This window comes from Hemitrygon akajei, chromosome 5 (genome assembly GCF_048418815.1).
Source record: "Hemitrygon akajei chromosome 5, sHemAka1.3, whole genome shotgun sequence".
Lineage (NCBI taxonomy): Eukaryota > Metazoa > Chordata > Chondrichthyes > Myliobatiformes > Dasyatidae > Hemitrygon > Hemitrygon akajei.
Window position 1 is genome coordinate 20,897,307 of NC_133128.1, and position 239,299 is coordinate 21,136,605.

At 41.9% G+C, this 239,299-nt stretch overlaps 1 protein-coding gene across 1 annotated transcript; it reads left to right on the forward strand.

The window, feature by feature from the left end:
• The first annotated feature begins 43,296 nt into the window (after window positions 1-43,296).
• On the forward strand, window positions 43,297-205,598 carry kcnj6 (potassium inwardly rectifying channel subfamily J member 6). The gene is made up of 3 exons (XM_073044985.1): window positions 43,297-43,563; window positions 153,213-154,109; window positions 200,424-205,598. The coding sequence occupies exons 2-3, from the start codon at window positions 153,221-153,223 to the stop codon at window positions 200,762-200,764; spliced, it is 1,230 nt and encodes a 409-aa protein (XP_072901086.1). The 5' UTR covers window positions 43,297-43,563; window positions 153,213-153,220; the 3' UTR covers window positions 200,765-205,598.
• The last annotated feature ends 33,701 nt before the right edge of the window (window positions 205,599-239,299 follow it).

The window sequence follows — 239,299 nt, forward strand, 5'->3', positions numbered from 1 at the left end:
CAAATGTAAACACTTACCCGCATATAAATGAATCGTAGGGTAGTATATGGTGACATAAAACAAGTACTGTGCAAAAGTCTTAGACACATATAAATAGCTAGGATGCCAAAGACTTTTGCACAGTACTGTATATGGTTAAAATAGGAAGGCAGCTGGGAAACAAAAAGAAGAGTACTTAGCTTTGTACTAGCTCAGTAGTATTAAGAGTTGTTTGGTAACTGGAAATAGATAGATAGATAGATAGATACTTTATTCATCCCCATGGGGAAATTCAACTTTTTTTTCCAGTGTCCCATACACTTGCTGTAGCAAAACTAATTACATACAATACTTAACTCAGTAAAAAAATATGATATGCATCTAAATCACCGTCTCAAAAGCATTAATAGCTTTTAAAAAGTTCTTAAGTCCTGGAGGTAGAATTGTAAAGCCTAATGGCATTGGGGAGTATTGACCTCTTCATCCTGTCTGAGGAGCATTGCATCGATAGTAACCTGTCACTGAAACTGCTTCTCTGTCTCTGGATGGTGCTATGTAGAGGATGTTCAGAGTTATCCATAATTGACCGTAGCCTACTCAGCGCCCTTCGCTCAGCTACCGATGTTAAACTCTCCAGTACTTTGCCCACGACAGAGCCCGCCTTCCTTACCAGCTTATTAAGACGTGAGGCGTCCCTCTTCTTAATGCTTCCTCCCCAACACGCCACCACAAAGAAGAGGGCGCTCTCCACAACTGACCTATAGAACATCTTCAGCATCTCACTGCAGACATTGAATGACGCCAACCTTCTTAGGAAGTACATTCGACTCTGTGCCTTCCTGCACAAGGCATCTGTGTTGGCAGTCCAGTCAAGCTTCTCGTCTAACTGTACTCCCAGATACTTGTAGGTCTTAACCTGCTCCACACGTTCTCCATTAATGATCACTGGCTCCATATGGGGCCTAGATCTCCTAAAGTCCACCACCATCTCCTTGGTCTTGGTGATATTGAGACGCAGGTAGTTTGAGTTGCACCATATCACAAAGTCTTGTATCAGTTTCCTATACTCCTCCTCCTGTCCATTCCTGACACACCCCACTATGGCCGTGTCATCAGCGAACTTCTGCACATGGCAGGACTCTGAGTTATATTGGAAGTCTGATGTGTACAGGGTGAACAGGGGTAGTATTGTGTAAAGGTCTTAGCCATCCTAGCTATCATCTAAAATCCATGCAGTCCTTTCAGTCACAGATAAAAGATCTGGTCACAGTCTCATTTGATTAGATACAATAAATAAAATGCTGGGAGAACCAGCAGCAGCAGTTCCCTCAGTGCCATGTCATAGTCAAATGATTGAACCATTATCAGATAGCAACCTGCAATTTATAGTTTTCTTCAACACTAGACCCGAGGTGACACCTACAAGCCGGGAAAGAAACTGTGCCAAGTCCTCACGGATGATGAATATCCTGAAGAACATCGGCAGCTCTGACTGACAATTAAGACTTTGGGTACAGAATTCAACCATTTGGTTTGCACTTAAAAGTGGAGTGATCTTCCCAGTGGCCACCCATTTTATTTCTACTTCCGTTTCCCATTCTGACACCTGTTTTAATTCTGCCTCCCTTTTCCTGACCATTTCTACTGCCAAAGTGAGGCCACAGTACCCTATGGGTAGCCCCCGATCTGATGGCATGGATATCGATTTCTCTAACTTCTGGTATTTTCTTCCTCCACCCCCCCCCCCACTTCTCTTTTTCTCATTCCCCATTCTGGCTCCCCTCTTACCCCTTTCCTTCTCCTCACCTACCCAACACCTCCATTTGATGACCGTCCTCCTTTCCTTTCTCCAGTGGTCCTCTCCACCCTCTGGTCAGGTTCCTTCTTCATCCCTTTACCTCTTTCATCTCCCTACTTCTCGATTCATACCCCCGCCTAATTTCACCCATCACCCATCAACTTCTACTCTATCCCCTCCCCCCATTTTCTTATTCCAGCTTGTTTCTTCCTTTCCCGTCCTGATGCAGGGCCTAGGGCTGAAACATCAACAGTTTATTCCTCTCCACAGATGCTGCCTGACATGCTGAGATCCTCCAGCATTTACTGTATATGTGAGGTTATGTGAGATATGTGGAAAAACAAAAAAAAACTGTATCTGGTGCTCAAGTGACAGATGACCAGACCAGCAGTGCTTGACAGGCATTCCAATGAAATGGAAACTACTATAAGTCGGAGTATCAGAACCAGCCCTCTCTCTTACATTGGTACATAGCCGTATAGATACTTGTACAGGAATCTCATGCCCGGAGTTATGGGGCAGGGAAAGATCTAAATCAGATTTTCACATGAGCATTTCCACTCCTAACAATCAATTCAATATTACCAAATGCTGCCCTTTCTCTGTTCAAGGTAAGCTTAGAGACGAGCAACACATGCAAAATGCTGGAGGAACTCAGCAGGTCAGACAGCATCTATGAAGGAGAACAAACTGGGAAGGTTTCAGGCTGAGACCTGTCCTGATGAAGGGTCTTGGCCCAAAGTTTTGACTCTTTATTTCCCTCCATAGATGCTGCCTGTCCTGCTGCATTTATCCAGCATATTGCTCAAGATTCCCAACGTCTGCAGAATCTTTTGTTCAGAGCCTTGCTTGTCAAGAAAGCACATCATATGATCAGCTGAGATTCACACATTCAGGTTTCAAAGTTGTACAACATAGAAACAAGTCCTTTTGGACTACTGAGTCCACGTTGACCATCGAGTGCTCATTTCCAGGACCATGCCAATGTGTCCTATTTGCAGAGGACTCTGAATCTCTATCCCTGTTGCTTTGATGAATGTTCCATTAATTAGAGCTGTCAAGGCTGAGAACTGATAGATTTTTGGACCCAATGAAATCAAAGAGACAGAAAAGCATTGAGGTAGAACGGCAAATACTGAGGCAGCTTAAGGGGACAATTGTTAATTGCCATTCCTGTTCTTATGTCAAATGCGGGAAGGTGTGATTCAGTGGAATTAATTAATAAAACACACATTATTTGTTTTATTCCACTCAGAGACAAAGCTAATCACAAAGTGGAAATTTGAAAGTTATTTAAGTTGACTTTGCCTGTTATTTGCCACATTGGATCTTGAGAGACCACATCTATAAATTAGCTGTTGTGCTTCCCTATTTCTAACAAAGACTGCACTTCAAAAGCAGTGGACTGGCTGTGAAACACTAGGGGCATCCTAGTGTCATGAGAGACACAGTAAACATGTTCTTCCATTTCAGTTATTCAACACATACAATTTGTAATGCCAGGTCATGAAAATATCATGACAGATGGTTAATTCCCGGAATGGCTGGACTGTCATATGTTGAAAGATTGGAGCGACTGGGCTTGTATACACTGGAATTTAGAAGGATGAGAGGGGATCTGATTGAAACATATAAGATTATTAAGGGATTGGACATGCTGGAGGCAGGAAGCATGTTCCTGCTGACAGGTGAGTCCAGAACTAGAGGCCACAGTTTAAGAATAAGGGGTAGGCCATTTAGAACAGAGATGCAGAAAAACTTTTTCACCCAGAGAGTGGTGGATATGTGGAATGCTCTGCCCCAGAAGGCAGTGGAGGCCAAGTCTCTGGATGCATTCAAGAGAGAGTTAGATAGAGCTCTTTTAGATAGCGGGGTCAAGGGATATGGGGAGAGGGCAGGAACGGGGTACTGATTGTGTATGATCAGCCATGATCACAGTGAATGGCGGTGCTGGCTAGAAGGGCCGAATGGCCTGCTCCTGCACCTACTGTCTATTGTCTATTGTCTATTGCCTATTTGTCAAATTAGGATACCCTTGACTAACACCAGGACAGCTTCAAAGCAAAGATGTTAAAAGGAACTCTACAACTTCGAATTGATCTCACTGTTTTACTGAAATATCATCCGTCAAGGCGCTACCTCCGGCTGTGAAAGAGCTTGTCATTCCATTAGCCTTTTTAAATTATTTTCTTTACATGCTTATCGATCAAGACCCTTATGTATCACACTAATTGAAAAGAATGGATACTGTAGGGCAGGGGTCCATGGACCTACCAGTACCTGACGGGTCTGTGGACCCCAGTTTGGGAAACCCTGCTGTAAGATCTTTCCGGTTTTATCAAGCTGTTGATGATGCATAAGAATAAACTTATTAACATGAAACAGAACAGTGCAGCAAAGGAAAACACCCTTTGGCCACAAGGTTGTGCTGAACCAACTGAATTAGTAATCAGATGTCCAATTGAACAAAACCCCTCCCCCTACACAAGTCTGTAATATATCTGCCTCTACCACCACCCCAGGCAATGCATTCCAGACATCCATCATTCTAGGTAAAAAAAAACGTACCCCTCACATCTCCCTTGAAATTAACCCCTCTGACCTTAAATAGATGCCCTCTGATATTAGACATAATAGAAAGGTTCCTGGCACATATCAGCTTCTAACTTAATGGGTTTCTTTAATGCTAATATTAGCCAGAGGGATTAATATATAAAAAAAACATCTGAGCTTTCGTCTAAAGCAAATGCTGTCAAATGTAATAATTACACAGTGTAAACTAGTAAAGGTATGCTGCCTGAGCTAAGGCAATTTTTTTTCGTGGTTATAGATGTTCAAACATGTTTTTGACATTTACATTTGATTACAAATTAAATCTCCGAGCCACCTTTACAGAGGAGTAAAGGAGTATAGGATAAGGAGACCATTCTTAAAGTTCAAAATTTCAAAGCAAATTTATTATCAAGACACATATACTTCACCAAATAGTTACCAGAGATTCGTCTGTCAATTGCTTATACTGCCATCGCAGTTAAATTTTAAGTACCCATCTTTGTCTCATGTCCTTTATTTTGTATTTTCAGTTAGTAATAATTAAACAATCATAATTAAGCCCATCATCATTTGTGTTGTGAAAGGAGTTTTCATGTTTCTGTCCTCTGTATAGAGCATCAAATTCAGGTACTGGGGGGAATATTAAGAGTTTTAAGGATATTAAATGTCAATCATTTTCTAACTTGTAGTGAAGTATTGTGTTATAATTTGGAATTTCTTTCTCATTGGTAGCCGTAAGTAAGCTGTAGGCCAATGATAACTGCAGAGTTAATTAGAGAATTCAAACAGTTTACTGGGTAGGCAAGGCAGACTCAGGACTTCGTCCATTAGCCATGGATGGCAGAGCTATGGAGGGTTATGATCTGGGTGCAGGTCATTAGATCTAGGCAGATTGATGGTTTGGCATGGACTAGATAGGCCAAATTGTCTGTTTCTGTGCTATAGTGTTCTATGACTCTGTGACTATCTCTCTATTAATACTGTGGCTATAAGTGTAATTTTGAGACAGGATATGCCATGGTGCGTGACTCACCATTGACACCCGAGTCATTTTCCACCAACTACAACATACAAATAAGGTCCATTATGAGGTACTCTCCATTTGCCTGGATGAGTGAAGCTGCAACAATTCTCTAGGAGCTTACATCAAAGAAGACAATGCAAGACACTGCCTGGTTCGGAAATTGCACCATCTCGGATCGCAAGACCCTGCAACGGATAGTGAGGTCAGCTGAGAAGATCATCTCTTCCCGCCATTACAGACATTTACACTACACGCTGCATCTGCAAAGCAAACAGCACACTATGAAAGACCCCATGCACCACTCATACAAATTCTTCTCCCTCCTGCCGTCTGGGAAAAGGCACCAAAGCATTTGGGCTCTCCCGACCAGACTATGTAACAGTTTCTTCCCCCGAGCTCAGACTCCTCAATACCCAGAGCCTGGACTGACACCTTACTGCCCTATTGTCCTGTTTATTATTTATTGTAATGCCTGCACTGTTTTGTGCACTTTATGCAGTCCTGGGTAGGTCTGTAGTCTAGTGCAGTTTTTTTTCTGTGTTGTTTTTTACGTAGTTCAGTCTAGTTTTTGCACTGTGTCATGTAACACCATGGTCCTGAAAAAATGTTGTCTCAGTTTTACTATGCACTGTACTGGCAGTTATGGTTGAAATGACAATAAAAGTGACTTGACTTGACTTGAAAACGTTGATTGTGTATCCCACCAGCACACGACAGATGCATTGCAGCTCTTTATCCCGGTTCCTCTGACAGCATCTCATAAACCCGCCAGTTATACGTCATCCTGATTTCGAAACCCATTGCCGCTCCTTCACCGTTGCTGAGTCTACTGTATACCCTGGAACTCCCTACCCAAGAGCATTGTGGAAGCACCTTCACCAGAAGGACACAGCAGTGCAAGAGAGCAGATTAGCATTGCCTTTAATGCTGCCCTTGCCAGTAACATTGCCCAGATCACAGAAGTGAGCATATAAGAAAGAATATATCTCCTAGCGTGTAAGGGTAATTTTCTAAAAACCTATTTATTCATGGCTAAAGACACAATTTATAATTATCCTAAATGAAATATGAAGCTTGAAAAGGTAACAGAAATATCTTTAGTAACTTGACATATTCACGCTCATTAGCTTGAAGGATCAGAGATACATTCAAGCATGACATAAAATGCACTCAGTAGCCAGTTTTTTAGGTACAGGAGATACGCAACAAAGTGGCCACTGAGTATATTTAGAAAACATAGGAAACATAGAAAATCTACAGCATAATATAGGTCCTTCGGCCCACAAAGTTGTGCTGAACACATCGCTACCTTAGAAATTACTAGGGTTACCCATAGCCCTCTATTTTTCGAAGCTCCGTGTACCTATCAAAAAAGTCTCTTAAAAGACCCTATCGTATCCACCTCCACCACCATTGCTGGCAGCCCATTCCATGCACTTTCTGTGTAAAAAACTTACCCCTGACATCTGCTCTGTACCTACTCCCAAGCTCCTTAAACCTGTGCCCTCTTGTGGCAGTCATTTCAGCCCTGGGAAAAAACCTCTGACTATACACAGGATCAATGCCTCTCATCATCTTAGACACCTCTATCAGGTCACCTCTCATCCTCTGTCGCTCCAAGGAGAAAAGGTCAAGTTCACTCAACCTATTCTCATATGGCATGCTCCCCAATCCAGGGAACATCCTTGTAAATCTCCTCTGCTTAACCTTTCTCTGCATAAACCTTTCTATGGTTTCCACATCCTTCCTGTAGTGAGGCGACCAGAACTGAGCACAGTACTCCAAGTGGGGTCTGACCAGGGTCCTATATAGCTGCAACATTACCTCTCAGCTCCTAAATTCATTCCCACGATTGACAAAGGCCAATACACTGTATGCCTTCTTAACCACAGAGTCAACTTGCACAGCTGCTTTGAGTGACCTATGAACTCGGACCCCAAGATCCCGCTGATCCTCCACACTGCCAAGAGTCTTACCATTAATACTATATTCTACCATCATATTTGACCTACCATAATGAACCACTTCACATTTATCTGGGTTGAACTCCATCTGCCACTTCTCAGCCCAGTTTTGCATCTTATCAATGTCCCGCTACAACCTCTGACAGTCCTCTACACTATCCACAACACCCCCAACCTTTGTGTATCAGCAAATTTACTAACCCATCACTCCACTTCCTCTTCCTCTTCTTCTTCTGAACATTCATGGTCTTCTGCTGCTGTAGCCCATCCACATCAAGATTCAATGTGCTGTGCATTTGGAGATGCTCTTCTGCCCATCACTGTTGAACGGTATTGGTTATTTGAGTTAGTCATCTACCTGTCAGCTTGAACCAGTCTGGCCACTCTCCTCTGAACTTTCTCATGATCAAGGCATTTTCACTAACAGAACTGCCACTCACTAGATGTCTTTTTTGTTTATTTCACCATTCTCTGTAAATTCTAGAGACTGTTGCGTGTGAAAATCCCAGGAGATCAGCAGTTTCTGAGATTCTCAGACCACCCCATATGGCACTATCAATCAATCCATGGTCAAAGTCACTTAGATCAAATTTCATCCCCATTCTGATGTTTAGTCTGAACAAGTTAATCTCTTGACTAAGTCTGCATGTTTTCATGCATTGAGTTGTTGTTACATGATTGGCTGATTAGATATTTGCGTCAATGAGCTGGTGTACAGGCATATCTAATAAAGTGGTCACTGAGTGTAGATCTCTAAGATCCTGGAAAATACTATATTGAAGCAGAATACAAATCCTCAGAAATAGGAAATCATTGTAAGAATACCAAAGCACCCAGCTAGAGTAACCTGGAATTAGTCCAAGCAAGAGTCCTCAATTACTTTTTGAAAGAAACCCAAGGAATCATATGTATCTGGCATTTGGCAGTGAGAAAAAAACCCTTTAAATTCTTCTAAACTCTGTCATCTACCGTTCAATCAACAATGATGTTAAATAATCTTTGTTTTGTTATCTTCTTCACCTGGTAGTCACTTGTCATCTGATCTATCTGCTGAGGGATTTGTCTGCCATCATCCTGATAGCAGTATACATTCCACTCCTGGCAGATGTCAAGCTGGAACTGGGGGAGCTGAGCACTGTGATCACCATTCATAAGACAGTGCACTCTGATGGCTTCTTAATCATTGCAAGGGACTTCAACAAGGCTAGCCTGACAAGCTTCCACTAATGTCACCTGTGGAAGCAGAGGAGCTAACTGTCATGCCACCATCAAGAACAAATGCTCGCTATGCAATCCTGCATTCACACTTTAGCATGTCCAATCACCTGATTGTACCTCGACTCCCAGCATATAGGCATAGACTGAAGATGCTGCAGTGGTGAGGGTGGCTAAGCTATGGTTCAGAGAGGTGGAGGAACTGCTCTGAATTGATGGACTGGACCACATTCAGGGATTCATCTTGGGATCTGGATGAATCAAATATCAACTACCAAGACTTGTGTAAATGAGCATGTGCCTTCGAGAGCATATCAGGTCTTCCCAACCCAAAGGTTCTGAATGAACCAAGAGATTCAAGGGCTACAGATCTGTGGCATTCAAAACTGGTGATCTAGAACCCTTCAAGAAATGCAGATAGAAACCACGGAAGACAATTGTGAGAACAAGAAAGCCTTGATGGTGTACCTGGCTGGGTGCACCATGTCAACCTACCAGCTGAAGTATTCAAGGACATCATCAACCTCTCACTGCTACAGTTGGAGGTTCCCATTTGCTTCAAAAGGGTAGCAATTATACCTCTACCCAAGAGGAGCAGGAAGAGCTGCCTCAATGTTATGAAGTGTATAGAGAGCTTGGTCATGACTAGAATAACCTCTGACCTAAGCAAGAACCTGAACCCACTGTAGTTTGCCTACCACCATGACAGGTCTGCAGTAGATGCAATGTCACTAGCTCTACATTCTGCTTTGGGGCACCTAGACACCAGCAAAACATGCTGGACTGCTGCTTATTGATAACAGCTTAACATTCAACACCTTCATCCCTTCATACTAATCAACAAACTTCAAAACCTGTGCCTCTGAGGCTTCCTCTGCAACTGAACTGTTGACTTCCTCATCAGGAGATTAGAGTCAGTGCAGATTAGTAATAATACCTCTTCTTCACTGACAATCAACACAGGCCCATCTCAAGAATACATGCTTAGTCCACTGTTCTAGTCTCTCTGCCCTCATTACTGAGTAGCTAAGTATAGTGCAATTGCCATCTATAAATTCACCAATGACACCATGCTTGTAGGCAGAATCTCAGACTGTGATGAAGAAGCATACAAGGGTGAGATAGATTGTCTGGTTAAATGGCATTGCAACAACAACCTCACACACAACATCAGGAAGAACTAATTGTAGATCAAAGTATGAAGGGTGATTAGAAATCAAGTGTAGTGTGGAGACTGGAGGCCCAGGGTCCTGGTGTTGGAAGGGTGGGGGGGGGGGGGGAAGAGAGAGAGAGAGAGAGAGAGAGAGAGAGATGGAGATGTTTGGTCGCTTGTTGTCTTCTGCCAAGCACTGTGGACTTGTTATGTTGGTTCTGGAAATGTGTGGCGATAATTGTGGATTTGCCCCCAGCTGTCCTCAGCCTGTGTTGGCTGTGATGTACATGTGATAAATAAATCTGAATCTCAATCAGGAAATTGGGAGAATACACACCAGTCCTCACTGAAGGGTCCGCAGTGGAAAGAGTGAGTAGTTTCAAGTTTTCAGACATTAACATCTCAGAGGGTCTATCTTGGGCCTAACACATTAATGCAGCCTGGAAGAAGTGAATCTCTGCTTCACTACGAGATCGAGGACATTTGATATGTCACCGGAGACTCTGCAGATGTGTGATGGAGAGTATTCTGGCTGGTTCCAGCACAGCCTGGTATGCAGATCTTATGTACAATATCACAACAGGGAGTTGTAGATGCAGCCAGTAACATCCTGGGTATGTCTCTCCACACCATCAAGAATGCAGTCAAGAATCAGTGTCTCAAGAACGCAGAATCCGTCATTGAAAACCCTCTCTCCATCAGGGATGTGCCCTCTTCCCATTAGTACCATTGGGGAGGAAGACTCACACTCAGTGTGGGATTAGCTTCTTCCCCTCCATCATCAGATTTGTAAATGGTCCATGAACCCAGCCTTTCACACCATTTATTTACCTTTGAAACTTTATAGAGTAAAGTTTATGTGTTGCATTGTACGTTTGTTGCAGAACAACAAATTTCATGACAGTAATAATAAACCTGATTCTGATTCTGTACAATCAGAAAGGAAGAACTCTGAGCAAAGTTCAACTAATGTATTCAATCTCTTTCTATCACACCAGTGATCTTGGATATATTCTTCCAATATTGTCAGTGAGAGCCAAAAGAAAGTTCAATAAAAGAGACACAGAGACTGCAGATGCTGGAATTTGGACAATGTACAAACCGCTGGAGGAATTCAGTGGCATCTGTGGAGGCCAGTCTAGATGAAGGGTCTTGACCTGAAATATCGACTGTCAATTTACCCCCAAGAGTCTGAATTCCTCTAGTTTGTTTTCAGCTGCAGAAAATTCAATTCCCTTTTGAGGTCACTTCTTGCTGTTTGATGTGGTGTAGCTCTAAATGCATGTTGCGAAGTTCACTTGTGTCACACTTCTATCAGGTGTGGGCAAGCGTGCCCGACGAGGGTCCCCAGTTGGAAAAAACACAGATGATAAGCACGTTAGTGCAAGGGGTTTTATTTAGTGCCAGGCGAAAGAAAGAGCAAAAGCTACCCAAAAGTTGTGAGGAAAAATAAGTATTTACAAATAGACAAATGAAATCAAACATGAACAAATATTTATAAATATACAAAGGCTTTCTCCATGACACACCTTATCATTAATTTTCCAATATAACTATTCACCAAACCTCAAATCCAACCTTCACACCTCTCAGCAAAGCCAAACTGAGAAATTAAATCTGCCTCCATAGGATGTAGTGCATCTGCTCCTACTAACCCAGGCATTATTTTAGGACGCCCCAAACTGTCCCTCGGGTCTTTTGGGGCTGTTCTGCTGATTACAAACCGGTGTAACAGTCTGAGTGAAAATAAATGAAACTGTTTTGAATGCCTGTGTCTAGAATCCTTCTTTTTATGAGTTATAAACCAGTAGAGCACATTAACTGAAAGGATTGATTTGATTAGCCAAGATAGCAATTGATATACTGTTGGGCCATGCAAATGGTGAACTCCCAAGAAATACAGAATGGGAGGGCAAAGCGTTTGAACGACTAGGTAAACTAGACCAGGGACAGAATGAGGAGAAGTAACTAACTGGGCAAAGGGGCAAGGTTAGCGGTAGAGTTAGCATCGCCAACCGGTTCTGTCACAACTTGTTTTTGCGCTGAACTGAGGCTGTGGCCTGCAACTAACCGAATGAACTGAATCGGCTGCTGGTTGTGTGTCTGTGCACCCACTTTTCATGAACTTCAGCTTGAAATGCTACATGCTTAGTTTTATTGTTTGCCCGGTTTTGTTTCTGCACACAGGGTGTTTGACATTCTTCTTTCTTTTAATGGGTTCTATTGGTTTTCCTTGTTTTGTGGCTGCCTGTAAGGAGACAAATCTCAAGGCTATATATGGTATAGATGGAGAGATGCTTTATGATCCCAAAGGAAATTTCAGAGTCACAGTGGCATTATAAATGGACAGATATAAATATTAGAAGAGAAGTAGAAAGAATAAAAATAAGTTTCCTCAAACAGTCTAACAGGAGTGGGGGGTCATCACTTCCCCGGCTATAGGTTGACTCATTATAGAGCCTAACGGCCGAAGGTAAGAATGACCTTATGTAGCTCTCTTTGGAGCAGTGCAGTTGTCTTAGTCTAGTGCTAAAAGTGCTCCTCTGTTCAGCCAAGGTGGCATATGCAGAGGGTGAGAAACATTGTCCAGAATTGCCGGGATTTTCCGTAGGGTCCTTTGGTCTACCACGGCTTCCAGTGCGTCCAGTTTGACTCCTATAACAGAGCCGGCCTTTCTAATCAGTTTATTGAGCCTGTTGGCATCACCCATGTAGATGCCATTACCCTGGCACACCACGGCACAGAAGATTGTACTGGCGACAGCAGACAGGTAGAACATGCGAAGGAGAGGCCTGCATACTCCAGGTGATCTCAGTCTCCTCAGGAAGTAGAGGTGATTCTGATACATACTGAGATAATAAATGTACTTTGAACCTTCGAATTAGGCTCTGTTCCTATTAGGCCATGTACAATAAACATATAACAGGCAATAAGGTTGCTTTAATGATTTCAGTGAGTGGATTTGAAAATTAAACAGGAAATTCTGCTATGATGTTTTAGGGGGTCCGTTGCTTACAAAATATTAAAGGAGGAAATAATTTCAAATGTTGGAACTAATTCTGTTGAAGCGCTATCAATCTATTCTATTTTCAGATGTGATGTATTCCAGTATTTATAGCTTATTTTAATAATTAAAGGAAGTAATTTTACCTTGGCTCTTTCCTCTGGTCTCCTGTTTTCTTTGGAGTTAATAGTGAGGTCTTCGGATGTTTCCAAAACATTCATCATGATGACTATCCACTGACAGGATAAGCTGTAACCCAGTTTCAGCAGACAATGGCCTTCAGTGTCAGAAAAGGGCAGTCACTCTTTCCACTAGATCATCCAACTTCACCTCAAGCAGGTCACGTGTATCTGTAGAAGGCTGAGACGGTTTGGAAGATTTTCAAAGCCATAGGTCCTACATCTACATCTTTCAAGCAAAACAAGGCTTCAAAATAGCTGTCTGAGCCGTGAAATTCCTCTCAGCTTCACGTAGTGTTTCTTTGGCAGTCTGTCAGGTCTGAATTGCAGGGGTCATCAATAAGTCACACATCCTGTATTTATTTTCTATTTGCAAGTGTTGTAAAGTGTTCAGATTCAGGCACAAAATCAAAGTAAATCTGGAATCACAACTAGATAAAGTCAAGTTTTGTTTTATAGGCCAGTCTGTAGCCATAATGAAGAAATGGAAGATCTAAGAAATATTACAATGGTGAGAGAGATTAGCATTCTGTGATGAAAGACAGGCCAACAAAGGAAGTGCAACTGCAATGTTAGCATTAATTTCAAGAGGACTAGAATATAAAAGCAAAGATGAAATGCTGAGGCTATAGATGGCATTGGTCAGACCACCCTTGCCGTTTTGAGGCCCTTACATAAGAAAGGATGTGTTGTCATTGGACAGAACTCAGAGGAGGTTCACGAGAATGATACTGGGAATAGAAGGGTTAGCATGTGAGGAGTGTTTGACAGTGCTGAGCCTGTAACTTGTTGGAGTTTGGAAGAATGAGGAGGGATTTCATTGAAAGCTGCTGAAAATTGAAAGGCCTATATGGCATGGATGTGAAAACGATATTTCCTCTGGTAGGGGTCTCGAACCAGAGGGGACAGCCTCAGAACAGAAGGACGTCCCTTTAGAACAGATCTGAGGAGGAATTTCTTTAGCAAGATTGTGCTGAATCTGTGGAACTCATTGCCACAGATGACTGTAGGTGCCAAGTCATTGGGTATATTTAAAGCAGAGGTTGATGTCCACAGGGAAATGAATCTGGTGATATGTACTTTGATAATAAAATTTACTTTGAACTTTTGAAATTCATGATTAGGAAGAGCATTAATGGTTACCATGAGAAGGCAGGAGATGGGGTCCAGAGGGAAAATAAATCAGCCATGATGGAATGGTAGAAAAGACTTGATGGGCAAAATGGTCTAACTATGCTCCTATGTCTTATGGTCTTATGGTCTAAGCCTTTTTTCTTTTATTTTGGCCATAAATGTAATGGGTATTTTTGCCAAGTGTCACCAATAAATTTACAACCACAAGAGTGATTTCAATGTTTGATATAACATACGATCTCACAATATTTAATCGGAGACTTGTGTACATAACATTTAGTATTTGCATCCACTGTTGTGATACAACTGTTCAGCAAATGCAATTGGTTTAACAATCATGAGGTATTTAATGTCTCATTTGATGCTTTCTGAACGCTCCCTCAGTCTTTGGAGAATGCTCTACTGAGCAGCTGAACTTGACATTTGTACTAACACTTAGCATTTCCCTGTGTTCAACTCAATGAGAATTTTTAGCAGAAGCCATGCTTCATACACAAATTGGCTTTGCGGTAATCTTATACAGTCTTGAACTGCATTTCTCTCTCTCTACATTTTCAATCGATTCATAGAACAGTGTTAAAAATATTATTCATTTCTGAAGAAGGGTCTCAGCCAGAAACATTGACTCTTTATTCCTTTTCATGGATGCTGCCTGACCTGCTGAGTTTGTTCATTCATTTCAGTGTTTTTTCTAGCAACATCGGAAAACCGATCCTGTTTTCTTTACCGATGTAACAGGTAAAGAAGATGGGCTGACACTTGCATATTTTTCTCTTCTCCAAGTTATCCATATTTTGTTAAAAACACGGAGAAGATATTCAAAAACTAAAGCTGGGAATACAGTTGCAAATCACATGCCAGGACAAATAGATAATCTGGCTAAAACTTGATCAGCCATATCATAGTCATTTTGGTGGGATAATCTGTAACATTGGTTTGCAATGCCCTTTGCATCACAGATCCAAATCTTTATGTGTATAATGTAAGGTTCACTTGAAATGACCGAGGTCCATCAACCAGATGCTTCAGACACCTTGTATCCAGTGAAATAAGTACCTTTAACATTTTGGAAATGCCCAGCAAGCAGAAATTAACATAGACAATAGAACACTACCGCACAGTATAGGTCTTAGAGCCCACAATGTTGTGGCAACATTCTAACCCATTCTAAGATCAATCTAACCCATATATGTCAAACTCAAGGACCGCGGGCCAAATCCGGCCCGCAGTGGAATTATCTTTGGCCCGCGAGATAATATCTAATTACTATTAAAGCTGGCCCCAGTAATCGAAGCGCCTATGGCGTATGATATGGCTAATGCTGAGTTTATTCAGGTACCAGGTTTTCAGGGTTTTTAGTGTTTATTCGGCAGTCTTCTTCATAAGAAACGGAATTTGTAAAGTGAAACACTTTGTAGTTATAGCAGAGACTGAGACACATGAGAGCAGGCTGAAAAAACGGAGGCTATGAAAGCTGCGTTCACACGCGTCCGACCGATCCGGCCCGCATGAAGCTGCATTTTGCTCAATCCGGCCCGTGACCTAAAATGAGTTTGACACCCCTGATCTAACCCTATCTTACAACATCTTCTTCTTCTTCTTAAGCCAATCACCCCTACTGCAGCATAGACTGCCGACAGCTGCTCACCAGAGTCGTCCATCCTGGGCCAATAGAATGTTGATTGTGCATGTTCCTTCAGCTTTCACCACGTGACTTCATACATCTTGCAGGTGAAGATCCTTCCTCTCCCAGGGATGAGGTCTTTGGAGAGTCTGTTACATTTCCGTAACTCTGTTTATTTTTTTACGACAGGGGGTTGCTAACCCCGACCCCAACTCTCCTCCTTTCTCAGCTGGTCTTGCGAATATCCATGACGGAGATCCATCCCACGTAGCCCTCCATTTTTCTATCATCCATATGCCTCTCCAAGAGATTCTTGCCCCTAGTATGACCCCCTCCACCACTACCCATGGCAGTGTGATCCACATAACCACCATCCTCTGCATTAAAAATTTGTTACCTCTGACACCCTGCTATACTTTCCTTCACTCATTTTAAAATTATGCCCTCTTGTATTTGTTATTTCAACTTAGTAGCCCTGAGAAAAAGTCAATGGCTAAGCACACAATACATGCCTCTTATCATCTCTATCAAGTTACCACTCAGCCTCCTTTGCTCCAAAGAGAAAGGCCAGAGCTCAGTTCACCTATCCTCAGAAGAGGACAGTGCCTAGTCTTTTAGGGAATGTTGGCTTCAGATTGTTGAGAAACTCTTCTTTTTGAATTTTCCATAGTTTCTGCTCTGTAGTTTTATAACAATAAGTGCTGATACCAGCCCACAATGTATACTATTAAATACGAACAGAGAAGTTGTAACATTCTACATTGTTCATCATAGCAATATACTCAATGTCAGAGAAAAAATTAACTATTGAATATATCCAAATGAAAGGCAATTTGCAGATGCTAGAAATCCAAGCAACACACACACAAAGCCTGGCCTGTTGAGTTCCTATGTGCGTTGCTATTGAATATACACTTAGTGGCCAATTTATTTGGTACCTCCTATACCTGTATGTTTGTGGTCTTCTGTTCATAGGCTTCTGCTGTTGTAGCTGATCCACATCATGGTTTGATGTGTTATGCATTCAGAGATGCTCTTCTGTACACCAGTGTTATAATATCTGGTTATTTGAGTTATTGCTTCCTTCCTGTCAGCTTGAACCAGTCTGGCCATTCTCCCCTGACCTCTTTCATTAACAAGGTGCTTTAGCCCACATAACTTCCGCTTATTGGATTTTTTTTGTTTCGCACACCATTCTCTATAAATTCTAGAGACTGTTGTGTGTGAAAATCCCAGGAGATCAGCAGTTCCTGAGATACTCAAGGCACCCCATCTGGCACCAACAATCAGTCCACTGTCAAAGTCACCTAGATGGCATCCTTCCCTATCCTGATATTTGAACTGAACAACAACTGAACTCTGCACCACGTCTGCATGCTTTTATGCACTGAGATGCTGCTGCATGATTGGCTGATTAGATATTTGCGTTAACAAGCAGGTGTACCTATTAAAGTGGCCACCAAATGTAAAATGAATTGTTTGGACTGCTTTTGAATATGAGAAGACCTCTATTCATGAGGCACAGCTGACTGCAGGGTTCTAAATATGTAGTATCAGGAACACTTGGAGATGGAATCTTGGAATTAGGCCAAATTGAACTGCTTTAGTGTAAAGTTCTGGTATGTGGCTGCATTTACATTCTGTTTTTAAAATATTTTGGATGATATACATTCCACTGCAGCAGTATTCACTGCATTATGAGGTATCTGAGATATCTTATTGACAAGCATTGTAGTCTATATGTGTACCTATAGGTAAAGGTGTTTGATCTATGCATAAATTATGGTATTCAACATGAATTAGGAAACTCATTATAATATGACTTAGTCTGACATTAAGGTAATTGAAGAGCTGGACCATAAAACAAAAATGTAAGGTCACTTTAAATTAAAAAAATGTGCAGAGATGCTTTAACTGAAACAATGTTAGTTATTTGGAATAATTGAACCGAAAGAACAGATGTGTACATTGATGGGTTCCTTCTGTCCCAGTGACTTAGATGGGGAAGAATTAGTTAAGTTCACCCAAAGGCATTTCTTGAAACAATATGTAGATAACTCAGCCAGGGAAAGGGCTTTATACTGGCAATTGAGCCTGGTCATGAGATTGAAGGTTCAGTTGGGGGAGTGCTTTGGGAACAATAATCATAATTCTGTAAGTTTTGAGATAGTCATGGATAAAGAAAAAGCTGATACATCTGAATTTAGCTTTTTCCTTTTAAACTGCAGGGTGGATCCTATCATATTATGAATATTGGCTTTTAAGTGTTCTTTTACCTCAAGCTCTCTAATCAAATTTGGTTCATTACACAACACCCAATCCAGAATTGCCTTTTCCCTATTGGGTTCAACCACATGCTGCTCTAAAAACCCATCTCGTAGACATTCTACAAATTCTCTCTCGGGATCCAGCACCAACCTAATGATTGATGGCCGTCAAAAAGTCCCAGAAGGCCACAAATCCTTTAAGCTTCTCCCACAAGTGAGTCCTCGCGATGATTAACATAATGATCAGCACAGATATTTCTCACCTTCTAAAAGTTCATTCATAAATAAAGTTGTTTTCTTAAGTGAGAAAGCTGATAAGAGAGATATATTTCAGTGGGCACTATTTCCCCTGACTACCCTCCTAACTATAACAACATCAGTGAGACCAGTTTCATTCTTTATTCCAGTCAACACCAACTCTTATTAACTGTTGCATTATGGAAACCACCACTGCTACAGTTCGCCATGCAACTTTTTAAAAGTTTTATTTTAATCGCTTCTAAATGGATACCATCATTTTCCTATGGCAAGTAAATAGAAGAAGTGATGAACTCCTTAATGTACATTGACATTGCATTAGATGCAATAGCACAAAAACATCAAGTGTAAAAGGAGAAATGTGAGAGAAATTCAATTTTAAAAATGTTTTGCAAGCAAGGCAAATCAGCCCACTTTTGACAGATTAATGTGATCAACCCATATCCATCATTATTTCTGGATTGTCTTCCTCTGCAATAAGAAAACCAATTATTCTTTTGATCTATTTGCATAAATGTTTGTTCCTCTTTGGAAAATAAAAGAACCCCTGATTTCTATTCGTATCTGTAACTTTACAGAGCTATTTGAACCCTTTATCTACTGTGATATAAAGTAATCAGATCAATGTTATAATCTTGAGTGAATTTATCTTTATGGTTCTAGTTATGGTTATTATTCTATAGATTTATTGAGTATACCCACAAGAAAATAAATGTCAGGATTGCATATGGTGAAGTCACATAAATTATTTTGTATTTTATATCTGTAATTAATTTGGATGACTTCATGGAGGTCTGTTTTCACTTTGGCACAAAAGAGCCTTTCTCTGTTGATCAGTGTCAAAAAAGCCACTGTGATTCAATGTTGTAAAACAATAAAACATGAAAACTTCTTGGGGGGAGTGTGGAGTGAGTACTTTTTATAGGCACTGTATGTACATGAATGATAAATTTACTTTGAACTTTGACCTTTAGATTAGATGGGTGGTTCTGCAACAATTAATGTCTGAATAAGGTATTAGAGGTGTCCTGGAAAAATCATTCAGAATCTCCTCTAACCAGAAGCTCTGGATAAACCAGGAGATCCACAGTCTCTCAGGGTCAGGCCAGTGATGTTCAGGCCTGGTGATCAAGTAAGTTCAAGAGGTCCAGATACAATTTCTGGAAAGCCATCTCACATGCAAAGTGGCAATTCCAGACCAAACTGGAATCACAAATGGATTTGATAGCTGTGGCAGGGCTTGAATGCTACCACTTCCTACAAAGTAAAACCAAGCAACATATGTGTCATAGTCCTGATGAAGTGTTGCAACCCAAAACATCGACAGCTTGCTCTTTTCCATGGATGAAGCCTGGCTTGCTGACTCCCTCCAGCATTTTGTGTAGATTACTTTGATTACCAGCAACTGCACAATCTCTTGTTTGTGAATATGTTTGTCAACGAGGTTTGCTTCCAGATGAGCACAATGGCTTTTATGCTCACTTTGACTGACAAAACATGGATGCATCTTCACAAATTCCCACAGCCCTTGGCAACCCTGAGATCTCAGTCTCTGAGGCCAACATGACAGCATCCTTCTGGAGGATGATACCATGAAAAGCATCTGGCCCAGACAGGCTACCTAGTCAAGTACTGAAGACCTCTGCTATTAAACTTGCTGGAGCATTCACTGATATCTTTAACTCTTCGCTTCGGTAGTCTGACGTACTCACCCGCTTCAAGCAGACTTCAGCTGTAGTGGTGACCAAGAAGAATGTGCTAACCTGCCTCGATGACTATCCACTGTGGTGAAATGCTTTGAGAGGTTGGTGCTGAAGCATATCAACTCCTGCCAGAGGAGTGACTTGGATCCATTTCAATTTGACCGCCATCTCAACAGGTCAACAACAAATGTCATTCCATTGTCTCTTCACTCAACCTTGGCCAGTGAAGGTGTATACATCTAGATGTTCTTCATTGACCACAACTCTGCAGTCAATGCTATTAAATTTGCTGATGGATTCAACCATTGTTAACAGAATCACTGATGGAGATGAGAGGGTGTACACGAGTATGATAGTTGAGTGGAGTTGCAGCAACAACCTGGCTCTCAACATCAGTAAGACCAAAGAGCTGAATGTGGACTTCAGAAAGGGTGATTCGAGGGAACAGCTTCGTGATCGGCCATGATCACAGTGAATGGCGGTGCTGGCTACTCCTGCACCTACTGTCCATTGTCCATTGTCCATTGTCTATTGTCTATTGTCTATTGTCTTAACACAAACCAATCCTCATAGACGGATCAGAAATGGAGAGAGTGAGTAATTTCAAGTTCCTGGGTGTCAATATCTCTGAGGATCTAACCTGGTCCTAGCATATCGATGCAGCGATAAAGAAGGCAAGGCACCAGGACACCAGTTATGTTTCATTAGGAGTTTGAGCAGATGTGGTCTGTCACTTAAAACACTCAAAAACTTCTACAGATGTACCGTAGAGAGCATTCTGACAGGCCACTTCACTGTCTAATACGGTGGGGGCAACTGCACTGGATCAATAGAAACTACAGAAAGTTGTAAAATTAGCCAGCCCCATCATGGGTGCTTGCCTCCATAGTATTCAAGACATCTTCAAGGAGCAGTGCCTCGGAATGGTCCATTATGAAGGACCCTATCACCCAGGACAAGAGGAAAGGACATGCCCTCTTCTCATTGTTACTCTGGAAGGCGGTACAGAAGCCTGAAGGCACACACTCAGCGATTCAGGAAGAGCTTCTTCCCCTCTGCCATCTGATCTCTAAATGGCCATTACGCCCATGAATACTACCTCACTTTTTAAAATATTTCTGATTTTGCACTACTAGTTTTAATTTAAATATTTAATGTACATACACATGCAGGAAATCATTCATTTATTTTTTCTATATTTATCATGTATTGCATTGTACTGCTGCTGCAGGGTTAACAGATTTCAGGACATATGCCACTGCTGTTAAAGCTGGTGGAGATTCTGATTCTTTTATTCCCTCAAAACTAATCAACAAGCTCCAAGACCTTGGCCTCAAAACCTCCTTGGTACCTGAACCCTCGAGTTCCTCACTTGCAGACCCCAGTCAGTTCAAATTGGCAACATCTCCACCATCACCATCAGCACAGGTGCACCACAAGGCTGTGTGCTCTACACTCATGCCTGTGCGCATAAGCACAGCTCCAAAATCTGGCTGAGTGGTGACACAACAGCCTCTCACCCCATCTAAGCAAAACCATAGAGCTGACTATTGACTCCAGGAGCAGGAAACCGGAATTCCATGAGCCAGTCCTCATTAAGGGATCAGAGGTGGAGAGGTCGTCAACTTTAAACTCCTCAGTGTTGCTACGTCAGAGGATCTGCCTGGGCTCAGCATGTAAGTGCCATTACAAAGACGGCACGCTGTGCCTCTACTTTCTTAGAAGTTTGGCAGATTTGGCATGTCATCCAAAACTCAGATCTGTAGTGGAGAGTGTGTACTCTCTGACTGATTGCATCGTAACCTGGTATGGCAACATCAATGCCCTCGAATGGACAGGGCTACGAAAAGTAATGGATACAGTCCAGTCTCACTGGAAAAGCCCTCCCCACCATTGAGTACATATATATGGAGTCCTTTTTTAGGAAGGCAGCATCCATCATCAAGGGCTTCCACTATCCAGGCTTCACTGTGAATGCCCACAAGACAATGAATCTCAGGGTAGTATATGGTGACAGATATGTACCTTGATAATAGATTTACTTTGAGCTTTGAACATATGTTAATCACTGTAGTCATGTATCTGTCTGTGGGGAGTTTGTACTTATATACATCCTGTGTCAGGGATTATAGAAATACCACCGAAATCTACAGATGTACAGTATGTGGGAGAATGAGATAATAGATTTCATATCATGAAGTACATTCAGCATTTTAAAAATGAAATTTCCATCTTTTTACTGTGCAGGGTGCTCATCATAATGAAAAGCAAAGAGGACCAATTATATATTGTTAGCTGTTGCTTCACGTACAGCACAGCAAGACACCACATTAAGCTATGTGAAGTAATGCAGGTTCCGTCTTTGTCCTGAAGTTCTTTTTTAAGGTATTCCTAGAAATTAAGGTTAATCATTCCCTTGAGTGCTGTACCTAGAGTACTGATCTGTTGGGGATATCATCTGTTGCCAGGGCAAGAGGGCCTGAGTTATAGAAGTGGTCGGCCAGGTTAGGTTGTTATCTCTTGGAATGTAGAAGGCTGAGGGCGTGACATTACAGAAATAGCCCAGTCCATCACACCACTGAGCTCATCTACAGCGAGCACTACCACAAGAAAGCAGCGTCCATCACCAGTGACCCCCGTAATCCAGGCCACGCTCTCTTCTCGCTACTGTCATTGGGAAGGAGTGTCAGGATTGTTGGGTCACACACCACCAGGTTCAGGAGCAATTATTACCCTTCAACTATCAGGATCCTGAACCAGTGTGGACATCTTCACTCACCTCAACAATGAGCTGATCATTGAACACAACCTATGGACTCACTTTCAACAACTCAATGCTCTCAGTATTATTTATGTATTTGTTTGTTTGTTGATATGCTATTATTGTTTGTTTATTTCTGTTCTTGAACAGTTTGTCAGTCTTTGTTTGTGTGTAGAGTTTCATTGATTCTATTCGCTCTACTGTGAATGTGAGAGTTCAGTGATGGCCCAAGTGCAGAGGCAGAGAACTGTACAGAACAAAGGAAAATGATGAACACTAGGCCAGCAGAGCAGCTAACCGAAAATGCCATCACTGTGGTTCAAGTCTGGAAGCAGCTGAAGAAATGGGGGCATTAGTGGATGAGGCTGATGTGACTGCAATAGAAGGGGATGAGGGAGGCACCCGTGCTGGAAGTGGGGCTGTCTTGGCGGAAAGCTGCTGAATAGCGGTATTGAGAGCAGTAATGGTTGCAACCCGATTCTAGCTGTCGTGAGTTGCTGAATCGCCATTGTGAGTGCTGTTACCTGCTCTTCCAATTTGGACTGGGCTTGCCACTCTGAGAGTAGCTGTCACACTGCAGAAGCCATTTCTGCCAACCAAGCCTCCACTGACTTTAACCTGACCAGCAAAATTCAAGGCCGATTTCAGCTATTTTCTCTCCGCTGGGTCCAATCCTGCTGAGAGGAGTTCAACGATGGCCCCCAAGTGCAGAGGGAGAGGTGGAGACATGGAATGAACAGTTCACTGTTTTAATAAAAACTGTACAGAAAGAAGGAAAATAATAAATGCTAGGGCTGCTGTTGTAGCTTAAAAGCAGTGACCTAGAACTAATCTAATACTGCTTATTTAACAGTATCTATCTAAATCACTAATCTTCATTCCCCGAACGCAGACTAAGGTAAGCAGGGAGTTTCATCATTGTGCTTCGATCGAGACTTGACAAAACTGAAGCGAAAGGAAGATAATTAAATACAATTACAAAGAAACCCGAATGGACTGGAGTGTGTGCATTCTCACATGTGTAATTATCTGATGCCCACCTGCAGCAGTGTCCACGTCTGTGACAGGAACCCCCACCCCTAGCCCCTGGCACACTTTCTAAGCCGTTAGAGGCCGGCGCCTATTGCAAGTCCTAGGTGAGAGACTTGTCCAGGATGTGGTGTGCAGAAACCCGAGAGCCACACAACTCCCAATCAATGAGGTACAGGACATTGCCCCACATCCAGTGAGATACCAGAATGTGTCTCACAGAACAGATCAGGGCCCCATCCAACAAGCAAGGAGGTGGGCTGGCTGGAGCAAGAGGAGAGGAAATTACTGGCCTGAGCTGGGAAACATGGAACACTGGATGAATCTTCATGTACGATTGTAGGCGCAGACTAAAGGAAGCTCAGTTGATAGTTTCCTCCACTACAAATAAGAAAATTTAGAAGCATCCTGGGGCCAACCTGTGTCTCCCTACTCTCGATAGAAGATTTTCTAGTCACCAACCAGATCTTCTTTCTCTTGGCTTGAGTGGCCACAACTGCCAGCAGAGCTGACCAGCATGATTGGCATATTATCTCTGCGTGCTCTGCAGGGAAGTCCTGGTCCTTCTGAACGTGTGCTTGGAGCGTTGGACCAACTCTTCAGCAACAGGAACTCCCACACCAATGTCTTGGTCAGCGAAGTGTGGTGGCTCAAGCCCCTTTTGGCATTCAGATCAGGACATGGCAGTAGAGGACTGCTAGAGGTTATTGTGGGCAATCTCTGCCCAGCTGTTTGGAAGGTCCAGGTTGTGGGGTTGGAAGAGTCAAGGTTGTCTCCAGCTCCTGATTTACTCCCTCAGTCTGGCCGTTAAAACGTAGGTGGAAACTCGACAACGTAGTTACACTCTACAGGAGTCAAGTGAGAGGAAGAAAAGAACAGAGTGTTGCCAGTTGCCTGCAGAACAGTGCTGGGAGAGTGAAGCTCCAATGCTGGCATCAGTTGCATCAACCTCGAAGGTGAATGGACAGGGTGCATCTGGATGCTGCAGCACTGGAACAGTGGTGAAGCATCATTTTAACTCTGAGAATGTTTGGTCTGCTTCACTTGTGCATTGGAATCCTGCAACGGTCTTCTTGGTGAGTTCACTTATGGGAGCCACGGCGGAACTGAATTTTCTGATAAGTTTGCAAACCCATGAAGCGCCTCACCTGTTTGAATGTAAATGGTTTGGGCCACTGATATTTAAATGAATCTATTCGAGCACTGGAAGTGGTGAGGACATAGCCCAAGAACAGCACCGGCTCTTTGTGGAACTCACACTTCACTAGCTCGGCATGGAGGCTGTCCTCAAGGATCCATCTGAGATGCTGGACAGAGAATTAGTACAAGACTTTGAAAAAAAACCTGATGCTGGAATGCGCACAAAATGCTAAACGAACTCAGGAGGTCAGGGAACATCTATGGAGAGTAACAGTCAACATGTCGGGCTGGGACCCTTCATCAGGAACTCATTGTGAGGTCTGATGAAGGGTTTCGGCACAAAACGTCAACTGTTTATTCACAGAAGATGTTTGACCTGCTGAGCTCCTCCAGTATCTTGTGTGTGGTGCTCTTGATTTCCAGAATCTGCAGAATCCCTTGTATTTATATATACAAACCATCAATCTGGTTCAAGCCTTGTGTTCGGTAGGTCACTGAGTGCTTTAAATTTGTTTTAATATTATATTCATAATTTAATATTTCTGCTCCTTGAGAATAAACTTCACAAATATACAGAGAATGAAGTGTATCCCTCAAAAACAATCAAATCTACTGTGAGAGCAAGGAAGACAGGCGTTTATTAGGTACATTCTACAACACAGAACTTTTGTACCTCCTTTTGGAATGTTACTGAAAATAAAGCAAGAGAGAGTATTGGAAAGGATTCAAAATTAGCGAGAGTAATAGTTGCAGATGCGGCAAGAATTGAAACACCACTAGGAAAATCAATCAAATGATGTAAGCAAAGGAATTACAGGAGGGATTTGGCTTGAGTTTAGTAGGTCAGGAGAACTGGGAGATATGATTCCAAACCAAAACTAATGCCAGTGCCAAATTATTCTTTTATTGCAAGATTTATCATTCTCAGAAATTCATCTCATTTGGAGGTTTGGCAATTGTTCAGTTTAAGTCATTCACTTGCTCTGGTAGTATTTTCAATGTTGTTTGTCCTGAATGGGGAGCATTCTAATGTCAGAGGAAAGTATAGTGCAAACTGAGGAGGCCAAGAATTCAGAGCAAAACACAAAATGCTGGAGGAACTCAGTAGGTCAGGCCACGTCTATAGAGAGGAACAAACTGCCAAGTTTTCAGGCTGAGGCCATTCATGAAAACTGGAAAGGAAAGGGAAAAAAGTCAGGATAAGATGGTGGCTGGGGTGGGGGGGGGCAGGTTCCTGGGGGAATACAAACTGGCTGCTAATAGATGAAGCTAGGTGAGGGGGAGGTTGGTGGGTGGGGGAAGGGGAAAGAAGAAAGAAGCTGGGAAGTGATCGGTGGACGAGGTAAAGGATAGAACAAGAAGGAATCTTGAAACAAGAGGAGAGTGGACCATGGAAGAAAGGGGAGGAGGAGAGGCACCAGAGGGAAGTGATGGGTAGGTGAAGAGAGGGAAGGGGTAAGAGAGGAAGCAGAACGGGGAATGGAAAAGAGAGGATGGAGGGGGGATAATGACCAGAAGTTAGAGAAGTCAATGTTCCTGCCATCAGCTTGAAGGTTAACCAAATGAAATAGAAGGTGTAAAAATTTTTTTAAATGGAGATCCATTTAGTTTTCCTACAACCCATTTGTTATCCTTTTAAGAGTTCATGGAAACAGCTTAGGAGAACACATTTTCTGCCTTGAGTGGTATTTACAGCCCCATCATAAAATACACTTTGGTCTTTGTATGCTGTACTTGGGTTAAATTGCCATTCTGTGCAGAGTTATGGTATAGTCTGCCATCTAGGGGAACCCATTTATGCACCCAAACATAAATAAAATGGACAATTACAGGGTTGAATTGGATATAAGATCACAAGCTACCAAAGGGACTTTTTATGGTTAGTTTGTTTCTGCATTCTTTATTCTTTTGCAAGAGGTCCAGTAGGGGCAACCCTCACTGTAAATTGCCCCCTTGCAAAGAGCATCATCACAGAGAATTTTACAGGGAAAGATGAGGGTATGGGAGAGGCTACTCCATGGCCTTTGATGTTACCATTCAGTGCCAGTGCAGAATATTATGATTCAAGTCCCATTCCTGAAATTTGAGCAGAAAAGGCCAGGATTATATTACAGTGTAAAGCTAAAGGAGAGCAGCTTTATTATGCTGGTGCATACGACGATAAACTGAAGGGGATATCTGTTAGGAAAGGGCCCTCTAGTTTCTCACAGGAATGTAAAAGGTTTTGCCACACTAAGTTATGCAGGAAATTTTCCTGTACTGCAATATGAAGTTACCAAACTCTCACACATTGTCAGCAAAACCAAAAAGCTGATTATTGACTACAAGAGGAACAAATTTGGGGCACCATGAGCAAGTGCTGATTAGGAGATTAGAGATGGAGAGGGTCAGTAACTTTAAATTCCTGGCATTACTGTGTCAGACTCTGTCCTGGGTTCAGCATGCAAGTGCCATTTCAAAGAAAGCATGATGGCGCCACTATTTTTGTTTAGATTTTTTTTGCAGATTCAGCATATCTCTAAAGCTTCGAGAAACTTCCATAAGCAAAGTCAAAGTAAAATTTATTATCAGAGTACATACATGTCACCACATACAATCCTGAGGTTCTTTCTCTACAGGTATACTTGTCAAATCTATAGAACAGAACCAGGATCAATGGACAACAAACTGTGCAAAGGCAGATATAAATAAATAGCAATTAAAATCGAGATAACAAGATAAGAGAGTTATCCCCTTTTGTTCAGGAGCCTGATGGTTGAGGGGTAGAACCTGATCTTGAACCTGCTGGTACAAGTCCTGAGGCACCTGTACCTTCTACCTGATGTCAGTAGCAAGGAAAGAGCATGGTCTGGGTGGTGAGGATCTTTAGTAATGCGTGCTGCTTTCTTACATCAATGGTCCATGTAGATAAGCTCAATGGTTATTTAGATTCATAGTGGAAAGTATCCTTATTGGTTGCATTACATGCTGGTTTGGAAACACCAATGCCCAAAAACTGAAACACCTACAAAAGTGGCGGATGCAACCCAGTCCATCACAAATAAAGCCACTGAGCACATCTACAAAGGGTCTACTACAAGAAAGTAGCATCCATCATCAAAAACCCCAACCATTCAAGCCATGCGCTCTTTTCACTGCTACCATAAGGAAGGAGGTAAAGAAGCCTTAGGTCCCACACCTCCAGGTTCAGGAACAGTTCAACCATCAGGCTCCTGAACCAATGTGGATACCTTCATTCACCACAACTGATCACTGAACACAACCTTGGAACTCACTGTCAAGGACTCTACAACTCAATGTTTTCAGCTTTATTCATTGACCTATTTATTATTATTATTATTATTATTATTATTATTACTTGTTTCATTTTGTGTTTGCACAATTTGTCAGTCTTTTTATAGTTTTTCATTGATTCTATTGTACTTCTTTGTTCGACTGTGAACGTCTGCAAGAAAATGAATCTCAGGGTAGTATATGGTGACATATTTTTACTCCGATAATAAGATTAACTTTGAACCTTGAACCAATCAAATTTGATTTGAAGTTGCCGTCAGAGGGAACTCACTGTGCACAAATTAACTTGTACATATTCTTCTTCTGCAGTAGATGGGACTAGGCAGAATAACATTTTAGCATGGACTAGATGGGCTGAAGGCCCTGTTTCTCTGCTGTAGCACTCAGTGACTTCATGGCTCTATTTGTAACGTCCATATTTGGTAAAAAGTTCTGTAAGTATACAAGTTTAGTATCTTTCGGGTGGGCTGAACAATTATTGTAAATTACATTATGTGTATTAATTCCATTCCTCTCCCTTATTTGATTTTTAGCAAGGGAGGGGAATATGTACTGTGGGCAAAATTTTCAGACAAGGAAGGATGAGCTACTGATGAACAACTATTAAATTCAGAATCACGTTTATTATCACATATGTTGTGAAATTTGTTGTCTTGCAGCAGTGAACTACATAAAAATAACTATAAGTTACAATAAGAAATTTGTTTAAATAGATAAATAGTGTAAAAAGAGAGCAAAACAGTGAGATAATGGGCCATTCAAAAATCGGATGGCAGAGGGAAAGAAGCTGTACCTAAAACACTGAGTGCACGTCTTCAGTCTTCTGTATCTCCTCTCTGATGGTAGCAATGAGAAGAGTACATATCCTGAATGGTGAGGGTCCTTAATGAAGGTATGCCACCTCCTTGCCAAAGGCAATGCCTTTCGAAGGTATCTTCAATGCTGGGGAAGTTAGTGCTCACCATGATGGAGATGGCTGAGTCTGCAGCTTTTTTCCATCCCGTACGTTGGAGCTTCCATGCCAGTTAGTGATGCAACCCGACAGAATGTTCTCCCCCTGTGAATCTGTAGAAATGTGCTAGAATTCTACAAAACTCCAATAAAATCTGCTGCAGATGACTGCTGATACATGTTGTGCAAAAGTCGTATAAAGACCAAGATCGAATACCTCAAAGACCAGGGATAATAACGCTTAACTGGAGAGACTGTCTGCCTCTTTCATTGATTCTGCTGTACTTCCTTGTTCTACTATGAATGCTTGCAAAAGAAATTAACCTCAGGGTTGTATATGGTGACATATACATACTTCGATAATGAATTTACTTTGAACTTTGAGCTTTGTGCAAGTAAGGGTTTGAACCACGGTGATTTGGACTGATTACGGTTGCGAAGATAGAGGAAGAGAAATCGATAAGATGAAAATGTGGGAAATAAATGCCAGTAATCTGGCAGATAAAGACCAGCAGGGTACTGCGTAAACAGGCCAAAGGAAAACAACAGGATAAGGATACAGTCTATCCACAAGCACTTGGCCAACTGGATAATTACGGTGAGTTTCTTCTCTGCAGGCCATAATTAACTAAGTAGGTTTTTTACAAACATCTGGCAGTTGTTTTTTTAAGGTGCTTTGTGCGGTCTATTGCTATATTTATAATTTATTTCAACCTATTAAAACTGAGGGATTTCCCTGAATGGAAATTATCAGTGTTAACAGATGCCTGGATCTGATGGTAATACTGGACTCTACAATCTTGCTGCACACAGTGCTTGCTCTGAGTTTGATGCCACCAGGGAAAATAAATCATTACTAACACAATCCCATGCTCTGAGGAACCAATGATTCGGTGGAGGTGGGAGCTTTATGACCCTACTTTGAAGAAAAGCTTTTACTTTCAATTACGTGTTTCAAATTCATCAGCTCTGAGGCCCCTGGAAGAGAAGATGCAGGAAGAAACACATTTTACAATGTAAGCGGTTTTAATATAAATGACCATTCGACCTGATTCACCACAATTCTTATCTTTATGGTCTTACTTTGACTTTCATGATAAACATAACACAAAAGTAAAGACCTAAACATCAAGAAATCGAAGCAGAAATATGTACCAATATAAATTTGCAACAAAAGCCTGGGAGAAAAAGATCTAATGAATCCATTTGGGTGCATTACATTTGTTGGATAAAATACCTAAGTAGATTTAATTAAAAGCTCAGTTTCAGAAAAATGGAGAGCAATGTAAGAGGGAAGGGTCAGACTGATCTTAGAGTAGGTTATAAGTTGGCACAACATCTTGGGCCAAAAGACTTGTGGTGTGCTATGTTTTTCTCACTCTGCTGAGACAGGTTATTTCAATATTGATATCCTTAAGCCCACAATCTTTTCACAGCCAATTGAGCATTCTGCATCTTCCATGTAATGTGGTTAATCCAGTGTTCTGTGGTGCAGTAGACTTAACAAAGAGAAAACTAATTGAAAATGACCTGCTTCTTTCTTCAATTTAAAGGCAGATGGTGAAGCAGATGTGAGGATAGTGATAACTGGAAGAGGAAAAGAAATGAGTGGGATTCATTCGACAAATTCACAAGAGAGTGCTGGATAATTGGCTCCCTCAGAGTTGGTGATAGGAATTATCATTATCATTAATGAAACTGTTTTTAACTGATGGTTGTTTAATGAATTTATTATGAACCTACAACACAAGGACCCGTAATGAAGAATTTGCAGCTACAGTTATCAACTAAATCACACAAGCAGATAATTGGAAACAACCGAACTTCACAATCCTAATGAAACAGCTGAGCTCTCATCGGGGTATCCATAGCAAAACACACCTAGAGTTACATCAACATTACAAAGCAGATGTCACCTTATGGACTCAATTACAATTAAAAGGAGTGAAATGGGTTCAAGACCAATGGACTCATAGCAAATCAGTAATCATTCCTCTATTTGGTTTGAACATACGTTATTTTGCTAACATGGATCAATTTTATGATTTATTTCTTTTGATGGGATGGGTGGAGTAGAAATTCAAAGCAATAATGGTAGAATTTACAATAAAATAAAATCCAAGGTACCTGGTGGGTGAAGCCTTCTGAAACTTCCATGACTCTAGTTTGACTAATTTTAGAGAGGCACTCAACACCCCACTGTTACTGGATGGTGTGGTACATTATTTGCTTTCCACTTAATGTGTTTTAGTTTTAGTGAGCTAAAACATTGACTCTTTTTCTCCAAAAGTGAGAAGATTAGATAATGGACAACAGAAGAAGGAAGAGCCACCACCATTAGGAAGAATGTCAAACGATATAAAGCCCAATTTCGCCCAAAAGAGGGAAATGTTAAAATATATTTAGACATTACAAAGTACGTGTATCTCATTTATGAAGAAAAGGAACTTAACACACATGGGGAAAAGCAAGGTGGAAGAGCAAACTGAATCCAGTTTTGAAAGAGAAACAAATATTTAAAGAAGGGGACTTTCTATCTACTGCCTAGAACAATAAGAAAGCCTCAAATTTGGATATGTAGCATCCTTTGCATAGCAAAATAAGATCTGTGTCTTTGATTATTAAAGATTATGAAGGATTAGTGACATAAAGAAATAGAGCAGTTTAGGGACAGAATTCTCAAGTTCAGAGGCTTGCTAACTGACAGCATAGTTTTCAACAGTAGAGTCACTGAATTCAGAAATGATCAAGTTTGAAGAAAGTTAGTATTCATGACAGGGATAGATAAGGTAAATAGAGAAAAGATGCTCCTGTCAGTGAAGGCTAAAGGACTGGGATACACGGTTTTAATATTATGAGAAAATGATACATGGGAGGAGAAACAGTTTTACGCAAGAAATATTTAGGGTTTGGTATCCATTGCCTAGGAGCATGTGAGCATGTAATCAGTCGGTGCCTTCAGAAGGAAACTGAATACCTACACAGAAGTAATGAGCAGTACTGTGGGAGAAAGCAGAAAACTGTGTTTAACTAAGACAAAATGGGCTGAAAGACATGAGACTAGGTTTCAAGCTTCTCTCCTGTAACCTTCTGTGGAATTAAGTATCAAGTCTGCACAAGTGAAGGTGCATCAGAAGGTTGTACGGTCAGATGGCACAAACAGAGAAAGAAGAGATCATGGAAGGAATTGAAAACAAGGATGACAAGTTGAAAATGGAGACTTTGCCAAACCAGTGGAAAATATAGAGCAACATACAAAACGCTGAAATATGTCAATGAGCCAGGCAGCATTTGTAGAAGGAAATGGACAGTCAAGGTTTCAGGTTGAGACCCTTCATCTGGACAGATTCAGGTCTATGCAACTTGATGCTTCAGATTCCAGCATCCATAGCCTGTTGTGTCAGTGAAGGCTAAAGGACTGGGAGATACGTTTTTAATACTGTGAGGGAATAATATATGGCAAATACGAGAAGAAGCAGAACAATCTAGGCCAGAGGTATTGGTGAATGCACATTAGTGTGACTTGTGGAGATAAACAATTAAAATGCAAGCTCAGGAGTGTCAGATGCAATCCAAGCAGAAGCAAATATAAAATAAAATCTGCTTTGATGAAAGATTTTTGACCTGAACATTTAATTGTTTTTTTATCCTGTCAAATACAGTTCTACCATGTACTTAGAGCATTTAGTTCACACTTTACAGGGACTTCATTACAAAGCCTTTTCCTCAGGTGTCAATATTTATGCTGACTGTGTACAAACATTTATGTTAGTTAGAGTGAATAATATTCACGGGGCCACTTTAAAAATGGAAATTTAATTAGCACTCCATTTGCCCTGTCACTTTCAATTTGTCGGTTCCAGGCTTTCATGAAATAACAGAGAAAATTGCACACCTCACACACTGTGACTTTTCTCAGTTCTCAATTGTGTTCTTTGCAGTAGTTGGACCTGGCAATGTCCAGGGATTAATCATCAGCCTGCCTGCTTCACTGAGTAAAGCACAGTGTTCTACAACTGTACTGAACAACAAGTATCAGAACACCTATTCCAGTTCGGCATTTTCCTGAAGAAGATACAAACTTAATATTGCGTGCTGGCATTCAACACCTTCATACCCTCAGCTGTAATCAACAAGCTCCAAAATCTGGGGTTGTGTCCCTCCCTCTGCAACTGGTTCTTTGACTTCCTCATCTGGAGACCATATTTAGTGCAGAATGGAAATAACATCTCCTCCTCATTGGCAGTCAACACTGGCATACCTCAAGGACATGAGCTTAGCCCACTAATCTCTTCACCCACAACTGTGCATCTCTAGGCACAGCTCAAACGCATCTATAAATTTGCCGATTGATGCACTATCAATAACTCTCGGAGACGTGAGGCGAGAGATAGGCTTTTATTAGCTGGAAGAGAAAGCACTATCAGCAGCAAGAGAGCATCACACAACATCCTGGAGACTCGGGGGGAGCAGTGCCTCCAATCGCCTTTATACAGGGGTCCGTGGGAGGAGCCACAGGAGCAGTCAGCAGGGGGCGTGTCCAGACAGGTATATGTAGTTCACCACACCGATAACACAACTATTGTTGGCAGAATTTCACATGGTGACGAAGTGGTGTACTGGAGTGAAATAGATCAGCTGGTTGTGCAGTGTCACAACAACAAAATTGCACTCTATGTCAGTAATACAAAGAACTGATTGTGGATTTCAGGAAGGGACAGTTCAGGGAACACACTTCAGTCCTCGTTAAGGGTGAGCAGTTTCAAGTTCCTGGGTGGCATCGTCTCTGAGGATTTATCCTAGTCCCAACGTATTGATGCAGTTACAAAGAAGGCACAACAGTGGCCGACTTTCATTAAGTGTTTGAGAAGACTTGATATGTCACCGAAGACTCACAAATTTCTATGGATGTACCATGGAGAGCTTTCTGACTGGTTGCACTGTTGTCTGCTATGGATGGGCCATTGCACTCCATGCACTAATATATAAATATCTGCAGATTTTCTCTTGTTTGTGATATATATATAATAAGAGAAAATCTGCAGAATCTAGAAATTCCTCTCTCTCTCTCTCTCTCTCTCTCTCTCTCTCTCTCTCTCTCTCTCTCTCCTTTTAGTAATTGTTCTTTTTTAAAGTATTGTGTGCTTATGGCATCACTCCTTACTATACTGTGGAAATATAAGGTATAGTTGCTATATTGATTGATGGTTTTGTATTTTTGACTTATGAACAAAACTGACCTATCTAAAAACACGTTTGTTATCTAGGGACAGCCTGTAAAAGTAACATGCATCACTTTGAGGCCTTATTTCAGAGCATATTAGTCTTGGTAACTCAAAAACATAAATAATCCTATCAGTTCCTAACACTGGTCAGCCTTGGGCAGTATTAGAATCTTTGAATAAATTAGTAACCTAGAGGAACTAAGTTAAATGAGTAAATTAAAGGATTAGTGTTAAGATTAGAAAAGGAAATTACCAAGGAATGCAGATGATTGAAATTCATCCCATTAGAACATGCTTGTGGCGAAGCCCTCAAAACATTTATAAAGTACAACAGTGAGGACTTCAGCCAGGTTATAGACAAAGAATTGAAAAATTGGAGTAAGTAGCCTCAATAATTTTCTATAACCTACTGTAGCAGGGACATGATAGGCCAAACGGTTTGTGTCTATTTCATGAATTCCTTCGATTCATCACGAAGTTTGTGCCTTGTGAAGAATCTGATGAGATTCTGTATATGAAGCAATTAGCCTCAAAGGAAACAAACAATGAATCATCATCTCAATGTTTTGATAATTTATTCTTCTACTTTCTGAGCATCATGCATTGCTTCTTATTATCAGTAATAATGTTGTCTGTGTCCTTTGTTGGATTGTTGGCTCACTACATTTGCTCTCTTTCTGCACTATTAATTTAATTTAATTTGTATGCATACAGTACTGTGCAAAAGTCTTATGCACTTCTATATCACTAGGGTGCCTAAGACTTTTGCACAGTTCTGTATTGGTCAATATGGAGCGGAGAGTGAGCTTGTAAATCTGGTGGGAGCAAAGGACGTTGGGTGTGGCAAGGGTAGAGCATCGTGGGAAGGGTATGGGACAGGTAGCAGAGAACAAGTGACAGGGGTGGAGGAGGCACAGGTCCAGAAACACCCAGATACCTGGCAAGATCATTTGATTCCAAAAAATTGGTTTATTTATCATAGCAGAATGTCTCTCTTGTGCTTCCCACTCCCTCCCCTCTCTCCTGCACTTTCCAAACCATAATTCCCCTCTCCCTGTCCCCTTCCCATAATCAGTCCACAACAGAGACCCATATCAGAATCAACTTTATCTTCACTCACATATGTCATGACTTTTTTTGCGGCAGCGGTACAGTGCAATATATAAAATTACTACAGCACTGCGCAAAATTCTTAGCTACAGTGTCTATAAAAAGTATTCACCATCCTTGAAAGTTCTCATGTTTTATTATTTTAAAACATTGAATCACAGTGGATTTAATTTGGCTTTTTTTGACACTGACCGACAGAAAAAAACTCTTTGTGTCAAAGTGAAAACAGGTCTCTACAAAGTGATCTAAATTAATTACAAATATAAAACACAAAACAACTGATTGCATAACTATTCACCCCCCCCCTTTAATATGACACACCAAATCAGCAATGGTGCAGCCAACTGGTTTTAAAGAGAGATCTCTTTTGATCTGTGTGTAGTCAATGTGTTTCAATTGATTGTAGTAAAAATACACCTGGATCTGAAAGGCCCACCTGCTGGTGAGTCGGTATCCTGGCAAAAACTACACAATGAAGAGAAAAGAACACTCCAAGCAACTCTGCAAAAGGTTATTGAAAAGCACAAGTCAGGAGATGGATACAAGAAAATCTCCAAGTCACTGAATATCCCTTGGAGTACAGTTAAGTCACTCATCAAGAAATGGAAAGAATATGGCACAGCTGTAAATCTGCCTAGAGCAGGCCGTCCTCAAAAACTGAGTGACTGTGCAAGAAGGGGACTAGTGAGGGAGGCCACCAAGAGACCTGGGACAACTCTGGGGGAGTTACAAGCTTCAGTGGCTGAGATGGGAGAGACTGTGCATACAACAACTGTTGCCCGGGTGCCTCACCAGTCACAGCTTTATGGGAGAGTGGCAAAGAGAAAGTCACTGTTGGAAAAAATCTCACATGAAATCTTGGCTAGAATTTGCTGGAGGCATATGGGAGACTCTGAAGTCAGCTGGAAGAAGGTTCAATGGTCTGATGAAAACAAAATTAAGCTTTTTAACCATCAAACTAAATGCTGTGTATATTATCAAAAACACACCATCCCTACTGTGAAGCATGGTGGTGGCTGCATCATACTGTGGGGATGCTTCACTACAGCAGGCCCTGAAGGGCTTGTGAAGGTAGAGGGTAAAATGAACGCAGCAAAATACAGGGAAATCCTGGAGGAAAATTTGATACAGTCTGCAAGAGAACTGACTGTGACTTGGCAGATGATTTGTTTTCCAGCAAGACAATGATCCCAAGCATAAAGCCAAAGCTACACAGGAATGGCTTAAAAACAACAAATTTAATATCCTGGAGTGGCCAAGACAGAGCCCAGATCTCAATCCAATTTAGAATTTGTGGCTGGACTTGAAAAACACTGTTCACTCACAATTCCCATGCAATCTGACAGAGCTTGAGCAGTTTTGTAAGAAGAATGGGGGAAAATTGTAGTGTCCAGATGTACAAAGCTGATAGAGACCTATCCACACAGACTCAAGCCTGTAATTTCTGCCAAAGGTGCATCTACTAAATACTGACTTGAAGGGGGTGAGTAATTATGTAGTCAATTATTTTGTGCCTAATAGGGGTATTTAAGAACCTCTTGGACAGGCACATGGATGAAAGAAAAATGGAGAGTTATGGGGTAGTGTGGGTTTAGTACTTTTAAAAAAAAAAGAATTATATGGGTCAGCACAACATGGAGGGCTGAAGGGCCTGTACTGTGCTGTAGTGTTCTATAGTTCTATGGTTCTAATTGTAATAAATTTAGAACCATTTGTAGAAATTTGTTTACACTTTAACATGAAAGACTCTCTTCTGTTGATCAGTTTCAAAAAAGCCAAATTAAATCCATTCTGATTCAATGCCGTAAAAAAATAAAACATGAAAACTTCCAAGAGTGGGTGAATACTTTTTATAGACATTGTACAACCCTGAGATATGTTCTCTTGTGGGCACTCTCAGAAATTCTAAGAAACATAATAGAATCAAGGAAAGAAATATTTGCAATTAATTTAAATTACTTTGTAGAGATCTGTTTTCACTTTGACATGAAATACACATTTTCTGTTGATCAGTGTCAAAAAAAAAGCCAAATTAAATCCATTGTGATTCAATGTTGTAAAACAATAAAACAAGAAAACTTCCAAGGGTGAGTGAAATGTGTGTGTGTGTGTGTGTGTGTGTGTGTGTGTGTGTGTGTGTGAGAGAGAGAGAGAGCTGTGCAAAACTATATTTCATATTGTAATGTAAAGTTTTTTGTGTGTATTGCACTATACTGCTGCCACAAAACAACAAATTTCACAGCACATGGTTCTGATTGAGCAAAGAGTAGTTCTAACCAGACTTCCATTGCAATTACTCAAAAGAATGCATTGTGCACCAAGTTACATTATTAAATTATTTTCTGTTCCATCAGTTCCATTCATTGATCATTTGCCTGAGGTGTTTAAAATCACAGTAATACTCCTCAAAGAAATCAAATTTACCAATGTTCTCATTACTACCATCTGGGAGGAGGCACAGGATCCTGAAGATCCTGGCTCACCAATTCAGAAATAGCTTCTTCCTCTCTGCCATCAGTCCTTGAACGCAACCTTCTAATTCCTTTTTTATTCCCTACTCATTTTGCAATGTATAGTTACTTTATGCCTTTTCACCGTACTGTTGCCTCAAAGTAACTTATATGGCATATAAGACAGTGATAATAAACCTGATTTTAAACACAGCAGCATCACAGAAATTGGCTAAAAGCAAATTTCCAAAATATCTGAGCTGCTGCAACTGAACTTCTGAATTCAGTTCAGTTCAGAAGAAGCTGATTCAAAATGCCATCCGTGAACGTTCACATTGCTCGTTCTTTACCTGGAGAAGAATCAGTGTGATTGATTTGCTGCCTCAAGCTTCAATTTCTGTGCACAATAGAGCTTCATTGCCAAATGTGTTGCACAGAATCTGCAACGTCAACCCTGCCATTGTACAGTTCTCACCCTTTATCTGATCCTGCTCCACCATCAAATCAAATGCAGAAGATAACAGCCCTTGGCAAACAGATGGAACACAAAGAAAGGGAACAAAAGATAGAATTAAAGATAAAAGTAATTACTTTTATAAAAAAGTGAAAAACAATTAAATTCAGAAAAATCAAAACTGCTCTTGTACCCTCTAAAAAAAAACAGAAGCAAATAATCACCATGTAGTCTCCACATTTAACCCAAACACATACGTTTAGAAAAAACAAATGGATGATCATGCTATATGAACAATTAATTATTCAGTTCAGTGACTAAAGGACAGGAGATACAATTACTGAATTCCGTCCAGTTATCCGCTATATGGCATGCAAGTTGGTGCTAGGGACGTGTTCCAGACAGCTCACAAAACTACTAGATATTCTTCATCTTTAAATATGCTTCTTCTGAACTGGGCTCAATGCAGTCTGCAGCCTCTAATTTTCCTTTCCAGGATGTACTTTTGTGTCGACTAAATGATCTAGCATTCTTATGATCTCCTGGAGGATTCGGTGTAGTTGACTCTCGAGAGTGCAGGTACGGCCAGCACAGCCATCGGTGGGGGTGGACGTTGTGTCGGGGCTTGATGGCAGAGCAAGAAAACTGTAGTCAGCTGCATTACTCAACACCGATTAAAGTGTTGAGCAAAACTAAAATCGGCAAGGAAGAGAGCAGAAAACGAATAGGTGTTCAGCAATGTCTGGCTGCATTTCACTGGTCTCCCTTTCTTCTCGCTACTACCGTTGGGTGGGATGTGCAAGAGTCCTGGGTTCTACAGAGCGAGGTTCAGGTGCAGCTGTCTCCCAGCAGCCACTGGGCTCCTGGACGGGCTTCACTCGCCTCAACGCTGAACGGGCTTGGCAGATGTGGACTTGGTTTCGGGGACTCTGCTGTTCATGTTCCATGTGCTTTTGTTCGCATTTTTTACTATTTGCACGATTTGATCAAGGCGCTTCGATGCTGAAGTGACTCTACATCTGTGTCCTGCAACCATCGGCACTCACCACACACTGAATTAGCTCCGTGGCTTTGGCCTGCAGCCATCGGGCTCCTGGTCCTGCTTCACTTGCCTCTGTGCTGAACTGGCTCCAATGGCCGTGGACTCACTTTCGGGGATGCTGGGTTAATGTTCTGTGTGTTATTTGTTTACATTTTTATTATTTGCATGATTTGTTCTTTTTTTCACACATTGGGTGTTTGTCGGTCTTTATTGTGTTGTTTTTTTCCTTAAGGGTTCTATTGTGTTTCTTTGTTTTGTGGCTGCCTGCAAGAAGAGATATCTCAAGGTTGTATACAGCTATATATATTTTGATAATAAATAAACTTTGAACTTTGAACTGATGGTCATGGACAAGCAATCTGAATGATTACAGATTCAGCCAGTTATGTTTGAAATCAGATTAAAAACCATAATCTGTGAATTGCAACCAGACACGAACCATAAAAACACCAAGATTGCTTTAAAATTGTAAATGCTTCACTAATAAGCTTCAAAGATAGGGATCTGCTAACCATCAGTGGTCTAAACTACATGTAATCTTTACTATGTGTGCAACCTCCACATGGCTTTAGGGCAGCTGAAAAGATGCAAAGGTACCTGCTATTGATTAGTTTTTTATTCTCCTGACCAGGGAGGTGTATGCATCAATTAACACATCAAATAAAAGGAGTTTAACAAAGCAGCGGTCGTCCAGTACATATCAGAAATACTGCAAACACTAGATGTCTAAAGCTCAAAAAGGAAAAACGAAAATCTTGAAATAAGAACAATTGGAAGACTCGAATCAGTTTATTGCCACATTACAAAACAACAGTATATAACAGGGTTCTTTGAGGTGATGTTATTTTTAATTAAATAGAGTTGATAATTTCAATTAAGTTGTTACTATCTGGAATCCATTACCTAATCCATTACCCACATACTTAACAGTAGCTTTCAAATTGGAATCTGATATTTACACTCATTGGCCCTTTTGTACACCTGCTCTTTAATGCAAAATGGCAACAACTCAATGCATAGAAGTATGTAGAAATAGTCAAGAGGTTCAGTTGTTGTTCAGACCAAACATCAGAATGGGGAAATATCGTGACTGAAGTGACTTTGACCGTGTAGTGATTGTTGGTGCCAGACAGGATGGTTTGAGTATCTCAGAAACTGTTGATCTCCTGGGAATTTCATGTACAAGAGCTTACAGAGAATGGTATGAGATACAAAAAAAATCCTGTAATTGTCAGTTCCATGGGCAAAAACACCTTGTTAACGAGAGAGGTCAGAGGAAAATGGGCAGACAGGTTCCATCTGACAGGGAGGCGACAGTAACTCTAACAACCATAGTGATGTGCAGAAGAACATCTCTGAACGGATGGACCACAGCAACAGAAGACCATGAACTCAGTGGCCACTTTATTTGTGAAAAGTGGAAGATTTCAGTTCAGGGTAGAGGGACTAATTGGAAAAGAACCAAATAAGCTCATGCGTAGAATAATTCTGTGGTTCAATAGTGATCAAATGGCTATTGTTCTGTATCATCAAAAAGTGAAGACCACAAATGAGGAAATGGGTCTTTTTAAAACTTTGGGAGAACATAGAACTGTGGAAGGGAGTGTACCCTGGAAGGTACTTTAGCCCTTATTCACACCAAATAGTGTTGAAATTTTGGAACTAATTAGTCTAATAGAACAGGCTGTGGGGCAGGTGGTCCCAACCTTCTCCAATTAAGCAAGGGGTCCATGGCCCAGGCTGGGAACCCCTGCGGTAGGATTTTTCTTTTACTTATTCAACTACAGAGAATTGGTACCTCTGTTATGGCAGCATTTATTACCTATGTGGAATTGCCTTTGAGCTAATTGTCTTGCTGAGCACTTCAGAGAGCTACTAATTAATAGTTAGCTAATGCAGTGCCAGTGACCCAAGTTCGATTCCCACCACTGTCTGTAAAGAGTTTGGATATTCTCTCCATGATCACACGGGTTTTGTCCTCCAGGCACTCCGATATCCTCCCATGTCCCAAAGACCTGTGGTTAGGGTTAGGGTCAGTGAGCTGTGCGCTGGGAGAGGGGTGACATTTGCTGGCTGCCCCCACCACGTCCTCATCATTGACATAAATGGCGCATTTCACTGTATGTTTCAATGTACGTGTGACAAATAAAACTAATAGAAACATAGAAAACCTACAGCACAATACAGGCCCTTCGGTCCACAAAGTTGTGCCGGACATGTCCCTACCCTAGAAATTACTAGACTCCATGTACCTATCTAAATGTCTCTTAAAAGATCTTATTGTATCCGCAGACCCTGTCGTATCTAGACCCTGCGTATCTAATCTTCATAGTCCACCAGGAGAGCCAAGTGATCAGTAGTGCTGGGCTGAGATTGCAGACTACACTGGAGGTGTGGGTTCAGATCCCACATCTGACATCGCCATTGGAGCACAGCTGTAGGGCTGAGTGGTCGAATTCGACAGCGGTAGCCTGCAGACATCAGCACTCACTGAACTGGCTCCTTGACTCTGCACTTTATGGTTAACCATAGGCTATAAATGCTGGGGTAACACACTGTCCAAATCAGGTAAGGATTGCAAATTTCCTTCCCTAAAAAGTACCAGTGGACCAGCGATTTTTCTAAAAATTTAGTGATCAGGCCATCTTACCATCACTATCTTTGCATTCCAGATTTATTTCATCAATTTAAATTCACTTCCTTCATTTCCACTTGCCAGGATAGGATTTAATTGTACTAATTCACTCTTCTGGATCACAAACAAAGAGACCAGCTTGATTGAATTCATCAACATCCCTAAGAGCTGATGCCCTTCACCGCCAGTGCAGCAAGGTTGTACTGCTTACATCCACTTAATGCAATGCAGTTATTCCAATACCATCTCCCAATTCCATACCCTCCACCACAGGGGTTCCCAAACATTTTTATGCCATAGACCCCTACTATTAACCGAGGGGTCCATGGACCCCAGGCTGGGAACTCCTGCTCTCCACAAGAGACTTCAGGAAATGGGAAACCTGTCAAATGCCAGATTCCCCATCTTTCAAGTGCCTCCCTATCCTGAATTTGAAGTATATCACTACTCCTTCATCTTTACTGGTCTGAGTTCTGGAATCATGCAGCCTTTGCGTCCTTTATCCTTTTCCAATCGTTCTGTAGGACAAGATTCACCAAAAGGACTGCAGCGGTTCAAGAGGACATGTTACCATTATCTTGTCAAGGGAAGTTAGGAATGAGCAATAAGCGCTAGCTTTGCTGACCATCCGCAGAAAGGAATGTAAGCACATCACTGCCATGTAACTTCGAGCATTACAGCGCCATACCGGCCCTTCATTATACCAACATTACAAGCTATTCTAATACCAATCTAACCCTTCCCTCCTACATAACCCTTCATTTTTTTTCTATCATCTATGTGCTATATAGAGTTTTGTAAATTCCCCTTAATGTATCTCCCTCCACCACCATTCCTGGCAAGGTGCTTCACGCTCTGTATAAAAAAAAACTTCCCTTTGACATCCCCCCTTTACGTTCATCCAATCGAATGAAAATTACGGCCCTGTGTATTAACCATTTCCACCTTGGGTGAAGAGTCTCTGCCTACTTGCTCCATCTATGCCGCCTGTCATCTTGTACACCTCAATCAAGTAGCCTCTCATCCTTCTTCTATCCAAAGAGAAAAGCCCTTGCTCACTCAGCCTTCAATGCAGAGGGGTTGAATGGTTATGTCCAGTTCCTTAATATTTCAGAGGGATAATTACTTAAAAATAGCTATAAAACCCAGTCCTTGTTGCAGATGGAATCCAACAAATTAAAATTTATATCGAATTCAGAGAATTGTTTCCAACCGAGCGATCTCTTCTGCCTTGTCTCGCTTCCTTCGTTTCACCAGTAGAGGGTGCTGTGTTCAGTTGATCAGATGTCGGGCACTTCGCTGAAATTCTAGGTCAACATTAAACTCTGAAGAATTCATGAAATCTTTGGTTTTAATGACGTTTCCTGTACGCGGGCGTTTACATCTCCGCCCGGTTGCGTGGCTGTTTTTTTTTATTGCTTCTGCACACTTTCCCTTTGATGTCGGATCTCCAGCAGCCTGCTCCCCTCCCTCCTCTTCTGCAACCACACACGCGGCTTCGTTTCCTCCCCTTCGCTGAACTCCTGTGGCCGGCGATGGTGGATCGTTTGCTCGCGCCGTCGCTGGAAAGCCCCCGGCTGTGATGCGAATTCACCCCGAACCTGCCTGTCACTTTTGGTGAGTCGTGAACCTTTTCTCAAAGTCAGTCTCAATCTTTCTCCTTTTTTTTCCAAGAGAGAGGGGGCGGAGGGAAATTCGTGACTAAGTAAAAACAGTGTGATCTGTAGGTAAGATGGTCTATGAAATTTTTGGGGTGATCGCATTGCAATACCTCAGGTGTAAGTGGAAGGAGAAAATCAACAGAGAATACATTAAATAACGGAGAAAGATCGGGGAAGAATGATTTTCCACCATTTATATTTAGATGACCCAAACTCATTTACAAATTAAAGTGTTGATGGAGATTGGAAGTCGGAATAAACAACTACAGGTTCCAACGTAATAGTGAAGGCTTTTTTTTAATGGTCTTTTTCCTCTATAAATTGGGTGAATGGGTTGTGTTCGCTGGCCATCCGGAGTGCGTTCTTGAGTTGTGTTGGGTTGAGGCAGGATTTTGGGAAGGGAGCAGTTTATAATTATTATGTGCGTCCATTAATGGGTGAAAAGATGGAACAGTTTAACGTAGGGAGACAGAGCATGATAGAAGTCTTGTCAGATCTGTTCTCACGGAGAGCTTCCCGTTTCTGGTCACACTGCCTGCTGTCGCCATGGCTACCGTCGCAGCATCAGCACCGAGGACAGCGCTCTATCTGAGCCCCAGGGCAAGCGGACGGGGCGGGGGAGCTGAACGGGTCACTCTCCGTGGTTCGATGGTGGGAGGGGAGCGGAGAGTGATGAATGGTGCTGGAGGGCAGTTTGTTGTTTGACTGAACTGGGCGGATGTGTTGCAAACAATGGGCTAATATCAATAAATCGATTGTTAGTTCTCGCGACGAAAGTTTCTGCGACCCCTTTCATTGATTCTCCCAAGATCCTGAAATCTGAACTTCACTGCAAATTGCAAATCGGCTGAAGTGCCAGTCCCCGAACTCGGAAATAGATTGCTTTCTGAAAGAATTGCCGTTTTAAGGGAGGTAATTAGATTCATTTTACATAATGGGGGTTTCTCTGTCTCCGTTCAAAACTGACGATGTTTCCGTATTATATTTAACAGTAGCCGTTGTCCCAGCAACAATAATTTTCACTATTACTGTAGGCGCTTAGTGTTGGTCAGGTTTATTAATAAGCGTTCTTGTAATGACTGAGGGAGGTGGGTGCAGATGAGTATTGTATATTTTTAAATTAATTATGTAATTTGCCGATGCATCCTTCGTAAGGAGGGCAGGGAGCGGAGTAACTCGCGCCCTAAAAGCTGATTCATGTTTTTTTTTCAGTCCATGATATACACAATACGCGGTTTCTGGGGAAAATTCGAAGTGTTGTGTGATAGTCACCGAACCGGGCAAGATCTATTAATGTTTGTTCCAGTCTAGAGACAGAACGATGTATTGGGGGGGAGGAGAGAAAAAATAGAATAGAGTGTCGGATGGAAGCAGCTCACTGGATTGAAATCCCACTCTGTGAGACATTACATAACACATGACGAGAAACATGGAGGTGCATTTGGTCAACAACCACCTACTTCTAGTTAAACATGCATGGACTCAAACGGCGCCCCTCCTCCATCATTATGTAGTCTTGTTCTGCTCTATTGGCCTTCTTGCCTACATTTTGTTGTCAATAAACTCTGGTGGGCAAGGATTTGGTCGAAATGGGAATGAAGAAAAAAAATCAGTCCATTTCCTCTTTACCTGTTAAAATCTATTACTTATATATTTTAATGCAATGTCTTGCTTTAATTGAGTGTTCTCTCTGGATGGGCTTCAGGAGGATGTCAGTTAAGTTCAAGTAGGAGACAGAGAAAGAAGGTTTTGCAGGTGGAGTTGATTTAGGTTGGGAGGAGATCATTGTGTATCATCCACATGCTTATCCCAATCCATCAACGATCTTGTACCTTCAAAGTAATTTCCAATGAAATCATCAGTGTTCCTTAATAAAACCATATGAAGAAATGTGAATCAGAAAAATAAACCATAGATCTGACAACTCACTCACTCCCAGAGAGATCCACAAGGTTTCTATACAATGATGGCACTAACTGTAAGAAAGAAGAAATACAGCTTAAATAAACTTTACAATGTATCATTCACCAGGTATGGTCACGTAACAGTTAACTTGAAGTAAGAGTTCTGGATTATTGATTCAGTGGCATAAATATGAACTGAAATGAACAATTTAACGTCAGAGAATGTAAACAGTACACCAACCTGAAATCCTTACACTTCACGGACATTCACGTAACAGAGAGAGAAAAACCCAAATTTAAATTTAATTTTAAGAAACTACAGCCAATAACACCGAACTGTGAAATTCCTCGGATATGAGAGAAAAGCACATTTGGTTCAGTAATACCTCTTAGCATTGAATGTGGATTAGACCTTCAGTGAGTCTGAAGTTTCTTCTCCATTCATGGACAGATCAGGGTCACCAAATAATTTTCTATTCTTGTCCTAACCACTTACCATAAATCAGAACCATAATAGGACCAGCCATATGATGGGTACCACTGTAATGGGTAATGGCTGTAGTGTTACCAAATAAAGTCCACTCAAGTACAGGAGTGGTTCCCAGTGTGGTCTTCTGCTACTGTAGCCCATCCACTCACTTCAAAGTTCAACATGTTGTTCATTCAAAGATGCTCTTCTCCACATCACTGTTGTAACACATGATTATTGGAATTATTTGTGACATCAGCTTGAGCCAATGTTGTCATTCTCCTCTGACTTCGCCCATTGAACAGCCATTCACTGGATGTTTCTTTGTTTTACACACAATTCTCTGTGAACTCCAAAGGCTGCTGTGTGTGAAAATCCCAGGAGATCAGTGGTTTCTGAAGTACTCAAGCTATCCCATCTGGCACCAACAATCATTCCACAGTCAAAGTCATAGATCACATTTCTTCCCCATTCTGATGTTTGGTCTGAACAACAACTGAACCTCTTGACCTCTTTCACATTGAATTGCTGTCACATGATTGGCTGATTAGATATTTGCATTAACAATCAGGTGTACAGGTATACCTAATAAAGTGGCAACTGACTGTATATATTAAACAAGTTAACAAAGCTTCCTTCACAATCTCTACCACCCTGAATGGGAAGAAGAGCAAGACACTCCACCAGCTGCAAGTTCCCATCCAACTTTCATACTGACTTAACTTGTAAATGTATCACCATTCCAGCAACACTGCAGGATCAAAATCCTGGTATTGCTTAATCAATCGTACTATGAAAATATATTTAGCACATCACAGATCACCACTACCTTCTCACGGTCAATTAGAGCAACTAAAATAGGCAATAATTGCTGATATTACCAGTGTGCCCACGTTCTGTGACGGGTCCATAGTACAATGTTTAAAAAGGCCTATCATCTTAATAGTTTTCCCTTAGGTTATTTGTCATTAGCCACATTACTGTTTGTGAATTCCGTCAATGCAAATCGGCAAATTGATCCTGCATCGCAAACCTGTATAGAAGCTTTTCATTTTCTGTACAATGCTGAAGCTTCCAAATGGTACTATATAAATGCAAATCTTTCTTTCCGAGTTGTTAATGTCTTGGGCCAGTTGTGCAGCATTAAATAGTTTACTCGAAGGAGAACAGGATGTTCTCCCGATCAATACTGATGAAAGGCCATCCATTGGAAACGTCACCATTTCTCACTTCGTAATGCTGCTTGACCTGCTGAGCATTTCTGGCCTTTTACTGTTTTTATTTAAATATTCCTGACCCCACTGTTGCTATATTCCTGTAAAAGTGAACTATACTGACAGCATTTTTGCCTTTATTCTCTCTATGGAAAATTGTTGACAAAGAATAACTGCCAAGTTTTTCAACAATTTCTGCACTTCAAATGTAATAAAACATTTATTGGCAGAATTAGATGTCACTTGATTATAAAAATGTCTTCCTAATGGAGACCATAAGTCATAGGAGCTGAAATAGGCTATTCAGCCCATCAAGTCTGCTCAGCCATTGCTGATTTATTATTCCTCTTAACCCCGTTTTCCTGCCTTCTTCCCATAACCTTAAACACCCTTACTAATCAACAACCTACCAACCTTTGCTTTAAATATACCCAATGACTTGACCTCTACAATCATCTGTGGCAATAAGTTCAACAAATTCACCATACTCTGGTTAAAGAAATTCATTTCTATTCTAAAGAGATGCCCTTCCATTCTGAGACTGTGCCCTCTGGTCCTAGACTCCCCCATGACAGGAAATGTTCTTTCCATGTTGACTCTCTCTAGGCCTTTCAGTATTTGATAGGTTTCAATGAGATCCTACACCACCCCCCCCCCCCAACCCTCACGTTCTTCTAGATTTAGAAGATCCAAGCCCAGAGCCATCAAATGCTCTCATATGTTAAACAGTCGCCTGAGCTTCTGCAGATACTGGAATAGAATAGCACTCAATATGCTGGAGGAATTCAGCAGGTTAGACAGCTTCTATGGAGGGAAATGAACAGTCAACAGTTTGGGCCAAGACCCTTCATCAGGACTGTTTGATGTAAGTCAGAATTAAAGGGGAGGGTAGGGACAAGAGTATGAGCTGACTAGTGGAGGATTTCTTGCTAGTGTTATTGTAGCTTTGAAATCAGTTTCAATGGATTGTCATGAATTGTGATTATCTTTTCCCTCTTCCATTCCATGGATACAATAAACCAATTTCTTAATTGAGAAGTCAGCTATGATGGTTTTCATTTCAGCTGTCTTTTTATTTCAAATAACGTCCTTGTTTAAACATATTGTGGAAAAAGTTTCCCAAATGTGTTTGTAGTAATAGCTGCCCCCTCCAAATCATATAAATCACTCATGATGGAATGGGGCAGAACAGACTTGAGTCAAACTGTCTAATTCTGCTCCTGTATCTTATGACCTTGGTCTTGGTCAGAATAATTTCAGGCATCGAAGTCCTGTCGGTGACATCTCTGAAGAACTGTAGGGCAGTAAGTTACAGATTTTAGGTTAGATTGTGGGTAAGTCGCTCCTTGTATTTCTAATCTCAATTATTCCCTACCTCTTCTCCCAACCATACAGCATACACTGTTTGTCACAGAATGAATGCACTTTACAAATGGTGCTTTGTTAAGATCCCATCTCCACTTTTGTAGAGAACATCATGCATAGAAAATCAAGCTGGTATCTATGTTATGTATGTATGCATTTATTTATTTATGTATCTATTTTTTTAATTGATTTATTTACTAATTGATTGATTGACTGATAGATACAACGTGGAATAGGCCCTTCCAGCACAACATGCTGCACTGCTCAGCAACCCCCAATTTAACCCTAACCTAATCATGGGGCAATTTACAATAACTAATTAACACGATATGTCTTTGGACTGTGGGAGAAAACTGGAGCACCCGGAGGAAACCCACACATTCCACTGGGAGGACATTCAAACTCCCTGCAGAGGACATCAGGATTGAACTCTGAACTCTGACGCCCCAAGTTGCAATAGTATTGCACTAATAGCTATGCTACCATGGCAACCAATTTTATTTTATTTTTCAGTTTTGAATAGGTAAAAGGTAAAATCAGTACATGATAGTAACTGATGCGATGGACTATAGTGATCTTTATAATGTACACTCGGTGGCCATCTATTAGGGACACCTATACACTTATTTGTTAATGTAAATATCTAATCAGCCAATCATGTGGCAGCAATTTAATACATAAAAGCATACAGATATAGTTAAGAGGTTCACTTGTTCAGTCCAAACATCAAAATGGGGAAGAAATTTGATCTAAGTGACTTTGACCATGGAATGCCACGCATGGGGCTGCTTACCAAGTTAAGAGCCCATGGCATTACAAAAAAGCTACTGGCATGATTAGAGCACTGGCTGATTGGTAGGAGGCAGTGAGTGGGAATAAAAGGATCCTTTTCTGGCTGGCTGCTCATGACTAGTGGTGTTCCGCAGGGGTTGGTGTTGGGACCACTTCTTTTAATGCTGTACATCAGTTATTTAGATGATAGAATATCATGTGGAGGGTACCACATGTAGCACCAAATGGAATTTTTCCCAAATGTAGTTTGAGCACAAACAAGAAAAAATCTGCAGATGCTGGAAATCCAAGCAACACACACAAAATGCTGGAGGAACTCAGCAGGTCAGGCAGCAGCTATGGGAAAGAGTAAACAGTCACCGTTTTGGGCCGACCCCCTTCACCAGTCTTTTCCATTGATGCTGCCTGGCCGGCTGAGCCCCTCCAGCTTTTTGCGAGGTACTTTGAGTATATCAGAAAGCACCGATCTCCTGGGATTTTCACGCACACTCAGGAGTTTACAGAGAATGGTGGGAAAAACAAAAAAAACCTCCAGTGAGTGCCAGTTCTGTGGGCAAAAAGGCATAGTTAATGAGAGAGGGCAGAGGAGGATAGCCAGATTGGATCAAGCTGACAGGAAGGTGACAGTAATTCAAATAACTATGTGTTACAACAGTGATGTGCAGAAGAACATCTCTGAGTGCAGAACATGTCGAATCTCTAAGTGCATGGGCTAAGAGCATGAACATACACTCAGTGGCCACTTTATTAGGTACAGGAGGTGGCTAACAGAATGGCCAATGAGTGTAGTTGTGTCTTCAAGATCATACAAATATCTATTTAGTGTATACGTTATAAGTTACTTATTTTAAATTTATTGAAGTGTATGATTAACAAAATGTTAGAAACGCTTTCCAACATTGGGACGATCTTAACTCCTAACCTTCATGTTAATAAATTGTGGCTCGTTCTCACATTTATTGTATACAAAAGGGAAAAAATAGTTTGTGTACTAAAAAAATGTATGGAGATAACTGCCTCTCTGTTTAAGTGGAATATTCCGAGTTAGACATTTAGCAGAAATAATCCAGGAACATGATATGGAAAATACTTCTAATACTGCAACATGTGATTTGCTTTCAAGGGTTAATAAAATGGGTATAGGTAATTATAACTTACTTATTCAGCATTTCTAACATGATATATCATCCCATGACACTTCATAGGAAATTTACAAAACAGAATGAGACTATGCTGACATATGGAGACATTTCAGCAGCTGGTCAAAGCATGTACAATACTGTGCAGAAGTCCTAGGCACACATGTATAACTAGGCTGCCTAAGACTTTTGCACAGTATTGTAGTAAATGTATGTATTGCACTGTACTGCTGTCACAAAAAAATATTTTGTGACATACGTAAGTGATGCTAAACTTGATTGTGATATGAGTTTCTATTGTGTACTGAGAGTGGGAAGGGGGCAGGGAGAAGAGAATCATAGTTGGGAAAAGGGGAAAGGAGAGGGGAGGGAAAGGGAAATAATCAAATAACCTTGCTTTGTGTCTCAGGATTGGGTGAGTCTGCATCCACACTGTCCTCTCCCCACCCCTGGCATTCCTTCTCTACTAACTGTCCCACACCCCTCCCATGGCACTCCTCCCTCCCCATTCCCAGCATCCTTTGCTCCCACCAGATTTACAAACTCACTCTCCACACTACGTTGACAAATACAGAACTGTGCAAAAGTCTCAGGCACCCTAGTGATATAGATGTGCCTAAGACCTTTGCACAGTACTGCATATCTGCAACTTAAAAGGAGGAGAGAACCTAGAGGGAGGAGCGAATTTGAAAGCTTAGATTTACAGCACAGAGGACTACAGTGGAGCGATTATAATCAAAGATGTGCGAGAAGCCAGAATTGTAGGATTGGAGGTATCTCTGAAGAATTGCAGAGCAGAAGGTCACAGATTTAAGAAAAAAACAGGTCTTGGAAGAATATGAACACGAAAATGAGAATTTTAAAATCAAAGTGTTTAAGGGCTATTCTGTTTGCACTATTCTGGTTAATTTAACCATGCTAGAAACATTCTTTATATTTTTGTTTCCTTATTCTAATGATGATAATGAATTCCAAATTAATTCAGCATGTCAAATATTAATATTAAATAAGAACATTCTTAATATATCATTTTTGGTAATTATTCACAATTGGTAAAGAAAATCATGAAAACAGAACTCAGAATAACAAAACGGAATGAAATTAACTATCCACTCACTCTTCTCCTATACATTTCCTGTATTGATATACGTACAATGGCAAGAAAATGCTGAAACTACACACAGCTTAGGGCAGTGTCAGGCGAAAGCAAGTGTCAGTCATTCATTCAGAAACTTAGTTCCAAAGATCCTTCATCAGGATTCAATATTTTACATTCTGTGTATTGAAATTTATCGTACAATTTATAAATCAGAATCACTAATTAGCTTCATATTAAAATAAGTTTGTGGATTTTGGTAGGGTTGTAAGCACTTGTCACATTAGTGTGTGTGAATAATTCCTGCAATGATCTATTGAAATTAAGCAGGTTAAATTATCCAGAGAAAAGTAGTGAATGTCTTGCAAGCACAAAAGGCTGTGACCTGCGTCTGCTGATAAGGAAAAACCTTTTGAATTTCACCATACTAGGAAATCCATTCACCAAATCTACACCAGGTTAGACCTTGTGCATTCATTTGAAAGCACTAAAAACAGTTGCAAGAGAATCGCTAAGGTTAGGTTTAAAAGATCTTTAATTAGCTGTGATGCCTTTAGTGTTTTTAATTATCTAAATGCACCTTTAATTTGTAAAGGTTCAGTGTTTTCTATGTTTTAATTGATTTTAATAACATTTGAATGGCAGAAATATTGAGAGGCAATAATAGAGCACAGTTAATAGTGGGAAAATCAGGGGGCATGATATTGTCACCTGCCAGCATATTTATCAGTGAAACTCTGCTCTATTCACTCATATAATGGTCCAAACCTCTGAATCTGAGGCTGACTGGTACCACATACAGTACATAGATACCTTCTTCAAAGAAGTAGGAGGAATAGCTTCTGTACAGTAGTTCTGATTAAGTTGATATGGGATAGATTTTTATAAGACTATAAGCCTAGTAGCAGAATTAGGCCCTTCAGCCCATTGAGTGAGCTCTGCTATTCCATCATACCTCTCAAACCTATTCTCCTGCCTTCTTCCCATAACTATTGATGTCCTTACTATTCAACTCTGCTTCAAATATACCCATTAACTTGGCCTCAATAGCCGTCGGTGGCATGAATTCCATAGATTCACCACGGTCCGGCTAATGAAATTCCTCCTCGCCTTAGGCTCATGTTCTTTTATAATTTGGGTATGACCTGCCTCAATTTTCCGTCATCCCTTTCTGAATCGTGCTGCTGCTGCTCAAGGCGCACACACACTCACTACAACACTAGCCCCCTCTTCCCATCAGCTCCCCTCCTCTGTGCAGTTCGACTGCGAACGACAAACATTGAATTACGAATCCTTCAAATGCAGCTTGAACGCTAATCAACAGTCTCATATCAAGTCGTTGTGTGGTGTCATTTTACCACACTCATCAACTCATTTAAAACTGTAAATAGTATTTACAGTCATTCAAATTTTGAATATTCTCAAAAGGCATGTCCATCACGGGGAAGCATTCGTATTAGGATGGCGGCTTTTGTGTTAACTTGTGTGGAGCGAAATGTGAGAGCTTACTAATTGCCCAATTACTGCAGCTTCCACACAGTATTATCTGTCTGCTCTTTTTTTTTACATTTTAACATTACAATGAAGTGATAGGGAAAAATGATTTGCATCCACATAATAACAAAACAAAATGAGACTTTTGTGACACTCCTGATAACCCATCTGAATCTTCAAGCAATTGATTTTAATTGACAACTGTTCAGAGAGCGGAATCAGTTGTATTCTGGAAGCTTAATATCACTTTCCAAACAAATCTCTCCTTTTTATTGGAAGGTAGTCAGAAGTAAATTACAACTGGATTCAATGACAACCCAGTTCTGTGGCATTCATGACGGTTTTGTTCCTTACGCCCTCTTCTCACTGCTCCCATCGGAAAGGAATACAGGAGCGATAGGTCCTTCACCATCAGATTCAGGGACAGTTATTACCTTGGGGATACATCTTCACTGCGTGACAGGAAGATTGGGGGAAAGCAGCAGCAACCCCTTTGTAGTGAATTTCTTGATATTAAAAGAGCCTTTGAATTTGTCAGCTGACAGAGATTGAGGAGAATCCTCCTCAAGTCTGACTGTTGTACAGTTTTGTTGCCCTTCTTCATCTGGTATGTGATGGCATGCAAGCTGTGGTACTACTGACCCACAACTATCAGGATCACTGCCACCAGAAACACCATCCGTTATCAACCACCCTCATCTCACCAGGCCATGCCCTCTTCTCACTTTCATCATCCGGCGGGAGGTACAGGAGCCTTAGCTACCACACCCTTCGGTTAAGGAACAGTTATTACCCTTCGGTCATCAGACTCCTGAACCAGCATGGACGACTTCACTCACCTCAATTCTGAATTTGATTCCACAGTCAATGGACACACTTTCAACGACTCTACGTCCTCCTTTCCAGTCCCGATGAAGTGTCTCAGCCCGAAATGCTGAGAAACACTCTTTTCCATCAATGCTGCCTACCCTGCTGAGTCCCTGCAGCATTTTGTGTGTGTTGCAATCCAAGGAGGGTGGTACAGTAGCATAGCAGTTGGCACAAGCCCCCAGGGATCACCAATCGGAGTTTAATGCCCACTTCTGTCTAAAGGGAATCACCTCGTGCATTCCCTCCGGGTGCTCTGGTTTTCTCCCACATGTACAGTTGGGGTTTGGGTTAGTGAGTTGTGAGTACGCTATGCTGGTGTTAGAATATTGCAACACTTGCAGGCTGACCCCAGCACAATCCTCACACTGTGTTGGTTGTTTCTCTGTATGTTTTGATATATATGTGACAAATAAAACTAATATAGCCAGTCTTACAAATTATCCTCTCACAGTGCTCTTTCCATTCCCTTTTAAAGAAATTGATTTTGGTTCCACCATCCATGGAAACAGTGAGTTCCAGATAGTAGCTACTCTCTGAATTATTTTGCTCTCCTCTCACCCCTCTTGCATTTGGTTCTCATTTTTTGCCACACATTCTACCTCCTCCGGACCCAATTCTAGTTAATAAAACCTGAAAATATTAGAAGTAACTTAGTCGATCAAGCAGCATTTGTTGAAAGAGATACAGTTAATGTTTCAAGCTGAAGTTCCCTCATCAGGATTGAGAAAGAGAGAGAACAAATCAGTCTAAGTTTCAGGAAGAGGGAAATGGCTGAAACAAACACAACTTCTGTGACAAATTTGAGAAAATCTGCAGACGCTGGAAATCCAAAGCAACACATACAAAATGCTGGAGGAACTCAGCCGGCTAGGCAACGTCTATAGAAAAGAGTAAACAGTTGGTGTTTTGGGCTGAGACCCTTTGTCAGGTTGGCTGGGTGAAATAGTGCAACAATTAAATGCCCAGATGCTAGTAGACCTGCTAAGCTCCTGTTCCTGCATTTTCTGTTTCTTATTTGAGATGTAATGTATCAACATTATTTTATTTTCAATTCTATTTAACAGAACTCCTCTAACAAGGTTCAAAGTTCAAAGCAAATTTATTATCAATGTATGTATAATGTACATCACCATATACTACCTGAAGATTCATTGTCATTTCGACCATAACTGCTGGTACAGTACATAGTAAAAATGAGACAACGTTTTTCAGGACCATGGTGTTACATGACACAGTACAAAAAACTAGACTGAACTACGTAATTAAAAAAAACACAGAGAAAGCTACATTAGACTACAGACCTACACAGGACTGCATAAAGTGCACAAAAACAGTGCAGGCATTGCAATAAATAATAAACAGGACAGTAGGGCAAGGTGTCAGTCCAGGCTTCGGGTATTGAGGAGTCTGATGGCTTGGGGGAAGAAACTGTTACATAGTCTGGACGTGAGAGCCCGAATGCTTTGGGGCCTTTCTCCAGACGGCAGGAGGGAGAAGAGATTGTATGAGGGGTGCATGGGGTCCTTCATAATGCTGTTTCCTTTGCGGATGCAGCGTGTAGTGTATGAGATGTGGAATTTGAAAGTCAATGCGACCTTGTCCTCCACAATGGGCATGGCTGAGGTCCTCCTATAGACAGAACAAGAATCAGAATCAGGTTTATTATCACAGAAAAATATCATGAAATTTGTTGTTCTGCAGCAGTGGTACAGCACAATACATAATAAGGTTGCTATGAGTTACTCTGAGATATATATAAAAATAATTAAGTAGTGCAAAAAGAGAGCAAAATAGTGAGGTGGTGTTCATGGACCTTCAGAAACCTGATTGCAGAGGGAAAGAAGTTGTTCCTAAAACAGTGAGTGTATGTCTTGAGGCTCCCATACCTCCTCTCTGATGGTAACAATGAGGAAAGGGCATGTCCTGGATGCCTTTGAGAGGCATCACTTTTAGAAGATTCTCTCGATGACGGGTAGGCTAGTGGCATGGTGAAGCTGGCTAAATTTACAACCCTCTGGAGCTCCGTCCAATACATTGTATTGGCACCTTCATACCAGACAGTGATACAACCAGGGGTACACAAGTAGAAATCTGCTAGAATCTTTGGTGACATACCAAATCTCCTCAAACTCCAAATGTAATATGGCCACTGGCATACCTTCTTTGTAATTGCATCAATATGTTGGGCCCAGGATAGACCTTCAGAGATGTCAACACCCAGGAACTTGAAACCGTCCACTGCTGATCCCTTCGATGAGGATTGAAAGTACATTTATCATCAAAGTATGCATGCAGTATATAACCCTGAGATTCATCTTCCCACAGACAGCCACAAAACAAAGAAAACCATGGAAGCCATTCAAAGAAAAACATCAACTCCCCCCCTTCACAAAAAGAACAAATCACACAAACAGCAAAAGTTAGTGAAAAACACAGAATATAAGACACAAAATCAAAAGAGTCCAGACATATTCAGTTCAGCTCAGTTTAGTTCAATCTGGTGCTGTGTTGTTCATTATTTGCAGGTTATCCCAATCAAAAACATCCAAAACAGCAACAAAACAGGAGTGACCAGAAACCAGAAACACATTTAAACATGAACGACAGAGTCCAACCCACAAACCGCGTCGATTAAACCTTACCTAAGATCCAGGACTCCAGCACAATCCTCTGGCGGCATCGAGCAAGAGGGAAAGAGAGAGAGAGACCAGTCACATGCTGCTACCTTCCTCCAATAGCAGTGAATGAGAGGCTGGTAGATGGCGCTGAACACCCGCTGCCCTTCCACTCTTCCTTTCAATCATCCTCAACACTTTGGTAAAAAGATGGCTCTTAGAAGACAACAGCTGCTCACTGCTTCCCGGGCTCCTGGTGTGCCTTCCAGATGTAGGCAGGGGCAAGAAGAGTTGTATATGTACCGTGACTCTATTACACAACAGTTTTGACTGCATCGAACTCACACACCATTGACAACCTTCAGCCTACAATCTGAACAGGATTGTAAACAGGAGAGATACCCAGGAATTGGGGGGGGGGGGGAGGGTCTTAAACAGTAAGCAAAAAATGAGGCTTAGGAAGCATAATATTTAACAGTGACAGATAACAAGAAGATAAAAATTGAGGGAGAAGAGGGCAGAGGGAAAGAGAAAAGAGTAGAAAATGGGGAAAAGGTAGAGTGAAAAGGAGAGAGATGCAGGCTGTGAAAGGCGAGGGCATGTAAATTGACAAAAAGATATAGGGAGAACAATTCAGTTTTGGCTGCAAGTGACAAGCTGAAACATTCATGCCAAGCTGTGTTTGCTTCTGCTCCATAGGTTCTGCTGAGATTAATTTGCCTGGATGAGTACAACTGATGACCAACACTCTTGTACGTGTTTAGCTTCTGCACCCAAGGATGAAATTAGCCCCTGAGGTTTCTGTCAGTTGGCAACATGGCAGAAAACTCACCAATGGCCATTTGGGCCATTATATCCATGCCAGCTAACATAGTGCGTTACAAATGAAACAGATAAATTGAAGATATATTACAGAGATCAGGCCGTTTGTACATTTTATTATCAAAGATTCATTTTCTTGTGGGCATACTCAATAAATCTGTTGAATAATAACCAAAACAAAATCAATGAAAGATCACCCAACTAGAGCATGCATCCGGAGTGCTGAAGGCAACAAACTTTGCAAATACAAAAAGAAGAAATAATAATAATCAATAAATATTGAGAACATGAGATGAAGCATCCTTGAAAGTGAGTCCTTTGGTTATGGGAACATTTCAATGATGAGGCAACTAAACTTGAGTGAAGTTATCACCTTTGGTTCAAGAGCCAGATGTTTGAGGGGTATTTATTGTTCCTAAACTTGGTGGGGTGAGTCTTAAGGCTCCCGTACCTTCTTCATGATGACAGCAGTGAGAAGAGAGCATGTCTTGGGTGGTAGGAGTCCCTGATGATGGATGCTGCTTTCCTGCAACAGCTTTTCATGTAGATGTGGTCAATGGTTGGGAGTGCTTTACTCGTGGTGGACTGAGCCGCATCCACTACTTTCTGTAGGATTTTCCATTCCAGGGCATAAGTGTTTCTATACCAGGCTGTGTTGCAGCCAGTTAATAGAAGTGTGTCAAAGTAACCTAATGATTACATTGACTAGTGCAACAAAGAACAATTTCATTCTGACTTCTCTTTCTCATAGTTGTTTGCTTTTTGAGCTTAAGGTGAATTTTAAACAACCTCGTCAATAGTTAGTGGGTAAGTAATGGCCTCATCTTACCAGATCCTATATGTTTGTGATTGCGCATATGCTATTCCCCAGCTTCTAGCCAGTGAAAATATCCCAAGGGCATATCTATAAAATACTGGAGGAACTCAGCAGGTGAGGCAGCATCTATGGAAAATAATAAAGACTCAATGTTGAAGCCCAACTTTACAGCTAGCTCTGTAGTAGAACTACACTAACCACTATGCCGCAGTGCCACCCCCCCAGAATGGCTAGTATTTATTTAAGTCATAGACAAATTCATGTATATGACTTTTGACTGTACAATAGAGTCATAGCAGTTATAGAATGCTCCAGCAATGAAACAGGCCCATCAGCCCATCTAGTCCATGCCAATTAATTGACCTTGTCCCATCAACCATAGCCCTCCCATCCATGTACTTGGCCAAAGTTGACTTTAATCTTGAAACTGAACCCACATCTACACTCTCACCACCCTCTGAGTGAAGAAGTTGCAGCTCACGTTCCCTTTAAATATTTCAACTTCCGTCCTTAACCCATGACCTCTGGTTCCAGTTTCCCCTCTAACAAATCTCTCCTATGCTCTATAGGGAAGAAAGTCCTAACCTATTCAACCTCTTCCTGTAACTCAGGTTCTCAAGTCCTGACAACATCCCTGTAAATTTTCTCTGCAGCCTTTCAATCTTGTTGATATCTTTCCTGTAGGTAGGTGACCATACTCTTATAATCCTCAAGTAACTCCTTTGCTTCTTCTTGCCTATACCTAATATGCACCTCCTATTTTTTTCTTAACCTGGGCTTCAGTATCACTTAAAAAACAATGTTTCATAAACCTGTTACTCTTAGTTTTTATTCTGACAGGAGCATACAAACTCTGTACTCTCAAATGCTTTCGTTGGAAGGCTTCCCATTTACCAAGAACACCTTTGCCTGAAAACAACTTGCTCCAGTCTACACTTGCCAGATCCTTTCTGATACCATCAAAATTGGCCTTTCTCCAACTTAGAATCTCAATACAAGGACCAGACTATCCTTCCCCATAATTATCTTGAAACCAATTGAATTATGATCACTAGATGCAAAGTGTTCTCCTACAGAAATTCCTGTCATCTGCCCTTTCTCATTATCAGATCTAGACCTTAGAGCATAAGACGTAGGACCAGAATTGGGCCACTCAGCCCATCAAGTCTGCTCTGCCATTCCGTCATGGCTGATCTATTATTGCTCTCAACCACATTCTCCTGCCTTCTCCTCGTTAACCTTTGCTGCCCTGACTAATCAAGAATCTATCAACCTCCACATTAAATATATTCAATTACTTGCAGGGGGGGGAGGGGTTGTCCTCTCTTATTAGTTTCTCTCTTATTAGAATCTAATCTAATCTTATTAGATTAGATTCCCCTCTTTACTTCACCCCTCCCCCCATTTTCACCCATCATCTTGTGTTCCTGCCTCCCCTCACCCCACCTCCTAACTCTGACTCCTCATCTTTCTTTCTCCAGTCCTGCTGAAAGGTCTCGTCCTGAAGCGTTGACTGTACTCTTTTCCATAGATGCTGTCTGGCCTGCTGAGTTCCTCCAGCATTTTGTGTCCTTTGTAGACTCCCTGTTTCCTCAACACTACCTGCCCCTCCACCTATCTTCATATCATCTGGAAACTTGGCCACAAAGATATCAATTCCATTATCCAAATCATTAACACATAATGAGAAATGAAGCCTGTGGAACAGCACAAGTCACTGGCAGCCAACCAGAAAAAGCAAGCATCTCACTGTCTCTAAATGGGACCTCTATGTACTGATTAAGGAAGAATTCCTGGACATATTTGACCAACTTATTTTCTTGTTTAACTTATTTTCTAAATGGGGAGAAAATTCAAAAATCAGAGGTGCAAAGGGACTTGAGAGTCCTTGTACAAGATTCTGAAAAAGTTAACTGCAGGTTGAGTCAGTGGTATGAAAGGCAAATGCAATGTTAGCACTAATTTCATGAGAAGTAAAATATAAGAGTAAGGATATGATACTGAGGCTTTATAAGGCATTGGTCAGACCACACTTGGAGTATTGTGAGCAGTTTTGGGCACCTTATCTAAGAAAAGATGTGCTGGCATTGGAGTGAGTCCAAAGGATAATGATTACAGGAATGTAAGTATTAACCTGTGAGGAGCATTTGATGACTCTGGGCCTATGCTCTCTGAAATATAGAAGAATGAGGGGGAACTCATTGAAACCCATTGAGTATTGAAAGATCTAGATAGACTGGAGTGGAGAGGATGTTTCAATAGTGGTGGAGTCTAGGACCGGAGGGCACAACCTCAGAATACAGGGACATCCATTTAGAACAGAGATGAGAAAGAACTTCTTTAGCCAGAGGGTGGAGAATCTGCAAAATTCATTGCCATGGACAGCTGTAGAGACTGAGTCACTGAATATATTCAAAGCAGAGGTTGATATGTTCTTGATTAGTCAGGGCATCAAAGATTACAGTGAGAAGGCATAAGGATGGAGTTGAGAGCAATAATAATTCAGCCATGATGGCCTTATTCTACTCCTATGTCTTCTGGTCTTCTGGTCTAACTCTATCCAATCCAGGCCTTTTACAGTACGGGATTCCCAGTCAATGAGGCATTGATTGTGTGGATAGTCAGAGGCTTTTTCCCAGGGCTAAATTGGCTGCCACAAGAGGACACAGGTTTAAGATGCTGGGGAGTAGGTACAGAGGAGATGTCAGGGGTAAGTTTTTTTACACAGAGAGTGGTGAGTGCGTGGAATGGGCTGCCAGCAATTGTGGTGGAGGCGGATATGATAGGGTCTTTTAGATAGATACATGGAGCTTAGTAAAATAGGGGGCTATAAGTAAGCATAGTAATATCTGAGGTAGGGACATGTTCAGCACAACTTTGTGGGCCAAAGGGCCTGTATTGTGCTGTAGGTTGTCTATGTTTCTATGTTTCAATATGGAAAGCTAAAGTCACCTCCTATCACAACCTTATGCTTCTTGCAACAGTCTGCGAACTCTCTACAAAATTTGCTCCTCTAAATCCCCTGGACTGTTGGGTGGTGAATAATATAATCCCATTAATGTGGTCATGCCTTTCTTATTCAACAGTTCCACCCATATAGCCTCAGTAGACAAGCTCCCCAGTCTGTCTTGTTTGAGTACTGCTGTGACATTTTCCCTGACTAGTATTGCTGAGTATTGTGTATCTCCCTCCCCTCCCACTAATAGGAACACAGTTCCCCCACCTCTTATTCTAGATTCATCCCCCTTCCTTTCCATTCCTGATGCAGGGCTTGAAATGTCAACTGTTTATTCCCTTCTATAGATACTGCCTGACCTGCTGAGTTCTTCCAGCATTTTGCGTGTGTTGCTCTGGCTATCCAGTATCTGCAGAATCTCTTGCATTTATCAAGGGCATAATCAGATATATTTTTTAAATGTGATGAAGGTTCTGCCTCTACTACCCTTAAAGAAGGGGCCCCCAACCTTTTTTTATGCCATTGATCCCTACTATTAACCAAGGGGTCCATGGACCCCATATTGGGAGCCCCTGCCTTAAAGTGTTCATGCTCCCCGTTTGCTAGCACGAGGTTTTTTTTTCTTCTACTACCTTCTCATCCCTCTATCAGTTACCTTAAACCTATGTCCTCTAATTAATTACCTCTCTGCTAAGAGAACTGTTATAAATTTCCACAATATGTTTAGTGTCAGCCTGCATCTGCTGTCATTGTGGGCACATTAATTGTTGCAAAGTAAAAGCTCTTAGAAAATTGTTTTCATTATTTAATAATTCAGAAGATGGCTCTAGAGTTTCCCAAGCAGCATTTTGCTTACCCACAGACTAGAGATGTTATTGCACACAACAAAATTGTTTTCTGGCCCCAAGCTCTTTCCATTGGTTTTGCAACAGAGACCTCATTTAATCACTAAGTTTGATCCCAGCAGCGTAAGCTGTATGTTTAGAGCAAAAGGACAGCAGGTGTGTGTAGAAAACACGAGGTTAAAACCAAGATTACAAAGATTCAATGATTCAAAATATATTTATTATCAAAGAATGTACATATAAATTATACAACCTTGAGGTTCATTTGCCCACAAGTAGCAACAAAGAACCTGAAAGAGCTCAATTAAAGAGAAAAAGAATAAAAATAAAACTAAAGACCACACCTGATGCGCAAGAGAAAGGGAAAAAAAACACAAATCACACAAACAATTGAAGAAAACAGCAAAACTCCAAACCAAAATTGAGTCCTCAGATCTGAAACCTAGAGCAGACCGGAGTAGGCCCAAAGCCTCACTTATCAGTTCATCATATTAGCAGGAACAGAGCACAGCAGCCGGGGCAGTCTTCACAGCCTTAGTGCCTTGGAGAGAGGAGTGACTATCGCAGACAACAAGTGAAATCGGTTCTCACCCCAGATCCCAACACCCTGTCTATTCAGTCTATCTGGGCCAGTGCTTAAATTGACCAAACAGCGGAACAGTGAAAGGCTCCAGCACCCTGAAAAGAGGAGGAAACATTATGAAGAGTGAGCAAAAAAAGTCTCTCAACTCTGATCTGGTTTAAATGGTCTAAACAGTGGATTGTACCTCACACTAGGACCCGGCTTCAGTGAAAGGCTCCGGGCCTAGACCAACCTTGCACCTGGTACAGTTGTACAGACATCAGAACTCCATCTGCAACGATTCTGCAACATACCATCTCAGCTCACCCCCTGAACTTGCCTCACCGTCACTTGCCCCTTCACTGTTTGCAGCGATAATTTAACACGATTTACCTCAGAAAAGGTATTTTTAGTGATGTTTTAAATCAAATTTTTTTAGCTTTTTTTAAATACTAGTGAGCTGTTGCACCATCTTAACTGGAAGTCAAATTCAATATTCAAGTTCATTTATTACATGTACATAAAAACATATAGTGAAATGCATGCTTGCATTAACAACCCACAAACTCAAGGGTGTGCTGGAGGCAGCCCGCAAGTGTCACCACACATTCCAGTGCCAACATTGCATGCCCACAATATGGAATAACACAGTACACGACAAGCAACAAAACCACAGGACACCAGGCCTTGAACCCCTCATTGGTCCACTTTCTGCCGGCCCGACATCCAACATCCAACATCAGTGTCCGTGCTACAACCACGTCACTGACCTCTGAACGAGGAGCAGAGACTTTGACTCCAGCCTGACTCCTAACTAAACACATAAGAGAAATTCTGCAGATGCAGCACACACAAAATGGTGGAGGAACTCAGCAGGTCAGACAGTATCTGTGGAGAAGAATAAAGTGTCAGCGTTTCTGGTGAGACCCTTCAACTGTTTATTCATTTCTACAGATGCTGCTTGACCTGCTGAGTTCCTCTAGCACTTTGTGTGTGTTACCCTGACTCCTACCTCCCCTCTCTGTCCTCAAAACCAACCTTATGAACTTAAAAATAAATATACAAGATCAAATAAAAAGTGCATACTCACTAACAACCAATGAGGCTGTTTAGGATTTTCCTTAAGCTCAAATAGCAAATAACTATGAAAAAGAGCATATCTATGAATATTTCATATAACTACTGTATAAAAAAGTATTTTATCTTGATTTTATCTGTTTCATTTGTAACACCCTATCGGGCTCACCATCAAATGATATGCAATATAAATGAAAAATCAACCTGTTCAAATCAAGTGTTGATTTTGCCATGAATAAAGATTCTATAAATTCTTGATTAATGGAACAATAGCAATTTCTATGGCAACTAATATTTGTAGGTAGGTGCTGCCAATACTAAGCATGCCCCCCCACCCCACAACCCCCCCTCCCACAATCTTACGGCCCAGTCCATCATGGGTGAAGCCCTCCCGACTATTGAGGACATCTACACGAAACATTGTCGCAGGAAAGCAGCATCCATCATCAGGGACCCCCTCCATCCAGGTCATGCTCTCTTCTTGCTGCTGCCATCAGGAAGAAGATAAAGGAGCCTCAGGATTCACACCACTAGTTTAAGGAACAGTTATTACCTCTCAACCACCAGGCTCTTGAACCAAAGGGGATAACTTCGTTCAACTTTACTTGCTCTATCATTGAAATATTTTCACAACTAATGAACTCACTTTCAATGACTCCTCATCTCATGTTCTTAATATTTATTACTTATTTATTTATGATTATTACTTCTTCCTTTTTGTATTTGCACAATTTGTTGTCTTTTTCACACTGGTTGAATGCTCCAGTTGATGTGGTTTTTCATTGGTTCTATTAAAGATTTATTGAGTATGCCCACAAAAAAATTAATCTCGGAGTTGTTATTGATGATGTATATGCAGTTTGATAATAAATTTACTTTGAACCTTGATATATAGCCATATTAAGGGGATGGTTTTATTAATTCAGGAATAATTTCGGTGTCATATTCTATCAGATTTAATCTTCCACTGAAGTCATAGCAGTAAACATTGGATGTGATATAAAGTAGTGTAATTGTAGGGTTGCACCTGATCTTATAAGATTGCTGCCTAAAAGGTTAGAATTCATTTCTTTTGAAGTCTTCAAATGGGATATGTTGAGGGGCAGTGATTGGTTTAGAATGTCCCAATGCAAGGAGCATTGGAATGAGAAGTGGGAATGAATCCTGATGAAAAGCCTTGGCCCAAAAAGTCAACTGTCCTATTTCCCTAACCTGTTGAGTTTCTCCAGCATTTTGTACGTGTTGAATTACAAAAGGGAGTCCATTAATATCATTTCAGTGAGTCCTGCAGGGAAGTTCACAGAGATAATAAACATAAATTTAGCTACTTTTGAGATAGGATATGTTGGATGATTGCAACGTAGAACTAAATGTTCGCATTCTGATAATTTTATCAACAGGTTTAATAGCCAGTGTTATTCAGCACCTTATATTCCACCTGGTTAGTTTACAACTGGACACCACAGTAGCATAGCGGTTAGCACAATGTTATTACAGCTCGGGACGTCAGAGTTCTGAGTTCAATTCCGGTATCCTCTGTAAGCAAGTTTGTATGCTCCTTCCCGGGTCTACGTTGGTTTGTTCCGGGTGCTCCAGTTTCCTCCCATATTCCGAAGACGTACCGGTCAGTAGGTCCACTGGTCATTGTAATTTGTCCTGTGATTAGGCTAGGGTTACAATCAGTGGACTGCTGGGTGGGGTGGCACAGCTCAGAGGGCCAGAAGGACCTTCTCAGCGCTACTCTCTAAATAAACACTCAACGGTATGAACATTGAATTTCCCAACTTCAGGTAACCCACATTCCCTGGGCTCCTTTCTGTCACCTTTTGATTTCCATACCCCTTCCTCAACATCTAGTTTCATTCCCCTCTTCCACCTGCTCTCACCTGCCTCACACTTAACCAATTGAGCCTTCTACCTCAATAGAGTGTTGCAATGACATGATACAAAGTAAAGTTTATCCTTGGTACTTGTGATGATAATAGCCGGATTTACTCCCATAAGTGGTTGCATCTCCCTCCTATACCTCCCTTATCCTGTTCCTTTTATCACCTTCCTGGCTTGTCATATTCCATCATCTACAACTTCCTAGTTCCACATGTCACCTTCCAGATCTGCCTCTACTCCATCCTTCCATCCCTCACTCAGCCGCACTTGTTTACAAATCCCTTATTGTCTCTCACACAACAGGGACTATCTCCTAACTCCACTGCTCCCCCACTTAAATATATCTGCTATCATTTCCCTCCTCATCTAGTTCCACCTAGCACTTCTGTCAGCCCCTGCCACACACCTCCCTCTCATCTCTTTATATCTCCCCTCTATATACTCAGCCCCGGTGGACGGTCTCATCCCAAAATTCCTTTCCCTGCGTAGATGCTGCCCGACCAGATCCACTGAGTTCCTCGTGCAGATTTTTTTGTTCCTGATTCCAGTATCTGAAGTCTTTTTTCAATTAATTAGATCTTTTTTCATGCTCTGCCACTAAAAGAGAGGATGATAGAGGCTACAATGGATAGATAATATTACTCAGACAATGCGAATGACCTTGAGGGATCTTAGAGAGGCAGTTTCCAACAAGAAGGCTTGGTGTGCAGGAAGGAGTTCATGAGTACGCGATGAGTAGGACTCAACTTTCCAATTGAACAACAAGCCACTAAAAGTAAAATTCAATGGCAGGGCATGTAATAAGATCTAATTAATTGAAAAAGAGTCCCCAAAATTAAGCAATGCCAAAAATCTACAACTCATGTCCTCAATATTTACTATAAATAAGTAAATAAAGTTATTAATGTATTTTTCTTTTTTCTACTTGCACAAATTGGTGTCTTTTTGCATATTGAATGTCTGTTGTGTGCAGTTTTTTCATTGATTCTATTGTATTTCTTTGTATTTACTTTGACTGCCAGCAAGAAATTGAATCTCAAGGTCGTATATGGTGAGCTATTTGTACTTTGATAATAAATTGACTTTCAACTTTGAAATCTTGCCCGCTAAGATCTTCAGCAACTTATAGAATCAGAGTGAGCCTTTTTGTCATGTGTTTGATGGTAGGTGCCGATGTAAAGCCCACATTTGATCCTGACCGAACCTTTCTCCTCTCTACCCCTGACCAAGTGTTTGAAGCTACCATCCAGCTGAATGCACACTTCACTCATCATTACCTGTTGGGCATCCTTCTGCAATGCGTCCACCCTGTGACTATTTGACCCTGTACAACATTCTTTCACCCCTTTCAACTCACTAGAGAGATTCCCATCAATTTTCTTTTATTCCTTGGCAACATGAGTGAATCTGCAGATGTTGGAAATAAATTTTAAAAAACACAAAATGCTGGCAGAACTCAGCAGGCCAGACAGCATCTATGGGAGGAGGTAGTGACGACGTTTCGGGCCGAAACCCTTCATCAGGAGTGAAGTAACAAGGGATGGTCGAGGGGGGATAAGAAGTGGAGGGAGGGAGGAAGTAGAGAGCTGGGAAGTGATAGGCTGGAGGGAAATGGGCTAGGGGGAAGGTGGAGAATTATGGGAAATAAAAGAAAGAAAGGTAGGGCTGGGGGGAGAGATTATAGTGAGGGGGGAAAAAGAGAGAGAAAGAGAACCAGACTAAAATAATAGATAGGGATGGGGGTAAGGGTGGGGGGCAGGGGTATCAACGGAGGTCAGTGCATCCAACTCACTGACCTCCGTTGATACCCCTGCCCCCCACCCTTACCCCCATCCCTATCTATTATTTTAGTCTGGTTCTCTTTCTCTCTCTTTTTCCCCCCTCACTATAATCTCTCCCCCCAGCCCTACCTTTCTTTCTCTTTTATTTCCCATAATTCTCCACCTTCCCCCTAGCCCATTTCCCTCCAGCCTATCACTTCCCAGCTCTCTACTTCCTCCCTCCCCCCACTTCTTATCCCCCCTCGACCATCCCTTGTTACTTCACTCCTGATGAAGGGTTTCGGCCCGAAACGTCGTCACTACCTCCTCCCATAGATGCTGTCTGGCCTGCTGAGTTCTGCCAGCATTTTGTGTTTTTTATTTCTTTTATTCCTGCTTTTTTTTCCCCACCTTCACCGGCTCTAAATTCAGACTTATTCTTCTCATTTAGAGATTCCTTCATTTTGTTCTATCAGTAACTTACAACTCTTTATACTAGGTCTACTGTATTTTTTGATCACCCAACTCTGCTGTCCTCAATGTTTGACTCATTCTTTCATTCCACCTTCTCTGTAGTCAATGGCAGAGTCGCTGTTGGGCTGATGGTAGAATGTAAACAGTACAACACAGAAACAACCCTTTGTTCCCCTGGTGTCAGTGCTGACCATGATGCCAAGTTAAACCATTACCATCTGTTTGCACATGGTATGCATCCCACAATTCCCTGCCTGTACGTATGTCTGGCTAAATGCCTCTGAAGTGTTATGTAACACCCTAGGAAAGGTTTCACTGCTAACGTAATGGTCTTTCTGTAGAAGCTGTGTTTGTGTTATGGTTGGAGGCAACGGGTGCATTGGAATGTGAGCTGGGTCCTTTGTTTGGTGGGAGATGAAGGGAGAAGATGCTGGAGAGAACCAGTTGTAGGATTCGACTCGATGGGGGACCAAGATTCGATGGAGCCAGGTGCTGAGATCGACTGAGGATCAGTGAATATGAATTTTGGGAAGAAATGAGCACATTTGACTGTTTAATTATAATGGACCCTTTTTGTATTTTTTCTTTCTTTTCTTTACTAACCCCTTAGTTAAGATTCATGAATATAATTCTTTCAATCATATGCAACGTGCTGTCTGTTATTTCTTGGCACTGAGTTGGAACGGGGTAGCAAGTTACACAGCATCCACACAAACCAGGGTTTGGAGTGGGAGAGCCAACTCAATCCGACGGGTTTGGCGGGACCGGAGTGTGTATTTCCTAGACCCATGCAACCAAGGAAACCAGCAAGGTTTCAGTTGCTATTACATCTCCTTCCACCACCTGCCCTTGCCACACATTCCAAGTGCTTAAGGCATTTGATGACTCCATCTGGGGGTGGGGAGGAGTTGACGCTCTACTATGCCTCCCCTAATTTTCTATACTGTTTTCAGTCTACCCCTTGGCCTACAGTGTTCCAAAGAAAAGAATCTATGTTTGCCCAACCTCCCCTTACAGCTGTTCTCCAATCCAGGCAACATCCTGGTGAACCTCTCCACACCATCTCCAAAGGCTCCACATGTAATGTGGTGACCAGAACTGCAGAATGTGTCTCACTCCTTAGATCCCTCTCTCTCCAGCCATCCTTTTCCAAAGAATTCCTTACCTCTCAGTATTTTTTCCTCAACGGTGCAACTGGAAATGGTAAAATAGGTAATATTTATTACTAAATATTGAAATACTGAAAAAAAGACATTTGAAATGTATCTTCATAACCTGTTGACAATATACACTCATTGGCCTCGTTATGAGGTATACCTGCAATTTAAATAGTTCAGCATGGACTAAATAGACTGAAAGGCCTACTTCTGTGCTGATCTTCTATGACTCTATGATCTGCTCATTAATGCAAATATCTAATCAGCCAACCATGTGGCAGCAGCCCGTTGCATAAAAGCATGCCGACATGGTCAAGAGGTTCAGTTGTTGTTCAGGTCGAACATTAGAATGGGGAAGAAATGTGATCTAAGTCACTTTGATTGTGGAGTGATCAGGATTGTTTGACTATCTCAGAAACTGATGATGCCCTGAGATTTCCATGCACAACTACTGTTTTTAGAGTTTAAAGAGAACAGTGCAAAAATTGGAAACACATCCAGCGAACAGCTGTTCTGTGGGTAAATACATTGTTACCAATCAGTCTGTGGTCAGACTGGCTCAAGCTGACAGGAAGGCGACAGTAACTCAAATAACCATACATTACAACAGTGGTGTGCAAAAGACAATCTCTGAAAGCTCAACACATCAAACCTCGAAGTGAATGGGCTACGGCAGCAGAAGACTACAAGCATACACTCAGTGACCACTTTATTAGGTATGGGAGGAATGTAATACAGTGGCCACTGAGTGTACTGTAGAGACAGATGCTGTGTCAATATATTATCATATTTTTGTCATTTCCATATTGTCATGCTTTGGAGAAAAGCTAAATTTCTATGTCTTTGAGATTAGAAACTAAAGCAAATATGGTTAACACTCTGAAATTATACTTAGAAGTCATAGTTCCATTGCACCAAATGTACTATTCGTATTCATTGCTATTGGCTTAAACTGACTACGCTTTATCTAGAAATAAACCTTTAGCATCTGAATAATGAAAAAGAAAAGCATTAATAAAATACTTTCATGCCCAGAATCATAACCTTCCTGTTATTTTTATTTCACTTGATCTGGTGTTCTTTTGCTAAAATTGGAGGTCTGACCAACAGTCAATAGGTTGTACTTATGCTAAGCATTGTTTTAAATATAGTACCGTATGTCAGTTTAAAAAGTGTAATTTTATCCTGATTCATGAAAGCGTGTGAATTTTTTTTTTTTAATTTTAAAAGTTAATGCCATTTATGAGAGAAACCATGTAGGAAGCGATCACTTGATCTCACGGAATGTTGTGGTTTGTGAAGTCAAGATGCGGTAAGTGATACAGTCAGGCACTTGCCGTAGGAGGACTGAGAAGGCATTTCATTTCATTGTATTTTGGAGGATTTAACTGGAATTGGTCTGAGATCCAAACATTATTGAAAACAAGAAGTTTTCCTTTTTTACCCTTACATCATGTAAACCCGAGTGGCTGCTTTCAGCCTGTACATCTTATATGCCATTCACCATAAAACTCACCAAATCTATTTCCTAAACTGTCCAGGTTGCTGATAGCTTCCAAGGGAAACTATCGTGAAAAAGCAGGCATCAGCATGCCATCTCTTGTGGTTGCTGTGCTTAGTGTGAAATTTTTAGTTGTTACTTAATGTTCAGTTATAATCACGATTACAAATAAATTATGAATAACTGATTTAAATAATTTATGCTGGAAATGTGGAAGTGTTTAGTCAAGTCAACTTTTATTGTCATTTCGACCATAACTGCTGGTACAGTGCATAGTAAAAATGAGACAATGTTTTTCAGGACCATGGTTTACATGACACAGTACAAAAACTAGACTGAACTACGTAATAAAAAAAACACAGAGAAAGCTATACTAGGCTACAGACCTACACTGGACTGCATAAAGTGCACAAAAACAGTGCAGGTATTACAATAAATAATAAACAGGACAATAGGGCAAGGTGTCAGTCCAGGCTTCGGGTATTGAGGAGTCTGATAGCTTGGGGGAAGAAACTGTTGCATAGTCTGGTCGTGAGAGCCCAAATGCTTTGCAGACTTTTCCCAGACGGCAGGAGGGAGAAGATATTGTATGACGGGTCCATGGGGTCCTTCATAATGCTGTTTCCTTTGCGGATGCAGTGTGTAGTGTAAATGTCCGTGATGGCAGGAAGAGAGACCCCGATGATCTTCTCAGCTGACCTCACTATCCGCTGCAGGGTCTTGCGATCTGAGATGGTGCAATTTCCGAACCAGGCAGTGATGCAGCTGCTCAGGGTGCTCTCAATGCAACCCCTGTAGAATGTGATGAGGATGTGGGGTGGGAGACGGACTTTCCTCAGCCCTCGCAAAAAGTAGAGATGCTGCTGGGCTTTCTTTGCTATGGAGCTGGTGTTGAGGGACCAGGTGAGATTCTCCGTCAGGTGGACACCAAGAAATTTGGTGTTCCTTACGATCTCTACCAATGTTCAGCGGGGAGTGGTCACTCCGTGCCCTCCTGAAGTCAACAACCAACTCTTTTGTTTTGTTCACATTAAGAGACAGGTTGTTGGCTCTGCACCAGTCCATTAGCCGCTGCACCTCCTCTCTGTAAGCCGACTCGTCGTTCTTGCTGATGAGACCCACCACGGTCGTGTCATCGGCGAACTTGATGATATGGTTCGTGCTGTGTGTTGCAGCACAGTCATGGGTCAGCAGATTGAACAGCAGTGGACTGAGCACGCAGCCCTGGGGAGCCCCCGTGCTCAGTGTGATGGTGTTGGAGATGCTGCTCCCGATCCGGACTGACTGAGGTCTCCCAGTCAGGAAGTCTAGGATCCAGCTGCAGAGGGAGGTGTTCAGGCCCAATAGGCTCAGCTTTCCAATCAGTTTCTGAGGGATGATTGTGTTGAATACTGAACTAAAGTCTATGAAAAGCATCCGAATGTATGTGTCTTTTTTGTCCAGGTGGGTTAAGGCCAGGTGGAGGGTGGTGGCAATGGTGTCATCTGTTGAGTGGTTGGGACGGTACGCAAACTGCAGGGGGTCCAGTGAGGGGGGCAGCAGGGTCTTGATATGCCTCATGACGAGCCCCTCGAAACACTTCATTTAGTTTAGTTGAAGTACAGATTTTTTTTCAGCATAGAAAAGAAGGTGTTGAATACAAATCTACCAAGAGACAACTGATCTCAGCTAGAACAGCAAGATGATGGTAGAATTAGCCTTATTGTAGTGTGAACTGGGTGAGGGTGGCAGGCAAAGAGAGTGAAAGGCCCACCCTTTAATCATCTAAAGATAACATGCAGAATAATCTATCATTTATTTCCTTACAGCATGGAAGGATCTCTGACCCACCAAAGTCTGTGCTGTCTCTCAGAGCTTTTCCACTGCTTCTGTGCCACACATTTCCTTATACCCTATTCTTGTTTGGATGCCACTAACTCTTCCTCATTCTTGAGACAATAGGGGCAATTTTGCAGTCGCCAGTTAATGTAGCAGAATAGTTGGGATGTAGGAGGAGGCTGGAGGACCATGGGGAGGTACATGCAGTCATGGGGAGAATGGGCAGACTCTGGGCAAACTGCCAGGAGTAAATCAAAGTCATAGGACCTTCAGTGTAAGCAGGTAACACTGGACAACAAAGACTTTGCTTCCTGAGTACTTTCGGGTGAATCTTCTGGACTTCGGGCTGCTGATTATGAAAATTACCACGGAATTTCACTATCGCGCACCATTTTTAAAAAAATTGCCTATAATTGTTATTTCAATTCATAATACAAGTCAGAATAACTGATGCCAAGATTAAGGGGTGCATTTTTGTTGGCCCACAAATCAAACAGGTCATCAATGACAGACAATTCAAAGACCTTCTATTGGGAATGGAGAAAATCGCGGGAAGACATTCAAGGGTGTTGTTGAAAGTTTTCTTGGCAACTGCGGAGCACCAAACTACGTGACAACATACTTCAAGCATACAAAACCATGAAGTGCAACATCTCACTAAAGATTCATTTTTCGCATTCCCATTTAGACTTCTTCCCTGCAAATCTTGGTGCTGTCAGTGACGAGCATGGTGAGAGGTTTCACCAGCACATGGCAGTCATAGAGAAACAGTATCAGGGCAACTGGAACCCGTCAATGCTGGCTGATTATTGTTGGACAACTAAACAAGAAGCCTCAGACACTGAATACAAATGAAAATCATCAACAAAACATTTTTAGCTTAGTCGAACTATTGAAAGCGTCAGCACCATTATGCAATTAAACACATTTTATTCAATACAAGTTAATTTCTTGTACTCCAAATTCCTACGTAATACAAGTAGTCTGAAATTATATTTGTATTCAGCTTCAAGCAGTCTCTCATAAACAATATTCTTTGAAGTGTAGAGGGTTGAGGGGGAACTTGATAGAGGTATTTAAAATTATGAGGGGGATAGATAGAGTTGACGTGGATAGGCTTTTTCCATTGAGAGTAGGAGAGATTCAAACAAGAGGACATGAGTTGAGAGTTAAAGGGCAAAAGTTTAGGGGTAACACGAGGGGGAACTTCTTTACTCAGAGAGTGGTAGCTGTGTGGAACGAGCTTCCAGTAGAAGTGGTAGAGGCAGGTTCGATTTTGTCATTAAAAAAAAAAATTGGATAGGTATATGGACAGGAAAGGAATGGAGGGTTATGGGCTGAGTGCAGGTCGGTGGGACTAGGTGAGAGTAAGCGTTCGGCATGGACTAGAAGGGCCGAGATGGCCTGTTTCCGTGCTGTAATTGTTATATGATTATAAAAAGAAATGCCAAGGAAGCAACATTTTCAAAAACTTTTGTTGTCCAGTATAGTTGCTACAACCCTGTGACACCTGAGCTACAAAAGCATGCATACCATTTGCACAACTGTATAAATACATGCACACGTGCACATACACAAACATAGATATAATCTCTCACTCTCTCTCACTCACTCTCTTGCTCTTGCTCTAAGACATTGGGAATTATACATGCACTGCTGGAAAAAATATCAAATTTAGGCACCTACCCACATCCAGGGCCTTTAGAACTTGGAGGCTGTTATTAGATCAAGGCAGAAGATCTGCTAAGATTGGTGTGGACATTCCAAATGCATAAAGAGGCTACTGAGAATGCAAAGTGACATCATATGGCATGTGCTATCACCTGCTCAAAGTCTTATTTTAGATGTTGCATACAACACAGTCCTTATTGATTTAAACAGACTGAGGAGACATGTCACACCTTTAATAATTTGGAGGATTTAGTCTAAAAGGGAAACTTTCTTGAATAACAAAGTATTTCCCTCTTGCATCCAGACACTATGTAGATTAGAAGGTAGCTTGAGTATTTACGTGTGGCAATCACTAAAGAGTCAATCCTGCTTTACCACGAAACTTACCAAATTAAATGGACACCATGTACAGTAGAAAAAGGAAATTTGGTAGCTGATAAACTTGCCAAAGCAAGGCCATAGTCGGGGGGTCCATGAGGCAGGTCCGCTTTGCTGGTGCTGCCCTCTATCATCATTTCCATTGCTTGAGCTCATCATGCATACTCGCTTGGAAAGTGTGCCCCAGCGGGTAAGCGATGAGGGCTGTGAGGTGCTCTTGAAATTATTTTAGCACTTAAGCAAATGAAAGAAGAGGTAATATTACAGAAGTGTAAATTAAGAAATATGACACATGATGTGCTCATAATCTGCACAATCTGGAGTTCCAATGCAAGTGGTTTAGAGCTCAATTTGGAGATGTCCGCTGACAACAAAATGTGCTTAACGTGGCCATCAGTCACAGTGTTACATGACATTTGCAACCTATAATTGGAAAGGATATGCTTATTGAAATGTAATCTGACAAAATCAAACTCAATTCACTGAGAGTCCAACATGTTGAGAAGCAGCACACTTGGGCTAAGTTAAGTTTGAATCCAGGAATATCTTTGTAACGTAAAAAATATGATGTGGGAGGGACATTTAATAATTTAAAAGAACATTGGTCAATTTTAGAAGCTCTCATTGCTGATGTTCATTACAACATACTTTACTTCCCTTCAGATTATTCAAGGAACAGCAGAGATAGGTTTTTTACACAGAGAATGGTGGGTGTTGTGAGCATCCTGCCAGGGGTGGAGTTAGGGGCAGGAACATTAGGGCATTTAAGAAACTCTTAGGTAAGCATATGGATGATAGTAAAATGGAGGGCTATGAAAGGAGAGAAGCATTAGATTGAACTTGGAGTAGGTTAAAAGGTTAGCACAATACCATAGGAGGAAAACCTGTATCATGCTGTCTCATTCATCGAGGTTCATATTTAATTATGTTTATATGAAGAAGAAGAAAATCATTCTGAATCTTAGTGAAGTATAGCATTATCCACCATGAGTTATATAGTAAAATTGGTATAAAGGCCTCAAAGAAGGTTCAAAAGAGATTTTTCTAAAATGAGTCCAGAGATGAGGAACTTCAGTTACATGAGTGGACTGAAGAACTCAGGTTTGTTCACCTTGCAGAGGGAGAAATAGCAAGGAGATCTGGTATGATTTAAAACAGTGAAGTGGTTACATTTAGTATGTAGACAGAAATTGCTCCCATCAGTAGGAATTCAAAAATCAGAGAACATTAGATGAAGGTGATGGAAAAAACAAAATGGTGAAAAGGGAAAATATCTCCACATGAGTAGTTGGGATTTGGAAGGTACCACCACAGCAATAGTGTCCTGAAAATCAATTTTTAATCATTTCCAGTAGCCTGTCCCTCTGTTTCCCCATTCCCTCCCTTATTTTCCCTCACTCTGGTGACCCTCTCACTCCTTCTCCTCCATTTCCCCAACCTCATGCCCTGCCCATTTCCTTCCTCTGGTTTCCCACCTTCTTCCCTTTATTCCATGGTCTATTGTCCTCTATCAGTTTCCTTCTTCTTCAATCTCTTCCACCTATCACCTCTGTGCCTCTCACATCATTCCCTTTCGTCTTCCCCTCCACCACTCAGCTACCTTCTCTTCCACCTGGACTCACCTATCAATTGACAACTTGTACTCCCTTATCCCCCTTCTCCCCAGTTTCTTATTCTGGTTTCTGCCCTCTCCCTTTCCAGTCCTAATGAAGGCCTGAAACATCAACTGTTTATTGACCTGCTGAGTTCCTCCAGAATTTTGTGTGTGTTACAATAGTAACAACACATTCAAGGCTGGCCATGAAATGGAACCGGATAAGTACTTGAAAGGGATGAAAAGTTTGCAGGAGTGAGGAGTGCAGAGTGAGAGCAGAAATATTCATTTAAACTGATCTAGCAGTGCCTTCATGAGCTTCAGGTCCTCCTTCCCTGGAGTAAACTTTCTGTAATTGCGTAACTCTTCTGAAATATCACAGGCAATGCTGTTGGAATATTGTTCAAAATGATGTAAGGCAAAACTGACCCTGGGAAGGTAGTGTGGGTGGAAATCTGAACAGAAAATCTATCCATTATCCATCCATTTATTCGGCTCACCATGACTAATGAGCTGCTACAGCAGAAAAATAAAAGACTGGTTCAGAACTCTCCTGCGGCAATTTGAAACCAAACTCTCATTATCAAACTGCGCTCTGCCCGTTCCTCAGTTTTATTATGGAATAGACAGCGTAGAGTGGAATATGGCATTGATGCCCGCCACATATTGGAAAATAGATTATCTGTTGACATTCTATGCAAAACATCAAGCATAATTTCTCAATGCAAAAATGCCAAATGTAAGAACAATAGGATTTCAACCTTGTTTCTGCTGCCATTCAATAAGGTCACACCTGATTGGATGTGGACCTTGTTCCTGCTCCTAGTCGTGACTGATAATATTCAAAGATTCAAAGGGCATTTATTATCAAAGAATGTATAAATTATACAACCTTGAGATTTGTTTGCTTACAGGCAGTCGCAAAGCAAGGAACCTGAAAGAGCCCAACTTAAAAAAAATAAGACCAACCCCCAGTGGGCGCAGAGAAAGGAAAAAAAAAACAAAACAAGTCATGCAAACCATAGAAGCAAGCGACAACAACAACATTCAGAACCAAACTGAGTCCTTAGATCCAAATCTTCAGAGCAGCTTGGAGTAGGCCCAAAGCCTCAGAATTCAGTTCATAATATTAGTGGGGCAAATCACCGCAAAGTTCAAAGATTTGGACCCCGTTCCTGCATTCCTGTTCCCATTCCATAATGGTAGGGATTAATAAAATTTGGACCTCGTTCCAGCTCCCATTCAATAAGGTTATGATTGATTAGGTTTTGACCTTGTTCCTTCTCCCATTCAATAAGATCATGACTTGGACATTATTCCTGCTTCCATTCAATAAAGTCATGACAGATTTTTTACCCAATGGCATTTTCATACACCAATGGCATATTCTTGGAAGAAAGTATGTGAGGAGGGTGTCCGAGTTTGGTTTCTTTCACAGGGAGTGGAGGGTCTGTGGAACCTGCTACCTGGATATTCATAGAGGCAGACACATTAGGGGCACTTAAGAGACCCTTAAACATGCACATAGATGAAAGAAAATGGATGGATATGCAAGAGAGAAAGCCTCGAATGATCTTGGAGTAAGTTAAGAGTTTGGCACAGCATTGTGAGCTGAAGGGCTGTTCTATGTTTTATGTTCTTTAGTATTCTTACCATCTAAAAATCTATCAAAATACAGCCTTGGACACACTCAGTAAATGAGCTTTCACTTTCCCGTTGGGAAGAAGTTTCTGGAACCTCACCATCCTTCAGATGAAGAAATTAAGTGAGAGTGGTTGACCCTTGATTTGAAAACAGGTAACCTTCTTATTGGATTCTCCAGCCAGGGGAAAACATGGTCTGCATCTACCCTGTCAAATCCTATAAGAAATATTTATACTTCAATAAGATCACCTCTCTTTTTTATGTAAATTGAAGAACAGAGGCAAGCCTGATTACTTTTTTTCCTTGGAGGACAACCTTCTCTACCCAGGCAACAACCTTGTGAAACTTGTTTGCATTTTTTATATCTCAGTATATCCTTCCTTAAATTGGGAGAACTGACCTGTTCATGGACTTTACACCAGCAGTCAAATCATTAATTATTAACCAACATTCCATTGGCTTTACTGATTGATTTCTATAACTGGACATCGATGGTCCATGATTCGTGCAGGTCCCTCCAGACACAAACACTTCTCAATCTCTCACCAACTGCCATTTCAATTTCCCAAAGAAGTCTTGTATAAAGCCTGGGTAAAAACACAAGCCTTTATCCTCATGGATAAAGAGATAGGAGCAAAAGTATGCTATAAGAGCATTGGATGGGAAGGTTTTGGAGAGGGGAACTAGCATGCCTGCAGAAAGCACACATACAAATACATGCATCTTAACCATGGAGTACTTATGTGAAAACCAATAAAAGAGAAATTGTGAACATATTAGAATGAATCTGCATCTCTTACTCTTCCATTATAATGTCATACAGTATAACTAGAGCACAGGTCCCCAACCTAGTGTCGAAGAGCCCCTCAAACCCCTTGGTTAATGGTTAGGGTCTATGGCATAAAATTGGTTGAGAACCCTTGAACTAGATGGAAAACTAAATTAGAGATTAGGTAATTTTATGAAAATTCTGAGCATTGAATATAACGATATTGACTTATTAGAGGTGTATAAAATCATGAGAGCCATAGATTGGGTGGATGTACATAGTCATTTTTCCAGGAAAACAGAATCAAAGACTTGGGGGAGTTGGTTGAAAATGAGAGAGGAAAGATTTAAAAGGGACCTAAAGGACAATTACTTCGCATAGCCGGATGTGCGGATATGGAACGAACTGCCAGAGGAAGCTGTGAGGTCAGTACATCATTTAAAAGACACTTGAACTGGTACATAGATTTTGAAGGTTTGAAGGGACATGGGTCAAATTTGGGCAGATGAGACTAGACTAGAAGGGCATCTTGGACAAATTGGGCCGTAGGTCTTGTTTCAATGCCATATTAATCTATGTCTCTACAAGTTTGACACTGAAAAGTTATCTTGCAATACTAATTGGACTAGTCACAGTTTTCTAGGTAAGTTCTCACATATACAACTGGGTAGTATTAGATATCTCTCAGATACCTCTCAGAAAGAATACTTGCAAGCAGGTTATCAGCCCAATATTATGCAATTCTGCCTAAACAGAGCAGTTGCTTTGCCACACTTCAACGCCATCTCCAGACACTCACTGAAGAAACATTTCATAAATTACAACATCATTTATGTTGACAAGATTGAAAGAGTTCTTTGTGTGAATCTGACAAGGGACCCAAGTGAGGATGGTTAGGACCCAAGTGGTGGAGTATGCAGGACTAGACTCGAGGCACGATACAAGACTGAAATGAAGACAGGGTTCTAAGCTAGACACTAGATGAAAATCCAAAACTGAGCTGACGATTGACACTGAACCTCAGTTCGAATGCTCTTTAAATATTAAAATTTGGCACCAAAATATGGCTGCTAACTAGCAGGCCGGCCTGCATCTTTAAAGGGGGTGTTCCAGCAATCCATATTCCAGAGAGTTAGAGCATCTAAACCCTGGAAGTTGGAGCGTTGGGTGTGAGTAGTAACAGTGAAACTGAAATAATCAATGAGAAATATGTACATTCAAGATTTCACAATCTCATTATTAATCTCAAAGAACACATGAGAAAGTACAGGAACAGGAGATATAGTAGTTTCAGCTCCCTCTGCCATTCTACACCTCAACTTAGTAAGAAGCCGTTATTCCATCCACAGTTGATATCATTGGAAAACATCAATCTCATGTTTAATACACTCTGAGCTTTTGAATCAGAATCGGACTCAGGTTTATTATCACCGGCATGTGACATGAAATTTGTTAACTTAGCAGCAGCAGATCATAATCTAATAGAGAAAAAATAATAATAATAATGAATAACATAAAAAAATAATAAATAAAATTAAAAAATAATAAATAAACAAGCAAATCAATTACGTATATTGAATAGATAAAGAAGTGCAAAAACAGAAATACTGTATATTTTTTAAAAAGTGAGGTAGTGTCCAAAGATTCAATGTCCATTTAGGAATCAGATGGCAGAGGGGAAGAAGCTGTTCCTAAATCACTGAATGTGTGCCTTCAGGCTTCTGTATCTCATTCCTGATGGTAACAGTGAGAAAAGGGCATGCCCTGGGTGCTGGAGGTCTTTGTAGTTCGTACTGGGTACTTTGTAGGCTAGAGCCTAAGACGGAGCTGACTAGATTTACAACTTTCTGCAGCTTCTTTCAGTCCTGTGCAGTAGCCCCTCCGTACCAGACGGTGATGCAGCCTGTCAGAATGCTCTCCACGGTGAAACTATAGAAGTTTTTGAGTGTATTTGTTGACATACCAAATCTCTTCAAACTCCTAATAATTCTAGCCACTGCCTTGTCCTCTTTATAACTACATCAATAAGTTGGGATCAGGTTAGAAACTCTCTGGGATAAGAAATTCTATGGATTCACAGCCTGGAATAAAAAACATCTCGGCCCTAAATGACTAACTGTTTGTGCTGAAACTGTATCCTCGAATTCTTGATTCTCCAACTAAAGACATCTCACAGTATCTGCACTGTTAATTCCTGCTCATATATGAAAATGACATTATCTCTTATTTTTCAAACTCTGGTAAGTATAACCCCATCCTGCTAGTAGCACTTGAAAAGTGCTTATTTTCCAGTGACACAGTTACTTTATTTAATTACGTGGTATTTTAGCACTTAAAATAATTATTACTAAATTCATTAAATCTTTGGATATTGACATAATTTTCAAGCCTATCAACTAAAAGTGCTAAAAACTGACATTATTTTTCTCTTTTTTTAATAATTGTTTAATTCATGGTGACTTTGCGCTCTTTATCTTTATTTTTCTCATTTCTTTTTTGAACTTCTTTTGAGTCTGAGTTCTCCATAAAATACAAACTTGACATTACAAAAACAGAACATCTGGTTTGCAAAGGATCCTGCTTTCCCTTCCTCATCATGGATTTTCTCATTATGTACATCAATGTGGACTTCTGTTTGCATAATTATAGGCCAGCTAGCCTGACTTCAGTGGTTGGGAAAGCATCGATTATTAAGGATCAGTGTTTGGGGTACTTGGAGACACATGATAAAATAGACCAAAGTCAGCATGGTTTCCTTAGTGGGAAATCTTGACTGACAAAAATGCTGTAATTCATAGAGGAAATAACACACAGGATAGACAAAGGAGAGTCAGTGGATGTTGTTTACTTGGGTTTTCAGAAGGCGTTTGAGATGGTGCCACACATGAGGCTGCTAAACAAGAGTCCATGGTATTACCGAAATAATACTAGCATGGATAGAAGATTGACTGACTGGCAGGAAGCAAAGAATAGAAATAAAGGGGGGGGGGCTTTTTCTGGTTGGCTGCCAGTGACAAATGCTGTTCCGCAGGGCTTGGTGTTGGGACCATTTGTTTTCACATTCTAAGTCAATGATTTGGATGACCAAAATGATGGCCTGTGGCCATCTTTGCAGATGATACAAAGATAGGTGGAGGGCAGGTAGTGTTGAGGAGGCAGGAAGACTGCAGAAGTACTTAGACAGATTAGGTGAATGGGCAAAGAAATAGCAGGTAAAATATAGCGTAGGGAGGAATATGGTCATGCACTTTGGTAGAAGGAAAAAAGATGTGGGCTATTTTCTAAATGGGGAGAAAATTCCAAAATCAGAGGTGCAAAGGGACTTGGGAGTTCTTGTGCAGAATTCCCTAAAGGTTAACTTGCAGCTTGAGTTGGATCTGAGGAAGCAAATCCAATGTTAGCATTCATTTCAGGAGGACTAGTATATAAAAGCAAGGATATAATGCTGAAGTTTGAAAGACATTAGTCAGACCACACTTGGAGTATTGTGAGCAGCTTTGGGCCCCTGATCTAAGAAAAGATGTGCTGGCAAAGGAGAGAATCCAGAAGAGATCCATGAAAATGATTCCAGGAATGAAAGGGTTAATATATGAAGAGCATTTGATGGCACCAGGCCTGTACTCACTGGAGCTTAGAAGAATGAGGGGACATCTCACAGATATTGTGAGATGGAGTGGATGAGGAGAGGATGTCTCCTACACTGCAGATGTCTAGGACCAGAGGGCACAGCCTCACAACTGAGGGATTCCCATTTAGAACAGAGTTGAGAAAAAAATTTCTTTAGCTAGAGAGTGGTGAATCTGTGGAATTCATTGCCACAGACAGCCGTGGAGGCCAAGTCATTGGGTATATTTTAAGATCAAAGTTGATAGGTTCTTGATTAGTTAGAGTGTCAAATGTTACAGGGAGAAGCAGGAGAATGGGGTTGAGAAAGATAATAAATCAGCCATGATGGAATGGAGCAATTCCATGGGCCAAATGGCCTAATTCTGCTCCTCTGTCCTATGGTCCCATGGTCTTGCTGCATTATAATATCACTTCACAGGTATAAATATATTTTCCAAGGGTTTGAAATTGACAGTGTTGTTTTTATCCTTGCTGCTGAGCCCGGAATAAATGTGCAACCTACCTAATCTAATCTTCAGTGAAAGACCACAGTCAGTACATAAAATGACATAAGTGGTAGCACTTGGAAAGATTCGATCAAGTCAAAGCAACTTTGGAAATTCTGACTGAAAATTAAAAATACGCTGGAAATCTAAAATTAAAAGAGAAAATTCTGCAAACACCCAGCAAATCAGGCAGCTTCTGTGGAATGCGAAACAAAGGAAAGTTCCAGGCTTGAAATGTTAAGTCTGTTTCTCAGATCCACAGATGCTGCCTGATCTGCTGAGTATTTCCAGTGTTTTCTGATTTTTACCTGCTGAAACTTTGACAGCCAGTCAGTCAGATTCACCAGTTTAGTTGGCTGACAAATTCTTGGAAAATCTCCGAATATCCCTGACATTCGAAATATTCAAAGCCATTATAAATTACTAAAACAACTGAAAAAGTAATGCTACTTTTGAAATTGAAAATAATGATCCAAAACATTTATAACTATGTTGAAACACTTCAACTCAGTTATCTTTTTAAAAATTTCGAAGTATGTGAAAACATCTTACGAAAGGTTCTAGTTATACACTGCCAGGTTGTTGGAATACTTTTCTTTGCTTCGCAATATAAGAAATCTATTATTGAAGGATAATTAACAAAGATTGCAAATGGCCATCTCTGATTCAGGATTAGTATGTTTACGCAGGTTCAGTGGTTTCATTTACTATCAGAGCGTGTGTGCAATATACAGCCTGACGTTCTTGCTCTTTGCAGACATCTCCAAAAACAGAAGAGTACCCCAAAGAAAATGTGACAGTAAAAACTTTAGAACCCCAAAAACCCCTTCTATCCACCTCCCCACGTACAAGCAGCAGCAAAGCATCAATCCTCCCCCCCCCACTTATTTCAGCGAAAGGCATCAGCATTCACCACCCAGCCAACAATCAATATCAAAGCCCCCAAGAGAGATCATGATCTGCAGTACAACAAAAGCTAATCAGTCACCCGACAATTCGACGTGCCACAGGTGCTCCCTGTCTCCTAATAACGGGGCAGAGAGGTGTCAGACAGCGAGACTAACGAAACAACTTGCTAATTGCGATGTTAAAGTTTGCCGCGTCACTTTCATTCCGAGTTCTCCGACTCAAGAATCAGCAACAAAGTCATTGATAGAAAGAGAGTGAGCGAGCCGAGTACAGTGGCCTCTGACAGCCGATCCGCCATTCGCAATGTTCCATTTTCTCCCGTGACGCTTCAGTCGGAGACACCGGCATGGAATTGGCTGGTTCGCAGGGCCACAGAACTTCAGAAACCCGAAGGCCAGTGAGTCTTCTGAGTGCAGCTCTAGATTAAGGACTCTTTTGGAACCCCATCCACCTTGAAAAGGGGAGAAAAGACATCAAATGGAAGGAATTAAGCTGTTTTGGCAGATGAGCTCTGAAGCTGCCATCTTAGCTCTGTCCAGAGGATGCATGGAAAAGCTGAGCTTGCTGGCACTTCTCCATGGAACTCCAAAAGTTAATTACAGAATAGCTGGAATTTCCCCATAGATCCCAGGCAATATTTGACAGAAGCAATAATGGACAGAATTTTCAAAGCTGTTTTTTCAGAGTATTGAACATAAGCACACTGGAAACTACAGACAGCCCCTCAACCCTGCCCCGTCATGCAATGTAATTGTGGCAGGTTTTCCCTGGCCTCATATTCTCCTCATCGTCAGTCCCTGAATCTTTCAAAAATTATCTACCTACTCTTTAAATAATTCTAATGAGCTGTCAACATAAAAGAGAAAATAACATGCTGAATCACTCCCATATTTATGAATGTTTCAATCCTAATAATAATTCAACATTTCAATTTGCCTCAGTAACTTCTTTATATCAAGACTCCAGCTTATGTCATACACACATGAGGGTCTGCAGATGCTGGAAATCCACCCAAAGTGTTGACACTTTACTCCTTTCCATAGATGATGTTCATCCAGCATTTTGTGTTTGTTGCCCCTGAATATGTCACCAGCACCAAGTATTTCAAACAGGGTTTCCCAAGCTGTTTTATGCCATGGAGCCTTAACATTAACTGAAGGGTCTGTGGACCCCAAGATGGGAATCCCTGATTTAAAAGAAAGCTTTCATAAAGTTTGTGGGAATAGACAGAACTAATGCACCTAGTTTCATGTACGTGAAAGCTGTTTTATACATATTTGGTCTGATGTCAATCATTCGCTGTTGAAATCCCCTGCCAACATGTAGTTACCCAGTGCAATTTATATTGGGATGCCTCTCATTCTTCCAACGTCATTTGTGAGCATAATGATGCCCTTACATTGACAACAGAAATGTTATGAAGTTAAACCTAGGGTCTTTGTGTTTAATTTCCCAATGGAATGGCAATTTATTAAGGAGATGTACCCACACTGGGACATCCAGTATGGATCTGGCTGCCCGAGTAATGTTGCAAATGTTCCACACAGTGTTGCTGAGTCCCACTGCACCATCACACCAATAGTGTGCGTTCTGCAGGGGAATGAGTTCACTTGTGGCACGGGATTCGATCTGTGGTTTATGGACACTCATGTTGAAGGCCTGTCATTCCCTCCCCTCCTCTGCACTTCTCCTCATTGCCCAGGCAGCCTTTCCATGGGTTTTGCTGCCGTGGGGGACGGCTCCTTTAAGGACCTGACTCACTTTCCAGGATCCCTGATGACAGCAATGAGGCAGCCGCAGTCTCTGTGGGCAGCTGCCAACTGGAGCTGTGCAGATCACGTTTAAATTCAGAAACCAGAGTGTAAGCTGTCAGGGTGAAAGCACGTCCCCGTCAACTCTTACCAATTTTTATCGACGCACCGTAAGAACCATTCTGTTTGGATGCATGCATGGCAACTGCTCGGCAAGAGAACTGTGGACACAGCTCCATATATCACAGGAACCAGCCTCCCTACTATTGACTCTATATCTCTTACTGCCTGATTAAACAGCCAGCCTAATTACAGACTGCACTCACCCAACATATTCATTCTTCTCCCCTCTCCCATCGGGCAGAAGGTACAAAAAGCCTGAAACCAGATGCCACCAGGCTTCTGTCTCACTGTCATCAGACTCTCGAACGGACCTCTTGTGCGATAAGATGGACTCTCGGCCTCACAAACTATATCGCACTTTATCATGTACCTGCACTGAACGCTTCCTTTTGCCTTGTTACTGTTTTACCTTATTCTGGCTCAAGGCACTGTGTAAAGATTTAATCTGCATGCAAGACAAGCTTTTCACTGTAGCTTGGTACATGTGACAATACTAAACCAACACCATCAATTCTTTAAAAATAAATTTTCCCAATTTTGCAAGTTTCAGGAGGTCCCAAATTGGGTGTTAATGCTGAACATTAACTCTGATAAACTCTGATTTCAAGGATGAGATATTTATTATGTTAATATTCTTCATTATTAATTGCATAATTAAACAAATAATGCAGTAATTGCATTGTTTTAAAGTAGGGGTAATGAGCAACAGTCATCGATATTACACAGAAGTCTTTTAAAATGTTACAATCACTTCAGAGTCGATTGTTATTTAAAAATCATTGCACTATGCACTCCCTCTTCTACAGGAGAGCTATTGCACAGGAAACGTGCAAACAATTATAAAGCCGGAAAGTGGTGTCGGGGCACCCTCACCAGACTTCAAGGCCAGTGGCCCAGGGTTCGAATCCGGCCGAGTCCTTGCACTCCTTCCATCCATGCTGGGCGTCGAGCTAGCAACTCGGCCTTGTGAAAACCAGATAAAATGCTAAAGAAATGGCAAGGCTGCTGCCCGAAGCACAAGGCATGGAAAGGAACAGCAACATGCAAACAATTACAGGACTGGGTTTCAACTCAGAAATGAGAGGCGGAGGTTGACGTGTTGTGAAAATAGCAGCCAAGCACTTAGCTGATGGGTTTATAATTGTTGCAATTTTAGCAGCAGAGTTTTTTTTGATATAACAGGTAGAATCCGAAATCAATAAAATCAGTATCTTAAGTTGCAATTACACCTCAAATGCTATTTTAACTAGCAATCCCGTGCTTAACCTGCCAATCAAATTGGAAAGACAGATGTCTCAGAACCGTTGTCATTGTATTTTAAAACATGTCTAATTCAGAAGATCATAGGAAATCATTTATTTCATTTGCCAATAGAATGTCAACTTCTAGATCACTTCTTTCATTATTGCTTTCAGTAGGCTTTCTGCATTTTGATGTTAATGCTATTAGATGAAGGAGTAGTTGAATCTGTAGTAGTCTCAGCATCCAGCCGCTCGATCTGCCTTTACCATACATTGGTGGAAAAGTTAATGCATCCTAGAATATTCAATTGAGTGGCCTGCCATGCCATTTGAAATTCAATAAAACTCTGAGCATGCTAAAAATAGAATCATGAGTCATAAAATACTACAGAACAGAAACGACGAGATCCCACCATCAAGCACATCTTTCCCTCACCACCACTTTCCGCTCTTCACTGGGATTGCTCCCTATGCGACTCCCTTATCCATTCGTCCCTCCCCACTGATCTCCCTCCAGGGACTTACCCTTGCGAGCAGAACAAGTGCTACATCTGCCCCTACACCTCTTCCCTCACTACCAAATAGTCCTTGCAGGTGAGGCGACATTACCCCTGCAAATCTTTGGAGTCTTCTACAGTAACCAGTGCTCCCGGTGTGGCCTCCTGCGTATCGGCGAGAATCGACGTACATTGGGAGACCGCTTCATTAAGCACCTTCCCCATTTCCCATTTTCTTCTCTCTCCTTATCTCCTTACCTGCCCTTCACCTCTTTCTGGTGCTCCTCCCCCATCTCTTTCTTTCACTGTCTTCTATCCTCTCCTATCAGATTCTCCCTTCTCCAGCCCTTTGTCTCTTTCACCCATCAGCTTCCCAGATCTTTATTTCACCCTTCCCCCCTCTCCCGGTTTCACCCATCACCTACCACCTTGTACTTCTTCCTCCCCTACCCCCACCTTCGTACTTTGACTTCTCCCCTTCCTTCCCAGTCCTGATGGGTCTGGAAAAACAACAACTATTTATTCCCATCCATAGATGCTGCTTGACCAGCAGAGTTCCTCCAGCACATTGTGTGTAAAGTACAGAAGCAGGCCCTCCTGCCCATTTAGTCTGTGCCGAACTGTTACTCTGCCTCGTCCCATCGACCCACACCTGGACAATAACCATCCTTACCTCTGCTATCAATGTACTTCTCTTAACTGTTGCAATCGTACCCACAATCCACCTCTACTGCTGTCAGCTTCTTCCACTGCATACAAAAGCCAGATTCCAGAGGTGACAATAGAGACAATATCCTTGTCAACAAACAGTTGGCCAAAGGAGCCATCAAACAGTCTTAAAAACATAGAATATGAACATAGATTATACAACACTTGTATACACTGGAATTTAAGAAGGATGAGAGGGGATCTGATTGAAACATATAAAATTATTAAGGGATTGGACACACTGGAGGCAGGAAGCATGTTCCCGCTGATGGGTGAGTCCAGAACTAGAGGCCACAGTTTAAGAATAAGGGGTAGGCCATTTAGAACAGAGATGCGGAAAAACTTTTTCACCCAGAGAGTGGTGGATATGTGGAATGCTCTGCCCCAGAAGGCAGTGGAGGCCAAGTCTCTGGATGCATTCAAGAGAGAGTTAGATAGAGCTCTTATAGATAGCGGGGTCAAGGGATATGGGGAGACGGCAGGAACGGGGTACTGATTGTGTATGATCAGCCATGATCACAGTGAATGGCGGTGCTGGCTAGAAGGGCCGAATGGCCTACTCCTGCACCTACTGTCTATTGTCTATTGTCTATTGTCTATAACACAGGACACTGCAGCACAGTACAGGCCCTTCAGCTCATGATGTTCTACTGACTGCATAACGTACTTTAAAATCAATATACGGTAATCCTTTCCTCCTACATAGACTTCCATTTTTCTATCATGCATGTGCCTATCTGTTTCTTAAATGCCTCAATGCATCTTTCTCTACCACACCCCGAGCAGTATGCTCCAGGCATGGAACACTCTGTTTAAAAAAACCTACCTCTGACATCCCTCCTATGCTTCCCTCCAATCCCCTGAAAATTAAGCCCCCTCAATTATACCCATTTCAACCCTGGGAAAAAAGTCATAGGTTATCTATGTCTCTTAACATCTGATACACCTCTATCAAGTCATTTCTCATCCTCCTTCACTCCAAAGAGAAAAGCCCTAGCTCACTCAACCTACCCTCACAAAGCATGCTCTCCAAATCCTGCCGCTGCCTGAAAGGGGTTTGTAAGTTCTCCCCACGACCGAATGGATTTCCTCTGAGTGCTCCACTTTCGTCCCATAGTCCAAAGGCGTACCGGTTGCCAGGTTAATTGGTCATTGTAACTTGTCCCGTGACTACGCTAGGATTGAGTCTGGGGACTGCTGGGCAGCATGGCTCGAAGGACAACAATAATTCAGGCAGCATCCTGATAAATCTTCTCTGCAGCTTCCACATCTCTGCTATATTGAGGTGACCAGAACTGAACACAATATTCGAATTGTTTTGATAAGGAAGCTTGGATATCTCCAGGACCATGTTGACTCTTTAGAATGGATTTATTGACCATAGTTGGCTATTCTTACTTGCCCTATATACCTCTGCATTATTTTGTGGTGTTCTGAAGCTACATCTGAGGACGTTCTATTACACTGAGGGTTTATTTCCCTTGGTGCCGGTCTACTGATGGTGTACACTCACTATTAAACCACACTGAAGACTAAAATATTAGAAGGAAGAAAGATGGTTAATTTAATCACCACTCATTTCTCACTCAGGGGATCATATTATAAGTGTTGATTTCCATAAGTGGAGGTTGACTGACTCCTCGAAGATGCCTCTTAATCAGCCTCAGTGGAGTTATTGTCTCTCCTGTGCTGTACTTAATGATGTCTGGATGTCCAGTCCTGTGACTACCCAGCAGCAGGTCGCTGCTCTTGTGATAAAACCGTGGGCAGGACTGGCCAAGCACAGCCTGGATGAAATGGTGAACCAGTCCACTCACAGCATGTCACGAAGATCAAGAAGCAGGCAGAAAGAGAGGACAAAATCACCTAATAAAAAAATTAATTAAAAAGAGGAACTGGTTTGAACCCATTGTTGCTATGATACCATTGATATGTTGCTAAGCAACACAGACATTATTATTGGGACTGTACATATCATTTATTGAGACATTGGTCATGAGTACTGTATTGATTTATATAAAAAATCAGAAGAAGGCATTAATAAAAAAGATTGTAAAAGAAAGAACTGCAAATTTCAAAAATATAAATCTGAATAGACAAGTTAACATAACAATCAGAATGTAGTTTAATGAAACAATGCTTCAGGTACACTTTAGATTTAAGAATAGCAGATGGGTGGAACCTTTGTTCTTTCTCACCTCTAGACTCATTCTGGCTGCCTTCCCATTTTCTGCCATCCGTAAATTTAGGTTGGCCTAAACCTTGCTGTCAGAAACCTACCTCACAATAAATCCTGTCAAACACCTGTCTTTTCTGACCTGCGCTGGTTCCTATGGCACCCAAACACACATATTAAATCATTTGGCGACCCTCTGTCATAACACAATTCCTTTCTCTATAAAATATTCTGCTTTGACTCTGGGCCTTTTGTGCCCTTCCTTCAGTCACGCCCAATTCTTCAGATGCCACTGATACCTGCATCTGTTCAAGATGAAGAGTCTCCACCCGAAACATCAACTGTACATTTCCTTCACAAATGTTTCCAGATCCACTGAAGTCCAGAATCTGAATCTGAATCAAGTTTATCGTGATTGGCATGGGCTGGGAAATTTGTTAACTTTGTAGCAGCAGTACAATGCAATACATGATTATACAGAGAAAAATTAATTAATAAGTAAATCAATTACAGTAAGTATATAAATATAAGCCGGCTGATGGCGCAGTGACATCAGCGCCGGACTCCGGAGCGAAGGCTCCCGAGTTCGAATCCAGTCGACCTGTTCCCGGACATGCTTTCCATCCGTGCCGGGTTGAGTGTAGAGCTCGCAACTCGGCCTCGTTAAAAAAAAACACTGCACTGTGAGAAGGATGTGGGAGACCACTCACAGAATCTTTCCCCCAAGACAACCACTTGAAAAAAAAGTGGTCGCTGAGGCTCTGGCAGAGTATGGCACACAAATATATATATATATGTTAAATAGATTAAAGATAGCACAAAAACAGAAATAACAAACATTAAAAAAAGGAAGTGAGGTAGTTTTCATGGGCTCAATGTCCATTTAGGACATTGAGCCCATGTCCTAAATGGGCTTATTAAATTCCATGTCATTAGGAATTTAATGGCTGTGGGGAAGAAGCTGTTCCTGAACCATTGAGTGTGTGCCTCCTTCCTGACAGTAACAGTGAGAAAAGGGCATGCCCTGGGTGATGGTGGTCCTTAATAATGGATGTTGCCTTTCTGAGGCACCACTCCTTGAAGATCTCTGGATGGAGACTAGTACCCATGATGGAGCTGACTTATTTTATAACTTCCTGTAGCGTCTTTCGATCCTGTACTGTAATCACGCCATACCAGACAGTGGTGCAGCATGTCAGAATGCTCTCCACGGTACATCTGTATTTTAGATAACAAAGTATTTTAAATATTTTAGATAACAAACCAAATCTCCTCAAACTCTGATATGAAATATAGCCGCTGTCTTCCCTTCTTTATAGCTTCATCAATATGTTGGGACCAGGTTAGACCCTCAGAGATCTTGACACCCAGGAACTTGAAACTGTTCACTCTCTTCACTTCTGATCCCACTATGAGAATTGGTTCATGTTCCCTCGTATTACCCTTCCTGAAACCCACAATCAGCTCTTTCATCTTACTGTCATTGACTGCAAGATTGTTGCTGCGACACCACTCAAATAGTTGGTATATCTCACTCCTGTACGCTCTCTCATCACCATCTGAGAATCTACTAACAACGGTTATGTCATCAGCAAATTTATAGATGGTATTTGAGCTATACCTAGCCACACATTCATGCATATAGAGGAGAAAAGCAGTGGGCAAAGCACACACCCCTGAGTTCCTCCAGCGGTTTGTTTTTTTCTCCAGATTTGAGTATCTGCGGTCTTTTATGGAGCCCCATTGGCAGCTGCCCCAGTAGACCAGTCTCTGCAATGTGTTTCCTGAACTCCTCTGCATCTATAGAATGTGTTCTTCCTTTATTAATTGTTTATCAGCTTCCAAATCTTTAACCAAGCATTTGGTAATCCAGTTCTAACATTTCTTCCTTGGCTCAACATCATTCTTTCTGTCTATGGTGATGTTTCTCTAAATAAAATCACTATAAAAGTTCAAATTGTTATTAACATAAAGGTAAATTTATATTGGAAGAACTGTCATGAAGTGACAGAGCATTGTACACTTTAATTTTCCGAAGTATTGGAGTAAACTGTGCCGTAGTTATAAAGTCCAACACATCAATGCCAACCACAATACCTACTTGTAGTAATCTCACTAGCATCCATGTCCTTAAGACTAAGTCTGTAAGTTGTGAAATCAGTTCAGAGTCAAGGTCAGTGAAGTTTTCCATACTGATTCAAGAGCCTGATGGTTGTAGAAAGTGGTTCACTGTTCAAAGTTAAAAAATTTAAGTAAATTTATAATCAAAATATACATATGTCACCATTAACAACCCTGAGATTCATTTTCCTGTAGACATGTCAAGCAAATCCATTACAGAATTATAACCTTAATAGAATCAGTGAAAGACTGCATCAATTTCAGTGTTCAACCAGTGTGTAAAAGATAACAAACTGTTCAAATACAAAATGAAAGAAATAATAATAATAAATAAATAAGCAATGAATATTGATAATGTGTGATAATGAACCCTTGAAAGTGAGTCCATAGGTTGTTGGAACATTTCAATGATGGGGCAGGGGAAGTTGAGTGAATTTATCCCCCCTGGTTCAAAGGTCTGATGGTTGGGGGGTAATACCTGTTCCTGAACCTGGTGATGTGAGTCCCGAGTCTCCTGTACCTTGTTCCTGATGGTAGCAGCAAGAAGAGAGCATGTCCTCAGTGATGGGTGTCCCTGATGATTGATGGCGCTTTCCTGTGACAACGTTTCATGTAGATGTGTTCAACAGTGGGGAGGGCTTTACCGATGATGGGCTGGGCTGTATCCACTACGTTATGTAGAATTTTCTGTACAAGAGCATTGGTGTTTTCATACCAGGCCGTGATGCAACCAGTCAATATACTCTCCACTACATATCTATAGGAGTCTATTGAAGTTTTAGATGTCATGCCTAATCTTCGTAAACTCCTAAGGAAGTAGAGGCATTTCTGTGCTTTCTTCGTAATTGCACTTATGAGCTGGACCCAAGACAGGTCCACCGAAATAATAACACAGAGGAATTTAAAGTTGCTGACCCTCTCCACCTCTGATCCTCCAATGAGGACTGGCTCATGGATCTCTGGTTTCCACCTCCTAAAGTCAATAATCAGGTTCTTGGTCTTGTTGACATTGAGTGAGAGGTTGTTGCTATTCATCACTAAGCCAGATTTTTAATCTCCCTTTAATATGCTGGTTCATCACCATCTTTGATTCAGCTTACAACAGTGGTGCCGTCAACAAACTTCAATGTGGCATTGGAATTGTGCTTAGCACGCAGTCATATGTGTAAAGCGAGTAGAGCAGGGGACTAAGCACACAGCCTTGCAGTGTACCTGTGCTGATGGAGATTTTGAAGATGTTGTTGCCAATCTGAAATAACTGGGGTCAGCAAGTGAGGAAATCATGGATCCAATTGCACGAAGAGGTATTGAGGCCCAGGTCTTGAAGCTCATTGATTAGTTTTGAGGAGATTATGGAATTGAATGCTGAGCTGTAGTCGATAAAGAGCATCATGATGATATACACAAAATGCTGGTGGAACGCAGCAGGCCAGGCAGCATCTATAGGAAGAAGCACTGTCGGCGTTTCGGGCCTAGACCCTTTGTCAGGACCTAGTCGACAGTGCTTCTCCCTATAGATGCTGCCTGGCCTGCTGCGTTCTACCGGCATTTTGTGTGTGTTGCTTGAATTTCCAGCATTTGCAGATTTCCTCATGTTCATGATGATATATGCATCTTTGCTGCCCAAATGTTCCAGGATTGAGTGAAAAGCCAGTGAGATGCCATCTGCTGTGAACCTGTTGCTCCAGTAGGCAAATTGGGATGGATCCAAGTTGTTTCTCAGGCAGGAGTTGATATGTTTCATCACCAACCTCTCAAGACACTTCACCACTGTGGATGCAAGTGCTGCAGGATGGTAGCCATTGAGACAGGTTACCACATTCCTCTTGTGCATCAGTATAATTGAATCCTCCTTGAACCTGGTGGGTACCTTAGACTGCTGAAGCAAGAGGTTAAGATCTCAGTGAACACTCCAGCCAGTTGATGAGCACAGGTTTTTACCGCTTGGCCAGGAACCTCATCTGGGCCAGCTGCTTCACCCTCCTGAAGGCTGATCACATGTTGGCCTCAGAGACTGAAATCACAGGATCATCGGGGGCTATGGGAGTTTGTGATGGTTCCTCCGTGTTTTGACCCTCAAAGTGAACATAGAAGTGATTGAGCTCGTCTGGAAGCGAAGCCCTGTTGTCAACTATGTCACTCGATCTAACTTCGTAAGAGATGACAGCGTTTAAACTCTGCCACAACTGTCGAGTATCTTTCGTTGATTCAAGTTTAGTCTGAAATAGAGTAGGTGGTCAAAAGAAAAAAAATCAGATTATTTGCAAGGATGATTAGTAAGTTAAATGGCAAAATTGGATTTGTTCTCCTTTAGAGTGGATTTTACAAAGATAGATAGTCCAGGATGGGTTAATAGCGAGAAACTTCACCTCTGCCATTTGGTTCAAGAACCAGGAGACACAGGTTCAAAAGCCTATACTGACTGGAATTTAGAAGGATGGCGGGAAGGGATATGACTGAAACTAATCAAATATTGAAAGGCCTAGTCAGAGTGGATATGGAGAGGATGTTCCCTATTGTGGGGAGTCTATAACCAGAGGGAACTGTCTCAGAATAGAAGGATCTTCCTTTATAACCAATTTAAGGAGAATTTTCTTTAGCCAGAGAGATGTGAATCTGTAGAATTCATTGCCACAGATGGCCGTGGAGGCCAAGTCATTGGGTATATTTAAAGTGGAGGTTGATAGGTTCTTGGTTACTCAAGTTGTCAAAGGTTACAGGGAGAAGGCTGGAGAATGGGATTGAGAGGGATAATAAATCAGCCATGATGGAATGACTGAGCAGACTTAATAAGCAAAGTAGTCTAATGCTTCTCCTATGACTAATGGCCTTGTGGCTAAAGTGATGCTAGCACGGTATTGAGGGAAAGACGAGGAAAAACCATATAAGGCAAAATGGTCAAGGTCTGGAAATCATTGCTTTAAAACAGGGTAAATCAGAATTTCCAAATAAGAATTAGGTAGATAGTTCAGGTTAACTAATGTGCTTGTCTATGGGATAAGTATGGAGAAATGAGATTGAAAAGACTACAAGGAGTTGTGATACACTTGATGGGCTGAATTGTCTGTCCTAATAATGTAATCATTCTAGCATTCCGTAATTCATAGAAAATAATTCTAAACTTGGATTCAAGATATCAGGTGTTCAAACCCCTTTTAAAAGACTTGTGCACAACTGTTGAGGGAGTCACCTTTTAGATAAGATACCAATCTAAGGGCCTGTCTGCCATTTCAGTTCTACAAAGAAGATATTACTATCAGACCATAAGATATAGGAGCAGAATTACATAGTCCATTCAGCCCATTGAGAGTCTGCTCCTCTGTCCCATCATGCCTGATTTCTTATCCCTCTCAACCTCATTTGCCTCTCCTCACACGGCAACTTTTGACATCCTTACTAATCAAGAACCTATCAACCTCCACTTTAAGTATACCCAGTGACTTGGCCTCCACAACCGTCTGCGGCAATGAATTCCACAGCCTCTGAGTAAAGAAATTCTTCCTCATTTGTCCTTCTTTTCTGAGGCTTTGTCCCCGGTCTGATACTCCCCCACTATCGGAAGCATCCTCTCCATGTCCACTCTATCTTGTCCTTTCAATATTTGTTAGGTTACAGTGAGATCCCCGCTTCATTCGTCTAAACACCAGCAAGTACAAGCCCAGAGCCATCAAACACCAAATAGAAATTTTCACAAATCAGTGAGCACGTTCTCCCTGACCAACAATGCTAAAAACAGATTAGCTAGTTGTCATTACACAGCTGTTTGTGGGGCCATACTGTGTGCTTTTCAGCCGCTGTGTTTCATAAATTATGTATATAACTGCACTTCATGAAGGGATTCCTTGGCTGTTAAATGTTCCTTGGTCATGCTGGGGTTGTGAAAGGCACAATATAAGTTTTTAATGCCATCATGAGAGGTGTAGTCTGAACAGTACTGGGTAAATCTATAGCAGCATTGTACTCCTGCCTCCCAGAAGCATACTCTGCTGCATCAGGTGATATATTCTATTTCCTACACCAGCTTTTAGGATGCCTTTGGGACCCAGACTGACAATCCAGTGGCAACAAAAGAAAAATAGTATGAATGGTAGCCACACACTATGGACTGGCCACTCTAATGATCTGCAGTATGGTCAACAGCATGAGAGAAATTCAAGTAAGCTGCAGAGAGCTGTAAACTTAGTCAGCTCCATCATGGGCGCTGGCCTCCGTAGTATCCAGGACATCTTCAAGGAGCGATGCCTTGAAAAGACAGCACCCATCATTAAGGACCCACATCACCCAGGTCATGCCTTGTTCTCATTGCTACCATCAGGAAGGATTGAGTGTGAAGCTTGAAAGCACACACTCAATGACTCAGAAACAGCTCCTTCTCCTCTGCCATCTGATTTCTGAATGGACATTGAACCCATGAATACTATCTCACTACTTCTTTTTAAATTTCTATTTTTGCACTACTTATTTCATGTAACTATTTAATGTAGGTGTGTAGGCCTCCGTTAGTCTCGATAGACCATGGATTTGCACCTTGGAAAGTTTCCAGGGCGCAAGCCTGGGCAAGGTTTTTCTTATGGAAGACTGGCAGTTGCCTAAGCTGCAAGTCTCCCCTCTCCACGCCACCGATGTTGTCCAAGGGAAGGGCATTAGAACTATTTTATATATATATATATAATACAGTAAATATATATATATTTACTGTAATTCAAAGTTTTTTTCTCTCTATTGTTATATATTGTCATAGAGTCAACAAATTTTATGACCTATGCTGGTGATATTAAACCTGACTTTGATTCTGATTCTGATGCAATCATGCCAGCCACTCCACTCATGGAGTACGAGTGGATAACCTATCCAATTTTGAAAGGTCTACAGTACATAGAGTGGGCATGGAGAGGATGCCTCCTATAATTGAGGAGTCTAGGACCAGAAGGCACAACCTCAGAATAGAAGGAAGTTGATTTAGAACAGAAATGAGGAGGAATTTCTTTTGCCAGAGGTTGATGAACCTATGGAATACTTTGCCATAGATAGCTGTGGATGTTAAGTCATTGGGCACACTGTATTTAAAGTTGAATAACGTTGAGCATTTAATATTTCCTTAATACTTGAGTGATCTTGTATATAAATAGGTTAATTAAAGCATTGGTTGATTAAAGCATTAAAGCATTGGTGTTTGCTTCAATAATTCATTATTGATTATATGTATAAAAACCTGAATTGTATACGTCATCACACTACCATGTGATACATGCTCACCTCGCTAAAAAGAAAAAATGAAGTTAGACCCACCCACATTTTTGGACTGCTATGTCTTCCTTTGAATTAGTTTAATGTTTTGAATTGACAAAACATAACAAATAGTTTCTTGATTATTAAGGGCATTAAAGGTTAGAGAGAAGGCAGGAGAATGGGGCTGAGAGGGATAATAAACCAGCCATGATGGAATGGTGGAGCAGACTAGATGGGCTGAATGGCCTAATTCTGCACCTAGGCCTTATGGTCTGATGTGCTTATGTCATAGAATCATGGAAAGATTATTACATGCAAGCAGCTGGTTCCAATCTCCTGCCTTCTCCTGATAACCCTGCAATAGTTGCTTCTTTCAATTTCCCTTTTCAGTAGCTTGATTTAATCTGTTGCCACTGCTCCCATGACAATGCACTCCAGATGCTAACTATTCACTGTTTTAAAAAGCTCTTCCTAATTATATTTTTGCTTCTTTCATCATTTATCTTCAAGTTCCTGCCAGTGGGAATAGTTTCTCTATCTTATATCCTTTATAATATTAAATACCACCTTAGGGTTGTTATAGTGGGGTGGTAATGGGGCTCCCACTACCAATTAAATGCTCCCAATTCAATTCAACTCAACTCTAATTGTCATTTAACCAAATATGAATACTCATGAATACAGCTAAATGAGACATCAGGGTCAAGGTGCAAAGACACACTGCCAACAGTCACACAAAGTAAGCACACACAAGATCACAGTCACATAATGAGTCCCGATGCCCAGCACTGCCCTCCCCTCTCCTGCGATGCTACAGCATAATATATATAAGTCAGCAAACCCATAAAGAATAACAGTAAAACTACATCGAGGCAGAATATGCATTTATATATAGTCCTGACCCCACAGAGCACCGATATCAATTGTCAACTGGTCCCTAACTCCCGCTAGGCAACACCATGGCTTTGAGGCCCAGACTTCACCCCAATGCCTGACTCTCGCTAGGCAACACCATGGCTTTGAGGCCCAGACTTCACCCCAATGCCTGACTCTCGCTAGGCAACACCATGGCTTTGAGGCCCAGACTTCACCCCAATGCCTGACTCTTGCTAGGCAACTCTGTGGCTTTGAGCCCCAGTGCTCGCATATGGCATGAGTTTCTAATCACTTCTGACAACCAAGTCCAGCTCCTGGACTTCACATATGTCTAAGCCCGGAGGAACCATTTCTACTGGCTGGAGAAGGGGCAAAGGTGGGTTACTGGCGCCTTAAAACCAGTCGCTTTGGACAGATGGGGGCACATCAGCCGTGGCTGGCAGCTCATCAAGGAGAAAGGAAACTCTGACCTCAAACCTCTGCTGCCTTGTAACTATACCAACTCAGAGGGAAGGCTTCGAGAGTAAACCTTGAGGAAAAATCCTGAGCTGGAGTCCCAAGGCAGTCCTATGTTCAACGCTGACTGGCAACTCCTGTGATGCTGCTGGTGCCAAACTATATCAATCTCTGCCGTTCCTTTGGATTCATCAGCTGTGTGTAGAGGGGGAACCCACTACATTGGCAAGAGCTTGCTCTCCATGTCATACTGCCTTGGCTTGCGTATGATGTACACAGCTAGGACACAACATCCATGGTCGACCCCAACCAATGGAGAGCCTCATTAACTACCATCGGTAGATCCCTTCTCTGCCTCATGGTAAACAACCTAGTTTCCCCAAGGTAGCCACATAATAAACGTTCCTCCTTTCAAAAACTATGCTGGAAAATCTCTGGTACATCCACTCCAATATCATGAAATCTTTCCTGAAGTGTGGCACCCAAAATTGAACGTGTTATTGCAATGTCTTATAAAGGTTCATTATGACTCCTCCGTTCCTGTACTCTGTACCTCTATGAAGACAAGGATGTTCTGTGTTTTTCTGAAGTTATTTTCCAAACCTGGCCTGCCAGTTTCAACAGAACTATGTAAATGTGAACTCAGATCTCTCTGTTCCTGTGTCCCTTTCAGAACTCTGCCCTCTGATTTATATAGAGTGAGAGGGATTTGGTCCAAGCACAGGCAAATGAAACCAGCTCACTTTGGCATCTTCACTAGCATGCATAAGTTTTGCCAAAGTGCCTGTTACTAGCATTTGTCTAGTTATCTGAAGGTCGCTAGTTCGAGCCTTGGCTGAGGCTGCGTGTGTGTCCTTGAGCAAGGCACTTAACCACACATTGTTCTGCGATGACACCGGTGCCAAGCTGTATGGGTCCTAGTGCCCTTCCCTTGGACAACATCGATGGTGTGGAGAGGGGAGACTTGCAGCTTGGGCAGCTACCAGTCTTCCATAAAAAAAAACCTTGCCCAGGCTTCCACTCCAAGGTGCAAATCCATGGTCTATCGAGACCTACACACACACACACACACACACACACACCTTACCATTTCACCAGCTATTACTATTTATTATTACTATTATTACTAAATTTTATAAAATTATTACTATTTTCCTTTCAATTTACTGCATTTTCAAGTCTGTTATTAACTGAGTTGGCCAGTGCCCTAGTGGGCAAGGCATCAGACTAGTAACCTGAAGGTCACTGGTTCGAGCCTCAGCTGAGGCAGCGTGTTTGTGTCCTTGAGCAAGGCACTTAACAACACATTGCTCTGCGACGTCACCGGTGCCAAGCTGTATGGGTCCTAGTGCCCTTCCCTTGGACAACATCGGTGGCGTGGAGAGGGGAAGGCCTGCAGCTTGGGCAACTGCCGGTCTCCCATACAACCCTGCCCAGGCCTGCACCCTGGAAACTCCAGGCGCAGATCCATGGTCTCTCGAGACCGACGGATGCCACCTATTAACTGAAAATTTGGAAACTGAGTCCTCTACAATTAAGTTAATTTCATTAATATACACTGTCTGTGAAAAGTATTCACTCCTTGGAAGTTTTCATGTTTTATTGGTTTTCAACACTGAACCACGGTGGTTGTAATTTGGCTGTTTTTTTTACACTGATCAATGGAAAAAGACACTTTTGTGTGAAAGTGAAAACAGATATCTACAAAATGATCTAAATTAGTTACAAGTATATACCACAAAATAATTGATTGCATAAGTATTCACCTCCTTTAATATGATACACCAAATCATCACTGGTGCAGCCCTTCTGTTTGAGAAGTCACATAGTTAAATGGAGATCATCTGTGTGCAGTCCAAGTGTTTCAAAATATACCCATATCTGGAAAATCCAATTGCTGGGGGAGTCAGTATCCTGGCAAAACTACACCATGGAGACTAAAGAACACTCCGAGTAACTCCATGAAATGGTTATTGAAAAGCACAAGTCAAGAGAAGAATATAAGAAAATTTCCAAGTCACTGAATATCCCTTGGAGTCAGTCATCAAGAAATGGAAAGAACATGGCACAGCTTTAAATCTGTCTAGAGCAGTCTGTCCTCTCAAAAACTGAGTGGTTGTGTAAGAAGGAGACTAGTGAGGGAGGCTACCAAGAGACCAATAACAATTGTAAAGGAGTTACAAACTTCAGTGGCTGAGATAGGAGAGACTGCGTATACAACTGTTGCCTGGGTGATTCACAACTTTATGGGAGAATGGCAAAGAGAAAGCCTCTGTTGAAAAAACACTCACATGAAATCTCAGCTAGAGTTTGCCAGAAGGCATATGGAGACTCTGAAGTCAGCTGGAAGAAGGTTCTATGGTCTGACGAAAACAAAATTGAGCTTTTTGGTCATCAGACTAAACACTGTGTTTGGCATAAACCGAAAACCGCATATTATGTATATCGATACAATGCTCCTCAGACAGGATGAAGAGGTCAATACTCCCCAATGCCATTAGGCTTTACAATTCTACCGCCAGGACTTAAGAACTTTTTAAAAGCTATTATTAATGCTTTTTGAGATAGTGATTTAGATGCATATCATATTTTTTACTGAGTTAAGTATTGTATGTAATTAGTTTTGCTACAACAAGTGTATGGGACATTGGAAAAAAAGTTGAATTTCCCCATGGGGATGAATAAAGTATCTATCTATCTATCTATCTATCTATCTATTATCAGAAACATACCATCCCTACCATGAAGCATGGTGGTGGCTACTTCGTGCTGTGGGGATGTTTCACTGTGGCAGGCCCTGGAAGGCTTGTGAAGGTAGAGGTAAATAAATGGAGCAAAATACAGGGAAATCCTGAAAGAAAACCTATTGCTGTCTGCCAGAGAACTGCAACTTGGGAGATTTGTTTTCCAGCAAGACAATGAACCCAAGCATAAAGCCAAAGCTACACAGAAATGGCTTACAAACAATAAAGTTAATGTCCTAGAATGGTCAGGTTGGAATCCAGACCTCAATGCAATTAAGAATTCATGGCTGGACTTGAAAAAGGCTGTTCACTCATGATCCCTATGCAATCTGACAGATCTTGAGCAGTTTTGTAAAGAAGAATGGGGAAAAATTGCAGTGTCCATATGTGCAAAGCTGATAGAGACCTATCCACACAGACTCAAGGCTGTAATTGTTGCCAAAAGTGCATCTACTAAATACTGACTTGAAGGGGGTGAGTAATTCTGCAATCAATTACTGTTTAATAATTGTAGTACATTTAGACCAATTTGTAGAAATTTGTTTTCATTTTGACATTAAAGTGTTTTTTCTATTGATCAGTTTCAGAAAAGCCAAATTAAATCCACTGTGATTCAGTATTGTAAAACAATAAAACATGAAAACTTCCAAAGGGGGCGAATACTTTTTATAGGCACTGTATATTAAGGAAAGCAATTAGCACAAACCTTTGGGGAACATCATTATAAAATTCCCAGCAGTCCAAAACAAAACCTATTCACTGCTGTTCTGTTTCCTGACACTTAGTGAATTTGCCATCCATTTTACCACTGCCAGTTTTAATTTGGGTCTTCAGTCTTGATGGCTAGCTTATTACCTAGCACTTTTGAATCTACAGTATATACACATCTTCATTGGCTCGCTCCTTTACCTCATCAAAAAAAAACCCTCCATCAATAAATCCAGTTGATGTTTGAAAAATTCAGACTTGGTTTTCTCTAATGAATCCACATTTATCCTAATGACTACTAATTCTGTCGCTGATCATTTCCATGTTTCACCCCACAGGGGCTGGTCTATGGTGATTGAGTTTATCGTCCCCTCCTTTTTTGACCATGGGAGGAACATCTGCATTTCCTGCTATCCTCAGGCCTCAGTTTTGTTCCAACACATATTTTGTAGAATATGTCCAATAAAAATGACAAAAGAACCGAATGTAACATGTGGAAAAGCTTTTTAAAAGTACTTAAAATCTGTTATAGCAATATCTACTGTCACTTCTCTCTGCAATGTAGGATGAACTTTGTGATTGATCCATTTCACGTACTACTAAACTTGCTGTTACCTCTTTATCAAATTTTAGTCCAACCAGTCTCTCCAATACATATTTAGGGAGACTTCTCATATATCTACAAAGTACAAAAAAGATTAAAGATTAGCTTTATTTTGTTGGTCTGCATTTCTTTGTTCCCCATTGTACATTAGACCATCAGATTTAGGAGTAGGAATTTATTAAGTCTGCTACACCATTCGACTGTGGTTGTTTATTTTCCAACCCATTTCTCTATTTCTGACAGTATAGGTCCTTCACTGCTGTTCATGGCAACAGGTTCTAGAGAATTCTGGCTCCTGATTGCCTAAATAAACTTCCAGGTTCAGAGAAGGGATACTTTCTTGCAGATGTTGGTTACACTTGAAGCATCCTCCACATGGATCAAATGATTTCAACTGGATGTTCAACACATTTGGACGAAGCTCCACTTGATCATGAAGTTGTGCCTGAGTTCAAATTCAAAACCAAACAGTTTGAAGTTAATTGAATACCGAAACCTGTAAGGAGAACAGGAAGAATCCAAAAAAGAGCTACTAGGATGGATGACTAGTTGCTGATCATTATTTATTAATTGTACCTTACTGCTGATTGTTTTAAGGATGCAATTCTAATCTAACATTAACCAAAAAAAAATGTGTTGGTTTCTTTGTATGAGTGCCCTTGTTTATAAAGTAGCTATACTGGCAGAAGAGCCATATGCTGTGCCAGTCTCTTAAGAGTGTTGAAATTCACAAACCTTCACTCCACAGCAAGAGTTCAATATCGGAATCGGGTTTAATATCGCTAACATATATTGTGAAATCTGTTCTCTTGCAGCAGCAATACAGTGCAATACATAAAAATATTATACATTACAATAAGAAATATATATTTAAAAATTAATTAAATAAGAAATGCGAAAATAGTGATGTAGTGTTTAGTCCATTCAGAATTCTGATGGCGGAGGGGAAGAAGCTGCTTCTAAAACATTGCTTGTGTCTTCAGGCTCAAGTACCTCTTCTCTAATGGCCGTATTGACAGAAGACCATGTCCTGGGTGATGGAGGTTCTTAAAGGTGGATGCTGACTTTTTGATGTATCGCCTTTTGATGTTGTCTTCAGTGGAGGGGAGGCTACTGCCCATGATAGAGCCGGCAGAATTTGCAACTCTCTACTGATTTTTGGGTTTTTTTCTCCTGATTCCTCCAGGCCAGGTGGTGAAGCAACCAGTTAGAATGCTCTCCACAGTATATCTGTGCAAATTTGATAGAGTCTTTGGTGAATACCAAATCTTCTCAAGCTCCTAAAGAAATATAGATGCTGGTATGTGGGAGGGAAGGGTTAGGTTGACCCTGGAGTAAGTTAAAGTGTTGGTACAACATCGTGGCCCTAAGGGCCTGTACTCTACTGTATTGTCTTAAGTACTGTGCTCTATGTTCTGTATCTTTAGGGCAGTAGATTGCTTATTTTATGCAGAGGAAATCCTGTCCATTGCACAGAGATGCAAGGCAACTGATTCAAAGCACCTGGGCCAGAAGGCAATACATACACTGTCCTTAAAATACAGGGATCCTCGACTTTCAAGTGCAGTCAGTCCCAAGTCCACGATGCAGTGTGTTCCAAATACAGTGAGTGTGTTGTACCTTGGATGAAGTGATTTGAAAAATGTGTGAGGTAAAACAGCAGTGGCTTATGAACTTCAATGCAGCGTTTATTACCCTACAGAGCGAGCATCTTGAGTTCTCATTGTCACTCAAGCGGAAAGTGGGTCATATTCCTGAGTTTCAAACTCGGACACAACCCATGATTTATTATTTCATTCCTCCCCACCACCCTGCCCATCCCCACCTACACATGTAGAAACACATAAACGTATGCACAGGCACACGATCATGCAGAAAGAACGAGCATGCAGAAAAGACCACGTCAGAGCAGAGAATCTTCACGAAGTATTCTCAGAATGATCCGATTAAAACCCAGGAGTAAGAAACCCAACTGGACAGAATGCACATCATTGTGGAGCAATCTGGAAGGGAAGACATGAAGCAAAGAGTGTGAATGAGGTCAAGCAACCATCTAGAGACTTAATTTCCTCTGATATTCAGCAAGTTAATATTCTCACATTGAATTTCCTTGTCATTTTTAGTTGATAGCCTGTTGATTTTAAATCAATGATTACAGCTATTAAAAAATCAAAGAAAATTGGTGCAAATGTGTCAACCAAAGGAAATTGCATCTTCCTTTGCGTTTCTGTAGAGAAAGTAAAATTGAGATATATGAATAGATTGGGTTTATTGAGCTTCTAGTCCTATAATCATTCTGCTGCTTACTTTGGAATGAGATGTACAAAAGCGCTAGATGGAAGTGGAATTGTAAAGTGTGATATTTCAGAAGCATATTCCACTAATTTATCCCAAAGGATTTGAGTTGAATAACTTTGCAAGAACATTCATTATCAGGTTGCTGGCTCCAATATAGGGAAATAATTGCTTTCCAGAAGAATACTATTAAATGAATAAAATCTTACTTTTACATCATAAATGAGGTTGGTTTATATGCTTTAGGCTGGTTTGGAGATACGCTCAATGTGCCAAACTGCGAGAAAGAATCAGGGCTAACTCCAGTCACAAAAAGAGAAAATCTGCAGATGCTGGAAATCCAAGCAACATACACAAAATGCTGAGGAACTCAACAGGTCAGGCAGCATCTATGGAAAAGAGTACAGTCGATTTTTCGGACCGGGACCCTTCACCAACGCTGGAGAAAAAAAGACGAGGAGTCAGAGTAAGAAGGTGGGGAGAGGGCTAACTCCAATCATTTCACCAAATATGTGGAGGAAAGATGGGGGGACATTTCTATAGCTAGAGGGTGGGGAATCTGTGGAATTCATTCCCACAGACAAGCATGGAGGCCAAACATTGGGTACATATAAAGTGGAGGTTGATAGGCTCTTGATTAGTCAGGGCATCAAGGCTTATAGGGAGAAGGCAGAAGAATGAGGTTGAGAGGGATAATAAATCAGCCATGATGGAATGGTGGAGCAGACTTGTTGAGCCGAATGGCCTAATTCTGCTTCTGTATCTTATGGTCTTATGGTTTATTTCCATAAATTAATAGTTATGGATCCACACTATTTCAAAACTTGAAGAACACAAATAAAATTATAAATTAATTTGCACATTTTTGTCATTCAATCATGTAGATGAGCCCCCAAGAGTTGCAAGAAAATAATGTATTTCCTTCCACTAGGTAAAGCAAAATTTTAGCAAAATACAACAGGTGGAATCATACTGTATGCTGCCTACTGCCCCAACTCACTGCTGTCAAGGTCTTTTAAACTTCCCTGTAGTTTTTCCTTCAGGGACCAAGACTGAAGGTTGGATGCCAAATGCACCTTGATCCCTCTGAACAGCAGTACTTTTCAACTTCTCCCCATTTTAAAAAATGTCAGCTTTCAATCAATCAGCTTTGGTTAGCTCCTCTCTCATGCTTCTGTAGTTACCATCATGCAACTGCAATAAAGGATACATCCAATTTTAGCTTCTCCCTCTCAAACTGCAGGGTGAATTCTATCATATGATCATTGCATTCTAAAGGTTCCTTTACCTTAAGCTCCCTGATCAAATCTGATTCATTACACAATACTAAATCCACAATTGCCTTTTCCCTAGTAGACTCAACCACAGGGCTGCTCTAAAGAGCCATCTCATAGGCATACTACAAATTCCTTCTCTACGATCGATCACTTAGAGATTTTCCCAATCTACCTGCGTTTTGAAACCCCCCATGGTCATCCTACCTTTTGTACATGTCTTTTCTATCACCTGTTGTAACTTGTATCCCACATCCTGGCTACTCTTTAGAGGTCAGTATCTTGATAACCTTAAAAACTCCCATAAAGGTTTTTTTTTTTCACCCTTGCAGTTTCTTACCCCTATCTCCAAGATTCTACATTCTCTGATCCTATGTCGCTTATTTCTAAGGATTTGATTTTGTTTCTGTACCATCAAAGTCACCCCTCCCCCTCTGCCCACCTGTCTGTCCTTTTGATAAGACGTGTATCCTTGGATGTTAAACTCCTAGCTCTGATCTTCATTCAACCATGACTCTGGAATGTCCACAACTTCATACTTGCCAATTTCTAGCTACACTTTAAGCTCATCTACCTTCTTTTGTATACAGTGTGCATTGAAATATAACACCTTCAGTACTGTAATCACCTGCCTTCTCAATTTTGTCTCCATTTAGCTTGAAGTTAAATTCTTATTCCTTTCTAAACTTTCTGCATGATTCTTCAATGTGAAAACAGCAGTAACTTCATCTGAAATTTCTTCCCCTTTTCCTTCATCAACATGTTTCCAAGCTACTGGACTCACTCCCCTTCTATTTAGTTTAAAGCTCTATTCACAGACCTAGTTATGCAGTTCATCAGGTCCCAGTGTGGTTTGGGTGGAGTCCACCCCACTGGAATAGCTCCCTCCTTCCTAAATACTGTTCCCAATGTCCCATGAATTCAAACTCACTTCTCCCACACCAATCTTTGAGCCACAAATTAAACTCTCTGATCTTTTTAATATTTTGCTAATTTGCATATGGCTCTGGTAACAATCCAGAGATATATTACCTTTCGGGGTCCGTATTTTAATTTATTCTCCGGCTGCTGAAATTCCCTCAGCAGAACTTCTTTCCTTCTTTCTCCTTTGTTACCTACATGGACCATGACAACAGGATCTTTCCCCTCCCATTCCAAATTCCTCTGCAGGAACCTGGGCACCAGGAAGGCAACACAGCTTTCAGGACTCTCGATACTTACAACAGAGAATTGTATCGATTTCCCTAACTGTGCTGTCCCCAATTACAACTACATTTCTCTTCCCCCCCCCCCCCCACCCATCCAAATAGCTTTCTGAACCATGGTGCCATGGTTTGGTTGCTCATCCTTCCTACAGCACCCACCCCCCACTACAGCACAAGGAGCAAGAGCCTCAGACTATTGAACAAGCGTAAGGGTGGAGGCTCCGCCAGAACTAACTCTTGGATCCTCCTACCTGCCTCTCTCACAGTCACGCCCACTTGTCCCTTCTTGCTCGGTTCTGGTCGCTTCACTACAGGAAGGACGTGGAAACCATAGAAAGGGCGCAGAGGAGATTTACAAGGATGTTGCCTGGTTTGGGGAGCATGCCTTATGAGAATAGGTTGAGTGAACTTGGCCTTTTCTCCTTGGAGTGACGTAGAATGAGATGTGAGCTGATAGAGGTGTATAAGATGATGACAGGCATTGATCGTATGAATAATCAGGGCTGAAATGGCTAGCATGAGAGGGCACAGTTTTAAGGTGGTTGGTAGAAGGTACAGAGGAGATGTCAGGGGTAAGTTTTTTATGCAGAGAGTAGTGAGTGCGTGGAACAGACTGCCAGCAACGGTGGTGGAGGCAGATACGATAGGGTCTTTTCGGGGACTCTTGGATAGGTACATGGAGCTTAGAAAAATAGAGGGCTTATGGGTAACCCTAGGTAATTTGTAAAGAAAATACGTGTTCAGCACAGCATTGTGGGCTGAGGGCCTGTATTGTGCTGTAGGTTTTCTATTTTTCTATGTTTCTATTCTATCTTCCAATATAAATGGGGGGAAAGGGTTAGAATAGTCCTGAAATAGGATAAAAGATCAACACAACATATTGGGCTGATCTGCCTGTTCTGTGCCTTATAATTCTATGTTCTGCGTGGGAGCTGTTCTAGAATCCTACCGCAGGGGTTCCCAACCTGGGGTCCATGGACCCCTTGCTTAATTGTATAGATCTATTTCATTAAAAAGGCTGGAAACCCCTGCTATAGAGTTTTAGACGTTGATACCTCTCCGTTGCTTTGACATGCCTGTTGTAGGTATTAAAATGCTGGACAAACTGAGCATTCAGACTGCATCTGTCCAAGGTCTCCATCTAGACTGATCCACCGCTGCCGAACAGACGACGAACTTTCTTCAGGGTTGGCGGTCTCGATCCACAAACAATACTTCTCTCGGATGTCAAAAGCTGGGTTGACCTATAAGATGCATTGATACACGTTCAGTACTGAGACCTCTCTTCACTCAGTGCTCGCGAGGGAAGCGAAGAAACCCACGTTTTTCAGGGTCTCGTCGTGGGTCTTTACTGTTGGAGTGCAGCTAATGGGGGCTGGTAGAGAGCCTTTGTTTTGCAGGTGTTTGCTGTAAGGCCTATTTTCCTGGATGCTCCAGTGAACAAGTCAGTGATGACTTAGGGGGAACTTGGCCTCAGAAAGTCCACATGCACGGGCTTCATCTGCATCCTGCATGGCTAAATCAGAGTGACTCTCTTGCAGACAATGGAGGTTGAGCAGTTTTCCATCTGTCTCCACTCAGCTTGTTGAACGTGAGGTTGACAGTGAGACAAATTCAAAGAAGTGTTGGAACTGGACTCCAGTCTACACTGGGATCATGTCTAATGTCAATCTGTTGGCTCAAAGTTCAAAGTAAATTTATTATCAAAGTACCGTGAGATTTATTCTCTTGCAGGCAATCACAGGAAAATAAATAAATAGAATTAATGATAAGACTGTACATAAAAGCTGACGAACTACCAACGGTGCAAAAGAAGACAGATGGTGCAAACAAAAAAGTAAATAAACTGCGAGCATGAGTCCTTGAAAGTGAATCCATAGGTTGAGGGATCAGTTCAGTGTTGAGGAGGGTGAAGTTATCGATGTTGCTTCCGCAGTCTGATGGTTGAAGGGTAATAGCTGTTCCTTAACCAGCTGGTGTGGCACCTAAGGCTCCTGTACCTCCTGCCTGATGATAAGCGTGAGAAGAGAGCATGGTCTGGATGGTGAGGGTGCTTGATGATGGATGTTGCTTCCTGGTGGCAGTGCTCCTAATAGTTGTGCTGGGTAGTACTATAGCTTGCATACCATCGCATAACAGAAGGGTGACAAAATTCTACAACAGTCAGATTTAAGGAGGATTCTCTGCAACGCCTGTCAGATGACAAATTCAAAGGCTCTTTTAAAATCAACAAATTCCAGTATAAAGGGGTTGCTGCTGCTCCTCACTGTCTTCTCGTCACGCAGTGACGATGTAGCCGCAGTTTCTCAAATTGGGTCCATACTGCACTTCAAAGAGGAGATTCTAATCCACTGGGATGACGGCACTTACTGTTTTCCCAGGAATGAATGCAAAAGAGGCTTCTTTACAAGAACCTCAATTGCATTTGCTTCCTTTCTTGCAGTTGGTCAGGATTACGGTGCTTCTGAAATCCTCCAGCATAGACTGCTCTTTCCCAAATGTAATCTGGCTGCTGTAGCTAGATTACATCTCTTGCTTTGAATTTTATTAATGGCCTGACAAGCACGCCAGCCTCTTGCCTCAGGGACTGTTTGAGTGACAGAAGGCGAAGAGTAAGTGCTCTATTTTTGGAAAAGGTGCAGTAATTATATGATGTCCAGAAACGTACTTGACGTATCTCTGTAGCTTACTAGGTGGTATCACAAAGCCCCTGTCAAGAAGTGACTGCAGCTACCAATGTTTAATTATGCAGTAGGCTGTGTAATCAAGCTTTAAATTCAGTTTGTCAACAACAAGGTTCTCAAAACATCTGGGAAAAGTTATCCCTTTATTCTCAACAGAGGTGAAGCCATTCAGTTCCAAAAGATTCCCTCCTGCAATTATCCCAAATAAACTGCACGTAAAAAGAAGCAAAGAAAAGCCCTTGTATGTAGTTGAGTCTGTAATTGCTGTAAGATTGGATTTGATCTGAATGTGTACTGCAATGCACATCAGTCTTCAAGCAATGCCACTCAGGAACTTATGCTTATATTATTTAGTAACTATATGTGTGCTGGATTATAACTATATGCATTGTAGATCATAACTACATGTGCCTAAATGGTAACTATATGTGCCCAGATCATAGCTGTAAGTGCTTTGGATCGGAACTATACTATATGTGTTCTGGATCGTAACTACATGTGTCTGGATCATAACCATTATGTGCCTTGGATTGTAATCATATATGCCCCAAATCATATTTATATGTGCTGTGTGTGACTATATGTACGGTGTTTTTCACAGAGGAACGATGTTTCATTTATCTGTATACATGCGCATGGTTGAATGGTTATAAACTTGAACAGAGTTATACCAAGTAGTGTATGCAGGAGTCAGGAGAGTAGGAACAAGCAGGGGGATCTTGCTCCTTTGCGTAACCATTAGACATAGATAGCATGCATATTCCTCCAAAACTGATCACCCTTAAATTACCCAGGAACCAGGATACTTCCACTCTCTGCCACGCCTACAATTTCTCTCCTACTCTTGGGAAAGTTTCACACAAAGCAAATAGCATAGAGCTCTATAGCGCAGTACAGTCTAACTTCAATTACTTCTACTCTCAACTGATTCTCAGACCTGCAGACTAATTTCAAGGACTCTTTACAATTTGTGTTCTCAGTATTTTTTTAAATTTGCTGACTGGTCGTTTGTCAGTTTTTGTTTACTTATGTCTAGTTTTTTGTAAAATTCTATTGTATATCTTTATTTTTCCTGTGAATGCCTGCAAGAAAATTAATCTCAAGGTGTATACTGTAACTTTGATAATTACTTTGTACATTTGCTGCGTATGGGATTGAATTTCCTCACACTTCATTTTGAGGTCCTTCTCAATTTCTGCATTACAATAGCATTTTACCGGAACACAAGAAAAAGGATCAGGAATAAGTCACTAGGTCTCTGTGACTATGATAATATTTTGATTTACGTATGACAAATAAAACTAATATCTCCTGTTCTGTCGTGTGAGCCAGGCAATCCTTGATCCCAGCGTTCAAATTGTTAGGGTTAATTCGAGACCGCCATTACAGGTCAGGAGTGGCTCACGTAATAGTAGGAGGCCGGAATGCGAGGGAGGGGGGAGCGAAACTGGGGACCCCACTACACCGAAACTACTAGTGTCACGCGATTCAGTAAACAAAAGAAACAGGTAACTCGTGAGCATATGGCTGCGGGCCAATAAGATGGACACAAGTGCCCGATATTACCTAATATGTAGTGGGGGGTTGTGCTGGGGGGAAAAAGGGATATAAATAAGAGCAGATTGTAAGGGGAAGTGGGAAAGCGCGCCTTCTCCAGCGACTCCGTCGATTCGCTGTGCCAGTTACGATTCTGCCAATAAAGCCACGTTTTGCTATATTCCGATGTTGGTTGTCTCTCTTCCAAACGAACACAGGGCATAACTTGAGCCCAACAAAATCCACTGTGGACCAGCACAGAAAGAAAGAAGGCTGTGTCCTTAATCTTCCATTTTACAGTACTGCACCTCATCTCCAATAACCATCCTGCTGGAAAGGAATTGATCCACAAGTGAACAGGAAACTGCTTTATTTTGTTGTCACCACTCCAGAACCAATATCAATCCAACCTCATTCATTAAGTTGCAGTGCATAAACAATGCTTCTAAGTGCATGTTTCGAGAACAAGCTCAAAGTCCTAGAAGTATCTGAGAGAATGGCCTTATCATAAACATCTGGAAAGCACAAATTCTCTTCCCCTACCATGCAACACAGCTCAGTGGAGATCCATGATGAATCCTTGAAAACGTGACACCATCCAGCCCAAGATCTTAAGGCACAAACTAACGGAGATGGGAGTAGACTCTCACATGGTGGATTGGATAGTGGACTACTTGACAGATAGACCTCAATATGTGCGGTTGGGAGACTGTAGGTCTGACACGGTGGTCAGCAGCACAGGAGCGCCGCAGGGAACCGTACTCTCTCCGGTCCTGTTCACCCTGTACACATCAGACTTCCAATATAACTCGGAGTCCTGCCATGTGCAGAAGTTCGCTGATGACACGGCCATAGTGGGGTGTGTCAGGAATGGACAGGAGGAGGAGAAACTGATACAGGACTTTGTGATATGGTGCAACTCAAACTACCTGCGTCTCAATATCACCAAGACCAAGGAGATGGTGGTGGACTTTAGGAGATCTAGGCCTCATATGGAGCCAGTGATCATTAATGGAGAATGTGTGGAGCAGGTTAAGACCTACAAGTATCTGGGAGTACAGTTAGATGAGAAGCTAGACTGGACTGCCAACACAGATGCCTTGTGCAGGAAGGCACAGAGTCGACTGTACTTCCTTAGAAGGTTGGCGTCATTCAATGTCTGTAGTGAGATGCTGAAGATGTTCTATAGGTCAGTTGTGGAGAGCGCCCTCTTCTTTGTGGTGGCGTGTTGGGGAGGAAGCATTAAGAAGAGGGAAGCCTCACGTCTTAATAAGCTGGTAAGGAAGGCGGGCTCTGTCGTGGGCAAAGTACTGGAGAGTTTAACATCGGTAGCTGAGCGAAGGGCGCTGAGTAGGCTACGGTCAATTATGGATAACTCTGAACATCCTCTACATAGCACCATCCAGAGACAGAGAAGCAGTTTCAGTGACAGGTTACTATCGATGCAATGCTCCTCAGACAGGATGAAGAGGTCAATACTCCCCAATGCCATTAGGCTTTACAATTCTACCGCCAGGACTTAAGAACTTTTTAAAAGCTATTATTAATGCTTTTTGAGATAGTGATTTAGATGCATATCATATTTTTTACTGAGTTAAGTATTGTATGTAATTAGTTTTGCTACAACAAGTGTATGGGACATTGGAAAAAAAGTTGAATTTCCCCATGGGGATGAATAAAGTATCTATCTATCATCTATCTATCTATCTACATTCCCATGTCCTGGAAGCCTGCTCCCAACAAAGGAAGATATCGGTGATGAATAAACATAAGATATTCTGCAAATGCTGAAAATCTAGTGCATCACACTCAGCAGATCATCAGCAGCTATGGAGAGGAATGGAGTCGCTATTTTGGGCTGAGACTTTGCATCAGAACTTGAATTACACCTTTCCAACTAATGCATCCAACTCTGAGCAAGGTGAGTAAATAATACTTAAAGATCAAAACTTCAAACCCAGTCTACCAACAGAAGTGAACCCCATTACCTTGTAGTAGATGATTTACAGTCATCTTAAAGAACTGCCAGGCAATGATGTTTCAATAAACTCCTCCAAATGTTACTGGCGTGACAGGGAAACCACTCCCAGATCAATTGGCTTCCAAAACACATATCCAGCTCTGACCTCCATCTCTTTTTGTGTTACTTTATATTGTCATTCAGTTGGACCATTTCACTTTCTGAGGCATACAGTTTTCAAGAAGTCTTAAATTCTTAATATATCTTGCAAATAAACCTCTCACTCTTTGGATATATCTTTCATGTGCCTCGAGGCATTTGAAGTTGTTAAACTTTGATGGCAAGGATGACAGTTCGTTTCAAAGTTTTGAGGAATGTTGCTGACATTCATTGAAGGGTTCCAATGAAGGATCTCAGCCCGAAACATTAACTGTATACTCCCTTCTATAGATGTTGCTTGACTTTCTGAGTTCCTCCAACATTTTCTGTGTATTACTTCAGGTTTACAGCATCTGCAGAATCTCTTGTGTTTATCAGTATAAACGGTTGCCCATACAGGATTGAAATTCAAAGTACAAGTTCGAAGTAAATTTATTATCAAAGTACTCATGCCACCATATACTACCCAGATTCATTTCTTGTGAGTATCCAGAAAATACAAAGAAACACAATAAAATCAATGAAAGACCACGCCCAACAAGACAGACAAACAACCAATGTGCAAAAGGCAACAGACTGCACAAGTTCAAAAATAAAATATTAATAATAAAAATAATAACTTTGCAAATAAATATTCAGAACATGAGGAAAGTGAGTGTGTAGGTTGTGGATTCAGTGATGGAGAGAGTGAAGTTATCTCCTCTGGTTCAAAAGCCTGAATGAAGGGAGGTAATAACTGTTCCTGAACTGTTCATGATGGTGTGGGTCCTGAGGTTCCTGTACCTCTTTCCTGATGGCAGCAGCGAGAAGAGAGCACGGCCTGGGTGGTGGAGGTCCCTAATGATAGATGTCACTTTCCTGTGACAATGCTCCTTGTAGATGTGCTCAATGATAGGGAGGGCTTTACCTGTAATATACTGGGCTGTGTCAACTACTTTTTGTAGATGGAGATGAGAATGAATTTCTTCCCTTGGAGAATCGTGAATCTTGGGAATTTTCTACTCCAGGGAGCTAAGGATGCTGAATCAGAAAGTATATTCCAGAGACAAATGAAGGAATGTGAGGATCAGGCATAAATTAGAGTTGAGGCCAAGATTAGGTCCACCATGGTCATACAGCACAGAAACAGACCCTTCAGCTGACTAATCCGCACTGACCAATGTACCCATCCATACTCCAGTCATATTGATTGGCGGAGCAGGTTCAAGGCTCATGGTGCCCACTCTCATTGTTGGCAGGTTTTTGGTAATTTCCCAACAGGAGTTGCCGAGATCCATTGGCACTGCTGTGTCTTTGCCAAACTGTGTGCAGACATCACATCATAAAACAGCGAAGCGCATAAAATTACAAACAATGAGGGAGCAAGGGAAGTGGTTGGGAAAATATTTTGACAAGTAGAATGCAAGTCTAGCAGATGTTTTGATCAACATCGGAATGGAGACCTTTTAATTCGTGTATCACTGGGGATTTCAACACATCCTGTTCCTTTTATCGTGCCTTTGCAACAGAGGTCTGAGCTTACACACTGGAGCTCCAATTTACGCCTGCTTGGGTAGAAATAACCTTTGCTGAAATCACAGCATCATTAAATGCAAACCTAACACTAGGAAAGCATTAGGTTCACCAACATGAAGAGCACACAGTCCATCCTCTTAATGTGTTCAGTTACAGAAGGGAAATTACTGTTAATGCAGTCCAATCGAGGTTAAACTGATTTTTAGAAACAATTTAACCTGACTACTAAACATGACTGCTAATGGACCCAAATTCCAAGCACCACCACCTTTGTGGTCATGGCATTGATTTTTATTTTGATTATAGTTCTGTGATGTGTGTTGGATTTTCAACATTAAAGGCATTCTATACAAATGAATCTGTTCATAACTGCAGTGCCTCCTATAAAGCAGTTCTTTTCGTAGGCAGTGCACTCAGTAGCCGTTTTATTAGGTACACCAGTACACCCGCCCGTTAATGCAAATATCTAACCAGCCAATCGTGTGGCAGCAACTCAACGCACAAAAGCATGCAGACACGGTCAAAAGGTTCAGTTGTTGTTCCGCCCAAACAACAGAATGGGGAAGAAATGTGATCTAAGTGACTTTGATCATGGAATGATTGTTGGTGCCAGACAAATTGGTTTGAGTAACTGCTGATCTCCTGGGATTTTCATGCACAGAAATCTCTAGAGTTTACATAGAACAGTGTGAGAAACAAACAATAGTAAATCCAGTGAGCGGCAGTTTGGTGGGTGAAAATGCCTTCTTAATGAGAGAGGTCAGAGGAGAATGGCCAGACTGGTTCAAGCCATCAGGAAGGCGACAGTAACTCAAATAACCACCCATTACAACAGTGATGTGCAGGATCATATCTCTGAATATGCTACACCTCGAACTTGACGTGGATATGCTACACCAGCAGAAGATCATTGACATATACTCAAAGCCCACTTTATTGGGTACAGGAGGTACTAATAAAGTGACCATTGAGTGAATTTCTGGATTTTCAACATTAAATGCTTTCTGTAAATGACTGTGTTCACCACAGCAGTGGCACCTATAAAGCTGCTCTTTTTATAGGCAATGCAATTGAGATTCTCATTACATTAAACAATCACAGACATCTTTTAAAAATCCAGCACTCTTTGCACATTTTTTCTATACCACACTTATCAAAGCTATGCCATATGTTCCTTGAGGTGCTTTTTCTGAGTGTGTGATAGTCAATTAAAGGCTTTTTCATCCCTGCAGCCTTTATTATCTCTGAAACAACACCATATCATTTAAATTGAACTGCATTTGATGGAATGAGCTAGTATTTTCACAAGCACTTCAGAGAATTTTAATGAGATGGTCCACCTTTGACTCTGATTTTAATAATAGAAAATTTAAGTAAGTGTACCAATATAGCAAACTATAAGGTGATTGTTAAACAGTGATAATTCTGACAGCTTTATTGTCATCACTGAACAAATTCCTACTCTTCATTATACAGATCTTGCACAGGTAAAGTTACTCACATCGTATTTTTGCAACACACACAAAATGCTGGAGGAACGCAGCAGATCAGGCAGCATCTATGGAGAAGAATAAACAGACAACGTTTTGGGCCAATACACTTCATCAGAAATGGAAAATAAGTGCGTGGGGCAGGGGTGGGAAAAGGCAGAATAAGGAAGTGTGAGGAGAGGTGAAGGGTCTTGGCCCAAAATGTCAACTGTTTATTCCTCTCCAGAAATAATGCCTGACCCGCTGAGTTGCTCCAGCATTTTGTGTTGGTGCCTCCGGATTTCCAGCATCTGCACCTCCTGTGCTTCGCATTTTTGTAATTGTGTTGCAAAGATGATTTTAAGTTTTGTAGCTTCTGTGCTGAATAGCGATAGATATTGGGCAATTGGGATTGGATGCAAGGAGACCTGGGTCTCATTGACGGTGAGACAAAAGCATGACGGTGCCCTGACGACTCCACCAGGCGCGCACACACACACACACACACACACACACACACACACACACACACACACACACACACACACACACACACACACACACACACACACACACACACACACACACACACACACATTTGCACTCTATCCAATCAGATGGAAGTACATATATGGCTGGTTGGTTTCCCCTCTTGTTTTTGTTGGGGGGGCATTGGAGGGAGGGGAGGCAGGAGAGGAGGAGAGAGAGAGAGAGGGGTAGCCAGTAGTTTTTTGATGGATTCTAGATCATGGTTTCTTTGGGGGCTTTGCTCTTGCTTACATGGTAGGTAGTGGGGGATTGATGCTTTTCTTGGAGCAAGTGGGGGGAGTGTTGATGTTTTTGCTATTGCTTCTGCATGGGAGGAGGGCTTTGGGGTTCTACCATTTTCTGTCATTCATGTCTGGGGTCTTTTTTCTGTGTTGTCAGCGTCTGTGAAGTGTGAGAATTTCAGGTTGTCATAGTGTATACATTCTCTGATATTAACTGAACCATTTGAAGTATTGCAAAAGGATGGAAACAAAATTTCATGTACAGTTACAGAGAAAGTGCAGTGCAGGAAGACAAATAAAGTGCGACTGCAAGGTAGATTGAAAGATCAAGAATTCATCTCTGTCGTACAAGAGGTCCGTCCACCAGCCTTTTAACAGCTTGATGGAAACTGTCCTTCAGCCTGGTGGTACGTGTTCTAAAGCTTTTCTATCTCTGGCCCGATGGGAGGGGTAAGAAGAGAGAATGACCATGGTAGGAGTTGTCTTTGCTGTTGGCTGCCATCCAGAGGCACCATGAAGTGTGGACCGAGTCAATGGAACAGAGGCTGGTTTTCATAATGGACTGAGATCTGCTCAGAACTCTCTGCAATTTCTTGGGCAGAGCAGTTGCTATACGAAGTTATGATTTACCAGAATGTTACCCGAGATGTTTCAGTTATAAAGAAAGGCCAGATGGACTGGGTTTGTTTTTGTGAGAGACCTGACAGAGATATACAAAGTTGTGAGAGTAAGGTAGAGAGTAAGAAACCTTTTCCATTGGCAGAGGGTCTAAGACAAGAAAAGTTTATAAAAGTCCAAGGAAGGAATTCTTTCTGAGTAGTTGCAATCTAAAATGCAATGCCTGAGAAATGATCAGAGGCAGGCACGCCCATAAGAACAAGAAGCATTTCAACTAGCACAAGTTACCAAGGCAAGTAAACCAAGGACCAATGGGATTGGTATAGGTAGATGGTTGATAGTCAAATTGAAGCTCTTCACATCAGTCAAACTCATTATGATCTTATGTCTTATAGTTAGCCTGCACTGCCTTTTCTTTTTCTGATAGCTATTGTTTTACCTTGTTCTATTTCAATCTACTGTGTAATGATCAAGGTTCGAGGTACTTTTGTTATCATAGTATGTACGCAGCATACAGCTCTGAGATTCGTCTTCTTCAGATAGCCACGAAGCAAAGAAAACCATGGAAGACATTCAAAGAAAAACATCAACAAACTCCCACACAAACAAAAATCACGCAAATAGCAACAAGAACATCAACTGCCCCCCTCCCCACGAGAAAAAGTAAGTCGTGTAAACGGTAACAGAACATCAAACCCCAAACTCCAAGCCTCCTCCTCGCATAAAAAAACAAGCTAACAAATCTTGCAAATGGCAACAAGAAAGAACAGGCAAAAGCACTGAATATGAAAACGTAAAACTGAAAGAGTCCAATTTGAATGACAGTCTAATTCATAAACCGCAGATCTTCAGTCCAGTCCTCCAACAGCATTGAGGAAGAGAGAAACCATTCAAATGCAGAGGCCCTCCCTCAGGAGCAGCAAGCAAGAGACCATCACATACAGACACCTTCTCTGTATGAACAATATACAAGACAAACTTTCCACTGTATTTCTGTACCTGTCACAATAATAAACCAACTGCAATTCCAATTCTAACTTATTCTGCACTGAGTCATTTTGTACCACAATGATAAACCAATACCAGTGATGGTCGACATAGGACCTCTTTCCGTGCTGAATGATTCTATGAAACTGTCGAAGATTTGTTAGATAAAAAGTAACATCTCGTGGAAGGAGAGATTGGAGAGAAGATGTGCAATAAGTTTAATCAATCTGCCAGACCATTGAGTGTTGCCAGATATAAAGCTGAGCGACAGTATGTGATGACTACCTCGATTTTCAGAAGGCTCCTTGCACTATGCAGCAAGGCAGTTTGAGAAGTACATGCCTCAGGGAAAGGTAGCAGAGCAATAGGCTGGAAAGAATGCCTATTGAAAAGCACAGTGATCCATCAACTATGCTTCAGTTTGGATCAGTTCTCTTCACTAGTCTGAAGGCTGTGAATTTAAGTCTCAATCCACAGCCCAAGAAAATCTAGTCTGATAGTTCAGTAAAGAGATAAAGCCAAGTACCATAAACATGAGATTCTGCAGATGCTGGAAGTCCAGAGTAATACTCACGAAATGCTGGAGGAAATTGGCAGGTCAGGCAACTTCTATAGAGAGGAATAAACAGTAAACGTTTTGAGCTGAGACCCTTCATCAGGACAGAAAAGAAAGGGGAAAGAAGTCATAATAAACTAAATATCAGCTGCTCTCTTATAAAAACCCTATAGCACTACATTGGAGTCGAGCAGGTACTGTTAACCTGGCCATTATCTATCCCTCAATCAATATCACCAAAAATGATTATCTAATAAGTATTTTGTTTCTTGTGGGAGCTTGCTGTACACAATTTGTTTTTATTTATTTTCCCAACAGTACATCATCAACCACGCTTAAAGTCCATAACTGTAAAGCATTTGGAACATCCTGAAATTGTGAAGATTATTATTAAATACAAGTTTCTATATTTCTTTTAAAAAAAAACACTGAAGAATTAAAAAATGACTGCAGTAAGACAGATCAATAATCCACACAATCTATGTTACTGGAAACAGTGCCTAATCAATGGGAAATAAACTTGCCTTTAGACAGTGGGTGGTGAATCTGTGGAATTCATTGCCACAAAATGTTATGGAGGCCAAATTACTGGGTATATTTAAAGTGGGAGTTGATAGGTTCTTGATTAGTAAGGATCTCAAAAATTACGGGGAGAAGGCAGGAGAATGAGGTTGAGAGGGATAATAAATCAGCCATGATGGAATGGTGGAGCAGACTTGATGGGCTGAATGGCCTAATTCTGCTCCTATTACTTATGGTCTTGTAACCAGTTCAGCTGAATATGTAGAGAGGAGGCAGATATAGAGTTCAGCTCACACATCGTCTTACCATTGTGAAGCAGGTTACCAGATCAACTGTTGCATACTCAGTGAGCTTCTAATGAAAAAAGGATACAAGGCTTCTCATTCAGAATGGTGGTAAGGAAACAGATGGGTAGGTTAAAAGGAACATCCAGAGTAATCAAACTTCCCCTTCCTCAAGGTATCAGTATAAATTAGTCTACCTCCAGAACATCAGAGAGCCTTCTAAATTCAGGAAAAATCTGCATCATGTCAAGAATAAGTGATAGATTAGTGAATGTTAGATAAATTTTACTTGGCACAGATGCCTAAATCTGTGGAATTAATTGGTTGATATTGTAACGAACATGCAAAGTATGTATAGAATACTAAATGTGTGAAATAGTTAGTGACAATACTTTATATGGAGTTATTGAACTAACTAATAATCTACTTAGCATGTCAAATCAGTTTGAAGCAGTTGTCAACAAGGGTAAATTATGTTGCCAAAGCTGGAGAGTACAAATTGGAAAAATACATGTTTAAACTAGCTAACTGACTGGTCAGACCACGCTCTCATGAATTTAGGATTCCAGAGGTTGGCTCTAGCTGATTATTCCCTCTGTTATAGCACAGGATGTAGCTATTGTGTTTAGTCATTACCAGTTCTTTGAGTAATTAGTCTAACCTTTACTTGTCTCCCCTTTTCCTTATATGGTCAGTTCTGCAATAAAGTGCTGGCCGGATGACATGCAAGTCACAGAGACAACTCTGCAGTATTACACAGCTACCTAGGTTTGAACCCTCTTCCTTGGGGAGATAATTTAAACTGTGTATTAAAGTAGTTGGGATTCTTCATTACATTTAGTTATTTGGAGATACAGTGAAGAACAGGCCCTTCCAGCCCAATGAGCCAAGCCACCCACCTATATGACCCTAGCCTAATCACGGGACAATTTACAATGACCAGTTAACCTACTAACCAGTACACCTTTGGACTGTGGGAGGAAACCGGAGCACCCAGAAAAATCCTTACAGGCAGGGGCGGGAATTGAACCTGTACTGTAAAGCGTTGTGCTAACCACTATCCACTATGCTATCGTGCCGCCCTAAGTTATGGAAGTTGAAAGGTGGAAGGTGGGCAGCTAGACAAAATCTGTGAGGGAGACACTGGCATCTGCCAGGCTGAGGCAGGGTGAAGATACTTGACATTAAGATATTGCCGTTCTCTCTGAGGTTTGTTTGGAGACAGAAACTCAGCTTGGGGTCAGAAAGGGTATTGAGTATCTATCCTAAATAACAATAATGCAGAGTCGCTTGATACTTTACGAACTGCAGGTCTAGCCAATAATATATTTCTACAGATTTAGTTGATATGGTTTTTTTTTTCATTTGCCGCTGGAAAGACCTTCTCTAAATATAGACACAGGTAACATAGAGTTAAGAGCCAGCCGCACTGCTGCCCTGGAACACCTTTGAGGACCGGTAAATACGGCAAATTTCTTTATCTGAAGGGTATATTGGTTTATTATTGTTTCATGTAACAAGATGCAGAGAAAAACAGTCCTTCGCATGCCATTCCTATAGATCATTTCATCAAATTGTACATCAAAGTAGTACAAGGGAAAACGATAGCAGAATAAAGTGGCACAGAGAATGTGCAGTATTGGCAGACAATAAGTGCAAAGCCATAATGAGGCAGATTGTGAGGTCAAGGGTCAATTTTATCATAGTAGACGCCCATTCAATAATCTTACAACAGTAAGATATAAGCTTTTGGATCTTCTGTCTGATAGAAAGAAAGAGAATATCTGGGATGGGTGGGTTCTTTGATTATTACTGGTTGCTTTACTGAGGTAGCGAAGTATAAACAGAGTCCATAGAGCGGAGGTTGGTTTTCATGATGTGCTAAGCTGGGTTCATAACTGCCTGCAGTTTCTTGCCGTCTTTAGCAGAGCAGTCGCCATATTTAGCCATGATGGATCCAGATGTGATGTGTTCTATGGTGCATCTATAAAAATTGGTGAGAGTTAGTAGGGAACATGCTGAATTTCTTTAGCCTCCTGAGGAAGTAGACAATGTTAATGAGCCAGACCAGGTGAGGGGATAGGTGGGTGGTCAGGATTGGGGAATAATATAAGGAGTTGGGAGGGGATAGGTAGAAGAGGAGAGGTACAGGGTGGAAGATCAAGGAATCTAATAAGAGAGGATAATTGACTATGGAAGAGGAACCAGTGGGAAGTGATGGACAACATAAAGTGAAATTGAAAAATGGAGGACGGAGAAGGAGAAATTATCAGAAGTTGGAGAAATTGATGTTGATGCCATCAAGTTGGAGGCTACCCATACAGAATATGAGGTGTAGCTCCTCCAAACGGAGTTCCTCCTCAGCATGGTGGTAGAGGAGGCAATGGACAGACATGTCAGTATGGGAATGGGAAGTCGAATTAAACTGGGTTGCCACCAGGAATGGTTTCAACAGCTGGCTTTTACTCCTTCCTCTTGTCCCACCTTCTTATTCTGTTTTCCCCCTTTCTTTCCAGTCCTGATGAAGGGTCCTGACACAAAACATTGTCTGTTTATTCCCCTCCATTGATGCTGAGATTATCCAGCATTTTACTTGTGTTGCTCAGGATTTCCAGAATCAGAATCAAGTTTAATAACACTGCCATATGTCATGAAATTTGTTGTTTTGCAACAGCAGTACAGTCCAATGCATAATTTGAAAGCTATAAATTACAGTAAGAAAATATATAAAAATTAAATTAAATACCCAGTGCAAAAAGAGAACAAATAAAGAAAAAAATAGTGAGATAGCGTACATGGGTTCATCGTTCATTCAGAAATCTGATGACAGAGGGGTAGAAGCAGTTCCTAAAACATTGAGTATACCTCAAGTGAGTCTCCTGTACCCCTCCTTGATGGTAGCAATGAGAAGAGGGTATGTACTAGGTAATGGGGGTCCTTAATGATGTATGGACCCTTTATGAGGCACGACCTTTAGAAGATGTCCTCAGTGCTGGGGAGGCTAGTGCCCAGGGGTCTGGGAGCCAGAGCCCCAGGTCAGTAAGGGAAGGATTGGACCAGAATGTGGATGTCAGGGAAAGTATTGAGAGGCAAAATCAAAATAATGGGTATGTTGGATCGGGTGATAGTATATAGTATATATTTTAATGCTAGGTGTATTATGGGTAAGGGTGATAAACTCAGAGCATGGATCAGTACAATGGACTACGATGTTGTAGCCATTACTGAAACTTGGTTGACAGAGGGGTGGGAATGGGTGATTAATGTACCAGTCTTCTGAAGTTTTAGAAAAGATCGAGGAGGAGGTAAAGGAGTTGCACTACTAATGAGGGACAATATCACAGCTGCACTCAGTGGAGACATAATGAGGGGTCAGCCGCAGAGTCCATTTGGTTAGAACTCAGGAATAAGAAGGGTACAATCACGCAGATGGGATTGTAATACAGACCCCCAAATAGCCACTGGGACATTGAGGAACAAATATGTAATCAAATTAAGGAAATGTGTGAAAACAATAGGGTCATGGGGGATTTCAACTTCCCTAGCATGAACTGGGACCTTTGTGCAAAGGGTTTAGAAGAGGTAGAATTTAAGTGTATCCAGGAAGGTTTCTTAAATCAGTGGACAGTCCAATGAGAGGAGGGGTCATACTGGAGCTGGTGTTGGGGAATGAGCCTGGCCAAGTGACTGGCCTTTCAGAGGGTGAGCAGTTAGGGAGCGGTGACCACAATTCCTGAACTTTCAGGATAGCTATTGATAAGGATGGGTATGGTTCGTGTGGGAGGGTTTTAAATTGGAATAGGGCAAATTACGAGGGCATTAGGCAGGAACGCATTTTCTCTGGCAAGTCCACATCAGATACGTGAGGGTTGTTAAATATCAGTTGCAGAGTACAGGAAAGGTATGTTCCTATTAGAAGGAAGGACACGGATGGAAAAATAAGAGAACCTTGGATATTCAGAGAGGTGATGAATTTAGTCCTGATGAAAAAAGAAAAGTATGTAAAGCTTTGGAAGTCAGGACCAAATGAAGCACATGAGGAGTATAAAGAGCCAGAAGCGAACTAAAGATGGGAATTAGGAAAGCCAGGAGGGGCCATGAAGAGTTCTTGGCAAATAGGATTAAGGTGAATCCCAATGTTTTCTATACTTGTATAGTAAAAGGATAACTAGGGAGAGGGTGGACCACTCAAGGATAAAGGGGGAACATTTGCTTGGATGGAGGGAATATGAATGAGATACTTAATGAGTACTTTGCTTCAGTACTTACTAAGGAAAAGAGTATGGTGGACCAGGAGATCGGTGCTGAGTGTATAAATATGTTAAGGCTTTTAGTGGTCAAGGAGGAGGAAGCATTGAGACTCCTGATGAGTATTAAGATGGATAAGCCCCCAGGGCCTGGTGGGATTTACGCCAGGTTATTGAAGGAGGCAAAAGATGAGATTGCTGAGTCCTTGATCAGTATCTTTGTGTCCTCTCTAGTCACAGGCAAAGTCCCAGAGGACTGTCAGGTGGCTAATGTTGTACCTCTCTTTAAGGATGGAACAAGGGAACATCTTAGGAACTATAGACTGATGAGCCTTTAATCAGTGGTAGGGAAATTGCTGGAGAATTTTCTTAGGGGTAGGATATATGAGCATTTGGAAACCCATTGCTGAATTAGGGAGAGCCAACATGGCTTTGTGTGGGGCAGGTCATGCCTTACTAACTTGATTGAATTTTCTGACAAGGTGACAAGAAAGACTGATGAGTGGATGTTGTCTACATGGAGTTTAGTAAGGTGTTTACCAAAGTCTCTCATAGGAGGCTAATCCAGAAGATTAAGGTGCATAGGATCTGCGGCAAATTTGATTCAGAACTGGCTTGCGCATAGAAGACATAGGATCATGATTGCAGGGATTTGTTCGAGCTAGAGGTCTGTAATTAATGGACGTCCACAGGGATCTGTGCTGGGATCTCTACTGTTTGTAATGTATATAAATGACCTGGTTGAAAATGTAAATGGGTGGGGTAGTAAGTTTGGTGATGCTACCAAGATTGTTGGGATTATGGATAGTGTAGAAGACTGGCAAAGAATATAACACAATATTGATCAGGTAATGATAGAGATCTAGGAGATTATAAGGCTAGCAGCAAGGAGCTTAAGAATGAAATTAGGAGAGCCAGAAGGGGCTATGAGAAGGCCTTGGTTGGCAGGATTAAGGAAAACCACAAGGCAGTCTACAAGAATGTGAAGAGCAGAAGGTTAAGGCGTGAGAGAATAGGACCAGTCAAGTGTGATACTGAAAAAGTGTGTATGGGACCAGAGGAGATAGCAGAGGTACTTCATGAATACTTTGCTTCAGTATTCACTATGGAAAAGGATCTTGGCGATTGTAGGGATAACTTGCAGCAGACTGAAAAGCTTGAACACGTAGATATTAAGGAAGAAGATGTGCTGGAGCTTTTAGAAAGCATCAAGTTGGATAAGTCATTGGGACCAGACGGGATGTACCCCAGGCTACTGTGGAAAGTGAGGGAGGAGGTTGCTGAGCCTCTAGCAGTGATCTTTGCATCATCAATGGGGATGGGAGAGGTTCTGGAGGATTGGAGGGTTGCGGATGTTGTTCTCTTATTCAAGAAAGGGAGTAGAGATAGCCCAGGAAATTGTACACTAGTGGGTCTTACTTCAGTGGTTGGTAAGTTGATGGAGAAGATCCTGAGAGGCAGGATTTATGAACATTTGGAGAGGCATAATATGATTAGGAATAGTCAACATGGCTTTGTCAAAGGTGCCATACGAGCCTGATTGAATTTTTTCAGGATGTGATTTTTTGATGAAGGTAGACACGTAGATGTAGTGTAAATGGGTTTTAGCAAGGCATTTGATAAGCTACCCTATGCAAGGCTTATTGAAAAAGTAAGGAGGCATGGGATCCAAGGGGACATTGCTTTGTGGATCCAGAACTGGCTTGCCCACAGAAGGCAAAGAGTGGTTGTAGACAGGTCAACTTCTGCATGGAGGCTGGTGACCAGTGGTGTACCTCAGGGATCTGTTCTGGGACCCCTACTCTTCGTGATTTTTATAAATGACCTGGATGAGGAACTGGAGGGATGGGTTAGTAAATTTGCTGATGACACAAAGGTTGGGGGTGTTGTGGATGGTGTGGAGGGCTATCAGAGGTCACAGTGGGACACTGATAGGATGCAAAACTGGGCTGAGAAGTGGCAGATGGAGTTCAACCCAGATAAGTGTGAGGTGGTTCATTTTGGTAGGTCAAATATGATGGCAGAATATAGTATTAATGGTAAGACTCTTGGCAGTGTGGAGGATCAGAGGGATCTTGGGGTCCGAGTCCATAGGACACCAAAGCTGTTACGCAGATTGACTGTGTGGTTAAGAAGGCATACGGTGCATTGGCCTTCATCAATCATGGAACTGAGTTTAAGAGCTGAGAGGCAATGTTGCAGCTATATAGGACCCTGGTCAGACCCCACTTGGAGTACTGTGCTCAGTTCTGGTCACCTCACTTCAGGAAGGGCATGGAAACCATAGAAAGGGTGCAGAGGAGATTTACAAGGATGTTGCCTGGATTGGGGAACATGCCTTATGAGAATAGGTTGAGTGAATTGGGCCTTTTCTCCTTGGAGCGACAGAGGATGAGAGTTGACCTGATAGAGGTGCACAAGATAATGAAAGGCATTGATCATGTGGATAGTCAGAGGCTTCTTACCAGGGCTGAAATGGCTAGCTCAAGAGGGAATAGTTTTAAGGTGCTTGGAGGTAGGCCATGGTTATCCCTCGAGGTCCAGGATGATGGTCTTCGTTCCGTTGATCTATCACAGAGTGAAGATGCCTATGCGTGTATTTGGTTAACATGTACTTGATGTTGCACTCCAAGAAGCACACGATACTTCACAAATTAACCAACTGATTCCAATGGCATGGAAACCACGACGACTGGAGCTGATGGATTTGTTGCAGCCTTCATCCGCCTTCACAGCCATTGGGTTCGAAGTAAATTCGTCCGCCTGTTCCACTGTTGAGGTCTTGGTTGGATTGTTCTTTGTCAGGGACCTCACCCTCAACATTACTGCAATAGGTGACCCTACCAGGAGCGTAGCTCCAGATGGCTTCACTCTCGGGATCTCAGGACCACACAAGCTTCTCCACCACGACAAGGTGACAATCCACGGAGAAGTTGGAAGTAGGTACAGAGGAGATGTCAGGGGTAAGTTTTTTATGCAGAGAGTGGTGAGTGCATGGAATGGGCTGCCAGCGGCAGTGGTGGAGGTGGAAATGATAGGGTCTTTTAAGAGACTCCTGGATAGGTACATGGAGCTTAGAAAAATAGAGGGCTATGGGTAAGCCCAGGTAGTTCTAAGGTAGGGACATGTTCGGCACAGCTTTGTGGGCCAATGGGCCTGTATTGTGCTGTAAGTTTTCTATGTTTCTAGTTGCAGATATGGGCTGAGAAATGGCAGATAAAACTTAACCCAGCTAAATGTGAGGTGTTGCACTTTGGTAGGGCAAATGCAAGTAGATAGTACGCTGTTGAGGGCAAGGTCCTTAACAGTGCCGTTAAGCAGAGAGATCCTGGGATCCAAGTTCATAACTCCTTGGAAGTGGCTACACAGGTCAATAAAGTGGTTAACAAGGCTTATGGAACGCTTGCTTTTATTAGTCAAGGCATTGAGTTTGAAAGTTTTGTTGCAACTTTATAAGACGCTGGTTGGGTCACATTTGGAGTATTGTGTTCAGTTCTGGTAGCCTCACTATAGGAAGGATGGTGAGACTTTGGTGAGGGTGCAGTAGAGGTTTAGCATGACGCTGCCTTGTTTAGAGGGCATGTGCTATCACAAGAGGCTGGATAAACTTGGATTGTTTTCGCTGGAGCATCGAAGTCTGAAAGGAGATCTGATAGAGGTTGACAAGATTATGAGAGGAATAGATAGTGGACAACAAATACCTGCTTCCCAGGGTTGAAATGTCCTTTTCCATAGGGCATGCATTGGAGGTGAGAGGGGATAGTTTCAAGAGGGATGTGAGGGGTAAGTTTTTTACTTGGAGAGTCATGGATGTCTGGAATGCGCTGCCTGGTAAGGTGGCAGAGGCAAATACATTAGAGGCTTTTAAGAGATGTTTGGATAGGCACTTGGGTGTAAGGAAGATGGAGGGATATGGACATGGTGTAGGTAAGAGGGGCTCATGTTTGTGTATTTTTGATTTGTTTTTTAGCTGGTTCAGCACAATATTGTGGGCCGAATGGCCTGTTCCTTTGCTGTGCTCTTCTAAGTTCTACGATGGAGTTGGCTGAGTTTAGAACTTCCTGCAGCTTTTTCTGATCCTCTGCATTGGCCCTGCCATGCCGGACAGTGATGCAATCAGTTAGGATGCTCTGCACGGTGGTGGCATCCGTTAGTCTCGCGAGACAATGGTTCTGCGCCTGGAAAGTCTTGGAGTGTCCTCTCCGGGGCGCAGGCCTGGGCAGGGTTGAATGGAAGACCGGCAGTTACCCACACTGCAAGTCTCCCCTCTCCACGCCACTGATGTTGTCCAAGGGAAGGGCAAGGGCCGATACAGCTTGGCACCAGTGACGTCGCAGGAGTTGCCAGAACGAGGCTGAAGACAACGTCGGACTGCCTTAGGGACTCCAGCTCCGGATTTGTCCTCAGGGTTTACTCCCGAAGCCTTTCCCATGAGTGGGTATGGGCGCAAGGCAGCGGAGGTTTGAAATCAGAGTTTTCCCTCTCTTAGATGGACTGACTTCCCAGGCTGATGAGCTCCATCTACCTGAAGCACTGGTTTTAAGGCGCCAGGACCCACTTTCACCCCTTCTCCTGTCAGTAGAAACAGTTCCGCCGGGCTTAGAGGCTAAGCTACACGAGAAGGCCAGGAGTGGGACTTGGTTGTCAGAGGCTATTTGAGGTGCATGCCGTGAGGAGCACTTTTAGGTAGTGGGAGCTTGTCCCCACTACCACCCCTCGGCTTGACAACCTTGGAACCTCCACGGTACATTTGTAGAAATCTGGTAGAGTCTTTGGTAATATCCAAGTCTCCTCAAACTTCTAATGAAATATAGTCCTGCCATGCCTTCTTTGTAATTGCATCAATATGTTGTGCTGAGGATAGATTGTCAGAGATGTTAACACCCAGGAAACTTCTTACCTTTTCCATTGCTGATCCCTCAACAAGGACTGGTGGGTGTTCTCTCAATTTCTCCTTCCTGTATCTGCAGAATTTCTTGAGTTTATACATTTCCTGAAAGCTTATTTTTAATAATACCAATCCAATTATTGGCAGTAATCAACATCATTTTAAGATGTTTTAAAAAATCTATCGATCCTCAAAATCCAATAAAACTAGTCAAACATGTGATAGCATAATAGGAAATAAATACTTCCTCCAGACAGCAGACATGCCTGGTGCACCATTGAAATCATTGGAGCTTCGGCCTACATTATGCAGGTGCTCTGGTCTTTGAAATGCTGCACGGATCTAAACATTCTGCCTCGTAGATATGAATGTTTCCAGTCAAGAAAAAATGTACATTGATCTTTGTGTATTTGAATCCAGAAATGTTATATTGTTTTCCATTCAGGTTTTCTTTACTGTGTTGTTCTACAGTAGGAAATTGCAGAAGGTTGAAGCTTTCCTGGATAGAGAAGATGTTTCCTATAGTGGGGAGAGTCTTGGACCACAGGGCACAGCCTCAAAGTTAAGGGACATCCGTTTGGAACAAGATGAGGAAAAATGTCTTCAGTCAGAGGGTGGTGAATCTGTGCAATTTTTGACATAAATGGCTGTGCAGGCCACGTCATTGGGTCTACTTAGATGGATGTTGATAGGTTCTTAATTAATCAGGGTGTTAAAGGTTACGGTGAGAAGGAAGAGAATGGGGTTGAGAGAGATAATAAGTCAGCCATGATGGAATGGTGGATCAGACTTAATGGGCCAAATGGTTTAATTCTACTCATAGATCTTATGGTCTTATGGAAATTATATTGCCAGAGATATACTCATAAGGCTTCAGCATAGTTCCTAGCCAAATTATCTATTGCTGTGCTCCTAAGATAAAGATTCGATCAGCTTTATTTGTCACATGTAGATTGAAATGTACTGTAAAATGCTTCATTTGCCTCAAGTCAAATCAACGAGGATTGTGCTGGGCAGCCCATAACTGTCACCGCACTTCCAGCGCAACATAGCATGCAACAACTCACTAACCCTACCTTATCTTTGTCTATAACTATCTTAATACTTACAAAATTATGGTCACTACTCCCAAAATGTTCCCCCACTGAAAGTTTAATCACCTGGACAGACTCTTTCCCCAATAAGAGACCTATGCCAACCCCATCGCTAACTGGCATACTGTATCAAGAAACGCTCCTGGATGCACCTTAGAAATTTTGTTCCATTGATGCCTCTTGCACTAGAGGGGTCCTCATTCATATGGGGGGGGAGAATTAAAATCTTGTTATTTTTACATCTTTCCATTTCTCCTTTTGCTCCTTCTGGTTATTTATTAGCCAACCATGTGTCATCCAGTTAATGATTGATTTCACAATATCAAATTACCCTCTGTGTTGCATTCTGTTTGGCCTTTTTGAATGTTCCTTTCTATTTGCATTTCTCCTTTAAATTTGGTGTTCATGCTTTGTTCACCTAGGGAGAATAGAATATTAAATATAAATGCATCCATAGTAACTACAATTACTGCAGCAGACAAAACACCACATTGTGTTCGTTTTTTTATTTAAAGAAACTGTGGGCAGAGCCAGAATTTTCCAGAGGCCACGGCTTTTAGAAAATTGCAGTTGTTCTTGGAATTCCAGAATTACTGACTCTCACTGAGTGTACATTCATGGTCTCCTGCCGCTGTAGCCCATCCACTTCAGGTGTTGCCGTGTTGTGCACTCAGAGATGCTTGTCTGCTCACCACTGTTGTAGTGCGTGGTTATTTGAGTTACTGTCGGCTTAAACCAGTCTGGCCATTCTCCTCTGATCCTCTCGTTAACTAGATGTTTTCAACCACTGAACTCACTGGACATTGTTTTTTTGGTTTTCACACCACGCTCTGGAAACTCCAGAGACTATTTTGCGTGGAAGTCCCGGGAGCTCAATAGTCTCTGAGATACTCAAACCACCCTGTCAGATACCAACAATCATTCCATCCTCAAAGTCACTTAGACTCATAGACTCTCAGAACACTACAGCACAGAAACAAGTCCTTTGGCCCATCTACTCTGTGCTGAACCATTAACCTGCCTAGTCCCATCGACCTGCACCCGGATCATAACCCTCCACACCCCTTTCCTCCATGTACCGATCTAAATTTCCCTAATATGTTAAAATCAATCCTGTTTCTACCACTTGTGCTGAAGCTCATTCCACACTCTCACCGTCCTCTGAATGTTCCCCTTAAACATTTCACCTTTCATCTTTAACCCATGACCTCTAGTTATAATCTCACCCAACCTCAGTGGGGGGAAAAGCCCGCTTGCATTCAGCCTATCTATTGCCCACATAATTTTTTAATATACCTCTATCAAATCCCCACTTAATCTTCTACATAATAGGGAATAAAGTTTGAACTTATCCAGTCTTTCCCGATAACATTTGGATCACATTTCTTCCCCATTCTGATGTTCAGTCTGCCACATGATTGGCTGATTAGATGTTTGTATTGGCAAGTACCTAGTAGTGTCCATTGAGTATGTTTAGAACCTGAACATTTTGATTGGGTCAAAATCCTGGGCACCTTATCTAATGGTGCCCTGGGAATTTTATCTCCTGAAGGATTGCAGCCACCATCTTCCTCAAGACAATTAGAGGTGGGAGATAAATGCTGACCTGCCCTCGCCCTATAACTAAATAGCAAAAAGAAACTCACCAGTAGGTTTAATGATGTTGGACAGCTGCTGCTAACGTTTATTCTTTGTAACAGTGGAAAGATGCGGCAGGCAAACAGTTTTCTTAAAGACTACCTGGATCAGAAGCAATGAAGTTTAAGCCAATCTCCTGAACAGAAATCAATATCAAGGGCCACTGAAGACACAATTCAGTACTCTATTCACAGTTGAAATATTTTCTGCACAATACTGATCATGACACTCAGATACCACCTCTACCCATAAAACTCTTCCACAATGGGTCTTTTGCCTAAAATCCAAGCAAAGATTAATCAAACTTTGAGGCATCACTGTTATTCCTCTCAAAGTTATTCAGTCAAGTAATTAAAACACAGCATTAAACGTGCCAGCTTTTTAATTTATGGATGCTGATACCTTTCATTAGTCATCTTCTGTCCTGATCTCAGCCCAAAATATCGACTTTCCGTAGATGCTGTCTGACCGGCTGAGTTCGTCCGGCATTTTGTGTGTATTACTGGGGATTTCTAACATTTGAAGAATCTCTTGTGTCATGAGAAATTAAAGATAGCATTAATGGAAACAAAAATGGTTTAGAACACTTTCAAATATAGCAGTGGGCAGAAGTATTGAAACATTGTGAAGCTCAGCAAAGGAAGATCAAGAAATCAATAACAAAAGGCAAGGTAGAATATAAGGGTGAACAGTAACGAAACAGAGAAAGAGCTTTCATAACTACATAAAAAGAAAAGGACTAGTAATGTCAAATGTGGGCCCCTTAGAGAAAAAGAGATGGAGAATTTATAATGAGTAATAAGGAAATTGCAAAACGATTAAATGATTTGCTACTTTCACAGAAAAAGACAAAACCTGCCAGATATATTAGAGAATCAAAAATCTAACAAAGATGAGAAACTGAAAAAGCTAATTAGAATTCAAAAATACCAAAGTTGTCAAGTTTGACAGCTGATAAGCCCCAGGAACCCACTGAGCTACAGCTCATATATGAAAGGGGTGATGTTAGAGATACCGTCTGCTTGGGTTATACCTTCCAAGTTTCTGGAATTGTGATCACACTATTTTTATAAGGAAGAGAGCACAAGGATCTACTAACTTTATATCCCACAAGGTTGTGCCCTCAACCTCTAGTCTACCCCCTGTACACTCATTACTGAATGGCCAGTTTATGGTCTAAATTCATCTACAAATTTGTAGACGATACCACCCCCATTGTGGGCCTCATCTCCAATGAGTGGTAGAACAGGAAGGAGAATATGATGACAACCTCTCTCTCTATAGCAGCAAAACATTGACTTCAGAAAGTGGAGCAGTACTTCTGCTTCTGTCTACATCAATGGTATTGAGGTTGAGAGTTTCAAATTCCTAGGTGTGAACGTTGCCAATACCCTCCACCATAAATGCCCTCAACTGCAGTTCTTCCACTTCACACGTGTCTGCTTTCACCCCACCTTCCTGCCACCTTACCAGGGATAGGGTTTCTCTTATCCTCACTTACCGCCCTGCCAGCACATAATTCTCCAAAACTATCACCATCTCCAATGCAATCCCACCACCATGCACATCTTTCCCTCCCCCACCTCCCCCCCCCCCTTTCTGCTTTCTGCAGGGATCGCTCCCTATGCAACTCCCTTGTCCATTCGTCGCCCGCCCCCACCGATCTCCCTCCTGGCACTTATCCTTGCATGTGGAACAAGCGCTACACCTGCCCCTACACCTCCTCCCTCACTACCATTCAGGGTCCCAAACAGTCCTTCCAGGTGAGGTGACACTTCACCTGTGAGTCTGTTGGGGTCATTTACTGTGCCTGGTGCTCCTGGTGTGGCCTCCTGTATATTTCTGAGACCCGACGTAGATTGGGAGACCACTTTGCAAAGCACCTACACTCCATCTGCTAAAAAAAAGCAGGATCTCCCAGTGGCCACCTATTTTAATTTCACTTCCCATTCCCATTCTTATATGTCCGTCCATGGCCTCCTCCACTGTCATGACGAGGCCACACTCAGGTTGGAGGAACAACACCTTATATTCTGTCTGGGTAGCCTCCATCGATTTACATAGAAATCTACAGTACATTACAGGCCCTTCGGCCCACAATGTTTTGCCAACCATGTAACCTACTCTAGAAACTGCCTAGAATTTCCCTAGTGCATAGCCCTCTATTTTTCTAAGTTCCATGTACCCACCTAAGAGGCTCTTAAAAGACCCTGTTGTATCTGTTTCCACCACCACCACCGGCAGTGCATTCCATGCACCCACCACTCTCTGTTTGAAAAACTTACCCCTGACATCCCCTCAGTACCTGTTTCCCAGCACCTTAAAAATATGCCTCCTCGTGTTAGCCATTTCAGCCCTGGGAAAAAGCCTCTGACTATCCACTCGATCAATTCCGGTAATGGCCTCACCCCTCTCCTTCACCATTCCCCATCCCTTCTTCCCTTTCTCATCTTATCTCCTGACCTGCCTATCTTTGGTGCTCCTTTCCCCTTTTCTTTCTTCCAGAGCTTTCTGTCCTCTCCTGTTGGATTCCCCCTTCTCCAGCCCTGTATCTCTTTCACCAATCAACTTCCCAGCTCTTTACTTCACCCCTCCCTCTCCAGGTTTCACCTATCACCTTGTGTTTCTCTCTCTCCCCCCCCCCCACCTTTTAACTCTAGTCCTCATCTTTATTTTCTCTCCAGTCCTGCTGAAGGGTCTCAGCCTGAAACATTGACTGTACTCTTTTCCATAGATGTCGCCTGGCCTGCTGAGTTACTCCAGTATTTTGTGTGTGTGTTGCTTGGATTTCCAGTGTCTACATATTTTCTCCTGTTGTGATTGGATTACCGACAGCCTGTCCTGTTGCAATCACATTGATGTCATGGCCAAGAAAACAATACCTCTATTCATCAGGAGGCTACAGAAATTCAGCATGTCCTCTCGATCCTTTCAAATTTTTATTGAGGCTCCATAAAAGGCATTCTGTCTGGATACATGATGGCTTCGTATGGCAACTGCTCTGCACGTGAATGCAAGAAACTGCCGAGAGTTGTGGACACAAGTCCTCACATCACAGGAGCCAGACTCCCCTCAACGGACTCTGTCTATATTACTCACTGCCCCAGTAAAGCAGCCAGGATAATCAAGGACTCCACACACCACAGACATTCGCTCTTCTTCCATCTCCCATTAGGGAGAAGCCTGAAAAGCCCGAAAGCATGGACCACCAGGCTCAAGGACAGCTTTTATGCCACTGTTATCAGACTCTCGAACAGACCTCTTTTCCAGTAAGATAGACTCTAGGCCTCACAATCTACCTCATTATAAGCTTAACTTTATTGTTTACCTGCACTACTTCTTTGGTAGCTTTAAACTTTGTTCTGAATTGTTATTGTTTTAACTTATTCCACCTTAATGCACTGTGTAATGCTTTGATCTGTATGAACAGTTTGAAAGACAAGCTTTTCACTGTATCTTAGTATATGTGACAATGGAAAACCAAAAATCAAAACCATCAGTTGTAGACTAAATGCTTGGAATCCATAAGGAAGGATGTCATAGAGAACATGGAGTTATGACAGCAAAATCATGTGTAACTAATCTGCTGGAATTCTTCTGGGATTTGATGAGAGGAAATCACCAGATAACCATATAAGAATTACAGCACAGAAACAGGCCATCTCAGCCCTTCTAGTCCGTGCCGAACGCTTACTCTCACCTAGTCCCACCGACCTGCACTCAGCCCATAACCCTCCATTCCTTTCCTGTCCATATACCTATCCAATTTTTTTTTTAATTACAATACCGAACCTGCCTCTACCACTTCCACTGGAAGCTCATTCCACACAGCTACCACTCTCTGAGTAAAGAAGTTCACCCTCGTGTTACCCCTAAACTTTTGCCCTTTAACACTCAACTCATGTCCTCTTGTTTGAATCTCCCCTACTGTCAATGGAAAAGTCCTATCCTCGTCAACTCTATCTATCCCCCTCATAATTTTAAATACCTCTATCAAGTTCCCCCTCAACCTTCTACACTCCAAAGAATAAAGACCTAACTTGTTCAACCTTTCTCTGTAACTTAGGTGCTGAAATCCAGGTAACATTCTAGTAAATCTCCTCTGTACTCTCTCTATTTTGTTGACATCTTTCCTATAATTCGGTGATATGGTATATTTGGATTTTCCAAAGGCTTTTGATAATGTACCTCAAAGGACACTGCTTAACAATTATAACGTAAGAAGCAAAAGATGATAATGCGTGTGCTGCACCTTACAATAAGATCATCTTATACTTCAGAGCATCGTTCCTGTACTAACCCTATACCTTAATATCCCATCACAGCAGAAGCATTGACGTCAGAGCCGCATGAGTCTTTCTGAGTGCAGATTTTGCGTCAGTTTTCATTGAGTAAGCCTAATGTTAAACAGGAGATAGTCTCAGAAGGGCAGGTGAACTCCCTGGCTCTCTGCAGTCTATTCTGGGAGAAACACAATGGGAGATATAATGATTTTAACAAGAAGCCAAACAACCACCCTTCAATATCAAACAAGTTTCAGTACCACAGGATGACAGCAAATTGAATGTGTCTTTTCCTAAGTATACACTCAGAGGCCACTTTATTAGATACCTTCTGTACCTAACAAAATGCCGCTGAGTGTATGTTCATGGTCTTCTGTTGCCCATCCTCTTCGAGGTTTGATGTGTTGTGCATTCAGACGTGCTCCTTTTTTGTCATCACTGTTGCAACACGTAGACATGAGTTCTTGTCACCTTCCTTTCAGCTGAAACCAGTCTGGCCATTCTCCTCTGACCTCTCTCATTAATAAGATATTTTCACCTACAGAACTGCCACTCACTGGATTTTTAAAATTTTTTTCGCACCATTCTATGTAAACTCTAGAAACTGCCGTGCATGAAAATCCCAGGAGATCAGCAGTTTCTGAAACGCTCAAACCACCCTGTCTGGCACCAACAATCATTCCGCAATGACATTACATCACATTTCATTCCCATCCTGATCTTTGGGTTCAACAACAACTGAACCTCTTGACCATGTCTGCATGCTTTTATGCATCAAGTTACTGCCACATGATTGGTTGATAAGATATTTGCATTAACAGGAGTACAGGTGTACTTAATAAAGTAACCACTGAGTGTACTTGTCTTTGCATTCTGAACTCAAGTCAAGTCACTTTATTATTGTCATTTCGACCATAACTGTTGGTACAATACGTAGTAAGAATGAGACAACATTTTTTCAGGACCATGGTGTTACATGACACAGTACAAAAACTAGACTGAACTATGTAAAAAACAACACAGAGAAAAAAAGGCAACACGAGTGAATCTGCAGATGCTGGAAATAAATAAAAACACAAAATGCTGGCAGAACTCAGCAGGCCAGACAGCATCTATGGGAGGAGGTAGTGACGACGTTTTGGGCCGAAACCCTTCATCAGGAGTGAAGTAACATGGGATGGTCGAGGGGGGGATAAGAAGTGGGGGGAGGGATAAAGTAGTGAGCTGAGAAGTGATAGGCTGAAGGGAAATGGGCTAGGGGGAAGGTGGAGAATTATGGGAAATAAAAGAGAAAGAAAGGTAGGGCTGGGGGGAGACTGTAGTGAGGGGGGAAAAGAGAGAGAAAGAGAACCAGACTAAAATTATAGATAGGGATGGGGTAAGGGGGTGCGCAGGGGTATCAACGGAGGTCAGTGAGTTGGATGTTCATGCCGGCAGAAAGGAGGCTACCTAGGCGGGAGATAAGGTATTATTGCTCCATCGACCTGCGTGTGGCCTCATCTTGATGGTAGAGGAGGCCATGGACAGACATGTTGGAGTGGGAGTGGTCTGTGGAATTGAAGTGTGTGGCCACAGGGAGATCCCGCCACTGCTGGAGGACTGAGCGCCGGTGTTTGGCAAAACGGTCTCCCAGTCTGTGGCGGGTCTCCCCAATGTATAAATGGCCACATTGGGAGCACTGGATACAGTATATCACCCCGGTTGACTCGCAGGTGAAGTGGTGCCTCACCTGAAAGGACTGTCTGGGGCCTGGGATGGTGGTGAGGGAAGAAGTGTGGGGGCAGGTGTAGCACTTCTTCCGTTTGCAGGGATGAGTGCCCGGAGGGAGGTCGGTGGGGAGGGATGGGGGGATGAATGGACAAGGGAGTCGCGTAGGGAGCGATACCCAGATGGAATAAGCGAGTTGTGTCTCTAACCGGACAGTTGCCTTATTGGGGCAGTGGAAGGAGCCAAGAACTGGCAAGTCAGAATGGGAATGGGCATTGGAACTGAGATGGTGGGCCACTGGGACATCCTGCATGTTGCCGACAGAGTGAGGGTGCTCAACAAAGTGGTCCCGCAATCTACATTGCATCTTACAAAGTAGAGGAGGCCGCAGCGGAAACAGTAGATGGCCCTGACAGACTCGCAGGTGAAGTGTTGCCTCACCTGGAAGGACTGTAGACAGTGTGAAAGGTGGATATGAATAGAGCTGCTGAGAGAATCACAAGCTGAGAATCTGTAAAACATCACATTAAACTGGATTAATGGAAATAACATTGTTGGAATTAGGTCCATATGTCAGAGCAGCATTTATAACCTTTCATATGCTGACCATCACCATCTCATGCTGTATGCAAGCCTCAATCATCCACTCTTATAGGGTAATAACAGTAAAATCATGATATACACTAGAGCTGTTTGCCGAGGTTCATTGCACGTTTACTGGATTATTTCCGCATGACAGGAAATACTCTATGTTTGCATTTTCACTGAATTGCTGGGCCATGAACCTACCCAATAAATAATGTGAGAAAAGATGCAAGCCTCGATTTTCCTGGCCATCATTTAAATAAATGACTCAAGCTCCACTGGCTTCTGTGCCCTGGTCAATCATCTCAGCTAATGCAGATCCGTACATCTGCTTTGCCTACCTGTATCCCTCCATCCCTCCTATCCCTTACTTCAACAACACACACAAAATGCTGAGGGACTCAGCACGTCAGGCAGCATCGATGGAAATGAATAAGTTGTCGACGTTTCGGGCTGAGATCCTTCTTCAAGACTGAAAGAGGAAGGGGGGAGATGCCAGAGTAAAATGGCGCTGGGAGGGGAAGGAGGCTGGCTGGAAGGTGACGGGTGAAGCCAGGTGGGTGGAAAAGGTCAAGGCCCGGAGAAGAAGGATTGCGATAGGAGAGGAGAGTGGACCATAGGGAAGGAGGAGGGGACTCAGGAGGAAGTCATAGGCAGGTGAGAAAGAAGTAAAAGTTCAGAGTGGGGAATAGAGGAAGGAGAGGGGAAAGAGAAAATTTGTTTACCTAGAAGGAGAAATCGATATTCATGCAATCTGTTTGGAGGCTACCCAGACTGAATAAAAGGTGATGCTCATCCACCCTGAGGACACAAGGAGACCATAGGCCAACATGTATGAATGGGAATCTCTTCAGTTTGAATCCTCCTTCCCTAGTATCATTATTTAGTGATTGTTTTACATGTTTGGAACTTGCCTCAAACCCCTTTTGGTAAATCTTCTAAATCAATATGAGTCTGATGCACCTTCCTCCCACGTAAAGTATATTCCAGTCCTTTCAAACTGACATTTAAGCCCCTGCTGAGTCTGATGTGCACAATTTCATACCTTTTATTTTTCATATGGATTGATCTGGATGTGTCTTTTAGAACTGTTTATCCAATCAAGTTCAATCCATGTGCTAAAAGAAAAATATTGATCTTAAATTGGACCTCAAGCTGAGAAAATAGTTCAAAAATGTTGCTGGATTAATACTGAAAATTAAAATATCACTTTATTAGTTAGGGTTTAAATGGTTCTACTTTACAGAGGGTATCTGCGAGATCTTTATTTGTATACAGAGTTCCTGTGCCATCTATTGGCGTCCTGCATATTGGCACTTCTTCTATTTTACCGACACATTTTCAATGTTGGCAAGGATTTTATTGTATTTTTATTGCAAGCTCAAATTACATCTCAACTGCTGAACTGTTTCAGGTTTTATTCTGATGGCAGATATCATGTGTAAAAGTAAAATTAGCTTCCATTTTTGTAGCACCTTTAATAACCTAAAGATGATCCAAAATGCCTTGCAGGCGATCATAATCATGTTATGAAATTTAATGTGGGAAATTCGGCAGCCAATTCATGCTGTGTAAGTTCCACGGCCACCAAACTTATAGTTCCCACACCCTGCACTTCCCGTTTCTACCTCCTACCCAAGATTCACAAACCTGCCTGTCCAGGCAGACCCATTGACTCTGCTTGCTCCTGCCCCACTCAACTCATTTCTGCCTATCTCCACTCTGTTTTATCTCCCCTTGTTCAATCCCTTCCCATCTATGTCCGCTTTACATCTCTTCAAAGATTTCAATTTCCCTGGCCCCCACCGCCTCATTTTCACCATGGACGTCCAGTCCCTATATACCTCTATCCCCCACCAGGAAGGTCTCCAAGCTCTCCGTTTCTTCCTGGATTCCAGACCCAGCCAGTCACCCTCTACCACCACTCTTCTCCGCCTCACGGAATTAGTCCTCACCCTTAACAATTTCTCCTTTGGCTCCTCCCACTTCCTCCAAACTAAAGATGTAGCCATGGGCACCCGCATGGGTCCTAGCTATGCCTGCCTTTTTGTCGGCCATGTGGAGCAATCTATGTTCCAAGCCTAAACCGGTATCTGTCCTCCTCTTTTCTTGTGTTATATCGACGACTGCATCGGCGCTGCTTCCTGCACGCATGCTGAGCTCATCGACTTCATTAACTTCACCTCCAACAACTTTCACCCCACCTTCAAATTCACCTGGTCTATTTCTGACACCTCCCTCCCCTTTCTAGATCTTTCTGTCTCTATCTCCGGAGACAGCCTATCCACCGATATCTACTACAAACCTACAGACTCCCCCAGCTACCTAGACTATTCCTCCTCCCACCCTGTCTCCTGCAAAAATGCTATTCCTTTCTCTCAATTCCTCCACCTCCGCCGCATCTGCTCTGAGGATGAGGCCTTTCATTCTAGGACAAAGGAGGTGTCTTCCTTTTTTTAAAGGAAGGGGCTTCCCTTCGTCCACTATCAACTCTGCCCTCCATCGTGTCTCCTGTATTTCATGCACCTCTGCCTTCACCCCACCAGGGATAGAGTCCCCCTGGTCCTCACCTATCACCCTACCAGCCTACAGATCCAACGTATAATCCTCCGTAACTTCCGCCACCTCCTACGGGATCCCACCACCATACACATCTTCCCCTCCCCCCCCCCACTCTCAGCTTTCCGCAGGGATTGCTCCCTACGCGACTCTCTTGTCCATTCATCCCCCCCATCCCTCCCCACCGACCTCCCTCCAGGCACTTATCCCTGCAAACGGAAGAAGTGCTACACCTGCCCCCACACTTCTTCCCTCACCACCATCCCAGGCCCCAGACAGTCCTTTCAGGTGAGGCACCACTTCACCTGCGAGTCAACTGCGGTGCTATACTGTATCCGGTGCTCCCGATGTGGAGACCTGCCGCAGACTGGGAGACCGTTTCGCCGAACACCAGCGCTCAGTCCTCCAGCAGTGGTGGGATCTCCCTGTGGCCACACACTTCAATTCCACAGACCACTCCCACTCCGATATGTCTGTCCATGGCCTCCTCTACCATCAAGATGAGGCCACACGCAGGTCGATTGAGCAATACCTTATCTCCCGCCTAGGTAGCCTCCTACCTGCCGGCATGAACATTCAACTCACAGACCTCTGTTGATACCCCTGCCCCACCCCTTACCCCATCCCTATCTATAATTTTAGTCTGGTTCTCTTTCTCTCTCTTTTTCCCCCCTCACTACAATCTCCCCCCGCCCTACCTTTCTTTCTCTTTTATTTCCCATAATTCTCCACCTTCCCCCTAGCCCATTTCCCTCCAGCCTATCACTTCCCAGCTGTCTACTTCATCCCTCCCCCCACTTCTTATCCCCCCTCGACCATCCCATGTTACTTCACTCTTGATGAAGGGTTTCGGCCCAAAACGTCGTCACTACCTCCTCCCATAGATGCTGTCTGGCCTGCTGAGTTCTGCCAGCATTTTGTGTTTTTACAGGAAAAAAAACTACACTAGACTACAGAACTACCCAGGACTGCATAAAGTTCACAAAGTAGTGCAGGCATTACAATAAATACTAACTCCCTTTCCAAGTTCCAATTACTACCGTAAAACATCCAACATCTGCTGCTTAACTTCAAATCCAACATCTCTGATCATCGTCCTTTTGATTTGTCGTCATATTCACCCCATTTCAGCAAGGTTTTCAAAGATTCCTCCTGCACAATTATGGGCATCTCAGGTGACCTGTGTCCCGATACACTTGTTTCCACATTACTCTGGAGTCTGGCCCAAACAATTCGCCCACAGTATTTTCCTTCTGGTCTTTAAAAATCAAATCTTAAAATTTTATTAATTTTCAATCTTGTTGGAATGTTCCGCTTTTGAAGCTATTCATTCATGATTCAAGATTGTTTAATTTAATTTCTAGTCGATACACGTACAGGAGAACAAAATAATCGTTACCCTGGATCTGATGCAGCACAAAAAAAGTACAAGATAAAGAACACAATAATAATAAAAAGAAACAATAAATATAAATACATAAGGCAGCTTATAAACATAGATTGTATATTGATTGTATACTTAGATCAGCGGTCCCCAACCATCGGGCCACCAAGCGTGTGCTACCGGGCCGCGAGGAAACGATATGATTTGGCGATATGAAACGATATGAGTCAGCTGCACCTTTCCTCATTCCCTGTCATGCCCACTGTTGAACTTGAATGCATGCGAGGTCATTACCCACGCGAGGGCATCAGTCACCTAATTACAATGATACCCTAGCGCCAGGGATCACTGGTTGGCCTCAGGTAACCAACCGCCTCACGCGGCTGGCGGGAAGTGCCGTTGCTACTGGCCTGGAGCACGGACAGATGGGCGCCCGTTTAGCACACCGAATGTTCGTGGGGAACCCAGTGCTAAAATATTCACAGACAACCTCATTCAGGCTCAGGGTTTCGTAAGTAGCAGAGCAGCTACCTCGCTGCGATCTACTGATAGTCATCCCTGCAGCCAAACTTTTGTCGGCCGATAGATCCTACCTACCTACAAAGGGGGCAGGCACTCACCCTGTCGCACTCCCCTCGGTCGGTCGCTCTCTCCGGACTGCAACTGCCGCGGCCCCGGTACGGGCACCTCCAGCCCTTACCTGTCCTCTCACTGGTGTGTTGCAATGATTTTATATGTTCATACGAGGAAAATATGCACTGTGTGTCTAATATCCAAACGTTACTTAAAATGTTATGATGCTATTGTCTTATAAGTGAGTTATAATTGACTTATCACTATATTCACGCGAGGAAAATATGCGCTGTGTGTTTAATGTTAAATTCGTTAGACAAACCCTTTTAGAAATGAAATTGAGTGTATTAGCCATTTATAAGTGACTTATAGTTGACCTATCACCTATATTCCAGTCATGATTAACACCCCCCCCCTCCATCGGGGTCCGCAAGAATATTGTCAATATTAAACTGGTCCGCGGTGCAAAAAAGGTTGGTGACCCCTGACATAGATAGTATGTCCATAAAGTGACACCAGTGTCTGTACATGAGCTGACTGACAGAGAACGATAAAGTAGCACTGGTTAGTGTTGGTCACTGAGTTACGTAGGATGTGTAAATACTTCAACAAATTTCAGAAAAGCAATGGAAATTTCTTAAACCTTGGCTTGGATATTAACAGGTTGAGAAATTAGCTAAACTTAGAACACATCAGGTGTAAAGTGTTTAACCAAACTGTTTCACGATTATTTATTCTTGGATTTTAAGGTCAGGTACATTTTTCTGACATTTCCACAGGAGTCTACCAAGTGCCTTTACATTTGTTGGAAGTTTAGATGAAGGATGTGTGAAAACAATCCTCTTCCAAGTAATTATTTAAAGTCATAGGCAGAGATCAGGGAAAATCGCAGCGTCTTGAATTGCTCAGATAATGGGGCCGAAAAGGTCAAGTTTTGCCTGCATAACTGTTGTCCCTGTAGCATGGTTCCTGCCACTTCAAATTGATAACACTTCCTGAGTCATTGACATCATTCAGTTCAATTTGTAACTAGTTTTTACTGGTTGATGGCAAACTCCTTGTGCATTGTTTCAGGAAAGTAGAAAGCATCCCACCACACTCCTGACTTATTTTTTAGATGATGGGATAGGCTCTGTAGTGTCAGAAGGGAGTCATTACGACAGGATGCCAAACTCTCTGGTTTGGTTGCTATGGTAGTTATGATGCCAACCCCATTACATTTGTGGATGATGACAGTCCTCATGGTATTGAGGCTGGTAGGTCTGAAGAAGTTGCTCTTGGAAATCCTGGACACGTGGTTGGATTTCCTCTCTTCTTGGAGGTGATCATTGTCACCTGTGTGCTGTGAATGCTACCTAACAACATAAAAAATGAAAGTTCAACGTTCAAAGTAAAATTTACATTCAATGTACATATACAGTTACCAAATACAACCTTGAGATTGATTTTCTTGCAGGCATTTACCAGAATATAATGAAATAAAGACAAGCATGAACAAAAACTGACAAAAACAACCAATATGCAAAAGAATAGAATCTGTGCAAATACAAAAATACTGAGAATGTGAGCTGTAAACAGTCCTTGAAAGTGAATCTGTAGGTTGTTGAGTTCAAAGGTCAGACTTTCAAACAGTCAAAGGTGTAGGCCATTCCTGCTCTCACAATTCCATTCCTGTCTGAAATCCTGTTGACCTCTGTCCTGAGTAGACATGGTGTTTGCACCTCCTCAAACAGCTGAGGTAGAGGCTTCTGCTCATCGTTTATCTGCTGAAATCCGGATATTTTCCTGGCATCTCCCATAGGTTACTTCTTTACTGGAGAAGCTCTGAATGGAACTGTGCAAACAACCACAAATCAGAATCAGGTTTAATATCACTGGAAAACGTCATGAAATTTGTTGTGTTGCAGCAGTACATTACAAATTATAATAAAACTGTAAAACTTATATTTTTTGAGAGTTAAATTAGTGCAAAAAATGTGAAAAAATAAAGGAGTGAGGTAGTGTACAAGGGTCAACATCCATTCAGAAATCCGTTGGCAGTGGGGAAGAAGCTGTTCCTGAATCATTGAGTGTGTGCCTCCTCTTTGATGGTAGCAAATGACATTTTTTAACCTGATTAGGGAAGAATGGTCACTGATAAAGCAACTGAAGATAACTAGGCTAAGGCCACAACCTTGAGGAACTGCTGTAACTATGTTAGTGATTCATTATTTGGATAGTTTATCTTCTTACACTCATTTTCAGTCTTTGTGTGTAGTTTTATATTTTATTGTATTTCTTTGTTCTGCTGTGAATGCCTGCAAGAAAATGAATCTCAGGGTAGTATTTGATAACAAACTTACTTTGAAATTTCACCATTAATTATAACGAGCCATTGGCCATCGTAGCTAACCGGTGACGTAGTGGCGTCAGCACCGGATTTCAAGGCAAATGCTCCCGGGTTTGAACCTGGCCGGCTCCTTGCACGCTTTCCTTCCGTGCTGGGTTGAGTGTCGGGCTAGCAACATGGCCTCATGAAAAGATTAATAGACAAATGCTAAGGAAACAGCAAAGAATGCTGCCCAATGCACCACAAGGAGCAGAAAGAAACAACAATAACAATTCACCATCTTAGAAGCTTACCACAGTGTTACATTCTAATGTTCCAAGAAAGGAAGACTTTCATTTATAGATTGCCCTCAACAGCCTTTATGAAATGTCACTAGCTAACATTATCATTAACTGTCAGCAGGTATTGCTAAATCACAGCCTAGTTATGCACCCGTGTCAATGGAAATCTCTACGGCCTCTGGAAACTACCACTAAGCATTTTACTTAGTCGTATTTATAATGCTTAAGAATATTGTGTCAGGGTGTCATACGGTACGGAAGTGGGGCCATCCATGCCACCCAAGATCCTCATCCAAGCCAATCCCATCCCTATATCATTCTAAATCTTTCTGATCCACGTCTAAATGAGTTTTTAATGTTGTTAATGCACCTGCCTCAACCACTTCATCTGGTAGTTCATTCTGTTCACAGGCTGCAGTTTCCCTGTTTCACTTTATTCTGCTTTCTGTTAGTTTTCACCTTGTACTACTCGATGCATTGTTATAATGAAATGATCTGTATGGATGGCATACAAAACCAAGTTTTTCACTAATAAACTCTTCTCGGGCTTCCAGCCGGGAACAGGTATGGATTACAACCGACATTTTGATGACAAACTCGGCCATCTTCTTCAGGGATGATGCCTGGGCATGTCTAGTCTGGTGGTATTTAAATAGGTAAGGTGGCTGAACAAACAATCTGCTGGAGGAACTCAGTGGGTCAAATGCATCGAGGGGAGGAGGCAAAGGAATTGTTAACGTTTTGGGTCAATCCCCTGCCATAGGGCTGGGCTCCTCCAAAAGATTTTTGCAATGGATTGCATCATCTGTAGGATCCTGACCTCCCTTTCTGGTGACTGCAGTTTCTAAACTTATGCCGATGAGAAGTTGGGACACCAGAAGAGAAGCAAGATTAGGGAAATATTTGACATCGATGAATGTTAATGATGTTGGCGGTTCAACAAATTTGTGGCAATCCAGCAAGAATGTTGTTGAGGTGAAAAGCTGTTCTGATCTTTGTGAATCGTGGAGCAGGCTCAGAGTGCTGTCTGGTCTACTGTTGTTGCTGTTAGGGTTTTATGAGATGGACTGGATTATGTAGGGCAAATACATTAAATTGAAGTTAAAAACAGAACAAGGGGAGAGAGAAGAAGAAGAGAAAAGGCAGTAATAACAGTGAAATTATAAAACTCTTTTAATTCAAAGAACGAAAATTACATAAATCAATTGATATTTAAAGTATCAAACTATCTTTAATATATAATGTACAAGCTGAAAAATTTCTGCTGTCTGCTCCTCAGAAATAGGTGTTTCCTGGTTTCTGAGGGATAAAGCATACAGACGAATAAGGTGCTTTTAATACAGGTTTCAATTACAGTAGAATTTATTTAATATGAAATCCCAGAGTGACGCATGGATAGCAGCAGTGTTTAAACAGTATGGAAAGTATTGAAAATGTCTGTGAAGAATGTAAAGGTTGTTTATTCTTGTAAATAATTTTTATTGTGAATAAAGTTTGTTTTGTTAGAAAAAATGGTTATTTTGAAAATCTTAAGATGAATCGGTGTCTGTATATCCATATAGAGGAGAGAAGTCATAACTAAAGACACAGTTAAATCTTCAAAAATCCATGAGAGTGAAATCAATATTAAGCTCTAAAGTTTGTGTTTAGTTTTAATAGCATTTGTTGAACATGACTTCCTGGATGCAGGTTAGTCTAGAACACCAGAGTCTCCAGCGAAAGTGGTGTTCAAGTGGATGTTTAATTAGCTCAACCAGATCCTTCCGACCACAAACACAAAAAATTCGCCAGATGCTGGACATCCAAAGCAACTCACACAAAATGCGGAAGGAACTCAGCATGTCAGGGAGCGTCTATGGAAAAGAGTAAACAGTCGACTTTTCAGGACTGAGAATGAAAGTGGAAGATGCCAGAATAAAAAGGTGGGAGGAAGGGAAGTAGGCTAGCTGGAAGGTGATGGGTGAAGCCATCTGGGTGGAAAGCTGGCTGGAGAAGAAGGAATCCAATAGGAGAGGAGAATGGAAAATAGGAGAAAGGGAAGGAGGAGGGGGCCCAAGGGGAAGTAATGGACAGGTGAGAAGTGAAAGGTCAGAGTGGGGAATAGAAGAAGGTGGGTTGGAATTTGTTCACCGGAAGGAGAAGTCAATATTCATATTATCAAGTTAGAGGGTACCGAGATGGAATATAAGATATTGCTCCTTCACCCTGTGGGTGGCCTCATCATGGCACCAGAGGAGGCCATAGATTGACATATCGACACAGGCTTGGGAATTGGAATTAAAATATTTGGTCACCAGGAAGCAACACCTTATATTCTGTGACTATATTATAAGGTGTAATATAACACCTTATGTTCTGGTGATAGTAATAAGAAGACTGGTGTAATATGTCCATGTCTAGGACATAGAGACTCACTAAATCATTCCAGGGATGAGATTTATCTATTTTAACAAGGAAAAGGTATTTTGCGAAGAAATCTACACTAAGTGAATTATGAAGAGATACGTTTTGGAAGGAAGGACAAGAACTGGAAGTATAATATTATGGGTATGATTTTAAAAGGAGTTCAGGAACAATGAGATTGACACAGATAGAGGCTATTCAGCCCATCTAGTCTATGTCAGCTCCCAATACAGCAACAGTATTCACAATTCCCTATACCTTTCCTTTAACCTTGCAAATTATTTCCTCTCAATTGGCTACTCATATCCGGTTTGGAATACAGACTGATGGATTGATTCCCACATTGTGCACACTTGCCCACCTTGCAGGGACTGAGTCCCCGATCATAATAACTTTCTGCATAAAATTTAAGTTCTTCCTCACATATGTTACCCAGATTTTAAACTGGAATCTGGTGATCCTTGTCTCATCAGCTTCCCATTAAACCAGGGGTTCACAACCTGCTGTCCACGGACCCCTCAGTTAATGGTAGGGGTCCATGGCATAAAAAAGGTTGGGAACACCTGGATTAAACTCTTGATCACATGATCTAAGTCTTTTGTGAAAAATGATAGAGCATTACAATGCACTTCATCAGGCAATGTTTAATGGTATTTGTTAATGGCAGGTTTCTATCCCCTAATGAAAGAAATTACTTGAACCTAGATAATTCGAGTAATTATCTCAGGATGTATCATGGCTTTTGTATTCAACAGTGCATCTTGTTCAAATTGCAATTAGATGTAAAGAGGTAAGCTTGACAGCTGATTTCCCCACAAAGTAATGGCCAGATGATCTGATGGAGGTTAAGGGATAAATATTGTTGAGGACCTTAGGGAGAATTTCTCACTTATCTTCAAGAAAGTATTGAAAAATAGCACTTCCAAACATGTAGCACTAGAATTTCAGACAAGATTCCACATTCAAATCCCAGGAGATCAGCAGTTTCTGACACCAAGAATCATTTCACAGTCAAAGTAATTTAGATTGCATTCCTTCCCCTTTCTGATGTTTGGTCTGAACAACAGCTAAACCTCTTGACCACGTCTGCATGCTTTTATGCATTGAGTTCCCGCCACATCCTTAGCTGATTAGATATTTGCATTAATGAGCAGGTTTACGGGCATCCCTAATAAAGTGGCCAAAGTGTATTTTTCTCTCTTGTGTCCAGAATCTGGCAACAGTAAAATTGGTTAAACTACACTTGGTCCAGATTAAAAGGTCTCAGCCCAAAGCATCGACTGTTTATTCCTTTCCATAGATGCTGCCAGACATGCTGAGTTCCTCCAGCATTTTGTGTGTGTAGCTTTAGATTTTCAGCATCTGCAGAATCGCTTGTGTTTATAAGCCACGTTTTTATTGTTTTGATACTTCGCATTACTTTGGACTAGATTCATTCAAATATCAATTAATCCTAATTTTCTCTTTCCTTATCTTGAATCTGTCTGTTTTATTATAATCTAATTTGAAGTAATAAAGTACTTCCACTTACACAGAGCCTTGCACAATATCAAGATGTTCCCAAGCACTTTCTCATCAATTAAGTAGTCTTAGTGCAGCTAATTGTGTAATTAAAAAAAACTTGACCATCAAATGCAGAGAATACAATGAGATGAATGAACAGTCGATCTATTTAGGTGCTGGTTGAGAGATAAGTGGGCCACTGACAGAACTCTGACTAAAACAGTAGGATCTTCCTCACCACATTTCATCATGTGTGTATTCTTTACTACTTAGCTTATGCAGTATCTTGAAGGCCAGAAAATAAACTCACCAGTCATTCCTCATTACAATTCTAATTTTCTTAACTGGTTATTGTGTCAGAGTGTATGGGGGCATAAAACTCTGTTGATTTACATACCTACTTCTATTCATGAGTAGATTTGATAACAATCTCTCTGTTGACAACATTTAATCTTCATTTAGTTTGAATTTTGGCTACCACAGCTTTGCCCTGTCAGGAAATGCAATTGATGTGGTAGATTTAGCAGTGACATTCTGCAGTCAGATCACTACTTCTTCTAAAAATGCTTCTACTTCTAAACTGTGTGCGATTGGAGTCTGTAATTTATAGTTTGACGACGTGTTTTTGCGCCGGCTGAGCAATTGGGTGCTTATGCTACCTCTGGGCGTATTCGGTGAGGTTGAGAGCGGTAGTGTGCAGCCTAAAGGTGGAACACGAACCCATGATCAGCTCCATTACTTAATGCCGATTAAAGCGTCGAGCAAGATTGAAATCGACGACAGTGGAAGGCCATCTGCCTGCATTTGACCGGAATCCCTCTCCCTCTCTCATACCAAAGGAAGCCCTCTTCACTTTGCAAGGTTTGATCGGCGCGGCTCAAAGCTTGGGCTTATTTTGGAAGACTCCACGGTTGATTTAATATGCTTCTGATTCCTGGTTACTCTTTTTATGCTATTTTTGTGCACTTTGATGGGAGTGCTTCGATATGAGCTGGCTTTACGGCCCGCTGTGAATGAATGACGCAGCATTAAACTGAACACTCCTCGGCTGTTACAAGGACCCTGTGGTTTGCTGTTTAATACTCTGCGTGATTTGTTCTTTCTTTCACATGTTGAATGTTTGATGTTTTCTTTGAATGGGTTCCATGGTGTTTCTTTGTTTCATGGTTGCCTGTGGGGGGACAAATCTCAGGGTTGTATACCGTGTACCTACTTTGATAATAAATGTGCTTTATACAATTGTACTAACTAGAAGCAGGAGTAAGCCACTTTGCTACACGAGCCCGCTATGCCATTTAACAAGATGATTAATTCTGCATTTTACAAAGAAAGGGGAGAGAACAAGAAACATCCAGTGAGCGGCAGTTCTGTGGGTGAAAACACCTTGTTAATGAGAGAGGTCGTAGGAGAATGGCCAGACTGGTTCAAGCTGACAGGAAGATGACAGTAACTCAAATTACCTCATATTACATCAGTTGTGTGCAGAAGAGCTTCCCTGAATGCACAACACCTTGAACCTTGAAGTGGATGGGCTACAGCAGCACAGTACCTAATAAAGTGGTCACTGAGTGTAGCCCTCTCCCCCCCTCCCTCTCCCTCTCCCTCCCCCTCCCCACCTTTCATGTAAGATCTTGTGATAGCTGAGGAGAAAGGTAGAAGCTAAAGACACAAGCATCAGAGCTGGAGCCAACCTGAGCAAATGTCAAATTTCATAACCAAATCAGTGGAAGGCAGGTCAGAGCAAGCTACACTTCTCTGGTGGAATAAGTACTTGGAGTCCTGGCCATTTTCTAACCACTGTGAAAAAGATGAGAAATGAATGCATTGATGAATAGCCAAGGATTTCTCAGCCCTGATTGGAGATAACTGATAATTTATCAGCCCACAAAAGATACGTCAAAATAGTTCATTAAAAAAAATTAAATCATATGAAAATATTGAATAAAAGGTCACTAGGCTTGCACAAAATTAAAAGATATGTCAAAAGTCTGGCTTCTAATTTTCTCCAAACTTAAACAGGACATAATGAAGGAGAGCCAATGAAAAACAGTAGGTGGATTAGAATCTTTCCAGTATAACAAGATAGCTCTCCTAGCCAGTAAATTTGAAAAGGCTATCACATGTTGAGTGGAAGCAGGAACACTAACTGTTTCCTCTGGAATAATCCCAAAGATTGCCGTAAGTGAATTAGGTTGTAAGTAAACACCTATGACTTTTGATAACGTTCTAAAAACCTCCCTCCAAAAATTGTTTAACTTTGCACAGGACCATCTGTCACAGGTGGGGCTTATGTTAGGAAAAAATATTCGTTAGTTTATCTTTAGACATATGCGCCCTGTGTACTACCTTAAACTGAATTAGGGAGTGCTGTGCGCAGATAGATAAGTTATTAACTGGATAATAAATCTTACTCCATTGATCATGTGAAAGTGAGTGCTGAAGTTCCATTTCCCAAGCGCGTTTAACCTTATCATTAAGCATCATAAGTGCATTTTCATTTTTTTCTCTCTTTTAAAATTTTTTTTAGGTAATTTTTTTTTTCTTTTTTTCTCTTTTTGTTCCTCTTTATCAGATCTGACCAGGAGGATGTTTTCTTTTTTCTTTGCTAATTTTACCCTCAGATGGACTGCCCAGTCTCTTTTTTTGTTTTAGGTTAGTTTAGCAGGGGTTTTTTTTATTATAAAAATTTCCAGTCTTTTTTTCCCATGATTTGCCAAGAGGAGTTATGGTTTCTTGTTTATATACGATAGCCTAATATTATATTTATATGACTTTGACAGTATATATCCCTTTTGTTGTTGTACGTTTTTTGTATTATGTGTTTGCTATAACTTCTCCTCTGATTTGCATTTTTTTTGTTTAAAAATCAATAAAAAAAGATTGAAAATGAAAATGAAGATATTTCATTAAACCAAATCTTGAGGATAAGGAATTAAACAGCCATTGAAGTTTTCCAGCAGAAGGATGGAACAGACCTTCAGAAAAAGCAGGGCACTCAGGATAGGTTGATAAGCTCTTGATTATTAAGGGAAAGCAAGGATACGGGGAAAAGACAGGAGAATGGGCTTGAAAGGGATAATAAATCAGCCATGATTGAACAGTAGAAGAGACATGATGGACAGAATAGTCTAATGGTTTAAGAAGGAATGGAATGGGAAATTGTGAGCTATCAAATATGAACTTTGTGAGATGTCATATTCTATTATTTTAAAAGAATTCCCCATCCTGTGAAATATGACACTCATGGCGATGGGTGTGTGAGACTTTGTGCACACTGATATCTGACGGTAGCTTGTATTTTTAATGCTGGACTTCAAATCACTGTTGTTGCCTCTTGTCCCCCTCTGAGCAGACGGACCAATGGAGCGGGACGTCGAGAGCCCTGTGGTCACTCGGCTGCCGAAGCAAGTGCGCGAGGACATCCCAAAACAGCTACGCTCAGGTGGTAAAGCACGGAGCGTCCAAAGGTACGTGCGGAAGGACGGCAAGTGCAACGTGCACCACGGCAATGTCCGGGAGCGGTACCGTTACCTGACTGATATCTTCACTACATTAGTGGATCTGAAATGGAGACTCAATCTACTCATCTTTGTCATGGTCTACACAACCACTTGGCTTTTCTTTGGTATGATCTGGTGGCTTATTGCTTACATCCGAGGGGACCTAAGCCACATAGGGGATGCCTCATGGGTGCCCTGTGTTAATAATCTTAACGGCTTTGTCTCAGCCTTTCTCTTCTCCATTGAGACGGAAACCACCATTGGCTACGGCTACAGATTCATCACTGACAAGTGCCCTGAAGGCATCATTCTGCTCCTAGTACAGTCAGTGCTGGGCTCAATAGTCAACGCCTTCATGGTTGGGTGCATGTTTGTAAAAATCTCGCAGCCCAACAAGAGAGCAGAAACTCTGGTGTTCTCCACCAACGCTGTGATCAGTGTCCGTGACAGCAAGCTGTGTCTGATGTTCCGAGTCGGCGACTTGAGGAACTCCCACATTGTTGAGGCTTCAATCCGTGCCAAACTGATCAAATCAAAGCAGACCAAGGAAGGAGAGTTCATCCCTCTCAATCAAACGGATATAAATGTTGGCTACGACACCGGAGATGACCGCCTCTTCTTAGTTTCCCCTCTAATCATTTCCCATGAAATCAACCAACAGAGTCCTTTCTGGGAGATCTCCAAAGCCCAGTTGGCCAAAGAGGAGATGGAGATTGTGGTGATCCTCGAAGGAATGGTGGAGGCAACAGGTAAGGTTTAACTTCCAATGATACCAACTCAAACTAGCTGTCTGAACCTATTCGTCTTCCTGTGACTTAATAAAAACTTTAAAGAATTGCAGGTGCTGGAAACAAGTTATTTGCAAATGATTCATACAGAATCAAAATCAGAATGTCATGAAATGTGTTGTTTTGTGGCAGCAGTACAATTCAAGACATAAAAATTACTTTAAGTTACAAAAATAAATAATGCAAAGGAGGACTAGAGTGGTTGTGTTCATGGGCTTATGGACTATTCAGAAACCTGATGGGAGGGGGGAAGAAGCTGTTCCTAAAGCATCGTGAATGGGTCTTCAGCCTCCTTTACCTTCTCCTTGATGGTAGAATTAAGAAGAGGGCATATTCTGGATGGTAGGGTCATTAGAGATGGATGCTGCCTTTGTGATCGCCATCTCTTGCAGAAGATCACCCAGCAACAGGTCGTTCAGGTTCATGACAACTATTGCAGCTGCTTATACAAATTCAATTAACTTGGTCCATAGCCCACAATGCAAAGATTTAAAGATACATAAAAGATCAGATTTCTTTGTCACATGTACATGCACAAAATATACAGTGAAATGTAACTGCGTAAATGACCAACACTGTGCAGATATGTGCTGGGGGACAGCCTGCATGTGACAAGACACTGCTGGTGTGAACAGAGCATGCCCACAACTCGTTAAGCTTAACCTATACTTCTTTAGAATGTAGGAGGAAACTTGCGCAGTCATGGGAAGAACATGCCGACTCCTTACAGGCACGTGTGAAATGGACCCCGATCACCGATCACTGGCACTATTAAATAGTGTTAGCTAACTGATATGCTAGTGTAACTCGGTGCATTGAAGTAGGACAAAATAAAACACGCCATCCATGCTGGCAATTCAGGCACTTGTCTAGAAGCTGCTGAAGTACTGTGAGAGTACCAGCCCCTATCACTTCTTCAGCTAGCACTCGAACCGTCCCCTCTTGTCTTCCACACTCTGACCGGGACAAAAATTTAATATGAACACAGTCCACATCCCTCATAATTGTATACGTCGCTGTAAGGTTGCCCCTCAGCACCCTCCACTCCAGGAAAAACAGTAATACAGGCAATAGTAATACCTAGGGATGTAAAAAGGGCAACGGGCGATTTCAACATGCAGGTAGATTGGGAAAATCAGGTTGGTTGGTGCTGGATCCCAAGAGGGGGAATTTGTAGAACGTCTACAAGATGTCTTTTTAGAGCAGCTTGTGGTTGAGCCCCGTAGGGGAGCAGTAATTCTGGATTGGGTTTATGTAATGGCCCAGATTTGATTAGGGAACTTAAGGTAAAGGAACACTTGTTTTAGGAGACAGTGATCATAATATAAAATAATTCACTTTGCAGTTTGAGAAGGTGAGGCTAAAAATGGATGTACCAGTATTACAATGGAGTAAGGGGAGTTAAAGAGGCAGAATTCAGCAGCTTGCCTAAATTCGTTGGAAGAGGACACTAGCAGGGATGATGAAAGAACAGCAATGGCAGGTGTTTCTGAAGCAAATCGGAAGATACATCCCTGAGATGAAAAAGTATTCTAAAGGTAGTGTAAGACAACCATAGCTGACAAGGTAAGTCAAAGATTGAAGAAAAACAAAAGATAGGGTAAATAATATAGCAAAAAAGTAATGCGAAGTTACAGGATTGAGAAGCTTTTAAAAACCGGCAGAAGGCAACTAAAAAATGCATAAAGAGAGAAAGGATGAAATATGAAGGAAAGCTAGCCATATAAAAGAGGATACCAGATATATGATGAGTAAAAGGGAGGTGACAGAGGTTACTGGACCACTGGAAAGTGACACTGGGGAGATAGTGATGTAGGAAAAAAGAAATAGCAGATAAACTTAATAAGTATTTTGCACTAGTTTTCACTGTGGAGGGCATGAGCAGAATGCTAGAAATATGAAAGTGTCAGGGGGCAGAAGAGAGTAAGTTACTATTTTAAGGAGAAGGTGTTTGGGAAGCTCAGAAGTCTGAAGGTTAATAAGTAATCTGGACCGGATGGACTACACACAGTGTTCTGAAAGAGATAGCTGAAGAGATTGTGGAGGCATGAGTAATTAATGATCGATCAAGAGCCACGAGATTCTTGAGTGGTTCCAGAGAATTAGAAAGTAGCAAATGTCACTCTACTCTTTAAGAAAGGATGGAGGCAGAAGAAAGAAAATTATAGGTCTGTTAGCCTGACCTCAGTGGTTGGAAAGGTGTTAAGGATGAGGTTTCAGGGTACTTGGAAACACAGGAGAAAATAGACCAAAGTCAGTAAGGTTTCATCAAGGCAAGGGAAAATCTTGCCTTACAAATCTGTTGTAATTCTCTGAGGAAATCGCAGGCAGGACAGACAAAGGAGAGTTAGTGGATGTTGTTATTTGGATTTTCAGAAGGTTTTTGACAAGGTGCCACAAAGAGGCTACTTAACAAGGTAAAAGCCCATGATATTACAGGAAAGATGCTAGCATAGATAGAAGATTGGCTGATTGGCAGAAGGCAAAGAGTCAGAATAAAGAGGCCCTTTTCTGACTGGTTGCCAGTGACCAGTGCCATGCTGCAGGGGTTGGTGTTGGGACCACGTCTTTTCATGTTATATGTCAGTGATTTGGATGAAGTAATTGCTGGCTTTGTGGCCAAGTTTGCGGACAATTCAAAGATAGGTGGAAGGACAAATAGTGTTGAAGAAGTGGGACGTCTGCAAAAGGACTTAGACAGATTGGGAAAATGGGCAAAGAAGCAGCAGATAGAATATCGTGTAGGGAAGTATATGGTCATGCACTTTAGTAAAAGGAATAAAGGTGTGGACTATTTTCTAAATGGAGAGAAAATTCAAAAATAAGAGGTGCAAAGGTACTTTGGAGTCCTAAAAGTTAACTTGTAGGTTGAATCAATGGTAAAGAAGGCAAATGCAATGTTTACGTTAATTTAGAGAAGTCTACAATACAAAAGCAAGGATCTAATGCTGAGGTATTATAAGGCACTGGTCTGATCGCACAGAGTATTGTGAGTTGTTTTTGGTCTCTTAACTAAGAAAAGATGTGCTGGCATTGGAGAGAGTCCAGAGGAGGTTCACAAGAATTATTCCAGGAATGAAAGGGTAAACACATAAGGAGTGTTTGATGACTCTGGACCTGTACTCATTGGAGTTTAGAAGAATGACAGGGGATCTCATTGAAACCGATCGAGTATTGAAAGGCCTCGATAGCGTGGATGTGGAGAGTAAGTTTCCTATAGTGGGGGAGTCTAGGACCAGAGGGCACAGCCTTAGAATAGAGGGAGATCCATTTAGAACAGAGATGAGGAAAAAATTCTTTAGTCATTGCTTGGTGAATATGTGGAATTCATTGCCACAAATGCCTGTGCTGACCAAGTCATTGGGTATATTTAAGGAGGAGGCTGATGGGTTCTTGATTAATCAGGGCATCAAAGGTTACAGGGAGAAAGCAGGAGAATAGCAATGAAAGGGATAATAACTCAGCCGTGATGGAATGCGGAACAGATTTGATGGGCCAAATAGCCTGATTCTGCTCCCATGTCTTATAGCCTTATGTCAGATTGCTGTTTATAGATTGCAGGCTAGTGTTCATCACAATTATACCCTCAGTTCTAATCAATAAGCTCCGAAACCTGGACCTTGTTACTTCCCTCTGCAACTGGATCCTTGACTTCCTCAGCAGGAGACCACAGTTTGTACGGATCTGAAATGGCGTTTCCTCCTCACTCACTGCTCTCTCTACACATACAACTGTGTGGCCAGTAACAGCTCAAACACCATCTATAAATTTGCTGATGACACGACTATTGCTGGCAGAATTTCAGATGGTGACAAGGAGGTGAACAGGAGCTCGTTGAGGATGTCACAGTAACAACTTTGCACTCAATGTCAGTAAGACCAAGGAATTCATTATGGGCTTCAGGAAAGAGAAGTCGAGGGAACACACACTAATAATACTCATCAAAGGATCAAAAGTGGAAAAAGTGAACAGTTTTAAGTTGCTGGGCATCAACATCTCTAAGGATCTATCCTGGGCCCAACATACAGATGCAACTACAAAGAAGGTATGACAGGGGCTATATTTCATGAGGAATTTTGAGGAGAATTGGTGTGACACTAAAGATAGTTGCGAATGTCTACAATACATCATGGAGAGCATTCTAACTGGTTGCATCACTGTTGGGATGTAAGCTCAGCCAGCTCCATCACGGGCACTAACCTCCCCAGTATCCAGGACATCTTCAAAAGGCGATGCCTCAAAATGGTGGCATCCATCATTCAGGACCCCCATTGTGTTATTATGTGTGAACACAGTAAAGAACTTCAGTTCCCTGTGTGCAATGCAGGTGATTCACCTGGAACTGGAAGTGATGTTGGTGAGCCAGTTGCATGCACTGGAGTTGAGCTGAAGCCATGACTGGAGTGTCCTGTGAATAAATATGTACTAGCGTTTTTACCTGCGCTGTTCGCCTTTTTTAAGAACAAACATAATATGGTGTCAGAAGTCAGCATGAGGTTTAAACACGGAGCATAAATGAATATTGTGTGCTACTGAGAAAGAGACACTTGTTCCAATAGAGGGAGGCTGCCAGCCAGCAAGCACATAGTGTCCTGAAGCTGTCGTTATCCCCGAATTAACCAAGAGAGATTCAAGTGAGAGCCTAGAATGGATAACCTGAATCTTCCCGCACCTGTACAGTTTACCAGCAATCTAACTGATAACTGGAAATGTTGCAAACAACAATTCAATATATACTTAGCAGCGAGCAGAATGGAAGGGGCTGATGAACATTTGAAAACATCACAGTAATTGGTGAAGATGCTCTGGAAATCCAAAACAGCTTTCAAATTGGTGAGACAGCCTGGACATTGGACACTGATGACAAAATTTGAGGAGTATTTTGTCCCTAAGTAAAAATATCACGTTTGAAAGAAATAAGTTATTTTCCTGTGACCAGAAACAAGGTGTTAGCTTTGACCAATACTTACCATAGTTGAGCTTCACACATCGTGTAAGTCCTGTGAGTTTGGAGATTTGAGAGACTCACTAGTTAGAGACAAAATAGTTTGTGGAACTTCAAATAATGGGCTCAGAGAAAGATTGCTCTGTGATAATGATTTCATGCTGGAAAAGGCTGTGGATGTGTGTAAGGCAGCGGAGACTACACGATCCCAAGCTAAGGAGCTCCACAGGGCAGAAACAACGGTGCATGTTTTGAAAGCAAGAGGGGCAGAACACAAAGTGTTTCCCGAAACAGCATCAAAGCAGAGAGGTATTCTCAAACAGCAAGTGCAGCGAATGTGGAGGTAGTCACATTCCAAAGATGTACCCTGCTTATGAAAAGTCCTGCAATAATTGTGGGAAGAAGAATCATTTTGTGAAGTGTTGAAAAGCTGGGGCAAACAAGAAAAAGTTGAGGAAATGGAGGACGTCTTTGTAGATTTTCTACAGACCGTGGGTGCTGGTAAAACAATGAATTGTTCCAGTGACTGTGAATGAGACAATAATTTCATTCAAGCTTGACACCAGAACCCAGGTGAATCTGTTATCTATGGATGATAACAAGACTCTCAAAGCAAAGAGCAAGATTTACCCAGTGAAGTTAAAAGTGACAGGCTCTACGGAGGAGAATTCTCCAGTAAAGTGACCTTCAAGCACCAGGGACAGCACCTAAAGTCACAGCTACTGATCATAGGAAAGATAGTACAGCCAATATTCTGTCTGAGTGCGTGTGAAATGCTCAACCTGGTGAAAAGACTTTACAATCCAAAATGACCACACTTCACTTATGGAAGTGTCTTTGAAGGGCTCAGCTGCTTACCTGGTGTACACAAAATTCATGTCGATGAGACAGTAGCCCCTGCAGTCCGTGCACGCAGGAAAGTTCCGTTACCATTTAGAGACACACTTAAACAAGAACTGGCACACATGGAATGGATAAATGTCATACTAGAATATTGAATAGCCAATAGATTGGATGAGCTCATTGGTCATTGTGCAGAACAAAAATGGAGTATTGCAGATATATCTAGACCCAAGAGATCTCAGTAAAGCCATTTAAGAGAGAGCATTTTAAATTGCCAACACAGGAGTAGATCATATCCCGGTTTGCAGGTGCCAAGTGGTTTAGCAAACCCGATGCATTGTCTGAGTTTTAGCAGATGAAGCTTGATGAGGCAAGTTCAAGCCTGTGTACTTTTATCACACCGGGGGACGATATTGGTTTCTTCTGTTACCATATGGAATCCTATCCACACCAGAAGTCTATCGTTAAACCATCCCCATGATCTTTAAGTGCATACCTGGTGTCAAGACCATGATGGATGACATCAATGTTTGGAGGCGTACCGGGGATATAAACAAGAGGAAGTTGCTCCACATTCTTACCAGATCCAGATGGAGCAAGGACCACCACTGAGAAGGAACTGTGTGGATCTACAACCACAAGCTTCAACCCATATCTGTGACACATTACCTCTCTACACCAAAGGGAGAAACAGATGTAAAATATAAGCTTGTTGTTCAGAGTTCTCAGAAAGATATTAATGTCAACACAGAAAGGGAAAGCAATACATCTGTGGAGACAAACAGCAAACCAAAAAGGATCATTAAGCCACATCAGAGTCTGATTGAGAGTTGTTGAGTGAATAGTGACTGTATGTGCTCAATACAATTGAAGTTAATGTAAACATCTTTATTGGAAAGCATTATTGTTTCTTACAGGTTTACAAGGACATAGTATTATGTTTGTTTTTTCTTTAAAGGGAAGATGTGTTATTATGTGTTTACATAATAATTGAATTGACTATTTCTTACGAGGAGTAAAAATCTTCATGTTACATATCCGTCTGAATGTGCAATGTGCAAATTATAGTAATTTGTAATAAATAGTATGCACAGTAATATATACTACAGAACAGTCGATATAGCTTAAAAATAAAATTTCACCACATCAGTGTGAATTAGTCAGTCTGATGGCCTGGTGGAAGAAGCTGTCCCGGAGCCTGTTGGTCCTGGCTTTAATGCTGCAATACTCTTTCCTGGATGGTAGCAGCTGGAACAGTTTGTGATTGGGTTGACTTGGGTCCCCAATGATCCTTCAGGCCCTTTTTACACACCTGTCTCTATAAATGTCCTGGATAGTGGGAAGTTCACATCTACAGATGTGCTGGGTTGTCCACACCACTCTCTGCAGAGTTCTGCGATTGAGGGAAGTACAGTTCCCATGCCAGGCAGTGATACAGACAGTCAGGATGCTCTCAATTGTGCCCCTGTAGAAAGTCCTTAGGGGACTCATGCCAAACTTCTTCAACCATCTGAGGTGAAAGAGATGCTGTTGCACTTTTTTCACAATAAAGAACTTCAGTTCCCAGTGTGCAATACAGGCAGTTCACTCAGAACCAGAAATGGCAGTGAGCTGAATGCACACACTCAAGTGAAGCAGAAGCCATGACTAGCATGTCCTGTGAATAAAAATCTGCTAGCATTTTTACCCACGCTGTTCGTCTTTATTCAAGAACAAACATACCTGGTGTCAGAAGTGGGAGAACAAACTTAACACCCATCACCCAGAACATGCCCACTTTACATTACTACCATCAAGGAAGAGATACAGGAGCCTGAAAATACACAGTTAACATTTCAAGAACGGCTTCTTCCCCCCTGTCGTCAGATTTCTGAATTGTCAATGAACTCACCAACACAACCTTAGTGTTTTTCTCCCTTTTCTTTGCACTATTTAATTTAATTGTCTCTTTTTATATATACTTACTGTAATTGATGGTTCTTATTATTATGCATTGCAATGTACTTCTCCTGCAAAATAACAAATTTCATGACATGTGCCAGTGATATTAAACCTGATTCTGATTCTGAAACAGTCCCTATCTGTAAGAAAAATCAAGGGTTATGGGCTGTGTAGGAGGGAAAATTGACACCCTGCAGAAAGTTTATATAGGTTTGCACAACATTGTGGGCTGAAGGGCCTGTACTGTATCATGTTGTTCTATCTTCTATGTTCCAAAATCTTTGAAGATGTAGAAAAAGAGAGAAGAGAAAACAAAATGTAAGTCTGTGAAAGGGTAGAAGGCAGGAGAGAATGACTGATAAAAAAAAGATGAAAGAGAAAAAAAGGAATAACAATGAGTGGGCTTGGAGAAGGTGGAGGACGGAGAGGAAGATTGGTGTTTGATTTCCACTGCTGTCTGTGAGGAGTTTATGTGTTCTCCCAGAGATGTTCCTGTTTCCCCCCTCATTCCAAAGATGTACAGGTTAGGGTTAATAAGTTGGTGTCAGAAGCCTGGTGATGTTTGTGGGCTGAGGCCAGTAAAATCCTCACTGATCTGGTTTGACACTAATAGTGGAGTAGACCCCATGTCTCGATGTTCCAGTGTACATATGCCAAAAGGTTATCTTTTTTAAAAAGGGACAAATAGTGGCATCTGGAACAATAAACAAACTAATGAATGAGCTCAGCAGGCCAGGCTGCATCTGTGTAGGAAACTGGACTATTGACATTTCAGGTCGAGGCCCTTCCCCTAGACTAATGAACATCTCAATGAAGAGTCTCGACCTGAAACACCAACTGTCCATTTCATTCCAAGGATAATCCTGATTTTGGAAAGAATGCAGAACATGCAATCTTCTGGGAGGGGAGGAAAACTATATTGAGCAAATAAAAAAAATAAGGAATGCTATTATGACACCAAAACGTACAGCACAGTTGGAAGCCAGTCAGATCACTATGCCAATGGTCACCCTTTGTTGGAAAATCCAAATTAATCTTCCCACTTGCCCTCTCTCCGTTAGCCCTCCCAACAACTTTCTTCACTACAATTCATTTATATAGAAAACAAAGGAAATAGATAAAAGAACAAAAGAACACGTAGTGATACTGGAGGTCGTATTGGTTAATTATTGACAAATATAGCAAGGGACAGTAAAAATCCTGTCTTGTATACTGCTCATACAGATCAAATCATTGCACAGGGCATTGAAGTAGAACAAGATAAAACAATAACACTGCAGAATAAAGTATAAAAACTACAGGAAAAAGTGAAGGTAGACTGTAAGGTCAAAAATCCATGTTACCATACAAGAAGTTCATTCAAGAGTCTTACAGCAGCAGGATGGGAACTGTCTTTGAAACTGGTGGCATGTACTTTCTAGCTTTTGTATCTACTGCCCAAGGGGAGCGAGGAGATGAGAGGACATCTGGAGTGGGTGAGGTCTTTAATTATTCTGGGTTATTTACTGAGGCAGCTGAAAGTACACATGCAGTCTGATGCTTAAAAAACAAGGTGCAAATTGTGAGGCAGTTTGCAAAAGCTGATAGAGTGAGTTGGAAGTCACTTACAGCAGAACTTAACAGAGTATCTGCAGTTTCCTGAAAACAAGCACAGTGGCTCATTTGGTGAAGACGCTGTCTTAACAGCTCCAGTGACCCGCATTCCATCCTGACCTTTGATGACGGCTGTATGGAGCTTGCACGTAACATGTGGCCCAGGTTTATATTTTACCCTCCCCTTGCCCTCCCACACTTGGACAACTTCACACAAATTACTGGAGGAACTCAGCAGGTCAGGCAGCATCTATGGAAATGAATAAGCAGTCAATGTTTCAGGCTGAGACCCTTCAGGACAGGGGGGAAGGGTCTCCGCCTGAAAAGTCAACTGTTTATTCACTTCAACAGATTCCGCCTGACCTGCTGAGTTGCTCCGGTAGTTCACGGGTGTGTTTCAGCATCTGCAGATTCTCCTCTGTTTTTGACAATTTCTATTGTAGCGAATGGTGGCTCCTGGGGGTTGAGCGTTCCAGGGATCAATGGGCAAGAATACATTGGTTTCAAAAGCGAAGAAAGAAAATGTTGGAAATACTCAGCAGATAAAGTCTGTGGAGAGAGAAAAGTATTAATATTTAATGTTGTTGATCCATCATCATCTCTGCTGAAAAAGTCATCAGCTTTAAATATTGACTGTTTCTCTCTCTACAGATCATGTCCAACATAGAATATTTTCAGAGTTTTCTGTCTTTGTTGTTGATTTTCAACATCTGTTTTCCCTTATTTCTTTTATTTTGCTTCAATTGTTCTTATATCTGTTTTATTTCTGGATAATCCTTTATGACAGGCTATATCTCCATTGCACATGTCTACATATGATTAATTGCTTATGAATGAAATGCAGTCCTTCCCACACACAATTAAACCAGTCAGCTAAATTAAATTTCTGAAATTTGTGAACAATAAACTCAATCCTTTGCAACTTTTCTAAAGGTAGCTGGAGAAGCAGGCAGTGGAAGGAAAGTTATATGTAATGCTGTGATGAGACAATGCTCTGGGAACAAGCCAGAGCCAATCGTATCAGGTAGACAGGTTCATCGTGAAGACTGAATCAAAGATTGCTCACAGACAAAGTCGAATTGGAATGGGATGGTGAAGCTTCTAATTACAACACAGCAAACAGAAGAATAGAGAAGCACTATCAGTTCAATTCAGGAGAGACACCTTGTTAATATAAAGATTTGAAGGCTACCACTCGTTCATTATGCGCCATGTCATATGACGTGGGTGATCATGGTCTTTCCATGATCATGATTGTTCTTGGCAAAGTTTTCTACAGAAGAGGTTTTCCATCGCCTTCTTCTGGGCAGTGTCTTTACAAGATGGGTGATCCCAGCCATTATCAACACTCTTCAGAGATTGTCTGCCTGGCATCTATGGTTTCATAAGCAAGACTTGTGATATGCACCAGCTGCTCATACAACCATCCACTACCTGTTCCCATGGCTTAATGTGACCCTGATCAGGAGGCAAAGCAGGTACCCAAGGGTGACCAGTAGGCTACTGGATGGAAGGAGCACCTTACAGCTCCTTTGGTAGAGACGTATCTTCATCCGCAGTAGTGATAGGGGTCTCTATAGTTAGGGGGGTCAGACATGCGATTCTGTGAATGCAGTAAAGAACCTCGGATGGTAGTTTGCCTCCCAGGTGCCAGGATCTGGGATATTTCAGATCACATCCAAGATATCCTGCAGTGGGAGGGAGAACAGCCAGAGGTCGTAGTACATATTAATATCAATGGCATAGGTAGGAAAAGGGAAGAGGTTCTGATAAAAGAGTACAGGGAGTTAGGAAGGAAGTTGAGAAGAAGGACCGCAAAGGTAGTAATCTTGAGATTACTGCCTGCGCCACGCGACAGTGAGAATAGGAATAGAATGAGGTGGAGGATAAATGCGTGGCTGAGGGATTGGAGCAGGGGTCAGGGATTCAGATTTCTGGATCACTGGGACCTCTTTTGGGGCAGGTGTGACCTGTACAAAAAGGATGGGTTACACTTGAATCCCAGGGGGGACCAATATCCTGGTGAGGAGGTTTGCTAAGACTACTGGGGAGAGTTTTAACTAGAATTGTTGGGGGGTGGGAACCAAACTGAAGAGACTGGGGAAGTGGCGGTTGGCTCACCAATAGAGAAAGCTTGGAGACAGTGCGAGAGGGAGGATAGGCAGGTGATAGAGCAGGGACGTGCTCAGATCAAAGGTTTGAGATGCGTCTATTTTAACACAAGGAGTGTTGTAAACAAAGCAGATGAGCTTAGAGCCTGGATCATACTTGGAGCTATGATGTGGTGGCCATTACAGAGACCCGGATGGCTCAGGGACAGGAAAGGTTACTTCAAGTGCTGGGTTTTAGATGTTTCAGAAAGGACAGGGAGGGAGGCAAAAGAGGTGGGGGGTGTGGCACTGTTGATCAGAGATAGTGTCACAGCTGCAGGAAAGGTGGACGCCATGGAGGGATTGTCTATGGAGTCTCTGTGGGTGGAGGTTAGGAACAGGGGTTCAATAATAGAGTGTCAAGGAGATTGTGGGACGGATTGGAGGAATTCTTGACAATGCTAAGGGCCCTGCGTATGCAGTGTTCATAATAGATATCTTCCATGGGCAGACGGTGATGCTGCTGGTCAGGATGCTCTCGATGGTACTCCTGTAAAAATTGGTTCAGATCAGGGGGTTAGAGTGGGGGGGGGGGGGGTGTGAAGGGCAGCACCAGTGCTCAGTGTGACGGAGCTAGAAATACTGCTGCCAACTAATCTGTGGTCTTGGTGTCAAGGAGTCCAAGATCCAGTTACAGAAACAGATGTTGAAACTGAAAGAGGGCAGTCTACCAAACAACTTCTGAGGAACGATCGTAGTAAATGCTGAGCTGAAGTCGATAACGGCATCCTAGCGAATGAGGGACCATTTTCCAGGTTGGACAGGATGAAGAGAAGAGCATAGACTATGGCACGATCAGCAGACTGACTTGAGTGATAAGCGAACTGGAAAGGGTCCAATGTAGCAGGAAGGTGGGATTCAATGCGATCCATAACCAGCCTCTCAAAGTACCTCATTATAGTTGAGGTCAATCCCACTGGACGATATTTGTTAAAGCAGGCTGCCATCAGATTCTCAGCACTGGGATGATGGTGGCTGCCTTGAAGCCTGCAGTGACAACCAACTATTCAGAGACATTTTGAAAATGTTTGTTAGAATCTCAGTTAACTGGCCTGCACAGTCTCTCAGCTCCCGGCCAGGTATGCTATCAGGCCCCACAACTTTGCTCGGGTTGACCCTGTGAGGTTTTCACTCACATCAGCCTTCTCCTCAGGGGGAGGGGGGCCTTCCTCAGCGGCACATCATTCCGTGCAACAAACCATGAGTAAAACATTCAGCCTACTAGGATGAGAGGCATCACTGTCATCGACGCGTAGGGTGGACTGATAATCCCTTATGTTCTGAATGCCCTGCCACATGCACCTGGTGTCTCTGGTATCACAGAATCCTGTTTTGCCCGCCTGGTGGTGCAGGAAAGACCCTAGAGCTGTCTTTTCCCCCGATCTGAAGGCAGAATCCCAATCTCTCAGCAGAGCTTGGACTTCAGCTGTCAACCATGGCTTCTGATTTGCCCTCACAGAGATGCGTTTAATAACGGCGATGTCCTCAATGTGTTCTCTGTGTAGCCGGTCACAAATATTGGTCGATATTAATGTGATGGTCATAGTTAGCTACCTCCCTGAACATGTCCCAGTCCGTGTTTTCAAAACTGCCGTGTAATGCTGAGGTTGCTCCTTCTGGCCAAGTCTTTATCTCCCTTTCAACCGGTTTGCCTCATTTAATCAGTGGCCTATATGCAAGAGTTAATATAATAAGTAAATGGTCAGCATATCCAATGTGCTGGTGTGGAGCAACCAAGGATATTGATATAAACCAGGTCTAATGTGTTCTCACCTCTGAGAGCAAACTCACAATGCTGGTAGAATTTTGGCAGGACTGTTTCTAAGTGAACATGGTTGAAGTCACCAGCAACAAAGAAGTAACTATTGGGCTGTGTGGAAGGAAAAGGTAATCAACAAATCCACTGGTGAAGAGGCAGAGGTTCAGGCAGGACTATTAAGTGACAGGCCACCAAATGCAAAACCATTATATGGAGGATGTGCTGCTAGCCACTGTTAGGTGAGTGAAAGGGCATTGTTTTATTATGGTCGGGGTACAGTGAAAAGCGTGTCTTGTATACTAATCATACAGATCAAATTATTACACAGTGTATTGATGTAGAACAAGGTAAAACAATAATAATGCAGAATAAAGTGTTAAAGCTACTAAACGAGTGCAGTGCAGGTAGACGACAAACTGCAAGATCACAACGAGGTAGATTTTGAGACCAAGAGTCTATCTCACTGGAGGACCTTCAGGCGTTCCATAACAGTGACTGGTAATATATGTTTTCAGACTTCTGTATCTCCTACTGGATGGGAGAGGGGAGAAGAGAAAATGTCCTGGAGTGGTGGGATCTTTGATGATGCTGGTTGCTTTACTGAGGCAGTGAGAAATATAGACAGAGTCCACAGAGGAGAGGCTGGTTCCAGTGACGTGCTGAGCTGTGTCCACAACGCTGCAGATTCCTGCTGTCATGTGCAGAGCGGTTGTCAAACGAGACACTAATGCTCAAAAGGAAGCTATTGTAACAAATTTCGACAAGACCAAATTAAAATTTGAAACAAGATTAAGTATTTCAAAGGTAATTTGTTAGCCAGCAGAATTCAGTGAAGATGAGAGAACAAAATATGGTTCATCCGATCTGCCAAATATAACTTGGTTCATACAGCAGGCAGAGAGATTTGGATGAAATCCATTTGTGGTGGAAAATGGAGGCAAACCAAGGTGCAAGTGGGAAACATTTTGCCTTTATTTCTTACACAGACCCTCTTTCAGTGTTTATATTTTATCAGCACTAGAGAGAAAATAGTTGCATTTATACGGCATCCTTTGGTCTCATTATACACTAAAACATCTGACCAAGTGACTTCCAAAGGATTGCAAAGAATGAAAGAAGCGGAGAGGAAGCAGATCGGATGGGGATGTTTGGGAATATGAAGACTGGAGGAAATAATATGGGAGGCTGGGGTTAGTGAACGTGGATAGGGGGTGGTAATTGTTGAGAAAGGAAAGAGCTATGAACAAGATTTGGGCAAGGTTTTAGTGTAGAGATGGGTTGGCAAATGAGCTTTGGAGAAAATAATGGGAATTTTCAAAATGGAGGCTCAAAAGAGATCTTTTGGGAAGATGATGTTGGAAAACGTGTGAGCTGGGAGGAGAGGAAGGTTAGTAGATAGGTTGGAGATAAGGTTTCGAGGGGAGGGAGAGTGAGGTTACAAGGCAGAGGATTAAAGTAGTAGGTTTTTGGAGAAAAGGCTGTAGGGTGGAAATGTAGAAGGGAGGTAAGAGGGGTGGAGAAGGAATTTATAGATGGGAGGGTTAGAGAAGGTTGAGGTGGAGGAATGGATTTGTAATGAAGAGGGAAGACTGAATGTCAATGGATTGGAAAATAAAGCAATTTGGTACACAAGAAATTAAACCAAATGCAACAAAAAGCCACTGAAATAAAGTCTGATTGTGATTAAGAATGAAGAAAATGCATAGTGTTGTTACTTGGATGCTGGTGAGTTGCTTTGTTTTTCAGCCTTGCCAGAGCTGGATAGTAACTCACCCCCGGGCTAGGTAGGCAGTAGAACGCTACATGGACATCCAAGGCTCTACTTCCAGAGGTACTTGTTTATTCGAACTCTTTTTTTAAAGAGAAAAGAATGCCCTTCCCCTTCACTTGTGGTTTGGTGAATTCTGTTCATCCACATCAGTGTCCAGCGATGCCATACTTTCCCACCTGGGTGCCTGGTGGCAGTGCAAAGCACTATGAAATCATTTTTAAGCTGTTCAAAGTTGAAAATAAAAATACAACATCCTGGAAGTTTAATACTTACACAACCTAAAGGTAGAATAAAAGATGCAATAATGGATTTTTTTTTCAACTGCAATCAATTTCGGGGTAGAATGTCAGCACAGGGGAATGGAGAACAAAAGTAGAAGTAAACTCGCTCAAAAGAGCACAGAACAAATTGGTGAAAAGGTATTGACAATCTGCACGTTGAATATGTTGAAACTTTTAATGCAGCTCACTTGGATAAAAATGATCACTGAGCCTTCTTATTAGGTTTAAACTGGCAACCAAAGACAAAGAACGTCTTAAAGGAAGACGCAAATTTCCAGTGATTAGGGCCGAAAACATGGTAATATGTGGTGAAATGAAGAAAATGGAGGATGTTCAGGAAGTTGGAGAAAGATGGATCACTTGGAAGATTTGAAAAGCAAATCTTTTGCAGATGCTGCAAATCTGAAATAAAAACAGAAAGTGTTGGAGGTGCTCTGCACATCAGACAGTGTCCATAGAGAGATAATTCAATGGTAACAGTGTTGGAGTGTTCCTGCCTTACAGATCCAGTGACTGGGTTCGATCCTCACTGGGTGCTCTCTGCATAAGGTTCTCCCTAGGAGTTTCCTCTAGACATTTCCATTTGGTCACACACCCTAAAGATTTACAAGTCAAGTTAAGTCACTTTTTGCTGTCATTTCGACCATAACTGCTGGTACACAGTAAAAACGAGACAACGCTTTTCAGGACCATGGTGCTACATGAAACAGTACAAAAAACTACACTGAACTATGTTAAAACAATACAGAAAAAAATACACTAGACTACAGTCCTACCCAGGACTGCATAAAGTGCACAAAACAGTGCAAGCATTACAATAAATAATAAACAAGACAATAGGGCAGTAAGTTGGTGTCAGTCCAGGCTCTGGGTATTGAGGAGTCTGATGGCTTTGGGGAAGAAACTGTTATATAGTCTGGTCATGAGAGCCCAAATGCTTTGGTGCCTTTTCCCAGACGGCAGGAGGCTGAAGAGTTTGTATGAGGGGTGCGTGGGGTCCTTCATAATGCTGTTTGCTTTGCGGATGCAGTGTGTAGTGTAAATGTCCGTAGTGGCAGGAAGAGAGACCCCGATGATCTTCTCAGCTGACCTCACTATCCGCTGCAGGGTCTTGTGATCCAAGATGGTGCAATTTCCGAACCAGGTAGTGATGCAGCTGGTCAGGATGCTCTCAATACAACCCCTGTAGAATGTGATGAGGATGGGGGGTGGGGGGGTGGGAGATGGACTTTCCTCAGCCTTCCACAAGTGTAGATGGGTGAAAGAATTGTAGGGAATATGGGAACAATAGGTTACAAGGAAGATTATAGAAAGGTGGATTTACTCATTCAGCTGGCAGAGACTCAGTGAGCTGAATAGACTCCAAATAGATTGGGAATGGTTAGTAATGTGTTGTGTTGCAGTGAAGAGTGCAGGGTGTTATTGGAGGAGAGAACATAGAATGTCTGTCGCAGAATAAGAATCAAATGACACAATGGGAGCTGAGAGAAGATGGTGAATGTTTGTCAGTCAGTTCTGATCTGTCTGGAGGAGGTGTAAATAGAAGATTAAGAACAAAGAAGAGAGGAAGAAGACAATGATGGAATTATGATATAATGTATTGCAGATTCTGGAAATATGAAAAGAAACAAAAGTGCTGGGAAGTACTTCACAGGTCAGGCAGAATCTGTGTGAGAGAGTAATAGAGTTAATGATAGAGGTTGATGAGCTTTTGTCAGAACTGCCCAAATATAACACAAACTGGAAAGGCTGGTTATCTGAAACCATTGAACTCATTTTGTTGGGTTACAGTACATAGAAGAAACATTTCCACTGAGAGGAGGCCAATAAATAGAGTCTATAAGTAGAAGTTAGAGAGAAATTAATCCGTTAAAAAATTGATATCCAATTCAATAAATAACAGGAAAGCTGATAGAATGATGCAGACAGGAGGGAGAAAGCAACAGAATGGTATGCAACAATGATTTGATGGGGGAATAAAAGGAGATTCACAATGTGCGTGATGGAAACACAGACTTATTCAGTTGTCCAACCAGGTCTTGTACTCTAAATGTCATTACATTTCTGGGATGAACATGCATCTCCATGTGCTTACAAGCGTCATACTTTTTTTAAATTATTTTTTAATTAGTTTTTCAAAACATTTTACAAAATTAAAAACCCCAAATCCCAATGAGGAGCATTAATACAGAGCAAGGTTAAGCATACAATAACAATATGCTACAGAGGAAGAGAATTTAACAAAAAAGCACCTAAATTAAAGACAAGTGAGCTTAGTGTCCTCCCCAAACCCCACAACACAAGAAAAAAAAACAACAATTCCAGACCAACCACCACACAATATAGAGAGTATAAGTCCGGACAGTCAAACTCCCAGACTGTGAATACACTTAGCAACAGAGGATAATAATGCCTACTACCAGAAAAAAAAGGGAGCTGAAAGCAAGGGACCGAAAAGAAAAAAAAAACCCTAGTCAAGAGGAAGGTTATGAAAGTACTCGATAAAAGGCCCCCAGACCTTATGGAACTTTAAATCCGAATTGAGAACTGAATAATGAATTTTTTCGAGGTCCAAGCAGGCCATAATGTCGTTAAGCCATTGCGCATGAGTGGGCGGGGCAACATCTCTCCATCTAAGGAGGATCAAGCGTCTCGCCAGGAGAGAGGCAAAGGATAGTATTCGGCATTTGGTCGGACCCAGACATAAATCTGTCTCGCCCCAAAAACCAAACAGAGCAATTAAGGGGTTAGGTTCTAGGTGCTGATTCAGAATACCCGATAGTGTAGTGAAGACATCTTTCCAGAATTTCTCCAAGCTAGGACAGAGCCAGTACATATGGATGAGAGAGGCCACGCCCCTCTTGCATTTATCACAGAGTGGACTAATGCCAGGGTAGAATCGAGATAGTTTAGATTTAGACATATGGGCTCTATGAACAATCTTAAACTGTAAGAGACAATGGCGAGCACAAAGAGAGGTTGAGTTAACCGATTTGAGAACTGAGTCCCAGCTCTCCTCGGATAAGGAGATATTTAAATCCTGCTCCCAGGCCATTTTAATTTTATCCACAGGGGCCCGTCATAAGGCTGCTAGTTTATCTTGGATAATTGAAATTAAACCTTTACCTAGTGGATTAATGGAGAGAAATAGGTCCATAGCATTTTTCGCAGGCATTTCAGGAAAGTTAGGAATTAAAGGAGCAGTGAAGTGTCGGATTTGGAGATATCTGAAAAAGTGAGCGTTAGGCAGGTTGAACTTAACAGAGAGCTGTTGAAAAGAAGCGAAGCGGTTATCAATGAAGAGATCTTCAAAATGTCTAATGCCCTTCCTGTACCAAACATGGAATGCTGAATCGAACGTGGTAGGTAAAAAAAGGTGATTATGTGCGACAGGGCTAGAAATGGAAAACCCCTGGAAACCATAGCATTTCCTGAACTGAGCCCATATACGCAAAGTGTGTCTAACCAGAGGATTAGCTATTGATCTGGGCAGACTGCTAGGGAGTGCAGCAAGCATCATACTTTAACAGCAGAGTAATGTATGTGTCTAGTCCACCATTAAAAAAAGATAAAATAAAGCAATGTAACTCACTTACACAACTGATGAAAGTGTAAACTAAAGCTAAGATCACCAAAAAGCAGAGGTGAAAATAATTGGGATCAGGGGAAAAATATGATGTGTGTAATTCACAGGCGAGAAATGTAGATGCTTTAAAATTTACTGCTAATCAGCTGCACCGTATTCACTCAATATCCACTTTATTAAGTACGTCTGTACACCTGCTTGCTAATGCAAATATCTAATCAGCCAATCATGCGGCAGCAACTCTATTCATAAAAGCATGCATATACGGTCAAGAGGTTCAGTTGTTGTTCAGAATAAACATCAGAATGGGGAGAAATGTGATCCAAGTGACTTTGATCGTGGAATGATTGTTGGTGCCAGACAAGGTGGTTTGAGTATCTCAGAGACTCTGATCTTCCTGGGGCTTTCACACACAACAGTCTCTAGAGTTTACAGAGAACGGTGGGAAAAGGAAGACATCCTGTGATTGGCAGTTCTGTGGGCGAAAGCACCTTGTTAATGAGAGAAGTCAGACAAGAATGGCTAGACTGGTTCAAGCTGACAGAAAGGCAACAGTAACTCAAATAACCACATGTTACAGCGGTGATGTGCAGAAGAGCATCTCTGAACTTTGAAGTGGATGGGCTACAGAAGCAGAAGACCACACCTGTAACTAATAAAGTGGCCACTGTGTGTACATTGTAAAGTACACAAGTGCTTTGTAGTGTGGTTCTGAATCTTCATTGCATTGAAGATTATGAAACTGAATTTCAGATGGAAAGTGGAGACAGGAGAAAATGCAACTATTGGAATCTGAAGGAACTAACAACCTGTTGCAGGAACTCAGCAGGTCAAGCAGCATTAATGAGGAGGAAAGGAATTGTCAATATTTCGGGCTGAAACCTTGCTTTAGACCAAAAGCACGGCATTGACCCAAAGCACAAACATCCCAGAGATGTAGCTCGACCACTGAACTCTGCCAGCAGATTGCTTGTTTCATGCTAACCATGAGTGAGATTCCAAATAAAAGTGCCTTGCAAAGAAATCACAATCATACATTTAAGTTAGCGCAGCAATGCTCCATGTCTGTGAGTAAAGCAGATATGATTTCGGCAATATTAATAAGGAAATATAAATCTGAAATAATGACATAATAATTCAGTGGAGTAATGGCACAGAACATTGTGTTCAGTTCCAGTCACTGCAATAAAATAAAAGTATTGCAGATGCAGATCATAGGATGCAGAGGAGGACATCTAGAATGATGGTGATAATGCAAAGATTGGACTAGAATGAAAATTTCAGTAAAAGCAAGGCAGTGGAACAAATTTGTGAGGGAGTGTGTTTTTAGATTGTAAATGAACTAGGAAATGTGGGGTGTAGTTCTCTGGCTTGCCCTTCTGAGCCAAAATCAGTCTGCTCTTTAGGGTGATTAGTAAAAAATATATATCAGCAGTGTTTCTGCAGGACACTGCTGAGTTCTGTGATGGGCCACTGCTGTGAATGTTTTCAAATTGATGGGCCGGCGTCTGAGTAGCTGGATAAGTGGAGATCAGGAGTTCTCAGTTGTGGCTACAGGGATCTGATCATGGTCACCAAGAGCAGACATCATCAGGCAAGGATTGTTCAGATACGTGATGGCCAAAGGAAAGAAGCTACTTGTGAATCATTGAGTGTGAGCCTACGGGCCGCTGATGTTTGTAATGAGAAGAGGATGGATAGAATCCTTAATGATATCTGCCCCCTTCCTGAGACACCAGCTCTTGAATATGTCCACAGTGGTGAGGAGGTGTGGGCCTGTGATGGAGCTGGTTGAGTCTGCAGCCCGTTTCAACCCTATAGGTTGGAGCTTGCATACCAGGCCATGATATTACCAATCAGAATGTTCTCCACTGAACATCTATAGAAATTTAATATATCTGTGGAAATTGATTGGCTGTCAATATCATGTTCCCCATCTCCCACCACATTCCCTCATTTCTATTAAACCCAGGTGGGTAGATTCAAGACAGGATTGGAGCCAGGTTTCAACTCCTAACGATTCTCCCAACCTTTTTAACCATAAGACATAGGAGCAGAATTATGCCATTCAGCCCATTAAGTCTACTCCACCATTCAATTATAGCTTATGTATTATTCCCTCTCACTCCCATTCTCCTGTCTTCTCCCAGTAACTTTTCACACCTTTACTAAATCAAGAAAGGTTTCAGTCTTCTTTTAAGGCAGTCGCTCGGGATTGAGAATGATTTGCTTCCACTCCTGTTCAGAGGAATGGAAACCATCTCTGTGTGATTTGTGAGGTGGCCTCTTCACGTTAGCTATCACACCGACCAGACAAAGGAAAGTCTTGGGCTTTTGGCAAGGTTAAGATAACTGGAGACCAGGCTCGTTATACACACACACACACACACACACACACACACACACACACACACACACACACACACACACACACACACACACACACACCTCTTTTTAAGTACCTCCTGTACCTAATAAAGTGGCCACTGAGTGTTAGTGCATGGCCTTCTGCTCCAGTAGCACATGCACTTCAAGGTCTGACGTGTTGTGCCTTCTGCACACCACTAACGTGTGGTTGTTTGAGTTATTGCTACCTTCCTGTCAGCTTGAAGCACCCTGGCCATTCTTGCCTGAATTCTCTCTTTAACGAGGTGTTTTCACCCACAGACCTGCCAATCACAGGATGTCTTTAGTTTTTCACACCGTTCTCTGTAAACTCTAGAGACTGTTGTGCATGAAAATCCCAGGAGATCAGCAGTTTTTTGAGATACTCAAACCACCCTGTCTGGCACCAACAATCATTCCACGGTCAAAGACACTTTGATCACATTTCTTCCCCATTCTGATGTTCGGTCTGAATAACAACTGAACCTCTTGATCACAACTTCATGCTTTTATGTATTGACTTGCAGTTACATGTTTGGCTGATTAGATATTTGCATTAACAAGCAGGTGTATCTGATAAAGTGGACCACAATACAACACAGTACAACACAGGAACAAGCCCTCCAGCTCACAGTGTCTGTGCCAAACATAGTGCCAAATTAAAATAAACTTCTACCTGTTCATAATCCATATCCCTCTATTGCCACTTGACTCACTGAGTTCCTCCAGCATTGTGTGTGTTACTGCAGATTTCCAGTATCCGCAGAATCTCCTTTGTGTCTCCATTCCTACACGTTTCTCTCCGACAGCCTCTGAAACACCACTGTTGCATCTCCAGCCACTGCAAACCTGACAGTCTGTTTCAGGCACGTACCGCTCTTTGTGTCAAAAAAACCTGCTTGGCGCATCTCCTTCAAACTTTCCCCATCACCTAAAGTGAGCGTCCTCCAGTACCTGACACCTGTACTCTGTAGAAAAATTGATTCTGGCTGCTATATGTGTCATAAACCTCTCGTGGTTTTATAAACTTCCATCACGTCTCCAGCGCTCCACAGGAAACGACCCGAGTTATGCTATTTTAATATTCTTATTGAGGACCTGGCAGTTGGTGGCACGGGTTGCACTTTAAGCCCAGTGAAAAGTTGGTGAAGAGCCATGTTGCCAAATCACCAGAGTCCTCCTGATGCCGGTACTCTGATAACGTTGCTGCCCGGAATTTACACTCGGTGGAGATGAGGGACCTGCTGCTTGGTTCCACTTGAGGATTCGAGTGGCAATCTCACGTGCCTGCTGCCTTTCACCTTCTTTTGATTTTTAAAATTATTTATTTAGAGTCACGGCTCGGTACAGGCGCTTCTGGCACAACGAGCCCATGCCGCCCAGTTAGACTCATGCGGCCAATCAGCCAACTAATTTGTATGCCTTTGGGATGTGGGAGGAAACTAGAGCTCTCAAGGGAAATCCACATGGTCATGGAGAGAATTCCAGCCACTGGCAGGGCTGAACTCGGGTCGCCAGTGCTGGAATAGTGTTGCGCTAACTGCTACGCCACTGATGCTTGCTGGAAGAAATCACACGTGCTGTCGGAGAAGCCTCTGCATATCTATCTCTCTCTCTCTCTGTGTCACACACACGCACACCCAAACACACAACATCTACCCACTTCTTTGCCCTTGATCTACCCAACCTCGCTCCCATTCCTCAGCTATCTCCTTCAGTTTCCTCCCTCTATTCCCTCTTCACGCCTTTTCTCCTCAGCTCCATCTCCCCTTTGACTCCTCTACCCTCACCACCCCCCCATCTCTGTTCTCTGGCCCCCCTGGACTATTGCCCCATTCCAGAACACAATCCCAGCAGATGCATGCATGATAGGGGAAACAATTAGCACTGATCCACTGAAAGAAAGGCAGATTGACTTCTACCATTAATGACACTGGTACTAGTATTTCTATCTTCCACTGTTTAGTTCAGAATACAAATAACAATGTGCCAGGTGTAATGAGCTAGTGAAGACCAAATAGCTTTAAACTTCATGTTCCCCCAATCGCTCCACCACTGGGGTTTTCCTCAATTTATTTCTGGAATTAATTAATTGAAACATGTGCATCTTCAATATCTTAATTCTTTTTTTGCTGCATCATTTGACAATCAGCATAATAGAAGCCAAACTTGATAGGCCTTAGTATTCTTTAGCAATTCCTATCTAATACTGCTTTTCCAGTCTTAAATGATTGCTGCCTTAATTGATTGTCGAGCTGATGCTTTGACACAAGCAACGAGAATTCATCTCCAGTTGTTCAAGCAACTGCACTATTGGTTACCACGGCAACGGAAGCAGTGGACTTTGCCCATGTGGGTAAATCTCTTGGTTATTAAAACACATTTACCAGTGTTTCTAAAACCACTGTACACTTGTCCAACACACCTATTGAATTCATTTGCGAAAGTAATTGTGGTACTGGACAAGTTATCCAGAGCGGTGTCATTAAATTTAGTAATAAAATAAAGTTATGGAGCATGAAATGAGTAGAAATGTAATATATAACTGGCAGAGAATTATTGACCACATTTGTGGGAGAACTGAGATTTAGATGACTTAAAGAAATAAACCTTAGGCAGTACATATAGAAATACAGAACAGAAAAATGTATCATTCTGTCAGCACATAGGAATGAAATGATTTGAGAATGTTTGTCGATTAAATGCGAAGTCTTTTGGTTGGTCTGAGTTTATTGCACTAGCCACCCATGCAAGAGGCAAACATCAGAATCGAAAAGGCTTCAAGACCTGGAGTGTGTGTGTGTATATATATTTTAACACTGGTTTGTACTAGAATACAATGCAGATTTTTAACCATCCACAAGTTGAATTGTGAGACCACAATTCCATTATGACTTTCATTGATGGACAAGATTGATGCATGTTCCATTCCAACTGATGGCGAATCAGTGTCTTAGGGTAAAGTTGAAGTCATGGGGTGCAAGGTTTGGTTCTTGGGACCTGGAATGCCAGCATTATTCTGTTTGCTGGCTCTCTTCTGGACCTAGTGAAGGTCTGTGGGAGCAAAATATCATCAGAATGGGGATTGGTGCCTTCGGTCATCAGTGATGTACATGGCCGGTGGGCAGGTTTCATGTGTAAACTCTCTTGCTTCCACATAAGGTCATTTTGACACAGTGAGTACAAACGGAGCAGTCCGAGGCTTCCAACAATTTGCTTTTGATATGCTTTGGCCCAGATATGTCTAATAATCACCACTATGGCCTTGATCTGCGGTGCTTAGCTTTAAGTTGGGAACGCAGACTGGAGTTACCAACTGTGTGGGGACAGAAATGGGTTTGTTATTGTCACATGTATCAAGATACAACAGAAAGATTTTGCTTGTATGCCATCCAAATAGACCACTCCACACAATAAGTGCCTCCAGGTAGTACTAAGGGGAAATCAATAAATGACCATAAGATCTGGGAGCAGGATTAGACAATTTGGCCCATCGAGTCTGCTCCGCCATTTCATCATGGCTGATCCATTTTTCCTCTCACCCCCAATGAGTGCATGATGCAATGTTATAGTTACAGAGGAAGTGCAGTACAAGGGCCTTTAAGAAGAAGACTGACATGCAGGTAAGTCCTTGATGTATTTTCCTTTATTTTAATCTCTTATTTATTAAGACAATTAAATTTTTTAAACACAAAAGCTGAAAATCCAGGGTAACACACACAAAATACAGGAGGAACTCAGGAGGTTAGACAGCATGAATGGAGAAGAATAAAAATCGACGTTTCAGGCTGAGACCCTTCATCAAATCGTGACAATGGGTCTCGGTCCATAATGTTGACTGTTGGATTTTTAAAAGATATTTTTCATTGCTATCTGTTTGAATAGATTTAAAATGTGTTAATCGGAAATAAATTTGGAGAAGCACACAAAGAGCCTTAGATAGGTATAGATGAGTATGGGTATAGAAAGGTTGTCAGGGCATTCAGCATCACAAGAGATATTGCAGATGCTGGAAATCCTGAGCATTCATATTGCTGCCTTAGGGACCGTGTCTCAATGGGTATATGTGAGGAAGGGAGCTTCCACCTTCTATGTCTGAATCCAGGCAACAGGGCCCAGGCCCAAGTGCAAGGAATGAGCTGATTTAAGCACCAGGTCAGATTGAAAAGGTCGAGGTTCTGGGGCTGGGGGCAAATTTGCTTGCTCAATCGCCACTTGCATTTTCATGGGCTGATGTACAAAGATGGCCCAGTTCGCCGCTCCACAAGGTTTACTCATCTCTGCACTGAACTGAGAACGTGGCCTGCAACCAATGTGCTTCTGACCCAGCAATGAACTAATTTCATCGTTGTGGACTCACTTTTGTGAACATTAGTTCTGTGTGTTATTTATTTACTTCTTATTATTTACACAATCTGCTCTCTTTTTTGCACAGTGGGTGTTTGGAGGCCTTTTATCATGGCTTCCATTGGGTTTCTTTGTTTTGTGGCTGCCTGTAAGAAGACAAATCATAAGGCTGTATACAGTGTACACACTTGAATAATAAATGTACTTTGTCCTCTATACAATACAAAGTAGCTGAGAGGGAGCCTGGCCAGCAGGTCAACTGCACAATCCAACATTACTGCTTTACACTTCAGCAAACCACAGAAGGTGTTGTAACCTGTGATTGACATTTAAAGGAGATGAAGTGCAGAGGGCAATTTGGAGCTTTAATGACATGCTGCTCATTTATTGAGTCTGCTTTTTACTAGCCTTGGGCCTGCAGACATGCATATCAGCTACCTGACACCAGTTAGGAGGGAGATCTTAATGGGGTGTAAACACCTGAGTAAATGCTTGTTTTCTGCCCAGAATCCACAGAATGATTAACACACTGCAGGTGGCAACATTTGTAGTTGGAAAAACTACAAATGATTAGCATTTTTGTGGCTGATTTAAACACAAGTATGCTAGGAAAGTGAGAGCTGTGACTAGTACTTCCCTTGCTGGGACGGTGATGGTTCTGGGGTCAAAGTCACTGAGCATGGAAACAGGGCCTTTGGCCCAATTCATCCATGCCAGCTGCATTGCCCAAAGAGCTAGTTAATGGTAGCGTAGTGGTTAGCACAATGTTTTACAGTGCAGGTGACCTGGGTTCATTCCCGCTGCAGCTTGGATGGAGTTAATATGCTCTCCCTGTGTCCTCATGGGTTTCCTCCCACAGTCCAAAGATGTACCAGTTGGTAGATTAATGGGTCATTATAAATTGTCCCCTGATTAAGCTAGGGTTAAGTCGGTGGTTGCTGGGCAGTGTAGTTCGAAGGGCCTATTCCACACTGTGTCTCAATAAATATAACCCTCAATCACTGTCTCCTCGAAGATGCATGCCAGCACAGCCACACAGTAACTAAAACCCTCCCATGCACATAGCCTTTGATGCCCTACAGCTGGAATTTCCTTTTATGTAATGTTAATAGAATTTTGAAATTATCAAGTCAAGTCAACTTTTATTGTCATTTCAACCATAACTGCTGGTACAGTGCATTGTAAAAATGAGACAATGTTTTTCAGGACCATGGTTTACATGACACAGTACAAAAAACTAGATTGAACTACGTAATAAAAAAAACACAGAGAAAGCTATACTAGACTACAGACCTACACTGGACTGCATAAAGTGCACAAAAACAGTGCAGGCATTACAATAAATAATAAACAGGACAGTAGGGCAAGGTGTTAGTCCAGGCTTCGAGTATTGAGGAGTCTGATAGCTTGGAGGAAGAAACTGTTATATAGTCTGGTCGTGAGAGCCCGAATTCTTCGGAGCCTTTTCCCAGACGGCAGGAGGGAGAAGAGTTTGTATGAGGGGTGCGTGGGGTCCTTCATGCTGTTTCCTTTGCGGATGCAGCGTGTAGTGTAAATGTCCGTAATGGTGGGAAGAGAGACCCCGATGATCTTCTCAGCTGACCTCACTCTCCGCTGCAGGGTCTTGCGATCCGAGATGGTGCAATTTCCAAACCAGGCAGTGATGCAGCTGCTCAGGATGCTCTCAATACAACCCCTGTAGAATGTGATGAGGATGGGGGGTGGGAGATGGACATTACCTTATGCTAACATAATGTTGAAATCTATGTTAATATAACTGTGAAATACACTATAATTAATTATGCCTTAATAAATATAATCCATAAATTTTCTAGATAATAAGCATACCACTAACCACTTTGAAACAATTTAGAACTTCAATATGTTTACGTTGTCAGTGTTTCAAGTTACAACACTGTACAAATCGTAACATTAAAAACCAAATGGAAGTCGTCGTTAATAAACCACCGGCGCCATCTAGTTTTACTTCGCCATTGTGCCTGTCAGTGGTTCTGACTACCTGACACCATTTCCTTGTGCTTGGACTTGTGGTTTGTGTTTGATTGGTCTGCATATTACAGTTTTCAGGCCCTGTAGAAATTTCCTGCTCAGAGAACTGGTTTGTTCAGGCTTCTGTCAAAAATAAAAGGGGGAACATTGCCCTCAACCTCTCCTATCCATGTACTTTCTAGACGGCTTTTAAATGTTGCTAATGTGCCTACCTCATACCACTTCTGGTATGTGCCATTCTTTGCAGGAAGAACATGCTCCTTTCAAATCTTTTAAATCTCCCGCATCTGAACTTATGCCCTCTAATTTTTAATTTTCCTTCTCTGGGGAAAAAGGACTATGTATTTTCACTCTGTCCATGCCCCTCATGGTCTTACCTCTGTCAAGTCACTCAGTCTCCTATGTATTCCTGTGTGAATAAAGTCCTTGTCTATCCAACTTCTCCTTGTAACTCAGGGCCTTAAAACCAGGCAACATCCTGATTAACGCACACAACATGCTGGAGGAACTCAGCAGGTCAGACAGCATCTACGGAGAGGAATGAACAGTCAATGTTTTGGGCCAAGACCCTTCTTTTCTACACTGTTTCAAGTTTAATAGCATCATAGAGCAAAGGAAAGATCCACAAAATGCTGGCGAACACAGCAGACCAGGCAGCATCTATAGGGAGAAGCACTGTCGACGTTTTGGGCCGAGACCCTTCGTCAGGACTAACTGACTAACCAGTTAGTCCTGACAAAGGGTCGCGGCCCAAAACGAGGGTCACCTGTCTTGTAAAGACACTGCCCAGAAGAAGGCAATGGCAAATGACTTCTGCAGAAATAATTACCAAGAACAGGCATGGTCAAAGATCATAATCACCACATCATATGATATGGCACATTATGATGACAGTGGTGGATCATAGAAACAATAATTTTCTTAGGGGAGCAGAGAAAACCAGAAGAAAGTGCAGGGGTGTAAAATTACATACAACAATTCCTACATGATGATAAGAGGGGTTACTTCATATAGAGGATAAACAAGTAATTTGCATGACTAGCTCTTAAGTCAAGAGTTGTCTGACACCCAGAACTAACTCAGCAGTAAGTTCTCCCAAACTGTCCAGACTGAAATCACTACCATCATTTCTCATCACAACCTCCAATCCTATTTAAGGACTTACTTGTCTCCAGTCTTCTTCCAACCAGGTTCATATGTTTCTGACAGCATATTTGGCCCATCATCAATTTCTACCTTTGTAACAATGTCTAGCTCCATCCATCATTCATTAATTTGCTGCTGATACCATTGTAATTTTTCAACTTGATTCTTTTCTTTGTCTACTGTCCATGTTCAAGATCAACCAAAATCCTGTGAAAACTGTTTGCCCCCCTGCACTCCTGTGTTTGCTGTCCTGCAAGGTCTTATTTAATATCTGCATTTAATATTCATTTCATTCTTGCTCTTCCCTTGGCTGTAATTATTTTTTTTCAGCTCTACACCATCTGAGATAGTTTTGCTCTTCCAATTCCTTGCTCTTACTCATATCCACACTTAGTCACGGCTTGTTCAGTGCCTTCAGCTCTGGAATCCCTCCCATAAACATTCCTATCCTACATCCCCTCTATCTCTCTTCCTCCTAGTTGGTTTGGTAAGTTTTCAGATGAAATGAAGATTGGGGATATTGTGGAGGGCATGGAAGACTGCCAAAAGATACAGTGTGATATAGACCAGTTGTAGATAGGGACAGATGTCAGGTGGTGCATACTGAGAGGTCAAATAAAAAGAGACAGTACACTGTCTTCCTTAACAATGTGGATGTGCAGAGGGATTTAAGGTCCAAGCTCCCTGACAGAGGCTCCACAGATCGATAGCGTGGAAAGGAAGGCATTATTGCTCAAAGAAATGAGTTCAAGAGTCAGGAAGTCACATTGCAGCTTTATAAAACAGTAGTTAGGCTACATCTGGAGCATTGCATTCAAGAAGGATGTCTAAGCTTTGGAGATGTTACAGAAGTTTTTTTACCAGGCTGCTGAGGGCATGAGCTATAAGGAGAGGTTGGACAAACTTGGGTTCTTTTCTCCAGAGAGCCAAAGGCTGTGGGATGGTGGGGTGGAATCTGATAGAGGTTTATAAGTTTATGAGAGGCAGATATAGAACAGACAGTCACAATTTTTTCCTGGGGTTGAAATCTAATGGCAGTGAGCATGCAGTTAATATGAGAGGGGATAAGTTCAAAAGAGATGTGAGGGGCAAGATTTTTTACACTGAGAGTGGTGAGTTCCTGGAATGATGGGGGTGGAGGCAAATATAATAGAGCTTCAGGAACAGCTTCTTCCCCTCTGCCATCTAATTCCTAAATGAACATTGAAGCTTTGGTCACTACCTCATTTTTTAAATATACAGTATTTCTGTTTTTGCACATTTTTAAATAATCTATTCAATATACATAATTGATTTATTTGTTTATGTATTATTATGTTTTATTTTATTTATTATTACTATTTTTTTCTCTCTCTGCTACATTACGTATTGCATTGAACTGCTAAGTTAACAACTTGCATGTCACATGATAATAAACCTGATTCTGATTCTGTTCACTGAGATCGTTAACCTCTGACTCCGGCAGTCTGATGTACCCAGCTGTTTCAGTTTCAGTTATACCAGGGCCCAAAAGGAACATGCCTCAATGACTATTGCCCAGTTGCACTTATATTCACTGTAATGAAGTGTTTTGAGAGGCTGGTGATGAAACCATCAACTCCTGCCCTTAGGAGTGATGTGGATTCGTGCCAATTTGCCTGCTGGAGCAACAGGTCCACAGCAGATACCATCTCATTGGCTCTTCACTCAACCCTGGAACATCTGGGCAGCAAAGATGCAAACATCAGGATTCTCCTTGTCAACTGCTGCTCAGCATTCAGTACCATCATTCCCTCAAAACTAACCAATAAGTTTCAGAACTTCGGCCTTAATACTTCCTTGTGCAAATGGATCTTCAATTTCCTCACTTCCCAGTCAATTCGAAGTGGCAACATTTCTTCCATGATCTCTATCAGCACAGGTATACTGTGTGCTTACTCGCCTGCTCCACTCGCTTTACACTTATGACTATAAAGCACAGCTCCAAAGCCGTATTCAAGTCTGCTGATGACACCACTGTTGTAGGGCGAATCAACGGCGGTGGCGAATCAGCATTTAGGAAGGAGATTGAAAATCTGGCTGAGTGGTGCCAGAACAACAACCTCTTAATGTCAGCAAGACCAGGGAACTGATTTAGGAGAAGGAAGCCAGAGGTCCGTGAGCCAGTCCTGCTCATCAGAGGTGGAGGGGGTCAGCAACTTTAAATTCCTCGGTGTTATTTCGGAGGACCTGTCCTGGGTGAAGCACGTAAGTGCAATAATGAAGAAAGCACAGCGGCGTTTCTACTTCCTTGGGAGTTTGGAGAGATTTGACATGACATTTAAAACTTCGACAAACTTCTGTAGATGTGTGGTAGAGAGTATGCTGACTGGCTGCATCACAAACTGGTATGGAAACACCAATGCCCTTGAACTGAAAATCCTGCAAAAGCTAGTGGATACGGCCCAGCCCATCATGGGTAAAGCCCTCCCCACCATAGAGCACATCTGCATGAAGCGCTGTTAGAGGAAAGCAGCATCCATCATCAGGGACCCTCGCCACCCAGGACATGCTCTCTTCTCACTGCTGCCATCAGGAAGAAGGTACAGGAACCTCAGAATTCACATCACTAGGTTCAGGAACAGCTATTACCCCTCAGACATCAGGCTCTTGAACCAAAGGAGATAACTTCACTCAACATCATTTGCCCCATCATTGAAATGTTCCTACAACTTATGGACTCACTTTCAAGTACACTTCATCTCATGTTCTTGATACTTATTACCTATTTATTATTATTATTTCTTTCTTTTTGTATTCGAACAGCTTGTTGTCTTCCACACTCTGATTGAACGCCCAAGTTGGTGCAGTGTTTTGTTGATTTAGTTATGAATGTTAGTCTATTATGCTCACAAGAAAATGAATGTCAGGGTTGTATATGTGATATTATGTACTTTGATAATCAATTTACTTTGAACTTTGAATTGTCTAGGTAGTTGAGATTAGTTTAGTTCGGCATTTGATTCCTAATGTAGTCAGTTTGGCACAATATTATGGGCTCAAAGGCCTGTTCCTGTGCTACATTTTTTTATATTCTGATTTCTTAAAGATCCTCTTCAAATTTAATGATATGACCAATAGCTTGATCATCTTCTCTGCCATGCCCTTTAGTGGTCTGAATGCTACTTATCCTCCTGTGAAGAACATTGGGATATTTTTATTTTAATAGTCAAGGACCTTGTGAAGATAAAGGTGGTTGTTGTAGTTGTTACATCAATGCTTATAACCAGAGAGATAAAGGATGGAATCTCAGTGAAGAAAGAAAATAGACTAAAGATCAGTATGAATTTGATGGGGGTAAATGTAAACAGCTTTCTTTCCCAATAAATGTAATTACCAACATAAACTGGTTGGACCATGTGGCTGTTTCTTTAATGCAACTTCTTTGTACTTAAACGTATATTTGTGCATTATTGTGGTCCAAATGATTACATTAAAGTACCCACATCTCCGATGAATGTGAATACAAAATTGTGCAAGGATCAAGATAAACTTTATTCACCATGTACATTTAGATATTAGGAATTTGTTGTGGTATGTTGATCTGTATGAAGCAAGCAACAAAAACAACATTCAATAGTTATAAGAATTATATAAAAAATAAAGTTAGAGATTAGACTTTGGGTATGGACTGAAATGTGCATAAGAACATAAATACCACTGTGTACTTACAATGTAAATGGCATTATAAAAAGTGTTTACAGCACAGTACAGTGACGGGGTTACAAGATGGGGGGGGGCCTAACTAAACTGGCTGATCAGATTAATTGTCAGGGGGAAGAAACTTTTAAGATGGTGTGGTTTTTGTTTTAACAGCTACCTATCATTAAGTGCAACCATCACATTTTCAGAGGAGCAAATAAGAAAGGTTATTTTTTTAAATCTAATTCATTTGATGGTAAGTTTACCTTTCCTTGGGAGCAGCCAAACAGCTGTCAGTCTAAAAAGAAAAAGAAAATCACTCAGGTTATTTTGTCTTGGAGCTATTTATTTCAGTTAGACATTGCAACATTATGACATTACTGTGCAGTGATTGGATCTGTATGAACAGCAACGAGAGAAGTTTTCACTATAACTTGGTCCATGTGACAATAATAAACCAATACCAATTTAAGACTAGTTCAAGACCAGTTTAAGATTAAGATGCTATGCTATTTTGTATAACACTGAACTGATTCCACAAACTTTCAAGGACTTTACAGTTAATGTTCTCAATATTATTTATTTATGTATTATTATTATTTTGTTTTTCTTGTTGTATTTTCACAATTTGTTGTCTTTTGCATATTGGCTGTTTGTCAGTTTGTTTGTGTGTAGCTTTTCATTGATCCTTTTGTGTTTCTTTGTATTTACAATGAATTCTTGCAAGAAAATGAATCTCGGGGTAGTATATGGTGACATATATGTATGCTGATAATAAATTTATTATCCTATGAAATTATTAACCTATGAAAAGCTGCCTTATTCTAACAATAGACAATAGACTATAGGTGCAGAAGTAGACCATTCGGCCCTTCGAGCCTGCACCGCCATTTTGAGATCATGGCCGATCATCTACTATCAATACCCGGTTCCTGCCTTGTCCCCATATCCCTTGATTCCCCTATCCATAAGATACCTACCTAGCTCCTTCTTAAAAGCATCCAGAGAATTGGCCTCCACTACCTTCTGAGGCAGTGCATTCCAGACCCCCACAACTCTCTGGGAGAAGAAGTTTATCCTTAACTCTGTCCTAAATGACCTACCCCTTATTCTCAAACCATGCCCTCTGGTACTGGACTTTCCCAACATCTGGAACAAATTTCCTGCCTCTATCTTGTCCAATCCCTTAATAATCTTATATGTTTCAATCAGATCCCCTCTCAATCTCCTTAATTCCAGCGTGTACAAGCCCAGTCTCTCTAACCTCTCTGCGTAAGACAGTCCTGACATCCCAGGAATTAACCTTGTGAATCTACGCTGCACTTCCTCTACAGCCAGGATGTCCTTCCTTAACCCTGGAGACCAAAACTGTACACAATACTCCAGGTGTGGTCTCACCAGGGCCCTGTACAAATACAAGAGGATTTCCTTGCTCTTGTACTCAATTCCCTTTGTAATAAAGGCCAACATTCCATTAGCCTTCTTCACTGCCTGCTGCACTTGCTCATTCACCTTCAGTGACTGATGAACAAGGACTCCTAGATCTCCTTGTATTTCTCAACTTCTGATGAAAATTGATTTAGCAGAGAAAACCAGAACACAACTTTGAAATGGATTGTTCATGATGAACGACAAAGTAGCAAAATTATTAGCATAAATAAATCCACAAAATACTGTTAACATTGATCGTTACAGGAAGAAGTTGCTGAAACAGGATTTTCTTGAGGTTTTCCGAACTGACAGGCACAGGTCAGCATTTCAAACATGTGAGAGTCAAAATTAGTACATGCAAGTTCCTGCCTTTTAGTCCTTGACTCATACCAATTTAATCTCAGCTAGCACCCTATCCATATGCATTGTAATGTCCCAGAGCGAGAAACATTCAGCTCCATTCGCAAGCATTCCAATCAGACGCCTAAAATACACTCCAGAGCTATGAAAATATATATTCACATGTCTGGCACTGAGCTGAAGTGAACGTAAAAGGCTTCTTGTAAAATTCCTTAGTGCTGAATCCCACTTTCACGCTGCCCAGTATGTGCTGAAGAAGAGAGCTGAGCTGATTTTTGTGCACATGGATGAAAGGAAAATGGAGGCTTATTTAGGAGGGAAAGGTTAAATTGGTCTTGGAGTAGGTTAAAGTGCTGACGCAACATTGTGGGCCGAAGAGCCTGTACTGTGCTATATTCTATGTTAGAGGATACAATGCATACTGCTCTTCATCCTCATTTCCCACCCCCTCTTCAAGAGTCCATCCCTTCATCTTTCCTCCCAGTCATTCTCTGCATCGTTTAGTAGATCAATATTTCATCGGCAGAGGCATCTGGGTCTCCACGGAGATCAGCAATCACAGCCGGCAGCTCACTGACTGTTTTCTGCTTAGGATGAGCTCCCCTTGTTGTCACCAGACACACCACCGCTTCAGGAATGGAAATTCTATCTGCGCAGCCCTGACAGCATATTTGATGAAAATGCTGTGAAAAAATTCCATGAGTTCCAGTCAAAAAAACATAGAAGTCTTGAATTATTAAATACCTGCTGCAGCTCTGTGATCGTGAACAAGTTTTTCACTTCAAACAAAGCAGAATTTAGCTGTGAGACACCACAGAAGCCATGGGTTTCATTGCAGTCTGGTTCCATATCGATCCTGTGGTTTCTGCCTCCAAGGTGCCTGACGCAGTCTCTCATAGTTACATGCGAATTTTCAGAGTAACAGTTCAAAGTCAACCGTTAAAGAGATTGAGTCCGTACAAATATAGTTAGCTCAGGAAATTCCGAATTACTTTATAGCTAATCAAAGTCAAAGTGGAGATCGTTGTCATACTATACGTACAAACAGATGAATGCAAAGGTGCAATTTTTCTTTTGTACTCGTGCATATGTCAATACATCACATAATCAAATAAGCAACAAGAAAAATGTACATTAAACATTAATTATACAAAACTAAACAAGGAAGAAGATAATTAGTTTGAAAACCTCAGTGCAAGGTGTTCAAACTGGTCACAGTGCTGCTCTACTGTACTGAGATACTGATCGGGATTATTCTAGCTGGTTCAAGAACTTGAAGAAAAATAACTCTTCTTGAAACTTGTGGTGTGAGACTCCAGGATTTTGTACCTCTTGCCCGATGGTAGCTGTGAGAAGATAGCATAGTCTAAATTCTGTACTATGACTCTGAATGGTGGGGATCTTTGACGATAGATGCTGCCTTCTTGAGGCAGTACCTCCTGTAGATACTATTGATGGTGGGAAATGGGAAAGTATATCTGAAGCTCTGAAGTCTTTATAAATTTGTGAGTTTTGTAAAACATGATGTTACAAAATGGAACCTGTGAGATCCCGGTGTGCTTTGCTGCTTTAAGGGGTGTGTTCATGGCATGTACTTTTCAACAACAGAGAAAAGCAGAATACTACTGTCACGGGGGAGAAACCTCTAAAGACAAATCAAATGGACTGATTGCAGAACAAATGGCAGGAAACACAGACATTTGCAGATACTGGAGGGATGCTATTATGGAATGGAACAAGCTAATTACTGTTCTCTGCAAAAAGTATAAAAGTGGTCTGTTTGAGCTATAAGATTGAAGCTATCTTCCAGCTATAATGTATGGAAGTAAATAAGAAAATGCACCTATAACTTGATCCACTCTGAATTTGTAGTAGTTTATTACTATATATTAGAAGACCTAGCTGAACGGTGCACAACAGGAAGGATGCTCCTGTAATGTATCGAGAAGAGTCCTACTCTCTATGGCTTTCATTCGAATTTTCGTACCAGACCATGATGCAACAAGTCAGACTGCTTTCAACAGTATATCTGTAGAAGCTTTTTTAATGTTTGGTGGCATGTTGAACCTCCTTAACTTTCTAAGAAAGTAGAGATGGTGGTGCACCGTTACCGCCTACAAAGTTTTCCTGTTGTTGGAATATAGGAGAGGATCAGTCAAATTGTGTCCAGCAAAGTCCCACAAAGACAGCGGTTGTGTAACAGTGGAGATATAATTTGCACTTACTCGATGTTGATTGAGGAACAAACATTTCTTCTCACAGAAACACACACAAAACTCTGGAGGAATTCAGCAGTTCAGGCACCATCTATGGAAATGAATAAACAGTCAACCTTTCAGGCTGAGACCCCGAGACTGGAAAGGAAGGGGGAAGATGTTGTCTGTCCAGTTCAGTTCCTCAGCATTTTCTGATTTTGTTTCTGATTTCCAGCATCTGCAATCTTTTTTTAAATTTTCTTTTTGGGGTGGCGAATATATGTGGCTTCAGGATTACATTCTATATAAAAGGTGACATCTTTAGTCACTCTTTCATATCTGCAACCTGTTGCTGGAGTTTCCACTAATTTTTTTGAACATCACCGTTCTTAAGGGAAAACATTGGGTGACCCACAGCAAGAAGTACTCACTGATCTGGTTGTGTATCCATGGACACAAGCTTCTAGGCTGGTACCTTACACGTCCAATGCCAGGACACTGTGATTAGGTGGAATGGTGGCAAAGCAGATAGTGCAATGTTTTACAGCAGTTCTTGCAAGATTTGGGTTAGATTCTCACTGCTGTCTGTGAGGAGTTTGTATGTTCTCTCCAAGATCGCACGGGATCCCTCCGATGCTCCAGTTTCCTCCCACATTCCAAAGACACACGGATGGGGTTAGCGACTTGTGGCATACTATGTCGATGCCAGAAGAGTGGCAACATTTGCTGGCTGCTCCCAGCACAATCGTTGCCGACACAAATGATGCATTTCACTAGATGTTTCAATGTATACGTGACAAATAAACCTCATCTCTCTGAGGCAACAGGAGGCTGCAAGATCCAAGGATAAGCTTCCTTGAAAACATCCCAGGATTCATGCCGCCTTGGAATGTCAGGCGAGATATGCTTCTAAGTCTCTGGAGTGGGAATTGACTCTACACTTTCTGACTCAGAGGCTAGAGTTCTACAAATTGGTCACAGATTCTCTAAAGGCTTCGATGTCAGGCTTAATCTATCAGGGACTGTATGCACAGTGACACAGCCAATTCACATTCATACCGCTGCTCCACTTGCTGGTTGTGACTGTATTAATTCTCCCCTGCAATGGAGCTACCAGTGAAAGCTTGATGGCTGGGTTGATAACTAAGTTAGTGAAAATAGTTACAGAGGTCTTTCTGCAGAGCAACACACAACATTTAAGTGTTTTATAACTGATTATTTTTGAAGTATTGCTTGTACTGCAGAGAAAATGCCAACCAAGCAACCACACATAAAACAGTAAGATAATGACCAGATATTATTTATTTATTGAGATCCAGCACAGAATAGGCCCTTTGAACCACACTGCCCAGCAACCCCCAGTTTAACCCTAGCCTAATCACAGGACAATTTACAATGAACAATTAACGTACCAACGGGTATGCCTTTGGAAACCCACGCAGTCACGGGGAAACCCTTACAGTCAGTGGCAGGAATATATTAGTGATATTGAATGAGAGCTAAGAGTTCTCTAGGACACTTAGATTATTCCCCACTCTTCTCCAAAACCATGCTGAGAGAATCTTGTATGGCGAGACGAGGTCCTAGTTTAATATTGCTTTCCAGGAATGCCACTTCCCAGAGAGCATCACCCACCCCCCCCCCCCCCTCAGGATTACACTGGGGCATTGACCTCAATTATCATGCTCAATGAAGACACAATTCTCAGACTCAGCCCAAGAGGGCTACCTGTTGAGAGACGGTAAAATGGTAAGAGCTATTGAAGAGGCAAACTGGTTGGACTGCTACAGTGTGACCCGGGTTTCTTAGCTTCAACTGAAAGGAAAGAAGGTTTGTTCTATCTGATATTTGTAAAGATCTAATGAAGCTCACTTCATAGCCGGGAGGATTTCCTGAGAATGACTTACTGCAAGTGATCAAGAGTTCATCCACCTTGTCACCTATTTGATATGTCCAAAATGGAAATGCCACTTTAGACACTTAGAAACACAGAAACATAGAAAACCTTCAGCACAATACAGGCCTTTCGGCCCACAATGCTGTGCCGAACATGTACTTACTTTAGAAATTACCTAGGGTTACCCATAGCCCTCTATTTTTCTAAGCTCCATATACCTGTGTCTCCATGTCTCTTAGAAGACCCTATTGTATCTGCCTCCACCACCATCGCCGGCAGCCCATTCCACACACCCACCACTCTCTGCGTAAAAAACCTACCCCTGACAGCTCTCCAGTACCTACTTCCAAGCACCTTAAAACTGTGACCTCTCGTGCTAGCCATTTCAGCCCTGGGAAAAAGCCTCTGACTATCTACACAGTCAATGCCTCTCACCATCTTATACACCTCCATCAGGTCACCTCTCATCCTCCATCGCTCCAAGGAGAAAAAGTTGGGTTCGCTCAACCTATTCTCATAAGGCATGCTCCCCAATCCAGGCAACATCCTTGTAAATCTCCTCTGCGACCTTTCTATGGCTTCCACATCCTTCCTGTAGTGAGGCAACCAGAACTGAGCACAGTACTCCAAGTAGGGTCTGACCAGGGTCCTATATAGCTATGTCCAAAATTGAAATGCCACTTTAGACACTTCTATTTGACGTTAGATCGTTGGTCCAGAACACAGGGAATATCATTGTGAATTTAGCTAGTGAGAGAATTAACTTTCTCAGTGGCTTGCACTTGAATGGATCTCCTAATGGACAAACAAGCACCCTCCAACAAATTAAAATATCTGATTTAGCTCAGTACAACAGCAAAATTCGCATTAAAATTGATTTCCTCCATTTTCCATTGCCATTCTTCTCCCAGTCAAACAATAATCTATTTTGGTTTGTTCCCTACAAGATAACAGTTCTGAGCTGTTACTTACAATACCTATAACACTCGAATAAAATTGAAGAAACTGTAGGTACTGGAAATCTGAAATTTAAAAAACACAGAAGATGATGGAACACTGAGGTTAGGCATCATCTGTGGAAAGAGAATTAAGCTTAATGCTCCATACCTGAGGCCCTTCAGCAGGTTACAGAAGGAGAATATTTTTGGGTGTTTCCCTACCAGAAATGAGGAATACCTGAACAGGGCAAAATGTGGAAGTAAGGCCAAATTTCTTCAATGATCTAACAGAAGACTCAAGCTTCATCGAACCGACTTACCCTATTCTGCTTTTTGTGCCTGTGTTTGATACTGGGCTTCACGTTAGGGCAGTTAACCAAAAGTTTGGTCAAAGGGATTAGATTCCTCTTGTGATTTATTAGTGGAGTATTATAGCTTTCCCATGTCTCAGAATATCAGGGACATGGGATCAATTATTTCAACAGTGATACTAATTTACCTAAAGCATAGTACCTATAGCTTTGCAAAGGTCATGAGGGATTATTAATCCTACCAACGTTTAACCAACACTTACACTTTACATTGCTATAAATGAATAAGCCACATAAGGTTATGGGGAACGAGGTAAAGTTGGAGAATAAGGGAGAGAGAGAAAAATTTAAGGGGGATTTTCCTGTGGTATTCTTGGAAGCTGAAGATATATGATAGGGTTATTACTATCAGTGATACACAAGAAGCCAGAATTATAAGGATAAGGATCTTGTGTAGATGGAATGGATTCATTTTGTTAGGTGTTTAATTACTAGCTTAATACATTTGGTGCAACTTCATTAGTCAAAGAGACTTACCTCTGCTGTACTGTTCTGTGTTCTGTGCTCTAGAGGAATGAGTATGTTCAAGAGGTTGTGGGTCTGGAGAGATTCCAGAAAGCGTGACATTGAAACAAATGATTTTAATACCACCGTTCCGAATATATCCATAATTTTTGGTTCAGTTTGTCAGAACGTAATACCTCCTTGTGTGGAAGGAAGCAGACAATATTAGAAGTGCTATATGTCAAAAGCAAAACACTGTGTGTGCTTAAAACTTGAAAATGCTGCAAATACTCAGCAGGTAGAACAATGTCTGATGTTCTAGGTTCATTGTATTATGTGGCTGCCATCCAAAATCATATTATTGAGAACATTCTGCCATCAGATTAACAGTTTTGCTCAGGATGGAATCAAATATTAGTTCTGATATCCTACCTACCTTCATTGTGAAGCACCAAACTTATGAATTATCACTTCAGTATTATCAAGAGGTCCTGGTTACTTGTAGAAAATACTTGACTGAACATATTTCCTTCATCTCCAACACACGTTTTGTGCACTGCAGGGCAGTCGCTGTGTCATAATGGTTTGTGAGCTCCGGAGATCCTGAGAGAGATGCCGTTTGGAGCTTAGCTCCTGGTAGGGTCACCCACAGTGTCAGGTCAAGGGGAAGGCTCCAGTCAAAGGCGATTCAACCGCGACCTCAACAGTGGACCTGGCAGAGGATGCTGATATATCACAGCAGCAGAGCAAGTGGGGAGAAGCTTCATCAGTGAATGCTCCCCAGTCATCTTGCATTCCACGCCAGTGGACCATGACCCCGATCTGTTATAAACCCTGCGATGGCTGCCCATGCATCAGCCTTCTCACGTTAAACAAAATCACACATATGCATTCTCCGTTAAGGGAATAACCCCCGAGGAGAACATTTAGAATTTATTTAAATATTACATCCATCCCACAACGAGAGGGAGTAAAAATCTTTGCACTCTGACTCTGTTGCAATGTACAGACATGTGAAATTAAAAGAAGCTGTCCGGTAGCCTGTTGATCCTGGTTTTAATGCTGCAATACCGTTTGCCAGATGAAACAGCCGGAACAGTTTATAGTTGGAATGATTGGCGCCCCTATGATCTTCCAGGGCTTCTTTCTGCACCTGCTGCTATAAATGTCCTCAATGGAGGGAAGACTCGAGTGATTGCAATACTTATGTGCACGAACTAACAAAGAAGCAGCTCATAAAATTACTGCTACCATCGATTCCTTTTTAAAAACGTCAATGGCGCTTTCATTAAAAGATGTGTGTCATGACCCACCAGTAATAAATTATGGCGACATGTAGATACATCACCCTGTTACTGTGTTACATAGCTGCTGAGCTCCTGACACTGCTGGGAGATAAAGAGACAAGCTATCGGTTCCAAAGGTAAAAATACTAGATGATAATCGTCATGTGGCTGAGGCTGTCACTGACAACCCAGGGACAGAACCTTGGAAGGACCTCAACCACTCCTTCGCAGCATGTTTACATCAGGAAAGTACATGCCTAACATTACAACACACAATCTAAATGTTGCTCTATTTTTACAAAACTTTCCTTACCATGGACTGACCATACATGCACAGAACACAATGAATCCAGTGCTGACTTCACTGCTACTCTAGTTACTTGACGTGATCATAGAGTTACAGAGGTAGCGCAATCACTTGAATCGAGTATGATGTTCTCCTGAGGGGTTATTCCCACGATGGAGAATGCCTGTGCGTGACACGAGGAGCTAATGCACAGGCAGCCTTGCTAGATAGGGGCCAGGTTCCAGTGGCATGGAATGCAAGACAACTGGGGACTGTCCAGCCTTCACTGCCATTATGATGTCACATACCTTCCACCAGCTTCACCACTGAGGACCCGGGTTGGATTGCTTTTTGTCTGGTTCCCCCCCACCCCGGCCTTACCGCTATGGTGACCCTACCAGGGGCTAAGCTCCAGATCATCCTCGGGATCTCAGGAACTTCCAAGCTTCTCCACTATGATAAGGTGATGATCCTGGGCAAAGTACCAAGTTATGCAGCATGAAACCAGGAACTTCAGTCAATCCCGCCTGTGCTGACCAAGGTGACTATCTGAAGTGGTTCCATTTGCCTGCATTTATCCCTTATCCCACTAAACCTTTTCTATCCACAGACCTGTCCAAGTGTCTTTTTCACTTAGTACATGTACCCTGGTAGCTCATTTTATATACCCACCAAGCTGCGTAGGGAAGGTTGCCTATCGGGTTTTTTGTTCATCTTTTATCTCTCTCACCTTAAATTTTCACCCAGTGGCCACTTTATTATGTACCTTCTGTACCTATTGTCCACCAAATGTATGTTTGTGGTCTTCTGTTGCTGTAGCCCATCCACTTCAAGGTTCGACATGTGCATTCAGAGATGTCCTTCTGCACACCAGTGTTATAACAAGTAGTTATTTGAGTTACTGTCACCTTCCTGTCAGTTTGAACCAATCTGGCTATTCTCCTCTGACCTTTCAGCAGTTTCTGAGATACTCAAACCACCCCATCTGGCACCAACAATCATTCCATGGTCTAAGCCACTTAGATCATATTTCTTCTCCTTGTGATGTTTGATCTGAAGAACAACTGAACCTCTTGACCATGTCTGCATGCTCTTACCACATGATTGGCTGATTGGATATTTGTATTAACTAGCAGGTGTAGAGGTGTACCTAATAAAATGGCCACTGAGTGTATGTCCTCTTGTTTTATACTCCCCTATACTTGGAAAATGACAGTGACCATCCATATTGTCTACACCCCTTATGATGCTATATACTCAGTGTCCTATGCAGGAATAAAGTCCTAGTTTTGCACCTTTTACTTGCTGGGTAACAACCATCAGGCTCATGAAACTGTGCTTTAATAGTAAATATTCTAATAGTGCATGGCATATTTCCAAAACTGTTTATGAATCATTCACTACATGAACTCTAAAAAAAATCACCCTCACACTGTAATAAATATTTATGCTTTAACTCATTCAAGGAGGTGGTTAGGAGGAGCAGAAGGAAGAGCCAAAAGCATCTTGTGTATATTTAAATTTATGACACATTCTGACTTCCCCGTGGGTGGCAACATTCACAGAGTAAATATGCAGGAAACCATTTTAATGTTCGCATCAGTAATTTCTGAGCTTTAATGCAGTACAGTAAAATTCAGATATTCCACTATCCAAGCACTTGGAAATCCTGATGGTTTAGAATCTGGATCACCGGGTGATTAATGCCATACTCCTTTCTGACCAGCTGGGGCCCTAGTTCTTGCAATCTCTTTCAACTCGCTGGGCACTGGTTCACTTTCTACCTTTAAGATGAGCAGGACCCCATTTCCCTCTATCCCTCTAAATTTAACAGGTTCACAAGAAAAATTATTATAATACAGGCAGACCCCGAGTTATGAACGTCCAACTTACGAACTACTCGTACTTACAAACAGCCTGCCATAAAGCCTATTATATTAAAAATTCATCAGCATCCACCATTTTAAGTCAGATCATGTTGCCATTAACACTGTGTTGAGTGTGAACTTCGTATTTGGCTTAAATTTTTCTTAGCAAGATTCATCCTGACCCTCCCCCCCCCCCCCCTTTCCAGTCAGCACCGCCCCCACTTGTCCCATTTAACCTGGCTCAGTGTGGGTGGACTTTAGGATCCGGGGGAGCTCAGGACATGCCACCTACATCTGCTGCTGAATCCGCAATGTTTCTGTTCTGTTGACGGAAAACGATCACGATTGAAAATAAAGTGGGAATAATAAAGCAATCGGAAAGAGGTAAAACACCATCGACCATTGGAAAAGCATTAGGCTACAGTCGGTCAACAATCAGAACAATTTTAAAGGATAAAGTGAGAATAATGGAGCATGTGAAAGGCCTTGCCCCAATGAAAGCTACAGTTATTACTAAGCAACGCAGTGGTTTAATTATCGAAATACTTACATTTCTGAAGTGTTTTATATGCCTAGAAAGGTAAAATATATACTATATACTAAGACAAATGTTTGACTAGTGGATGCTAAATAATACCAGATGTACCTGTTCTGACTTACATACAAATCTGACTTAAGGACGGACTCAGGAACGGAACTTGTTCGTAACCCAGGGACTGCCTGTACAGTGGTACATCCAAAAAAAGATTTTAAAGTGTGTTGGGGTATTAATTAGGAATATCCTCTAATAGTCTAATAGCTTCTCCAAGGATTGTCACCATGTCACGGTGGAGAGGCTTGTGAGTTCTCGAGATCCTAAGAGTGATGATGTCTGGAGCCTTGCTCCCGGTAGTGTCACCCATGGCAGTAAGGTTCAGGGGGAGGTTCCAAACAAAGAACAATCCAACGAAGACCTCAGAGGTGAAGCTGGCAGAAGTTGATGACACATCATGATGGCAGTGAAGGCAGAGGAAGGCTAAGGCAGTGAAGGCTCCCCAGTCATCTTGCATTCCTTGCCATTGACTCTGACCCTGATATTAGCCTCCCAACATTAAACAAGATCTTGCACAGTTGTTCTCCATTAAGGGAAAAACGTCTTGGGAGAATATCATACTCAACAAGAGTGATCACACTACTAGTTTAGAGAATCTTCTAGTCCAGCACACCAAAGTCTTTAGTGACACACACAAAATGCTGGAGGAAATCCGCAGGCCAAGCAGCAATAGAAAAGAGTAAACAGTTGACATTTCGAGCCAAGACCCTTCATCAGGACAAAAAGTCTTTAGTGCACTGGATTATTGGTGCTCAGAGATTTATATAGAGCAGATTCATAATTTTATATTAGGCTCAACAACTATTGAAATAGGATATCCTTGTAAAATATCACCTCATTGTCAAGAATCTTGTGTGAGCTATGTTCAATAGTAACACATGAAAGCTTAAAAATTTATTGGATTGTGCACCAAGTGTCAAATAGATCTGATTTGTTTAATGAGATTCACATTTTTTGTAAGGTTTTGAAAATAATAAATTGGTAAAAATGTAGGGATGTCAAAAAGCTTATCCAAAAATCAAACTCATAAAGCACTGCTGGGAGTTATAGGTGCTTCTAGAAGATCATGTCTGACCTATTTTAATGCAGAATATCACAAAATTAAAATCCAGAAGTAGTGCTAAGTTCTGGGATTTCTCCATTCATGTTATATCATTGATTTGAAACAATAATCCAATTAGTTTTATATGTTATAAATTATGTTTACAACTTTGAGTTAGAGCAGACCAGAAGAATAGATTAAAAGGTCCACAAAGGATTTTCCAATATTCTACCTTAAAATTGGTAGCATCTATGGAAAAGTTGGAAATAACTTACACTTTCTCCTCCAGCATTGCTGACATTTCAGGAACTTTTTGAAAAGAAGTTTTATTCCTAGAATAGGTAGCAAAATACTTTGAGAAAACTATTATTGATCTGATATAGAGTAGACTTACTGTGATCAAACTTGGATTTCACATATTAAGTTACAAGGTGAGTTTACATGAACTACAGAAGTTTCGTATTGCCTGATTTCTTGTTATCACTCTCTTTGTACATTAGAGTTCAATTTGATTTAAACATTCAAGGTATTAAGGAGATAGGAGATAGACAGAGAGAAACCATTTCTGGTGGTTGGCAACTTGAAGGTGAGCGTCCATGGTTTAAAAATTCCAGCCAGGTTTTTCAGGACTGTAGTTAGGAACTGCTCTTATGCACAGGAAGTGGTAGAAATTGGAAAGTTTCTTCCATGAGATCTGATTGCCATGGGTTTTATTGTTAAATTCACATCTGACATTGACATATTTTTGACAACAAAGTATAACGAGACTTCAGGAAAAGGTGGGAGATTAGTACTGGATCAGTTATGATCTTATGGCATGGTGGAACAGGCTAGAAGAGCTGTAAGGTGTTTTCCATGTACTTAACTTGTATTCAATTAACTTCAATTTATATTTAACTAACACTTTTAAATAGTGAAATGAACCAGGATACTCTATGGGAACATAATTGGACAAAGTTTGTTTCGTACAAAACAGAGGAGATGACCAGTTCTTTCCTTGTCGATCTCACAGATAAACATGAGTTCATGAATGATTCAGGCAACTGTAAAGATCAATGTAAATAATTCCTAGGAAAGATTGTGTGAGATCTGTATTTAATATGTATATGGAATAATGTATGTTTATTGGTGTCTTTCTATCTACACAGGTATGACGTGTCAAGCTCGAAGTTCATATGTTACCAGTGAGATTCTGTGGGGTTATCGCTTCATGCCTGTCCTGTCACTGGAAGAGGGGTTCTACGAAGTTGATTATAACAACTTTCATGAAACTTATGAGACAAAGACTCCAGCCTGCAGTGCCAAAGAAATGGCGGAGATGATCAGCAAAGCAGAACTGCCCCTCACCTGGTCAATCTCCTCCAAACTTAATGAGGAGGAAGAGGAGGAAGAGAACGAGGAGCGGGAGCAAGCTGACAGCAAGAGCCATGAGGAGCAAGCAGAGCAGAATGGGGAGGTTACAAATCTAGAGAACGAATCCAAAGTGTGAGGTGGATGGAGCCTCTTTGCCTTGAGGCAGATGGGAATATCACATTGTATGTGCTTAATGAATGGTATTAAGGTGTGAAGTTTCCACACTGATGAAATTAGATGCTTGAACAAAAATAAACTTGAGTTAGGAACTATGGAAAGGTGCAGAGATCAAGCTGAATAAATAGGACATGGCGTGGTTTACAATAGGATTTTTACTTTAGTAAGATAGACACAAAGTCTGTGTTCAATATAGAGAGCTGCAAAAAGCATATCAGCTGCATTATAGAGCACATACACGTGTTCAGAAGCTAATTAGAAAACAGGGCATGAAGATCCTCTTTGGTGCCTCATGCTTGATGCATGTAAACTTGTCATGGCGATGCGGTTACATCGATTGCAATGGACTGAATGTGTTGAGGCAACTATAGCCAGCCACGTATATTCTCACATGCATTCAGCATCAGTGACCAAAAGCAGATCTCCCCTCACTTGCACTTTTGTGCAGGTATCGCAGACGGTCGGTCAGCTTTTTAAAAGAATCCCAGCTTTCCAAGTCTTAAACACCTATTTCTAAACTTCTGCTGTAGAGGTGAATGTAGACTAATGATTCCTTTCTAAGTTATTAAAAGAAATTAAATGGACAAACTCTTCAGTAATTCACATTACTGGATTCAAACAAGATCTCAGCAAGGATGCTGGGCGGTGAAAAGGTATTGTACGTTGAAATGAGCTCCACTGTCACAAGAGTTATTATTGAATGTTATTTGCAAGTTGCTTTCCTCTTTAAAACATGTTACTCTTCATAATTCCAATGTGACTTTCTTTGAAAAGAGGCATCCATTCAAAGAATATTGCATTAATCAGCAGCTTTTAACCTTAACATGAGTTTGCATTGCCATAGTCCTCACAAATTGTACGGGCTTGCCCATATTTCCCATCAAGTCCTCCCTGTAATGGAAGAATCATTGTCCCAAGGCCTGCCTTGGGGATCAGTCAGTTGTGTAGATAACACACAGCAGCGAGATGCGTAACAGAACATAAAATGAACACTAGAAATGAGAAGCAATGTTCGGAGTAAACCAACCTTGTGCATCACAAGAAATCCTTTAATCGAACCGGTGAGCTGGCTGCAGGATTTTCTTTTTTACTTAGCCTGTCCTTGTCAGATGGACAGAGATTGCCTGTGTATTTCTAGTATTTTATTTGTTTTTCTTCTGGATTTCAAAACTAGAGAGTATTCTTCTAGACAGTTCATGGATAATGATGTACATATACAACACACATTGGTGTGAAATTTTTGAAAATGTAGATAATTTGTACAGAAATCGAGTACCTTAAACTGCATTGAATCAGTGCTGAGTCAAGCCATTCGGCCCAACAATCCATGCTGGTTTTCATGCTCCATTCAAACCTCCGCTTGCCCTTATCTAATCCAATCAGCAATCTTACTCCTTTCAAGCAGGGCAATCCCATCATCCTAAGTTCCAATGAAACGCTGTGCAAACTCCGGGTATATTGTACAGAAACCAACCATGCACACAGAACTCCAAGTGAGTTCTCTCCAAAGCCCTGTGCTTTTTCATTGCAACTTCCTTACATCCGTATGCCTGAATTGGTCTTTCTGAATAGTTGCTGTAACTGAATTACAAGAAGCAACACACCAAGCTCTTTTTTAAAAGTTAAAAGTTTCCCCACCATTTGAAAGATGGTGGGGAACTTATGTTTTCTATTTTCCTATTCTTCCAACTTGTGGATAACCTCACAATTTCTCTCCCTTTTTTCCTACATTTCACAATGTCAATCCACCCTGCTTGATCTGCCTTTTCTCTTTGCAGCACACTTTCCTCTTGGGCTTAGATCACTAAATTTCTAATTGTCTTTTGAAGTAAGCCGTTAAGGCAAATCATAAAATAACCAAGGGTGTGGGACTGATCTCTGTGATGCCCCACTAGTAACACAGCCAATCTGAAACAGAAATACTTAGTCCTACGCTGTTTTTTGTTCTTTAACCAAACCTTTATCCATGCTGATATGTGACTCCATTCCTCGAGACCTTATTTTATAGACCTACTGTGTCATACGCTGCAGATGGACAAAACCTTGGTAAGACCACAGTTGGAGTATTGTATACAGTTTGCTTGCTCTGTTATAGGAAGATTACCATTAATCTAGAAAGAGAGCAAATAATATTTAAGAGTATTTGGCAGGACCTGAATCACTGCAAGAGGATGGGCAGGCTAGGACTGTAGAATGTAGATGACTAAGGGGTGACCTTATAGAGGTGTATAAAATCATAAGGGGCATAGTTAAGGTGAATGCAGTCTTTTTCCAAGGGAAATGGAATCAAAGTCAAAGGGACATAGGTTTAAGGTGAGAGGAGGAAATATTTAAAAGCTACCTGAAGGACAACTTCTTCATGCAGTGGCTGGTGCTGATATAGAATGGGCCGTTAGATAAAGTGATTGAGACAGGTATAATAACAACAATTTAAAGACATTTGGACAGATACTTAGATAAGAAAGGTTTAAAGAAATATGGGTCAAACACAGACAGATGGGTGTCTTGGACAGCATTGATGAATTAGGCCATGCTCTGTTACTCTATGACTATAAATATCTTCTTTTTAAACACAGATATACTACTTCCACTAATTCCATCTTATTATCCTTCCACACAAATTTTCGGTTCTATTTTGTCAAATACAATTTTCTCTTCATAAAACCAAATTGACTCTGCTTAACCTTATTATAATCTCCCTGTTATTTCATATTTAATGGCATTATTTCTAATTTCATTTGTCATGTCACATTACCCAGTAAATGGAAAATATTGAGGCAAAGTTGTTTAATATTTTGATCTCTTTTGGTATCATTGCCTGTGGTTTATCTTGTCCATTTCCAAAGGTCCGATTCCTACCCCAATTTCCCAGTGTGCAGGCAAAAGCCATTATTTTTAACAAGCATTGCCTTCTAAATTGCCATTTCTGGAGTTTTATTAAAAATTATTCACCCTTTTCACACTCCCCAGCAATTAATTCTTTATCATCAGACTTCTTGCATATGGATGAGAAAATCCTGTAAACTTCATTCCTAATTTGTTTGCTCTGATACGATTAAAGTAGCTAAATTATTGTCAATTATTATTCCATATTTCTTGCTCACTTCCCTAATTTGTTTGCATATTTTTTCCACCATTCCCCTTCTATTATCTTGCCTATATTACAGTTAATCCTTTATTACCTATTATCTGTTGTCAAATAATTCTATTCCTGCCTTGCTGACTGCTGGCCATACATTATCTTTAACACTCACAATTACTCCACCTCCCCTTTTCTTCCCACTCTGTTATTACTAAATATGTTATATTCTGGAACACTTAATTCTGTCTCAGTTTTTCTTGTCGTGTATTATTGCCTCCGTTACTGTTCTATTTCAATGAGTTCATCGCTGCATGGGCAATTTAACTCTCTGCTATTAGCCATTGTTCCCACATTATTTTTAACCACTATTTCACACTGTTATTCTATAATTATATCTGCCCTGGCTATTAATGTCCTCCCTTTAGTCTATAAATTTATTTATTTATACAACCTGTTCGAAAGAGCTGAGGAGGAATTTATTTAGCCGGAGGGTGGTGAATGTGTGTAATTCTCTGCCGTGGACGCTATGGAGACCAAGTCAGTTGGGTATATTTAAAGTAGATGTTGCTAAGTTTTGATCAGTCAGGGCGTCAAAGCTTACAGGGAGAATGGGGCTAAGAGAGATAATAAATCAGCCATGATGGAATGGCGGAGCAGACTCAATGGGCCAAGTGGCCTGATTCTCCTCCTATGCCTAATGCTGCTTCCCCCCTCTTAGTTCATTTATATGTGTAGGAGCATCAGTCTTTTTTTTTAGTATGTTGTGACATCAGCTTACAGGAGGAAAAGGGTTGTGTTATGGAAATTTAGGGCAGGAAGTTAGTATGTGTGATCTGCTCCACTTACATTGAAGGACAGGCCTGGAAATGCACCAGTGCCCACAGGGATACATTTAGCCATCACTACATGTGCACTGACAGCCATTTGGCTGTGTTCCTACCATTGTAAAAATTCAGTAGCATCTGAAACCCGAAGTGCCAGGTGCCACTGACTGTCCCAGACAGATTTTCCTCACTTGCTGAAGACCTGCATGTGTAGTAATGCATTCACTCAAGTCAAGTATGATGTTCTCCTAAGTCAGGGGTTCCAACCTAGGATCCATGGACCCCTTGCTTAATGTTTTTGGTCCATGGCATAAAGAAAGGTTGGTTAACCCCCCCACCCATCCTAAGGGGGTTGTCTATTGATGGCTCCTCTGGTGGCTATAGAAGCCAATCCAACACCACATATTCTTGTGCAGTGTGGGCCAGACCTCACAATCCTGCCTCCTTATCCACTTGCTGATTGCCACAGGGTTTAATCCAGGCTGTTAGAGTGAAGAATGCCTGCCTGTGACTTTGTTTATGGGGTCTGGGTCCAGTGGCAAGGAATGCAAGACAACTAGGGACACTTCACTGCTGCAGCCTTCCTCCACCTTCAGAGATTTGTCATCATCCTTTGCCAGCTCAACTGCTGAGGTCTTGGTTGGATTGCTCCTTGTCTGCGCCTCTCCCTTGACCTTACCACCATGGGTGATCCTACCAGGAGCTAAACGACAGACAGCATGGCTTTCGGGATCTCAAGAACTCACGAGCCCCTCCACCACCACAAGGTGATGATCCTCAAGGGGTTACACAACATGTGCAAGCAGGAAGGTGGATGCCCCTGGTGTTGATGGGTCAGACCATTGAAAAGGGTTTTGGCCCAGAATGTTGGGAGGGGAGGAGTTGTCCATGCCAAAGGGCGGGGGGGGGGCGGGGTATCTGAGGTTGGGAAGATATATAGGGGATGTTAGGGAAAAGGGAGAGGGGTTGGCTGAGGATTGAGGTGATAGGTGGGGGCTTCAGAAGACTCTGTACAGCAGTTGGGCGATAAAACCTGAAGAGCCCAGGCAAGTAAATTAACGGGAGAGGACCCATCTATCTTGGCCCCACTGGACAATATTATTAAAACCTTGCTAACATGGGACTGTCCAACAACATTCATGCTTCAGTACCACATTCCTACAGCACAGAGGATAAAAGGCTTTTGGGTGTTCTTCCGACCCAGAACACATCATTGGCACAAGTGCGGTTCACAACCATTTGAGCATACTCGAACAGCCAGAGTCGAGTGTTTCGATTGGGAAAATATATGACAGCATTCCACTCCAAACAGAGTTATTTTTCATCTGGACAGTACTGGAAAAAAAAACACACTCCACTTTCAGATTTCTGGGTCATGGTGTTGCTTCATCTTTTTTCATGCTCTGATCTTAAAGTTATACGAGATTTACTCAGTGAACTCAGAGCTTGCCATGTTTACCTAACCTTTGGGACAGGCAGTTTGATTTGCTGTTTGGTTAATATTTTGCAAACTATAGTCTGGACACCAGTGATTCAATGTAAATGTGATAATATCAAATTATTGTAGTTTAAGGTTTTCAACATTATCCAAGTAAATCCCACACTGTAATTGTAGCTTGCTCTTCCTCTCCTGTTCCTGTTATCTGCTTCTCATACCCCGTCACTCTGTCCATTATGAAACGTATAAAAATGCAATAGTGTAAGAGCATGGGCTTACACTATTGAAAAGGGTTTTGGCCCAGAATGTTGGGAGGGGAGGAAAGTCAAGGCAGAAGGTCAGTTGTAAATTCACCACATGATGGGACAGACCTGAGGTCACGCAAGAGCCACTCAAGCCTCACTTTCTTATACAGGGAGGAGCTGCCTGCAACTTTATGACTATTGCAGAAAGTTTGGGAATTTTTTAGGTTTCGAAGAATACCATTTCAACTGACACAAGGAAGGAAAACAGCAATCATTCTTTCTATAACTATTTAAATTGCATTCAATATTCTCAGCAACTATAGCAACAATCTATTGAAGACAGGGATATTTCATATTTAGTTGATTTAACGTTTTATTATCTGGTACAGGGGTTCTCAACCTTTTTATGCCATTAAGCAAGGGGTCCGTGGACTCCATGTTGGGAACCCCTGACTCTGGTGATACTCAGGATATCATAGAACATTTTCCAGTTGGTGCATTTCTTTTTAATTGCAGCTATTGTAACACACGATACATGATGGCCAGTTTGCCTACAGGAAGCTCCAAGTGTCAATGAGAACAAATGTTACTTGAACGATGTTGGTTGAAGGATGGGCCTGTCTGTGGTGTAGTACTGCAACTGTGAAAGGAACCGCCACCAAAGTGAAGATAAATGGCAGAGGTGACAGGGAATTAATTTAAAAATAGTGCCACATATTCTGAATTTACACCACCATCGCCATCATGGATCTTGTATTAACCCTTTAGGCTCTGAGCTTCTTTAGGGCTTATTTTTAATTCTGCATAACACCTAGAAGTATGATTTTCTGTACAATTTTTAAGCTGAATGGTTTTAAGTGATATTAAAGAAATGCACGGCAGCACATCAAATCGTCTTTTCTTTCTTACGATTTAAAAAAAAATAAAGTGACAACCTAACACTACACTCTTCAGTGAATTAAAAGTTACACGACCCCTGGAAATGATTAAGAAATGACAGAGACAAAAGTGACTGCAGATGCTGCAATGTGGAGCACGAAACAAACTGCTGGGAGAACTCGGCGGGTCAGGCAGAATCTGTAAGTGGAAATGGAGAGTCAACTTCCAGAGGTGCTTCTCCTTCCCGTGGACTGCAAATGAAGAGTCTCGACCCAAAGCATTGACTGCCCATCTCCCTTGACAGATGCTGCTGACCCACTGAGTTCCTCCAGCAATTTATTTTTTTGATGAAGAATAGGAGTTAAAATTAACACTATTGCACTTTGGAATTGTTTTTCAGAGGCTTTGATAGTAAAGTGGAATTTTAGAGTTCCTCTGCTCTTCTGCCTTAATTCTAATAGGAGATTGACTCCTCAAGGAAATGATATAAATCAGGGGTTCCCAACCTGGAGTTCACAGACCCTTTGGTTAATGGTAGAGTCCATGGCATAAAAAAGGTTGGGAACCCTTGTTATAAAATTATTAATTAGGATGTTTCTCCAGCCATTTCCTTCAGTGTCACAATGAAAGAGTCACAGATACCTTGTGGAAGTTTTATATCATGGCAAATAAAAATACATGCACATTGTTTTAAAAATGTGGAAGAAATTCATTCTGAAGATATATAAATATATTTGGTATGCATTTTTATGCTGATGTCCATTTCAAGAGGGAGTTTAGATCCCAGTGTTGTTGCATTATTAATGTCATGTAGCAAAAGGAAGCCTGATGAAGATTAGATGAAATCGCTCCTGGCTAGCAGCCTTCACCTTCCTTTACAGAATGCTTTGAAAGAGCAAACAATACTTCCTGTATAAAACTTCCCGTTTTTCTTCCAAAAAAAAAAGGAATGTGTTGAAAATACAACAGAGGCATTTATAGGACTCTTAGATAGGCACGTGAATGTGCAAAGAATCAGGGATATAGACTTGTGTAGGCAGAAAAGATTGGTTCAGTTAGGCATTTAATTGCAAGTTTAGTAAGTTCACCACAACATTGTGGGCTGAAGGGACTGTACTGTACCCGTCTAAGTTCTAAAAAGGGTGCACACTAACAACCAGAATTTGCAGTTCTGATTTTTTTTTTGTTTTACTTTATGGAGATACAGTGTAGAATAGGCCCTTCCGGCATTTCGAGCCATGCTGCCCAGCAATCCCCTGATTTAACCCTAGCCTAACCATGGGACAATTTGCAATAACCAATTAACCTACCAACCAGTACATCTATGGACCGTGGGAAGAAACCAGAGCTCCCGGAGGAAACCCACGTGGTCATGGGGAGAACGTACAGTCAGCAACAGGAATTGAACCCATATCGTCTGCACTGTAAAGCATTGTGCTAACCAATATACTACCACATCACTGTGGTGAACTACATATACCTGTCTGGACATGCCCCGCCCTGCTGACTGCTCCTGTGGCTCCTCCCACAGACCCCTGTATAAAGGCGATCGGAGGAACTGCTCTCTTCCAGCTAATAAAAGCCTATCTCTCGCCTCACGTCTCCTAGAGTTATTGATGGTGCATCAATTTTATTAGCTGGAAGTTTAAAACATGGGGAGTATTTTACGTCCGGAAAAATTGGACTTGGATCCTCAAGCCCCAGAAGCAGCTATTGCCTTTGAACTCTGGCTTGCATGCTTCCAATCATACTTGGAAGAGATTCCTGTGACTGAGCCTGCTATCATGCACAAAATCCTCCTCTCCAAGGTCAGTCCGAAGGTATACTCCCTCATCAGAGACCTGCTGACCTACCAAGGGGCACTGGACGCCCTCAAAAGACAGTACCTGCGGCTGGTGAACACCGTCTACGCAAGACATCGTTTAGCGACACGGCGGTAGCAGGCCGGAGAGTCGAGCGCTGAGTTTGTCCGGGCCCTACAGACACTCGTGCGGGCCTGCGACTGCAGGGGACTGACGGCGGAACAGCATGCGGAGCTCCGGGTACAAGACGCCTTCGTTACAGGGATCAGGTCAGTTTACGTGTGCCAGCGGCTGCTGGAAAACGCCGATCTTACCTTACGCTCGGCGATCGAGCTGGCCGACACGCTGGAGGCTGCTCTGCACAACGCTGACACTGTCCAGCCGCGCGATCTCCCGCCGGCCCCGTGGACACTGCAGACCCCGCCACCCGGTGAATCGACCACGGCTGCTGCCAGTCACAAGCCCACGCAGTGTTACTTCTGCTGACTCGAAAAGCACCCCCGAAAACACTGCCCGGCCCGAGAAGCTACCTGCTCCAGCTGCGGAAAGAAGGGCCATTTCGCCAAGGTCTGTAAGTCTAAACCACGAGCGGGGTCGAGCAGTGCCACATGCGAGGCATGGGGGTCACCATCTTGGTCGCCGCCATCTTGCCTGCCCGCCTCGTGCGAGGCATGGGGGCAGCCATCTTGGTCACCGCCATTTTGCCTGCCCACCTCGTGTGAGGCATGGGGGCGGCCATCTTTGTCAGTGCCACCTTGCCCCGCCTCCAACCCATGGGTGCTTACCGGGCACCAAGACGGCGATTCAACTCTGGCCTCCGTAACCCTCAACCAAAGCGCCCCACACCAGCTTGCAAGATCAATGATGGACATCCTGGTGGAGGGGCACAGGACTAGCTGCCTGTTTGACATGGGCAGCACTGAGAGTTTTACTCACCCAGACACAGTGCAATGTTGCATCACAGATATGGTCAATCCGATAGCTCAGTACAAGGTGTACTCGACCATAGATCTGAAATCCGCTTACCACCAGCTCCCCATCCGCCTGGAGGACTGCCCCTACACCGCCTTCGAGACGGGCGGCAGGCTCTATCACTTCCTGCGCATCCCCTTCGGTGTCACGAACAGTCTCTGTCTACCAGAGGGAAATGGACCGGATGGTGGACCAGTGCCAACTGAAGGCCACGTTTCCATATCTGGATAACATCACCATCTGCAGTCACGACTGGCAGGATCACAACACCAACCTCCAACGATTTTTCCAAGTGGCAGATGCTCTGAACCTTACCTATAACAGGGACAAGTGTGTGTTTGGAACCACCCGACTCGCTATCCTTGGGTATGTCGTGGAGAACGGGGTCATTGGCCCTGATCCTGACCATATGCGCCCCCTGTTAGAACTCCCTCTTCCCACCACCCTCAGAGCCCTCAGATGGTGCCTGGGCTTCTTTTCCTATTACGCCCAATGGGTCCCCCATTACGCAGACAAGGCCCGCCCCCTGGTCAAGTCTACCACATTTCCCCTCTCTGCCGAGGCCCGCGCGGCCTTCAGCCGCATTAAAGGGGACATTGCCAAAGCAACGATGCATGCGGTGGATGAGACCATTCCCTTCCAAGTAGAGAGTGACGCTTCTGACTTCGCGCTGGCTGCTACCCTCAATCAGGCAGGCAGGCCAGTAGCATTCTTTTCTCGTACCCTTCAAGGCCCTGAAATTCGGCACTCCGCGGTGGAGAAAGAAGCCCAGGCCATAGTGGAAGCTATTAGGCACTGGAGGCACTATCTCACCGGCAAAAGGTTCACCTTGCTGACCGACCAGCGTTCAGTTGCGTTCATGTTTAGCAACCAACAGCAGGGCAAAATCAAAAATGATAAAATTTTGAGGTGGAGAATCGAACTGTCCACCTTCAACTATGATATCCTGTACCGGCCTGGAAGGCTCAATGAGCCCCCTGATGCCCTATCCCGGGGAGCGTGTGCCAGCGCACAGCTCGACCAGCTATAAGCCCTCCATGCAGATCTTTGCCACCTGGGGGTCACCCGATTTTACCATTTCATGAAAGCCCGGAACCTGCCTTACTCCCTTGAGGACATCAGGAAGATGACCAGGAACTGCCAAGTCTGCGCTGAGTGCAAACCGCACTTCTACCGTCCTGAAAAGGCGCAACTTATCAAGGCCACCCGCCCCTTTGAGCGACTGAGTGTTGACTTTAAGGGCCCCCTTCCCTCCACCGACCGCAATGTCTACTTTCTCAACATAATCGACGAGTACTCGCGGTTCCCCTTTGCCATCACCTGCCCCGATACCACTGCCACGTCCGTCATAAAAGCCCTGCGCCAGCTCTTCACTCTGTTCGGATATCCCTGCTATATCCACAGTGATAGAGGGTCCTCCTTTATGAGTGACGAGCTGCGCCAGTACCTGCTGGATAGGGGCATTGCTACTAGTAGGACCACGAGCTATAATCCCCGGGGGAATGGACAGGTGGAGAGGGAGAATGCCGTTGTGTGGAAGGCCACACTCTTAGCCCTTAAGTCAAAGGGGTTGCCGGTCTCTTGCTGGCAGGAGGTCCTCCCCGAGGCACTCCACTCCATCCGCTCCCTGTTATGTACGTCCACCAATGCCACCCCTCATGAGCGCCTCTTTTCTTTTCCCAGGAAGTCTGCCACTGGGACCACCCTACCGGCTTGGCTGATGTCCCCAGGGCCAGTGCTGCTCCGGAAACATGCGAGGAGCAATAAATACTCCCCGCTGGTCGAGAGGGTTCACCTACTACATGCGAACCCCCAGTATGCCTACGTGGTCTTACCTGATGGGTGGGAGGACACGGTCTCTGTCCGTGACCTGGCGCCCGCAGGAGCAGCAGACCACTACCCTGAACACTCCCCGGTGACTATGAACCCTGTACCCACCGAGGTGTATACCCACCTGACACCGCGCACACCAAGCCCTACACAGACTCCTCACGACACTCCCATACCGACCGCCTCGCACACGCATGAGGGATCACTGACGCCTAATGGGCTGACACCTCAAGTCAGGCCAGAACCAGCACAACCACCGTCTCCAGTGCAATCACCACCGTCTCCGGTGCAATCACAGCCAGTGTTACGTAGATCGCAGTGACAGATTCGACCACTTGATAGACTTAACCTGTAAATATACTTGTAAGAAACTTCGCTCCATGAGAACTCTCTTTTAAAACAAAGGGGGGGGGGTGAATGTGGTGAACTACATATACCTGTCTGGACACCCCCCCCCCCCCGCTGACTGTTCCTGTGGCTCCTCCCACAGACCCCTGTATAAAGGCGATTGGAGGCACTGCTCCTCCCTCAGTCTCCAGGATGTCCTGTGGGGATCTCTTGCTGCTGATAGTGCTCTCTCTCTTCCAGCTAATAAAAGCCTATCTCTCGCCTCACGTCTCTGAGAGTTATTGATGGTGCATCAATCACCAATAAGTAAACATGGTCCACTGTTTCTCAAAATTACTCTCCTACATTGAGACAGAAACTTGTTCAATAGATTTCTCCGAGACCAACAGCAGGAGCAAAATTTAGGAGGAGATGCCCTTATCAGATCAGTAGTTAGATCGAACCATTTACATCACAACATCCTCATGGATGACAGTTTAATACTTGTTAAATTCTTACTCTTTGGCTGGCTACAGAACTTTGGGTGACAGTTTTGAAGGCTGCCTACAATATCAAAGCACGTTCACTGAGAGGCGACAAGCGTCTTTCCACTGTGCGACATCTCTCACCGGGGGCTAGATCAATGTGTACCGAAGATCACAGAGCACAGCACGACTACAGCTGTGACGTGGAACAGTGTGATCTTTCTGCTGTGACCAAGGATTAAAGGAAAGGTTGGGCAGGGAGACTGGGAGTGCATTAAGTCCCAGAATAGATGCACGGAAGGTTGAAATGGAGTCATAGTTAGGAGGATTGCCAGTAATATCTTAAAGGAGTGGCCTGATTTGGAATTCTTTAAAGTGAAGGGAACAACCCTGTGATATAAAGAGTCAGCTTCCAGCTAATGTCTCATGTTGTTAGCTCGCTTCACCAAATTATCAAGTTCAAATTCAAGTTTACTGTCATCCAGCTATTTACATGTGTACAGCTAAAAGTAACATTGTTCCTCTGGGGCCAAGATGCAAAACACACTGTCATAAGACCATAAGATATAGGAGCAGAATTAGACAATTTGGCCCATCAAGTCTGCTCCGCCATTTCATCATGGCCAATTTCTTTTCTCTCTCAGCCCCAATACTTCCAAGTATCCCTTCATGACCTGGCTAATCAAAAATCTAACAACCTCTGCCTTAAGTATACCCAATGACTTGGCCTCCACAGCTTCCTGTGGCAAAGAATTCCACAGATTCACCACTCTCTGGCTAAAGAAATTCCTCCCCATTTCCATTCTAAAAGGACCCAGCCTCTATTCTGAAGCTGGGTCCTCTGGTCTCAGACTCACCCACCATAGGAAAGAATTGTAGAGTCACACACTGCACATACACGAGTCCTAACGAAGGGTCTCGGCCAGAAACATCAGCTGTTTTTTTTCCCCTTTCCATAGATGCTGCCTGACCTGCTGAGGTCCTCCGGTACTTTGTACGTGTTAGTCTGGAAGTTATTCATAAGTTGAGCATCTGAATGTCAGGCATTTCCTCGTAAACATCTGAGCTGATACTCCTGCTGAAAGAAAAGTTGGGGACTACCTCAGCTGATAAATTCTCTAATTTGAAGAGTGCACCCTTCTTCCTGAACTCGAATCTTGGCTAAGTGCAGGTTTCCAAGAACACAGGACTGGAACAATTGTCTATCTACCACATACAGCCCCACTGCATTATTACCATTCCACTGGCAATTTTTTTTGCAACTCAGTTGACTGAGTAGTTTCTTTCAGTACAACTGCTGGCAACTCAATGTTTATGTTCATTCTCATTTTCATAACTACCACTCTATTTTTAAAGGTCCTATCCACTACCACCTAATTTATATCATTGACTATATCACCATCAGGCTCAACACTCACTCTTCCATGAGTCCTTTTTCAATCTGATTTATAACACTGAGACTACATTAATCCCAACACATCAAAGACATGGTAGTTATTTGTAACTATATATATTATCCATTTTCATCCTGCTTGGCCTCTGCAAACGTCGTCCATCAATACTGTTATTCTTCATCATCGCATCTCCCTGGCATTGCCTCTCGTGTCTCCACCCCTACCTCCCTCAACATCACGTGGAGCGTCGGAGAATGAGGGGAGATTCGATAGATGTACACAAAATCATCAGGGGTACTGATAGGGTAAATGCAATCAGTATTGAGATTGGGTCACAGGCTAAGGGTGGAAAGTGAAATATTCAATGGGGGAATTCACTCAGAGGGTGGTTCCGAGTCTGATTCAATGCCCATCACTGAAAATGACGCAGCATCTCAGAGTCTGCTGGGAGTGTGGAACAAGCTGCCAGCAGAAATTGTGAACGTGGATTCAGATGCGGCATTTAAACGGTTTGGATAAGTACGAGGTGGGAAGGGTATGGAGAGGGCCAAGGTGCAGGTTGATGGGATGAGGCAGAACCAGTTCAGCATGGACTAGATTAAGCAAAGGGCCTGCTGCTGAGCTGTAGCACCCTACGATTCTATGACACGTTCTCTTTTAGCTTATTTTCACCTCAGATAACTCCCATATGTCTTCAGCATGATATTATGAGTAATTGCTGGTTCGAGGAGGAACTATGAGGGCCGTTCAGTCACACAGCTCCATTGATCTGGGTTCAATCCTGACCCAGGGAGCACGTTCTCTCTGACCATATTGTTTCCACTGGGTGTTCCAGTTCCCCCCCACATTGCAAAGACATGCAGACAGGTGAACTAACTGGCCCGAGCAGAAGCAGAATCTGGTTCATTATCATTGACATTTGTTGTAGCACAGGTAAGGGGTGAATCCGGGGGGGGGGGGGCAATTGACAGGAAGGTGGGGAGAAAAAAGGGATGAACTTAAATACGTGTCTGGCTGGGCTGAAGGACCTTGTTCTTCACTGTATGAAACTAATTCAGTATGAATTTAATAACACATTTACTTTCCATGCCCACCCCGACAAACAGTATAAAACGTTTTGCTCCTTTGAACCACGAAGGACACTCGAACCCTCCTTTACAATGACTGACACACACAAATTAGTAATGACGTTTGAGAATTCAGCTCCCGAAGAACAAAAATCCGCAGATTTAGATTTAATTTGGAAGATAATTTGATTTAAAAAAAAATCTTTCATCTCAATGAAATCAGCTACCAAACCTCATACCGCTAAACTTGGAACATGTATTTAATAAGTTACTACAGATTCTTATTAGCTGGATTTAATTTACATATAAATAGGTTTTTCCATAGATTTCAAACTGGAGGTTTATTTATGAAGCTGCTAAGGGCATAATAATGATTTTCAGTAATTGGTCCAATTTACATAATTGTGCCTTAGTAGAGAGAAAGTCCCAGAGTAGAACAATGGCTTGGTAAACCACAACACCAGTGAATCTGCAGATGCTGGAAATAAATAAAAACACAAAATGCTGGCAGAACTCAGCAGGCCAGACAGCATCTATGGGAGGAGGTAGAGACGATGTTTCGGGTTGAAACCCTTCATCAGGAGAGAAGTAACATGGGATGGTCGAAGGGGGATAAGAAGTGGGGGGAGGGATGAAGTAGAGAGCTGGGAAGTGATAGGCTGGAGGGAAATGGGCTGGGGGAAGGTGGAGAATTATGAGAAATAAAAGAGAAAGAAAGGTAGGGCTGGGGGGAAAAGAGAGAGAAAGAGAACCAGACTAAAATAATAGATAGGGATGGGGTAAGGGGGGGGCAGGGGTATCAACGGAGGTCTGTGAGTTGAATGTTCGTGCTGGCAGGCAGGAGGCTACCTAGGCGGGAGATAAGGTATTGCTCCATCAACCTGCGTGTGGCCTCATCTTGACGGTAGAGGAGGCCATGGACAGACATATCAGAGTGGGAGTAGTCTTTGGCCCTAGCCCATTTCCCTTCAGCCTATCACTTCCCAGCTCTCTACTTCATCCCTCCCCCCACTTCTTATTCCCCTCAACCATCCCATGTTACTTCACTCCTGATGAAGGGTTTCAGCCCGAAACGTTGTCACTACCTCCTCCCATAGATGCTGTCTGGCCTGCTGAGTACTGCCAGCATTTTGTGTTTTTAATGGCTTGGTAAATTTGTGTTAAGGATGCTTGCCTTCATTGTGGGTGTAATGCCATGCATCGGTGATCCAAAGAGGTGACAAATTACAAATCTAGAAAATTAGCAACACAGTATGCTGGAGGAATTCAGTGGGTCCGGCAACATCTGTGGAGGAAAGTGGACAATCAAGGTTTTAGGTTGCAACACTTTGCCAGCACTGGCCTCCATAGATGCTGCCTGACCCACTGTGTTCTTGCTCCAGATTCCAGCATACAGTCTCTGGTGCCTTCATTTTACCTCTCCACTGTGAAAGCTTTTCAAGGTATGCCGACTTTTAAAAAGTTCTCCTCCAGTCCAGAAAAAGGGTCTCAACTTGAAATATCAGTAGTCCATTTCCCTCCATAGATGCTGCCTGACCCATCAAGTTCCTCCAGCACTTTATGTATCACTCCTGCTTGCAGCATCTGTCGTCTTTTGTGTCTCCAGAAAATTAGCAAATTTGGCCAAAACATCAATCAAAACCCTTCAACAATATCTGATAAATGAACCCCCCTCCCCAAGATCTAAACAAAAAGACTGAAATGAGCTCTGTAACAAGTTGCGTTCTTTTACTTTTATGGGGGAGGCCTTTTATCTAAGTCAGATTATGCAAAGGAAACACTTTTGCTTTGAGTGAATTGTGGCAGTGGTCACTTCCAGGTGAAATTGCACCCTTCAGGAAATTCACCTGCCCATAATATTCCTTTCTAGGACTGACCAATTTCTGGCATCAGTCACATATCCAATAATGCCACAAATGCAAACGTTTTCTTTGTTTCTGGCCGAAAATGGTAGCTTTGTCGCCAAGTTATAAACTCCATGCTTCTCACAGAGGAGGGCTACATTATTCCACAAACAGAAATAAGGTGGAAGTTGAAAGGCCTGCACTGTTACATCAATTTCTTATGCACAGCATCGCCAGCTTATCAGCATTGTGGAAAGTAAATCAGTTGTACCCCACCACCTCACTGATCACAGCATCTCTGAGCAAATCAATTCCAAGTTGCATGCTGTAATCACTACCACTTAATCAGCCTTCACAATTAGACTGGGACCATTTGCAACACAGGGTTAAATTACATCAAACAATTAAATCGAGTTTCCCCAACACGTGGGGAAGTATTTCCCTCCTCCTTGCCCCTGATTTTTCTTTATTTCCACAAGATTTTTTTTGCAGCAGTGCTGTGACGGCCACGCGGAGAGGTTTTTTTAACTTCCTACTTGCTTCTCAGCAGTCAGTCTAGAAAAGAAACAGCTGCAGCAAAGTATATATTCAGCTCTTCGTGGGAACACTTTAATACATGCTTCACTGTACAGGACACCAATGCATAATCTTAACATAATTTCATCCAATTTTCTATTGTTTCATAGATCCAAATGGTATTAGCATTTATGGTGCATATACACTCGGTGGCCACTTTATTAGGTATCTCCAGTACCAAATACATTGACTACTGATTGTGTGGTTGTGGTCTTCTGCTGCTGTAGCCCACCCATTTCAGGGTTCAACGTGTGGTGCATCTAAAGATGGTCTTCTGCACACCACAGTTGCAATGCGTGGTCATCTGAGTTACTGTCATCTTGAAACAGTTTAACTACTCTCCTCTGACCACTCTTACTAACAAGGCACTTTAGCCTTGTTGATTTCAATCAAAGAATCACTTTGGTGTACGTGTACCTAATAAACTGGTCACTGAGTGTGTATAATTCGAAAGAGTATGTGATCTAGGCAATCATGAGTAGGTATTGAAGGTGAAGTGCAGAAGTTGAAGGGCTAACATTAGTGGTGCTTTACAAGGAGGTTCGCAGAGCATTATATCCAAAAAGGTTCCAACTTGTCCTTATAATCATATTTAACCACTTCTCTGTTTTGATAATTGAAAAAGTCAATAGAAAAAAGAGGAAAAATAAAACAAGGTTTAGATAAATTTATATTCCCTACCCAAAAGTCCAAAGTGACCTATTGTCCACATCCAGTTACCTAAACTAGCCTCTTCTGAGCACATAATATTCTTCTCCCTACACACGTGCTCTCTTGTCCAGCCCTCCAAAGTGATGGCAGCAATTCCCCCTCCTACCAATCCTCATCCATTCTTCTTTCAGTGCATGCTGCCAGCCTTCTACATCCTCAGCTCCCGAAATATTTACCAGGGTGATGTCTGGACTAGGTGGCATGTTTTATGAAGATAGGATGAGTGAGCAAGGGCTTTTCTTGTTGGAGTAAAGGAGGATGAAAAGTTGACTAGATGGAAGTGTACATGAAAAGAGGCATAGATGGTCGAAAGCCAAAGACCTTTTCTCAGGGTGAAATGGCTAATACAAGGGGACATCATTTTAAGATGATGAAAGGAAAACATAGGGGTGGGGTTTGAGAGGTGAGTTTTTTTTATATACACAAAGTGGTGGATGCTTGGAACATCCTGCAAGGATGGTGGATACATTAGGGACATTTAAGGAACTCTCAGATAGGCACATGGATGATAAAAAAAAATGGAGGACTACGTAGAAGGGAATGTTAGATTGATTTTAGAGTAGGTTAAAATATTGGTTCAACTTTATAAGCTGAAGGAAGGTGAGAAAAGACTATTTCCCATTTAATCAGCAAAATTTGACAAACTGACCAGGCTCACAAAGTGATAATTAGCTGGACCATATACCTGACAAATAAAAATGTAAAGTAGAATTGAAAACACTATTGTTTTTCCAAAAAGAAAGTCTTTTTTGTTACCTCTGAGCATTTCCAATGAGGACATTTGCCTGCTAATACTAAACAAAAGACAGGACGAATCAATGAGTCTGCTCCTCCCTGCCCTGGTAAATTAGAGTGAAATCAGTCATGGCGGTATGGTGACTGTAAATGTCCAGCACCAACTAAAATGTTATAGTAATATCTTGGGAAAAGAGGGAAAAGGTAGGAATCTCAGCCAACCATGACAAAAATTTAGGTTCTCTGAAGTGAAAATAGGATAGTTGGAGAAAACAGAAAAGATCTCCCCCCCCCCCCCCCCCCCCACCCCCCGAGAGCTGAATGACAATTGCAATATTCTGACTGGAATGCAAATTTCAATTTCTAAGCAATTATGTACAAGAGCTGAAAGAAAAGAAACTGAAAGAGTATCGTTCAACAAGAGTGCAACAGGAATAATATCCTTATTTTAAAGCAACACGAGTGAATCTGCAGATGCTGGAAATAAATAAAAACACAAAATGCTTGCTGACTCCTGATGAAGGGTTTCGGCCCGAAATGTTGTCACCTCCTCCTCCCATAGATGCTGTCTGGCCTGCTGACTTCTGCCAGCATTTTGTGTTTTTATTAATATCCTTATTTTCATTTTTTATATTATATATAATGCCTTCTTCCAGGAACTTGACTCACAGAGGGTAATCTAGCTAACTCAAAGAAGCAGTGATCTCTGCAAATGATCTGACAAATAATACAAGGGTTGTTTGACTGAATGCACATTGTATTTGTAGCAGATGGATAAGTTTGATGGCACAAATTAAAATAAATCTTTTTGATCTGGTAGCTTTTGCAGCAAGCTAACAAAGGCTGGAAAATGAAAATACAAATGTATTTGACAGACCAGGATAGGCAGCAAGGAAAAGTTGGTAGTTTAGTTATATCAATAAAGGATTGATATTACAGCACTGTTGAGAAATGATATTGCCTCAAAGTTCAATGTGTATAATTAATTTTGGCAGGGATGAAAAAATTTAATAAATCATTAATGTATAGGCACCCTAACACTAGTTACACTGTAGGACAGGTCTAAATCAATAACTTGCAATACTCGTGGGTGATTTTCATTATCATATAAATTGAACAAATCAAATTGGTAAGGGTAGCCTTGAGGAAGAGTTTGTAAATGTATTTAGGACAGGCTCTTAAAGCAATTTGTTAAGAAACAATCAGGGAGCAGGCTATTTTAGGTCTGGTATTGTGTAATCAGGCAAAAATAATTGAAAATCACAAAGAAAAACTGAAAAACTCAGCAGATCAGAAAGCACCTGTGGAAAGAGAAACATCTAGAATTTTGGATCAGAACTGATGCCACAGGAGAGAGTACAGAGAAGATTTACTAGAATGTTACCTGGGTTTCAGCACCTAAGTTACAGGGAAAGGCTGAACAAGTTAGGTCTTTATTCTTTGGAGCGTAGAAGGTTGAGGGGGAACTTGATAGAGGTATTTAAAATTATGAGGGGGATAGATAGTGTTGATGTGGATAGGCTTTTTCCATTGAGAGTAGGGGAGATTCAAACAAGACAACATGAGTTGAGAGTTAGGGGCAAAAGTTTAAGGGTAACACGAGGGGGAATTTCTTTACTCAGAGAGTGGTAGCTGTGTGGAATGAGCTTCCAGTAGAAGTGGTAGAGGCAGGTACAGTATTGTCATTTAAAGTAAAATTGGATAGGTGTATGGACAGGAAAGGAATGGAGGGTTATGGGCTGAGTGCGGGCCAGTGGGACTAGGTGAGTGTAAGCATCAGCACAGACTAGAAGGGCCTAGATGGCCTGTTTCCGTGCTGTAATTGTTATATGGCTATATAGTAGCTCATGGTTGAGCACACTAGAGGATCAGCTACTCTGGATTGGGTGTAGTACTATGAATCCAAATTGATTAGTGAGCTTAAGGTAAAAGTACCCTTAGGGGAATGTGATCAGAGTATGATCAAGTTCACCGTGAAATTTGAGAAGGAGAAGCTAAACTCATCTCATGTGATCATATCATATCATAGTGGAGTAAAGGGAATTACAGAGGCATGAGACAGGAATTGGCCAGAATTGATTGGAAAAGAACACTGGCAGGGATGACTGCAGAGCAGCAATGGCTGGAATCTCTGGAAGAAATTTGGAAGTCACAGAAGGAAGAAGTATTCTAAAGGAAAAATGGCACAATGGTGGCTAACAAGACAATAGACAATAGGTGCAGAAGTAGACCATTCGGCCCTTCAAGACTGCACCGCCATTCTGAGATCATGGCTGATCATCTACTATCAATACCCGGTTCCTGCCTTGTCCCCATATCCCTTGATTCCCCTATCCATAAGATACCTATCTAGCTCCTTCTTGAAAGCATCCAGAGAATTGGCCTCCACTACCTTCCGAGGCAGTGCATTCCAGACCCCCACAACTCTCTGGGAGAAGAAGTTTTTCTTTAACTCTGTCCTAAATGACCTACCCCTTATTCTCAAACCATGCCCTCTGGTACTGGACCCCTCCCAGCATCTGGAACATATTTCCTGCCTCTATCTTGTCCAATCCCTTAATAATCTTATATGTTTCAATCAGATCCCCTCTCAATCTCCTTAATTCCAGCGTGTACAAGCCCAGTCTCTCTAATCTCTCTGCGTAAGACAGTCCAGACATCCCAGGAATTAACCTCGTGAATCTACGCTGCACTTCCTCTACAGCCAGGATGTCCTTCCTTAACCCTGGAGACCAAAACTGTACACAATACTCCAGGTGTGGTCTCACCAGGGCTCTGTACAAATGCAAGAGGATTTCCTTGCTCTTGTACTCAATTCCCTTTGTAATAAAGGCCAACATTCCATTAGCCTTCTTCACTGCCTGCTGCACTTGCTCATTCACCTTCAGTGACTGATGAACAAGGACTCCTAGATCTCTGTGTATTTCTCCTCTTACCTGACTCTACACCATTCAGATAATAATCTGCCTTCCTGTTCTTACTCCCAAAGTGGATAACCTCACACTTATTCACATTAAACATCATCTGCCAAGTATCTGCCCACTCACCCAGCCTATCCAAGTAACCCTGAATTCTCCTAACATCCTGTTCACCCTGTACACATCAGACTTCCAATATAACTCGGAGTCCTGCCATGTGCAGAAGTTCGCTGATGACACGGCCATAGTGGGGTGTGTCAGGAATGGACAGGAGGAGGAGTATAGGAAACTGATACAGGACTTTGTGATATGGTGCAACTCAAACTACCTGTGTCTCAATATCACCAAGACCAAGGAGATGGTGGTGGACTTTAGGAGATCTAGGCCTCATATGGAGCCAGTGATCATTAATGGAGAATGTGTGGAGCAGGTTAAGACCTACAAGTATCTGGGAGTACAGTTAGACGAGAAGCTAGACTGGACTGCCAACACAGATGCCTTGTGCAGGAAGGCACAGAGTCGACTGTACTTCCCAAGAAGGTTGGCGTCATTCAATGTCTGTAGTGAGATGCTGAAGATGTTCTATAGGTCAGTTGTGGAGAGCGCCCTCTTCTTTGTGGTGGCGTGTTGGGGAGGAAGCATTAAGAAGAGGGACGCCTCACGTCTTAATAAGCTGGTAAGGAAGGCGGGCTCTGTCGTGGGCAAAGTACTGGAGAGTTTAACATCGGTAGCTGAGCGAAGGGCGCTGAGTAGGCTACGGTCAATTATGGATAACTCTGAACATCCTCTACATAGCACCATCCAGAGACAGAGAAGCAGTTTCAGCGACAGGTTACTGTCGATGCAATGCTCCTCAGACAGGATGAAGAGGTCAATACTCCCCAATGCCATTAGGCTTTACAATTCTACCGCCAGGACTTAAGAACTTTTTAAAAGCTATTATTAATGCTTTTTGAGATAGTGATTTAGATGCATATCATATTTTTTTTACTGAGTTAAGTATTGTATGTAAGTAGTTTTGCTACAACAAGTGTATGGGACATTGGAAAAAAAGTTGAATTTCCCCATGGGGATGAATAAAGTATCTATCTATCTATCACATGTCACACTGCCACCCAGCTTAGTATTATCAGCAAATTTGCTGATGTTATTCTCAAAGCCTTCATCTAAATCGTTGATGTAAATCATAAACAGCTGTGGTCCCAATACCGAGCCCTGTGGCACCCCACTAGTCACCACCTGCCATTCCGAGAAATACCCATTCACCGCTACCCTTTGCTTTCTATCTATGGATAGTTTTCTATCCATGTCAATATCTTCCCCCCGATGCCATAAGCTTTGATTTTACCCATCAATCTCCTATGTGGGACCTTATCAAATGCCTTCTGAAAATCGAGGTACACTACATCCACTGGATCTCCCACGTCTAACTTCCTGGTTACATCCTCGAAAAACTCCAACAGATTAGTCAAGCATGATTTACCCTTGGTAAATCCATGCTGGCTTGGCCCAATCCTATCACCGCTATCCAGATATGCCACTATTTCATCCTTAATAATGGACTCTAGCATCTTCCCCACCACCGATGTTAGGCTGACAGGTCGATAGTTCTCTGTTTTCTCCCTCCCTCCTTTCTTAAAAAGTGGGATAACATTAGCCATTCCCCAATCCTCAGGAATTGATCCTGAATCTAAGGAACATTGGAAAATGATTACCAATGCATCCGCAATTTCCAGGGCCACCTCCTTTAGTACCCTAGGATGTAGACCATCTGGACCTGGGGATTTGTCAGCCTTCAGTCCCATCAGTCTACTCATCACCGTTTCCTTCCTAATGTCAATCTGTTTCATTTCCTCTGTTACCCTATGTCCTTGGCCCATCCATACATCTGGGAGATTGCTTGTGTCTTCTTTAGTGAAAACAGATCTAAAGTACTCATTAAATTCTTCTGCCATTTCTGTTTCCCATAACAATTTCACCCAATTCATTCTTCAAGGGCCCAACATTGTTCTTAACTATCTTCTTTCTCTTCACATATCTAAAAAAGCTTTTGCTATCTTCCTTTATATTCCTGGCTAGCTTGCGTTCGTACCTCACGTTTTCTCCCCATATTGCCTTTTTAGTTAAGTTCTGTTGTTCCTTAAAAACTTCCCAATCATCTGTCTTCCCACTCACCTTAGCTCTGTCATATTTCCTTTTTTTTTAATGCTATGCAATCTCTGACTTCCTTTGTCAACCACTGTGGCCCCTTTCCCCCCTTTGAATCCTTCCTTCTCTGGGGGATGAACTGATTTTGCACCTTGTGCATTATTCCCAAGAATACCTGCCATTGCTGTTCCACTGTCTTTTCTGCTAGGATATCTGTCCAGTCAACTTTGGCCAGCTCCTCCCTCATGGCTCCATAGTTTCCCCTGTTCAACTGCAACACTGACACCTCCAAGCTGCCCTTATCCTTCTCAAATTGCAGATAAAAACTTATCATATTATGATCACTACCTCCTAATGGCTCCTTTACTGCAAGATCGCTTATCAAATCCTGTTCATTACATAACACTAAATCCAGAACAGTCTTGTCCCTGGTCGGCTCTCGTACAAGCTGTTCCAAGAATGCATCCAATAGGCACTCTACAAACTCCCTATCCTGGTGTCCAGCACCAACCTGATTCTCCCTGTTCACCTGCATGTTGAAATCCCCCATAACTACTGCTACATTACCTTTGCCACATGCCAGTGTTAACTCCCTATTCAACTTGCACCCAATATCCATGCTACTGTTTGGTGGCCTATAGACAACACCCATTTGGGTCCTTTTGCCCATACTGTTCCTCAGTTCTATCCACACAGATTCTACTTCTCCTGACCCTATGTCCCCCCTTGCAAAGGACTGAATCTCATTCCTCACCAACAGGGCCACCCCACCCCTTCTGCCCACATTTCTGTCCCTATGATAGCACGTATACCCTTGTACATTCATTTCCCAGGTCTGATCTCCCTGTAGCCATGTCTCCGTTATCCCAACAACATCATAGTTACCCATTTGCACCTGAGCTTCAAGCTCATCCGCCTTATTTCTGATATTTCGTGAATTCAGATATAGAATTTTTAGCCCATTTCTCCTCTCTCTGTTTGAATCGCTGCCTATTGTGCTTAACCCAGCTCCCCGAACTCCCATCGGGCTATACGCCCCTAGAATTTTGTTGTCCTTCCTAAATGTACTTATTCTTTCAACACATTTAACTCCATGTTCCGTCAGACCATCCCTCTGTACATGTGTCCTCCTTATCACTTGTTCCGCCTCACCTTTCTCTACTACACACTTAATATTCTGGAACCGTGTAGTCCCCACCTGTCCTTTATTCTTCCTCTCGCTATCCTCTCTCACATTCTGGATCCCCACCCCCTGCAAAGAAGTCAAAGCTAACATAAAGGCAAAAGAGAAGGAATATGATATAGAGCAAAAATTAGTGGGAAGTTAGAGGATTAGGAAGCTCTTAAAAAAAAGGCAGCAACTAAAAAATTAATTAAGAAGATAAACTTGGAATACAAAAATAAGCTAGTGAATAATTTCAGAGGATACCAAAAGTTACTTCTGATACGTGAAGGGTGAAAGAGAGGCAAGTGTGGATATCGGATCACTGGAAATCAATGCTGGAGTGGTAGATAATGAAATGAGGATGAACTGAATAAGTATTTTACATCAGTCTTCACTGTGGAAGACACTGGCAGTATGGTGGAAGTTCCAGGTGTCAGAGGTCATGAAGTTTGTGAAATTATCACAACTAGAGAGAAGGTTCTTGGAAAACTGAAAGGTCTGAAGGTAGATAAGTAACCTGGACCAGATGGTGTACACCCCAGGGTTTTGAAAGAGGTGGCTGAAGAGATTGTGCAGGCATTAGTAATGATCTTTCAAGACTCACTAGATTCTTGAATGGTTCCAGAAGACTACAAAATTGCAACTGTCACTCCACTCTTCCTCTTCAGGAAGAGAGAGAAACAGAAGGACAGAAACCATAGGTCAGTCTAACGTCAGTAGTTGGGAAGAGGTTGGAGTCGATTATTAAGGATGAGGTCCTCAGGGTACTTGGAGGCACGATAAATAGGCCGTAGTCAGCATGGCTTCCTCAAGGGAAAATCTTACCTGACAAATCTGTTGGAATTCTTTTATAGACAAAGGAGAATCAGTTGATGTTCTGTACTTGGATTTTTATAAGGCCTTTGATAAGTTGCCATTCATGAGGCTACTGAAGAACCTACAACCCATGGTATTACAGAAAAGATTCTAGCGTGAATAAAGCGGTGGCTGATTGGCAGGACGCAAAGTGTGGGAATAAAGGGAGACTTTTCCAGCTGGCTGCCTGTGACTAGTAGTGTTCCACGGGGGTCCATGTTGGGACCAATTCTTTTTAAGTTAGATGTCAATGATTTGGATGATGGAATTGACAACAATATGAAGATAGGTGGAGGGACAGGTAGTTTTGAGGAAGTTGAGAGGCTATAAAAGGGCTTAGATTAGGAAAATGGGCAAAGAAATGTCAGGATGAATTAGTGTCGGGAAGGGTATGAAACATAGAAAACCTACAGCACAATACATGCCTTTTGGCCCACAAAACTATGCCAAACATGTCCATACCTTGAAATTACCTAGGGTTACCCATAGCCCTCTCCTTTTCTAAGCTCCATGTACCTATCCAGGAGTCTCTTAAGATACCCTATCGTATCCGCCTCCACCACCATCGCTGGCAGCCCATTCTACACACTTACCACTCTGCGTGAAAAACTTACCCAACATCTCCTCTGTACCTACTTCCAAGCACCATAATACTGTGCCCACTTGTGTTAGCCATTTCAGCCCTGGGAAGAAGCCTCTGACTATTTACACAATCAGTGCCTCTCATCATCTTGTACACATCTATTAGATCACCTCTCATCCTCCGTCGCTCCAAGGCCGAGTTCACTCAGCCTATTCTCATAAGGCATAAGGTATGGTCATGCACTTTATTAGAAGAAATGAAAGGGTTGAATATCTTCTAAATGGAGAGGAAGTATAAAACACTGAGGTGCAAAGGGACTTGGGAGTCCTTGTGCAGGATTCCCTAAAGGTTAATTTGCAGGTTAAGTTTGTGGTGAGGAAGGCAAATTCAATGTTAGCATTCATTTCAAGTGGACTAGAATATAAAAGCAAGGATGTAATGTTGATTTTATAAAGCATTGATAAAGCCTCACTTGGAGTATTATGAGCAGTGCTGGGCCCCTTATCTTAGAAAGGATGTGCTGAAACTGGAGAGGATTCAAAGGAGGTTCACAAAAATGATTCTAGGATTGAATGGCTTGTCATATGAAGAGCATTTGATGACTCTGGGCCTGAATTCAGAAGAACAAGGGGAGATCTCACTGAAACCTATCAAATGGCAAAAGGCCTTGATAGAGTGGATGTGGAGAGGGTGTTTCCTACTGGAGCAGAGTCTAAGACCAGAGAAAACAGCCTCAGAATACAAGGGTGTCCTTTTAGAACGGAGATGAGGAGGAATTTCTTTAGCCAGAGTGCAGTGAATCTGTACAATTCATTGCCACAGACAGCAGTGGAAGCCAAGTCTGTACGTATATTTAAGGCAGAGGTTGACAGATTCTTGATTGGTCAGGGCAGGATGGCAGGAGATTGGGGCTGAGAGGAAAATTGGATCAGCCATGACGAAGTAGCAGAGTGGATTTGATGAGTGAAATAGCCTGATTCTGCTCCTATATCTGATGGTGTTATGATCTAACTAAATGGTACAGTTCAGGGTTTGCTAAAGAAGATTTGTAAGAAAAGCAAGGAGCAAGATGGTAGATCAGCAGTAAGGAGATACTTCATAAGCTTTAGCAAAGTTATATTCCCTCTAGGAAGAGCTCAATAACTGTATACATCACTGGAGGTAATTAAGTAAATTAAAGATGATACTAAATTCAAAAAGACCAACAGTGTTACAAGGATTAGTGATAGGCCAAGGGTTTCCTCCTTTGCAGACCCCAGTCAGTTCAGATTGGCAATAACATCTCCTCCACAATCTCCATCAGCACAGGAGCACCACCAGGCTGCATGCTTAGCCGCCTGCTCTGCTCACTTTACATTTATGACTGTGAGCCTAAGTAAGCTCCAATGCCATATTTAAGTTTGCTGTCAACACCACTGTCGTTGGCCAAATTAAAAGCAGTGATGAGTCAGCATATAGGAGGGGAAATGAAAATCTGACCTAGTCATGCCACAACAACAACTTCTCACCCAACACCAACAAGACCAAGGAGCTGATTATAGACTACAGGAAGAGGAAGTCATTGGTCCATAAGTCAGTCCTCATCAGGTGATCAGAGTGGAGAAAGTCAGCAATATTAAACAAGATAATGGACAGATGAATGAGTGGCTGAGTAAGTGGTGCAAAGGGCAGCACTTCAAATTTCTGGATCTTTGGGATCTCTTCCGGGCAAGGTATAAACTGTACAAAGAGGACTGGTTACATCTGAACTCAAGGGGGACCAATATCCTTGCAGGCAGGTTTGCAGAGAGTTTAAACTAAGTTAGCAGGGGAATGGGACCTGGACTGATTGGGCTAAGCATGGAGCAAATGGTGTCCAAGTCAATGCAGTGTGTAGTGAGACTGTGAGGAAGGACAAGCACATGATAGGGCAAAATTTAAGTCATTGGATGAGGTGAAATGTAACATGGGAGAAAAAAAATCAAAATGGGTGACAAATACAGAAACAAAGAAGGTACATTTGACCTGTACAGCACCATACAGGTCCTTCGGCTCACAAAGCTGTGCCGAACGAGTCCTTACCCTAGAACTACCTAGGCTTACCCATAGCCCTTTATTTGTCTAAGCTCCATGTACCTATCCAGGAGTCTCTTAAAAGACCTTACCATTTCCACTCCACCACCTCCACTGGCAGCCCATTCCACGCACTCACCACTCTCTGCGTAAAAAACTTACCCCTGACATTTCCTCTGTACCTACTTCCAAGCACCTTAAAACTGTGCCCTCTCCTGCTAGACATTTCAGCTCTGGGAAAAAGCCTCTGACTATCCACACAATCAATGCCTCTATCAGGTCACCTCTCATCCTCTGTCACTCCAAGGAGAAAAGGCCGAGTTCACTCAACCTATTCTCATAATGCATGCTCCCCAATCCAGGCAACATCCTTGTGAATCTCCTCTGCACCCTTTCTATGGTTTCCATGTCCTTCCTGTAGTGAGGCGATCAGAATTGAGCACAGTATTCCAAATGGGGTCTGACCAGGGTGCTATATAGCTGCAACATTACCTCTCAAGTTCAAGTTACATGATCTTGAACTACAGTGAGAGATTAGAAGGTATGATGTTGTGGGCATCATTGAGACATGGCTGAAAGAAAATCATATTTGGGAGCTAAATGGTGCAGTTCCCTGAAGGTGGAATCTTTTGTGGATAGGGCAGTTTGTGTACAGTTCTGGTCACTGAATTATAGGAAAGATGTCAACAAAATAGAGAGAGTACAGAGAAGATTTACTAGAATGTTACCTGGGTTTCAGCACCTAAGTTACAGAGAAAGTTTGAACAAGTTAGGTCTTTATTCTTTGGAGCGAAGGATGAGAGGGGACTTGATAAAGGTATTTAAAATAATGAGGGGGATAGATCAAGTTGACATGAATAGTCTTTTTCCATTGAGTGTGGGGAGATTCAAACAAGGGGACATGAGAGTTAAGGGGCAAAAGTTTAGGGGTAACATGAGGGGGAACTTCTTTACTCAGAGAGTGGTAGCTGTGTGGAATGAGCTTCCAGTAGTAGTGGTAGAGGCAGGTTCAATTTTGTCATTTAAAAAATATTGAATAGGTATATGGACAGGAAAGGAATGGAGGGTTATGGGCTGAGTGCAGGCAGGTGGGACTAGGTGAGAGTAAACATTCGGCACAGACTAGAAGGGCTGAGATGGCCTGTTTCCGTGCTGTAATTGTTTAATGGTTATATGATGCACATTATATCGAAAGGATAGGACGGTAGGCAAAGATGTTGATGTGGTTCTGTGGCAAAAAAAAATACAATCTTTAGAAAGAGATGACATAGGGTCAAAAGGTGTTGAACCATTGTGGATAGAGCTAAGAAACTGCAAGGGTAAAAAGACCCTGAGGGGAGTTATATATAGGCCTCCAAACAGTAGCCAGATGTGGTCTTCAAATTACAGGAGGAGGTAGAAAATGCATGTAAAAAGGGCAATGTTATGATAGTCATGGGAGATTTCAATATGCAGGTAGATTGGGAAAATCAGGTCTGTGCTGGACCCCAAGAGAAATAATTTAGAGAATGCCTGCAAGTTGGCTTTCTAGAGCAGTTTGTGATTGAGCCAACTTGAGGAAAGGTATTTCTGGATTAGACATTGTATAATGAACCATTTTTGATTAGGAAGCTTAAGGTAAAGGAACCCTTGGGAGAAAGTGATTATATATGACAGAATTCATCCTGCAGTTTGACAAGGATGAACTACAAGGATAAAATCAGATGTATCAGTATTACAATGGAATAGATGGAATTACAGAGACATGAGCAAGGAGCAGGCCGAAGTTGATTGAAAGGGGACATTAGCAGAGATGATGGCAGAATAGCAAGTCAGAAGACACAGGATAGATGCACCCAAAAGTATTCTAAAGGGACGATGAGACAACCATAGCTAACAAGGTAGGTCAAAGACAGCATAAAAGCAAGGGAGAGGGCATGCAATATTGCAAAACATAGTGGCAGGACTTCCCAGGACTCTGCTCCTGTGTCTGATGTCATCTAAAGCTTTGACAAAACGTCTAAAGATGTGCTGGGGACAGTAAAGTATATTAACTGGTGGCATTGTGACCTAGTATGGAAACACCAATGCCTTTGAACAGAAAAGCCTAGAAAAATTAGTGGATACAGCCCAATCCATAATGGGTAAAGCCCTCCCTACCAATGAGCAGATATACAAGGAATGGTGTTTCACAAAAGCAAAATCCATCATGAAGGTCCTCCACCATCCAGGCCATGCTCTCTTCTCGCAGGTGCCATTAGGAAGGAGGTGTAGAAGCCTCAGGACTCACACCACCAGCTTCAGGAACAGCCATTACTCCTCAACCATCAGGCTCCTGAACCAGAGGGGATAACTTCATTCAATTCACTAAGCTGTTCCCACAACCTATAAACTGAATTTCCAGGACTCTCCATCCCGTGTTTTCAATATTTGTTTCTTATTTATCAATATTTATGGGTTTTTTTTGGTATTCGCACAGTTTGTCATATTTTGCAAATTGATTGTTTGTCCTTCCAGTTTTGGATGGTCTCTCATTAATTCTATTGTGTTTCATGTACTTACTGTGAATACCTGCAGGAAAATGAATCTCAGGGTTGTACATGGTGACATGCATTTTGAAAATTACTCTGAAATTGTAAATCTGAAAAAGTCAGTTAAAATGATAGTAAATAGAGAATCACAGTAAACTGGAAAATAATAAAAAGACGGTAAAACTTACTACAAGTATGAGAAATGTGTTAACTCTTGGCATCTTAGAGGACGAGACAAAAGAATTATAATGGGAAACGGAAAAATGGGATTCAAAATAATTATTTGGATCACTCTTCAGAGAAGAGGTCACCAAAAACTATCCAATAGCATTAGATAAGCAAGGGGACTATAGAAGGAGAGCAACTTAAAGCAATCTCTATTACCAGAGAAAAAGTACAGGGAATCTAATGGGGTTAAAGATTGCTCAGTCATTTGGATCTGAATACAAAGAGAACTCAGATGCAAGAACCCAGCAATCAAGCAGAATATATTGAGGCAAAAGGTATAGCTCGATTAATGTTTCAGGTCAAGACAGTCCATTCCTCATTGTTTTTATGTTTTGTATCATCTTAATGTGCCTTGTACTGATGCTGCTAGGATGCTTTTCATTGTATTGATGTCTTGCCATTCTTGTCTACACTGGGCTTGACAGGCTAAGCATTATTTGTGTAGGCGAGTTCCTTCAGAGTGGTTTTCTGTTCTTTCACATTCCTTGGCCCATAGAAGTACATCGGTTTCATTCTCAATAAATGCATCCCAAAATGTTGAGAGTTGTCAACCATCTCTGTATTACTTCAGCATCATCAGCATTTCTTTTATGAATCACTGCCTTGCCATTTATGAGACCTGACTTTGCAGAAATTGGTTGATGTGTTTCTCTCATCACAAGATTAAACTATACTTTTGGGTAAGCACTTTGAATTCCTAATATTGTGATAAGTCTTTATTCCTTTTAATTATTTAAAGCAAATTGGCATTTTGGGTCACATATATTTTGACATTTTACTTGTGCATGGAAAACTCGTGTTGATTATCCATCCCTAACGGTCACTTGAACAGTGCTTGCCAGGCTACGTCAGAGAATAACTCAGGATCAATCACACATGAACAATAATTGCAAACTCTTTGGGGAAGAGATAAATGAATATAATGCAAGGCCATGCTGGGGTTAACATGGAAGTCTATGCTGAATGTAGTAAGAATAGGAAGGTATTAGTAAACAGACATATTTCAACAAGGGATATTACTGACCATTGCCAAAGGTGGCAGAATCCTAAATAATGTATCTCCCAGAATATTTGTTTCAATTCCCACCTATTTATATCATAGATGCATCAATCCATCTAAATCTTTAACTATCTTCACACTGAGCACTTCCTTCATTATACTGTTGATAAAAAAAACCCATTCAGAATTATAAGCTCAGAAATGGGCAGTCATGAAAAATGTGGGGCATCAAATTTGAGAATTGCATTTATATCATCTGTAACTGAACTGTCAATTCAGAAGATCAACTTTCGGTCAAGTGACTGGTAGAGAGGGAAATGCCAATATGGTTGCTACATCATGACACTAAAAGCAGAAGTAATCCATTCAGCCAATTAAGTTTGCTCCACCAATCATCATAGCTGAGGCATTATCCCGCTCAATCCTAGGTTCCTCCCTCCACCCTGCTTCCTTTGCCACCCTCATTAATCAAGAACTAATCAACCTCCACTTTAAATATACCTAATCACTTGGCCTCCACAGCTTTCAGCGGTAATGAATTTCAGATTCATTATCCTCTGGCTAAATAAATTCCTCCTCATTTCTGTTCTGAAGGGTCATCCTTGTACTCTAAGGTTGTGTTCTCCAGTTCTAGACTCTCCCACTATAGGAAACGTCCTCTTCATGTCCATTCTGTCTAAGCCTTTAAATATGAGATTTCAATGAGGTCCCCCCTTATTCTAAACCCTCATCAATAAATCAAATCAGAGCTCCATAACCATACCACATCCCATAATCATAAATTATGGTGGAAAAATGTATAGACCCCAATAAAATATTGCAACAATTTTCAGATATAATTTGAAGTAATCACTCCCAGTCAGATCTCTCCTGTACGCTCAGAATGTCGTCTCCACACCCCACTGCCCACTGGATGACTGCAGTGAGGAGGAGTCAGTGACCCACCTCTTTGCACACTGAGTTCGCAGACAAGGTGTGGAAGAGGATGAAAGGGCTAGTGTCACGCTTCATCCCCAGCAGCTGTGGAACAGAGAACTCTCTGATCTATGGGCTGTTCCTGGGGACGTACACGGAGACCAACATCCGGTGCTGCTGGCAGATCACCAACTCGGTGAAAGACACTCTTCGGTCGGCCCGAAACTTGATGCCAGTGGGAGAATGCTGCCGACCGGTACATTCTCGGCTGCAGGAGTATGTGCTGAGGGACACACTGAAACTTGGTTCAGCCATTGCAAAAGCTTGATGGGGAAGGACCATGGTTTAGGGTTCTTCTCCCGTGGGAATGGGAGGGGTTGGGTGGTGGGGAGTATACTCCCCAACAATGGTGTGTAAAGATGAAACAACAGAGTGCCACGTGAGTGGCAAAAAGTGTGGCAATGTGTAGGATATAGTGGAAATGTCTGTAAAGGATTGAGAGTCATTGAATGGTTTATTGTACATAATGTTATTTTTGAATAAAGTACATTTTGTTAATTAAAAAAACTGCTGTGGAGTTAAAGAGCTTCCTCATTTGTCATTATGGACCAAATGCTCGCCACACTTATATTGGTTTGGTGCATGTGAGCAATGATAACACAATTTGCTCAGGTGCACACAAGAGAAAAGCTACAGATGCTAGAAATTCAAGCAACATGCACAAAACTGCTGGAGGAACTCAGCAGGCCAGGCAGCATCTATGGAAAAAGAAGAGTACGGTCGACATTTCAGGCTGTTATCTTTTAGCAGGACTGGATTGCTCAGCTAATAAGGTTTCTATTTAGACATCGCAATTTTGTTCACACTTTCATTCCTGAATGTAACTGAGTTGTGCTTCAATTAGGAGCCATTTTCGCGTGCTCTCTTGTAAGATTCCACAAACTAAATGATCTCTGTGCATCATTAAGCAATGCTCAATTTCTTCATTTCACCACATAAGCTGAAATGGAATCCACTTCCTTTTGATTCCTGAAGAATTCACCTATCAACAGTAGTTTTCTTCCTACATGTTACTGCATTACTTTCAGGATATCAGCAAAGCTCATTTCGGCTGGTTTGATTGCTGCAGTTAAAACTTCTAAGCAAACTGTATACTGTTCCACCCAGTGCACTCAGCAAAACTGGCACTTATTTCTCATTGGCTATTCCATTTGCTTTAAAATACTGCTCAATTCATTCAGTATGCATGATCCAATTATTTGTTGTGCAATCGAATACTGAATCCAGCAATTTCTGTTTTTAAAAAAATTATTACCACTCAGTATTTGCTGTGTATGAACGCATAGATTCATCAGATTTTCTGGATTTTTTAAAAACGCAAACATGTCTATCCCTTAACTGAAGAAGAATGTGCTGCTTTTTTATAATGACTCAAATTTTTCACCGCGCATCAACAGGTTATTAGTCATCTTTGGTTCACTTTAAAATTTCCTCATCATCACTGTTGCTTTGTAACTTCAAAAAACTAATCAAAAGAATAACATGGAATAGGGAATAATATGCCTACTCTGTTCTTTATGACGTGACATAATGACATATGCCATTCACATATTTTTACATATGTTATGAATTATGTTAACAAAATTCTTAAACAATATATTTATAGTATTACTGAAATATTAAATACACTACAAAACCTTTTTCCTTTGCAACAGATCTCCAGATTTGCTACTTTCCACAACTCTTTTCCCAAGGCTTAAGAATGTTTATCACATTTATTCATTATCCACCTTTAACTTTCAGATATTCAGTATTAGAAATTTGCTTCAAACACAAATTTCTGAGGTCCGGAACTGAGGATCATTGTACATTTGGTGGAATGGATAATGGAGTAATCCTTAGAGAAGCTCTGACATATATTAAGTTTACAGTACAAAAGCAATTTGTCCTACCTGTACCACAGCCCAATAAGTGTGTCCCATTCACACTCAGTGTCATACCATCAAGATCAGGACAGGTACTACTTCTCAACAATCATGCCTTTGCACCAAAGGGGATAACTTCACTCACCCAGTGAACTGTTCCCTCAATCTAAGAACTCACTTTTGATATCTCTTCATCACAGGTTCTCTGTATTTATAATTTCTTCTTTTGTGTTTGCAATTTATTGCCTTCTGCACTCTGTTTGAACACTCTAGTTGGGCAGTCTTTCATTGATTCTGTCATGGTTATTATTTTACAGAATTATTGAGAGTATGCCCACAATAAAATGAAGCTCAGGGTTGTATATGGTGATATATGTACTTTGATAATAAATTTACTTTGAACTTTAAAATACTATAATTATTGGCAACAATCATGCAGGTGCCAAATAATCAGCTCAGGGCTATTTCATTTAGGGAAATGTGATGGACTCTGATATGGTAATATCCAACAGCAACACCACGTAGCAGCGCAATGCTTTTACAACTGTACCAATGACCCTGGTTCAATTCCCTCAAGTTTACTCGTTTGTTCTCCCCGTGACTGCGTGAATTTTGCCCAGGTGTTCCGGCTTCCATCCACTTCCACAAGACCCACGCATTAGGTTAGTTGGTCATATGGGTGGTTTTGTTGGCCCAGAAGGGCCTGTTACCATGTTGCATCTCTAAATTAAAAACAAAATATAGGTAGAAGTGGCTGAATGCAGGTGCAATGTTAAGATCAGGCTGAAGATAGATAATATTGTTGAGTGAGGTTAAAAAATAATAGCTTTCATGATTATGGAACTCAAGCGACACAAGTCGCTTTGTATAGTCCACAAGTACAGCTGCTAGCATTTTTCTAGAATAAGCTATGGCAACAGTCCTCCTCCCAACCTCACCTCAGATACTGCAACTGGCCAACCACTATTGTCTATTTGATTTAAAAAAAAGATCAGCAGAATGTGATTGAAAGTGATACAACCGACAGCAAGAACCATGTTCTGTCCTCCTTTCACATCGCAATGAATATACACATTTAATAAACTCGGCTTGACCTTGAAGTAATTGGCAGAAGAATTGGGAAGCAGCGGAGTAGGAGGACATTGATTATCGATAATAGATTCAGTTAACACGCCCAAAATGCTCAGGCAGCAACATGTTCAAAAGGGTCCCTAACGAAAACCAAAAACACTGGAAATATTCCTCAAGTCAGACAGTACTTCTGCTTAAGCTGAGCTGACTTTCTCAGAATCAATTTTCTTTCGCAAGGCATTTACTCTAATCTCACCAACATTTTCTTTCAATCATCCAAAGGCACATCAATCCAGGAAGAGGCAGACAGCTTATTCTGCCCCGAAGACTCATTTCCGTTTCTGAACCAGATACCCACCTCCACAGCAATTTACTACTTTAATATTTAATACTTACCCACTGTACAAGGGAGAGACTACTATTTTTAATCTTGCTTATACTTTCTCTGTGGAACACATTGGCAGCAAAGTATATTATGGTTAATTAACATACGGTCCAAATATTTTTGTTGGTCATTGTTGAGCGATGAATGATCACCTGTACTGTATTTACTTACATTCAGGCAGAAAGTAAATTCACTTCGTTATGGTAAACACGCATGCAAAAACATGATAAAGCAAAGAACTGTAAAAATCCCCTAAGAATGTTAAAATCAGGTCATTATCGTTGAGAATACAAACACTGATAGTCTAATGGAAGTTCAGCTTGAATTTTTTTTTTAAAGCTGTTTTTGAATTTTAAATAAAATTGCAAAAGCACATTAGTGGGATATTGGAATGACGGTCCACGAAAGTAGTTGCTGCATTTTTCACTCCTGGTGACCTGATATGTTGATAATTAAATTAATTTTTCTGCTATCTAAAAACTTTAAAAACAGGTCAGCAAGCAATGAAACTTTTCACATTTAATACATATTAAGATCAGGCAACAATTCTAGTGGGAATCATCTCAGCAGCAGGGCGGGTCTTGGGTTTGAATCTCAGGCTTGTATCGTTTACAAGTTTTGAATGAGCTGCCAGCTGGAAATAAAACTATATTCTTGAGATTCCAAAAGAAATATTTCAAAGGGTCAAGATCTTCAAAAAAATTCTGCACTAGTTACAATGATGCAGATTATAACTTGCGTAACTGTAACCACCATTTCTGAAACCTAAATGTTAACGTAAATAATGTTAAACAAGGCAATCGACCAAACAGTTAATAATACAAGCAGCCCCAGGTTACGAACAGGAAATCAGTTTCCGTTCTTTACTTTTAGTAATTGTTCTTTATCATTTTTGTATGCACTTCATACCTTTCATTATAGTATTTGAGGCATGGTTACCAGATAGAATGATTCATGTATTTCCCCCGACTTTCAGACCTCGTAAAAACTTAATTCATTGTTACCCAGGGACAGGCTGTATTTATTTGTATTTTATGAAAAATTAGATGTCGGTGACCCATGCCTACCAAATGATTATACAGGTTGAGTACCCCTTATCCTAATTGATCAGGGCTAGAAGTGCTTCAGATTTCATTTTTTTTCCCCCATTCCTAATTTTTTTTATTCCTAATTATTGTATCAATTTGGTATCTAAACACAAAATCCATTTCCTTTACACATACAGCTTATACGTATATTCTGAAGGTAAGTTTTATATAATATTGTTAATACTTTTCTGCATGTAACAATTAAGTATACATTGAATCATCTGAAAGATAAGTTATCATTACCTCAGCTGCATAGATGGACAGTCAGTGGCTACTTGGCATCGCCATTATTCCCGACTGAATTTATGTGCTACCAGTCAGCAATCCGTCTTACACTTGTTCATCACACATGTACTGATACAGCCATTCAGCGTGTGAGATTTCCAACAGCGATAATCTTGGCAAACTCAAAGAATTTCTCTGCTGCTTTATGATTACCAGATGTTTTATCACCACAAATCTTTGAAAATGTACTGCTGTGTCTTTTCTTAAAATTCTGCAACCAGGCTGCAGAATATTCATAACTACCTTCAATTTATAGTTCATGATAGAATTTTGCTCATTTTCTGATATGCTTATCATTAAACAACACGTTTACTCCAATGCTGACGAATCCACTTTCAATATGCAATCGAGATCTTCAATCTTTGCTCAATGCAGAGGTTTTTTGTTTTTCATTGACTTCCATTCATTACGGTTATGAGGTTATTTCTCAGAACTGTTCGTGATGCTCAGGCACTTGCACATTGCCTGGGAACCTTCCGCAGCACCTTGTGGAAATTTCCATTTTTGGTGCCATGTCAGTGCTCAAAAAATAAATTCAGATTTTAGAGGTTTTCAGATTTTGGAATTTCGGATATAGGGGCACTCAACTTGATGTATCTCACGTTGTTGTGAATCAGCAATTTGCTTTAGACTCAGAAAAATCTGTGTTGTAAATTTAATTTCATCCTTAGAACAAGTAAATCTCCGGCAGGAATTCCTAAAAGCACTTTGCAAATATTGTTCATACCAATTGTTCAAATTGGTATGAACAACTTGCTTAATAGAAACTAAAAAATGCTGTACTAAATTAAACAGGTCACAGCTTCTCATTGTTCAAGGTCAGCCTTTTGAAACAGCAACTTTCTTCTCTCGCTCCATTATGTTGAAGACTGCTGGGTAATTACAGCGTGTGCAATATTTTCCACTGGTACATCACTTTTCAACTATCATATCAACTTCAGTATTTTCACCATTTAAGAGAAAATAAATTACATTTCCAAATTGCTCTATTCCCATATCTTCACTCCAAAAGTTAAAACCATTTCTTTTACTAGATTCTGTGTTGAGTAACAGGAAATACAATAAAGCAGGCCTCTTTACATTGACTGCCATCATTTCTGTCAAACAGGAGGTGGAGGAAAAAAACTATTGAGTTAATTCCATAACCCAGAGATA

Bases quoted from the DNA above. Each gene is read 5' to 3' on its own strand.
- kcnj6 (XM_073044985.1), top strand. From the start codon at position 153,221: ATGGAGCGGGACGTCGAGAGCCCTGTGGTCACTCGGCTGCCGAAGCAA. The intron at 154,110-200,423 runs GTAAGGTTTAAC...CTATCTACACAG, and splicing joins AGGAATGGTGGAGGCAACAG to GTATGACGTGTCAAGCTCGA.